The sequence below is a fragment of the Protomyctophum bolini genome, assembly GCF_963924005.1.
Source record: "Protomyctophum bolini genome assembly, chromosome: 2".
NCBI classification, from domain to species: domain Eukaryota; kingdom Metazoa; phylum Chordata; class Actinopteri; order Myctophiformes; family Myctophidae; genus Protomyctophum; species Protomyctophum bolini.
The window spans coordinates 21581860-21807272 of NC_137863.1; the positions used below are offsets into that span (position 1 = coordinate 21581860).

At 33.2% G+C, this 225413-nt stretch overlaps 3 protein-coding genes across 3 annotated transcripts; 1 reads left to right on the forward strand and 2 right to left on the reverse strand.

Annotated features, from left to right (window-relative positions):
* Positions 1–4832: 4832 nt before the first annotated feature.
* Positions 4833–8841, reverse strand: LOC308333222 (caveolin-2-like; the record flags this gene model as incomplete). Its single annotated transcript, XM_080789457.1, has 4 exons — positions 4833–5296; positions 6114–6301; positions 8419–8655; positions 8767–8841. 4 exons carry the CDS (start codon positions 8839–8841, stop codon positions 5146–5148), a joined length of 651 nt encoding a protein of 216 aa, XP_080645583.1. The 3' UTR covers positions 4833–5145.
* Positions 8842–11898: 3057 nt separating this feature from the next.
* LOC308333231 (serine/threonine-protein kinase OSR1-like) lies at positions 11899–13566 on the reverse strand (the record flags this gene model as incomplete). Its single annotated transcript, XM_080789470.1, has 1 exon — positions 11899–13566. One exon carries the CDS (start codon positions 13564–13566, stop codon positions 11899–11901), a length of 1668 nt encoding a protein of 555 aa, XP_080645596.1.
* A 28379-nt stretch (positions 13567–41945) lies between these two features.
* Positions 41946–223635, forward strand: LOC308333238 (nucleolar protein 58-like; the record flags this gene model as incomplete). Its single annotated transcript, XM_080789482.1, has 11 exons — positions 41946–42059; positions 215145–215157; positions 216449–216502; positions 218915–219049; positions 220452–220597; positions 221346–221472; positions 221708–221871; positions 222209–222343; positions 222545–222606; positions 222883–223025; positions 223460–223635. The coding sequence occupies 11 exons, from the start codon at positions 41946–41948 to the stop codon at positions 223633–223635; spliced, it is 1269 nt and encodes a 422-aa protein (XP_080645608.1).
* Positions 223636–225413: the final 1778 nt, after the last annotated feature.

The window sequence follows — 225413 nt, forward strand, 5'->3', positions numbered from 1 at the left end:
GGACGGCAGGCATTTCTGTGCCTCTAGTCTACATGTGTTCAAGTATTACACTGAGCACAAGGATGCTAACACACGCACACCAAAGTCCTTTTTTGCGAACGCAGTGAGCACTTACTATGAGACCTAGCAGATCATGTCTGTGCGTGCGTCTGTCTGTCTGTCCGTGTGTCTGTCCTGCTATCCAAATATGGAGTGTGTTGCACCAGCAATCACTCAGCTCCATATATGGGCACAAAAGGGGCCAGGTCCACTCAGCTCCATATATGGGCACAAAAGGGGCCAGTGATTTGTTTGTTGTGGACCTGGCCCCTTTTGTGCCCATATATGGAGCTGAGTGCGTTCGCTTCCCGCGTTCGTGCGTCTTACTCGTTAGCGGTGCCGACCCACAGGAGAGAACTTGAAGAGGGAATCTTGAAAAAACAAGAAAGTGACACTGTGGCAGGTTTTAAGACGTATGAACCCAAAGTTCATCGTTAAGCCTTCATCATTCCCTGATGAAGGCTTAACCGCCGAAGCGTTGGATTCTTAACCTGCTGCGTCCTAATTAAATGAAGTATTTGGCACTCTTGGCCTCTTCAAGTGTTAAACCGAGTCTGCATCGGTTCCTGACTTTTATGTAACAAAGAGGACACAGACTTGTTCACAAGATGACCTCCTTTAGATGAATGGTAACATGCCTCACATTCACCCTCCCTCACACGCAACTATACGGCAGAGGCAGCAAGGCATGGGAGGCAGTGAGGCACCAAACTGCTCTTCAGGGAGGAGTTGTTAGGGCTTCAGCACCAAACTGCTCTTCAGGGAGGAGTTGTTAGGGCTTCAGCGTCTATAGCTCAAGGACGCTCTGAAGTGATGTCCGAATTAAACTGGGAAACTTGTTCCCAGTTTGTTGTTTTGAATAGTTGTTCTGAACGTGTCCCTTCCACGCGCTACGTCCGGCCAGGGAAATTCCCCCCTGTCAGGTGAAAAGAAGCAGCTTGGACTCCTCATGCATAGAAGGAGGCATGAGGTCAGTCCGCTGCCCCCCCAGGTTGGCAGAGGAAGTGTAGCGCCCAGGATTACATTAGATAATTGGCACTGGGTGAAAAGAAAACTGGGTTACAAAATTGTGGGATAAAAATTTAGTAAAAAAAAAAAAAGAATAGTTGTTCTGAAATTATTGTTTTTGATCGCTCCAGCCTCCAACAAGTGACCTTGTGTGTATGTTATGTCAAAATAATCTGCCCCCAATTCCGATTCAAGTCAATGGCAAAAGTTAATTACTGTGACATCATTGATACGCTACTTGCACTTGGGTGCAGCAGCAGATCAACTCATCTGTGGGTTTTTTCCCCGAACAGTTTCATCTACAAATTACAATTTACTAGCAGCCATTAGACTACTGAACAAGCGACTAGTATTATTACTGCTCCTTTATAGACGCTTTTAATCCACATGGCACTGATTATTTTATACTTGGCAGTGATTTTATAGTTTTATGTTGTGAGATGGAGGATGACTGATTTAAGCAGTCACACCTGGCCTGAGTCAAACTAGAACTGGACTCAGAGCTATGGGTGTGGCTGCGCACCTGTTGTGCATCATGGACTTGATCAAGGCACAACAGGATAAATCAGTCATCTCAACCTCACAAGTATGTCTTCTCTTCTCTTCATTTTAAATTATCTTTTCCCTATACTTTACTACTTTTTTAACTTCACAATGAGAGCCTCCACAAACGCTATGCAGCAGTATATAATCCTGTTTTTGAAACCTGAGAAAAGTAATTCAACTCATTATCCATTTTTGTTGATTTTATTGTTGCCCGTATAGCAGTCTCTCCATAACTTCATAGCTTCCTTCAGCTTGGATTTATATCATGAGGACCCCCTTGAAAACGAGTTGCTGCAACTCAAGGGAGTTATCCTCTAGTGACATTTCAAATAAATGTAATGGCCCCGTTATTTTAGCATTTTAGTTTAGTCAATGTTGGTCCTGGAGTGCCTCTTTCTGGGCGTTCTTCTTTACGCACAGGCTGATTTCAGTTGTAACTGCTTATTAGTCATATTCGTATACAGTAGCTGACTGCCATTTGTTCAGAAAAGTCTGGTAATGAGGTTAATGGTATGGAAAATTAGTTTAGGCAGAACCCCAGCTCCTTCGTTTTCAATGCAGTCTGGTGTAAAATGTGTTACCCAAAAGAGATCCCATCCATTTATCACAGTCTCCTTTTTATGCAAATTATAAGCCCTGCTGGGGGGGAAAAAGTTTGATGATGGTTTCTGGTTTTAGCTGGTCTTAACTGGACTTGCTGGTTTGTCAGTGTCAGTATTGGTCAGCTGCATGGTCACCTATGCAGGCACTAGGCAGGCTAACCTGCATGGTCGGCCAGCCGGGTAGAATGACTAGCAAAGCCAAGCTAGTAAGGTGGGTTTTGCTGGTCAGTCCTATAAATGCAAAAGTGTTTAGCATATTGTGACCACCCGTGATACAGGATAAGTCATCTCGGGACTGACAGTTTTCCACCAGAGGCAAGGGAAGGTTGTTTTTTTTAGCACAGGCAGAGAATGTTAACATATAAACAAACACTTCAAAAGCACTGAACAGTGAACGTGAGGCTCCTTATCCCTTATGCCTTAATTATCGTATTAGGAATTTTTGTGAGATTTTTATTGGATTTGCCACCCAGGGTTCCAACAGTCTCGGGAATCAAATGTGGAAAAACTAAAAACACAATTAATATAGCCTAAGAACAGGTGTTTATTGTTTTTACTATAAGTATGAATAGACCATTGTGATGAGTGCACATTGAGTGTGGCTGGTTCTGCATTTGTGTGTTAGAGGGGGGTCCGTCCCTGCTTGCAAACCTCTACACTGACCCTCCAGCAAGGGCAGAATCCAATCCGCAGGCCGGCCGATCATCTGGAGGCCGGCCGGCCTGGTGTATAAATGGGCCTGAGAAACATGCTCATTTGACTCCTGGCAGCCAGGCAGAGCAGTGAGCTGTGTGTTTAGTGTTCATACCTCGCCTCGAGGTATAGTGTGTTGTCTCCTATAGCGAGATCTGAGTGACAGAGTTATAGCTTCTCAAAGGGTATATGGTTACTTAATGTATGTGTGTATATAGCTTCTAATATTCCTTGAAGAGTAGAGTGGGTTACTTGTAGTGACTGACAGGTAACTGTGTTTATTAAGAGTGTGTCTTTTCATTCGAACATAAGTTGTCTGTATTCCTTTTATTGATTGTGTATTATTTGTGTTTGCTTTTGTCATCCTTTAGTGTAGTGTTTGTTAATACATTCCTATTTTTGCAACCTTGGTAATCCTTTTTCTTTTCCTCTGACCCCCCCCCCCCCCCCCACCACCACCACACCCCATAACATGTGGCAATGACAACTATGGTTTTCCTTTTTGTGTGGATTTCTAACCTGATCAGATCCAGGCTATTGCAAGTTCAAATTCTTTGTTGGCTACTTCCTCTAACTAGAGTTTAGACGTTCTTTGTCTGCACCCTGAGGGTAAAACTGGAATTCCAACACTGGTTTTGACAATTCAGCGCAGATGATAAAAACATAATTCATGTAGCCTAAGGAAGCCAAATGGCAAACTAACTGATGTTTCAACCAATGCAGAAAATAAAAACATACAGCCTATGAGCGACAAGATCTGTCAGGGAACTGTACAGTAGTTCTGTAGATCTGCTACTTTTGCTATTGACATGAATTTGAATTCTGAAAAGTAACAGTTTCGGAGGTTTCCACCTGACAGAGACAATAGAACAAATCTCTGACATACAGTAAAGCCACGCTACAGTGTGTGGGACAAGTGATGATTTCTGCTGAATTGGATATAATTTAATTCATGTACAATTAATTCACACATACAAAAAGAAATCAACAACAGACATGTGTGATTTAATTCACAACAGGCTACGACTAGGCTGGGACCGAGGCTATGACTAGGGTTGGGATCTTTTAGGATCTTTTAGGATTTCTTTGATTCCTTAACGGTTCCCTTTAACGATACGGGCTTGGGGTTCCAAATGGACCCTTTAACAGGACTGTAACTCTGAGTGTGTACAAATGGTTCCATTTGTTGTACTGTACACTCTCAGAGTTATGAGTTACTCTCAGAGTTATCGTGGTCCTTGAAAGTAAAACGTTTGAGAACCACTGGTATTGTAATTGTATGGCAGACGAAAAAACGGTCCCGGAAACGGTTCCAAATGTGATGCAACCAATTCCTGTTCGTCAATGTTGCATGGTTAAACTAACTAGAACAATGCCTATTGGTGGGTGATCATCAGGTGTGATCAATTGGCTAATAAAGGGCGAGGTTGCGCATCATTGTGATGTCAGAACAATCATTGTGATGTCAGAACAGGCCAGCTCCATATATGGAGATCTTGGGGTGATCAGTGCCCGTTGGGGGGTGATCAGGTGTGATCAATTGGCTAATAAAGGGCGAGGTTGCACCTCATTGTGATGTCAGAACATCATTATGATGTCAGAACAGGCCAGCTCCGTATATGGAGATCTAGGGGTGATCTGGATTTGGGCCCTGTCCGAAGTATGTGTGGCTTTGTGCTAGCCTGGCTAATAAGCCAGACCGAATCAGCCGTTGGCAAAAAAAAAATCCTGCCAGCGGATTACGGTCTGGAGAGGCTCAATTGTACGCCCATTTCCTACACCAGAGAACTGGTGTGGCCAATCGGGACACAGTATACAATATGGGCAGGCTTTGGTACAGTGACGTTCAATGCTTGAGACCTTGACTGACAGTAGCTCTGACCAACTGCGTCAAAGAGAAAATGTTTGAACCCGCCCCCCGGGAAACAAGATCCATACACAGCATCTCCAGACTCAAATACCACACGACAGTGTGATTTGAGTCTGGCTCATTATTAGCCAGGCTAGCTTTGTGCTGGCTCTGACAGACTTGACACCGGGCGCTGCACTCCCTGTGGTGGTGTGGAACGCGTATGTGTGTCAAATTTGAAGTCAGTGGGGCGAAAGGTTCTCGAGTTACGTGGATTACAGACGTATACGTACAGTACACACACACACACACACACACACACAGACTTGGTGCATCTTGTTGCATGGATTCTTCCTCTTCCGGATCCCAACCATTCTGGAGACAACATCAATGGCTTTCGACGCCTTGCTAGTCTTTAGCCAAGCGGATGTTGATGCCTCCGCAGCACTTTCCCATGCTACTGAAGAAGGGACCAATGGCTATGTTCAACACACTGCCCCAGACAGTCTGTATCCAGCTCATGTTAATCAGACAGAGCTGAACGCAGGGCATGATTAACCTGTAAAAGACACAAACAAAAATGTCAGTTCAGTCAGTTCATTGGCATACATGTGTTGAACTGCATGCAATCTGCAGAGTTTTAATGTATTGGGTTCGGTTAATTTCCAGTTCAGATTGCTATAACTGTTGCTATTATTACTATTGAAGTATTTTATATAAATTAGGCTATATTTAATATAGTACATATATATATATTTCAAAATGTATTATCTATTCCAGGGGTCTTCAACAGGGGCTACAGTAAGTATTGAGGGTTCACTGTGGCTAGACTGTGCATGGTCAAATGTCTGAAAATACACATTTAAAATTAATCCAATATATGTAGTGGGGGTCCCAGCTAAGAGGGTCCTTGGCCTGAATAAAGTTAGAGAGTAGACCCCTGATCTAGTCCAGTGGTTCCCAAACGTTTTAACCCGTGACCCCAAATGAGAAAACTATATCCTAGTGAAAATGGCATGACTATAGGAGCTCACAACGAGGCGTGAAGCGACGTGTTGTAGATCTTCTATTTTCACCACTTCTCAAACATTTGTTTTCTAATTTATGGATTTTTTTTGTTTGTATTTCTTCATGAAATTACTACAAAAATATATATTTGAATTCTGTTTTTAATTCAGGAAAAGGTTTCCTTTTTTGGGAATGTGTTTTTTTTTTTTTTTATAATTAAAAACAAAATGTAGGAAACAAAAACAATAAAGGGACCCATAAATAATTCACATGATCACCCAACCCACTCCCACTCCCCAACCCACCCAGTGTGTTTGGGAGCAAATCTAGCCATGAGTCACGTCACGTGATATCCAAAATGACTGTACCAGATGTGCAGGCAGCTGAGAACAGCAAAGAGGATCCCTGCCAGCAGCGAGACAGGCACTGCCAGCAGCAGAGAGATGAGACGGTAGCACCACAGCCTGGAGACCTCAAACAGTGCATGGCTCCACAGCCACACTCTGTCAAAGCTCCTCACAGAGGGAGGCTCCGCTATCACGTCCACAAACGTAACCTCAGGAAACCCAGACAAACAATATCCTTCACTAGGACTGGCTTTGAGCTGTGTGTGGTTATTACAATATCTGCTAAAGCAGATTATATAAAAGCAGGGCCGGCTCCAGGATGAAATGACTATAAGGGGTGCAGTCGAAAATTACGAGGGTGCACACTAGGGGGCCTCACTCACACACGCAAGACACACTACTGTGTCCTGTGTGTTCTGTGTGTCATGGCCATTTCCAATGGGAGTCACATGGTTTGAAGACACAACCTTGTTGCATGGGGGCAGAAGACAGCCATGCAACAAGGTTGTGTCATGAAACCATGTTACTCCCATTGGAAATGCATTGAGGCGGCACACAGAAGACACAGGACACAAGTGTGTCTTATAGGTGTGAGTGAGGCCTAAGTGTTGTTTTTTTTATTTCATGCAGCTATTGCGTTGCTAAATCAAACAGCTAGGGTGATACTGACTTGACTTGACTTGACTTGACTTGATACTGTAAATGTGTTCTGCCTCTGTGTGGGGGTTTGGAGAGGATGATTGTGTGACAGAATATAACAATGGCTTGTCTGTGCCTGCAGCCGCGCACACATTTTTATAGTAAAACTGAACAGAAAGTTATCATCCTGCTGCCATAATGTTGATTGATTTAACAATGTAATAGCTGAATGCTGAAATAAAATAACATTTACTGGCACTGCTGTTAAATGGAGGTGCAAGAGGTCGGGTTAAGGGGGCAATTCACCCCTTTGCACCTCCTGTGGCGCCGGGCCTGGATGAAAGTCTTTTGGTGCAGGGCTCGGTAAAGCAATAGAAGTGAAGAAGTATAGCCGAACACACAATACATGTCAATTTGATGGTTTATTTACCTCTCATGCACAAGCCATGGACTCATTTCGTAGGCCTTAATTCCTCAGTGTTGTGACGTTGACGTATAGCATACTGTGTGCTGTCTTTAGCTGTCTACTTCTTCACTTCTGTTAAATAATGATTCAGTATAATGCATGTACTGGTGCTGCTGTGTAGGAGCAAATTGAATTCCAAAGAGGCCTCCCGGCATAACAATGGAATGCTTTAGGCATTATCGCAGACACAAGGTTAAGACATACATCAAATGCACTGAGACAGCTAGTGTGCCTCAGTGATCTATTCTATTATGATACATTATACTACTAAAAGCAGACTGAAGGAAAGTATGCATGCCTATTTCCACTTGAGGTCAGTATTGTGTAACATTTCTGTGTTCAACTAGAAATTTCACAAAGGGAAACAATACCAACCACATTAAATATGACCAGATATGATATATGCGAACAATAATTAGTGTTAACAGCACATCTTCTGCATTGTGGACCATATACCTGTATGTACCAAAATGTACCAAATCATTAATTCTTTCAAATGTGAATACCGTATGCTGATGTAACAATAGTATTTGCCTTCTGTAATGTTATGTTATTATATAACGCTGTGTGTGTGTGTGTGTGTGTGTGTGTGTGTGTGTGTGTGTGTGTGTGTGTGTGTGTGTGTGTGTGTGTGTGTGTGTGTGTGTGTGTGTGTGTGTGTGTGTGTGTGTGTGTGTGTGCGTGTGTGCGTGCGTGTGCGCGTGTGCGTGCGTGCCAGGGCCGGATTTACCAATAGGGTCATTTAGGGTGGGCTGCAGCCCCCAAATTATGAATTTGTAAAGTATCAATGATATTTGTGTTTAGTTACTGTACATTTAGTTTTATTGTGTTTAGTTACTGTACATTTAGTTTTATTGTGTTTAGTTACTGTACATTTAGTTTTATTGTGTTTAGTTACTGTACATTTAGTTTTATTGTGTTTAGTTACTGTACATTTAGTTTTATTGTGTTTAGTTACTGTACATTTAGTTTTATTGTGTTTAGTTACTGTACATTTAGTTTTATTGTGTTTAGTTACTGTACATTTAGTTTTATTGTGTTTAGTTACTGTACATTTAGTTTTATTAGGGTGATTTTGCCGATTCCCCCAAAAAACAACGCCAGCACGGCTGGCCGTGCAAGGGCCCGGAGGGCCTAAAAATGACTCTAACCCAGGGGCCTCAACTTCTATAAATCCGGCACTTGTGCGTGCGTGCGTGTGTTTCAAACCTATTAAGATACCTTCAGAACCTTGTTGACTCCTTTGGGGTCCCTGTCTTGAAGCAGAGGCCTGGTGTCATCACAAGGCATCTCCAGCTCAACGTCAGTCTGTTCCCGTACCTCTTTCTCGTGTGGGAAAACCTGCGGGGTCCACAAAGTGCAGGCCTCCTCTTCCTCCTCCTCCTCCTCTGGCTCCTCTATGTGTTCCAGGTTGAGTCGTGTCTCGGCCGGTGTGTTCTCCATCGTGTCTGTGCCTCGCTGGAATGATACAATGGAGGACGAGCAAAGCCACAGACCATACTATCCCTCCCATGCAGAGTCCTCCCCGGGCTGGTCCCTTCCCTTGCACCCTGGTGGAACATAGTGCACCGTTGACGGGCTGCTTTTCCCCTCGTTGAGGAATGCCTTGATTGGCTTTTGCAGGTCACACTTGACATTCTTCATGTCGGAGGCTAATAATGAAAGGACTCATTTGGAACTGTGTGAGAAATGAGCTAATAATGGCCCGGGTGCGTATACGTGAAGGTCACCAATTGAACATGAGAATTAATCCATGTTATTGTTACTAAGGTGGCGGTGACAACAGAACAAAGTATACTGACACTATGACAACACTATGATAATGGTTATAATTAGGGATGCAGGGATTAATCGGTAGCATAATAGAAATACCATATCGGTATCGGAACGGTCTCAGATTAATACAGATTATTTAATTGGTTTTCATCAGCAAAAATGTTTTTAAATTAATAATGTAAAAAAAATCATCAATGAGCAATATAAATCAATAGTGTACCTCTTGTCTAGAACAAAAGCCAAATCAAATATATGATATAAAATCTTAAGTAAAGATAAACTGGTTGTGAAACCAGACTTGGAAAAGAGTATAGGCTATTTATTGATTTATTTAATACTTTATTAACAGACTTTGGGCCAAGCCCCATATGGTCTATAGGCTTGTTTCCATTGTGGTCCTCTGTATAACATCCAAATCGGTCAGAATTTCATAATCGTTCACCCCTAGTCATAATTATATAGTGATGTGCTGGTGATGATTTTATTTTATAAACTGGTGTAAATAATGTGAAACCACAGAATGACCCATATCACCACAGACACTGCCCACCTCTGGTACAAATATATATAAACTTTAGAACTTCAGGCTTCGTATTTATCCTGCTGTATGCTACAGTAGGCGATTACACATGAAAGACAGATTGAAATTCAAATGTATGGCTGTAGATTTTACCAGCATATTATTCCACATGTTGTTCTTTGAATTGATAATATTAAGTTAACATTTGAATTCATTACAATGTACAGTATAAGTTGACTATAATTTATATCTGTGTTATGTACACACAATTCAACCGGCTCTGATTCTACTCATGCTGTAGTAAATTCATGGGCCATATCTTACTCTAGTCCACACCATTGAGAAGCACATTTAGCCAACTTCATTTCTCCACTAACGCTTAATGAAAATGTCTAGGACTCACTTGTTCAGAGATGTCACGATGAAGAGGGAATCATACGCTTTACAGCACACTCTGTTGGCCAAGGCATGTCTCTGTATTTGGTTGCATCTAGCCGGGCACTCAGCCACACTTACCCTCAGACCCTCCATGACCTTACAGGCGTATGATAGGCTCAATTTATGTAACTTAGCATTTTATGTAGACATCATGGGCTCCATCTGGCCACCCCTTACCCATTATCCCTAAACTTATTTGCCATTCTTTACTATTTTAAAACGTTTAAAAATAGTTCAACTAGCCGACACGTTGTTAGCTTGCAGATCGGCTATTTGTACTGTTTTTAAATGTTTTAAAATAGTAAAACATAGCAAATACGTTTAGGGATAAGGGGTAAGGGGTGGCACAAGATCTAGACCTATATACGCATAGTTTCATCATATAGATAGTCCACTGTTAGGTTCTTATAGCTTATGTATGGTATGAAAAAATATATAATTGGGAATGTTTTTTGAAAATGTTTCGAAATGATAACGATTAAAAACAAAAGGTTTTATTGTTCAAGAGGAAAGGGGAAATTGACAATATTGCATAGTCATGTTGATTATGTCATATTGATGAGTCAGAGTGAATCAGATGGAAAAAAACAAAAATAAATTGGGGATTTACTTCCTTTGCCTTCTGGCCCAGTCAGTGGTTTGCAAGATTAGCCGTGGACGTACAGTTCTCATAATAGTGGCTCACCCCCTACTGTATAGGTACCATAATTAATTGTACACATTACATATTCATAATGTAAACTCACAGCATGTATTTCTCGTGTTATGCATTTTAACATTTAAACAAAATAGCTAGGAGCACACACCAATAGTGAGAAGACTTGAAAAATAAGGAGATCTCCACAGCTCATATAATCACCATGAAAAAAACTTTTAACATGAAACCAACGTTTGGGCAACAATGCCTTCTTCAGGGTATGGCTGGCAGGGATGGTATACAACTGATCAGATTTATAGAGATTGGGAGACTCCTCAACGCCCAAAGGGTAATTGGTTGCTGGCAACATTATTATTAATCTATTTATACAGCAATATAGAGAGAAATATATAAAGAACATCAGAATGCAACAGGTCGGCCAGTACAAGTATATGTGTATATACAATTGCTAAATACATTGAAATGTTGATGCATTTTCACTGTACTCTCAGTTTTTTTAGCTATGCTATACCCGCTCCAATGTGTGGCTTTGTGTGTCTATGCATTATTATTCCGCTTCAGATTCCCATTCAAGTCAATGGCAAAATAAACATTTACTACCCTGAACAAACATTTACTATCCTAAACAAACTTGGCCGGTAAAAAAACTACATAACTACCCAAAAGCAGTAGTCCATAGACCTGGCGACAGGGAATTTATTATTATTAGGCTCTAAACAAACATTAAATGTCCATATACTTGGCTGCCACATAACGTAATTTCACAATATTTAATATGTAATGCCTCACCTACTCCTACATTCCAAGTGCTTCATCAGGGTTTTATATGAGCTCCTTATTGGAACAATGGACTAGCTACTGTATATTATGCATACTAAATTTATACTTAAAATGTGAGACATTACTTCCATTATAAAATTATAAAATATTACCAAAATGGTTGGGTCGTATCCTCCATCACGTCCATGTTATTAAACAAGATGTCTACTAGAAATGTGGCTTACCTGTGAACCTCTGACATGTCAGTTTCAGTTTGGTGGTGGATCCGAGACAAACGTGTGAACTGGCACAAACATATTCACAAAATGTGAAGAATATTCAGGAACTGACTTCCGTGGCCTGGCAGCTGTGCATAAATTTGCCTCTGTTTTTGCCTCTGACACTCCAGTTGTTGTTATATACACCATGCCTGTTTTATTTTTTATTTTTACCTTTTCTGGTTGTTTGATTTCTGCCTCTGTTCCCAACGCTGCCTTTTGCTCTGTGGTTTTGGGCTATACTGTACACCACTGGAATGAATAAATAATACCTATTCAGTATCTGACGAACTGATGTTGAGCTGTGCAAACCCCAACAGTTTGACGTCGTCGGGTATGTCCGGCTCGTGCGAGCCTGATGCCAGTTTGAAGGTCACATTTCTGTTGTTCAGAGGATCGTCGACGATCTTTTGCAAATTGGAAGCAACAACAACTAAGTCCTTACCATCGACCAGACCGGCCGAGACCAACTCGTGGGCCACCCCATCGGCAGAGTCTCTGCCGGGCATGAACTCGAATCGGATGTCGTTGAGCTCCTTCTTCGTATTCCTCAGGGTCAGCACCAGGCTGATGGCGGCATTGGCGCCCGATGCCGCCGGGCCCTTTGCAGGCGTCGATTCCAGTGAGTGACTCCCCGACTGAGTGGAGGCCTGTGGTACGTTGGCGTTCGATGCTGCCAGGTCCTGTGCAGCCGGTCCAAGTGAGAGACATCTCAGTGCCCGAGCAGGGGTATGTGGTATAGCCTCTCCACCTGTCTGGTCTGCAGCAGCATTCCCAATGCCCTCCTGGGCTGAGACAGATGGCTGAAGAACCGGGGTGTCGACTGTGGGAAGGAAAATCTCCAAACTGTGTGATTCGTCCTTCACCCTTGGCGAGCGCAGAGCCGCCACAGCGGCCTTCCCCTCCACACTCTCCTCGTCCAGCTCGTCGTCGCTCCACTCCCATCCTCCGTCCTCTGTCTTGTGGAGAACGCCGCTGGACCCGGGTACGCGACGCACCTTTTTCGAGCGATCCGACATGGTCGGCGCCTTCCTGAGCTTCTCCTCCAAATACTCATTGTTCTTGGCTTTTGTGAAGAACTTGTGTTTTAACAACTCGCCAGCAGTTGGCCTTTTCGTTGGGTCTTTCTGTAAACACAGGGAGATCATCTTCCTGAAGGACTTGCCATATTTCTTCACCATATTCATGTCGGTGATACCCGTCTCCAGGCAGGGAGGGTCATTCTGCAGGGTCAGCATAAGCACCTTCATGGGAGGATACTTGTGATATGGTGCGGCTCCGGTGGCCAGTTCAATGGCTGTTATACCGAAACTCCAGATGTCAGCTTTGAAGTCATAGCCCCGTTCCGGCTCCATGACCTCTGGGGCCATCCAGCAAGGTGTACCCACGAATGTCTTCCGCACTTTGTTTCGGTTGTCTCCAGCTGCAAGGAAGTCACTCACTCCAAAGTCTGCAATTTTCACCGAGCCATCGCTGCCAAGAAGAATATTTCCACCCTTCAGATCCCTGTGAATCTGGCCATTTTTATGCAGGTATTCCAGCCCCTCCAACACTTCTTTTAGGATGGTGGCGATGCAGGCCTCACCCAAGACGCCATTGATGTGTTCAGCACGCTTAATGGTATGCTTGATTATGTCCAACACAGAACCACCGCTGAGTAGTGTCATCACCAGCCAGAGTTCATCCTTAACCACAAAGGAGGTGTAGTAAGAGACAATGTTCCGATGGTGACACTGGCTCAAAGACCGGCTCTCTTTCAGAAGCTCATCCATGCTGCTCTGACACTTTTCCAGGTTGATGCGCTTGATGGCCACCTGCTCCTTTCTGGGCATACAGTACGCTGCTTGGACCACGGCTGTGGCACCGCTCCCTATCACCTCTTTGAGAACATAATCATCCTTGTTGTTTGGCCAGGATTGAGAGCTCTGGTCCTCTGCCATCCTTCTGCTGTTTGCACACCGTAAACTGTGTGTTTAGACTCAGATAAGGTTCGAGGTTGATTTCATATAGGGGTCACCAGTCGTAGCGGTGAGGACTCTTGTAACTGCTAAATACTCCACTGTCCGGCACACCTGCTATATAATGCCAACACCACAGCGGTGTCGTAAGACCTATTGACGACGTCAGTCTAGCCCAGGTGTGAAGTTCACATGGTTCCAGACTGTTCCCAAGTACTGACGTCATATTGATGTTAATCTGTTCATTGCTGTCAGGCAATGAACCTCACACAAGAGTGTTGCAGAAAAGTAGTAAAAATAGCAGATCTACAAGCTCACAGTGCGTCGCAATGTGTTGTGTTGTCAGCTTGTAGAGCTATTTTCATTATTTTATAATATTGAATAAAAAAATCACACCCGTATGAAGTGAGGGGAGCTCTTGCCTCTTATCATCATTCGTCATCATCATCATCTCATTCTGGCCAATAACAATTTGCGTCCTCACTTTTGTCTTCAATGTTACACACTTTTGTCTTCAATGTTTGTGTTTACACGTACACACCCTCAAAGCTGGACATAGGAGTGGCTAGTGCCCCTCAAAAAAGAAACACTCTTGGACTAATAATCTGAGTTCCCAGAAGTTTTAATCGTGGACATACAATTTCTACCCGAAAGCGACGATATGGAGTTCCACATGGTTCTCTGATCAGATACTAATACGCATCCTTGACAAACTCCAGAGTCCAGGCCTAGTAACTGCTATCCATAACCAACAGATTGCACAGTGAAACCATGCCATTATTAGACCCAATTTCTTGTTATTATATGTATTATTTATGAGGCGTGGATTGTTTTTATGGCATAGGGGTGAGCTGTCAACACCAAAAGTTCTTGTGCATACTGCCAGTAGGCCAAGGAAGTACACCCCCTATTTGTCACATATTAGCTATAGTGTTAACGAGGATGCCATCTGTCAGGTTCAGCTATCCATTCAATAGGCCTGAAATAAGATAACAAACATATATATGGGTTATTATTGCAGAAACCCATTGCAGAACTAAACCGCAAATTGTATTGTTATGAGCCTTACCTTTTATTGTCTTGTGTTCTTCACCAATAAAGAGTGGCACCAATATAATAGGCCAATGTGAAAAGGGTGCCATGTGACGGCAATTGGGCGTTGAAATGCATGATTTGAGGCAACATACAACAGACAACATAATGTGCTTTGTTTATTTAAAATAGGCCTACAGAAAATGAAAGATCTGAAAGTATCTTCACACAAATAACATATTTTCCCCGTCCCAGCCAGATACGGTATGTATTGAAATAAATAGTTCAAATAAAACACACACACACACACACACACACACACACACACACACACACACACACACACACACACACACACACACACACACACGCATGCGTGCACGCACACACACACACACACACACACACACACACACACACACACACACACACACACACACACACACACACACACACACACACACACACAGACAAAGCTTTTATTTTCACTGAAGTTTCACCTGCCATGCCTAGAACAGGCATGTAAGGGTTCACGTGCATGGCTAATGCAGTCAGTGGAGTGGTTACTGGTAAATGTAATCAGGGATGCAGGGATCTCTCTTTTCCATGCATTGTGATCCTTTGCTCACTTCTCTTGATCCTATTGGTGATTGGACTCACTTCTCTTGATCCTATTGGTGTTTGGACTAAAAGCTGTAAACTGTAAAGGACAGCAGACCATCATTATAGGTTCTTCTGATTCACTCAGAAGGGGCTATGACTTTGATTCACTCAGAAGGCGCTATGACTTTGATTCACTCAGAAGGGGCTATGACTTTGATTCACTCAGAAGGGGCTATGCTATGACTTTGATTCACTCAGAAGGGGCTCTGCTATGACTTTGCTTGCGTTTCTTCTTATCAAATCTTCAAAAATGTAGAAAAACTGCGCGCTATAGTATGCCGTACGATATGGGCTATAGCCCACGGTCCAAAATGATGAGAAACGAGGCTAACTTTTTTTTCCAAAATTTCAAAAAACATGGGCTATAACCCATCGTTTTTGTCATTTCGTCATTCTTATCAAATCTTCAAAAATGTAGAAAAACTGCGCGCTATAGTATGCCGTACGATATGGGCTATAGCACACTGTCCAAAATGATCAGAAACGAGGCTAACTTTTTTTTTCAAAATTTCAAAAAACATGGGCTATAACCCATCGTTTTTGTCATTTCGTCATTTTTTTCAAATCCTCAAAGATGATGAAAAATGGCACGCTATAGTATGCCGTACGATATGGGCTATAGCCCATGGTCCAAAATGATGAGAAACGAGGCTAACTTTTTTTTTCAAAATTTCAAAAAACATGGGCTATAACCCATCGTTTTTGTCATTTCGTCATTTTTTTCAAATCCTCAAAAATGATGAAAATGGCACGCTATAGTATGCCGTAAGATATGGGCTATAGCCCATGGTCCAAAATGATGAGAAACGAGGCTAACTTTTTTTTTCAAAATTTCAAAAAACATGGGCTATAACCCATCGTTTTTGTCATTTCGTCATTCTTATCAAATCTTCAAAAATGTAGAAAAACTGCGCGCTATAGTATGCCGTACGATATGGGCTATAGCCCACGGTCCAAAATGATGAGAAACGAGGCTAACTTTTTTTTTCAAAATTTCAAAAAACATGGGCTATAACCCATCGTTTTTGTCATTTCGTCATTCTTATCAAATCTTCAAAAATGTAGAAAAACTGCGCGCTATAGTATGCCGTACGATATGGGCTATAGCCCACGGTCCAAAATGATGAGAAACGAGGCTAACTTTTTTTTTCAAAATCTCAAAAAACATGGGCTATAACCCATCGTTTTTGTCATTTTTTCATTTTTTCAAATCCTCAAAAATGATGAAAAACGGCGCGCTATAGTATGCCGTACGATATGGGCTATAGCCCATGGTCCAAAATGATGAGAAACGAGGATAACTTTTTTTTTCAAAATTTCAAAAAACATGGGCTATAACCCATCGTTTTTGTCATTTCGTCATTTTTTTCAAATCTTCAAAAATGATGAAAAACTGCGCGCTATAGTATGCCGTACGATATGGGCTATAGCACACTGTCCAAAATGATGAGAAACGAGGCTAACTTTTTTTTTTCAAAATTTCAAAAAACATGGGCTATAACCCATCGTTTTTGTCATTTCGTCATTTTTTTCAAATCCTCAAAATTGATGAAAAATGGCACGCTATAGTATGCCGTACGATATATGGGCTATAGCCCATGGTCCAAAATGATGAGAAACGAGCCTAACTTTTTTTTTCAAAATTTCAAAAAACATGGGCTATAACCCATCGTTTTTGTCATTTCGTCATTCTTATCAAATCTTCAAAAATGTAGAAAAACTGCGCGCTATAGTATGCCGTACGATATGGGCTATAGCACACTGTCCAAAATGATGAGAAACGAGGCTAACTTTTTTTTTCAAAATTTCAAAAAACATGGGCTATAACCCATCGTTTTTGTCATTTCGTCATTCTTATAAAATCTTCAAAAATGTAGAAAAACTGCGCGCTATAGTATGCCGTACGATATGGGCTATAGCCCACTGTCCAAAATGATGAGAAACGAGGCTAACTTTTTTTTTCAAAACTTCAAAAAACATGGGCTATAACCCATCGTTTTTGTCATTTCGTCATTTTTTTCAAATCCTCAAAAATGATGAAAAACGGCACGCTATAGTATGCCGTACGATATGGGCTATAGCCCATGGTCCAAAATGATGAAAAACTGCGCGCTATAGTATGCCGTACGATATGGGCTGTCCAAAATGATGAGAAACGAGGCTAACTTTTTTTTCCAAAATTTCAAAAAACATGGGCTATAACCCATCGTTTTTGTCATTTCGTCATTTTTTTCAAATCCTCAAAAATGATGAAAAATGGCACGCTATAGTATGCCGTACGATATGGGCTATAGCCCATGGTCCAAAATGATGAGAAATGAGGCTAACTTTTTTTTCCAAAATTTCAAAAAACATGGGCTATAACCCATCGTTTTTGTCATTTCGTCATTCTTATCAAATCTTCAAAAATGTAGAAAAACTGCGCGCTATAGTATGCCGTACGATATGGGCTACAGCCCACGGTCCAAAATGATGAGAAACGAAGCTAACTTTTATTTTCAAAATTTCAAAAAACATGGGCTATAACCCATCGTTTTTGTCATTTTTTCATTTTTTCAAATCCTCAAAAATGATGAAAAACGGCGCGCTATAGTATGCCGTACGATATGGGCTATAGCCCATGGTCCAAAATGATGAGAAACGAGGCTAACCTTTTTTTTCAAAATTTCAAAAAACATGGGCTATAACCCATCGTTTTTGTCATTTCGTCATTTTTTCAAATCTTCAAAAATGATGAAAAACTGCGCGCTATAGTATGCCGTACGATATGGGCTACAGCCCACGGTCCAAAATGATGAGAAACGAGGCTAACTTTTTTTTTCAAAATTTCAAAAAACATGGGCTATAACCCATCGTTTTTGTCATTTCGTCATTTTTTTCAAATCCTCAAAAATGATGAAAAATGGCACGCTATAGTATGCCGTACGATATGGGCTATAGCCCATGGTCCAAAATGATGAGAAACGAGGCTAACTTTTTTTTTCAAAATTTCAAAAAACATGGGCTATAACCCATCGTTTTTGTCATTTCGTCATTCTTATCAAATCTTCAAAAATGTAGAAAAACTGCGCGCTATAGTATGCCGTACGATATGGGCTATAGCACACTGTCCAAAATGATGAGAAACGAGGCTAACTTTTTTTTTCAAAATTTCAAAAAACATGGGCTATAACCCATCGTTTTTGTCATTTTTTCATTTTTTCAAATCCTCAAAAATGATGAAAAACGGCGCGCTATAGTATGCCGTACGATATGGGCTATAGCCCATGGTCCAAAATGATGAGAAACGAGGATAACTTTTTTTTTCAAAATTTCAAAAAACATGGGCTATAACCCATCGTTTTTGTCATTTCGTCATTTTTTTCAAATCTTCAAAAATGATGAAAAACTGCGCGCTATAGTATGCCGTACGATATTGGCTATAGCACACTGTCCAAAATGATGAGAAACGAGGCTAACTTTATTTTTCAAAATTTCAAAAAACATGGGCTATAACCCATCGTTTTTGTCATTTCGTCATTCTTATCAAATCTTCAAAAATGTAGAAAAACTGCGCGCTATAGTATGCCGTACGATATGGGCTATAGCACACTGTCCAAAATGATGAGAAACGAGGCTAACTTTTCTTTTCAAAATTTCAAAAAACATGGGCTATAACCCATCGTTTTTGTCATTTCGTCATTCTTATCAAATCTTCAAAAATGTAGAAAAACTGCGCGCTATAGTATGCCGTACGATATGGGCTATAGCCCATGGTCCAAAATGATGAGAAACGAGGCTAACTTTTTTTTTCAAAATTTCAAAAAACATGGGCTATAACCCATCGTTTTTGTCATTTCGTCATTCTTATCAAATCTTCAAAAATGTAGAAAAACTGGGCGCTATAGTATGCCGTACGATATGGGCTATAGCACACTGTCCAAAATGATGAGAAACGAGGCTAACTTTTTTTTTCAAAATTTCAAAAAACATGGGCTATAACCCATCGTTTTTGTCATTTCGTCATTCTTATCAAATCTTCAAAAATGTAGAAAAACTGCGCGCTATAGTATGCCGTACGATATGGGCTATAGCCCACGGTCCAAAATGATGAGAAACGAGGCTAACTTTTTTTTTCAAAATTTCAAAAAACATGGGCTATAACCCATCGTTTTTGTCATTTTTTCATTTTTTCAAATCCTCAAAAATGATGAAAAACGGCGCGCTATAGTATGCCGTACGATATGGGCTATAGCCCACTGTCCAAAATGATGAGAAACGAGGCTAACTTTTTTTTTCAAAACTTCAAAAAACATGGGCTATAACCCATCGTTTTTGTCATTTCGTCATTTTTTTCAAATCCTCAAAAATGATGAAAAACAGCACGCTATAGTATGCCGTACGATATGGGCTATAGCCCATGGTCCAAAATGATGAAAAACTGCGCGCTATAGTATGCCGTACGATATGGGCTATAGCCCATGGTCCAAAATGATGAGAAACGAGGATAACTTTTTTTTTCAAAATTTCAAAAAACATGGGCTATAACCCATCGTTTTTGTCATTTCGTCATTTTTTTCAAATCTTCAAAAATGATGAAAAACTGCGCGCTATAGTATGCCGTACGATATGGGCTATAGCACACTGTCCAAAATGATGAGAAACGAGGCTAACTTTTTTTTTCAAAATTTCAAAAAACATGGGCTATAACCCATCGTTTTTGTCATTTCGTCATTTTTTTCAAATCCTCAAAAATTATGAAAAACGGCGCGCTATAGTATGCCGTACGATATGGGCTATAGCCCATGGTCCAAAATGATGAGAAACGAGGATAACTTTTTTTTTCAAAATTTCAAAAAACATGGGCTATAACCCATCGTTTTTGTCATTTCGTCATTTTTTTCAAATCCTCAAAAATTATGAAAAACGGCGCGCTATAGTATGCCGTACGATATGGGCTATAGCCCATGGTCCAAAATGATGAGAAACGAGGATAACTTTTTTTTTCAAAATTTCAAAAAACATGGGCTATAACCCATCGTTTTTGTCATTTCGTCATTTTTTTCAAATCTTCAAAAATGATGAAAAACTGCGCGCTATAGTATGCCGTACGATATGGGCTATAGCACACTGTCCAAAATGATGAGAAACGAGGCTAACTTTTTTTTTCAAAATTTCAAAAAACATGGGCTATAACCCATCGTTTTTGTCATTTCGTCATTTTTTTCAAATCCTCAAAAATGATGAAAAATGGCACGCTATAGTATGCCGTACGATATGGGCTATAGCCCACTGTCCAAAATGATGAGAAACGAGGATAACTTTTTTTTTCAAAATTTCAAAAAACATGGGCTATAACCCATCGTTTTTGTCATTTCGTCATTTTTTTCAAATCTTCAAAAATGATGAAAAACTGCGCGCTATAGTATGCCGTACGATATGGGCTATAGCACACTGTCCAAAATGATGAGAAACGAGGCAAACTTTTTTTTTCAAAATTTCAAAAAACATGGGCTATAACCCATCGTTTTTGTCATTTTTTCATTTTTTCAAATCCCCAAAAATGATGAAAAACGGCGCGCTATAGTATGCCGTACGATATGGGCTATAGCCCATCGTCCAAAATGATGAGAAACGAGGATAACTTTTTTTTTCAAAATTTCAAAAAACATGGGCTATAACCCATCGTTTTTGTCATTTCGTCATTTTTTTCAAATCTTCAAAAATGATGAAAAACTGCGCGCTATAGTATGCCGTACGATATTGGCTATAGCACACTGTCCAAAATGATGAGAAACGAGGCTAACTTTATTTTTCAAAATTTCAAAAAACATGGGCTATAACCCATCGTTTTTGTCATTTCGTCATTCTTATCAAATCTTCAAAAATGTAGAAAAACTGCGCGCTATAGTATGCCGTACGATATGGGCTATAGCACACTGTCCAAAATGATGAGAAACGAGGCTAACTTTTCTTTTCAAAATTTCAAAAAACATGGGCTATAACCCATCGTTTTTGTAATTTTTTCATTTTTTCAAATCCTCAAAAATGATGAAAAACGGCGCGCTATAGTATGCCGTACGATATGGGCTATAGCCCATGGTCCAAAATGATGAGAAACGAGGATAACTTTTTTTTTCAAAATTTCAAAAAACATGGGCTATAACCCATCGTTTTTGTCATTTCGTCATTTTTTTCAAATCTTCAAAAATGATGAAAAACTGCGCGCTATAGTATGCCGTACGATATGGGCTATAGCACACTGTCCAAAATGATGAGAAACGAGGCTAACTTTTTTTTTCAAAATTTCAAAAAACATGGGCTATAACCCATCGTTTTTGTCATTTTTTCATTCTTATCAAATCTTCAAAAATGTAGAAAAACTGCGCGCTATAGTATGCCGTACGATATGGGCTATAGCACACTGTCCAAAATGATGAGAAACGAGGCTAACTTTTATTTTCAAAATTTCAAAAAACATGGGCTATAACCTATCGTTTTTGTCATTTTTTCATTTTTTCAAATCCTCAAAAATGATGAAAAACGGCGCGCTATAGTATGCCGTACGATATGGGCTATAGCCCATGGTCCAAAATGATGAGAAACGAGGATAACTTTTTTTTTCAAAATTTAAAAAAACATGGGCTATAACCCATCGTTTTTGTCATTTCGTCATTTTTTTCAAATCTTCAAAAATGATGAAAAACTGCGCGCTATAGTATGCCGTACGATATGGGCTATAGCACACTGTCCAAAATGATGAGAAACGAGGCTAACTTTTTTTTTCAAAATTTCAAAAAACATGGGCTATAACCCATCGTTTTTGTCATTTCGTCATTTTTTTCAAATCCTCAAAAATGATGAAAAATGGCACGCTATAGTATGCCGTACGATATGGGCTATAGCCCACTGTCCAAAATGATGAGAAACGAGGATAACTTTTTTTTTCAAAATTTCAAAAAACATGGGCTATAACCCATCGTTTTTGTCATTTCGTCATTTTTTTCAAATCTTCAAAAATGATGAAAAACTGCGCGCTATAGTATGCCGTACGATATGGGCTATAGCACACTGTCCAAAATGATGAGAAACAAGGCTAACTTTTTTTTTCAAAATTTAAAAAAACATGGGCTATAACCCATCGTTTTTGTCATTTCGTCATTTTTTCAAATCCTCAAAAATGATGAAAAATGGCACGCTATAGTATGCCGTACGATATGGGCTATAGCCCATGGTCCAAAATGATGAGAAACGAGGCTAACTTTTTTTTCCAAAATTTCAAAAAACATGGGCTATAACCCATCGTTTTTGTCATTTCGTCATTTTTTTCAAATCTTCAAAAATGATGAAAAACTGCGCGCTATAGTATGCCGTACGATATTGGCTATAGCACACTGTCCAAAATGATGAGAAACGAGGCTAACTTTATTTTTCAAAATTTCAAAAAACATGGGCTATAACCCATCGTTTTTGTCATTTCGTCATTCTTATCAAATCTTCAAAAATGTAGAAAAACTGCGCGCTATAGTATGCCGTACGATATGGGCTATAGCACACTGTCCAAAATGATGAGAAACGAGGCTAACTTTTCTTTTCAAAATTTCAAAAAACATGGGCTATAACCCATCGTTTTTGTAATTTTTTCATTTTTTCAAATCCTCAAAAATGATGAAAAACGGCGCGCTATAGTATGCCGTACGATATGGGCTATAGCCCATGGTCCAAAATGATGAGAAACGAGGATAACTTTTTTTTTCAAAATTTCAAAAAACATGGGCTATAACCCATCGTTTTTGTCATTTCGTCATTTTTTTCAAATCTTCAAAAATGATGAAAAACTGCGCGCTATAGTATGCCGTACGATATGGGCTATAGCACACTGTCCAAAATGATGAGAAACGAGGCTAACTTTTTTTTTCAAAATTTCAAAAAACATGGGCTATAACCCATCGTTTTTGTCATTTTTTCATTCTTATCAAATCTTCAAAAATGTAGAAAAACTGCGCGCTATAGTATGCCGTACGATATGGGCTATAGCACACTGTCCAAAATGATGAGAAACGAGGCTAACTTTTATTTTCAAAATTTCAAAAAACATGGGCTATAACCTATCGTTTTTGTCATTTTTTCATTTTTTCAAATCCTCAAAAATGATGAAAAACGGCGCGCTATAGTATGCCGTACGATATGGGCTATAGCCCATGGTCCAAAATGATGAGAAACGAGGATAACTTTTTTTTTCAAAATTTAAAAAAACATGGGCTATAACCCATCGTTTTTGTCATTTCGTCATTTTTTTCAAATCTTCAAAAATGATGAAAAACTGCGCGCTATAGTATGCCGTACGATATGGGCTATAGCACACTGTCCAAAATGATGAGAAACGAGGCTAACTTTTTTTTTCAAAATTTCAAAAAACATGGGCTATAACCCATCGTTTTTGTCATTTCGTCATTTTTTTCAAATCCTCAAAAATGATGAAAAATGGCACGCTATAGTATGCCGTACGATATGGGCTATAGCCCACTGTCCAAAATGATGAGAAACGAGGATAACTTTTTTTTTCAAAATTTCAAAAAACATGGGCTATAACCCATCGTTTTTGTCATTTCGTCATTTTTTTCAAATCTTCAAAAATGATGAAAAACTGCGCGCTATAGTATGCCGTACGATATGGGCTATAGCACACTGTCCAAAATGATGAGAAACAAGGCTAACTTTTTTTTTCAAAATTTCAAAAAACATGGGCTATAACCCATCGTTTTTGTCATTTCGTCATTTTTTCAAATCCTCAAAAATGATGAAAAATGGCACGCTATAGTATGCCGTACGATATGGGCTATAGCCCATGGTCCAAAATGATGAGAAACGAGGCTAACTTTTTTTTCCAAAATTTCAAAAAACATGGGCTATAACCCATCGTTTTTGTCATTTCGTCATTCTTATCAAATCTTCAAAAATGTAGAAAAACTGCGCGCTATAGTATGCCGTACGATATGGGCTATAGCACACTGTCCAAAATGATGAGAAACGAGGCTAACTTTTTTTTTCAAAATTTCAAAAAACATGGGCTATAACCCATCGTTTTTGTCATTTCGTCATTTTTTTCAAATCCTCAAAAATGATGAAAAATGGCACGCTATAGTATGCCGTACGATATGGGCTATAGCCCACTGTCCAAAATGATGAGAAACGAGGATAACTTTTTTTTTCAAAATTTCAAAAAACATGGGCTATAACCCATCGTTTTTGTCATTTCGTCATTTTTTTCAAATCTTCAAAAATGATGAAAAACTGCGCGCTATAGTATGCCGTACGATATGGGCTATAGCACACTGTCCAAAATGATGAGAAACAAGGCTAACTTTTTTTTTCAAAATTTCAAAAAACATGGGCTATAACCCATCGTTTTTGTCATTTCGTCATTTTTTCAAATCCTCAAAAATGATGAAAAATGGCACGCTATAGTATGCCGTACGATATGGGCTATAGCCCATGGTCCAAAATGATGAGAAACGAGGCTAACTTTTTTTTCCAAAATTTCAAAAAACATGGGCTATAACCCATCGTTTTTGTCATTTCGTCATTCTTATCAAATCTTCAAAAATGTAGAAAAACTGCGCGCTATAGTATGCCGTACGATATGGGCTATAGCACACTGTCCAAAATGATGAGAAACGAGGCTAACTTTTTTTTTCAAAATTTCAAAAAACATGGGCTATAACCCATCGTTTTTGTCATTTTTTCATTTTTTCAAATCCTCAAAAATGATGAAAAACGGCGCGCTATAGTATGCCGTACGATATGGGCTATAGCCCATGGTCCAAAATGATGAGAAACGAGGATAACTTTTTTTTTCAAAATTTCAAAAAACATGGGCTATAACCCATCGTTTTTGTCATTTCGTCATTTTTTTCAAATCTTCAAAAATGATGAAAAACTGCGCGCTATAGTATGCCGTACGATATGGGCTATAGCACACTGTCCAAAATGATGAGAAACGAGGCTAACTTTTTTTTTCAAAATTTCAAAAAACATGGGCTATAACCCATCGTTTTTGTCATTTCGTCATTCTTATCAAATCTTCAAAAATGTAGAAAAACTGCGCGCTATAGTATGCCGTACGATATGGGCTATAGCACACTGTCCAAAATGATGAGAAACGAGGCTAACCTTTTTTTTCAGAATTTCAAAAAACATGGGCTATAACCCATCGTTTTTGTCATTTCGTCATTCTTATCAAATCTTCAAAAATGTAGAAAAACTGCGCGCTATAGTATGCCGTACGATATGGGCTATAGCCCATGGTCCAAAATGATGAGAAACGAGGCTAACTTTTTTTTTCAAAATTTCAAAAAACATGGGCTATAACCCATCGTTTTTGTCATTTCGTCATTCTTATCAAATCTTCAAAAATGTAGAAAAACTGCGCGCTATAGTATGCCGTACGATATGGGCTACAGCACACTGTCCAAAATGATGAGAAACGAGGCTAACTTTTTTTTTCAAAATTTCAAAAAACATGGGCTATAACCCATCGTTTTTGTAATTTTTTCATTTTTTCAAATCCTCAAAAATGATGAAAAACGGCGCGCTATAGTATGCCGTACGATATGGGCTATATAGCCCATGGTCCAAAATGATGAGAAACGAGGATAACTTTTTTTTTCAAAATTTCAAAAAACATGGGCTATAACCCATCGTTTTTGTCATTTCGTCATTTTTTTCAAATCTTCAAAAATGATGAAAAACTGCGCGCTATAGTATGCCGTACGATATGGGCTATAGCACACTGTCCAAAATGATGAGAAACAAGGCTAACTTTTTTTTTCAAAATTTAAAAAAACATGGGCTATAACCCATCGTTTTTGTCATTTCGTCATTTTTTCAAATCCTCAAAAATGATGAAAAATGGCACGCTATAGTATGCCGTACGATATGGGCTATAGCCCATGGTCCAAAATGATGAGAAACGAGGCTAACTTTTTTTTCCAAAATTTCAAAAAACATGGGCTATAACCCATCGTTTTTGTCATTTCGTCATTTTTTTCAAATCTTCAAAAATGATGAAAAACTGCGCGCTATAGTATGCCGTACGATATTGGCTATAGCACACTGTCCAAAATGATGAGAAACGAGGCTAACTTTATTTTTCAAAATTTCAAAAAACATGGGCTATAACCCATCGTTTTTGTCATTTCGTCATTCTTATCAAATCTTCAAAAATGTAGAAAAACTGCGCGCTATAGTATGCCGTACGATATGGGCTATAGCACACTGTCCAAAATGATGAGAAACGAGGCTAACTTTTCTTTTCAAAATTTCAAAAAACATGGGCTATAACCCATCGTTTTTGTAATTTTTTCATTTTTTCAAATCCTCAAAAATGATGAAAAACGGCGCGCTATAGTATGCCGTACGATATGGGCTATAGCCCATGGTCCAAAATGATGAGAAACGAGGATAACTTTTTTTTTCAAAATTTCAAAAAACATGGGCTATAACCCATCGTTTTTGTCATTTCGTCATTTTTTTCAAATCTTCAAAAATGATGAAAAACTGCGCGCTATAGTATGCCGTACGATATGGGCTATAGCACACTGTCCAAAATGATGAGAAACGAGGCTAACTTTTTTTTTCAAAATTTCAAAAAACATGGGCTATAACCCATCGTTTTTGTCATTTTTTCATTCTTATCAAATCTTCAAAAATGTAGAAAAACTGCGCGCTATAGTATGCCGTACGATATGGGCTATAGCACACTGTCCAAAATGATGAGAAACGAGGCTAACTTTTATTTTCAAAATTTCAAAAAACATGGGCTATAACCTATCGTTTTTGTCATTTTTTCATTTTTTCAAATCCTCAAAAATGATGAAAAACGGCGCGCTATAGTATGCCGTACGATATGGGCTATAGCCCATGGTCCAAAATGATGAGAAACGAGGATAACTTTTTTTTTCAAAATTTAAAAAAACATGGGCTATAACCCATCGTTTTTGTCATTTCGTCATTTTTTTCAAATCTTCAAAAATGATGAAAAACTGCGCGCTATAGTATGCCGTACGATATGGGCTATAGCACACTGTCCAAAATGATGAGAAACGAGGCTAACTTTTTTTTTCAAAATTTCAAAAAACATGGGCTATAACCCATCGTTTTTGTCATTTCGTCATTTTTTTCAAATCCTCAAAAATGATGAAAAATGGCACGCTATAGTATGCCGTACGATATGGGCTATAGCCCACTGTCCAAAATGATGAGAAACGAGGATAACTTTTTTTTTCAAAATTTCAAAAAACATGGGCTATAACCCATCGTTTTTGTCATTTCGTCATTTTTTTCAAATCTTCAAAAATGATGAAAAACTGCGCGCTATAGTATGCCGTACGATATGGGCTATAGCACACTGTCCAAAATGATGAGAAACAAGGCTAACTTTTTTTTTCAAAATTTCAAAAAACATGGGCTATAACCCATCGTTTTTGTCATTTCGTCATTTTTTCAAATCCTCAAAAATGATGAAAAATGGCACGCTATAGTATGCCGTACGATATGGGCTATAGCCCATGGTCCAAAATGATGAGAAACGAGGCTAACTTTTTTTTCCAAAATTTCAAAAAACATGGGCTATAACCCATCGTTTTTGTCATTTCGTCATTCTTATCAAATCTTCAAAAATGTAGAAAAACTGCGCGCTATAGTATGCCGTACGATATGGGCTATAGCACACTGTCCAAAATGATGAGAAACGAGGCTAACTTTTTTTTTCAAAATTTCAAAAAACATGGGCTATAACCCATCGTTTTTGTCATTTCGTCATTTTTTTCAAATCCTCAAAAATGATGAAAAATGGCACGCTATAGTATGCCGTACGATATGGGCTATAGCCCACTGTCCAAAATGATGAGAAACGAGGATAACTTTTTTTTTCAAAATTTCAAAAAACATGGGCTATAACCCATCGTTTTTGTCATTTCGTCATTTTTTTCAAATCTTCAAAAATGATGAAAAACTGCGCGCTATAGTATGCCGTACGATATGGGCTATAGCACACTGTCCAAAATGATGAGAAACAAGGCTAACTTTTTTTTTCAAAATTTCAAAAAACATGGGCTATAACCCATCGTTTTTGTCATTTCGTCATTTTTTCAAATCCTCAAAAATGATGAAAAATGGCACGCTATAGTATGCCGTACGATATGGGCTATAGCCCATGGTCCAAAATGATGAGAAACGAGGCTAACTTTTTTTTCCAAAATTTCAAAAAACATGGGCTATAACCCATCGTTTTTGTCATTTCGTCATTCTTATCAAATCTTCAAAAATGTAGAAAAACTGCGCGCTATAGTATGCCGTACGATATGGGCTATAGCACACTGTCCAAAATGATGAGAAACGAGGCTAACTTTTTTTTTCAAAATTTCAAAAAACATGGGCTATAACCCATCGTTTTTGTCATTTTTTCATTTTTTCAAATCCTCAAAAATGATGAAAAACGGCGCGCTATAGTATGCCGTACGATATGGGCTATAGCCCATGGTCCAAAATGATGAGAAACGAGGATAACTTTTTTTTTCAAAATTTCAAAAAACATGGGCTATAACCCATCGTTTTTGTCATTTCGTCATTTTTTTCAAATCTTCAAAAATGATGAAAAACTGCGCGCTATAGTATGCCGTACGATATGGGCTATAGCACACTGTCCAAAATGATGAGAAACGAGGCTAACTTTTTTTTTCAAAATTTCAAAAAACATGGGCTATAACCCATCGTTTTTGTCATTTCGTCATTCTTATCAAATCTTCAAAAATGTAGAAAAACTGCGCGCTATAGTATGCCGTACGATATGGGCTATAGCACACTGTCCAAAATGATGAGAAACGAGGCTAACCTTTTTTTTCAGAATTTCAAAAAACATGGGCTATAACCCATCGTTTTTGTCATTTCGTCATTCTTATCAAATCTTCAAAAATGTAGAAAAACTGCGCGCTATAGTATGCCGTACGATATGGGCTATAGCCCATGGTCCAAAATGATGAGAAACGAGGCTAACTTTTTTTTTCAAAATTTCAAAAAACATGGGCTATAACCCATCGTTTTTGTCATTTCGTCATTCTTATCAAATCTTCAAAAATGTAGAAAAACTGCGCGCTATAGTATGCCGTACGATATGGGCTACAGCACACTGTCCAAAATGATGAGAAACGAGGCTAACTTTTTTTTTCAAAATTTCAAAAAACATGGGCTATAACCCATCGTTTTTGTAATTTTTTCATTTTTTCAAATCCTCAAAAATGATGAAAAACGGCGCGCTATAGTATGCCGTACGATATGGGCTATATAGCCCATGGTCCAAAATGATGAGAAACGAGGATAACTTTTTTTTTCAAAATTTCAAAAAACATGGGCTATAACCCATCGTTTTTGTCATTTCGTCATTTTTTTCAAATCTTCAAAAATGATGAAAAACTGCGCGCTATAGTATGCCGTACGATATGGGCTATAGCACACTGTCCAAAATGATGAGAAACGAGGCTAACTTTTTTTTTCAAAATTTCAAAAAACATGGGCTATAACCCATCGTTTTTGTCATTTCGTCATTCTTATCAAATCTTCAAAAATGTAGAAAAACTGCGCGCTATAGTATGCCGTACGATATGGGCTATAGCACACTGTCCAAAATGATGAGAAACGAGGCTAACTTTTTTTTTCAAAATTTCAAAAAACATGGGCTATAACCCATCGTTTTTGTCATTTCGTCATTCTTATCAAATCTTCAAAAATGTAGAAAAACTGCGCGCTATAGTATGCCGTACGATATGGGCTATAGCCCACGGTCCAAAATGATGAGAAACGAGGCTAACTTTTTTTTTCAAAATTTCAAAAAACATGGGCTATAACCCATCGTTTTTGTCATTTTTTCATTTTTTCAAATCCTCAAAAATGATGAAAAACGGCGCGCTATAGTATGCCGTACGATATGGGCTATAGCCCATGGTCCAAAATGATGAGAAACGAGGATAACTTTTTTTTTCAAAATTTCAAAAAACATGGGCTATAACCCATCGTTTTTGTCATTTCGTCATTTTTTTCAAATCTTCAAAAATGATGAAAAACTGCGCGCTATAGTATGCCGTACGATATTGGCTATAGCACACTGTCCAAAATGATGAGAAACGAGGCTAACTTTATTTTTCAAAATTTCAAAAAACATGGGCTATAACCCATCGTTTTTGTCATTTCGTCATTCTTATCAAATCTTCAAAAATGTAGAAAAACTGCGCGCTATAGTATGCCGTACGATATGGGCTATAGCACACTGTCCAAAATGATGAGAAACGAGGCTAACTTTTCTTTTCAAAATTTCAAAAAACATGGGCTATAACCCATCGTTTTTGTCATTTTTTCATTTTTTCAAATCCTCAAAAATGATGAAAAACGGCGCGCTATAGTATGCCGTACGATATGGGCTATAGCCCATGGTCCAAAATGATGAGAAACGAGGATAACTTTTTTTTTCAAAATTTCAAAAAACATGGGCTATAACCCATCGTTTTTGTCATTTCGTCATTTTTTTCAAATCTTCAAAAATGATGAAAAACTGCGCGCTATAGTATGCCGTACGATATGGGCTATAGCACACTGTCCAAAATGATGAGAAACGAGGCTAACTTTTTTTTTCAAAATTTCAAAAAACATGGGCTATAACCCATCGTTTTTGTCATTTTTTCATTCTTATCAAATCTTCAAAAATGTAGAAAAACTGCGCGCTATAGTATGCCGTACGATATGGGCTATAGCACACTGTCCAAAATGATGAGAAACGAGGCTAACTTTTTTTTTCAAAATTTCAAAAAACATGGGCTATAACCCATCGTTTTTGTCATTTCGTCATTTTTTTCAAATCCTCAAAAATGATGAAAAATGGCACGCTATAGTATGCCGTACGATATGGGCTATAGCCCACTGTCCAAAATGATGAGAAACGAGGATAACTTTTTTTTTCAAAATTTCAAAAAACATGGGCTATAACCCATCGTTTTGTCATTTCGTCATTTTTTTCAAATCTTCAAAAATGATGAAAAACTGCGCGCTATAGTATGCCGTACGATATGGGCTATAGCACACTGTCCAAAATGATGAGAAACAAGGCTAACTTTTTTTTTCAAAATTTCAAAAAACATGGGCTACAGTATTGTATTTTGCCTATACATGGAGTACACTATACGATAAGTTTATATAGGCCTAATAAACAGTCACAATGGACAGTGACATAGAACCAACATGGGAACACAAATAGACCTTTAGGTTAGTCAAATTCAGCTATGAATACAGTAATATGGTTTACTGTTGTAGGCTAGCTCTGGTCCATTCTTTTCCGTGTTAAGGTACAAGGACTTCTCCTTATAGTCCTTAAGTTAACGCTATGGACCAGAGATAGTTGTAGGCTAATTTATTACACCTACGTTGCCATATGCAAATGAATGGCATGCCATGTGGGCCATAAATGCAAACTACCCTATCTTATCACACATCACAGGCACAGACATGAACCTGACAATTCTTACCTGCATAGAGCTTAATGTCCACTGCCCTCTGTTGGCCCAGGCCATTATTACAACATAATTATAGCTTTCAGTCCATCTCTGCTAATTGTAATTGTCCCCAAATTATTATTATTTTTTTGCAACTGAATGGCTGGAAAATGGAAATTTAGAGTTTACATAGTACACAGTGCATGCATAATTAAACCACCCAGAGATAGAAATGGCATTCAATGGGGGTCCATGGACTAATGCATGTCAAACTGGGGGGTCCTTGAAATTAAACGTGTTGAGAATCACTGCTAGAGAAACAACTAGAGCCGTAACAATCTTATTTTACATAAATTCTTGACAAGAAAATGTTTGGGAACACATGCACACACAATTCAATTCAATTGAAATTGAGTTGTGTGTGTGTGTGTGTGTGTGTGTGTGCGCGCGCGCGCGCATGCGTGCAGCTTGTAAATCCACACAGCTGTGATCCTGGCGAACGGACCAATGACCGACGGACTTTCCAATTACGTATTTCAACAGATCCGGATACAGTAGGCGGGGCTTATGATTTAAAATGGAGCCTCGCGCGGCCGGTGCGGGCCCCACCACGCACACCATAATAACTCTATGACGCACACCTGCAGGAGCGAGGAGATGATGAGAGAGACGGAGAAATGTTTGTTCCAAGCTGCGACTAAAAGAGTGAATATAAACAACTTTATAATCAACTTTATAATACTGTAACCTTCACACAACATGGGCAAGGAAGCGGGTAACGTAGTGACAGACAGCTGAAAGATAATTCATCTTCATAACAAACTGTCGTTTTGTTTGTTTTTTGTTTAAACCACTGAGACAAGTTGATGAGTTAGCTTACTGCTGCTAGCCCCTGAGAGACAGGTTTGTGTGTACATGCACGCACGCACACGGACGCACGCCCGCGCACTGCTCTTGCTTTGACATAGGCCTATAGCAAATGTCTGTTTTTAGTCTAGCATACTAGCAATTTCCGTTGCATAGTTTTTATTTATTAGTTCCTTTTGGTCGCGTTACTAAACGTTGCTGTTCTCCCTTTAGTTTGAGCTTTTGAGGGAAGTGAGGACCCATTTCTGGTCCAGTGATAGTTGCAAATTGGCCAGAGGTGTTTGAGCTTTGTGTTCTTATCTTATGTATGTCTTTTATGTTGTGGCTGCTCTTATAGGTTGTGACCGGGTGGGTCAGTGTTGCAAATAGCATGCATCCTTAGACTCACTAAATTGACAATTGAGGACGCAATCATGTCACCCTCCGGGGGTCCTGTGATGCAATACTGTACTTGGTACTGATGAGCATTGTATCATGTCTGTCCTGTTTTTTTGTACTTTTTTTTCTTTTCTGTGTCACTTATTTTTGCCTCTTGTCTTGGCCAGTTCACACTTGTAAAAGAGACTTCAGTCTCAATGTGGTTTTTACTGGTTAAATAAAGGTTAAATAAAAAAATAAAACACACACACGTGCTAACTAAGAAAACAATCAACAGTTACATGCAGGCAGCCCAGCTTAACTTCTTTCTTTCTTTCTTTCTGATACTCCAGCCATGAAGGGCTCATCGTCTAAGGATGAACTGGGGAGAGGTGCACGCAGGGCTCTATCTCAGCATGGCTTCCACAGGGTCACCCCATCATGGCGGGGTATAATAATAATAATATATATTATTTTTTTCTGTTTTTATTTTAAATTGTGTTTTTAGCTGTACATTTGTATTGTATTTGTTTTATTCAGGACTCCAGGAAGACTAGAGGCTCAGTCATGTGTCTCTAATGGGGATCCTTCAATAAACATAAACATAAACATGGCTGGCCAGCACTGACACAATTCAAGGTAGGAACCTGGTTTTATCCTTGGTCTTTGCTGCTGCTGTTGTTGTTGTTGCTGCTGCTCTGCATGCGTTTTGTTTCTGTAGTGCTACTAGCTGTTGTTGCTCTGTTGCTGCCACATTATGTTGTAGCCTATGTTATTGTTCTGTAGGCTATACTATCGTCATTCAAGATGTTGCTCTATTGCTGTCATACAGTCTTACTAGAACCCAATGACTGTGTGCCAAAGGAACATGTTATTGTTTAGTGACTGTTATTCCTGGCTCTGGAGTTGAAGGCTCAATTTTTTTTGTGTTGTGGTTGTTGGTAAAGGTAGTTACAGGGTACAGTCCAGACAGTACACACAGGCCTAGGTGTGTGTGTGCGTGTTTGTTATTGCCTTTTACCCTAGAACACCAAACTCAACATTTGTCACACCATCACAAAACCTGTGTATATATATTTTAAATATATTTCATTTATTAAATTCATGCCAATTTGAGGTACTCTTCTTTAATATTTCAACATGAAATTTCACAACTAAACATAATCTTTTAGGAGCTGTTTCTCAACAACCAAAAGTGTCAAATAATGGTTAGAAGCTGTTTCTCAACAACCAAAAGTGTAAAATAATGGTTAGAAGCTGTTTTTCAACAACCAAAAGTGTCAAATAATGTTTTATGAGCTGTTTCTCAACAGCCAAAAGTGTCAAATAATGGTTAGAAGCTGTTTTTCAACAACCAAAAGTGTCAAATAATGGTTAGAAGCTGTTTCTCAACAACCAAAAGTGTCAAATAATGTTTTATGAGCTGTTTCTCAACAGCCAAAAGTGTCAAATAATGGTTAGAAGCTGTTTTTCAACAGCCAAAAGTATCAAATAATGTTTTAGAAGCTGTTTTTCAACAACCAAAAGTGTCAAATAATATTTTAGCAGCTGTTTCTCAACAACCAAAAGTGTCAAATAATGTTTTAGGAGCTGTTTCTCAACAACCAAAGTGTCAAATAATGGTTAGAAGCTGTTTCTCAACAACCTATTTGAATTGTGAGTCTTCAGTGAAAGAGTGATGGGGGCAGATCAGTAGACACCTTATTTGTTAATTTAAGTGCAATATTGGCTGAGATATAGTGAAAATCGATTATTTTGATAATGGAGGCACTCATTTGCATAAAAATGGTAGATGGGACACTTTGTAAACTTTTTAACATAGCTTATTCAAGTAAGAAATATTCCATGATGTGGACTCAGTTCAAACTCAGTCATTCATTCATTTATTCCAAATGTATAGCTGATACTGACTAAATATACAATTTTCACCGATTTGAGGTATAGTTCAGAATTTTGGCTACAGAAAGAGTAATTTACAAGATAGAAAGGTTATCTTGGGCACAAATTGAAGCTTAGGGATATGGGAAGTTTTCTATATACAAGTGAGGCAGTGATACTCACCATAATGTGTTGGAAAATAACCATCTTTGTTGTTATTAGCCAAGCGGACACCATATTCTTTTGTGTTTTTGAGGATGATGTGGGTCATATTTAAGAATATAATGGTAGCAACCCCCCAAATCCTGTTCTGCTACTTACCCCTATGTGTCAAGATACTTCATGACCAATTTCAGACTACCATGTCTATTTATGTAATTTTAGTGAATTAATATTTGTCTTTACACAATTTCGCCAGAGCCATATACCAAAAAGGGGGTTTTGAGGTAGGTGGGACATTTTGACAACTTTTTATCATAGTTCATCATGTTCAGCACATTTTTTCCAATAAGAAAACACTGATTAGAAGTATATTTCCGGGGGGTGCAGGAGACCCCCCTCCAGCGACTAGACTAATGGGCCCAGGTTCTAGTCCCCATCGAGGACTGAGAGTTTGCTTCCTTCTTACAAAACAAACACAATTGTTTTTGCATTTGTTCGTGGTCCATTATTCATTCAGTATTTGAGCCTCAAATGGTGGTCCGTGGCTCAGATACTGAATGAATAAAGGAACTCGACTGGGATGGATTGGCCCCAAACACATGAATGCGTATGCCGTTGAACGAACGCGAACTAGCGTGCTGCCGTTGTGAACGTGCATAACCGTGTTAAATAATTCTATAGTGTGACAGTAATCATTGCTAGTGTGTTCAGTAACAGTGTTAAATAGCTCTATAGTGTGACTTTTGATTGATTGATTGAAATATTTATTAACAGTTTGTAGAATTACAGTACATTTCAAGCACAAACTCAATACAGAGACTGTTAACTGTGAGTGGACGACCCAATTAAGCATTACACTTGTTTACAACAGGGTCCACATTGTTCAATTCATCAAAACATATAGAGACATACAAATAGACACTTCTATGTAGTTAAAGAACAGAACAGGAATTCATCATATATAAGCAAAAAGGGAAAAGATACATATACAGTGAGGGGGAAAAGGGGGGTGGGGGAGGATTCAGATTTTACAGAGGCCAGTTTCGAATTGCAGCCATCTGTAGGTGCCCTTTGAGAGCGGTTTTGAAGGAGTCAAGGGATTCACATGTCTTAATGACTGTTGGTAGGGCGTTCCACATTTTGGTGGCATAGGAGCGAAAATAATTTAGTCCCTTGTTTGTGCCGAATCTGGGTTGTACATGGTTTGTTGCACTACCTCTGGTGTTGTGGGTGTGGACTTCGTTTACAATAAGGAAGTATTTAGACAGGTACACCGTACATGGGTATCTTACTATCTTAGTGGTGTATCGAATCTTGTGGACCAGACCCATTGCAAGATGCTGTACTCTGTCGTCAACCCTAAGCCATCCCAGCCTGTCAAAGTGGGCAGGGGTGAGGTGGGTTCGGGGGGTGAGGCCAAGTAGGAGCCTGACCAGTTTGTTTTGGGAGGTCTGGAGCCTTGTTTTAAGGGCCTTTGAGGTGCTGTGGTACCAAGAGGTGGATGCATAGTCAAAGAAACCTTGTACGAGGGCTCCTGTTAAGGTCTTCAATGTGTTTTTGTTGACCAGTGAGGAGATCCTGTAAAGGAATCTTGTTCTTTGATTGACTTTTTTTTATTACGTTGGTGGCCAGTAATCATTGCTAGAGTGTGTGTTCAGTAACAGTGTTAAATAGCTCTATAGTGTGACAGTAATCATTGCTATAGAGTGTGTGTTCAGTAACAGTGTTAAATAGCTATAGTGTGACAGTAATCATTGCTATAGAGTGTGTGTTCAGTAACAGTGTTAAATAATTCTATAGTGTGACAGTAATCATTAGTGTGTGTTCAGTAACAGTGTTAAATAGCTCTATATTGTGACAGTAATCATTGCTAGAGTGTGTGTTCAGTAACAGTGTTAAATAGCTCTATATTGTGACAGTAATCATTGCTATAGTGTTTGTTCAGTAACAGAGGTCTCCCGGTCCCTCCACCTTTTTGTTAAACAGAAAAAGCTTTTTCTGAAACTGCAACTTTATCCAATCAGGAACGCAGTCAGGATACAGATTAAACAAGTGGAATTGTAATGTAACAGACACAAATAGAACTGGAACATTAAGCTCATAAATAGCTACTTTCTCCTGATTGGCTGAAAATGTGTCACCTACCTGACGGTGTCACCTTATTAAACTAATTGCCTAAGTCATTTTTTCAAGGTTTTCAGGAAACACAAAAAACTGTGCCAAATGTAGAATATATTATATCTCTTAATTATTTAAATTCCAAAAAATATGAAAATATATGACTATTGACATACAAATAAAGGTGTATGTCAATCATGTAACATGTAAGGATAAAATGACTTAGGCCAATATCTGAACATGCCATTTTAACTTAGGCCATTCTAAACGTTATTTAGGCCAAATTACTTCTGCAGTAAGTGACTTAGGCAAAATGTTTTATTCCAATTATTTTTAATAGACCATGGTTTAGGGTCAGCCACAGAGTGTTTGGAGTAAATGGGACTGAATGGGAGGTACTGTTACTATGGGACTGAATGGGAGGTACCGTTACTATGGGACTGATACTATGGGACTGATACTATGGGAGTGATTGGGAGTTAATGGGACTGAATGGGAGGTACTGTTATTATGGGACTAATACTATTGGAGTGACAGTCCCATAGTAACAGTACCTCCCATTCACTCCCACTCAGTCCCATTCACTCCCTTTCACTCTGAATGGGAGTGACAGTCCCATAGTAACAGTACCTCTCATTCACTCCGATTCAGTCCCATTCACTCCCCCATTCACTCCCATTCACTTTTATTCACTCTCATTCAGTCACATAGTAACAGTACACCCCATTCACTCCCATTCAGTCCAATACACTCCCATCGTATCAGTCCCATAGTAACAGTACCTCCCATTCAGTCCCATTCACTCCCATAGTATCAGTCCCATAGTAACAGTACCTCCCTTTCACTCCCATTCACTCCCATTCAGTCCCATTCACTCCCATAGTATCAGTCCCATAACTAAAAAACATTGCATGGATGCACCTGGGACGTATCCTCAGTGATGTATCCTGAGGTCAACGGGGTTTCGGGTCTCAACATCATACCCCTCACTTAGGCGACCCAGCCGGGATTGATCAAGTCCCGACTTATGTCCCAGTAGGTACCCTCAATCAGTCCTACTAGGGAAATTCAGGGGCACACAATCCGTTGGAACTACTCCAAAACTATTCTGCCAAGGCTGGGAGGTACACTTCTGGCACATGGAGTGGAGGGACTAGGCTCTGTGGGTTGTCTCTTGGCCGGGTACTGTTACCCATAGTAACAGTACCTCCCATTCAGTCCCATGCACTCCAATAGTATCAGTCCCATAGTTGCGAATGCAGTGAGCACTTACTATGAGACCTAGCAGATCATGTCTGTCTGTGTGTCTGTGTGTGTGTGTCCCCTTTGTGCCCATATATGGAGCTGAGCGATTTGTGAATCACTCGGCTCCATATATGGGCACAAAAGGGGCCAGGTCCACATATACAGTAACAGCGGGACAGACAGACAGACAGACAGACATGCACACACACGAGCTGCGTTCGCTTCACGCGTTTGCGCGTCTTACTTGTAACAGTACTTCCCTTTCACTCCCATAGTATCAGTCCCATAGTAACAGTACCCCCCATTCACTCCCATTCAGTCCAATGCACTCCCATAGTATCAGTCCCATAGTAACAGTACCTCCCATTCACTCCCATTCAGTCCAATGCACTCCCATAGTATCAGTCCCGTAGTAACAGTACCTCCCTTTCACTCCCATTCTATCAGTCCCATAGTAACAGTACATCCCATTCAGTCCCATTTTGAAAGGTGTGTTAAAATGTCACATTTTATTATGACTTAGGCAAAATAATATGGCCTAAGTCTCCCTCTTGACATAGGTTTTAATTAGTTTTAATAGGGTGTAACAGGAAGGCCTTTTACATTAGGGTTTGGGCGATTTTACCAGAGGTGGCCAGCATCACCAGGTGGTGATTTAGGCCAAAATAATTGGCAAAAAATGACTTGGGTCATTAGTTTAATAGTAATTGATTGTCAGTTCACACTGAAATTTATCTTGCAACACAGCAGCCAAGTATGCAGAACACGCATTTGACATAACACAAACAAGACAATTTACATATACATAAAGACATGAAGACAACAGCAATATCCACCGCTTAGATTATCCTGTGGCTACTACAACTCCTGATTAAACCCCTTTCTATTTATTAAAGAGCTGGAGAGACAGGAATATCCCTGTTACTGAACACTTAACACTATAGTGTGTGTTCAGTGTTACCAAACACACTATAGCAATTATTACTGTCACAATAGCTTTGTAATGCTATACTGATTTTGTATTTTGGCGGGTCTTGATGCCGTCGTAATGAGTTTTTACACTTGCTGAAAATAGCCGATCTACAAGCTCACAACGCGTCGCATTGTGAGCTTGTAGATCGGCTATTTTCAGCATGCAACCAAAGTGTAAAATTACTTGTACTGGAACTCTTGTCCACTAGTTCCTTCCTAACATTTTAGTCTAGTTTTTATTTGTCGATGAAATTGTCAGTATATTTAGTCTTAGTTTTAGTCATCGTAGCTTAATTTTCATTTAGTTTCCATTCGTTTTTGTCAGTGAAAAAAGGTAGTCGACGAACATTTTTACTTGCGCAAGCAGAGCGCGCAAGTAATAATTTCGCTTGGTCTCTTCAAAGTGACAGCCAGTTTTTTTTCAACCACATTACGTCATCACATACATATACACACCATGTACTCTGGTCCCAGCTCTCAACGATGACGTAATGTGGTATCTGGTGGGACCAGATTACACAGATGACCATTTATCTTACGTCATCACTGAGAGCTAGTCATACATATACACATCATGTACTCTGGTCCCAGCTCTCAACGATGACGTAATGTGGTATCTGGTCCCAGCAAACCAGGCACAGACTTGCATATACATAAAAACGGTTGAAAAAAACTTGGCTGTCACTTTTTGGAACCAAGTAACCACAGTATACTGCTAATCAAATTACAACAACATACTCTGTATGTAGTTGTAATGTGATTTGTAATTTGTAAATCTGTGCCTGGTCTGCTGGGACCAGATTACACAGATGACCATTTCTGATGACGTAAGTAATACAACATTATGTTTCTGGAGTGTATAAAAGTAACGCAAATGTCAAAAAGTTAACCATTAAGCTTAACGTCGTTGTAGTGTAAGTATATAACTAACTAAACCAAACAGGACTTTAGGACAAAGGACAGAAATCCATACAATTTCAGAGAAGAGAATTTATCTACAGAACTGACTAAGCAAGTCACATTGTCAGATCAAACAGGACTTTAGGACAAAGATCTACACATTCAGAGGACCAGTGATCTCGAATATCCTGTAGAACCGGCAAAACTGACTAAGCAAGTCACATTGTCAGATCTGATGGATTAGTCAACGGTATCAGAGGACTTGTTGAGTATATTGACTTTGAGAAAAACGACACCTATGTTACAGTAATACTCGTTAAATTCCAAGACAAAGATGTTGGTCTTAATGCGAAGTCTAATAGTAAATATAAAAATTACCCAGAAGCAGTTCCAATATACAGACATGAAGCTATAATTTTCCATGGAGGCAGAAGAACAGGATCAACAAATAAGGTTTCAATTCCCGTTGACATTAGCTTGGGGATTAACTATTCATAAGGTTCAAGGTTTAACTATACAAGAGATTGTCGTATCTATGAAGGGCTCACGTTTTAACCCGGGACAAGCCTATGTAGCATTCAGTCGAGTGAAAAGGATAAGAGATCTATATATACTTGACTTTAGTCCTAAAAAGATCAAAAATTATACGATTACGACAATCACCTCTAGAAAATCCAAATATACGGAAGATTACAAAACAATCAGGAATGACAGAGAATATGATATAGGTGGGGGGGGTTATGTTTGCTATAAAAGAAGATATTGCCATTGAAATAATTCAAAAAGAAATCGGGATATTAGAAAAAGTAGAACACGTATGTATACATGTAAAAGATAAAGATCTATATATCATTCTTATGTACAGATCACCTAAAACAAACCTTTCGGAATTAAACACATTTCTCAAAAAAATGGTAAAGTATCTATCATCTCCGACTTCCACAATTATGATAATAGGAGATTTCAATGAAGACCATTATACTGAAAAATATATAACTATAAAGACCTTCATGTCAAGATTAGGCTTTAAACAATTAAATACAAATCCAACTACAGATTTCGGAAGTATTTTAGATCATGTATATTTCAACAAATTTGAAAGTATTATTACAGAAATTGAAGTTAGAGACACATATTACTCTGATCATGATTTAGTATTAATATCACTATAGTACAAAATGAAATACATTTAAAACAATTGACAATTTACAATAAGTAATAAAATAATTATACTGTATAATATATTTTAATTCAGTTTATATACCTTTTTTTTCATCACATATGAATGATTCATTTTTCTGTAAAAAAGTAGTTAGGTAGCAAATAGTTACACGTAATGATTATACATTTCAAACGTTCTTTCACAGAGATACTGAGATGTGATAGTTTCCAGCGGTCGAAAGTACTTGCGCGCTCTGCTTGCGCACTAGTTGGCCATTTATGGCCTACTAGTGTGCAACAAGCAAGTATGCACTCGGCAGAGTGCAGTTCTAGTTGTGTGATAATTTTGTGCGTGTGTGCGTGTGTGTCTGTGTGTGTGTGTGCGTGTGTGTGTGTGTGCGTGTGTGTGTGTGCGTGTGTGTGTGTGCGTGTGTGTGTGTGCGTGTGTGTGTGCGTGCGTGTGTGTGTGTGTGCGTGTGTTTCTCAGGTATGGGTATTACCACCTACACGGCTGCTCGTATCCTCAAGGGACAACTGGAGAACCGGACAGGAGAGGAGACGGTCATGACCATGGACACCTTCCCCCATGTGGGCCTAGCCAAGGTACGCACGCACGCACGCACGCACGCACTGTATGCATACGTGCTATCATAAACATTATGGTTTAATTTAGTGCAAAGAGAATAGATCTGAATAAAAGCACAAACTTATTGACATCAAAATGTACTTGACTTGATTTGATTTAACCCATTCTGACCCATTCGATTTAAAAAAAAAAATAGCAGATCTACAAGCTCATAGCGCGCCACCGAGTGGCGCTCTATGAGCTTGTAGATCTGCTATTTTTCAATAGCTAAAGCATAACATGATGCTAACACCAAAATGGGTTCCCGTTCAGAATGGGTTAATAGAACAATACAATAAAGCATAATACAAAAACATTAATAAAAAAGGTAAAGTGGCAGGAGGAGGGGGGGGGGGGGGGGGGGGTGGGGCTTATACGAGGCCTCTGAAGACTTTTAAAAAAAATAGAGGATTTAAGAATTTAAGAAATTTAAAAGTTTAAGAATTTAAGAAATTTAAAAGTTTAAGAATTTAAGAAATTTAAAAGTTTAAGAATTTAAGAAATTTAAAAGTTTAAGAATTTAAGAAATTTAAAAGTTTAAGAATTTAAGAAATTCCAAAAGTGTCAAATAATGTTTTAGGAGCTGTTTCTCAACAACCAAAAGTGTCAAATAATGTTTTAGGAGCTGTTTCTCAACAACCAAAAGTGTCAAATAATGTTTTAGGAGCTGTTTTTCAACAACCAAAAGTGTCAAATAATGTTTTAGGGGCTGTTTCTCAACAACCAAAAGTGTCAAATAATGTTTTAGGAGCTGTTTCTCAACAACCAAAAGTGTCAAATAATGTTTTAGGAGCTGTTTCTCAACAACCAAAAGTGTCAAATAATGTTTTAGGAGCTGTTTCTCAACAACCAAAGTGTTAAATAATGGTTAGAAGCTGTTTTTCAACAACCAAAAGTGTCAAATAATGTTTTAGGAGCTGTTTCTCAACAACCAAAAGTGTCAATGTTTTAGGAGCTGTTTCTCAACAACCAAAGTGTCAAATAATGGTTAGAAGCTGTTTTTCAACAACCAAAAGTGTCAAATAATGTTTTAGGAGCTGTTTCTCAACAACCAAAAGTGTCAAATAATGTTTTAGGAGCTGTTTCTCAACAACCAAAGTGTCAAATAATGGTTAGAAGCTGTTTTTCAACAACCAAAAGTGTCAAATAATGTTTTAGGAGCTGTTTCTCAACAACCAAAAGTGTCAAATAATGTTTTATGAGCTGTTTCTCAACAACCAAAGTGTCAAATAATGGTTAGAAGCTGTTTTTCAACAACCAAAAGTGTCAAATAATGTTTTAGGAGCTGTTTCTCAACAGCCAAAAGTGTCAAATAATGGTTAGAAGCTGTTTTTCAACAACCAAAAGTGTCAAATAATGTTTTAGGAGCTGTTTCTCAACAACCAAAAGTGTCAAATAATGTTTTATGAGCTGTTTCTCAACAACCAAAGTGTCAAATAATGGTTAGAAGCTGTTTTTCAACAACCAAAAGTGTCAAATAATGTTTTAGGAGCTGTTTCTCAACAGCCAAAAGTGTCAAATAATGGTTAGAAGCTGTTTTTCAACAACCAAAAGTGTCAAATAATGTTTTATGAGCTGTTTCTCAACAACCAAAGTGTCAAATAATGGTTAGAAGCTGTTTTTCAACAACCAAAAGTGTCAAATAATGTTTTAGGAGCTGTTTCTCAATAACCAAAAGTGTAAAATAATGTTTTAGGAGCTGTTTCTCAACAACCAAAGTGTCAAATAATGGTTAGAAGCTGTTTTTCAACAACCAAAAGTGTCAAATAATGTTTTAGGAGCTGTTTCTCAATAACCAAAAGTGTAAAATAATGTTTTAGGAGCTGTTTCTCAACAACCAAAGTGTCAAATAATGGTCAGAAGCTGTTTTTCAACAACCAAAAGTGTCAAATAATGTTTTAGGAGCTGTTTCACAACAACCAAAGTGTCAAAGAATGGTTAGAAGCTGTTTTTCAACAACCAAAAGTGTCAAATAATGTTTTAGGAGCTGTTTCTCAATAACCAAAAGTGTAAAATAATGTTTTAGGAGCTGTTTCTCAACAACCAAAGTGTCAAATAATGGTTAGAAGCTGTTTTTCAACAACCAAAAGTGTCAAATAATGTTTTAGGAGCTGTTTCTTAATAACCAAAAGTGTAAAATAATGTTTTAGGAGCTGTTTCTCAACAACCAAAGTGTCAAATAATGGTTAGAAGCTGTTTTTCAACAACCAAAAGTGTCAAATAATGTTTTAGGAGCTGTTTCTCAATAACCAAAAGTGTAAAATAATGTTTTAGGAGCTGTTTCTCAACAACCAAAGTGTCAAATAATGGTTAGAAGCTGTTTTTCAACAACCAAAAGTGTAAAATAATGTTTTAGGAGCTGTTTCTCAACAACCAAAAGTGTAAAATAATGTTTTAGGAGCTGTTTCTCAACAACCAAAGTGTCAAATAATGGTTAGAAGCTGTTTTTCAACAACCAAAAGTGTCAAATAATGTTTTAGGAGCTGTTTCTCAATAACCAAAAGTGTAAAATAATGTTTTAGGAGCTGTTTCTCAACAACCAAAGTGTCAAATAATGGTTAGAAGCTGTTTTTCAACAACCAAAAGTGTCAAATAATGTTTTAGGAGCTGTTTCTCAATAACCAAAAGTGTCAAATAATGTTTTAGGAGCTGTTTCTCAATAACCAAAAGTGTAAAATAATTTGCCTCCCAAAATAATTTGCCAAAATAATTTGCCTGCCAAAATAATTTGCCTCCCAAAATAATTTGCCTCCCAAAATAATTTGCCTGCCAAAATAATTTGCCTCCCAAAATAATTTGCCTCCCAAAATAATTTGCCAAAATAATTGGCCTCCCAAAATAATTTGCCTCCCAAAATAATTTGCCAAAATAATTTGCCTCCCAAAATAATTTGCCAAAATAATTTGCCTCCCAAAATAATTTGCCTCCTGAAATAATTTGCCAAAATAATTTGCCTCCCAAAATTATTTGCCAAAATAATTTGCCTCACAAAATTATTTGCCAAAATTATTTGCCTCCCAAAATAATTTGCCAAAATAATTTGCCTCCCAAAATAATTTGCCAAAATAATTTGCCTCCCAAAATAATTTGCCTCCCAAAATAATTTGCCTCCCAAAATAATTTTCCAAAATAATTTGCCTCCCAAAATGTCAACAACCAAAGTGTCAAATAATGGTTAGAAGCTGTTTTTCAACAACCAAAAGTGTCAAATAATGTTTTAGGAGCTGTTTCTCAATAACCAAAAGTGTAAAATAATGTTTTAGGAGCTGTTTCTCAACAACCAAAGTGTCAAATAATGGTCAGAAGCTGTTTTTCAACAACCAAAAGTGTCAAATAATGTTTTAGGAGCTGTTTCTCAATAACCAAAAGTGTAAAATAATGTTTTAGGAGCTGTTTCACAACAACCAAAGTGTCAAAGAATGGTTAGAAGCTGTTTTTCAACAACCAAAAGTGTCAAATAATGTTTTAGGAGCTGTTTCTCAATAACCAAAAGTGTAAAATAATGTTTTAGGAGCTGTTTCTCAACAACCAAAGTGTCAAATAATGGTTAGAAGCTGTTTTTCAACAACCAAAAGTGTCAAATAATGTTTTAGGAGCTGTTTCTTAATAACCAAAAGTGTAAAATAATGTTTTAGGAGCTGTTTCTCAACAACCAAAGTGTCAAATAATGGTTAGAAGCTGTTTTTCAACAACCAAAAGTGTCAAATAATGTTTTAGGAGCTGTTTCTCAATAACCAAAAGTGTAAAATAATGTTTTAGGAGCTGTTTCTCAACAACCAAAGTGTCAAATAATGGTTAGAAGCTGTTTTTCAACAACCAAAAGTGTCAAATAATGTTTTAGGAGCTGTTTCTCAACAACCAAAAGTGTAAAATAATGTTTTAGGAGCTGTTTCTCAACAACCAAAGTGTCAAATAATGGTTAGAAGCTGTTTTTCAACAACCAAAAGTGTCAAATAATGTTTTAGGAGCTGTTTCTCAATAACCAAAAGTGTAAAATAATGTTTTAGGAGCTGTTTCTCAACAACCAAAGTGTCAAATAATGGTTAGAAGCTGTTTTTCAACAACCAAAAGTGTCAAATAATGTTTTAGGAGCTGTTTCTCAATAACCAAAAGTGTCAAATAATGTTTTAGGAGCTGTTTCTCAATAACCAAAAGTGTAAAATAATTTGCCTCCCAAAATAATTTGCCAAAATAATTTGCCTGCCAAAATAATTTGCCTCCCAAAATAATTTGCCTCCCAAAATAATTTGCCAAAATAATTTGCCTCCCAAAATAATTTGCCTCCCAAAATAATTTGCCAAAATAATTTGCCAAAATAATTTGCCTCCCAAAATAATTTGCCTCCTGAAATAATTTGCCAAAATAATTTGCCTCCCAAAATAATTTGCCAAAATAATTTGCCTCCCAAAATAATTTGCCAAAATAATTTGCCTCCCAAAATAATTTGCCTCCCAAAATAATTTGCCAAAATAATTTGCCTCCCAAAATAATTTTCCAAAATAATTTGCCTCCCAAAATGTCAACAACCAAAGTGTCAAATAATGGTTAGAAGCTGTTTTTCAACAACCAAAAGTGTAAAATAATGTTTTAGGAGCTGTTTCTCAATAACCAAAAGTGTAAAATAATTTGCCAAAATAATTTGCCTCCCAAAATAATTTGCCTGCCAATATAATTTGCCTCCCAAAATAATTTGCCAAAATAATTTGCCTCCCAAAATATTTTTTCTCCCAAAGTATTTTTTCTCCCAAAATAATTTGCCAAAATAATTTGCCTCCCAAAATAATTTGCCAAAATAATTTGCCTCCCAAAATAATTTGCCTCCCAAAATAATTTGCCAAAATAATTTGCCTCCCAAAATAATTTGCCAAAATAATTTGCCTCCCAAAATAATTTGCCTCCCAAAATAATTTGCCAAAATAATTTGCCTCCCAAAATAATTTGCCTCCCAAAATAATTTGCCAAAATAATTTGCCAAAATAATTTGCCAAAATAATTTGCCTCCCAAAATAATTTGCCTCCTGAAATAATTTGCCAAAATAATTTGCCTCCCAAAATAATTTGCCAAAATAATTTGCCTCCCAAAATAATTTGCCAAAATAATTTGCCTCCCAAAATAATTTGCCTCCCAAAATAATTTTCCAAAATAATTTGCCTCCCAAAATGTCAACAACCAAAGTGTCAAATAATGGTTAGAAGCTGTTTTTCAACAACCAAAAGTGTAAAATAATGTTTTAGGAGCTGTTTCTCAATAACCAAAAGTGTAAAATAATTTGCCAAAATAATTTGCCTCCCAAAATAATTTGCCAAAATAATTTGCCTCCCAAAATATTTTTTCTCCCAAAATATTTTTTCTCCCAAAATAATTTGCCTCCCAAAATAATTTGCCAAAATAATTTGCCTCCCAAAATAATTTGCCTCCCAAAATAATTTGCCTCCCAAAATAATTTGCCAAAATAATTTGCCTCCCAAAATAATTTGCCTCCCAAAATAATTTGCCTGCCAAAATAATTTGCCTCCCAAAATAATTTGCCAAAATAATTTGCCTCCCAAAATAATTTGCCAAAATAATTTGCCTCCCAAAATAATTTGCCTCCTGAAATAATTTGCCAAAATAATTTGCCTCCCAAAATAATTTGCCAAAATAATTTGCCTGCCAAAATAATTTGCCTCCCAAAATAATTTGCCTGCCAAAATAATTTGCCTCCCAAAATAATTTGCCTCCCAAAATAATTTGCCAAAATAATTTGCCTCCCAAGATAATTTGCCAAAATAATTTGCCTCCCAAAATAATTTGCCTCCTGAAATAATTTGCCAAAATAATTTGCCTCCCAAAATAATTTGCCAAAATAATTTGCCTCACAAAATAATTTGCCTCCTAAAATAATTTGCCTCCCAAAATCATTTGCCTCCTGAAATAATTTGCCAAAATAATTTGCCTCCCAAAATAATTTGCCAAAATAATTTGCCTCACAAAATAATTTGCCTCCCAAAATAATTTGCCAAAATAATTTGCCTCCCAAAATAATTTGCCAAAATAATTTGCCTCCCAAAATTATTTGCCAAAATAATTTGCCTCCCAAAATAATTTGCCAAAATAATTTGCCTCCCAAAATAATTTGCCAAAATAATTTGCCTCCCAAAATAATTTGCCAAAGAATGGTTAGAAGCTGTTTTTCAACAACCAAAAGTGTCAAATAATGTTTTAGGAGCTGTTTCTCAATAACCAAAAGTGTAAAATAATGTTTTAGGAGCTGTTTCTCAACAACCAAAGTGTCAAATAATGGTTAGAAGCTGTTTTTCAACAACCAAAAGTGTAAAATAATGTTTTAGGAGCTGTTTCTCAACAACCAAAGTGTCAAATAATGGTTAGAAGCTGTTTTTCAACAACCAAAAGTGTCAAATAATGTTTTAGGAGCTGTTTCTCAATAACCAAAAGTGTAAAATAATGTTTTAGGAGCTGTTTCTCAACAACCAAAGTGTCAAATAATGGTTAGAAGCTGTTTTTCAACAACCAAAAGTGTCAAATAATGTTTTAGGAGCTGTTTCTCAATAACCAAAAGTGTAAAATAATGTTTTAGGAGCTGTTTCTCAACAACCAAAGTGTCAAATAATGGTTAGAAGCTGTTTTTCAACAACCAAAAGTGTCAAATAATGTTTTAGGAGCTGTTTCTCAATAACCAAAAGTGTAAAATAATGTTTTAGGAGCTGTTTCTCAACAACCAAAGTGTCAAATAATGGTTAGAAGCTGTTTTTCAACAACCAAAAGTGTCTAATGTTTTAGGAGCTGTTTCTCAATAACCAAAAGTGTCAAATAATGTTTTAGGAGCTGTTTCTCAATAACCAAAAGTGTAAAATAATTTGCCTCCCAAAATAATTTGCCAAAATAATTTGCCTGCCAAAATAATTTGCCTCCCAAAATAATTTGCCTCCCAAAATAATTTGCCAAAATAATTTGCCTGCCAAAATAATTTGCCTCCCAAAATAATTTGCCTCCCAAAATAATTTGCCTCCCAAAATAATTTGCCAAAATAATTTGCCTTCCACAATAATTTGCCTCCCAAAATAATTTGCCTCCTGAAATAATTTGCCAAAATAATTTGCCTCCCAAAATTATTTGCCAAAATAATTTGCCTCACAAAATTATTTGCCAAAATAATTTGCCAAAATAATTTGCCTCCCAAAATAATTTGCCAAAATAATTTGCCAAAATAATTTGCCTCCCAAAATAATTTGCCAAAATAATTTGCCTCCCAAAATAATTTTCCAAAATAATTTGCCTCCCAAAATGTCAACAACCAAAGTGTCAAATAATGGTTAGAAGCTGTTTTTCAACAACCAAAACTGTCAAATAATGTTTTAGGAGCTGTTTCTCAATAACCAAAAGTGTAAAATAATTTGCCAAAATAATTTGCCTCCCAAAATAATTTGCCAAAATAATTTGCCTGCCAAAATAATTTGCCTCCCAAAATAATTTGCCAAAATAATTTGCCTCCCAAAATATTTTTTCTCCCAAAATAATTTGCCAAAATAATTTGCCTCCCAAAATAATTTGCCAAAATAATTTGCCTCCCAAAATAATTTGCCTCCCAAAATAATTTGCCAAAATAATTTGCCTCCCAAAATAATTTGCCAAAATAATTTGCCTCCCAAAATAATTTGCCAAAATAATTTGCCTCCCAAAATAATTTGCCTGCCAAAATAATTTGCCTCCCAAAATAATTTGCCAAAATAATTTGCCTCCCAAAATAATTTGCCTCCCAAAATAATTTGCCTCCTGAAATAATTTGCCAAAATAATTTGCCTCCCAAAATAATTTGCCAAAATAATTTGCCTCACAAAATAATTTGCCTCACAAAATAATTTGCCAAAATAATTTGCCTCCCAAAATAATTTGCCAAAATAATTTGCCTCCCAAAATAATTTGCCAAAATAATTTGCCTCACAAAATAATTTGCCTCCCAAAATAATTTCCCAAAATAATTTGCCTCCCAAAATAATTTGCCAAAATAATTTGCCTCACAAAATAATTTGCCTCCCAAAATAATTTGCCAAAATAATTTGCCTCCCAAAATAATTTGCCAAAATAATTTGCCTCCCAAAATAATTTGCCAAAATAATTTGCCTCCCAAGATAATTTGCCAAAATAATTTGCCTCCCAAAATAATTTTCCAAAATAATTTGCCTCCCAAAATGTCAACAACCAAAGTGTCAAATAATGGTTAGAAGCTGTTTTTCAACAACCAAAACTGTCAAATAATGTTTTAGGAGCTGTTTCTCAATAACCAAAAGTGTAAAATAATTTGCCAAAATAATTTGCCTCCCAAAATAATTTGCCAAAATAATTTGCCTGCCAAAATAATTTGCCTGCCAAAATAATTTGCCTCCCAAAATATTTTTTCTCCCAAAATAATTTGCCAAAATAATTTGCCTCCCAAAATAATTTGCCTCCCAAAATAATTTGCCTCCCAAAATAATTTGCCAAAATAATTTGCCTCCCAAAATAATTTGCCTCCCAAAATAATTTGCCAAAATAATTTGCCTCCCAAAATAATTTGCCTCCCAAAATAATTTGCTTCCCAAAATAATTTGCCTCCCAAAATAATTTGCCTGCCAAAATAATTTGCCTCCCAAAATAATTTGCCAAAATAATTTGCCTCCCAAAATAATTTGCCTCCCAAAATAATTTGCCTGCCAAAATAATTTGCCTCACAAAATAATTTGCCTCCCAAAATAATTTGCCAAAATAATTTGCCTCCCAAAATAATTTGCCAAAATAATTTGCCTCCCAAAATAATTTGCCTCCCAAAATAATTTGCCAAAATAATTTGCCTCACAAAATAATTTGCCTCCCAAAATAATTTGCCAAAATAATTTGCCTCCCAAAATAATTTGCCAAAATAATTTGCCTCCCAAAATAATTTGCCAAAATAATTTGCCTCCCAAGATAATTTGCCAAAATAATTTGCCTCCCAAAATAATTTGCCTCCCAAAATCATTTGCCTCCTGAAATAATTTGCCAAAATAATTTGCCTCCCAAAATCATTTGCCTCCTGAAATAATTTGCCAAAATAATTTGCCTCCCAAAATAATTTGCCAAAATAATTTCCTCACAAAATAATTTGCCTCACAAAATAATTTGCCTCCCAAAATAATTTGCCAAAATAATTTGCCTCCCAAAATAATTTGCCAAAATAATTTGCCTCCCAAAATTATTTGCCAAAATAATTTGCCTCCCAAAATAATTTGCCAAAATAATTTGCCTCCCAAAATAATTTGCCAAAATAATTTGCCTCCCAAAATAATTTGCCTCCCAAAATAATTTTCCAAAATAATTTGCCAAAATAATTTTAATAATTTAATAATAATTTTAATAATAATTGCCAATAATAATAACCAAAAGTGTAAAATAATGTTTTAGGAGCTGTTTCTCAACAACCAAAGTGTCAAATAATGGTTAGAAGCTGTTTTTCAACAACCAAAAGTGTCAAATAATGTTTTAGGAGCTGTTTCTCAACAACCAAAAGTGTAAAATAATGTTTTAGGAGCTGTTTCTCAACAACCAAAGTGTCAAAGAATGGTTAGAAGCTGTTTTTCAACAACCAAAAGTGTCAAATAATGTTTTAGGAGCTGTTTCTCAATAACCAAAAGTGTAAAATGTTTTAGGAGCTGTTTCTCAACAACCAAAGTGTCAAATAATGGTTATAAGCTGTTTTTCAACAACCAAAAGTGTCAAATAATGTTTTAGGAGCTGTTTCTCAATAACCAAAAGTGTAAAATAATGTTTTAGGAGCTGTTTCAACAACCAAAGTGTCAAATAATGGTTAGAAGCTGTTTTTCAACAACCAAAAGTGTCAAATAATGTTTTAGAAGCTGTTTTTCAACAACCAAAAGTGTCAAATAATGTTTTAGGAGCTGTTTCTCAACATCCAAAAGTGTAAAATAATGTTTTAGGAGCTGTTTCTCAACAACCAAAGTGTCAAATAATGGTTAGAAGCTGTTTTTCAACAACCAAAAGTGTCAAATAATGTTTTAGGAGCTGTTTCTCAGTAACCAAAAGTGTAAAATAATGTTTTAGGAGCTGTTTCTCAACAACCAAAGTGTCAAATAATGGTTAGAAGCTGTTTTTCAACAACCAAAAGTGTCAAATAATGTTTTAGGAGCTGTTTCTCAACAACCAAAAGTGTAAGATAATGTTTTAGGAGCTGTTTCTCAACAACCAAAGTGTCAAAGAATGGTTAGAAGCTGTTTTTCAACAACCAAAAGTGTCAAATAATGTTTTAGGAGCTGTTTCTCAATAACCAAAAGTGTAAAATAATGTTTTAGGAGCTGTTTCTCAACAACCAAAGTGTCAAATAATGGTTAGAAGCTGTTTTTCAACAACCAAAAGTGTCAAATAATGTTTTAGGAGCTGTTTCTCAATAACCAAAAGTGTAAAATAATGTTTTAGGAGCTGTTTCTCAACAACCAAAGTGTCAAATAATGGTTAGAAGCTGTTTTTCAACAACCAAAACTGTCAAATAATGTTTTAGGAGCTGTTTCTCAATAACCAAAAGTGTAAAATAATGTTTTAGGAGCTGTTTCTCAACAACCAAAGTGTCAAAGAATGGTTAGAAGCTGTTTTTCAACAACCAGAACTGTCAAATAATGTTTTAGGAGCTGTTTCTCAATAACCAAAAGTGTAAAATAATGTTTTAGGAGCTGTTCATCAACAACCAAAGTGTCAAAGAATGGTTAGCTGTTTTTCAACAACCAAAAGTGTCAAATAATGTTTTAGGAGCTGTTTCTCAATAACCAAAAGTGTAAAATAATTTGCCAAAATAATTTGCCTGCCAAAATAATTTGCCTCCCAAAATAATTTGCCAAAATAATTTGCCTCCCAAAATAATTTTTCTCCCAAAATAATTTGCCTCCCAAAATAATTTGCCAAAATAATTTGCCTCCCAAAATAATTTGCCTCCCAAAATAATTTGCCAAAATAATTTGCCTCCCAAAATAATTTGCCAAAATAATTTGCCTCCTGAAATAATTTGCCAAAATAATTTGCCTCCCAAAATAATTTGCCTCACAAAATAATTTGCCTCACAAAATAATTTGCCTCCCAAAATAATTTGCCAAAATAATTTGCCTCCCAAAATAATTTGCCTCCCAAAATAATTTGCCTCCCAAAATAATTTGCCTCCCAAAATAATTTTTCTCCCAAAATAATTTGCCAAAATAATTTGCCAAAATAATTTGCCTCCCAAAATAATTTGCCTCCCAAAATAATTTGCCTCCCAAAATAATTTGCCAAAATAATTTGCCTCCCAAAATAATTTGCCTCCCAAAATAATTTGCCTCCCAAAATAATTTGCCTCCCAAAATAATTTGCCTCCCAAAATAATTTGCCAAAATAATTTGCCTCCCAAAATAATTTGCTTGCCAAAATAATTTGCCTCCCAAAATAATTTGCCTGCCAAAATAATTTGCCTCCCAAAATAATTTGCCAAAATAATTTGCCTCCCAAAATATTTTGCCTCCCAAAATAATTTGCCTCCTGAAATAATTTGCCTCCCAAAATAATTTGCCAAAATAATTTGCCTCACAAAATAATTTGCCTCCCAAAATAATTTGCCAAAATAATTTGCCTCCCAAAATAATTTGCCAAAATAATTTGCCTCCCAAAATCATTTGCCTCCTGAAATAATTTGCCAAAATAATTTGCCTCCCAAAATAATTTGCCAAAATAATTTGCCTCACAAAATAATTTGCCTCCCAAAATAATTTGCCAAAATAATTTGCCTCCCAAAATAATTTGCCAAAATAATTTGCCTCCCAAAATTATTTGCCAAAATAATTTGCCTCCCAAAATAATTTGCCAAAATAATTTGCCTCCCAAAATAATTTGCCTCCCAAAATAATTTGCCTCCCAAAATAATTTGCCTCCCAAAATAATTTTCCAAAATAATTTGCCTCCCAAAATAATTTGCCAAAATAATTTTAATAATTTAATAATTTAATAATAATTTTAATAATAATTGCCAATAATAATAACCAAAAGTGTAAAATAATGTTTTAGGAGCTGTTTCTCAACAACCAAAGTGTCAAATAATGGTTAGAAGCTGTTTTTCAACAACCAAAAGTGTAAAATAATGTTTTAGGAGCTGTTTCTCAACAACCAAAAGTGTAAAATAATGTTTTAGGAGCTGTTTCTCAACAACCAAAGTGTCAAAGAATGGTTAGAAGCTGTTTTTCAACAACCAAAAGTGTCAAATAATGTGTTAGGAGCTGTTTCTCAATAACCAAAAGTGTAAAATGTTTTAGGAGCTGTTTCTCAACAACCAAAGTGTCAAATAATGGTTATAAGCTGTTTTTCAACAACCAAAAGTGTCAAATAATGTTTTAGGAGCTGTTTCTCAATAACCAAAAGTGTAAAATAATGTTTTAGGAGCTGTTTCTCAACAACCAAAGTGTCAAATAATGGTTAGAAGCTGTTTTTCAACAACCAAAAGTGTCAAATAATGTTTTAGAAGCTGTTTTTCAACAACCAAAAGTGTCAAATAATGTTTTAGGAGCTGTTTCTCAACAACCAAAAGTGTAAAATAATGTTTTAGGAGCTGTTTCTCAACAACCAAAGTGTAAAATAATGTTTTAGGAGCTGTTTCTCAACAACCAAAGTGTCAAATAATGGTTAGAAGCTGTTTTTCAACAACCAAAAGTGTCAAATAATGTTTTAGGAGCTGTTTCTCAATAACCAAAAGTGTCAAATAATGTTTTAGGAGCTGTTTCTCAATAACCAAAAGTGTAAAATAATTTGCCTCCCAAAATAATTTGCCAAAATAATTTGCCTGCCAAAATAATTTGCCTCCCAAAATAATTTGCCTCCCAAAATAATTTGCCTGCCAAAATAATTTGCCTCCCAAAATAATTTGCCTCCCAAAATAATTTGCCTCCCAAAATAATTGGCCTCCCAAAATAATTTGCCTCCCAAAATAATTTGCCAAAATAATTTGCCTCCCAAAATAATTTGCCAAAATAATTTGCCTCCCAAAATAATTTGCCTCCTGAAATAATTTGCCAAAATAATTTGCCTCCCAAAATTATTTGCCAAAATAATTTGCCTCACAAAATTATTTGCCAAAATTATTTGCCTCCCAAAATAATTTGCCAAAATAATTTGCCTCCCAAAATAATTTGCCAAAATAATTTGCCAAAATAATTTGCCTCCCAAAATAATTTGCCTCCCAAAATAATTTGCCAAAATAATTTGCCTCCCAAAATAAATTTCCAAAATAATTTGCCTCCCAAAATGTCAACAACCAAAGTGTCAAATAATGGTTAGAAGCTGTTTTTCAACAACCAAAAGTGTCAAATAATGTTTTAGGAGCTGTTTCTCAATAACCAAAAGTGTAAAATAATGTTTTAGGAGCTGTTTCTCAACAACCAAAGTGTCAAATAATGGTCAGAAGCTGTTTTTCAACAACCAAAAGTGTCAAATAATGTTTTAGGAGCTGTTTCTCAATAACCAAAAGTGTAAAATAATGTTTTAGGAGCTGTTTCACAACAACCAAAGTGTCAAAGAATGGTTAGAAGCTGTTTTTCAACAACCAAAAGTGTCAAATAATGTTTTAGGAGCTGTTTCTCAATAACCAAAAGTGTAAAATAATGTTTTAGGAGCTGTTTCTCAACAACCAAAGTGTCAAATAATGGTTAGAAGCTGTTTTTCAACAACCAAAAGTGTCAAATAATGTTTTAGGAGCCGTTTCTTAATAACCAAAAGTGTAAAATAATGTTTTAGGAGCTGTTTCTCAACAACCAAAAGTGTCAAATAATGTTTTAGGAGCTGTTTCTCAATAACCAAAAGTGTCAAATAATGTTTTAGGAGCTGTTTCTCAATAACCAAAAGTGTCAAATAATTTGCCTCCCAAAATAATTTGCCAAAATAATTTGCCTGCCAAAATAATTTGCCTCCCAAAATAATTTGCCTCCCAAAATAATTTGCCTGCCAAAATAATTTGCCTCCCAAAATAATTTGCCTCCCAAAATAATTTGCCTCCCAAAATAATTGGCCTCCCAAAATAATTTGCCTCCCAAAATAATTTGCCAAAATAATTTGCCTCCCAAAATAATTTGCCAAAATAATTTGCCTCCCAAAATAATTTGCCTCCTGAAATAATTTGCCAAAATAATTTGCCTCCCAAAATTATTTGCCAAAATAATTTGCCTCACAAAATTATTTGCCAAAATTATTTGCCTCCCAAAATAATTTGCCAAAATAATTTGCCTCCCAAAATAATTTGCCAAAATAATTTGCCAAAATAATTTGCCTCCCAAAATAATTTGCCTCCCAAAATAATTTGCCAAAATAATTTGCCTCCCAAAATAAATTTCCAAAATAATTTGCCTCCCAAAATGTCAACAACCAAAGTGTCAAATAATGGTTAGAAGCTGTTTTTCAACAACCAAAAGTGTCAAATAATGTTTTAGGAGCTGTTTCTCAATAACCAAAAGTGTAAAATAATGTTTTAGGAGCTGTTTCTCAACAACCAAAGTGTCAAATAATGGTCAGAAGCTGTTTTTCAACAACCAAAAGTGTCAAATAATGTTTTAGGAGCTGTTTCTCAATAACCAAAAGTGTAAAATAATGTTTTAGGAGCTGTTTCACAACAACCAAAGTGTCAAAGAATGGTTAGAAGCTGTTTTTCAACAACCAAAAGTGTCAAATAATGTTTTAGGAGCTGTTTCTCAATAACCAAAAGTGTAAAATAATGTTTTAGGAGCTGTTTCTCAACAACCAAAGTGTCAAATAATGGTTAGAAGCTGTTTTTCAACAACCAAAAGTGTCAAATAATGTTTTAGGAGCTGTTTCTTAATAACCAAAAGTGTAAAATAATGTTTTAGGAGCTGTTTCTCAACAACCAAAGTGTCAAATAATGGTTAGAAGCTGTTTTTCAACAACCAAAAGTGTCAAATAATGTTTTAGGAGCTGTTTCTCAATAACCAAAAGTGTAAAATAATGTTTTAGGAGCTGTTTCTCAACAACCAAAGTGTCAAATAATGGTTAGAAGCTGTTTTTCAACAACCAAAAGTGTCAAATAATGTTTTAGGAGCTGTTTCTCAATAACCAAAAGTGTCAAATAATGTTTTAGGAGCTGTTTCTCAATAACCAAAAGTGTAAAATAATTTGCCTCCTGAAATAATTTGCCAAAATAATTTGCCTCCCAAAATTATTTGCCAAAATAATTTGCCTCACAAAATTATTTGCCAAAATTATTTGCCTCCCAAAATAATTTGCCAAAATAATTTGCCTCCCAAAATAATTTGCCAAAATAATTTGCCAAAATAATTTGCCTCCCAAAATAATTTGCCTCCCAAAATAATTTGCCAAAATAATTTGCCTCCCAAAATAAATTTCCAAAATAATTTGCCTCCCAAAATGTCAACAACCAAAGTGTCAAATAATGGTTAGAAGCTGTTTTTCAACAACCAAAAGTGTCAAATAATGTTTTAGGAGCTGTTTCTCAATAACCAAAAGTGTAAAATAATGTTTTAGGAGCTGTTTCTCAACAACCAAAGTGTCAAATAATGGTCAGAAGCTGTTTTTCAACAACCAAAAGTGTCAAATAATGTTTTAGGAGCTGTTTCTCAATAACCAAAAGTGTAAAATAATGTTTTAGGAGCTGTTTCACAACAACCAAAGTGTCAAAGAATGGTTAGAAGCTGTTTTTCAACAACCAAAAGTGTCAAATAATGTTTTAGGAGCTGTTTCTCAATAACCAAAAGTGTAAAATAATGTTTTAGGAGCTGTTTCTCAACAACCAAAGTGTCAAATAATGGTTAGAAGCTGTTTTTCAACAACCAAAAGTGTCAAATAATGTTTTAGGAGCTGTTTCTTAATAACCAAAAGTGTAAAATAATGTTTTAGGAGCTGTTTCTCAACAACCAAAGTGTCAAATAATGGTTAGAAGCTGTTTTTCAACAACCAAAAGTGTCAAATAATGTTTTAGGAGCTGTTTCTCAATAACCAAAAGTGTAAAATAATGTTTTAGGAGCTGTTTCTCAACAACCAAAGTGTCAAATAATGGTTAGAAGCTGTTTTTCAACAACCAAAAGTGTCAAATAATGTTTTAGGAGCTGTTTCTCAACAACCAAAAGTGTAAAATAATGTTTTAGGAGCTGTTTCTCAACAACCAAAGTGTCAAATAATGGTTAGAAGCTGTTTTTCAACAACCAAAAGTGTCAAATAATGTTTTAGGAGCTGTTTCTCAATAACCAAAAGTGTAAAATAATGTTTTAGGAGCTGTTTCTCAACAACCAAAGTGTCAAATAATGGTTAGAAGCTGTTTTTCAACAACCAAAAGTGTCAAATAATGTTTTAGGAGCTGTTTCTCAATAACCAAAAGTGTCAAATAATGTTTTAGGAGCTGTTTCTCAATAACCAAAAGTGTAAAATAATTTGCCTCCCAAAATAATTTGCCAAAATAATTTGCCTGCCAAAATAATTTGCCTCCCAAAATAATTTGCCTCCCAAAATAATTTGCCAAAATAATTTGCCTCCCAAAATAATTTGCCTCCCAAAATAATTTGCCAAAATAATTTGCCAAAATAATTTGCCTCCCAAAATAATTTGCCTCCTGAAATAATTTGCCAAAATAATTTGCCTCCCAAAATAATTTGCCAAAATAATTTGCCTCCCAAAATAATTTGCCAAAATAATTTGCCAAAATAATTTGCCAAAATAATTTGCCTCCCAAAATAATTTGCCTCCCAAAATAATTTGCCAAAATAATTTGCCTCCCAAAATAATTTTCCAAAATAATTTGCCTCCCAAAATGTCAACAACCAAAGTGTCAAATAATGGTTAGAAGCTGTTTTTCAACAACCAAAAGTGTAAAATAATGTTTTAGGAGCTGTTTCTCAATAACCAAAAGTGTAAAATAATTTGCCAAAATAATTTGCCTCCCAAAATAATTTGCCTGCCAATATAATTTGCCTCCCAAAATAATTTGCCAAAATAATTTGCCTCCCAAAATATTTTTTCTCCCAAAGTATTTTTTCTCCCAAAATAATTTGCCAAAATAATTTGCCTCCCAAAATAATTTGCCAAAATAATTTGCCTCCCAAAATAATTTGCCTCCCAAAATAATTTGCCAAAATAATTTGCCTCCCAAAATAATTTGCCAAAATAATTTGCCTCCCAAAATAATTTGCCTCCCAAAATAATTTGCCAAAATAATTTGCCTCCCAAAATAATTTGCCTCCCAAAATAATTTGCCTCCCAAAATAATTTGCCAAAATAATTTGCCAAAATAATTTGCCTCCCAAAATAATTTGCCTCCTGAAATAATTTGCCAAAATAATTTGCCTCCCAAAATAATTTGCCAAAATAATTTGCCTCCCAAAATAATTTGCCAAAATAATTTGCCTCCCAAAATAATTTGCCTCCCAAAATAATTTTCCAAAATAATTTGCCTCCCAAAATGTCAACAACCAAAGTGTCAAATAATGGTTAGAAGCTGTTTTTCAACAACCAAAAGTGTAAAATAATGTTTTAGGAGCTGTTTCTCAATAACCAAAAGTGTAAAATAATTTGCCAAAATAATTTGCCTCCCAAAATAATTTGCCAAAATAATTTGCCTCCCAAAATATTTTTTCTCCCAAAATATTTTTTCTCCCAAAATAATTTGCCTCCCAAAATAATTTGCCAAAATAATTTGCCTCCCAAAATAATTTGCCTCCCAAAATAATTTGCCTCCCAAAATAATTTGCCTCCCAAAATAATTTGCCTGCCAAAATAATTTGCCTCCCAAAATAATTTGCCAAAATAATTTGCCTCCCAAAATAATTTGCCAAAATAATTTGCCAAAATAATTTGCCTCCCAAAATAATTTGCCTCCTGAAATAATTTGCCAAAATAATTTGCCTCCCAAAATAATTTGCCAAAATAATTTGCCTGCCAAAATAATTTGCCTCCCAAAATAATTTGCCTGCCAAAATAATTTGCCTCCCAAAATAATTTAACTCCCAAAATAATTTGCCAAAATAATTTGCCTCCCAAGATAATTTGCCAAAATAATTTGCCTCCCAAAATAATTTGCCTCCTGAAATAATTTGCCAAAATAATTTGCCTCCCAAAATAATTTGCCAAAATAATTTGCCTCCCAAAATATTTTTTCTCCCAAAATATTTTTTCTCCCAAAATAATTTGCCTCCCAAAATAATTTGCCAAAATAATTTGCCTCCCAAAATAATTTGCCTCCCAAAATAATTTGCCTCCCAAAATAATTTGCCTCCCAAAATAATTTGCCTCCCAAAATAATTTGCCTGCCAAAATAATTTGCCTCCCAAAATAATTTGCCAAAATAATTTGCCTCCCAAAATAATTTGCCAAAATAATTTGCCAAAATAATTTGCCTCCCAAAATAATTTGCCTCCTGAAATAATTTGCCAAAATAATTTGCCTCCCAAAATAATTTGCCAAAATAATTTGCCTGCCAAAATAATTTGCCTCCCAAAATAATTTGCCTGCCAAAATAATTTGCCTCCCAAAATAATTTGCCTCCCAAAATAATTTGCCAAAATAATTTGCCTCCCAAGATAATTTGCCAAAATAATTTGCCTCCCAAAATAATTTGCCTCCTGAAATAATTTGCCAAAATAATTTGCCTCCCAAAATAATTTGCCAAAATAATTTGCCTCACAAAATAATTTGCCAAAATAATTTGCCTCCCAAAATCATTTGCCTCCTGAAATAATTTGCCAAAATAATTTGCCTCCCAAAATAATTTGCCAAAATAATTTGCCTCACAAAATAATTTGCCTCCCAAAATAATTTGCCAAAATAATTTGCCTCCCAAAATAATTTGCCAAAATAATTTGCCTCCCAAAATTATTTGCCAAAATAATTTGCCTCCCAAAATAATTTGCCAAAATAATTTGCCTCCCAAAATAATTTGCCAAAATAATTTGCCTCCCAAAATAATTTGCCAAAGAATGGTTAGAAGCTGTTTTTCAACAACCAAAAGTGTCAAATAATGTTTTAGGAGCTGTTTCTCAATAACCAAAAGTGTAAAATAATGTTTTAGGAGCTGTTTCTCAACAACCAAAGTGTCAAATAATGGTTAGAAGCTGTTTTTCAACAACCAAAAGTGTAAAATAATGTTTTAGGAGCTGTTTCTCAACAACCAAAGTGTCAAATAATGGTTAGAAGCTGTTTTTCAACAACCAAAAGTGTCAAATAATGTTTTAGGAGCTGTTTCTCAATAACCAAAAGTGTAAAATAATGTTTTAGGAGCTGTTTCTCAACAACCAAAGTGTCAAATAATGGTTAGAAGCTGTTTTTCAACAACCAAAAGTGTCAAATAATGTTTTAGGAGCTGTTTCTCAATAACCAAAAGTGTAAAATAATGTTTTAGGAGCTGTTTCTCAACAACCAAAGTGTCAAATAATGGTTAGAAGCTGTTTTTCAACAACCAAAAGTGTCAAATAATGTTTTAGGAGCTGTTTCTCAATAACCAAAAGTGTAAAATAATGTTTTAGGAGCTGTTTCTCAACAACCAAAGTGTCAAATAATGGTTAGAAGCTGTTTTTCAACAACCAAAAGTGTCTAATGTTTTAGGAGCTGTTTCTCAATAACCAAAAGTGTCAAATAATGTTTTAGGAGCTGTTTCTCAATAACCAAAAGTGTAAAATAATTTGCCTCCCAAAATAATTTGCCAAAATAATTTGCCTGCCAAAATAATTTGCCTCCCAAAATAATTTGCCTCCCAAAATAATTTGCCAAAATAATTTGCCTGCCAAAATAATTTGCCTCCCAAAATAATTTGCCTCCCAAAATAATTTGCCTCCCAAAATAATTTGCCAAAATAATTTGCCTTCCACAATAATTTGCCTCCCAAAATAATTTGCCTCCTGAAATAATTTGCCAAAATAATTTGCCTCCCAAAATTATTTGCCAAAATAATTTGCCTGACAAAATTATTTGCCAAAATAATTTGCCTCCCAAAATAATTTGCCAAAATAATTTGCCTCCCAAAATAATTTGCCAAAATAATTTGCCAAAATAATTTGCCTCCCAAAATAATTTGCCTCCCAAAATAATTTGCCAAAATAATTTGCCTCCCAAAATAATTTTCCAAAATAATTTGCCTCCCAAAATGTCAACAACCAAAGTGTCAAATAATGGTTAGAAGCTGTTTTTCAACAACCAAAACTGTCAAATAATGTTTTAGGAGCTGTTTCTCAATAACCAAAAGTGTAAAATAATTTGCCAAAATAATTTGCCTCCCAAAATAATTTGCCAAAATAATTTGCCTGCCAAAATAATTTGCCTCCCAAAATAATTTGCCAAAATAATTTGCCTCCCAAAATATTTTTTCTCCCAAAATAATTTGCCAAAATAATTTGCCTCCCAAAATAATTTGCCAAAATAATTTGCCTCCCAAAATAATTTGCCTCCCAAAATAATTTGCCTCCCAAAATAATTTGCCAAAATAATTTGCCTCCCAAAATAATTTGCCTCCCAAAATAATTTGCCAAAATAATTTGCCTCCCAAAATAATTTGCCAAAATAATTTGCCTCCCAAAATAATTTGCCTGCCAAAATAATTTGCCTCCCAAAATAATTTGCCAAAATAATTTGCCTCCCAAAATAATTTGCCTCCCAAAATAATTTGCCTCCTGAAATAATTTGCCAAAATAATTTGCCTCCCAAAATAATTTGCCAAAATAATTTGCCTCACAAAATAATTTGCCTCACAAAATAATTTGCCAAAATAATTTGCCTCCCAAAATAATTTGCCAAAATAATTTGCCTCCCAAAATAATTTGCCTCCCAAAATAATTTGCCTCCCAAAATAATTTGCCAAAATAATTTGCCTCACAAAATAATTTGCCTCCCAAAATAATTTCCCAAAATAATTTGCCTCCCAAAATAATTTGCCAAAATAATTTGCCTCACAAAATAATTTGCCTGCCAAAATAATTTGCCTCCCAAAATAATTTGCCAAAATAATTTGCCTCCCAAAATAATTTGCCAAAATAATTTGCCTCCCAAGATAATTTGCCAAAATAATTTGCCTCCCAAAATAATTTTCCAAAATAATTTGCCTCCCAAAATGTCAACAACCAAAGTGTCAAATAATGGTTAGAAGCTGTTTTTCAACAACCAAAACTGTCAAATAATGTTTTAGGAGCTGTTTCTCAATAACCAAAAGTGTAAAATAATTTGCCAAAATAATTTGCCTCCCAAAATAATTTGCCAAAATAATTTGCCTGCCAAAATAATTTGCCTGCCAAAATAATTTGCCTCCCAAAATAATTTGCCTCCCAAAATAATTTGCCTCCCAAAATAATTTGCCTCCCAAAATAATTTGCCTCCCAAAATAATTTGCCTCCCAAAATAATTTGCCAAAATAATTTGCCTCCCAAAATAATTTGCCTCCCAAAATAATTTGCTTCCCAAAATAATTTGCCTCCCAAAATAATTTGCCTGCCAAAATAATTTGCCTCCCAAAATAATTTGCCAAAATAATTTGCCTCCCAAAATAATTTGCCTCCCAAAATAATTTGCCTCCTGAAATAATTTGCCAAAATAATTTGCCTCCCAAAATAATTTGCCAAAATAATTTGCCTCACAAAATAATTTGCCTCCCAAAATAATTTGCCAAAATAATTTGCCTCCCAAAATAATTTGCCAAAATAATTTGCCTCTTTGCCTCCCAAAATAATTTGCCAAAATAATTTGCCTCTTTGCCTCCCAAAATAATTTGCCAAAATAATTTGCCTCACAAAATAATTTGCCTCCCAAAATAATTTCCCAAAATAATTTGCCTCCCAAAATAATTTGCCAAAATAATTTGCCTCACAAAATAATTTGCCTCCCAAAATAATTTGCCAAAATAATTTGCCTCCCAAAATAATTTGCCAAAATAATTTGCCTCCCAAAATAATTTGCCAAAATAATTTGCCTCCCAAGATAATTTGCCAAAATAATTTGCCTCCCAAAATAATTTGCCTCCCAAAATCATTTGCCTCCTGAAATAATTTGCCAAAATAATTTGCCTCCCAAAATAATTTGCCAAAATAATTTCCTCACAAAATAATTTGCCTCACAAAATAATTTGCCTCCCAAAATAATTTGCCAAAATAATTTGCCTCCCAAAATAATTTGCCAAAATAATTTGCCTCCCAAAATTATTTGCCAAAATAATTTGCCTCCCAAAATAATTTGCCTCCCAAAATAATTTGCCAAAATAATTTGCCTCCCAAAATAATTTGCCAAAATAATTTGCCTCCCAAAATAATTTGCCTCCCAAAATAATTTGCCTCCCAAAATAATTTTCCAAAATAATTTGCCAAAATAATTTTAATAATTTAATAATAATTTTAATAATAATTGCCAATAATAATAACCAAAAGTGTAAAATAATGTTTTAGGAGCTGTTTCTCAACAACCAAAGTGTCAAATAATGGTCAGAAGCTGTTTTTCAACAACCAAAAGTGTCAAATAATGTTTTAGGAGCTGTTTCTCAATAACCAAAAGTGTAAAATAATGTTTTAGGAGCTGTTTCACAACAACCAAAGTGTCAAAGAATGGTTAGAAGCTGTTTTTCAACAACCAAAAGTGTCAAATAATGTTTTAGGAGCTGTTTCTCAATAACCAAAAGTGTAAAATAATGTTTTAGGAGCTGTTTCTCAACAACCAAAGTGTCAAATAATGGTTAGAAGCTGTTTTTCAACAACCAAAAGTGTCAAATAATGTTTTAGGAGCTGTTTCTTAATAACCAAAAGTGTAAAATAATGTTTTAGGAGCTGTTTCTCAACAACCAAAAGTGTCAAATAATGTTTTAGGAGCTGTTTCTCAATAACCAAAAGTGTCAAATAATGTTTTAGGAGCTGTTTCTCAATAACCAAAAGTGTAAAATAATTTGCCTCCCAAAATAATTTGCCAAAATAATTTGCCTGCCAAAATAATTTGCCTCCCAAAATAATTTGCCTCCCAAAATAATTTGCCTGCCAAAATAATTTGCCTCCCAAAATAATTTGCCTCCCAAAATAATTTGCCTCCCAAAATAATTGGCCTCCCAAAATAATTTGCCTCCCAAAATAATTTGCCAAAATAATTTGCCTCCCAAAATAATTTGCCAAAATAATTTGCCTCCCAAAATAATTTGCCTCCTGAAATAATTTGCCAAAATAATTTGCCTCCCAAAATTATTTGCCAAAATAATTTGCCTCACAAAATTATTTGCCAAAATTATTTGCCTCCCAAAATAATTTGCCAAAATAATTTGCCTCCCAAAATAATTTGCCAAAATAATTTGCCAAAATAATTTGCCTCCCAAAATAATTTGCCTCCCAAAATAATTTGCCAAAATAATTTGCCTCCCAAAATAAATTTCCAAAATAATTTGCCTCCCAAAATGTCAACAACCAAAGTGTCAAATAATGGTTAGAAGCTGTTTTTCAACAACCAAAAGTGTCAAATAATGTTTTAGGAGCTGTTTCTCAATAACCAAAAGTGTAAAATAATGTTTTAGGAGCTGTTTCTCAACAACCAAAGTGTCAAATAATGGTCAGAAGCTGTTTTTCAACAACCAAAAGTGTCAAATAATGTTTTAGGAGCTGTTTCTCAATAACCAAAAGTGTAAAATAATGTTTTAGGAGCTGTTTCACAACAACCAAAGTGTCAAAGAATGGTTAGAAGCTGTTTTTCAACAACCAAAAGTGTCAAATAATGTTTTAGGAGCTGTTTCTCAATAACCAAAAGTGTAAAATAATGTTTTAGGAGCTGTTTCTCAACAACCAAAGTGTCAAATAATGGTTAGAAGCTGTTTTTCAACAACCAAAAGTGTCAAATAATGTTTTAGGAGCTGTTTCTTAATAACCAAAAGTGTAAAATAATGTTTTAGGAGCTGTTTCTCAACAACCAAAGTGTCAAATAATGGTTAGAAGCTGTTTTTCAACAACCAAAAGTGTCAAATAATGTTTTAGGAGCTGTTTCTCAATAACCAAAAGTGTAAAATAATGTTTTAGGAGCTGTTTCTCAACAACCAAAGTGTCAAATAATGGTTAGAAGCTGTTTTTCAACAACCAAAAGTGTCAAATAATGTTTTAGGAGCTGTTTCTCAACAACCAAAAGTGTAAAATAATGTTTTAGGAGCTGTTTCTCAACAACCAAAGTGTCAAATAATGGTTAGAAGCTGTTTTTCAACAACCAAAAGTGTCAAATAATGTTTTAGGAGCTGTTTCTCAATAACCAAAAGTGTAAAATAATGTTTTAGGAGCTGTTTCTCAACAACCAAAGTGTCAAATAATGGTTAGAAGCTGTTTTTCAACAACCAAAAGTGTCAAATAATGTTTTAGGAGCTGTTTCTCAATAACCAAAAGTGTCAAATAATGTTTTAGGAGCTGTTTCTCAATAACCAAAAGTGTAAAATAATTTGCCTCCCAAAATAATTTGCCAAAATAATTTGCCTGCCAAAATAATTTGCCTCCCAAAATAATTTGCCTCCCAAAATAATTTGCCTCCCAAAATAATTTGCCAAAATAATTTGCCAAAATAATTTGCCAAAATAATTTGCCAAAATAATTTGCCTCCCAAAATAATTTGCCTCCTGAAATAATTTGCCAAAATAATTTGCCTCCCAAAATAATTTGCCAAAATAATTTGCCTCCCAAAATAATTTGCCAAAATAATTTGCCTCCCAAAATAATTTGCCTCCCAAAATAATTTGCCAAAATAATTTGCCTCCCAAAATAATTTTCCAAAATAATTTGCCTCCCAAAATGTCAACAACCAAAGTGTCAAATAATGGTTAGAAGCTGTTTTTCAACAACCAAAAGTGTAAAATAATGTTTTAGGAGCTGTTTCTCAATAACCAAAAGTGTAAAATAATTTGCCAAAATAATTTGCCTCCCAAAATAATTTGCCTGCCAAAATAATTTGCCTCCCAAAATAATTTGCCAAAATAATTTGCCTCCCAAAATATTTTTTCTCCCAAAATATTTTTTCTCCCAAAATAATTTGCCAAAATAATTTGCCTCCCAAAATAATTTGCCAAAATAATTTGCCTCCCAAAATAATTTGCCTCCCAAAATAATTTGCCAAAATAATTTGCCTCCCAAAATAATTTGCCAAAATAATTTGCCTCCCAAAATAATTTGCCTCCCAAAATAATTTGCCAAAATAATTTGCCTCCCAAAATAATTTGCCTCCCAAAATAATTTGCCTCCTGAAATAATTTGCCAAAATAATTTGCCTCCCAAAATAATTTGCCAAAATAATTTGCCAAAATAATTTGCCTCCCAAAATAATTTGCCTCCCAAAATAATTTGCCTCCCAAAATAATTTTCCAAAATAATTTGCCTCCCAAAATGTCAACAACCAAAGTGTCAAATAATGGTTAGAAGCTGTTTTTCAACAACCAAAAGTGTAAAATAATGTTTTAGGAGCTGTTTCTCAATAACCAAAAGTGTAAAATAATTTGCCAAAATAATTTGCCTCCCAAAATAATTTGCCAAAATAATTTGCCTCCCAAAATATTTTTTCTCCCAAAATAATTTGCCTCCCAAAATAATTTGCCAAAATAATTTGCCAAAATAATTTGCCTCCCAAAATAATTTGCCTCCCAAAATAATTTGCCTGCCAAAATAATTTGCCTCCCAAAATAATTTGCCAAAATAATTTGCCTCCCAAAATAATTTGCCTCCCAAAATAATTTGCCAAAATAATTTGCCTCCCAAAATAATTTGCCTCCTGAAATAATTTGCCAAAATAATTTGCCTCCCAAAATAATTTGCCAAAATAATTTGCCTCACAAAATAATTTGCCTCCCAAAATAATTTGCCTGCCAAAATAATTTGCCTCCCAAAATAATTTGCCTCCCAAAATAATTTGCCAAAATAATTTGCCTCCCAAGATAATTTGCCAAAATAATTTGCCTCCCAAAATAATTTGCCTCCTGAAATAATTTGCCAAAATAATTTGCCTCCCAAAATAATTTGCCAAAATAATTTGCCTCACAAAATAATTTGCCTCCTAAAATAATTTGCCTCCCAAAATCATTTGCCTCCCGAAATAATTTGCCAAAATAGTTTGCCTCCCAAAATAATTTGCCAAAATAATTTGCCTCACAAAATAATTTGCCTCACAAAATAATTTGCCTCACAAAATAATTTGCCTCCCAAAATAATTTGCCAAAATAATTTGCCTCCCAAAATAATTTGCCAAAATAATTTGCCTCCCAAAATTATTTGCCAAAATAATTTGCCTCCCAAAATAATTTGCCAAAATAATTTGCCTCCCAAAATATTTTTTCTCCCAAAATAATTTGCCTCCCAAAATAATTTGCCAAAATAATTTGCCTCCCAAAATAATTTGCCTCCCAAAATAATTTGCCTCCCAAAATAATTTGCCAAAATAATTTGCCAAAATAATTTGCCTCCCAAAATAATTTGCCAAAATAATTTGCCTCCCAAAATATTTTTTCTCCCAAAATAATTTGCCTCCCAAAATAATTTGCCAAAATAATTTGCCAAAATAATTTGCCTCCCAAAATAATTTGCCTCCCAAAATAATTTGCCAAAATAATTTGCCTCCCAAAATATTTTTTCTCCCAAAATAATTTGCCTCCCAAAATAATTTGCCAAAATAATTTGCCAAAATAATTTGCCTCCCAAAATAATTTGCCTCCCAAAATAATTTGCCTGCCAAAATAATTTGCCTCCCAAAATAATTTGCCAAAATAATTTGCCTCCCAAAATAATTTGCCTCCCAAAATAATTTGCCAAAATAATTTGCCTCCCAAAATAATTTGCCTCCTGAAATAATTTGCCAAAATAATTTGCCTCCCAAAATAATTTGCCAAAATAATTTGCCTCACAAAATAATTTGCCTCCCAAAATAATTTGCCTGCCAAAATAATTTGCCTCCCAAAATAATTTGCCAAAATAATTTGCCTCCCAAGATAATTTGCCAAAATAATTTGCCTCCCAAAATAATTTGCCTCCTGAAATAATTTGCCAAAATAATTTGCCTCCCAAAATAATTTGCCAAAATAATTTGCCTCACAAAATAATTTGCCTCCTAAAATAATTTGCCTCCCAAAATCATTTGCCTCCTGAAATAATTTGCCAAAATAGTTTGCCTCCCAAAATAATTTGCCAAAATAATTTGCCTCACAAAATAATTTGCCTCACAAAATAATTTGCCTCCCAAAATAATTTGCCTCCCAAAATAATTTGCCAAAATAATTTGCCTCCCAAAATTATTTGCCAAAATAATTTGCCTCCCAAAATAATTTGCCAAAATAATTTGCCTCCCAAAATATTTTTTCTCCCAAAATAATTTGCCTCCCAAAATAATTTGCCAAAATAATTTGCCTCCCAAAATAATTTGCCTCCCAAAATAATTTGCCTCCCAAAATAATTTGCCAAAATAATTTGCCAAAATAATTTGCCTCCCAAAATAATTTGCCTCCCAAAATAATTTGCCTGCCAAAATAATTTGCCTGCCAAAATAATTTGCCTCCCAAAATAATTTGCCAAAATAATTTGCCTCCCAAAATAATTTGCCTCCCAAAATAATTTGCCAAAATAATTTGCCTCCCAAAATAATTTGCCTCCTGAAATAATTTGCCAAAATAATTTGCCTCCCAAAATAATTTGCCAAAATAATTTGCCTCACAAAATAATTTGCCTCCCAAAATAATTTGCCTGCCAAAATAATTTGCCTCCCAAAATAATTTGCCTCCCAAAATAATTTGCCAAAATAATTTGCCTCCCAAGATAATTTGCCAAAATAATTTGCCTCCCAAAATAATTTGCCTCCTGAAATAATTTGCCAAAATAATTTGCCTCCCAAAATAATTTGCCAAAATAATTTGCCTCACAAAATAATTTGCCTCCTAAAATAATTTGCCTCCCAAAATCATTTGCCTCCTGAAATAATTTGCCAAAATAGTTTGCCTCCCAAAATAATTTGCCAAAATAATTTGCCTCACAAAATAATTTGCCTCACAAAATAATTTGCCTCCCAAAATAATTTGCCAAAATAATTTGCCTCCCAAAATAATTTGCCAAAATAATTTGCCTCCCAAAATTATTTGCCAAAATAATTTGCCTCCCAAAATAATTTGCCAAAATAATTTGCCTGCCAAAATAATTTGCCTCCCAAAATAATTTGCCAAAGAATGGTTAGAAGCTGTTTTTCAACAACCAAAAGTGTCAAATAATGTTTTAGGAGCTGTTTCTCAATAACCAAAAGTGTAAAATAATGTTTTAGGAGCTGTTTCTCAACAACCAAAGTGTCAAATAATGGTTAGAAGCTGTTTTTCAACAACCAAAAGTGTCAAATAATGTTTTAGGAGCTGTTTCTTAATAACCAAAAGTGTAAAATAATGTTTTAGGAGCTGTTTCTCAACAACCAAAGTGTCAAATAATGGTTAGAAGCTGTTTTTCAACAACCAAAAGTGTCAAATAATGTTTTAGGAGCTGTTTCTCAATAACCAAAAGTGTAAAATAATGTTTTAGGAGCTGTTTCTCAACAACCAAAGTGTCAAATAATGGTTAGAAGCTGTTTTTCAACAACCAAAAGTGTCAAATAATGTTTTAGGAGCTGTTTCTCAATAACCAAAAGTGTAAAATAATGTTTTAGGAGCTGTTTCTCAACAACCAAAGTGTCAAATAATGGTTAGAAGCTGTTTTTCAACAACCAAAAGTGTCAAATAATGTTTTAGGAGCTGTTTCTCAATAACCAAAAGTGTAAAATAATGTTTTAGGAGCTGTTTCTCAACAACCAAAGTGTCAAATAATGGTTAGAAGCTGTTTTTCAACAACCAAAAGTGTCTAATGTTTTAGGAGCTGTTTCTCAATAACCAAAAGTGTAAAATAATTTGCCTCCCAAAATAATTTGCCAAAATAATTTGCCTGCCAAAATAATTTGCCTCCCAAAATAATTTGCCTCCCAAAATAATTTGCCAAAATAATTTGCCTGCCAAAATAATTTGCCTCCCAAAATAATTTGCCTCCCAAAATAATTTGCCTCCCAAAATAATTTGCCTCCCAAAATAATTTGCCAAAATAATTTGCCTTCCACAATAATTTGCCTCCCAAAATAATTTGCCTCCTGAAATAATTTGCCAAAATAATTTGCCTCCCAAAATAATTTGCCAAAATAATTTGCCTCACAAAATTATTTGCCAAAATAATTTGCCTCCCAAAATAATTTGCCAAAATAATTTGCCAAAATAATTTGCCTCCCAAAATAATTTGCCTCCCAAAATAATTTGCCAAAATAATTTGCCTCCCAAAATAATTTTCCAAAATAATTTGCCTCCCAAAATGTCAACAACCAAAGTGTCAAATAATGGTTAGAAGCTGTTTTTCAACAACCAAAACTGTCAAATAATGTTTTAGGAGCTGTTTCTCAATAACCAAAAGTGTAAAATAATTTGCCAAAATAATTTGCCTCCCAAAATAATTTGCCAAAATAATTTGCCTGCCAAAATAATTTGCCTCCCAAAATAATTTGCCAAAATAATTTGCCTCCCAAAATATTTTTTCTCCCAAAATATTTTTTCTCCCAAAATAATTTGCCAAAATAATTTGCCTCCCAAAATAATATGCCAAAATAATTTGCCTCCCAAAATAATTTGCCTCCCAAAATAATTTGCCAAAATAATTTGCCTCCCAAAATAATTTGCCTCCCAAAATAATTTGCTTCCCAAAATAATTTGCCTCCCAAAATAATTTGCCAAAATAATTTGCCTCCCAAAATAATTTGCTTCCCAAAATAATTTGCCTCCCAAAATAATTTGCCTGCCAAAATAATTTGCCTCCCGAAATAATTTGCCAAAATAATTTGCCTCCCAAAATAATTTGCCTCCCGAAATAATTTGCCTCCTGAAATAATTTGCCAAAATAATTTGCCTCCCAAAATAATTTGCCAAAATAATTTGCCTCACAAAATAATTTGCCTCCCAAAATAATTTGCCAAAATAATTTGCCTCCCAAAATAATTTGCCAAAATAATTTGCCTCCCAAAATAATTTGCCTCCCAAAATAATTTGCCAAAATAATTTGCCTCACAAAATAATTTGCCTCCCAAAATAATTTCCCAAAATAATTTGCCTCCCAAAATAATTTGCCAAAATAATTTGCCTCACAAAATAATTTGCCTCCCAAAATAATTTGCCTCCCAAAATAATTTGCCTCCCAAAATAATTTGCCAAAATAATTTGCCTCCCAAAATAATTTGCCAAAATAATTTGCCTCCCAAGATAATTTGCCAAAATAATTTGCCTCCCAAAATAATTTGCCTCCCAAAATCATTTGCCTCCTGAAATAATTTGCCAAAATAATTTGCCTCCCAAAATAATTTGCCAAAATAATTTCCTCACAAAATAATTTGCCTCACAAAATAATTTGCCTCCCAAAATAATTTGCCAAAATAATTTGCCTCCCAAAATAATTTGCCAAAATAATTTGCCTCCCAAAATTATTTGCCAAAATAATTTGCCTCCCAAAATAATTTGCCAAAATAATTTGCCTCCCAAAATAATTTGCCAAAATAATTTGCCTCCCAAAATAATTTGCCTCCCAAAATAATTTTCCAAAATAATTTGCCAAAATAATTTTAATAATTTAATAATTTAATAATAATTTTAATAATAATTGCCAATAATAATAACCAAAAGTGTAAAATAATGTTTTAGGAGCTGTTTCTCAACAACCAAAGTGTCAAATAATGGTTAGAAGCTGTTTTTCAACAACCAAAAGTGTCAAATAATGTTTTAGGAGCTGTTTCTCAACAACCAAAAGTGTAAAATAATGTTTTAGGAGCTGTTTCTCAACAACCAAAGTGTCAAAGAATGGTTAGAAGCTGTTTTTCAACAACCAAAAGTGTCAAATAATGTTTTAGGAGCTGTTTCTCAATAACCAAAAGTGTAAAATGTTTTAGGAGCTGTTTCTCAACAACCAAAGTGTCAAATAATGGTTATAAGCTGTTTTTCAACAACCAAAAGTGTCAAATAATGTTTTAGGAGCTGTTTCTCAATAACCAAAAGTGTAAAATAATGTTTTAGGAGCTGTTTCAACAACCAAAGTGTCAAATAATGGTTAGAAGCTGTTTTTCAACAACCAAAAGTGTCAAATAATGTTTTAGAAGCTGTTTTTCAACAACCAAAAGTGTCAAATAATGTTTTAGGAGCTGTTTCTCAACATCCAAAAGTGTAAAATAATGTTTTAGGAGCTGTTTCTCAACAACCAAAGTGTCAAATAATGGTTAGAAGCTGTTTTTCAACAACCAAAAGTGTCAAATAATGTTTTAGGAGCTGTTTCTCAGTAACCAAAAGTGTAAAATAATGTTTTAGGAGCTGTTTCTCAACAACCAAAGTGTCAAAGAATGGTTAGAAGCTGTTTTTCAACAACCAAAAGTGTCAAATAATGTTTTAGGAGCTGTTTCTCAACAACCAAAAGTGTAAGATAATGTTTTAGGAGCTGTTTCTCAACAACCAAAGTGTCAAAGAATGGTTAGAAGCTGTTTTTCAACAACCAAAAGTGTCAAATAATGTTTTAGGAGCTGTTTCTCAATAACCAAAAGTGTAAAATAATGTTTTAGGAGCTGTTTCTCAACAACCAAAGTGTCAAATAATGGTTAGAAGCTGTTTTTCAACAACCAAAAGTGTCAAATAATGTTTTAGGAGCTGTTTCTCAATAACCAAAAGTGTAAAATAATGTTTTAGGAGCTGTTTCTCAACAACCAAAGTGTCAAATAATGGTTAGAAGCTGTTTTTCAACAACCAAAACTGTCAAATAATGTTTTAGGAGCTGTTTCTCAATAACCAAAAGTGTAAAATAATGTTTTAGGAGCTGTTTCTCAACAACCAAAGTGTCAAAGAATGGTTAGAAGCTGTTTTTCAACAACCAGAACTGTCAAATAATGTTTTAGGAGCTGTTTCTCAATAACCAAAAGTGTAAAATAATGTTTTAGGAGCTGTTCATCAACAACCAAAGTGTCAAAGAATGGTTAGCTGTTTTTCAACAACCAAAAGTGTCAAATAATGTTTTAGGAGCTGTTTCTCAATAACCAAAAGTGTAAAATAATTTGCCAAAATAATTTGCCTGCCAAAATAATTTGCCTCCCAAAATAATTTGCCAAAATAATTTGCCTCCCAAAATAATTTTTCTCCCAAAATAATTTGCCTCCCAAAATAATTTGCCTCCCAAAATAATTTGCCTCCCAAAATAATTTGCCAAAATAATTTGCCTCCCAAAATAATTTGCCAAAATAATTTGCCTCCTGAAATAATTTGCCAAAATAATTTGCCTCACAAAATAATTTGCCTCACAAAATAATTTGCCTCACAAAATAATTTGCCTCCCAAAATAATTTGCCAAAATAATTTGCCTCCCAAAATAATTTGCCTCCCAAAATAATTTGCCTCCCAAAATAATTTTTCTCCCAAAATAATTTGCCAAAATAATTTGCCAAAATAATTTGCCTCCCAAAATAATTTCCCAAAATAATTTGCCTCCCAAAATAATTTGCCTCCCAAAATAATTTGCCTCCCAAAATAATTTGCCTCCCAAAATAATTTGCCTCCCAAAATAATTTGCCAAAATAATTTGCCTCCCAAAATAATTTGCTTGCCAAAATAATTTGCCTCCCAAAATAATTTGCCTGCCAAAATAATTTGCCTCCCAAAATAATTTGCCAAAATAATTTGCCTCCCAAAATATTTTGCCTCCCAAAATAATTTGCCTCCTGAAATAATTTGCCTCCCAAAATAATTTGCCAAAATAATTTGCCTCACAAAATAATTTGCCTCACAAAATAATTTGCCTCCCAAAATAATTTGCCTCCCAAAATAATTTGCCTCCCAAAATAATTTGCCAAAATAATTTGCCTCACAAAATAATTTGCCTCACAAAATAATTTGCCTCCCAAAATAATTTGCCAAAATAATTTGCCTCCCAAGATAATTTGCCAAAATAATTTGCCTCCCAAAATAATTTGCCTCCCAAAATCATTTGCCTCCTGAAATAATTTGCCAAAATAATTTGCCTCCCAAAATAATTTGCCAAAATAATTTCCTCACAAAATAATTTGCCTCACAAAATAATTTGCCTCCCAAAATAATTTGCCAAAATAATTTGCCTCCCAAAATAATTTGCCAAAATAATTTGCCTCCCAAAATAATTTTCCAAAATAATTTGCCAAAATAATTTTAATAATTTAATAATTTAATAATAATTTTAATAATAATTGCCAATAATAATAACCAAAAGTGTAAAATAATGTTTTAGGAGCTGTTTCTCAACAACCAAAGTGTCAAATAATGGTTAGAAGCTGTTTTTCAACAACCAAAAGTGTCAAATAATGTTTTAGGAGCTGTTTCTCAACAACCAAAAGTGTAAAATAATGTTTTAGGAGCTGTTTCTCAACAACCAAAGTGTCAAAGAATGGTTAGAAGCTGTTTTTCAACAACCAAAAGTGTCAAATAATGTTTTAGGAGCTGTTTCTCAATAACCAAAAGTGTAAAATGTTTTAGGAGCTGTTTCTCAACAACCAAAGTGTCAAATAATGGTTATAAGCTGTTTTTCAACAACCAAAAGTGTCAAATAATGTTTTAGGAGCTGTTTCTCAATAACCAAAAGTGTAAAATAATGTTTTAGGAGCTGTTTCAACAACCAAAGTGTCAAATAATGGTTAGAAGCTGTTTTTCAACAACCAAAAGTGTCAAATAATGTTTTAGAAGCTGTTTTTCAACAACCAAAAGTGTCAAATAATGTTTTAGGAGCTGTTTCTCAACATCCAAAAGTGTAAAATAATGTTTTAGGAGCTGTTTCTCAACAACCAAAGTGTCAAATAATGGTTAGAAGCTGTTTTTCAACAACCAAAAGTGTCAAATAATGTTTTAGGAGCTGTTTCTCAGTAACCAAAAGTGTAAAATAATGTTTTAGGAGCTGTTTCTCAACAACCAAAGTGTCAAATAATGGTTAGAAGCTGTTTTTCAACAACCAAAAGTGTCAAATAATGTTTTAGGAGCTGTTTCTCAACAACCAAAAGTGTAAGATAATGTTTTAGGAGCTGTTTCTCAACAACCAAAGTGTCAAAGAATGGTTAGAAGCTGTTTTTCAACAACCAAAAGTGTCAAATAATGTTTTAGGAGCTGTTTCTCAATAACCAAAAGTGTAAAATAATGTTTTAGGAGCTGTTTCTCAACAACCAAAGTGTCAAATAATGGTTAGAAGCTGTTTTTCAACAACCAAAAGTGTCAAATAATGTTTTAGGAGCTGTTTCTCAATAACCAAAAGTGTAAAATAATGTTTTAGGAGCTGTTTCTCAACAACCAAAGTGTCAAATAATGGTTAGAAGCTGTTTTTCAACAACCAAAACTGTCAAATAATGTTTTAGGAGCTGTTTCTCAATAACCAAAAGTGTAAAATAATGTTTTAGGAGCTGTTTCTCAACAACCAAAGTGTCAAAGAATGGTTAGAAGCTGTTTTTCAACAACCAGAACTGTCAAATAATGTTTTAGGAGCTGTTTCTCAATAACCAAAAGTGTAAAATAATGTTTTAGGAGCTGTTCATCAACAACCAAAGTGTCAAAGAATGGTTAGCTGTTTTTCAACAACCAAAAGTGTCAAATAATGTTTTAGGAGCTGTTTCTCAATAACCAAAAGTGTAAAATAATTTGCCAAAATAATTTGCCTGCCAAAATAATTTGCCTCCCAAAATAATTTGCCAAAATAATTTGCCTCCCAAAATAATTTTTCTCCCAAAATAATTTGCCTCCCAAAATAATTTGCCTCCCAAAATAATTTGCCTCCCAAAATAATTTGCCTCCCAAAATAATTTGCCTCCCAAAATAATTTGCCTCCCAAAATAATTTGCCTCCCAAAATAATTTGCCAAAATAATTTGCCTCCCAAAATAATTTGCTTGCCAAAATAATTTGCCTCCCAAAATAATTTGCCTGCCAAAATAATTTGCCTCCCAAAATAATTTGCCTCCCAAAATATTTTGCCTCCCAAAATAATTTGCCTCCTGAAATAATTTGCCTCCCAAAATAATTTGCCAAAATAATTTGCCTCACAAAATAATTTGCCTCCCAAAATAATTTGCCTCCCAAAATAATTTGCCAAAATAATTTGCCTCACAAAATAATTTGCCTCCCAAAATAATTTGCCAAAATAATTTGCCTCCCAAAATAATTTGCCAAAATAATTTGCCTCCCAAGATAATTTGCCAAAATAATTTGCCTCCCAAAATAATTTGCCTCCCAAAATCATTTGCCTCCTGAAATAATTTGCCAAAATAATTTGCCTCCCAAAATAATTTGCCAAAATAATTTCCTCACAAAATAATTTGCCTCACAAAATAATTTGCCTCCCAAAATAATTTGCCAAAATAATTTGCCAAAATAATTTGCCAAAATAATTTTAATAATTTAATAATTTAATAATAATTTTAATAATAATTGCCAATAATAATAACCAAAAGTGTAAAATAATGTTTTAGGAGCTGTTTCTCAACAACCAAAGTGTCAAATAATGGTTAGAAGCTGTTTTTCAACAACCAAAAGTGTCAAATAATGTTTTAGGAGCTGTTTCTCAACAACCAAAAGTGTAAAATAATGTTTTAGGAGCTGTTTCTCAACAACCAAAGTGTCAAAGAATGGTTAGAAGCTGTTTTTCAACAACCAAAAGTGTCAAATAATGTTTTAGGAGCTGTTTCTCAATAACCAAAAGTGTAAAATGTTTTAGGAGCTGTTTCTCAACAACCAAAGTGTCAAATAATGGTTATAAGCTGTTTTTCAACAACCAAAAGTGTCAAATAATGTTTTAGGAGCTGTTTCTCAATAACCAAAAGTGTAAAATAATGTTTTAGGAGCTGTTTCAACAACCAAAGTGTCAAATAATGGTTAGAAGCTGTTTTTCAACAACCAAAAGTGTCAAATAATGTTTTAGAAGCTGTTTTTCAACAACCAAAAGTGTCAAATAATGTTTTAGGAGCTGTTTCTCAACATCCAAAAGTGTAAAATAATGTTTTAGGAGCTGTTTCTCAACAACCAAAGTGTCAAATAATGGTTAGAAGCTGTTTTTCAACAACCAAAAGTGTCAAATAATGTTTTAGGAGCTGTTTCTCAGTAACCAAAAGTGTAAAATAATGTTTTAGGAGCTGTTTCTCAACAACCAAAGTGTCAAATAATGGTTAGAAGCTGTTTTTCAACAACCAAAAGTGTCAAATAATGTTTTAGGAGCTGTTTCTCAACAACCAAAAGTGTAAGATAATGTTTTAGGAGCTGTTTCTCAACAACCAAAGTGTCAAAGAATGGTTAGAAGCTGTTTTTCAACAACCAAAAGTGTCAAATAATGTTTTAGGAGCTGTTTCTCAATAACCAAAAGTGTAAAATAATGTTTTAGGAGCTGTTTCTCAACAACCAAAGTGTCAAATAATGGTTAGAAGCTGTTTTTCAACAACCAAAAGTGTCAAATAATGTTTTAGGAGCTGTTTCTCAATAACCAAAAGTGTAAAATAATGTTTTAGGAGCTGTTTCTCAACAACCAAAGTGTCAAATAATGGTTAGAAGCTGTTTTTCAACAACCAAAACTGTCAAATAATGTTTTAGGAGCTGTTTCTCAATAACCAAAAGTGTAAAATAATGTTTTAGGAGCTGTTTCTCAACAACCAAAGTGTCAAAGAATGGTTAGAAGCTGTTTTTCAACAACCAGAACTGTCAAATAATGTTTTAGGAGCTGTTTCTCAATAACCAAAAGTGTAAAATAATGTTTTAGGAGCTGTTCATCAACAACCAAAGTGTCAAAGAATGGTTAGCTGTTTTTCAACAACCAAAAGTGTCAAATAATGTTTTAGGAGCTGTTTCTCAATAACCAAAAGTGTAAAATAATTTGCCAAAATAATTTCCCTGCCAAAATAATTTGCCTCCCAAAATAATTTGCCAAAATAATTTGCCTCCCAAAATAATTTTTCTCCCAAAATAATTTGCCTCCCAAAATAATTTGCCAAAATAATTTGCCTCCCAAAATAATTTGCCTCCCAAAATAATTTGCCAAAATAATTTGCCTCCCAAAATAATTTGCCAAAATAATTTGCCTCCTGAAATAATTTGCCAAAATAATTTGCCTCACAAAATAATTTGCCTCACAAAATAATTTGCCTCACAAAATAATTTGCCTCACAAAATAATTTGCCTCACAAAATAATTTGCCTCCCAAAATAATTTGCCAAAATAATTTGCCTCCCAAAATAATTTGCCTCCCAAAATAATTTGCCTCCCAAAATAATTTTTCTCCCAAAATAATTTGCCAAAATAATTTGCCAAAATAATTTGCCTCCCAAAATAATTTGCCTCCCAAAATAATTTGCCAAAATAATTTGCCTCCCAAAATAATTTGCCTCCCAAAATAATTTGCCTCCCAAAATAATTTGCCTCCCAAAATAATTTGCCTCCCAAAATAATTTGCCAAAATAATTTGCCTCCCAAAATAATTTGCTTGCCAAAATAATTTGCCTCCCAAAATAATTTGCCTCCTGAAATAATTTGCCTCCCAAAATAATTTGCCTCACAAAATAATTTGCCTCCCAAAATAATTTGCCAAAATAATTTGCCTCCCAAAATAATTTGCCAAAATAATTTGCCTCCCAAAATAATTTGCCAAAATAATTTGCCTCCCAAAATCATTTGCCTCCTGAAATAATTTGCCAAAATAATTTGCCTCCCAAAATAATTTGCCAAAATAATTTGCCTCACAAAATAATTTGCCTCCCAAAATAATTTGCCAAAATAATTTGCCTCCCAAAATAATTTGCCAAAATAATTTGCCTCCCAAAATTATTTGCCAAAATAATTTGCCTCCCAAAATAATTTGCCAAAATAATTTGCCTCCCAAAATAATTTGCCTCCCAAAATAATTTGCCTCCCAAAATTATTTGCCTCCCAAAATTATTTGCCAAAATAATTTGCCTCCCAAAATAATTTTCCAAAATAATTTGCCTCCCAAAATAATTTGCCTCCCAAAATAATTTGCCAAAATAATTTTAATAATTTAATAATTTAATAATAATTTTAATAATAATTGCCAATAATAATAACCAAAAGTGTAAAATAATGTTTTAGGAGCTGTTTCTCAACAACCAAAGTGTCAAATAATGGTTAGAAGCTGTTTTTCAACAACCAAAAGTGTAAAATAATGTTTTAGGAGCTGTTTCTCAACAACCAAAAGTGTAAAATAATGTTTTAGGAGCTGTTTCTCAACAACCAAAGTGTCAAATAATGGTTAGAAGCTGTTTTTCAACAACCAAAACTGTCAAATAATGTTTTAGGAGCTGTTTCTCAATAACCAAAAGTGTAAAATAATGTTTTAGGAGCTGTTTCTCAACAACCAAAGTGTCAAAGAATGGTTAGCTGTTTTTCAACAACCAAAAGTGTCAAATAATGTTTTAGGAGCTGTTTCTCAATAACCAAAAGTGTAAAATAATTTGCCAAAATAATTTGCCTGCCAAAATAATTTGCCTCCTGAAATAATTTGCCAAAATAATTTGCCTCCCAAAATAATTTGCCAAAATAATTTCCTCACAAAATAATTTGCCTCACAAAATAATTTGCCTCCCAAAATAATTTGCCAAAATAATTTGCCTCCCAAAATAATTTGCCAAAATAATTTGCCAAAATAATTTTAATAATTTAATAATTTAATAATAATTTTAATAATAATTGCCAATAATAATAACCAAAAGTGTAAAATAATGTTTTAGGAGCTGTTTCTCAACAACCAAAGTGTCAAATAATGGTTAGAAGCTGTTTTTCAACAACCAAAAGTGTCAAATAATGTTTTAGGAGCTGTTTCTCAACAACCAAAAGTGTAAAATAATGTTTTAGGAGCTGTTTCTCAACAACCAAAGTGTCAAAGAATGGTTAGAAGCTGTTTTTCAACAACCAAAAGTGTCAAATAATGTTTTAGGAGCTGTTTCTCAATAACCAAAAGTGTAAAATGTTTTAGGAGCTGTTTCTCAACAACCAAAGTGTCAAATAATGGTTATAAGCTGTTTTTCAACAACCAAAAGTGTCAAATAATGTTTTAGGAGCTGTTTCTCAATAACCAAAAGTGTAAAATAATGTTTTAGGAGCTGTTTCAACAACCAAAGTGTCAAATAATGGTTAGAAGCTGTTTTTCAACAACCAAAAGTGTCAAATAATGTTTTAGAAGCTGTTTTTCAACAACCAAAAGTGTCAAATAATGTTTTAGGAGCTGTTTCTCAACATCCAAAAGTGTAAAATAATGTTTTAGGAGCTGTTTCTCAACAACCAAAGTGTCAAATAATGGTTAGAAGCTGTTTTTCAACAACCAAAAGTGTCAAATAATGTTTTAGGAGCTGTTTCTCAGTAACCAAAAGTGTAAAATAATGTTTTAGGAGCTGTTTCTCAACAACCAAAGTGTCAAATAATGGTTAGAAGCTGTTTTTCAACAACCAAAAGTGTCAAATAATGTTTTAGGAGCTGTTTCTCAACAACCAAAAGTGTAAGATAATGTTTTAGGAGCTGTTTCTCAACAACCAAAGTGTCAAAGAATGGTTAGAAGCTGTTTTTCAACAACCAAAAGTGTCAAATAATGTTTTAGGAGCTGTTTCTCAATAACCAAAAGTGTAAAATAATGTTTTAGGAGCTGTTTCTCAACAACCAAAGTGTCAAATAATGGTTAGAAGCTGTTTTTCAACAACCAAAAGTGTCAAATAATGTTTTAGGAGCTGTTTCTCAATAACCAAAAGTGTAAAATAATGTTTTAGGAGCTGTTTCTCAACAACCAAAGTGTCAAATAATGGTTAGAAGCTGTTTTTCAACAACCAAAACTGTCAAATAATGTTTTAGGAGCTGTTTCTCAATAACCAAAAGTGTAAAATAATGTTTTAGGAGCTGTTTCTCAACAACCAAAGTGTCAAAGAATGGTTAGAAGCTGTTTTTCAACAACCAGAACTGTCAAATAATGTTTTAGGAGCTGTTTCTCAATAACCAAAAGTGTAAAATAATGTTTTAGGAGCTGTTCATCAACAACCAAAGTGTCAAAGAATGGTTAGCTGTTTTTCAACAACCAAAAGTGTCAAATAATGTTTTAGGAGCTGTTTCTCAATAACCAAAAGTGTAAAATAATTTGCCAAAATAATTTCCCTGCCAAAATAATTTGCCTCCCAAAATAATTTGCCAAAATAATTTGCCTCCCAAAATAATTTTTCTCCCAAAATAATTTGCCTCCCAAAATAATTTGCCAAAATAATTTGCCTCCCAAAATAATTTGCCTCCCAAAATAATTTGCCAAAATAATTTGCCTCCCAAAATAATTTGCCAAAATAATTTGCCTCCTGAAATAATTTGCCAAAATAATTTGCCTCACAAAATAATTTGCCTCACAAAATAATTTGCCTCACAAAATAATTTGCCTCCCAAAATAATTTGCCAAAATAATTTGCCTCCCAAAATAATTTGCCTCCCAAAATAATTTGCCTCCCAAAATAATTTTTCTCCCAAAATAATTTGCCAAAATAATTTGCCAAAATAATTTGCCTCCCAAAATAATTTGCCTCCCAAAATAATTTGCCAAAATAATTTGCCTCCCAAAATAATTTGCCTCCCAAAATAATTTGCCTCCCAAAATAATTTGCCTCCCAAAATAATTTGCCAAAATAATTTGCCTCCCAAAATAATTTGCTTGCCAAAATAATTTGCCTGCCAAAATAATTTGCCTGCCAAAATAATTTGCCTCCCAAAATAATTTGCCAAAATAATTTGCCTCCCAAAATATTTTGCCTCCCAAAATAATTTGCCTCCTGAAATAATTTGCCTCCCAAAATAATTTGCCAAAATAATTTGCCTCACAAAATAATTTGCCTCACAAAATAATTTGCCTCCCAAAATAATTTGCCAAAATAATTTGCCTCCCAAAATAATTTGCCAAAATAATTTGCCTCCCAAAATAATTTGCCAAAATAATTTGCCTCCCAAAATCATTTGCCTCCTGAAATAATTTGCCAAAATAATTTGCCTCCCAAAATAATTTGCCAAAATAATTTGCCTCACAAAATAATTTGCCTCCCAAAATAATTTGCCAAAATAATTTGCCTCCCAAAATAATTTGCCAAAATAATTTGCCTCCCAAAATTATTTGCCAAAATAATTTGCCTCCCAAAATAATTTGCCAAAATAATTTGCCTCCCAAAATAATTTGCCTCCCAAAATAATTTGCCTCCCAAAATAATTTGCCTCCCAAAATTATTTGCCAAAATAATTTGCCTCCCAAAATAATTTTCCAAAATAATTTGCCTCCCAAAATAATTTGCCTCCCAAAATAATTTGCCAAAATAATTTTAATAATTTAATAATTTAATAATAATTTTAATAATAATTGCCAATAATAATAACCAAAAGTGTAAAATAATGTTTTAGGAGCTGTTTCTCAACAACCAAAGTGTCAAATAATGGTTAGAAGCTGTTTTTCAACAACCAAAAGTGTAAAATAATGTTTTAGGAGCTGTTTCTCAACAACCAAAAGTGTAAAATAATGTTTTAGGAGCTGTTTCTCAACAACCAAAGTGTCAAATAATGGTTAGAAGCTGTTTTTCAACAACCAAAACTGTCAAATAATGTTTTAGGAGCTGTTTCTCAATAACCAAAAGTGTAAAATAATGTTTTAGGAGCTGTTTCTCAACAACCAAAGTGTCAAAGAATGGTTAGCTGTTTTTCAACAACCAAAAGTGTCAAATAATGTTTTAGGAGCTGTTTCTCAATAACCAAAAGTGTAAAATAATTTGCCAAAATAATTTGCCTGCCAAAATAATTTGCCTCCCAAAATAATTTGCCTCCCAAAATAATTTTTCTCCCAAAATAATTTGCCAAAATAATTTGCCTCCCAAAATAATTTGCCAAAATAATTTGCCTCCCAAAATAATTTGCCTCCCAAAATAATTTGCCAAAATAATTTGCCAAAATAATTTGCCTCCCAAAATAATTTGCCTCCTGAAATAATTTGCCAAAATAATTTGCCTCCCGAAATAATTTGCCTCACAAAATAATTTGCCTCACAAAATAATTTGCCTGCCAAAATAATTTGCCTCCCAAAATAATTTGCCTCCCAAAATATTTTTTCTCCCAAAATAATTTGCCTCCCAAAATAATTTGCCTCCCAAAATAATTTGCCAAAATAATTTGCCTCCCAAAATAATTTGCCAAAATAATTTGCCTCCCAAAATAATTTGCCAAAATAATTTGCCTCCCAAAATAATTTGCCAAAATAATTTGCCTCCCAAAATAATTTGCCTCCCAAAATAATTTGCCTCCCAAAATAATTTGCCTCCCAAAATAATTTGCCAAAATAATTTGCCTCCCAAAATAATTTGCCTCCCAAAATAATTTGCCAAAATAATTTGCCTCCCAAAATAATTTGCCTCCCAAAATAATTTGCCAAAATAATTTGCCTCCCAAAATAATTTGCCAAAATAATTTGCCTCCCAAAATAATTTGCTTCCCAAAATAATTTGCCTCCCAAAATAATTTGCCTCCCAAAATAATTTGCCTCCCAAAATAATTTGCCAAAATAATTTTAATAATTTAATAATTTAATAATAATTTTAATAATAATTGCCAATAATAATAACCAAAAGTGTAAAATAATGTTTTAGGAGCTGTTTCTCAACAACCAAAGTGTCAAATAATGGTTAGAAGCTGTTTTTCAACAACCAAAAGTGTAAAATAATGTTTTAGGAGCTGTTTCTCAACAACCAAAAGTGTAAAATAATGTTTTAGGAGCTGTTTCTCAACAACCAAAGTGTCAAATAATGGTTAGAAGCTGTTTTTCAACAACCAAAAGTGTCAAATGTTTTAGGAGCTGTTTCTCAACAACCAAAAGTGTAAAATAATGTTTTAGGAGCTGTTTCTCAACAACCAAAGTGTCAAAGAATGGTTAGAAGCTTTTTCAACAACCAAAAGTGTCAAATAATGTTTTAGGAGCTGTTTCTCAATAACCAAAAGTGTAAAATAATGTTTTAGGAGCTGTTTCTCAACAACCAAAGTGTCAAATAATGGTTATAAGCTGTTTTTCAACAACCAAAAGTGTCAAATAATGTTTTAGGAGCTGTTTCTCAATAACCAAAAGTGTAAAATAATGTTTTAGGAGCTGTTTCTCAACAACCAAAGTGTCAAATAATGGTTAGAAGCTGTTTTTCAACAACCAAAAGTGTCAAATAATGTTTTAGAAGCTGTTTTTCAACAACCAAAAGTGTCAAATAATGTTTTAGGAGCTGTTTCTCAACAACCAAAAGTGTAAAATAATGTTTTAGGAGCTGTTTCTCAACAACCAAAGTGTCAAATAATGGTTAGAAGCTGTTTTTCAACAACCAAAAGTGTCAAATAATGTTTTAGGAGCTGTTTCTCAGTAACCAAAAGTGTAAAATAATGTTTTAGGAGCTGTTTCTCAACAACCAAAAGTGTAAAATAATGTTTTAGGAGCTGTTTCTCAACAACCAAAGTGTCAAATAATTGTTAGAAGCTGTTTTTCAACAACCAAAAGTGTCAAATAATGTTTTAGGAGCTGTTTCTCAACAACCAAAAGTGTAAGATAATGTTTTAGGAGCTGTTTCTCAACAACCAAAGTGTCAAATAATTGTTAGAAGCTGTTTTTCAACAACCAAAAGTGTCAAATAATGTTTTAGGAGCTGTTTCTCAACAACCAAAAGTGTCAAATAATGTTTTAGGAGCTGTTTCTCAACAACCAAAAGTGTAAGATAATGTTTTAGGAGCTGTTTCTCAACAACCAAAGTGTCAAAGAATGGTTAGAAGCTGTTTTTCAACAACCAAAAGTGTCAAATAATGTTTTAGGAGCTGTTTCTCAATAACCAAAAGTGTAAAATAATGTTTTAGGAGCTGTTTCTCAACAACCAAAGTGTCAAATAATGGTTAGAAGCTGTTTTTCAACAACCAAAAGTGTCAAATAATGTTTTAGGAGCTGTTTCTCAATAACCAAAAGTGTAAAATAATGTTTTAGGAGCTGTTTCTCAACAACCAAAGTGTCAAATAATGGTTAGAAGCTGTTTTTCAACAACCAAAACTGTCAAATAATGTTTTAGGAGCTGTTTCTCAATAACCAAAAGTGTAAAATAATGTTTTAGGAGCTGTTTCTCAACAACCAAAGTGTCAAAGAATGGTTAGAAGCTGTTTTTCAACAACCAGAACTGTCAAATAATGTTTTAGGAGCTGTTTCTCAATAACCAAAAGTGTAAAATAATGTTTTAGGAGCTGTTCATCAACAACCAAAGTGTCAAAGAATGGTTAGCTGTTTTTCAACAACCAAAAGTGTCAAATAATGTTTTAGGAGCTGTTTCTCAATAACCAAAAGTGTAAAATAATTTGCCAAAATAATTTCCCTGCCAAAATAATTTGCCTCCCAAAATAATTTGCCAAAATAATTTGCCTCCCAAAATAATTTTTCTCCCAAAATAATTTGCCTCCCAAAATAATTTGCCAAAATAATTTGCCTCCCAAAATAATTTGCCTCCCAAAATAATTTGCCAAAATAATTTGCCTCCCAAAATAATTTGCCAAAATAATTTGCCTCCTGAAATAATTTGCCAAAATAATTTGCCTCCCAAAATAATTTGCCTCACAAAATAATTTGCCTCACAAAATAATTTGCCTCCCAAAATAATTTGCCAAAATAATTTGCCTCCCAAAATAATTTGCCTCCCAAAATAATTTGCCTCCCAAAATAATTTGCCTCCCAAAATAATTTTTCTCCCAAAATAATTTGCCAAAATAATTTGCCAAAATAATTTGCCTCCCAAAATAATTTGCCTCCCAAAATAATTTGCCAAAATAATTTGCCTCCCAAAATAATTTGCCTCCCAAAATAATTTGCCTCCCAAAATAATTTGCCTCCCAAAATAATTTGCCTCCCAAAATAATTTGCCAAAATAATTTGCCTCCCAAAATAATTTGCTTGCCAAAATAATTTGCCTGCCAAAATAATTTGCCTGCCAAAATAATTTGCCTCCCAAAATAATTTGCCAAAATAATTTGCCTCCCAAAATATTTTGCCTCCCAAAATAATTTGCCTCCTGAAATAATTTGCCTCCCAAAATAATTTGCCAAAATAATTTGCCTCACAAAATAATTTGCCTCCCAAAATAATTTGCCAAAATAATTTGCCTCCCAAAATAATTTGCCAAAATAATTTGCCTCCCAAAATAATTTGCCAAAATAATTTGCCTCCCAAAATCATTTGCCTCCTGAAATAATTTGCCAAAATAATTTGCCTCCCAAAATAATTTGCCTCACAAAATAATTTGCCTCCCAAAATAATTTGCCAAAATAATTTGCCTCCCAAAATAATTTGCCAAAATAATTTGCCTCCCAAAATTATTTGCCAAAATAATTTGCCTCCCAAAATAATTTGCCAAAATAATTTGCCTCCCAAAATAATTTGCCTCCCAAAATAATTTGCCTCCCAAAATAATTTGCCTCCCAAAATTATTTGCCTCCCAAAATTATTTGCCAAAATAATTTGCCTCCCAAAATAATTTTCCAAAATAATTTGCCTCCCAAAATAATTTGCCTCCCAAAATAATTTGCCAAAATAATTTTAATAATTTAATAATTTAATAATAATTTTAATAATAATTGCCAATAATAATAACCAAAAGTGTAAAATAATGTTTTAGGAGCTGTTTCTCAACAACCAAAGTGTCAAATAATGGTTAGAAGCTGTTTTTCAACAACCAAAAGTGTAAAATAATGTTTTAGGAGCTGTTTCTCAACAACCAAAAGTGTAAAATAATGTTTTAGGAGCTGTTTCTCAACAACCAAAGTGTCAAATAATGGTTAGAAGCTGTTTTTCAACAACCAAAACTGTCAAATAATGTTTTAGGAGCTGTTTCTCAATAACCAAAAGTGTAAAATAATGTTTTAGGAGCTGTTTCTCAACAACCAAAGTGTCAAAGAATGGTTAGCTGTTTTTCAACAACCAAAAGTGTCAAATAATGTTTTAGGAGCTGTTTCTCAATAACCAAAAGTGTAAAATAATTTGCCAAAATAATTTGCCTGCCAAAATAATTTGCCTCCCAAAATAATTTGCCTCCCAAAATAATTTTTCTCCCAAAATAATTTGCCAAAATAATTTGCCTCCCAAAATAATTTGCCAAAATAATTTGCCTCCCAAAATAATTTGCCTCCCAAAATAATTTGCCAAAATAATTTGCCTCCCAAAATAATTTGCCAAAATAATTTGCCTCCCAAAATAATTTGCCTCCTGAAATAATTTGCCAAAATAATTTGCCTCCCGAAATAATTTGCCTCACAAAATAATTTGCCTCACAAAATAATTTGCCTGCCAAAATAATTTGCCTCCCAAAATAATTTGCCTCCCAAAATATTTTTTCTCCCAAAATAATTTGCCTCCCAAAATAATTTGCCTCCCAAAATAATTTGCCAAAATAATTTGCCTCCCAAAATAATTTGCCAAAATAATTTGCCTCCCAAAATAATTTGCCAAAATAATTTGCCTCCCAAAATAATTTGCCAAAATAATTTGCCTCCCAAAATAATTTGCCAAAATAATTTGCCTCCCAAAATAATTTGCCTCCCAAAATAATTTGCCTCCCAAAATAATTTGCCAAAATAATTTGCCTCCCAAAATAATTTGCCTCCCAAAATAATTTGCCAAAATAATTTGCCTCCCAAAATAATTTGCCTCCCAAAATAATTTGCCAAAATAATTTGCCTCCCAAAATAATTTGCCAAAATAATTTGCCTCCCAAAATAATTTGCTTCCCAAAATAATTTGCCTCCCAAAATAATTTGCCTCCCAAAATAATTTGCCTCCCAAAATAATTTGCCAAAATAATTTTAATAATTTAATAATTTAATAATAATTTTAATAATAATTGCCAATAATAATAACCAAAAGTGTAAAATAATGTTTTAGGAGCTGTTTCTCAACAACCAAAGTGTCAAATAATGGTTAGAAGCTGTTTTTCAACAACCAAAAGTGTAAAATAATGTTTTAGGAGCTGTTTCTCAACAACCAAAAGTGTAAAATAATGTTTTAGGAGCTGTTTCTCAACAACCAAAGTGTCAAATAATGGTTAGAAGCTGTTTTTCAACAACCAAAAGTGTCAAATGTTTTAGGAGCTGTTTCTCAACAACCAAAAGTGTAAAATAATGTTTTAGGAGCTGTTTCTCAACAACCAAAGTGTCAAAGAATGGTTAGAAGCTTTTTCAACAACCAAAAGTGTCAAATAATGTTTTAGGAGCTGTTTCTCAATAACCAAAAGTGTAAAATAATGTTTTAGGAGCTGTTTCTCAACAACCAAAGTGTCAAATAATGGTTATAAGCTGTTTTTCAACAACCAAAAGTGTCAAATAATGTTTTAGGAGCTGTTTCTCAATAACCAAAAGTGTAAAATAATGTTTTAGGAGCTGTTTCTCAACAACCAAAGTGTCAAATAATGGTTAGAAGCTGTTTTTCAACAACCAAAAGTGTCAAATAATGTTTTAGAAGCTGTTTTTCAACAACCAAAAGTGTCAAATAATGTTTTAGGAGCTGTTTCTCAACAACCAAAAGTGTAAAATAATGTTTTAGGAGCTGTTTCTCAACAACCAAAGTGTCAAATAATGGTTAGAAGCTGTTTTTCAACAACCAAAAGTGTCAAATAATGTTTTAGGAGCTGTTTCTCAGTAACCAAAAGTGTAAAATAATGTTTTAGGAGCTGTTTCTCAACAACCAAAAGTGTAAAATAATGTTTTAGGAGCTGTTTCTCAACAACCAAAGTGTCAAATAATTGTTAGAAGCTGTTTTTCAACAACCAAAAGTGTCAAATAATGTTTTAGGAGCTGTTTCTCAACAACCAAAAGTGTAAGATAATGTTTTAGGAGCTGTTTCTCAACAACCAAAGTGTCAAATAATGGTTAGAAGCTGTTTTTCAACAACCAAAAGTGTCAAATAATGTTTTAGGAGCTGTTTCTCAATAACCAAAAGTGTAAAATAATGTTTTAGGAGCTGTTTCTCAACAACCAAAGTGTCAAATAATGGTTAGAAGCTGTTTTTCAACAACCAAAACTGTCAAATAATGTTTTAGGAGCTGTTTCTCAATAACCAAAAGTGTAAAATAATGTTTTAGGAGCTGTTTCTCAACAACCAAAGTGTCAAAGAATGGTTAGAAGCTGTTTTTCAACAACCAAAACTGTCAAATGTTTTAGGAGCTGTTTCTCAATAACCAAAAGTGTAAAATAATGTTTTAGGAGCTGTTCATCAACAACCAAAGTGTCAAAGAATGGTTAGCTGTTTTTCAACAACCAAAAGTGTCAAATAATGTTTTAGGAGCTGTTTCTCAATAACCAAAAGTGTAAAATAATTTGCCAAAATAATTTGCCTGCCAAAATAATTTGCCTCCCAAAATAATTTGCCAAAATAATTTGCCTCCCAAAATAATTTTTCTCCCAAAATAATTTGCCTCCCAAAATAATTTGCCAAAATAATTTGCCTCCCAAAATAATTTGCCAAAATAATTTGCCTCCCAAAATAATTTGCCAAAATAATTTGCCTCCTGAAATAATTTGCCTCCTGAAATAATTTGCCTCACAAAATAATTTGCCTCACAAAATAATTTGCCTCACAAAATAATTTGCCTCCCAAAATAATTTGCCAAAATAATTTGCCTCCCAAAATAATTTGCCTCCCAAAATAATTTTTCTCCCAAAATAATTTGCCAAAATAATTTGCCAAAATAATTTGCCTCCCAAAATAATTTGCCTCCCAAAATAATTTGCCTCCCAAAATAATTTGCCTCCCAAAATAATTTGCCTCCCAAAATAATTTGCCTCCCAAAATAATTTGCCTCCCAAAATAATTTGCCTCCCAAAATAATTTGCCTGCCAAAATAATTTGCCTCCCAAAATAATTTGCCAAAATAATTTGCCAAAATAATTTGCCTCCCAAAATATTTTGCCTCCTGAAATAATTTGCCTCCCAAAATAATTTGCCAAAATAATTTGCCTCACAAAATAATTTGCCTCTCAAAATAATTTGCCAAAATAATTTGCCTCCCAAAATAATTTGCCAAAATAATTTGCCTCCTGAAATAATTTGCCAAAATAATTTGCCTCACAAAATAATTTGCCTCACAAAATAATTTGCCTCACAAAATAATTTGCCTCACAAAATAATTTGCCTCCCAAAATAATTTGCCAAAATAATTTGCCTCCCAAAATAATTTGCCTCCCAAAATAATTTTTCTCCCAAAATAATTTGCCAAAATAATTTGCCAAAATAATTTGCCTCCCAAAATAATTTGCCTCCCAAAATAATTTGCCAAAATAATTTGCCTCCCAAAATAATTTGCCTCCCAAAATAATTTGCCTCCCAAAATAATTTGCCAAAATAATTTGCCTCCCAAAATAATTTGCCTCCCAAAATAATTTGCCTCCCAAAATAATTTGCCTCCCAAAATAATTTGCCTCCCAAAATAATTTGCTTGCCAAAATAATTTGCCTCCCAAAATAATTTGCTTGCCAAAATAATTTGCCTCCCAAAATAATTTGCCTGCCAAAATAATTTGCCTCCCAAAATAATTTGCCAAAATAATTTGCCAAAATATTTTGCCTCCCAAAATAATTTGCCTCCTGAAATAATTTGCCTCCCAAAATAATTTGCCAAAATAATTTGCCTCACAAAATAATTTGCCTCCCAAAATAATTTGCCTCCCAAAATAATTTGCCTCCCAAAATAATTTGCCTCACAAAATAATTTGCCAAAATAATTTGCCTCCCAAAATAATTTGCCAAAATAATTTGCCTCCCAAAATCATTTGCCTCCTGAAATAATTTGCCAAAATAATTTGCCTCCCAAAATAATTTGCCAAAATAATTTGCCTCACAAAATAATTTGCCTCACAAAATAATTTGCCAAAATAATTTGCCTCCCAAAATAATTTCCCAAAATAATTTGCCTCCCAAAATAATTTGCCAAAATAATTTGCCTCCCAAAATAATTTGCCAAAATAATTTGCCTCCCAAAATAATTTGCCTCTCAAAATAATTTGCCTCCCAAAATAATTTGCCTCCCAAAATAATTTGCCTCCCAAAATAATTTGCCAAAATAATTTTAATAATTTAATAATTTAATAATAATTTTAATAATAATTGCCAATAATAATAACCAAAAGTGTAAAATAATGTTTTAGGAGCTGTTTCTCAACAACCAAAGTGTCAAATAATGGTTAGAAGCTGTTTTTCAACAACCAAAAGTGTAAAATAATGTTTTAGGAGCTGTTTCTCAACAACCAAAAGTGTAAAATAATGTTTTAGGAGCTGTTTCTCAACAACCAAAGTGTCAAATAATGGTTAGAAGCTGTTTTTCAACAACCAAAAGTGTCAAATAATGTTTTAGGAGCTGTTTCTCAGTAACCAAAAGTGTCAAATAATGTTTTAGGAGCTGTTTCTCAACAACCAAAAGTGTAAAATAATGTTTTATGAGCTGTTTCTCAACAACCAAAGTGTCAAAGAATGGTTAGAAGCTGTTTTTCAACAACCAAAAGTGTCAAATAATGTTTTAGGAGCTGTTTCTCAATAACCAAAAGTGTAAAATGTTTTAGGAGCTGTTTCTCAACAACCAAAGTGTCAAATAATGGTTATAAGCTGTTTTTCAACAACCAAAAGTGTCAAATAATGTTTTAGGAGCTGTTTCTCAATAACCAAAAGTGTAAAATAATGTTTTAGGAGCTGTTTCTCAACAACCAAAGTGTCAAATAATGGTTAGAAGCTGTTTTTCAACAACCAAAAGTGTCAAATAATGTTTTAGAAGCTGTTTTTCAACAACCAAAAGTGTCAAATAATGTTTTAGGAGCTGTTTCTCAACAACCAAAAGTGTAAAATAATGTTTTAGGAGCTGTTTCTCAACAACCAAAGTGTCAAATAATTTGCCAAAATAATTTGCCTGCCAAAATAATTTGCCTCCCAAAATAATTTGCCAAAATAATTTGCCTCCCAAAATAATTTTTCTCCCAAAATAATTTGCCTCCCAAAATAATTTGCCAAAATAATTTGCCTCCCAAAATAATTTGCCTCCCAAAATAATTTGCCAAAATAATTTGCCTCCCAAAATAATTTGCCAAAATAATTTGCCTCCTGAAATAATTTGCCAAAATAATTTGCCTCCCAAAATAATTTGCCTCACAAAATAATTTGCCTCACAAAATAATTTGCCTCCCAAAATAATTTGCCAAAATAATTTGCCTCCCAAAATAATTTGCCTCCCAAAATAATTTTTCTCCCAAAATAATTTGCCAAAATAATTTGCCTCCCAAAATAATTTGCCTCCCAAAATAATTTGCCAAAATAATTTGCCTCCCAAAATAATTTGCCTCCCAAAATAATTTGCCAAAATAATTTGCCTCCCAAAATAATTTGCCTCCCAAAATAATTTGCCTCCCAAAATAATTTGCCAAAATAATTTGCCTCCCAAAATAATTTGCTTGCCAAAATAATTTGCCTCCCAAAATAATTTGCTTGCCAAAATAATTTGCCTCCCAAAATAATTTGCCTGCCAAAATAATTTGCCTCCCAAAATAATTTGCCAAAATAATTTGCCTCCCAAAATATTTTGCCTCCCAAAATAATTTGCCTCCCAAAATAATTTGCCAAAATAATTTGCCTCACAAAATAATTTGCCTCCCAAAATAATTTGCCAAAATAATTTGCCTCCCAAAATAATTTGCCAAAATAATTTGCCTCCCAAAATCATTTGCCTCCTGAAATAATTTGCCAAAATAATTTGCCTCCCAAAATAATTTGCCAAAATAATTTGCCTCACAAAATAATTTGCCAAAATAATTTGCCTCCCAAAATAATTTGCCAAAATAATTTGCCTCCCAAAATAATTTGCCTCCCAAAATAATTTGCCTCCCAAAATAATTTGCCAAAATAATTTTAATAATTTAATAATAATTTTAATAATAATTGCCAATAATAATAACCAAAAGTGTAAAATAATGTTTTAGGAGCTGTTTCTCAACAACCAAAGTGTCAAATAATGGTTAGAAGCTGTTTTTCAACAACCAAAAGTGTAAAATAATGTTTTAGGAGCTGTTTCTCAACAACCAAAAGTGTAAAATAATGTTTTAGGAGCTGTTTCTCAACAACCAAAGTGTCAAATAATGGTTAGAAGCTGTTTTTCAACAACCAAAAGTGTCAAATAATGTTTTAGGAGCTGTTTCTCAGTAACCAAAAGTGTAAAATAATGTTTTAGGAGCTGTTTCTCAACAACCAAAGTGTCAAATAATGGTTAGAAGCTGTTTTTCAACAACCAAAAGTGTCAAATAATGTTTTAGGAGCTGTTTCTCAACAACCAAAAGTGTAAAATAATGTTTTAGGAGCTGTTTCTCAACAACCAAAGTGTCAAAGAATGGTTAGAAGCTGTTTTTCAACAACCAAAAGTGTCAAATAATGTTTTAGGAGCTGTTTCTCAATAACCAAAAGTGTAAAATGTTTTAGGAGCTGTTTCTCAACAACCAAAGTGTCAAATAATGGTTATAAGCTGTTTTTCAACAACCAAAAGTGTCAAATAATGTTTTAGGAGCTGTTTCTCAATAACCAAAAGTGTAAAATAATGTTTTAGGAGCTGTTTCTCAACAACCAAAGTGTCAAATAATGGTTAGAAGCTGTTTTTCAACAACCAAAAGTGTCAAATAATGTTTTAGAAGCTGTTTTTCAACAACCAAAAGTGTCAAATAATGTTTTAGGAGCTGTTTCTCAACAACCAAAAGTGTAAAATAATGTTTTAGGAGCTGTTTCTCAACAACCAAAGTGTCAAATAATGGTTGGAAGCTGTTTTTCAACAACCAAAAGTGTCAAATAATGTTTTAGGAGCTGTTTCTCAGTAACCAAAAGTGTAAAATAATGTTTTAGGAGCTGTTTCTCAACAACCAAAGTGTCAAATAATGGTTAGAAGCTGTTTTTCAACAACCAAAAGTGTCAAATAATGTTTTAGGAGCTGTTTCTCAGTAACCAAAAGTGTAAAATAATGTTTTAGGAGCTGTTTCTCAACAACCAAAGTGTCAAATAATGGTTAGAAGCTGTTTTTCAACAACCAAAAGTGTCAAATAATGTTTTAGGAGCTGTTTCTCAGTAACCAAAAGTGTAAAATAATGTTTTAGGAGCTGTTTCTCAACAACCAAAGTGTCAAATAATGGTTAGAAGCTGTTTCTCAATAACCAAAAGTGTAAAATAATTTGCCAAAATAATTTGCCTGCCAAAATAATTTGCCTCCCAAAATAATTTGCCAAAATAATTTGCCTCCTAAAATAATTTTTCTCCCAAAATAATTTGCCAAAATAATTTGCCTCCCAAAATAATTTGCCAAAATAATTTGCCTCCCAAAATAATTTGCCTCCCAAAATAATTTGCCAAAATAATTTGCCTCCCAAAATAATTTGCCAAAATAATTTGCCTCCCAAAATAATTTGCCAAAATAATTTGCCTCCCAAAATAATTTGCCAAAATAATTTGCCTCCCAAAATAATTTGCCTCCTGAAATAATTTGCCAAAATAATTTGCCTGCCAAAAATAATTTGCCTCCCAAAATAATTTGCCAAAATAATTTGCCTCCCAAAATAATTTTTCTCCCAAAATAATTTGCCAAAATAATTTGCCTCCCAAAATAATTTGCCAAAATAATTTGCCTCCCAAAATAATTTGCCTCCCAAAATAATTTGCCAAAATAATTTGCCTCCCAAAATAATTTGCCTCCTGAAATAATTTGCCAAAATAATTTGCCTCCCAAAATAATTTGCCTCCCAAAATAATTTGCCAAAATAATTTGCCTCCCAAAATAATTTGCCAAAATAATTTGCCTCCCAAAATAATTTGCCTCCTGAAATAATTTGCCAAAATAATTTGCCTCCCAAAATAATTTGCCTCACAAAATAATTTGCCTCACAAAATAATTTGCCTCCCAAAATAATTTGCCAAAATAATTTGCCTCCCAAAATAATTTGCCAAAATAATTTGCCTCCCAAAATAATTTGCCTCCCAAAATAATTTGCCAAAATAATTTGCCTCCCAAAATAATTTGCCAAAATAATTTGCCTCCCAAAATAATTTGCCTCCCAAAATAATTTGCCTCCCAAAATAATTTGCCTCCCAAAATAATTTGCCAAAATAATTTGCCTCCCAAAATAATTTGCCAAAATAATTTGCCTCCCAAAATAATTTGCCAAAATAATTTGCCTCCCAAAATAATAATAATCACCAATAATAATAACCAAAAGTGTAAAATAATGTTTTAGGAGCTGTTTCTCAACAACCAAAGTGTCAAATAATGGTTAGAAGCTGTTTTTCAACAACCAAAAGTGTCAAATAATGTTTTAGGAGCTGTTTCTCAACATCCAAAAGTGTAAAATAATGTTTTAGGAGCTGTTTCTCAACATCCAAAAGTGTAAAATAATGTTTTAGGAGCTGTTTCTCAACAACCAAAGTGTCAAATAATGGTTAGAAGCTGTTTTTCAACAACCAAAAGTGTCAAATAATGTTTTAGGAGCTGTTTCTCAGTAACCAAAAGTGTAAAATAATGTTTTAGGAGCTGTTTCTCAACAACCAAAGTGTCAAATAATGGTTAGAAGCTGTTTTTCAACAACCAAAAGTGTCAAATAATGTTTTAGGAGCTGTTTCTCAACAACCAAAAGTGTAAGATAATGTTTTAGGAGCTGTTTCTCAACAACCAAAGTGTCAAAGAATGGTTAGAAGCTGTTTTTCAACAACCAAAAGTGTCAAATAATGTTTTAGGAGCTGTTTCTCAATAACCAAAAGTGTAAAATAATGTTTTAGGAGCTGTTTCTCAACAACCAAAGTGTCAAATAATGGTTAGAAGCTGTTTTTCAACAACCAAAAGTGTCAAATAATGTTTTAGGAGCTGTTTCTCAATAACCAAAAGTGTAAAATAATGTTTTAGGAGCTGTTTCTCAACAACCAAAGTGTCAAATAATGGTTAGAAGCTGTTTTTCAACAACCAAAACTGTCAAATAATGTTTTAGGAGCTGTTTCTCAATAACCAAAAGTGTAAAATAATGTTTTAGGAGCTGTTTCTCAACAACCAAAGTGTCAAAGAATGGTTAGAAGCTGTTTTTCAACAACCAGAACTGTCAAATAATGTTTTAGGAGCTGTTTCTCAATAACCAAAAGTGTAAAATAATGTTTTAGGAGCTGTTCATCAACAACCAAAGTGTCAAAGAATGGTTAGCTGTTTTTCAACAACCAAAAGTGTCAAATAATGTTTTAGGAGCTGTTTCTCAATAACCAAAAGTGTAAAATAATTTGCCAAAATAATTTCCCTGCCAAAATAATTTGCCTCCCAAAATAATTTGCCAAAATAATTTGCCTCCCAAAATAATTTTTCTCCCAAAATAATTTGCCTCCCAAAATAATTTGCCAAAATAATTTGCCTCCCAAAATAATTTGCCTCCCAAAATAATTTGCCAAAATAATTTGCCTCCCAAAATAATTTGCCAAAATAATTTGCCTCCTGAAATAATTTGCCAAAATAATTTGCCTCACAAAATAATTTGCCTCACAAAATAATTTGCCTCACAAAATAATTTGCCTCCCAAAATAATTTGCCAAAATAATTTGCCTCCCAAAATAATTTGCCTCCCAAAATAATTTGCCTCCCAAAATAATTTGCCTCCCAAAATAATTTTTCTCCCAAAATAATTTGCCAAAATAATTTGCCTCCCAAAATAATTTGCCTCCCAAAATAATTTGCCAAAATAATTTGCCTCCCAAAATAATTTGCCTCCCAAAATAATTTGCCTCCCAAAATAATTTGCCTCCCAAAATAATTTGCCAAAATAATTTGCCTCCCAAAATAATTTGCTTGCCAAAATAATTTGCCTGCCAAAATAATTTGCCTGCCAAAATAATTTGCCTCCCAAAATAATTTGCCAAAATAATTTGCCTCCCAAAATATTTTGCCTCCCAAAATAATTTGCCTCCTGAAATAATTTGCCTCCCAAAATAATTTGCCAAAATAATTTGCCTCACAAAATAATTTGCCTCCCAAAATAATTTGCCAAAATAATTTGCCTCCCAAAATAATTTGCCAAAATAATTTGCCTCCCAAAATAATTTGCCAAAATAATTTGCCTCCCAAAATCATTTGCCTCCTGAAATAATTTGCCAAAATAATTTGCCTCCCAAAATAATTTGCCAAAATAATTTGCCTCACAAAATAATTTGCCTCCCAAAATAATTTGCCAAAATAATTTGCCTCCCAAAATAATTTGCCAAAATAATTTGCCTCCCAAAATTATTTGCCAAAATAATTTGCCTCCCAAAATAATTTGCCAAAATAATTTGCCTCCCAAAATAATTTGCCTCCCAAAATAATTTGCCTCCCAAAATAATTTGCCTCCCAAAATTATTTGCCAAAATAATTTGCCTCCCAAAATAATTTTCCAAAATAATTTGCCTCCCAAAATAATTTGCCTCCCAAAATAATTTGCCAAAATAATTTTAATAATTTAATAATAATTTTAATAATAATTGCCAATAATAATAACCAAAAGTGTAAAATAATGTTTTAGGAGCTGTTTCTCAACAACCAAAGTGTCAAATAATGGTTAGAAGCTGTTTTTCAACAACCAAAAGTGTAAAATAATGTTTTAGGAGCTGTTTCTCAACAACCAAAAGTGTAAAATAATGTTTTAGGAGCTGTTTCTCAACAACCAAAGTGTCAAATAATGGTTAGAAGCTGTTTTTCAACAACCAAAACTGTCAAATAATGTTTTAGGAGCTGTTTCTCAATAACCAAAAGTGTAAAATAATGTTTTAGGAGCTGTTTCTCAACAACCAAAGTGTCAAAGAATGGTTAGCTGTTTTTCAACAACCAAAAGTGTCAAATAATGTTTTAGGAGCTGTTTCTCAATAACCAAAAGTGTAAAATAATTTGCCAAAATAATTTGCCTGCCAAAATAATTTGCCTCCCAAAATAATTTGCCTCCCAAAATAATTTTTCTCCCAAAATAATTTGCCAAAATAATTTGCCTCCCAAAATAATTTGCCAAAATAATTTGCCTCCCAAAATAATTTGCCTCCCAAAATAATTTGCCAAAATAATTTGCCTCCCAAAATAATTTGCCAAAATAATTTGCCTCCCAAAATAATTTGCCTCCTGAAATAATTTGCCAAAATAATTTGCCTCCCGAAATAATTTGCCTCACAAAATAATTTGCCTCACAAAATAATTTGCCTGCCAAAATAATTTGCCTCCCAAAATAATTTGCCTCCCAAAATATTTTTTCTCCCAAAATAATTTGCCTCCCAAAATAATTTGCCTCCCAAAATAATTTGCCAAAATAATTTGCCTCCCAAAATAATTTGCCAAAATAATTTGCCTCCCAAAATAATTTGCCAAAATAATTTGCCTCCCAAAATAATTTGCCAAAATAATTTGCCTCCCAAAATAATTTGCCTCCCAAAATAATTTGCCTCCCAAAATAATTTGCCAAAATAATTTGCCTCCCAAAATAATTTGCCTCCCAAAATAATTTGCCAAAATAATTTGCCTCCCAAAATAATTTGCCTCCCAAAATAATTTGCCAAAATAATTTGCCTCCCAAAATAATTTGCCAAAATAATTTGCCTCCCAAAATAATTTGCTTCCCAAAATAATTTGCCTCCCAAAATAATTTGCCTCCCAAAATAATTTGCCTCCCAAAATAATTTGCCAAAATAATTTTAATAATTTAATAATTTAATAATAATTTTAATAATAATTGCCAATAATAATAACCAAAAGTGTAAAATAATGTTTTAGGAGCTGTTTCTCAACAACCAAAGTGTCAAATAATGGTTAGAAGCTGTTTTTCAACAACCAAAAGTGTAAAATAATGTTTTAGGAGCTGTTTCTCAACAACCAAAAGTGTAAAATAATGTTTTAGGAGCTGTTTCTCAACAACCAAAGTGTCAAATAATGGTTAGAAGCTGTTTTTCAACAACCAAAAGTGTCAAATGTTTTAGGAGCTGTTTCTCAACAACCAAAAGTGTAAAATAATGTTTTAGGAGCTGTTTCTCAACAACCAAAGTGTCAAAGAATGGTTAGAAGCTTTTTCAACAACCAAAAGTGTCAAATAATGTTTTAGGAGCTGTTTCTCAATAACCAAAAGTGTAAAATAATGTTTTAGGAGCTGTTTCTCAACAACCAAAGTGTCAAATAATGGTTATAAGCTGTTTTTCAACAACCAAAAGTGTCAAATAATGTTTTAGGAGCTGTTTCTCAATAACCAAAAGTGTAAAATAATGTTTTAGGAGCTGTTTCTCAACAACCAAAGTGTCAAATAATGGTTAGAAGCTGTTTTTCAACAACCAAAAGTGTCAAATAATGTTTTAGAAGCTGTTTTTCAACAACCAAAAGTGTCAAATAATGTTTTAGGAGCTGTTTCTCAACAACCAAAAGTGTAAAATAATGTTTTAGGAGCTGTTTCTCAACAACCAAAGTGTCAAATAATGGTTAGAAGCTGTTTTTCAACAACCAAAAGTGTCAAATAATGTTTTAGGAGCTGTTTCTCAGTAACCAAAAGTGTAAAATAATGTTTTAGGAGCTGTTTCTCAACAACCAAAAGTGTAAAATAATGTTTTAGGAGCTGTTTCTCAACAACCAAAGTGTCAAATAATTGTTAGAAGCTGTTTTTCAACAACCAAAAGTGTCAAATAATGTTTTAGGAGCTGTTTCTCAACAACCAAAAGTGTAAGATAATGTTTTAGGAGCTGTTTCTCAACAACCAAAGTGTCAAATAATTGTTAGAAGCTGTTTTTCAACAACCAAAAGTGTCAAATAATGTTTTAGGAGCTGTTTCTCAACAACCAAAAGTGTCAAATAATGTTTTAGGAGCTGTTTCTCAACAACCAAAAGTGTAAGATAATGTTTTAGGAGCTGTTTCTCAACAACCAAAGTGTCAAAGAATGGTTAGAAGCTGTTTTTCAACAACCAAAAGTGTCAAATAATGTTTTAGGAGCTGTTTCTCAATAACCAAAAGTGTAAAATAATGTTTTAGGAGCTGTTTCTCAACAACCAAAGTGTCAAATAATGGTTAGAAGCTGTTTTTCAACAACCAAAAGTGTCAAATAATGTTTTAGGAGCTGTTTCTCAATAACCAAAAGTGTAAAATAATGTTTTAGGAGCTGTTTCTCAACAACCAAAGTGTCAAATAATGGTTAGAAGCTGTTTTTCAACAACCAAAACTGTCAAATAATGTTTTAGGAGCTGTTTCTCAATAACCAAAAGTGTAAAATAATGTTTTAGGAGCTGTTTCTCAACAACCAAAGTGTCAAAGAATGGTTAGAAGCTGTTTTTCAACAACCAGAACTGTCAAATAATGTTTTAGGAGCTGTTTCTCAATAACCAAAAGTGTAAAATAATGTTTTAGGAGCTGTTCATCAACAACCAAAGTGTCAAAGAATGGTTAGCTGTTTTTCAACAACCAAAAGTGTCAAATAATGTTTTAGGAGCTGTTTCTCAATAACCAAAAGTGTAAAATAATTTGCCAAAATAATTTCCCTGCCAAAATAATTTGCCTCCCAAAATAATTTGCCAAAATAATTTGCCTCCCAAAATAATTTTTCTCCCAAAATAATTTGCCTCCCAAAATAATTTGCCAAAATAATTTGCCTCCCAAAATAATTTGCCTCCCAAAATAATTTGCCAAAATAATTTGCCTCCCAAAATAATTTGCCAAAATAATTTGCCTCCTGAAATAATTTGCCAAAATAATTTGCCTCACAAAATAATTTGCCTCACAAAATAATTTGCCTCACAAAATAATTTGCCTCCCAAAATAATTTGCCAAAATAATTTGCCTCCCAAAATAATTTGCCTCCCAAAATAATTTGCCTCCCAAAATAATTTGCCTCCCAAAATAATTTTTCTCCCAAAATAATTTGCCAAAATAATTTGCCAAAATAATTTGCCTCCCAAAATAATTTGCCTCCCAAAATAATTTGCCAAAATAATTTGCCTCCCAAAATAATTTGCCTCCCAAAATAATTTGCCTCCCAAAATAATTTGCCTCCCAAAATAATTTGCCAAAATAATTTGCCTCCCAAAATAATTTGCTTGCCAAAATAATTTGCCTGCCAAAATAATTTGCCTGCCAAAATAATTTGCCTCCCAAAATAATTTGCCAAAATAATTTGCCTCCCAAAATATTTTGCCTCCCAAAATAATTTGCCTCCTGAAATAATTTGCCTCCCAAAATAATTTGCCAAAATAATTTGCCTCACAAAATAATTTGCCTCCCAAAATAATTTGCCAAAATAATTTGCCTCCCAAAATAATTTGCCAAAATAATTTGCCTCCCAAAATAATTTGCCAAAATAATTTGCCTCCCAAAATAATTTGCCTCCTGAAATAATTTGCCAAAATAATTTGCCTCCCAAAATAATTTGCCAAAATAATTTGCCTCACAAAATAATTTGCCTCCCAAAATAATTTGCCAAAATAATTTGCCTCCCAAAATAATTTGCCAAAATAATTTGCCTCCCAAAATTATTTGCCAAAATAATTTGCCTCCCAAAATAATTTGCCAAAATAATTTGCCTCCCAAAATAATTTGCCTCCCAAAATAATTTGCCTCCCAAAATTATTTGCCAAAATAATTTGCCTCCCAAAATAATTTTCCAAAATAATTTGCCTCCCAAAATAATTTGCCTCCCAAAATAATTTGCCAAAATAATTTTAATAATTTAATAATTTAATAATAATTTTAATAATAATTGCCAATAATAATAACCAAAAGTGTAAAATAATGTTTTAGGAGCTGTTTCTCAACAACCAAAGTGTCAAATAATGGTTAGAAGCTGTTTTTCAACAACCAAAAGTGTAAAATAATGTTTTAGGAGCTGTTTCTCAACAACCAAAAGTGTAAAATAATGTTTTAGGAGCTGTTTCTCAACAACCAAAGTGTCAAATAATGGTTAGAAGCTGTTTTTCAACAACCAAAACTGTCAAATAATGTTTTAGGAGCTGTTTCTCAATAACCAAAAGTGTAAAATAATGTTTTAGGAGCTGTTTCTCAACAACCAAAGTGTCAAAGAATGGTTAGCTGTTTTTCAACAACCAAAAGTGTCAAATAATGTTTTAGGAGCTGTTTCTCAATAACCAAAAGTGTAAAATAATTTGCCAAAATAATTTGCCTGCCAAAATAATTTGCCTCCCAAAATAATTTGCCAAAATAATTTGCCTCCCAAAATAATTTGCCTCCCAAAATAATTTGCCTCCCAAAATAATTTGCCTCCCAAAATAATTTTTCTCCCAAAATAATTTGCCAAAATAATTTGCCAAAATAATTTGCCTCCCAAAATAATTTGCCTCCCAAAATAATTTGCCAAAATAATTTGCCTCCCAAAATAATTTGCCTCCCAAAATAATTTGCCTCCCAAAATAATTTGCCTCCCAAAATAATTTGCCAAAATAATTTGCCTCCCAAAATAATTTGCTTGCCAAAATAATTTGCCTGCCAAAATAATTTGCCTGCCAAAATAATTTGCCTCCCAAAATAATTTGCCAAAATAATTTGCCTCCCAAAATATTTTGCCTCCCAAAATAATTTGCCTCCTGAAATAATTTGCCTCCCAAAATAATTTGCCAAAATAATTTGCCTCACAAAATAATTTGCCTCCCAAAATAATTTGCCAAAATAATTTGCCTCCCAAAATAATTTGCCAAAATAATTTGCCTCCCAAAATAATTTGCCAAAATAATTTGCCTCCCAAAATCATTTGCCTCCTGAAATAATTTGCCAAAATAATTTGCCTCCCAAAATAATTTGCCAAAATAATTTGCCTCACAAAATAATTTGCCTCCCAAAATAATTTGCCAAAATAATTTGCCTCCCAAAATAATTTGCCAAAATAATTTGCCTCCCAAAATTATTTGCCAAAATAATTTGCCTCCCAAAATAATTTGCCAAAATAATTTGCCTCCCAAAATAATTTGCCTCCCAAAATAATTTGCCTCCCAAAATAATTTGCCTCCCAAAATTATTTGCCAAAATAATTTGCCTCCCAAAATAATTTTCCAAAATAATTTGCCTCCCAAAATAATTTGCCTCCCAAAATAATTTGCCAAAATAATTTTAATAATTTAATAATTTAATAATAATTTTAATAATAATTGCCAATAATAATAACCAAAAGTGTAAAATAATGTTTTAGGAGCTGTTTCTCAACAACCAAAGTGTCAAATAATGGTTAGAAGCTGTTTTTCAACAACCAAAAGTGTAAAATAATGTTTTAGGAGCTGTTTCTCAACAACCAAAAGTGTAAAATAATGTTTTAGGAGCTGTTTCTCAACAACCAAAGTGTCAAATAATGGTTAGAAGCTGTTTTTCAACAACCAAAACTGTCAAATAATGTTTTAGGAGCTGTTTCTCAATAACCAAAAGTGTAAAATAATGTTTTAGGAGCTGTTTCTCAACAACCAAAGTGTCAAAGAATGGTTAGCTGTTTTTCAACAACCAAAAGTGTCAAATAATGTTTTAGGAGCTGTTTCTCAATAACCAAAAGTGTAAAATAATTTGCCAAAATAATTTGCCTGCCAAAATAATTTGCCTCCCAAAATAATTTGCCTCCCAAAATAATTTTTCTCCCAAAATAATTTGCCAAAATAATTTGCCTCCCAAAATAATTTGCCAAAATAATTTGCCTCCCAAAATAATTTGCCTCCCAAAATAATTTGCCAAAATAATTTGCCTCCCAAAATAATTTGCCAAAATAATTTGCCTCCCAAAATAATTTGCCTCCTGAAATAATTTGCCAAAATAATTTGCCTCCCGAAATAATTTGCCTCACAAAATAATTTGCCTCACAAAATAATTTGCCTGCCAAAATAATTTGCCTCCCAAAATAATTTGCCTCCCAAAATATTTTTTCTCCCAAAATAATTTGCCTCCCAAAATAATTTGCCTCCCAAAATAATTTGCCAAAATAATTTGCCTCCCAAAATAATTTGCCAAAATAATTTGCCTCCCAAAATAATTTGCCAAAATAATTTGCCTCCCAAAATAATTTGCCAAAATAATTTGCCTCCCAAAATAATTTGCCAAAATAATTTGCCTCCCAAAATAATTTGCCTCCCAAAATAATTTGCCTCCCAAAATAATTTGCCAAAATAATTTGCCTCCCAAAATAATTTGCCTCCCAAAATAATTTGCCAAAATAATTTGCCTCCCAAAATAATTTGCCTCCCAAAATAATTTGCCAAAATAATTTGCCTCCCAAAATAATTTGCCAAAATAATTTGCCTCCCAAAATAATTTGCTTCCCAAAATAATTTGCCTCCCAAAATAATTTGCCTCCCAAAATAATTTGCCTCCCAAAATAATTTGCCAAAATAATTTTAATAATTTAATAATTTAATAATAATTTTAATAATAATTGCCAATAATAATAACCAAAAGTGTAAAATAATGTTTTAGGAGCTGTTTCTCAACAACCAAAGTGTCAAATAATGGTTAGAAGCTGTTTTTCAACAACCAAAAGTGTAAAATAATGTTTTAGGAGCTGTTTCTCAACAACCAAAAGTGTAAAATAATGTTTTAGGAGCTGTTTCTCAACAACCAAAGTGTCAAATAATGGTTAGAAGCTGTTTTTCAACAACCAAAAGTGTCAAATGTTTTAGGAGCTGTTTCTCAACAACCAAAAGTGTAAAATAATGTTTTAGGAGCTGTTTCTCAACAACCAAAGTGTCAAAGAATGGTTAGAAGCTTTTTCAACAACCAAAAGTGTCAAATAATGTTTTAGGAGCTGTTTCTCAATAACCAAAAGTGTAAAATAATGTTTTAGGAGCTGTTTCTCAACAACCAAAGTGTCAAATAATGGTTATAAGCTGTTTTTCAACAACCAAAAGTGTCAAATAATGTTTTAGGAGCTGTTTCTCAATAACCAAAAGTGTAAAATAATGTTTTAGGAGCTGTTTCTCAACAACCAAAGTGTCAAATAATGGTTAGAAGCTGTTTTTCAACAACCAAAAGTGTCAAATAATGTTTTAGAAGCTGTTTTTCAACAACCAAAAGTGTCAAATAATGTTTTAGGAGCTGTTTCTCAACAACCAAAAGTGTAAAATAATGTTTTAGGAGCTGTTTCTCAACAACCAAAGTGTCAAATAATGGTTAGAAGCTGTTTTTCAACAACCAAAAGTGTCAAATAATGTTTTAGGAGCTGTTTCTCAGTAACCAAAAGTGTAAAATAATGTTTTAGGAGCTGTTTCTCAACAACCAAAAGTGTAAAATAATGTTTTAGGAGCTGTTTCTCAACAACCAAAGTGTCAAATAATTGTTAGAAGCTGTTTTTCAACAACCAAAAGTGTCAAATAATGTTTTAGGAGCTGTTTCTCAACAACCAAAAGTGTAAGATAATGTTTTAGGAGCTGTTTCTCAACAACCAAAGTGTCAAATAATGGTTAGAAGCTGTTTTTCAACAACCAAAAGTGTCAAATAATGTTTTAGGAGCTGTTTCTCAATAACCAAAAGTGTAAAATAATGTTTTAGGAGCTGTTTCTCAACAACCAAAGTGTCAAATAATGGTTAGAAGCTGTTTTTCAACAACCAAAACTGTCAAATAATGTTTTAGGAGCTGTTTCTCAATAACCAAAAGTGTAAAATAATGTTTTAGGAGCTGTTTCTCAACAACCAAAGTGTCAAAGAATGGTTAGAAGCTGTTTTTCAACAACCAAAACTGTCAAATGTTTTAGGAGCTGTTTCTCAATAACCAAAAGTGTAAAATAATGTTTTAGGAGCTGTTCATCAACAACCAAAGTGTCAAAGAATGGTTAGCTGTTTTTCAACAACCAAAAGTGTCAAATAATGTTTTAGGAGCTGTTTCTCAATAACCAAAAGTGTAAAATAATTTGCCAAAATAATTTGCCTGCCAAAATAATTTGCCTCCCAAAATAATTTGCCAAAATAATTTGCCTCCCAAAATAATTTTTCTCCCAAAATAATTTGCCTCCCAAAATAATTTGCCAAAATAATTTGCCTCCCAAAATAATTTGCCTCCCAAAATAATTTGCCAAAATAATTTGCCTCCCAAAATAATTTGCCAAAATAATTTGCCTCCTGAAATAATTTGCCTCCTGAAATAATTTGCCTCACAAAATAATTTGCCTCACAAAATAATTTGCCTCACAAAATAATTTGCCTCCCAAAATAATTTGCCAAAATAATTTGCCTCCCAAAATAATTTGCCTCCCAAAATAATTTTTCTCCCAAAATAATTTGCCAAAATAATTTGCCAAAATAATTTGCCTCCCAAAATAATTTGCCTCCCAAAATAATTTGCCTCCCAAAATAATTTGCCTCCCAAAATAATTTGCCTCCCAAAATAATTTGCCTCCCAAAATAATTTGCCTCCCAAAATAATTTGCCTGCCAAAATAATTTGCCTGCCAAAATAATTTGCCTCCCAAAATAATTTGCCAAAATAATTTGCCTCCCAAAATATTTTGCCTCCTGAAATAATTTGCCTCCCAAAATAATTTGCCAAAATAATTTGCCTCACAAAATAATTTGCCTCTCAAAATAATTTGCCAAAATAATTTGCCTCCCAAAATAATTTGCCAAAATAATTTGCCTCCTGAAATAATTTGCCAAAATAATTTGCCTCCCAAAATAATTTGCCTCACAAAATAATTTGCCTCACAAAATAATTTGCCTCACAAAATAATTTGCCTCCCAAAATAATTTGCCAAAATAATTTGCCTCCCAAAATAATTTGCCTCCCAAAATAATTTTTCTCCCAAAATAATTTGCCAAAATAATTTGCCAAAATAATTTGCCTCCCAAAATAATTTGCCTCCCAAAATAATTTGCCAAAATAATTTGCCTCCCAAAATAATTTGCCTCCCAAAATAATTTGCCAAAATAATTTGCCTCCCAAAATAATTTGCCTCCCAAAATAATTTGCCTCCCAAAATAATTTGCCTCCCAAAATAATTTGCTTGCCAAAATAATTTGCCTCCCAAAATAATTTGCTTGCCAAAATAATTTGCCTCCCAAAATAATTTGCCTGCCAAAATAATTTGCCTCCCAAAATAATTTGCCAAAATAATTTGCCAAAATATTTTGCCTCCCAAAATAATTTGCCTCCTGAAATAATTTGCCTCCCAAAATAATTTGCCAAAATAATTTGCCTCACAAAATAATTTGCCTCCCAAAATAATTTGCCTCCCAAAATAATTTGCCTCACAAAATAATTTGCCAAAATAATTTGCCTCCCAAAATAATTTGCCAAAATAATTTGCCTCCCAAAATCATTTGCCTCCTGAAATAATTTGCCAAAATAATTTGCCTCCCAAAATAATTTGCCAAAATAATTTGCCTCACAAAATAATTTGCCTCACAAAATAATTTGCCAAAATAATTTGCCTCCCAAAATAATTTCCCAAAATAATTTGCCTCCCAAAATAATTTGCCAAAATAATTTGCCTCCCAAAATAATTTGCCTCTCAAAATAATTTGCCTCCCAAAATAATTTGCCTCCCAAAATAATTTGCCTCCCAAAATAATTTGCCAAAATAATTTTAATAATTTAATAATTTAATAATAATTTTAATAATAATTGCCAATAATAATAACCAAAAGTGTAAAATAATGTTTTAGGAGCTGTTTCTCAACAACCAAAGTGTCAAATAATGGTTAGAAGCTGTTTTTCAACAACCAAAAGTGTAAAATAATGTTTTAGGAGCTGTTTCTCAACAACCAAAAGTGTAAAATAATGTTTTAGGAGCTGTTTCTCAACAACCAAAGTGTCAAATAATGGTTAGAAGCTGTTTTTCAACAACCAAAAGTGTCAAATAATGTTTTAGGAGCTGTTTCTCAGTAACCAAAAGTGTCAAATAATGTTTTAGGAGCTGTTTCTCAACAACCAAAAGTGTAAAATAATGTTTTATGAGCTGTTTCTCAACAACCAAAGTGTCAAAGAATGGTTAGAAGCTGTTTTTCAACAACCAAAAGTGTCAAATAATGTTTTAGGAGCTGTTTCTCAATAACCAAAAGTGTAAAATGTTTTAGGAGCTGTTTCTCAACAACCAAAGTGTCAAATAATGGTTATAAGCTGTTTTTCAACAACCAAAAGTGTCAAATAATGTTTTAGGAGCTGTTTCTCAATAACCAAAAGTGTAAAATAATGTTTTAGGAGCTGTTTCTCAACAACCAAAGTGTCAAATAATGGTTAGAAGCTGTTTTTCAACAACCAAAAGTGTCAAATAATGTTTTAGAAGCTGTTTTTCAACAACCAAAAGTGTCAAATAATGTTTTAGGAGCTGTTTCTCAACAACCAAAAGTGTAAAATAATGTTTTAGGAGCTGTTTCTCAACAACCAAAGTGTCAAATAATTTGCCAAAATAATTTGCCTGCCAAAATAATTTGCCTCCCAAAATAATTTGCCAAAATAATTTGCCTCCCAAAATAATTTTTCTCCCAAAATAATTTGCCTCCCAAAATAATTTGCCAAAATAATTTGCCTCCCAAAATAATTTGCCTCCCAAAATAATTTGCCTCCCAAAATAATTTGCCAAAATAATTTGCCTCCTGAAATAATTTGCCAAAATAATTTGCCTCCCAAAATAATTTGCCTCACAAAATAATTTGCCTCACAAAATAATTTGCCTCACAAAATAATTTGCCTCCCAAAATAATTTGCCAAAATAATTTGCCTCCCAAAATAATTTGCCTCCCAAAATAATTTTTCTCCCAAAATAATTTGCCAAAATAATTTGCCTCCCAAAATAATTTGCCTCCCAAAATAATTTGCCAAAATAATTTGCCTCCCAAAATAATTTGCCTCCCAAAATAATTTGCCAAAATAATTTGCCTCCCAAAATAATTTGCCTCCCAAAATAATTTGCCAAAATAATTTGCCTCCCAAAATAATTTGCTTGCCAAAATAATTTGCCTCCCAAAATAATTTGCTTGCCAAAATAATTTGCCTCCCAAAATAATTTGCCTGCCAAAATAATTTGCCTCCCAAAATAATTTGCCAAAATAATTTGCCTCCCAAAATATTTTGCCTCCCAAAATAATTTGCCTCCTGAAATAATTTGCCTCCCAAAATAATTTGCCAAAATAATTTGCCTCACAAAATAATTTGCCTCCCAAAATAATTTGCCAAAATAATTTGCCAAAATAATTTGCCTCCCAAAATAATTTGCCAAAATAATTTGCCTCCCAAAATCATTTGCCTCCTGAAATAATTTGCCAAAATAATTTGCCTCCCAAAATAATTTGCCAAAATAATTTCCCTCACAAAATAATTTGCCAAAATAATTTGCCTCCCAAAATAATTTGCCAAAATAATTTGCCTCCCAAAATAATTTGCCTCCCAAAATAATTTGCCTCCCAAAATAATTTGCCAAAATAATTTTAATAATTTAATAATAATTTTAATAATAATTGCCAATAATAATAACCAAAAGTGTAAAATAATGTTTTAGGAGCTGTTTCTCAACAACCAAAGTGTCAAATAATGGTTAGAAGCTGTTTTTCAACAACCAAAAGTGTAAAATAATGTTTTAGGAGCTGTTTCTCAACAACCAAAAGTGTAAAATAATGTTTTAGGAGCTGTTTCTCAACAACCAAAGTGTCAAATAATGGTTAGAAGCTGTTTTTCAACAACCAAAAGTGTCAAATAATGTTTTAGGAGCTGTTTCTCAGTAACCAAAAGTGTAAAATAATGTTTTAGGAGCTGTTTCTCAACAACCAAAGTGTCAAATAATGGTTAGAAGCTGTTTTTCAACAACCAAAAGTGTCAAATAATGTTTTAGGAGCTGTTTCTCAACAACCAAAAGTGTAAAATAATGTTTTAGGAGCTGTTTCTCAACAACCAAAGTGTCAAAGAATGGTTAGAAGCTGTTTTTCAACAACCAAAAGTGTCAAATAATGTTTTAGGAGCTGTTTCTCAATAACCAAAAGTGTAAAATGTTTTAGGAGCTGTTTCTCAACAACCAAAGTGTCAAATAATGGTTATAAGCTGTTTTTCAACAACCAAAAGTGTCAAATAATGTTTTAGGAGCTGTTTCTCAATAACCAAAAGTGTAAAATAATGTTTTAGGAGCTGTTTCTCAACAACCAAAGTGTCAAATAATGGTTAGAAGCTGTTTTTCAACAACCAAAAGTGTCAAATAATGTTTTAGAAGCTGTTTTTCAACAACCAAAAGTGTCAAATAATGTTTTAGGAGCTGTTTCTCAACAACCAAAAGTGTAAAATAATGTTTTAGGAGCTGTTTCTCAACAACCAAAGTGTCAAATAATGGTTGGAAGCTGTTTTTCAACAACCAAAAGTGTCAAATAATGTTTTAGGAGCTGTTTCTCAGTAACCAAAAGTGTAAAATAATGTTTTAGGAGCTGTTTCTCAACAACCAAAGTGTCAAATAATGGTTAGAAGCTGTTTTTCAACAACCAAAAGTGTCAAATAATGTTTTAGGAGCTGTTTCTCAGTAACCAAAAGTGTAAAATAATGTTTTAGGAGCTGTTTCTCAACAACCAAAGTGTCAAATAATGGTTAGAAGCTGTTTTTCAACAACCAAAAGTGTCAAATAATGTTTTAGGAGCTGTTTCTCAGTAACCAAAAGTGTAAAATAATGTTTTAGGAGCTGTTTCTCAACAACCAAAGTGTCAAATAATGGTTAGAAGCTGTTTCTCAATAACCAAAAGTGTAAAATAATTTGCCAAAATAATTTGCCTGCCAAAATAATTTGCCTCCCAAAATAATTTGCCAAAATAATTTGCCTCCTAAAATAATTTTTCTCCCAAAATAATTTGCCAAAATAATTTGCCTCCCAAAATAATTTGCCAAAATAATTTGCCTCCCAAAATAATTTGCCTCCCAAAATAATTTGCCAAAATAATTTGCCTCCCAAAATAATTTGCCAAAATAATTTGCCTCCCAAAATAATTTGCCAAAATAATTTGCCTCCCAAAATAATTTGCCAAAATAATTTGCCTCCCAAAATAATTTGCCTCCTGAAATAATTTGCCAAAATAATTTGCCTGCCAAAAATAATTTGCCTCCCAAAATAATTTGCCAAAATAATTTGCCAAAATAATTTGCCTCCCAAAATAATTTTTCTCCCAAAATAATTTGCCAAAATAATTTGCCTCCCAAAATAATTTGCCAAAATAATTTGCCTCCCAAAATAATTTGCCTCCCAAAATAATTTGCCAAAATAATTTGCCTCCCAAAATAATTTGCCTCCTGAAATAATTTGCCAAAATAATTTGCCTCCCAAAATAATTTGCCTCCCAAAATAATTTGCCAAAATAATTTGCCTCCCAAAATAATTTGCCAAAATAATTTGCCTCCCAAAATAATTTGCCTCCTGAAATAATTTGCCAAAATAATTTGCCTCCCAAAATAATTTGCCTCACAAAATAATTTGCCTCACAAAATAATTTGCCTCCCAAAATAATTTGCCAAAATAATTTGCCTCCCAAAATAATTTGCCAAAATAATTTGCCTCCCAAAATAATTTGCCTCCCAAAATAATTTGCCAAAATAATTTGCCTCCCAAAATAATTTGCCAAAATAATTTGCCTCCCAAAATAATTTGCCTCCCAAAATAATTTGCCTCCCAAAATAATTTGCCTCCCAAAATAATTTGCCAAAATAATTTGCCTCCCAAAATAATTTGCCAAAATAATTTGCCTCCCAAAATAATTTGCCAAAATAATTTGCCTCCCAAAATAATAATAATCACCAATAATAATAACCAAAAGTGTAAAATAATGTTTTAGGAGCTGTTTCTCAACAACCAAAGTGTCAAATAATGGTTAGAAGCTGTTTTTCAACAACCAAAAGTGTCAAATAATGTTTTAGGAGCTGTTTCTCAACAACCAAAAGTGTAAAATAATGTTTTAGGAGCTGTTTCTCAACAACCAAAGTGTCAAATAATGGTTAGAAGCTGTTTTTCAACAACCAAAAGTGTCAAATAATGTTTTAGGAGCTGTTTCTCAGTAACCAAAAGTGTAAAATAATGTTTTAGGAGCTGTTTCTCAACAACCAAAGTGTCAAATAATGGTTAGAAGCTGTTTTTCAACAACCAAAAGTGTCAAATAATGTTTTAGGAGCTGTTTCTCAACAACCAAAAGTGTAAAATAATGTTTTAGGAGCTGTTTCTCAACAACCAAAGTGTCAAATAATGGTTAGAAGCTGTTTTTCAACAACCAAAAGTGTCAAATAATGTTTTAGGAGCTGTTTCTCAACAACCAAAAGTGTCAAATAATGTTTTAGGAGCTGTTTCTCAGTAACCAAAAGTGTAAAATAATGTTTTAGGAGCTGTTTCTCAACAACCAAAGTGTCAAATAATGGTTAGAAGCTGTTTTTCAACAACCAAAAGTGTCAAATAATGTTTTAGGAGCTGTTTCTCAACAACCAAAGTGTCAAATAATGGTTAGAAGCTGTTTTTCAACAACCAAAAGTGTCAAATAATGTTTTAGGAGCTGTTTCTCAGTAACCAAAAGTGTAAAATAATGTTTTAGGAGCTGTTTCTCAACAACCAAAGTGTCAAATAATGGTTAGAAGCTGTTTCTCAATAACCAAAAGTGTAAAATAATTTGCCAAAATAATTTGCCTGCCAAAATAATTTGCCTCCCAAAATAATTTGCCAAAATAATTTGCCTCCCAAAATAATTTTTCTCCCAAAATAATTTGCCAAAATAATTTGCCTCCCAAAATAATTTGCCAAAATAATTTGCCTCCCAAAATAATTTGCCTCCCAAAATAATTTGCCAAAATAATTTGCCTCCCAAAATAATTTGCCAAAATAATTTGCCTCCCAAAATAATTTGCCTCCTGAAATAATTTGCCAAAATAATTTGCCTCCCAAAATAATTTGCCTCACAAAATAATTTGCCTCCCAAAATAATTTGCCAAAATAATTTGCCTCCCAAAATAATTTTTCTCCCAAAATAATTTGCCTCCCAAAATAATTTTTCTCCCAAAATAATTTGCCTCCCAAAATAATTTGCCTCCCAAAATAATTTGCCTCCCAAAATAATTTGCCAAAATAATTTGCCTCCCAAAATAATTTGCCTCCCAAAATAATTTGCCTCCCAAAATAATTTGCCAAAATAATTTGCCTCCCAAAATAATTTGCCTCCCAAAATAATAATAATCACCAATAATAATAACCAAAAGTGTAAAATAATGTTTTAGGAGCTGTTTCTCAACAACCAAAGTGTCAAATAATGGTTAGAAGCTGTTTTTCAACAACCAAAAGTGTCAAATAATGTTTTAGGAGCTGTTTCTCAGTAACCAAAAGTGTAAAATAATGTTTTAGGAGCTGTTTCTCAACAACCAAAGTGTCAAATAATGGTTAGAAGCTGTTTTTCAACAACCAAAAGTGTCAAATAATGTTTTAGGAGCTGTTTCTCAACAACCAAAAGTGTAAAATAATGTTTTAGGAGCTGTTTCTCAACAACCAAAGTGTCAAATAATGGTTAGAAGCTGTTTTTCAACAACCAAAAGTGTCAAATAATGTTTTAGGAGCTGTTTCTCAACAACCAAAAGTGTAAAATAATGTTTTAGGAGCTGTTTCTCAACAACCAAAGTGTCAAATAATGGTTAGAAGCTGTTTTTCAACAACCAAAAGTGTCAAATAATGTTTTAGGAGCTGTTTCTCAACAACCAAAAGTGTCAAATAATGTTTTAGGAGCTGTTTCTCAACAACCAAAAGTGTAAAATAATGTTTTAGGAGCTGTTTCTCAACAACCAAAGTGTCAAATAATGGTTAGAAGCTGTTTTTCAACAACCAAAAGTGTCAAATAATGTTTTAGGAGCTGTTTCTCAACAACCAAAAGTGTAAAATAATGTTTTAGGAGCTGTTTCTCAACAACCAAAGTGTCAAATAATGGTTAGAAGCTGTTTCTCAATAACCAAAAGTGTAAAATAATTTGCCAAAATAATTTGCCTGCCAAAATAATTTGCCTCCCAAAATAATTTGCCAAAATAATTTGCCTCCCAAAATAATTTTTCTCCCAAAATAATTTGCCAAAATAATTTGCCTCCCAAAATAATTTGCCAAAATAATTTGCCTCCCAAAATAATTTGCCTCCCAAAATAATTTGCCAAAATAATTTGCCTCCCAAAATAATTTGCCTCCCAAAATAATTTGCCTCCCAAAATAATTTGCCAAAATAATTTGCCTCCCAAAATAATTTGCTTGCCAAAATAATTTGCCTCCCAAAATAATTTGCTTGCCAAAATAATTTGCCTCCCAAAATAATTTGCCTGCCAAAATAATTTGCCTCCCAAAATAATTTGCCAAAATAATTTGCCTCCCAAAATATTTTGCCTCCCAAAATAATTTGCCTCCTGAAATAATTTGCCTCCCAAAATAATTTGCCAAAATAATTTGCCTCACAAAATAATTTGCCTCCCAAAATAATTTGCCAAAATAATTTGCCAAAATAATTTGCCTCCCAAAATAATTTGCCAAAATAATTTGCCTCCCAAAATCATTTGCCTCCTGAAATAATTTGCCAAAATAATTTGCCTCCCAAAATAATTTGCCAAAATAATTTGCCTCACAAAATAATTTGCCAAAATAATTTGCCTCCCAAAATAATTTGCCAAAATAATTTGCCTCCCAAAATAATTTGCCTCCCAAAATAATTTGCCTCCCAAAATAATTTGCCAAAATAATTTTAATAATTTAATAATAATTTTAATAATAATTGCCAATAATAATAACCAAAAGTGTAAAATAATGTTTTAGGAGCTGTTTCTCAACAACCAAAGTGTCAAATAATGGTTAGAAGCTGTTTTTCAACAACCAAAAGTGTAAAATAATGTTTTAGGAGCTGTTTCTCAACAACCAAAAGTGTAAAATAATGTTTTAGGAGCTGTTTCTCAACAACCAAAGTGTCAAATAATGGTTAGAAGCTGTTTTTCAACAACCAAAAGTGTCAAATAATGTTTTAGGAGCTGTTTCTCAGTAACCAAAAGTGTAAAATAATGTTTTAGGAGCTGTTTCTCAACAACCAAAGTGTCAAATAATGGTTAGAAGCTGTTTTTCAACAACCAAAAGTGTCAAATAATGTTTTAGGAGCTGTTTCTCAACAACCAAAAGTGTAAAATAATGTTTTAGGAGCTGTTTCTCAACAACCAAAGTGTCAAAGAATGGTTAGAAGCTGTTTTTCAACAACCAAAAGTGTCAAATAATGTTTTAGGAGCTGTTTCTCAATAACCAAAAGTGTAAAATGTTTTAGGAGCTGTTTCTCAACAACCAAAGTGTCAAATAATGGTTATAAGCTGTTTTTCAACAACCAAAAGTGTCAAATAATGTTTTAGGAGCTGTTTCTCAATAACCAAAAGTGTAAAATAATGTTTTAGGAGCTGTTTCTCAACAACCAAAGTGTCAAATAATGGTTAGAAGCTGTTTTTCAACAACCAAAAGTGTCAAATAATGTTTTAGAAGCTGTTTTTCAACAACCAAAAGTGTCAAATAATGTTTTAGGAGCTGTTTCTCAACAACCAAAAGTGTAAAATAATGTTTTAGGAGCTGTTTCTCAACAACCAAAGTGTCAAATAATGGTTGGAAGCTGTTTTTCAACAACCAAAAGTGTCAAATAATGTTTTAGGAGCTGTTTCTCAGTAACCAAAAGTGTAAAATAATGTTTTAGGAGCTGTTTCTCAACAACCAAAGTGTCAAATAATGGTTAGAAGCTGTTTTTCAACAACCAAAAGTGTCAAATAATGTTTTAGGAGCTGTTTCTCAGTAACCAAAAGTGTAAAATAATGTTTTAGGAGCTGTTTCTCAACAACCAAAGTGTCAAATAATGGTTAGAAGCTGTTTTTCAACAACCAAAAGTGTCAAATAATGTTTTAGGAGCTGTTTCTCAGTAACCAAAAGTGTAAAATAATGTTTTAGGAGCTGTTTCTCAACAACCAAAGTGTCAAATAATGGTTAGAAGCTGTTTCTCAATAACCAAAAGTGTAAAATAATTTGCCAAAATAATTTGCCTGCCAAAATAATTTGCCTCCCAAAATAATTTGCCAAAATAATTTGCCTCCTAAAATAATTTTTCTCCCAAAATAATTTGCCAAAATAATTTGCCTCCCAAAATAATTTGCCAAAATAATTTGCCTCCCAAAATAATTTGCCTCCCAAAATAATTTGCCAAAATAATTTGCCTCCCAAAATAATTTGCCAAAATAATTTGCCTCCCAAAATAATTTGCCAAAATAATTTGCCTCCCAAAATAATTTGCCAAAATAATTTGCCTCCCAAAATAATTTGCCTCCTGAAATAATTTGCCAAAATAATTTGCCTGCCAAAAATAATTTGCCTCCCAAAATAATTTGCCAAAATAATTTGCCAAAATAATTTGCCTCCCAAAATAATTTTTCTCCCAAAATAATTTGCCAAAATAATTTGCCTCCCAAAATAATTTGCCAAAATAATTTGCCTCCCAAAATAATTTGCCTCCCAAAATAATTTGCCAAAATAATTTGCCTCCCAAAATAATTTGCCTCCTGAAATAATTTGCCAAAATAATTTGCCTCCCAAAATAATTTGCCTCCCAAAATAATTTGCCAAAATAATTTGCCTCCCAAAATAATTTGCCAAAATAATTTGCCTCCCAAAATAATTTGCCTCCTGAAATAATTTGCCAAAATAATTTGCCTCCCAAAATAATTTGCCTCACAAAATAATTTGCCTCACAAAATAATTTGCCTCCCAAAATAATTTGCCAAAATAATTTGCCTCCCAAAATAATTTGCCAAAATAATTTGCCTCCCAAAATAATTTGCCTCCCAAAATAATTTGCCAAAATAATTTGCCTCCCAAAATAATTTGCCAAAATAATTTGCCTCCCAAAATAATTTGCCTCCCAAAATAATTTGCCTCCCAAAATAATTTGCCTCCCAAAATATTTTGCCTCCTGAAATAATTTGCCTCCCAAAATAATTTGCCAAAATAATTTGCCTCACAAAATAATTTGCCTCCCAAAATAATTTGCCAAAATAATTTGCCAAAATAATTTGCCTCCCAAAATAATTTGCCAAAATAATTTGCCTCCCAAAATCATTTGCCTCCTGAAATAATTTGCCAAAATAATTTGCCTCCCAAAATAATTTGCCAAAATAATTTGCCTCACAAAATAATTTGCCAAAATAATTTGCCTCCCAAAATAATTTGCCAAAATAATTTGCCTCCCAAAATAATTTGCCTCCCAAAATAATTTGCCTCCCAAAATAATTTGCCAAAATAATTTTAATAATTTAATAATAATTTTAATAATAATTGCCAATAATAATAACCAAAAGTGTAAAATAATGTTTTAGGAGCTGTTTCTCAACAACCAAAGTGTCAAATAATGGTTAGAAGCTGTTTTTCAACAACCAAAAGTGTAAAATAATGTTTTAGGAGCTGTTTCTCAACAACCAAAAGTGTAAAATAATGTTTTAGGAGCTGTTTCTCAACAACCAAAGTGTCAAATAATGGTTAGAAGCTGTTTTTCAACAACCAAAAGTGTCAAATAATGTTTTAGGAGCTGTTTCTCAGTAACCAAAAGTGTAAAATAATGTTTTAGGAGCTGTTTCTCAACAACCAAAGTGTCAAATAATGGTTAGAAGCTGTTTTTCAACAACCAAAAGTGTCAAATAATGTTTTAGGAGCTGTTTCTCAACAACCAAAAGTGTAAAATAATGTTTTAGGAGCTGTTTCTCAACAACCAAAGTGTCAAAGAATGGTTAGAAGCTGTTTTTCAACAACCAAAAGTGTCAAATAATGTTTTAGGAGCTGTTTCTCAATAACCAAAAGTGTAAAATGTTTTAGGAGCTGTTTCTCAACAACCAAAGTGTCAAATAATGGTTATAAGCTGTTTTTCAACAACCAAAAGTGTCAAATAATGTTTTAGGAGCTGTTTCTCAATAACCAAAAGTGTAAAATAATGTTTTAGGAGCTGTTTCTCAACAACCAAAGTGTCAAATAATGGTTAGAAGCTGTTTTTCAACAACCAAAAGTGTCAAATAATGTTTTAGAAGCTGTTTTTCAACAACCAAAAGTGTCAAATAATGTTTTAGGAGCTGTTTCTCAACAACCAAAAGTGTAAAATAATGTTTTAGGAGCTGTTTCTCAACAACCAAAGTGTCAAATAATGGTTGGAAGCTGTTTTTCAACAACCAAAAGTGTCAAATAATGTTTTAGGAGCTGTTTCTCAGTAACCAAAAGTGTAAAATAATGTTTTAGGAGCTGTTTCTCAACAACCAAAGTGTCAAATAATGGTTAGAAGCTGTTTTTCAACAACCAAAAGTGTCAAATAATGTTTTAGGAGCTGTTTCTCAGTAACCAAAAGTGTAAAATAATGTTTTAGGAGCTGTTTCTCAACAACCAAAGTGTCAAATAATGGTTAGAAGCTGTTTTTCAACAACCAAAAGTGTCAAATAATGTTTTAGGAGCTGTTTCTCAGTAACCAAAAGTGTAAAATAATGTTTTAGGAGCTGTTTCTCAACAACCAAAGTGTCAAATAATGGTTAGAAGCTGTTTCTCAATAACCAAAAGTGTAAAATAATTTGCCAAAATAATTTGCCTGCCAAAATAATTTGCCTCCCAAAATAATTTGCCAAAATAATTTGCCTCCTAAAATAATTTTTCTCCCAAAATAATTTGCCAAAATAATTTGCCTCCCAAAATAATTTGCCAAAATAATTTGCCTCCCAAAATAATTTGCCTCCCAAAATAATTTGCCAAAATAATTTGCCTCCCAAAATAATTTGCCAAAATAATTTGCCTCCCAAAATAATTTGCCAAAATAATTTGCCTCCCAAAATAATTTGCCAAAATAATTTGCCTCCCAAAATAATTTGCCTCCTGAAATAATTTGCCAAAATAATTTGCCTGCCAAAAATAATTTGCCTCCCAAAATAATTTGCCAAAATAATTTGCCAAAATAATTTGCCTCCCAAAATAATTTTTCTCCCAAAATAATTTGCCAAAATAATTTGCCTCCCAAAATAATTTGCCAAAATAATTTGCCTCCCAAAATAATTTGCCAAAATAATTTGCCTCCCAAAATAATTTGCCTCCTGAAATAATTTGCCAAAATAATTTGCCTCCCAAAATAATTTGCCTCCCAAAATAATTTGCCAAAATAATTTGCCTCCCAAAATAATTTGCCAAAATAATTTGCCTCCCAAAATAATTTGCCTCCTGAAATAATTTGCCAAAATAATTTGCCTCCCAAAATAATTTGCCTCACAAAATAATTTGCCTCACAAAATAATTTGCCTCCCAAAATAATTTGCCAAAATAATTTGCCTCCCAAAATAATTTGCCAAAATAATTTGCCTCCCAAAATAATTTGCCTCCCAAAATAATTTGCCAAAATAATTTGCCTCCCAAAATAATTTGCCAAAATAATTTGCCTCCCAAAATAATTTGCCTCCCAAAATAATTTGCCTCCCAAAATAATTTGCCTCCCAAAATAATTTGCCAAAATAATTTGCCTCCCAAAATAATTTGCCAAAATAATTTGCCTCCCAAAATAATTTGCCAAAATAATTTGCCTCCCAAAATAATAATAATCACCAATAATAATAACCAAAAGTGTAAAATAATGTTTTAGGAGCTGTTTCTCAACAACCAAAGTGTCAAATAATGGTTAGAAGCTGTTTTTCAACAACCAAAAGTGTCAAATAATGTTTTAGGAGCTGTTTCTCAACAACCAAAAGTGTAAAATAATGTTTTAGGAGCTGTTTCTCAACAACCAAAGTGTCAAATAATGGTTAGAAGCTGTTTTTCAACAACCAAAAGTGTCAAATAATGTTTTAGGAGCTGTTTCTCAGTAACCAAAAGTGTAAAATAATGTTTTAGGAGCTGTTTCTCAACAACCAAAGTGTCAAATAATGGTTAGAAGCTGTTTTTCAACAACCAAAAGTGTCAAATAATGTTTTAGGAGCTGTTTCTCAACAACCAAAAGTGTAAAATAATGTTTTAGGAGCTGTTTCTCAACAACCAAAGTGTCAAATAATGGTTAGAAGCTGTTTTTCAACAACCAAAAGTGTCAAATAATGTTTTAGGAGCTGTTTCTCAACAACCAAAAGTGTAAAATAATGTTTTAGGAGCTGTTTCTCAACAACCAAAGTGTCAAATAATGGTTAGAAGCTGTTTTTCAACAACCAAAAGTGTCAAATAATGTTTTAGGAGCTGTTTCTCAGTAACCAAAAGTGTAAAATAATGTTTTAGGAGCTGTTTCTCAACAACCAAAGTGTCAAATAATGGTTAGAAGCTGTTTTTCAACAACCAAAAGTGTCAAATAATGTTTTAGGAGCTGTTTCTCAACAACCAAAGTGTCAAATAATGGTTAGAAGCTGTTTTTCAACAACCAAAAGTGTCAAATAATGTTTTAGGAGCTGTTTCTCAGTAACCAAAAGTGTAAAATAATGTTTTAGGAGCTGTTTCTCAACAACCAAAGTGTCAAATAATGGTTAGAAGCTGTTTCTCAATAACCAAAAGTGTAAAATAATTTGCCAAAATAATTTGCCTGCCAAAATAATTTGCCTCCCAAAATAATTTGCCAAAATAATTTGCCTCCCAAAATAATTTTTCTCCCAAAATAATTTGCCAAAATAATTTGCCTCCCAAAATAATTTGCCAAAATAATTTGCCTCCCAAAATAATTTGCCTCCCAAAATAATTTGCCAAAATAATTTGCCTCCCAAAATAATTTGCCAAAATAATTTGCCTCCCAAAATAATTTGCCTCCTGAAATAATTTGCCAAAATAATTTGCCTCCCAAAATAATTTGCCTCACAAAATAATTTGCCTCCCAAAATAATTTGCCAAAATAATTTGCCTCCCAAAATAATTTTTCTCCCAAAATAATTTGCCTCCCAAAATAATTTTTCTCCCAAAATAATTTGCCTCCCAAAATAATTTGCCTCCCAAAATAATTTGCCTCCCAAAATAATTTGCCAAAATAATTTGCCTCCCAAAATAATTTGCCTCCCAAAATAATTTGCCTCCCAAAATAATTTGCCAAAATAATTTGCCTCCCAAAATAATTTGCCTCCCAAAATAATAATAATCACCAATAATAATAACCAAAAGTGTAAAATAATGTTTTAGGAGCTGTTTCTCAACAACCAAAGTGTCAAATAATGGTTAGAAGCTGTTTTTCAACAACCAAAAGTGTCAAATAATGTTTTAGGAGCTGTTTCTCAGTAACCAAAAGTGTAAAATAATGTTTTAGGAGCTGTTTCTCAACAACCAAAGTGTCAAATAATGGTTAGAAGCTGTTTTTCAACAACCAAAAGTGTCAAATAATGTTTTAGGAGCTGTTTCTCAACAACCAAAAGTGTAAAATAATGTTTTAGGAGCTGTTTCTCAACAACCAAAGTGTCAAATAATGGTTAGAAGCTGTTTTTCAACAACCAAAAGTGTCAAATAATGTTTTAGGAGCTGTTTCTCAACAACCAAAAGTGTAAAATAATGTTTTAGGAGCTGTTTCTCAACAACCAAAGTGTCAAATAATGGTTAGAAGCTGTTTTTCAACAACCAAAAGTGTCAAATAATGTTTTAGGAGCTGTTTCTCAACAACCAAAAGTGTCAAATAATGTTTTAGGAGCTGTTTCTCAACAACCAAAAGTGTAAAATAATGTTTTAGGAGCTGTTTCTCAACAACCAAAGTGTCAAATAATGGTTAGAAGCTGTTTTTCAACAACCAAAAGTGTCAAATAATGTTTTAGGAGCTGTTTCTCAGTAACCAAAAGTGTAAAATAATGTTTTAGGAGCTGTTTCTCAACAACCAAAGTGTCAAATAATGGTTAGAAGCTGTTTTTCAACAACCAAAAGTGTCAAATAATGTTTTAGGAGCTGTTTCTCAACAACCAAAAGTGTAAAATAATGTTTTAGGAGCTGTTTCTCAACAACCAAAGTGTCAAATAATGGTTAGAAGCTGTTTTTCAACAACCAAAAGTGTCAAATAATGTTTTAGGAGCTGTTTCTCAATAACCAAAAGTGTAAAATAATGTTTTAGGAGCTGTTTCTCAACAACCAAAAGTGTAAAATAATGTTTTAGGAGCTGTTTCTCAACAACCAAAGTGTCAAATAATGGTTAGAAGCTGTTTTTCAACAACCAAAAGTGTAAAATAATGTTTTAGGAGCTGTTTCTCAACAACCAAAAGTGTAAAATAATGTTTTAGGAGCTGTTTCTCAACAACCAAAGTGTCAAATAATGGTTAGAAGCTGTTTTTCAACAACCAAAAGTGTCAAATAATGTTTTAGGAGCTGTTTCTCAGTAACCAAAAGTGTAAAATAATGTTTTAGGAGCTGTTTCTCAACAACCAAAGTGTCAAATAATGGTTAGAAGCTGTTTTTCAACAACCAAAAGTGTCAAATAATGTTTTAGGAGCTGTTTCTCAGTAACCAAAAGTGTCAAATAATGTTTTAGGAGCTGTTTCTCAACAACCAAAGTGTCAAAGAATGGTTAGAAGCTGTTTTTCAACAACCAAAAGTGTCAAATAATGTTTTAGGAGCTGTTTCTCAATAACCAAAAGTGTAAGATAATGTTTTAGGAGCTGTTTCTCAACAACCAAAGTGTCAAAGAATGGTTAGAAGCTGTTTTTCAACAACCAAAAGTGTCAAATAATGTTTTAGGAGCCGTTTCTCAACAACCAAAGTGTCAAATAATGGTTAGAAGCTGTTTTTCAACAACCAAAAGTGTCAAATAATGTTTTAGGAGCTGTTTCTCAATAACCAAAAGTGTAAAATAATGTTTTAGGAGCTGTTTCTCAACAACCAAAGTGTCAAAGAATGGTTAGAAGCTGTTTTTCAACAACCAAAAGTGTCAAATAATGTTTTAGGAGCTGTTTCTCAATAACCAAAAGTGTAAAATAATGTTTTAGGAGCTGTTTCTCAACAACCAAAGTGTCAAATAATGGTTAGAAGCTGTTTCTCAATAACCAAAAGTGTAAAATAATTTGCCAAAATAATTTGCCTGCCAAAATAATTTGCCTCCCAAAATAATTTGCCAAACTAATTTGCCTCCCAAAATAATTTTTCTCCCAAAATAATTTGCAAAAATAATTTGCCTCCCAAAATAATTTGCCTCCCAAAATAATTTGCCTCCCAAAATAATTTGCCTCCCAAAATAATTTGCCTCCTGAAATAATTTGCCAAAATAATTTGCCTCCCAAAATAATTTGCCTCACAAAATAATTTGCCTCACAAAATAATTTGCCTCCCAAAATAATTTTTCTCCCAAAATAATTTGCCAAAATAATTTGCCAAAATAATTTGCCTCCCAAAATAATTTGCCTCCCAAAATCATTTGCCTCCTGAAATAATTTGCCAAAATAATTTGCCTCCCAAAATAATTTGCCAAAATAATTTGCCTCACAAAATAATTTGCCTCCCAAAATAATTTGCCTCCCAAAATAATTTGCCAAAATAATTTGCCTCCCAAAATAATTTGCCTCCCAAAATAATTTGCCAAAATAATTTGCCTCCCAAAATAATTTGCCTCCCAAAATAATTTGCTTGCCAAAATAATTTGCCTCCCAAAATAATTTGCCTCCCAAAATAATTTGTTAAAATAATTTGCCTCCCAAAATATTTTGCCTCCCAAAATAATTTGCCTCCTGAAATAATTTGCCTCCCAAAATAATTTGCCAAAATAATTTGCCTCACAAAATAATTTGCCTCCCAAAATAATTTGCCAAAATAATTTGCCTCCCAAAATAATTTGCCAAACTAATTTGCCTCCCAAAATAATTTGCCAAAATAATTTGCCTCCCAAAATCATTTGCCTCCTGAAATAATTTGCCAAAATAATTTGCCTCCCAAAATAATTTGCCAAAATAATTTGCCTCACAAAATAATTTGCCTCCCAAAATAATTTGCCAAAATAATTTGCCTCCCAAAATAATTTGCCTCCCAAAATAATTTGCCAAAATAATTTGCCTCCCAAAATAATTTGCCAAAATAATTTGCCTCCCAAAATAATTTGCCTCCCAAAATAATTTGCCAAAATAATTTGCCAACCAAAATAATTTGCCAAAATAATTTGCCTCCCAAAATAATTTGCCAAAATAATTTGCCTCCCAAAATAATTTGCCTCCCAAAATAATTTGCCTCCCAAAATAATTTGCCTCCTGAAATAATTTGCCTCCTGAAATAATTTGCCTCACAAAATAATTTGCCTCCCAAAATAATTTGCCTCCCAAAATTATTTGCCTAAATAATTTGCCTCCCAAAATTATTTGCCAAAATAATTTGCCTCCCAAAATAATTTGCCTCCCAAAATAATTTGCCTCCCAAAATAATTTGCCAAAATAATTTGCCTCCCAAAATAATTTGCCTCCCAAAATAATTTGCCAAAATAATTTGCCTCCCAAAATAATTTGCCAAAATAATTTGCCTCCCAAAATAATAATAATCACCAATAATAATAACCAAAAGTGTAAAATAATGTTTTAGGAGCTGTTTCTCAACAACCAAAGTGTCAAATAATGGTTAGAAGCTGTTTTTCAACAACCAAAAGTGTCAAATAATGTTTTAGGAGCTGTTTCTCAACAACCAAAAGTGTAAAATAATGTTTTAGGAGCTGTTTCTCAACAACCAAAGTGTCAAATAATGGTTAGAAGCTGTTTTTCAACAACCAAAAGTGTCAAATAATGTTTTAGGAGCTGTTTCTCAGTAACCAAAAGTGTAAAATAATGTTTTAGGAGCTGTTTCTCAACAACCAAAGTGTCAAATAATGGTTAGAAGCTGTTTTTCAACAACCAAAAGTGTCAAATAATGTTTTAGGAGCTGTTTCTCAACAACCAAAAGTGTAAAATAATGTTTTAGGAGCTGTTTCTCAACAACCAAAGTGTCAAATAATGGTTAGAAGCTGTTTTTCAACAACCAAAAGTGTCAAATAATGTTTTAGGAGCTGTTTCTCAACAACCAAAAGTGTAAAATAATGTTTTAGGAGCTGTTTCTCAACAACCAAAGTGTCAAATAATGGTTAGAAGCTGTTTTTCAACAACCAAAAGTGTCAAATAATGTTTTAGGAGCTGTTTCTCAGTAACCAAAAGTGTAAAATAATGTTTTAGGAGCTGTTTCTCAACAACCAAAGTGTCAAATAATGGTTAGAAGCTGTTTTTCAACAACCAAAAGTGTCAAATAATGTTTTAGGAGCTGTTTCTCAACAACCAAAAGTGTAAAATAATGTTTTAGGAGCTGTTTCTCAACAACCAAAGTGTCAAATAATGGTTAGAAGCTGTTTTTCAACAACCAAAAGTGTCAAATAATGTTTTAGGAGCTGTTTCTCAATAACCAAAAGTGTAAAATAATGTTTTAGGAGCTGTTTCTCAACAACCAAAGTGTCAAATAATGGTTAGAAGCTGTTTTTCAACAACCAAAAGTGTCAAATAATGTTTTAGGAGCTGTTTCTCAACAACCAAAAGTGTAAAATAATGTTTTAGGAGCTGTTTCTCAACAACTAAAGTGTCAAATAATGGTTAGAAGCTGTTTTTCAACAACCAAAAGTGTCAAATAATGTTTTAGGAGCTGTTTTTTAGTAACCAAAAGTGTAAAATAATGTTTTAGGAGCTGTTTCTCAACAACCAAAGTGTCAAATAATGGTTAGAAGCTATTTTTCAACAACCAAAAGTGTCAAATAATGTTTTAGGAGCTGTTTCTCAACAACCAAAAGTGTAAAATAATGTTTTAGGAGCTGTTTCTCAACAACCAAAGTGTAAAATAATGGTTAGAAGCTGTTTTTCAACAACCAAAAGTGTCAAATAATGTTTTAGGAGCTGTTTCTCAATAACCAAAAGTGTCAAATAATGTTTTAGGAGCTGTTTCTCAACAACCAAAGTGTCAAAGAATGGTTAGAAGCTGTTTTTCAACAACCAAAAGTGTCAAATAATGTTTTAGGAGCTGTTTCTCAACAACCAAAAGTGTAAAATAATGTTTTAGGAGCTGTTTCTCAACAACCAAAGTGTCAAATAATGGTTAGAAGCTGTTTTTCAACAACCAAAAGTGTCAAATAATGTTTTAGGAGCTGTTTCTCAATAACCAAAAGTGTAAAATAATGTTTTAGGAGCTGTTTCTCAACAACCAAAGTGTCAAATAATGGTTAGAAGCTGTTTTTCAACAACCAAAAGTGTCAAATAATGTTTTAGGAGCTGTTTCTCAATAACCAAAAGTGTAAAATAATGTTTTAGGAGCTGTTTCTCAACAACCAAAGTGTCAAATAATGGTTAGAAGCTGTTTTTCAACAACCAAAAGTGTCAAATAATGTTTTAGGAGCTGTTTCTCAATAACCAAAAGTGTAAAATAATGTTTTAGGAGCTGTTTCTCAACAACCAAAGTGTCAAATAATGGTTAGAAGCTGTTTTTTAACACCCAAAAGTGTCAAATAATGTTTTAGGAGCTGTTTCTCAATAACCAAAAGTGTAAAATAATGTTTTAGGAGCTGTTTCTCAACAACCAAAGTGTCAAATAATGGTTAGAAGCTGTTTTTCAACAACCAAAAGTGTCAAATAATGTTTTAGGAGCTGTTTCTCAGTAACCAAAAGTGTAAAATAATGTTTTAGGAGCTGTTTCTCAACAACCAAAGTGTCAAATAATGGTTAGAAGCTGTTTTTCAACAACCAAAAGTGTCAAATAATGTTTTAGGAGCTGTTTCTCAACAACCAAAAGTGTAAAATAATGTTTTAGGAGCTGTTTCTCAACAACCAAAGTGTCAAATAATGGTTAGAAGCTGTTTTTCAACAACCAAAAGTGTCAAATAATGTTTTAGGAGCTGTTTCTCAACAACCAAAAGTGTAAAATAATGTTTTAGGAGCTGTTTCTCAACAACCAAAGTGTCAAATAATGGTTAGAAGCTGTTTTTCAACAACCAAAAGTGTCAAATAATGTTTTAGGAGCTGTTTCTCAGTAACCAAAAGTGTAAAATAATGTTTTAGGAGCTGTTTCTCAACAACCAAAGTGTCAAATAATGGTTAGAAGCTGTTTTTCAACAACCAAAAGTGTCAAATAATGTTTTAGGAGCTGTTTCTCAACAACCAAAAGTGTAAAATAATGTTTTAGGAGCTGTTTCTCAACAACCAAAGTGTCAAATAATGGTTAGAAGCTGTTTTTCAACAACCAAAAGTGTCAAATAATGTTTTAGGAGCTGTTTCTCAATAACCAAAAGTGTAAAATAATGTTTTAGGAGCTGTTTCTCAACAACCAAAGTGTCAAATAATGGTTAGAAGCTGTTTTTCAACAACCAAAAGTGTCAAATAATGTTTTAGGAGCTGTTTCTCAACAACCAAAAGTGTAAAATAATGTTTTAGGAGCTGTTTCTCAACAACTAAAGTGTCAAATAATGGTTAGAAGCTGTTTTTCAACAACCAAAAGTGTCAAATAATGTTTTAGGAGCTGTTTTTTAGTAACCAAAAGTGTAAAATAATGTTTTAGGAGCTGTTTCTCAACAACCAAAGTGTCAAATAATGGTTAGAAGCTATTTTTCAACAACCAAAAGTGTCAAATAATGTTTTAGGAGCTGTTTCTCAACAACCAAAAGTGTAAAATAATGTTTTAGGAGCTGTTTCTCAACAACCAAAGTGTAAAATAATGGTTAGAAGCTGTTTTTCAACAACCAAAAGTGTCAAATAATGTTTTAGGAGCTGTTTCTCAATAACCAAAAGTGTCAAATAATGTTTTAGGAGCTGTTTCTCAACAACCAAAGTGTCAAAGAATGGTTAGAAGCTGTTTTTCAACAACCAAAAGTGTCAAATAATGTTTTAGGAGCTGTTTCTCAACAACCAAAAGTGTAAAATAATGTTTTAGGAGCTGTTTCTCAACAACCAAAGTGTCAAATAATGGTTAGAAGCTGTTTTTCAACAACCAAAAGTGTCAAATAATGTTTTAGGAGCTGTTTCTCAATAACCAAAAGTGTAAAATAATGTTTTAGGAGCTGTTTCTCAACAACCAAAGTGTCAAATAATGGTTAGAAGCTGTTTTTCAACAACCAAAAGTGTCAAATAATGTTTTAGGAGCTGTTTCTCAATAACCAAAAGTGTAAAATAATGTTTTAGGAGCTGTTTCTCAACAACCAAAGTGTCAAATAATGGTTAGAAGCTGTTTTTCAACAACCAAAAGTGTCAAATAATGTTTTAGGAGCTGTTTCTCAATAACCAAAAGTGTAAAATAATGTTTTAGGAGCTGTTTCTCAACAACCAAAGTGTCAAATAATGGTTAGAAGCTGTTTTTTAACACCCAAAAGTGTCAAATAATGTTTTAGGAGCTGTTTCTCAATAACCAAAAGTGTAAAATAATGTTTTAGGAGCTGTTTCTCAACAACCAAAGTGTCAAATAATGGTTAGAAGCTGTTTTTCAACAACCAAAAGTGTCAAATAATGTTTTAGGAGCTGTTTCTCAATAACCAAAAGTGTAAAATAATGTTTTAGGAGCTGTTTCTCAATAACCAAAAGTGTAAGATAATGTTTTAGGAGCTGTTTCTCAACAACCAAAGTGTCAAATAATGGTTAGAAGCTGTTTTTCAACAACCAAAAGTGTCAAATAATGTTTTAGGAGCTGTTTCTCAATAACCAAAAGTGTAAAATAATGTTTTAGGAGCTGTTTCTCAACAACCAAAGTGTCAAATAATGGTTAGAAGCTGTTTTTCAACAACCAAAAGTGTAAAATAATGTTTTAGGAGCTGTTTCTCAACAACCAAAGTGTCAAAGAATGGTTAGCTGTTTTTCAACAACCAAAAGTGTCAAATAATGTTTTAGGAGCTGTTTCTCAATAACCAAAAGTGTAAAATAATTTGCCAAAATAATTTGCCTGCCAAAATAATTTGCCTCCCAAAATAATTTGCCAAAATAATTTGCCTCCCAAAATAATTTGTCTCCCAAAATAATTTGCCTCCCAAAATAATTTGCCTCCCAAAATAATTTGCCTCCCAAAATAATTTGCCAAAATAATTTGCCTCCCGAAATAATTTGCCTCCCAAAATAATTTGCCTCCCAAAATAATTTGCCTCCCAAAATAATTTGCCAAAATAATTTGCCTCCCAAAATAATTTGCCTCCTGAAATAATTTGCCAAAATAATTTGCCAAAATAATTTGCCTCACAAAATAATTTGCCTCCCAAAATAATTTGCCTCCCAAAATAATTTGCCTCCCAAAATAATTTGCCTCCCAAAATAATTTGCCTCCCAAAATAATTTGCCTCCAAAAAATAATTTGCCAAAATAATTTGCCTCCCAAAATAATTTGCCAAAATAATTTGCCTCCCAAAATAATTTGCCAAAATAATTTGCCTCCCAAAATAATAATAATCACCAATAATAATAACCAAAAGTGTAAAATAATGTTTTAGGAGCTGTTTCTCAACAACCAAAGTGTCAAATAATGGTTAGAAGCTGTTTTTCAACAACCAAAAGTGTCAAATAATGTTTTAGGAGCTGTTTCTCAACAACCAAAAGTGTAAAATAATGTTTTAGGAGCTGTTTCTCAACAACCAAAGTGTCAAATAATGGTTAGAAGCTGTTTTTCAACAACCAAAAGTGTCAAATAATGTTTTAGGAGCTGTTTTTTAGTAACCAAAAGTGTAAAATAATGTTTTAGGAGCTGTTTCTCAACAACCAAAGTGTCAAATAATGGTTAGAAGCTGTTTCTCAACAACCAAAAGTGTAAAATAATGTTTTAGGAGCTGTTTCTCAACAACCAAAGTGTAAAATAATGGTTAGAAGCTGTTTTTCAACAACCAAAAGTGTCAAATAATGTTTTAGGAGCTGTTTCTCAATAACCAAAAGTGTCAAATAATGTTTTAGGAGCTGTTTCTCAACAACCAAAGTGTCAAAGAATGGTTAGAAGCTGTTTTTCAACAACCAAAAGTGTCAAATAATGTTTTAGGAGCTGTTTCTCAACAACCAAAAGTGTAAAATAATGTTTTAGGAGCTGTTTCTCAACAACCAAAGTGTCAAATAATGGTTAGAAGCTGTTTTTCAACAACCAAAAGTGTCAAATAATGTTTTAGGAGCTGTTTCTCAATAACCAAAAGTGTAAAATAATGTTTTCGGAGCTGTTTCTCAACAACCAAAGTGTCAAATAATGGTTAGAAGCTGTTTTTCAACAACCAAAAGTGTCAAATAATGTTTTAGGAGCTGTTTCTCAATAACCAAAAGTGTAAAATAATGTTTTAGGAGCTGTTTCTCAACAACCAAAGTGTCAAATAATGGTTAGAAGCTGTTTTTCAACAACCAAAAGTGTCAAATAATGTTTTAGGAGCTGTTTCTCAATAACCAAAAGTGTAAAATAATGTTTTAGGAGCTGTTTCTCAACAACCAAAGTGTCAAATAATGGTTAGAAGCTGTTTTTTAACACCCAAAAGTGTCAAATAATGTTTTAGGAGCTGTTTCTCAATAACCAAAAGTGTAAAATAATGTTTTAGGAGCTGTTTCTCAACAACCAAAGTGTCAAATAATGGTTAGAAGCTGTTTTTCAACAACCAAAAGTGTCAAATAATGTTTTAGGAGCTGTTTCTCAATAACCAAAAGTGTAAAATAATGTTTTAGGAGCTGTTTCTCAATAACCAAAAGTGTAAGATAATGTTTTAGGAGCTGTTTCTCAACAACCAAAGTGTCAAATAATGGTTAGAAGCTGTTTTTCAACAACCAAAAGTGTCAAATAATGTTTTAGGAGCTGTTTCTCAATAACCAAAAGTGTAAAATAATGTTTTAGGAGCTGTTTCTCAACAACCAAAGTGTCAAATAATGGTTAGAAGCTGTTTTTCAACAACCAAAAGTGTCAAATAATGTTTTAGGAGCTGTTTCTCAACAACCAAAGTGTCAAAGAATGGTTAGCTGTTTTTCAACAACCAAAAGTGTCAAATAATGTTTTAGGAGCTGTTTCTCAATAACCAAAAGTGTAAAATAATTTGCCAAAATAATTTGCCTGCCAAAATAATTTGCCTCCCAAAATAATTTGCCAAAATAATTTGCCTCCCAAAATAATTTGTCTCCCAAAATAATTTGCCTCCCAAAATAATTTGCCTCCCAAAATAATTTGCCTCCCAAAATAATTTGCCAAAATAATTTGCCTCCCGAAATAATTTGCCTCCCAAAATAATTTGCCTCCCAAAATAATTTGCCTCCCAAAATAATTTGCCAAAATAATTTGCCTCCCAAAATAATTTGCCTCCTGAAATAATTTGCCAAAATAATTTGCCTCACAAAATAATTTGCCTCCCAAAATAATTTGCCTCCCAAAATAATTTGCCTCCCAAAATAATTTGCCTCCCAAAATAATTTGCCTCCCAAAATAATTTGCCTCCAAAAAATAATTTGCCAAAATAATTTGCCTCCCAAAATAATTTGCCAAAATAATTTGCCTCCCAAAATAATAATAATCACCAATAATAATAACCAAAAGTGTAAAATAATGTTTTAGGAGCTGTTTCTCAACAACCAAAGTGTCAAATAATGGTTAGAAGCTGTTTTTCAACAACCAAAAGTGTCAAATAATGTTTTAGGAGCTGTTTCTCAACAACCAAAAGTGTAAAATAATGTTTTAGGAGCTGTTTCTCAACAACCAAAGTGTCAAATAATGGTTAGAAGCTGTTTTTCAACAACCAAAAGTGTCAAATAATGTTTTAGGAGCTGTTTTTTAGTAACCAAAAGTGTAAAATAATGTTTTAGGAGCTGTTTCTCAACAACCAAAGTGTCAAATAATGGTTAGAAGCTGTTTCTCAACAACCAAAAGTGTAAAATAATGTTTTAGGAGCTGTTTCTCAACAACCAAAGTGTAAAATAATGGTTAGAAGCTGTTTTTCAACAACCAAAAGTGTCAAATAATGTTTTAGGAGCTGTTTCTCAATAACCAAAAGTGTCAAATAATGTTTTAGGAGCTGTTTCTCAACAACCAAAGTGTCAAAGAATGGTTAGAAGCTGTTTTTCAACAACCAAAAGTGTCAAATAATGTTTTAGGAGCTGTTTCTCAACAACCAAAAGTGTAAAATAATGTTTTAGGAGCTGTTTCTCAACAACCAAAGTGTCAAATAATGGTTAGAAGCTGTTTTTCAACAACCAAAAGTGTCAAATAATGTTTTAGGAGCTGTTTCTCAATAACCAAAAGTGTAAAATAATGTTTTCGGAGCTGTTTCTCAACAACCAAAGTGTCAAATAATGGTTAGAAGCTGTTTTTCAACAACCAAAAGTGTCAAATAATGTTTTAGGAGCTGTTTCTCAATAACCAAAAGTGTAAAATAATGTTTTAGGAGCTGTTTCTCAACAACCAAAGTGTCAAATAATGGTTAGAAGCTGTTTTTCAACAACCAAAAGTGTCAAATAATGTTTTAGGAGCTGTTTCTCAATAACCAAAAGTGTAAAATAATGTTTTAGGAGCTGTTTCTCAACAACCAAAGTGTCAAATAATGGTTAGAAGCTGTTTTTTAACACCCAAAAGTGTCAAATAATGTTTTAGGAGCTGTTTCTCAATAACCAAAAGTGTAAAATAATGTTTTAGGAGCTGTTTCTCAACAACCAAAGTGTCAAATAATGGTTAGAAGCTGTTTTTCAACAACCAAAAGTGTCAAATAATGTTTTAGGAGCTGTTTCTCAATAACCAAAAGTGTAAAATAATGTTTTAGGAGCTGTTTCTCAATAACCAAAAGTGTAAGATAATGTTTTAGGAGCTGTTTCTCAACAACCAAAGTGTCAAATAATGGTTAGAAGCTGTTTTTCAACAACCAAAAGTGTCAAATAATGTTTTAGGAGCTGTTTCTCAATAACCAAAAGTGTAAAATAATGTTTTAGGAGCTGTTTCTCAACAACCAAAGTGTCAAATAATGGTTAGAAGCTGTTTTTCAACAACCAAAAGTGTCAAATAATGTTTTAGGAGCTGTTTCTCAACAACCAAAGTGTCAAAGAATGGTTAGCTGTTTTTCAACAACCAAAAGTGTCAAATAATGTTTTAGGAGCTGTTTCTCAATAACCAAAAGTGTAAAATAATTTGCCAAAATAATTTGCCTGCCAAAATAATTTGCCTCCCAAAATAATTTGCCAAAATAATTTGCCTCCCAAAATAATTTGTCTCCCAAAATAATTTGCCTCCCAAAATAATTTGCCTCCCAAAATAATTTGCCTCCCAAAATAATTTGCCAAAATAATTTGCCTCCCGAAATAATTTGCCTCCCAAAATAATTTGCCTCCCAAAATAATTTGCCTCCCAAAATAATTTGCCAAAATAATTTGCCTCCCAAAATAATTTGCCTCCTGAAATAATTTGCCAAAATAATTTGCCTCCCAAAATAATTTGCCTCCCAAAATAATTTGCCTCCCAAAATAATTTGCCTCCCAAAATAATTTGCCTCCAAAAAATAATTTGCCAAAATAATTTGCCTCCCAAAATAATTTGCCAAAATAATTTGCCTCCCAAAATAATTTGCCAAAATAATTTGCCTCCCAAAATAATAATAATCACCAATAATAATAACCAAAAGTGTAAAATAATGTTTTAGGAGCTGTTTCTCAACAACCAAAGTGTCAAATAATGGTTAGAAGCTGTTTTTCAACAACCAAAAGTGTCAAATAATGTTTTAGGAGCTGTTTCTCAACAACCAAAAGTGTAAAATAATGTTTTAGGAGCTGTTTCTCAACAACCAAAGTGTCAAATAATGGTTAGAAGCTGTTTTTCAACAACCAAAAGTGTCAAATAATGTTTTAGGAGCTGTTTTTTAGTAACCAAAAGTGTAAAATAATGTTTTAGGAGCTGTTTCTCAACAACCAAAGTGTCAAATAATGGTTAGAAGCTGTTTCTCAACAACCAAAAGTGTAAAATAATGTTTTAGGAGCTGTTTCTCAACAACCAAAGTGTAAAATAATGGTTAGAAGCTGTTTTTCAACAACCAAAAGTGTCAAATAATGTTTTAGGAGCTGTTTCTCAATAACCAAAAGTGTCAAATAATGTTTTAGGAGCTGTTTCTCAACAACCAAAGTGTCAAAGAATGGTTAGAAGCTGTTTTTCAACAACCAAAAGTGTCAAATAATGTTTTAGGAGCTGTTTCTCAACAACCAAAAGTGTAAAATAATGTTTTAGGAGCTGTTTCTCAACAACCAAAGTGTCAAATAATGGTTAGAAGCTGTTTTTCAACAACCAAAAGTGTCAAATAATGTTTTAGGAGCTGTTTCTCAATAACCAAAAGTGTAAAATAATGTTTTCGGAGCTGTTTCTCAACAACCAAAGTGTCAAATAATGGTTAGAAGCTGTTTTTCAACAACCAAAAGTGTCAAATAATGTTTTAGGAGCTGTTTCTCAATAACCAAAAGTGTAAAATAATGTTTTAGGAGCTGTTTCTCAACAACCAAAGTGTCAAATAATGGTTAGAAGCTGTTTTTCAACAACCAAAAGTGTCAAATAATGTTTTAGGAGCTGTTTCTCAATAACCAAAAGTGTAAAATAATGTTTTAGGAGCTGTTTCTCAACAACCAAAGTGTCAAATAATGGTTAGAAGCTGTTTTTTAACACCCAAAAGTGTCAAATAATGTTTTAGGAGCTGTTTCTCAATAACCAAAAGTGTAAAATAATGTTTTAGTAGCTGTTTCTCAACAACCAAAGTGTCAAATAATGGTTAGAAGCTGTTTTTCAACAACCAAAAGTGTCAAATAATGTTTTAGGAGCTGTTTCTCAATAACCAAAAGTGTAAAATAATGTTTTAGGAGCTGTTTCTCAATAACCAAAAGTGTAAGATAATGTTTTAGGAGCTGTTTCTCAACAACCAAAGTGTCAAATAATGGTTAGAAGCTGTTTTTCAACAACCAAAAGTGTCAAATAATGTTTTAGGAGCTGTTTCTCAATAACCAAAAGTGTAAAATAATGTTTTAGGAGCTGTTTCTCAACAACCAAAGTGTCAAATAATGGTTAGAAGCTGTTTTTCAACAACCAAAAGTGTCAAATAATGTTTTAGGAGCTGTTTCTCAACAACCAAAGTGTCAAAGAATGGTTAGCTGTTTTTCAACAACCAAAAGTGTCAAATAATGTTTTAGGAGCTGTTTCTCAATAACCAAAAGTGTAAAATAATTTGCCAAAATAATTTGCCTGCCAAAATAATTTGCCTCCCAAAATAATTTGCCAAAATAATTTGCCTCCCAAAATAATTTGTCTCCCAAAATAATTTGCCTCCCAAAATAATTTGCCTCCCAAAATAATTTGCCAAAATAATTTGCCTCCCGAAATAATTTGCCTCCCAAAATAATTTGCCTCCCAAAATAATTTGCCTCCCAAAATAATTTGCCTCCCAAAATAATTTGCCTCCTGAAATAATTTGCCAAAATAATTTGCCAAAATAATTTGCCAAAATAATTTGCCTCACAAAATAATTTGCCTCCCAAAATAATTTGCCTCCCAAAATAATTTGCCTCCCAAAATAATTTGCCTCCCAAAATAATTTGCCAAAATAATTTGCCAAAATAATTTGCCTCCAAAAATAATTTGCCAAAATAATTTGCCTCCCAAAATAATTTGCCAAAATAATTTGCCTCCCAAAATAATTTGCCTCCCAAAATAATTTGCCTCCCAAAATAATTTGCCTCCCAAAATAATTTGCCTCCCAAAATAATAATAATCACCAATAATAATAACCAAAAGTGTAAAATAATGTTTTAGGAGCTGTTTCTCAACAACCAAAGTGTCAAATAATGGTTAGAAGCTGTTTCTCAACAACCAAAAGTGTCAAATAATGTTTTAGGAGCTGTTTCTCAAAGACCAAAAGTGTAAAATAATGTTTTAGGAGCTGTTTCTCAACAACCAAAGTGTCAAATAATGGTTAGAAGCTGTTTTTCAACAACCAAAAGTGTCAAATAATGTTTTAGGAGCTGTTTCTCAGTAACCAAAAGTGTAAAATAATGTTTTAGGAGCTGTTTCTCAACAACCAAAGTGTCAAATAATTTTTAGAAGCTGTTTTTCAACAACCAAAAGTGTCAAATAATGTTTTAGGAGCTGTTTCTCAACAACCAAAAGTGTAAAATAATGTTTTAGGAGCTGTTTCTCAACAACCAAAGTGTCAAAGAATGGTTAGAAGCTGTTTTTCAACAACCAAAAGTGTCAAATAATGTTTTAGGAGCTGTTTCTCAACAACCAAAAGTGTAAAATAATGTTTTAGGAGCTGTTTCTCAACAACCAAAGTGTCAAATAATGGTTAGAAGCTGTTTTTCAACAACCAAAAGTGTCAAATAATGTTTTAGGAGCTGTTTCTCAATAACCAAAAGTGTAAAATAATGTTTTAGGAGCTGTTTCTCAACAACCAAAGTGTCAAATAATGGTTAGAAGCTGTTTTTCAACAACCAAAAGTGTCAAATAATGTTTTAGGAGCGGTTTCTCAATAACCAAAAGTGTAAAATAATGTTTTAGGAGCTGTTTCTCAACAACCAAAGTGTCAAATAATGGTTAGAAGCTGTTTTTCAACAACCAAAAGTGTCAAATAATGTTTTAGGAGCTGTTTCTCAACAACCAAAGTGTCAAAGAATGGTTAGCTGTTTTTCAACAACCAAAAGTGTCAAATAATGTTTTAGGAGCTGTTTCTCAATAACCAAAAGTGTAAAATAATTTGCCAAAATAATTTGCCTGCCAAAATAATTTGCCTCCCAAAATAATTTGCCAAAATAATTTGCCTCCCAAAATAATTTGTCTCCCAAAATAATTTGCCTCCCAAAATAATTTGCCTCCCAAAATAATTTGCCTCCCAAAATAATTTGCCTCCCAAAATAATTTGCCAAAATAATTTGCCTCCCGAAATAATTTGCCTCCCAAAATAATATGCCTCCCAAAATAATTTGCCAAAATAATTTGCCTCCCAAAATAATTTGCCAAAATAATTTGCCTCCCAAAATAATTTGCCTCCTGAAATAATTTGCCAAAATAATTTGCCAAAATAATTTGCCTCACAAAATAATTTGCCTCACAAAATAATTTGCCTCACAAAATAATTTGCCTCCCAAAATAATTTGCCTCCCAAAATAATTTGCCAAAATAATTTGCCTCCCAAAATAATTTGCCAAAATAATTTGCCTCCAAAAATAATTTGCCAAAATAATTTGCCTCCCAAAATAATTTGCCAAAATAATTTGCCTCCCAAAATAATTTGCCAAAATAATTTGCCTCCCAAAATAATAATAATCACCAATAATAATAACCAAAAGTGTAAAATAATGTTTTAGGAGCTGTTTCTCAACAACCAAAGTGTCAAATAATGGTTAGAAGCTGTTTCTCAACAACCAAAAGTGTCACAATGTTTTAGGAGCTGTTTCTCAAAGACCAAAAGTGTAAAATAATGTTTTAGGAGCTGTTTCTCAACAACCAAAGTGTCAAATAATGGTTAGAAGATGTTTTTCAACAACCAAAAGTGTCAAATAATGTTTTAGGAGCTGTTTCTCAGTAACCAAAAGTGTAAAATAATGTTTTAGGAGCTGTTTCTCAACAACCAAAGTGTCAAATAATTTTTAGAAGCTGTTTTTCAACAACCAAAAGTGTCAAATAATGTTTTAGGAGCTGTTTCTCAACAACCAAAAGTGTAAAATAATGTTTTAGGAGCTGTTTCTCAACAACCAAAGTGTCAAAGAATGTTTAGAAGCTGTTTTTCAACAACCAAAAGTGTCAAATAATGTTTTAGGAGCTGTTTCTCAACAACCAAAAGTGTAAAATAATGTTTTAGGAGCTGTTTCTCAACAACCAAAGTGTCAAATAATGGTTAGAAGCTGTTTTTCAACAACCAAAAGTGTCAAATAATGTTTTAGGAGCTGTTTCTCAATAACCAAAAGTGTAAAATAATGTTTTAGGAGCTGTTTCTCAACAACCAAAGTGTCAAATAATGGTTAGAAGCTGTTTTTCAACAACCAAAAGTGTCAAATAATGTTTTAGGAGCTGTTTCTCAATAACCAAAAGTGTAAAATAATGTTTTAGGAGCTGTTTGTCAACAACCAAAGTGTCAAATAATGGTTAGAAGCTGTTTTTCAACAACCAAAAGTGTAAAATAATGTTTTAGGAGCTGTTTCTCAACAACCAAAGTGTCAAAGAATGGTTAGCTGTTTTTCAACAACCAAAAGTGTCAAATAATGTTTTAGGAGCTGTTTCTCAATAACCAAAAGTGTAAAATAATTTGCCAAAATAATTTGCCAAAATAATTTGCCTGCCAAAATAATTTGCCTCCCAAAATAATTTGCCAAAATAATTTGCCTCCCAAAATAATTTGCCTCCCAAAATAATTTGCCTCCCAAAATAATTTGCCAAAATAATTTGCCTCCCAAAATAATTTGCCTCCCAAAATAATTTGCCAAAATAATTTGCCTCCCAAAATAATTTGCCTCCTGAAATAATTTGCCAAAATAATTTGCCTCCCAAAATAATTTGCCAAAATAATTTGCCTCACAAAATAATTTGCCTCACAAAATAATTTGCCTCACAAAATAATTTGCCAAAATAATTTGCCTCCCAAAATTATTTGCCAAAATAATTTGCCTCCCAATATAATTTGCCTCCTGAAATAATTTGCCAAAATAATTTGCCTCCCAAAATAATTTGCCTCCCAAAATAATTTGCCTCCCAATATAATTTGCCTCCTGAAATAATTTGCCAAAATAATTTGCCTCCCAAAATAATTTGCCAAAATAATTTGCCTCACAAAATAATTTGCCTCACAAAATTATTTGCCTCCCAAAATTATTTGCCAAAATAATTTGCCTCCCAATATAATTTGCCTCCTGAAATAATTTGCCTCCCAAAATAATTTGCCAAAATAATTTGCCTCCCAAAATAATTTGCCAAAATAATTTGCCTCCCAAAATTATTTGCCTCCCAAAATTATTTGCCTCCCAAAATTATTTGCCAAAATAATTTGCCTCCCAAAATAATTTGCCAAAATAATTTGCCTCCCAAAATAATTTGCCTCCCAAAATAATTTGCCTCCCAAAATAATTTGCCTCCCAAAATAATAATAATCACCAATAATAATAACCAAAAGTGTAAAATAATGTTTTAGGAGCTGTTTCTCAACAACCAAAGTGTCAAATAATGGTTAGAAGCTGTTTCTCAACAACCAAAAGTGTCAAATAATGTTTTAGGAGCTGTTTCTCAACAACCAAAAGTGTAAAATAATGTTTTAGGAGCTGTTTCTCAACAACCAAAGTGTCAAATAATGGTTAGAAGCTGTTTTTCAACAACCAAAAGTGTCAAATAATGTTTTAGGAGCTGTTTCTCAACAACCAAAAGTGTAAAATAATGTTTTAGGAGCTGTTTCTCAACAACCAAAGTGTCAAATAATGGTTAGAAGCTGTTTCTCAACAACCAAAAGTGTCAAATAATGTTTTAGGAGCTGTTTCTCAACAACCAAAAGTGTAAAATAATGTTTTAGGAGCTGTTTCTCAACAACCAAAGTGTCAAATAATGGTTAGAAGCTGTTTTTCAACAACCAAAAGTGTCAAATAATGTTTTAGGAGCTGTTTCTCAACAACCAAAAGTGTAAAATAATGTTTTAGGAGCTGTTTCTCAACAACCAAAGTGTCAAATAATGGTTAGAAGCTGTTTTTCAACAACCAAAAGTGTCAAATAATGTTTTAGGAGCTGTTTCTCAATAACCAAAAGTGTAAAATAATGTTTTAGGAGCTGTTTCTCAACAACCAAAGTGTCAAATAATGGTTAGAAGCTGTTTTTCAACAACCAAAAGTGTCAAATAATGTTTTAGGAGCTGTTTCTCAATAACCAAAATTGTAAAATAATGTTTTAGGAGCTGTTTCTCAACAACCAAAGTGTCAAATAATGGTTAGAAGCTGTTTTTCAACAACCAAAAGTGTCAAATAATGTTTTAGGAGCTGTTTCTCAATAACCAAAAGTGTAAAATAATGTTTTAGGAGCTGTTTCTCAACAACCAAAAGTGTAAAATAATGTTTTAGGAGCTGTTTCTCAACAACCAAAGTGTCAAATAATGGTTAGAAGCTGTTTTTCAACAACCAAAAGTGTCAAATAATGTTTTAGGAGCTGTTTCTCAATAACCAAAAGTGTAAAATAATGTTTTATGAGCTGTTTCTCAACAACCAAAGTGTCAAATAATGGTTAGAAGCTGTTTTTCAACAACCAAAAGTGTCAAATAATGTTTTAGGAGCTGTTTCTCAACAACCAAAAGTGTAAAATAATGTTTTAGGAGCTGTTTCTCAACAACCAAAGTGTCAAATAATGGTTAGAAGCTGTTTTTCAACAACCAAAAGTGTCAAATAATGTTTTAGGAGCTGTTTCTCAATAACCAAAAGTGTAAAATAATGTTTTAGGAGCTGTTTCTCAACAACCAAAGTGTCAAATAATGGTTAGAAGCTGTTTTTCAACAACCAAAAGTGTCAAATAATGTTTTAGGAGCTGTTTCTCAATAACCAAAAGTGTCAAATAATGTTTTAGGAGCTGTTTCTCAGTAACCAAAAGTGTAAAATAATGTTTTAGGAGCTGTTTCTCAACAACCAAAGTGTCAAATAATTTTTAGAAGCTGTTTTTCAACAACCAAAAGTGTCAAATAATGTTTTAGGAGCTGTTTCTCAACAACCAAAAGTGTAAAATAATGTTTTAGGAGCTGTTTCTCAACAACCAAAGTGTCAAAGAATGGTTAGAAGCTGTTTTTCAACAACCAAAAGTGTCAAATAATGTTTTAGGAGCTGTTTCTCAACAACCAAAAGTGTAAAATAATGTTTTAGGAGCTGTTTCTCAACAACCAAAGTGTCAAATAATGGTTAGAAGCTGTTTTTCAACAACCAAAAGTGTCAAATAATGTTTTAGGAGCTGTTTCTCAATAACCAAAAGTGTAAAATAATGTTTTAGGAGCTGTTTCTCAACAACCAAAGTGTCAAATAATGGTTAGAAGCTGTTTTTCAACAACCAAAAGTGTCAAATAATGTTTTAGGAGCTGTTTCTCAATAACCAAAAGTGTAAAATAATGTTTTAGGAGCTGTTTCTCAACAACCAAAGTGTCAAATAATGGTTAGAAGCTGTTTTTCAACAACCAAAAGTGTCAAATAATGTTTTAGGAGCTGTTTCTCAATAACCAAAATTGTAAAATAATGTTTTAGGAGCTGTTTCTCAACAACCAAAGTGTCAAATAATGGTTAGAAGCTGTTTTTCAACAACCAAAAGTGTCAAATAATGTTTTAGGAGCTGTTTCTCAATAACCAAAAGTGTAAAATAATGTTTTAGGAGCTGTTTCTCAACAACCAAAAGTGTAAAATAATGTTTTAGGAGCTGTTTCTCAACAACCAAAGTGTCAAATAATGGTTAGAAGCTGTTTTTCAACAACCAAAAGTGTCAAATAATGTTTTAGGAGCTGTTTCTCAATAACCAAAAGTGTAAAATAATGTTTTATGAGCTGTTTCTCAACAACCAAAGTGTCAAATAATGGTTAGAAGCTGTTTTTCAACAACCAAAAGTGTCAAATAATGTTTTAGGAGCTGTTTCTCAACAACCAAAAGTGTAAAATAATGTTTTAGGAGCTGTTTCTCAACAACCAAAGTGTCAAATAATGGTTAGAAGCTGTTTTTCAACAACCAAAAGTGTCAAATAATGTTTTAGGAGCTGTTTCTCAATAACCAAAAGTGTAAAATAATGTTTTAGGAGCTGTTTCTCAACAACCAAAGTGTCAAATAATGGTTAGAAGCTGTTTTTCAACAACCAAAAGTGTCAAATAATGTTTTAGGAGCTGTTTCTCAATAACCAAAAGTGTCAAATAATGTTTTAGGAGCTGTTTCTCAGTAACCAAAAGTGTAAAATAATGTTTTAGGAGCTGTTTCTCAACAACCAAAGTGTCAAATAATTTTTAGAAGCTGTTTTTCAACAACCAAAAGTGTCAAATAATGTTTTAGGAGCTGTTTCTCAACAACCAAAAGTGTAAAATAATGTTTTAGGAGCTGTTTCTCAACAACCAAAGTGTCAAAGAATGGTTAGAAGCTGTTTTTCAACAACCAAAAGTGTCAAATAATGTTTTAGGAGCTGTTTCTCAACAACCAAAAGTGTAAAATAATGTTTTAGGAGCTGTTTCTCAACAACCAAAGTGTCAAATAATGGTTAGAAGCTGTTTTTCAACAACCAAAAGTGTCAAATAATGTTTTAGGAGCTGTTTCTCAATAACCAAAAGTGTAAAATAATGTTTTAGGAGCTGTTTCTCAACAACCAAAGTGTCAAATAATGGTTAGAAGCTGTTTTTCAACAACCAAAAGTGTCAAATAATGTTTTAGGAGCTGTTTCTCAATAACCAAAAGTGTAAAATAATGTTTTAGGAGCTGTTTCTCAACAACCAAAGTGTCAAATAATGGTTAGAAGCTGTTTTTCAACAACCAAAAGTGTCAAATAATGTTTTAGGAGCTGTTTCTCAACAACCAAAGTGTCAAAGAATGGTTAGCTGTTTTTCAACAACCAAAAGTGTCAAATAATGTTTTAGGAGCTGTTTCTCAATAACCAAAAGTGTAAAATAATTTGCCAAAATAATTTGCCTGCCAAAATAATTTGCCTCCCAAAATAATTTGCCAAAATAATTTGCCTCCCAAAATAATTTGTCTCCCAAAATAATTTGCCTCCCAAAAAAAATTTGCCTCCCAAAATAATTTGCCTCCCAAAATAATTTGCCAAAATAATTTGCCTCCCGAAATAATTTGCCTCCCAAAATAATTTGCCTCCCAAAATAATTTGCCTCCCAAAATAATTTGCCAAAATAATTTGCCTCCCAAAATAATTTGCCAAAATAATTTGCCTCACAAAATAATTTGCCTCACAAAATAATTTGCCTCCCAAAATAATTTGCCTCCCAAAATAATTTGCCTCCCAAAATAATTTGCCAAAATAATTTGCCTCCCAAAATAATTTGCCAAAATAATTTGCCTCCAAAAATAATTTGCCAAAATAATTTGCCTCCCAAAATAATTTGCCAAAATAATTTGCCTCCCAAAATAATTTGCCTCCCAAAATAATTTGCCAAAATAATTTGCCTCCCAAAATAATAACCAAAAGTGTAAAATAATGTTTTAGGAGCTGTTTCTCAACAACCAAAGTGTCAAATAATGGTTAGAAGCTGTTTCTCAACAACCAAAAGTGTCAAATAATGTTTTAGGAGCTGTTTCTCAAAGACCAAAAGTGTAAAATAATGTTTTAGGAGCTGTTTCTCAACAACCAAAGTGTCAAATAATGGTTAGAAGATGTTTTTCAACAACCAAAAGTGTCAAATAATGTTTTAGGAGCTGTTTCTCAGTAACCAAAAGTGTAAAATAATGTTTTAGGAGCTGTTTCTCAACAACCAAAGTGTCAAATAATTTTTAGAAGCTGTTTTTCAACAACCAAAAGTGTCAAATAATGTTTTAGGAGCTGTTTCTCAACAACCAAAAGTGTAAAATAATGTTTTAGGAGCTGTTTCTCAACAACCAAAGTGTCAAAGAATGGTTAGAAGCTGTTTTTCAACAACCAAAAGTGTCAAATAATGTTTTAGGAGCTGTTTCTCAACAACCAAAAGTGTAAAATAATGTTTTAGGAGCTGTTTCTCAACAACCAAAGTGTCAAATAATGGTTAGAAGCTGTTTTTCAACAACCAAAAGTGTCAAATAATGTTTTAGGAGCTGTTTCTCAATAACCAAAAGTGTAAAATAATGTTTTAGGAGCTGTTTCTCAACAACCAAAGTGTCAAATAATGGTTAGAACAGGGCTCGAAATAGCGACCATTTTGGTCGCAAATGCGCCTGAATTTTAATCTGTGCGATCTCAAAATATAACTGGGCGCACCAGTGCTACTGCATATAATTACTGTAGTGCGACCAAAACGATCGCGACCGAAAGTGTCGCGGGCCGGTTCCGTCCCGCGAGATGATTTAAACTTGTAGAGCATAAAGATCTGAGCATGTCAAAAAAAAAAGTAAGTTCCTAGTCCATTCCTGTCCAGAGTTATGATTGAAGAAATATCTCCTTGGCTTCTTCTACTTCCTCTAACCTCCCGTCAGTCCGTGGACTGATTGGGTGATCAACATCAGCTGGACCTGAGGTCCTCAGCTGTGAGAGTTAACAAAAGGGCTCAATTGTGTGGAGTCACACACACACACACACACATTTATGATGACGTTATGAAAATAACTTCTCATAAATATATACAGTATATATACATATATATATATATATATATATTTTTTTTTTTACTTCAATCAAAAAGCAGGCCTACATAAAACAAAGGGTTTTGTAGCCATTTACACATTCAGAAATTATAGCAGAGACAGTATTTAGAATTTAATTATATTTTCAACTGGTTTATTGCCACAAAAATAGCATCTCATACCAACTGGCTTGTAGGCCAGTGGTTCCCAAAGTGGGGTCCGGGGATCCCTAGGGGTCCTCGGTTAAATATGATAGTTAGGAACCAAATGGACCCTTATGGGTCTGAAACTCTGAGAGTGTATACTACATACTATGGGTAAAACAATTTCACTGTACATTTGTACACTCAGTTAAATTAACTTTGATTTTATGGGTCCCAGAGATAGAAATGGGGAACGGTAGCCTAATTCAGGTCAAACTGGGGGTCCTTGAAATGTAAATAACTGAAAATCACTGCTAGAGCCGTAAAAATCTTCTCATATGGGGGTCCCTGGCATATATTTTCAAATGGGGGTCCGTGGGCTAATGAGTGTCAATTTGAGGGTGCTTGACATGAAAAATGTTGGGAACCACTGTTGTAGGCTACAAGTGTAATAATAATGAATGTAAAAAATCGATTACATATTGGTGCTCGTAAAATTTTGGTGGGTGCTCCTAATTTTTTTCTGGTGCTCCTTCATTCTGAATTTGGGAGCACCAGTGCTACCAAGTAAAAAAGTTAATTTCGAGCCCTGTTAGAAGCTGTTTTTCAACAACCAAAAGTGTCAAATAATGTTTTAGGAGCTGTTTCTCAATAACCAAAAGTGTAAAATAATGTTTTAGGAGCTGTTTGTCAACAACCAAAGTGTCAAATAATGGTTAGAAGCTGTTTTTCAACAACCAAAACTGTCAAATAATGTTTTAGGAGCTGTTTCTCAATAACCAAAAGTGTAAAATAATGTTTTAGGAGCTGTTTCTCAACAACCAAAGTGTCAAAGAATGGTTAGCTGTTTTTCAACAACCAAAAGTGTCAAATAATGTTTTAGGAGCTGTTTCTCAATAACCAAAAGTGTAAAATAATTTGCCAAAATAATTTGCCAAAATAATTTGCCTGCCAAAATAATTTGCCTCCCAAAATAATTTGCCAAAATAATTTGCCTCCCAAAATAATTTGCCTCCCAAAATAATTTGCCAAAATAATTTGCCTCCCAAAATAATTTGCCTCCCAAAATAATTTGCCAAAATAATTTGCCTCCCAAAATAATTTGCCAAAATAATTTGCCTCCCAAAATAATTTGCCTCCTGAAATAATTTGCCAAAATAATTTGCCAAAATAATTTGCCTCACAAAATAATTTGCCTCACAAAATAATTTGCCTCACAAAATAATTTGCCTCCCAAAATTATTTGCCAAAATAATTTGCCTCCCAATATAATTTGCCTCCTGAAATAATTTGCCAAAATAATTTGCCTCCCAAAATAATTTGCCTCCCAAAATAATTTGCCTCCCAATATAATTTGCCTCCTGAAATAATTTGCCAAAATAATTTGCCTCCCAAAATAATTTGCCAAAATAATTTGCCTCACAAAATAATTTGCCTCCCAAAATTATTTGCCTCCCAAAATTATTTGCCAAAATAATTTGCCTCCCAATATAATTTGCCTCCTGAAATAATTTGCCAAAATAATTTGCCTCCCAAAATAATTTGCCAAAATAATTTGCCTCCCAAAATAATTTGCCTCCCAAAATAATTTGCCTCCCAAAATAATTTGCCAAAATAATTTGCCAAAATAATTTGCCTCCCAAAATAATTTGCCTCCCAAAATAATTTGCCTCCCAAAATAATTTGCCTCCCAAAATAATTTGCCTCCCAAAATAATAATAATCACCAATAATAATAACCAAAAGTGTAAAATAATGTTTTAGGAGCTGTTTCTCAACAACCAAAGTGTCAAATAATGGTTAGAAGCTGTTTCTCAACAACCAAAAGTGTCAAATAATGTTTTAGGAGCTGTTTCTCAACAACCAAAAGTGTAAAATAATGTTTTAGGAGCTGTTTCTCAACAACCAAAGTGTCAAATAATGGTTAGAAGCTGTTTTTCAACAACCAAAAGTGTCAAATAATGTTTTAGGAGCTGTTTCTCAACAACCAAAAGTGTAAAATAATGTTTTAGGAGCTGTTTCTCAACAACCAAAGTGTCAAATAATGGTTAGAAGCTGTTTTTCAACAACCAAAAGTGTCAAATAATGTTTTAGGAGCTGTTTCTCAATAACCAAAAGTGTAAAATAATGTTTTAGGAGCTGTTTCTCAACAACCAAAGTGTCAAATAATGGTTAGAAGCTGTTTTTCAACAACCAAAAGTGTCAAATAATGTTTTAGGAGCTGTTTCTCAATAACCAAAAGTGTAAAATAATGTTTTAGGAGCTGTTTCTCAACAACCAAAGTGTCAAATAATGGTTAGAAGCTGTTTTTCAACAACCAAAAGTGTCAAATAATGTTTTAGGAGCTGTTTCTCAATAACCAAAAGTGTAAAATAATGTTTTAGGAGCTGTTTCTCAACAACCAAAAGTGTAAAATAATGTTTTAGGAGCTGTTTCTCAACAACCAAAGTGTCAAATAATGGTTAGAAGCTGTTTTTCAACAACCAAAAGTGTCAAATAATGTTTTAGGAGCTGTTTCTCAATAACCAAAAGTGTAAAATAATGTTTTAGGAGCTGTTTCTCAACAACCAAAGTGTCAAATAATGGTTAGAAGCTGTTTTTCAACAACCAAAAGTGTCAAATAATGTTTTAGGAGCTGTTTCTCAACAACCAAAAGTGTAAAATAATGTTTTAGGAGCTGTTTCTCAACAACCAAAGTGTCAAATAATGGTTAGAAGCTGTTTTTCAACAACCAAAAGTGTCAAATAATGTTTTAGGAGCTGTTTCTCAATAACCAAAAGTGTAAAATAATGTTTTAGGAGCTGTTTCTCAACAACCAAAGTGTCAAATAATGGTTAGAAGCTGTTTTTCAACAACCAAAGTGTCAAATAATGGTTAGAAGCTGTTTTTCAACAACCAAAAGTGTCAAATAATGTTTTAGGAGCTGTTTCTCAATAACCAAAAGTGTAAAATAATGTTTTAGGAGCTGTTTCTCAACAACCAAAGTGTCAAATAATGGTTAGAAGCTGTTTCTCAACAACCAAAGTGTCAAATAATGGTTAGAAGCTGTTTTTCAACAACCAAAAGTGTCAAATAATGTTTTAGGAGCTGTTTCTCAATAACCAAAAGTGTAAAATAATGTTTTATGAGCTGTTTCTCAACAACCAAAGTGTCAAATAATGGTTAGAAGCTGTTTTTCAACAACCAAAAGTGTCAAATAATGTTTTAGGAGCTGTTTCTCAACAACCAAAAGTGTAAAATAATGTTTTAGGAGCTGTTTCTCAACAACCAAAGTGTCAAATAATGGTTAGAAGCTGTTTTTCAACAACCAAAAGTGTCAAATAATGTTTTAGGAGCTGTTTCTCAACAACCAAAAGTGTAAAATAATGTTTTAGGAGCTGTTTCTCAACAACCAAAGTGTCAAATAATGGTTAGAAGCTGTTTTTCAACAACCAAAAGTGTCAAATAATGTTTTAGGAGCTGTTTCTCAATAACCAAAAGTGTAAAATAATGTTTTAGGAGCTGTTTCTCAACAACCAAAGTGTCAAATAATGGTTAGAAGCTGTTTTTCAACAACCAAAAGTGTCAAATAATGTTTTAGGAGCTGTTTCTCAACAACCAAAGTGTCAAAGAATGGTTAGCTGTTTTTCAACAACCAAAAGTGTCAAATAATGTTTTAGGAGCTGTTTCTCAATAACCAAAAGTGTAAAATAATTTGCCAAAATAATTTGCCTGCCAAAATAATTTGCCTCCCAAAATAATTTGCCAAAATAATTTGCCTCCCAAAATAATTTGTCTCCCAAAATAATTTGCCTCCCAAAATAATTTGCCTCCCAAAATAATTTGCCTCCCAAAATAATTTGCCAAAATAATTTGCCTCCCGAAATAATTTGCCTCCCAAAATAATTTGCCTCCCAAAATAATTTGCCTCCCAAAATAATTTGCCAAAATAATTTGCCAAAATAATTTGCCTCACAAAATAATTTGCCTCACAAAATAATTTGCCTCCCAAAATAATTTGCCTCCCAAAATAATTTGCCAAAAAAATTTGCCTCCCAAAATAATTTGCCAAAATAATTTGCCTCCAAAAATAATTTGCCAAAATAATTTGCCTCCCAAAATAATTTGCCAAAATAATTTGCCTCCCAAAATAATTTGCCTCCCAAAATAATTTGCCAAAATAATTTGCCTCCCGAAATAATTTGCCTCCCAAAATAATTTGCCAAAATAATTTGCCTCCCAAAATAATTTGCCAAAATAATTTGCCTCACAAAATAATTTGCCTCACAAAATAATTTGCCTCCCAAAATAATTTGCCTCCCAAAATAATTTGCCTCCCAAAATAATTTGCCAAAATAATTTGCCTCCCAAAATAATTTGCCAAAATAATTTGCCTCCAAAAATAATTTGCCAAAATAATTTGCCTCCCAAAATAATTTGCCAAAATAATTTGCCTCCCAAAATAATTTGCCTCCCAAAATAATTTGCCAAAATAATTTGCCTCCCAAAATAATAACCAAAAGTGTAAAATAATGTTTTAGGAGCTGTTTCTCAACAACCAAAGTGTCAAATAATGGTTAGAAGCTGTTTTTCAACAACCAAAAGTGTCAAATAATGTTTTAGGAGCTGTTTCTCAATAACCAAAAGTGTAAAATAATGTTTTAGGAGCTGTTTCTCAACAACCAAAGTGTCAAATAATGGTTAGAAGCTGTTTTTCAACAACCAAAAGTGTCAAATAATGTTTTAGGAGCTGTTTCTCAACAACCAAAAGTGTAAAATAATGTTTTAGGAGCTGTTTCTCAACAACCAAAGTGTCAAATAATGGTTAGAAGCTGTTTTTCAACAACCAAAAGTGTCAAATAATGTTTTAGGAGCTGTTTCTCAATAACCAAAAGTGTAAAATAATGTTTTAGGAGCTGTTTCTCAACAACCAAAGTGTCAAATAATGGTTAGAAGCTGTTTTTCAACAACCAAAGTGTCAAATAATGGTTAGAAGCTGTTTTTCAACAACCAAAAGTGTCAAATAATGTTTTAGGAGCTGTTTCTCAATAACCAAAAGTGTAAAATAATGTTTTAGGAGCTGTTTCTCAACAACCAAAGTGTCAAATAATGGTTAGAAGCTGTTTCTCAACAACCAAAGTGTCAAATAATGGTTAGAAGCTGTTTTTCAACAACCAAAAGTGTCAAATAATGTTTTAGGAGCTGTTTCTCAATAACCAAAAGTGTAAAATAATGTTTTAGGAGCTGTTTCTCAACAACCAAAGTGTCAAATAATGGTTAGAAGCTGTTTTTCAACAACCAAAAGTGTCAAATAATGTTTTAGGAGCTGTTTCTCAACAACCAAAAGTGTAAAATAATGTTTTAGGAGCTGTTTCTCAACAACCAAAGTGTCAAATAATGGTTAGAAGCTGTTTTTCAACAACCAAAAGTGTCAAATAATGTTTTAGGAGCTGTTTCTCAATAACCAAAAGTGTAAAATAATGTTTTAGGAGCTGTTTCTCAACAACCAAAGTGTCAAATAATGGTTAGAAGCTGTTTTTCAACAACCAAAAGTGTCAAATAATGTTTTAGGAGCTGTTTCTCAACAACCAAAGTGTCAAAGAATGGTTAGCTGTTTTTCAACAACCAAAAGTGTCAAATAATGTTTTAGGAGCTGTTTCTCAATAACCAAAAGTGTAAAATAATTTGCCAAAATAATTTGCCTGCCAAAATAATTTGCCTCCCAAAATAATTTGCCAAAATAATTTGCCTCCCAAAATAATTTGTCTCCCAAAATAATTTGCCTCCCAAAATAATTTGCCTCCCAAAATAATTTGCCTCCCAAAATAATTTGCCAAAATAATTTGCCTCCCGAAATAATTTGCCTCCCAAAATAATTTGCCTCCCAAAATAATTTGCCTCCCAAAATAATTTGCCAAAATAATTTGCCAAAATAATTTGCCTCACAAAATAATTTGCCTCACAAAATAATTTGCCTCCCAAAATAATTTGCCTCCCAAAATAATTTGCCAAAAAAATTTGCCTCCCAAAATAATTTGCCAAAATAATTTGCCTCCAAAAATAATTTGCCAAAATAATTTGCCTCCCAAAATAATTTGCCAAAATAATTTGCCTCCCAAAATAATTTGCCTCCCAAAATAATTTGCCAAAATAATTTGCCTCCCGAAATAATTTGCCTCCCAAAATAATTTGCCAAAATAATTTGCCTCCCAAAATAATTTGCCAAAATAATTTGCCTCACAAAATAATTTGCCTCACAAAATAATTTGCCTCCCAAAATAATTTGCCTCCCAAAATAATTTGCCTCCCAAAATAATTTGCCAAAATAATTTGCCTCCCAAAATAATTTGCCAAAATAATTTGCCTCCAAAAATAATTTGCCAAAATAATTTGCCTCCCAAAATAATTTGCCAAAATAATTTGCCTCCCAAAATAATTTGCCTCCCAAAATAATTTGCCAAAATAATTTGCCTCCCAAAATAATAACCAAAAGTGTAAAATAATGTTTTAGGAGCTGTTTCTCAACAACCAAAGTGTCAAATAATGGTTAGAAGCTGTTTCTCAACAACCAAAAGTGTCAAATAATGTTTTAGGAGCTGTTTCTCAAAGACCAAAAGTGTAAAATAATGTTTTAGGAGCTGTTTCTCAACAACCAAAGTGTCAAATAATGGTTAGAAGATGTTTTTCAACAACCAAAAGTGTCAAATAATGTTTTAGGAGCTGTTTCTCAGTAACCAAAAGTGTAAAATAATGTTTTAGGAGCTGTTTCTCAACAACCAAAGTGTCAAATAATTTTTAGAAGCTGTTTTTCAACAACCAAAAGTGTCAAATAATGTTTTAGGAGCTGTTTCTCAACAACCAAAAGTGTAAAATAATGTTTTAGGAGCTGTTTCTCAACAACCAAAGTGTCAAAGAATGGTTAGAAGCTGTTTTTCAACAACCAAAAGTGTCAAATAATGTTTTAGGAGCTGTTTCTCAACAACCAAAAGTGTAAAATAATGTTTTAGGAGCTGTTTCTCAACAACCAAAGTGTCAAATAATGGTTAGAAGCTGTTTTTCAACAACCAAAAGTGTCAAATAATGTTTTAGGAGCTGTTTCTCAATAACCAAAAGTGTAAAATAATGTTTTAGGAGCTGTTTCTCAACAACCAAAGTGTCAAATAATGGTTAGAAGCTGTTTTTCAACAACCAAAAGTGTCAAATAATGTTTTAGGAGCTGTTTCTCAATAACCAAAAGTGTAAAATAATGTTTTAGGAGCTGTTTGTCAACAACCAAAGTGTCAAATAATGGTTAGAAGCTGTTTTTCAACAACCAAAACTGTCTAATGTTTTAGGAGCTGTTTCTCAATAACCAAAAGTGTAAAATAATGTTTTAGGAGCTGTTTCTCAACAACCAAAGTGTCAAAGAATGGTTAGCTGTTTTTCAACAACCAAAAGTGTCAAATAATGTTTTAGGAGCTGTTTCTCAATAACCAAAAGTGTAAAATAATTTGCCAAAATAATTTGCCAAAATAATTTGCCTGCCAAAATAATTTGCCTCCCAAAATAATTTGCCAAAATAATTTGCCTCCCAAAATAATTTGCCAAAATAATTTGCCTCCCAAAATAATTTGCCTCCCAAAATAATTTGCCAAAATAATTTGCCTCCCAAAATAATTTGCCTCCCAAAATAATTTGCCAAAATAATTTGCCTCCCAAAATAATTTGCCTCCTGAAATAATTTGCCAAAATAATTTGCCAAAATAATTTGCCTCACAAAATAATTTGCCTCACAAAATAATTTGCCTCACAAAATAATTTGCCTCCCAAAATTATTTGCCAAAATAATTTGCCTCCCAATATAATTTGCCTCCTGAAATAATTTGCCAAAATAATTTGCCTCCCAAAATAATTTGCCTCCCAAAATAATTTGCCTCCCAATATAATTTGCCTCCTGAAATAATTTGCCAAAATAATTTGCCTCCCAAAATAATTTGCCAAAATAATTTGCCTCACAAAATAATTTGCCTCCCAAAATTATTTGCCTCCCAAAATTATTTGCCAAAATAATTTGCCTCCCAATATAATTTGCCTCCTGAAATAATTTGCCAAAATAATTTGCCTCCCAAAATAATTTGCCAAAATAATTTGCCTCCCAAAATAATTTGCCTCCCAAAATAATTTGCCTCCCAAAATAATTTGCCAAAATAATTTGCCTCCCAAAATAATTTGCCAAAATAATTTGCCTCCCAAAATAATTTGCCTCCCAAAATAATTTGCCTCCCAAAATAATTTGCCTCCCAAAATAATAATAATCACCAATAATAATAACCAAAAGTGTAAAATAATGTTTTAGGAGCTGTTTCTCAACAACCAAAGTGTCAAATAATGGTTAGAAGCTGTTTCTCAACAACCAAAAGTGTCAAATAATGTTTTAGGAGCTGTTTCTCAACAACCAAAAGTGTAAAATAATGTTTTAGGAGCTGTTTCTCAACAACCAAAGTGTCAAATAATGGTTAGAAGCTGTTTTTCAACAACCAAAAGTGTCAAATAATGTTTTAGGAGCTGTTTCTCAACAACCAAAAGTGTAAAATAATGTTTTAGGAGCTGTTTCTCAACAACCAAAGTGTCAAATAATGGTTAGAAGCTGTTTTTCAACAACCAAAAGTGTCAAATAATGTTTTAGGAGCTGTTTCTCAATAACCAAAAGTGTAAAATAATGTTTTAGGAGCTGTTTCTCAACAACCAAAGTGTCAAATAATGGTTAGAAGCTGTTTTTCAACAACCAAAAGTGTCAAATAATGTTTTAGGAGCTGTTTCTCAATAACCAAAAGTGTAAAATAATGTTTTAGGAGCTGTTTCTCAACAACCAAAGTGTCAAATAATGGTTAGAAGCTGTTTTTCAACAACCAAAAGTGTCAAATAATGTTTTAGGAGCTGTTTCTCAATAACCAAAAGTGTAAAATAATGTTTTAGGAGCTGTTTCTCAACAACCAAAAGTGTAAAATAATGTTTTAGGAGCTGTTTCTCAACAACCAAAGTGTCAAATAATGGTTAGAAGCTGTTTTTCAACAACCAAAAGTGTCAAATAATGTTTTAGGAGCTGTTTCTCAATAACCAAAAGTGTAAAATAATGTTTTAGGAGCTGTTTCTCAACAACCAAAGTGTCAAATAATGGTTAGAAGCTGTTTTTCAACAACCAAAAGTGTCAAATAATGTTTTAGGAGCTGTTTCTCAACAACCAAAAGTGTAAAATAATGTTTTAGGAGCTGTTTCTCAACAACCAAAGTGTCAAATAATGGTTAGAAGCTGTTTTTCAACAACCAAAAGTGTCAAATAATGTTTTAGGAGCTGTTTCTCAATAACCAAAAGTGTAAAATAATGTTTTAGGAGCTGTTTCTCAACAACCAAAGTGTCAAATAATGGTTAGAAGCTGTTTTTCAACAACCAAAGTGTCAAATAATGGTTAGAAGCTGTTTTTCAACAACCAAAAGTGTCAAATAATGTTTTAGGAGCTGTTTCTCAATAACCAAAAGTGTAAAATAATGTTTTAGGAGCTGTTTCTCAACAACCAAAGTGTCAAATAATGGTTAGAAGCTGTTTCTCAACAACCAAAGTGTCAAATAATGGTTAGAAGCTGTTTTTCAACAACCAAAAGTGTCAAATAATGTTTTAGGAGCTGTTTCTCAATAACCAAAAGTGTAAAATAATGTTTTAGGAGCTGTTTCTCAACAACCAAAGTGTCAAATAATGGTTAGAAGCTGTTTTTCAACAACCAAAAGTGTCAAATAATGTTTTAGGAGCTGTTTTTCAACAACCAAAAGTGTCAAATAATGTTTTAGGAGCTGTTTCTCAACAACCAAAAGTGTCAAATAATGTTTTAGGAGCTGTTTCTCAACAACCAAAGTGTCAAAGAATGGTTAGCTGTTTTTCAACAACCAAAAGTGTCAAATAATGTTTTAGGAGCTGTTTCTCAATAACCAAAAGTGTAAAATAATTTGCCAAAATAATTTGCCTGCCAAAATAATTTGCCTCCCAAAATAATTTGCCAAAATAATTTGCCTCCCAAAATAATTTGCCAAAATAATTTGCCTCCCAAAATAATTTGCCTCCCAAAATAATTTGCCTCCCAAAATAATTTGCCAAAATAATTTGCCTCCCAAAATAATTTGCCTCCCAAAATAATTTGCCAAAATAATTTGCCTCCCAAAATAATTTGCCAAAATAATTTGCCTCCCAAAATAATTTGCCAAAATAATTTGCCTCACAAAATAATTTGCCTCACAAAATAATTTGCCTCCCAAAATAATTTGCCTCCCAAAATAATTTGCCAAAAAAATTTGCCTCCCAAAATAATTTGCCAAAATAATTTGCCTCCAAAAATAATTTGCCAAAATAATTTGCCTCCCAAAATAATTTGCCAAAATAATTTGCCTCCCAAAATAATTTGCCTCCCAAAATAATTTGCCAAAATAATTTGCCTCCCAAAATAATAACCAAAAGTGTAAAATAATGTTTTAGGAGCTGTTTCTCAACAACCAAAGTGTCAAATAATGGTTAGAAGCTGTTTCTCAACAACCAAAAGTGTCAAATAATGTTTTAGGAGCTGTTTCTCAAAGACCAAAAGTGTAAAATAATGTTTTAGGAGCTGTTTCTCAACAACCAAAGTGTCAAATAATGGTTAGAAGATGTTTTTCAACAACCAAAAGTGTCAAATAATGTTTTAGGAGCTGTTTCTCAGTAACCAAAAGTGTAAAATAATGTTTTAGGAGCTGTTTCTCAACAACCAAAGTGTCAAATAATTTTTAGAAGCTGTTTTTCAACAACCAAAAGTGTCAAATAATGTTTTAGGAGCTGTTTCTCAACAACCAAAAGTGTAAAATAATGTTTTAGGAGCTGTTTCTCAACAACCAAAGTGTCAAAGAATGGTTAGAAGCTGTTTTTCAACAACCAAAAGTGTCAAATAATGTTTTAGGAGCTGTTTCTCAACAACCAAAAGTGTAAAATAATGTTTTAGGAGCTGTTTCTCAACAACCAAAGTGTCAAATAATGGTTAGAAGCTGTTTTTCAACAACCAAAAGTGTCAAATAATGTTTTAGGAGCTGTTTCTCAATAACCAAAAGTGTAAAATAATGTTTTAGGAGCTGTTTCTCAACAACCAAAGTGTCAAATAATGGTTAGAAGCTGTTTTTCAACAACCAAAAGTGTCAAATAATGTTTTAGGAGCTGTTTCTCAATAACCAAAAGTGTAAAATAATGTTTTAGGAGCTGTTTGTCAACAACCAAAGTGTCAAATAATGGTTAGAAGCTGTTTTTCAACAACCAAAACTGTCAAATAATGTTTTAGGAGCTGTTTCTCAATAACCAAAAGTGTAAAATAATGTTTTAGGAGCTGTTTCTCAACAACCAAAGTGTCAAAGAATGGTTAGCTGTTTTTCAACAACCAAAAGTGTCAAATAATGTTTTAGGAGCTGTTTCTCAATAACCAAAAGTGTAAAATAATTTGCCAAAATAATTTGCCAAAATAATTTGCCTGCCAAAATAATTTGCCTCCCAAAATAATTTGCCAAAATAATTTGCCTCCCAAAATAATTTGCCTCCCAAAATAATTTGCCAAAATAATTTGCCTCCCAAAATAATTTGCCTCCCAAAATAATTTGCCAAAATAATTTGCCTCCCAAAATAATTTGCCTCCCAAAATAATTTGCCTCCTGAAATAATTTGCCAAAATAATTTGCCAAAATAATTTGCCTCACAAAATAATTTGCCTCACAAAATAATTTGCCTCACAAAATAATTTGCCTCACAAAATAATTTGCCAAAATAATTTGCCTCCCAAAATTATTTGCCAAAATAATTTGCCTCCCAATATAATTTGCCTCCTGAAATAATTTGCCAAAATAATTTGCCTCCCAAAATAATTTGCCTCCCAAAATAATTTGCCTCCCAATATAATTTGCCTCCTGAAATAATTTGCCAAAATAATTTGCCTCCCAAAATAATTTGCCTCACAAAATAATTTGCCTCCCAAAATTATTTGCCTCCCAAAATTATTTGCCAAAATAATTTGCCTCCCAATATAATTTGCCTCCTGAAATAATTTGCCAAAATAATTTGCCTCCCAAAATAATTTGCCAAAATAATTTGCCTCCCAAAATAATTTGCCTCCCAAAATTATTTGCCTCCCAAAATTATTTGCCTCCCAAAATTATTTGCCAAAATAATTTGCCTCCCAAAATAATTTGCCAAAATAATTTGCCAAAATAATTTGCCTCCCAAAATAATTTGCCTCCCAAAATAATTTGCCTCCCAAAATAATAATAATCACCAATAATAATAACCAAAAGTGTAAAATAATGTTTTAGGAGCTGTTTCTCAACAACCAAAGTGTCAAATAATGGTTAGAAGCTGTTTCTCAACAACCAAAAGTGTCAAATAATGTTTTAGGAGCTGTTTCTCAACAACCAAAAGTGTAAAATAATGTTTTAGGAGCTGTTTCTCAACAACCAAAGTGTCAAATAATGGTTAGAAGCTGTTTTTCAACAACCAAAAGTGTCAAATAATGTTTTAGGAGCTGTTTCTCAACAACCAAAAGTGTAAAATAATGTTTTAGGAGCTGTTTCTCAACAACCAAAGTGTCAAATAATGGTTAGAAGCTGTTTTTCAACAACCAAAAGTGTCAAATAATGTTTTAGGAGCTGTTTCTCAATAACCAAAAGTGTAAAATAATGTTTTAGGAGCTGTTTCTCAACAACCAAAGTGTCAAATAATGGTTAGAAGCTGTTTTTCAACAACCAAAAGTGTCAAATAATGTTTTAGGAGCTGTTTCTCAATAACCAAAAGTGTAAAATAATGTTTTAGGAGCTGTTTCTCAACAACCAAAGTGTCAAATAATGGTTAGAAGCTGTTTTTCAACAACCAAAAGTGTCAAATAATGTTTTAGGAGCTGTTTCTCAATAACCAAAAGTGTAAAATAATGTTTTAAGAGCTGTTTCTCAACAACCAAAAGTGTAAAATAATGTTTTAGGAGCTGTTTCTCAACAACCAAAGTGTCAAATAATGGTTAGAAGCTGTTTTTCAACAACCAAAAGTGTCAAATAATGTTTTAGGAGCTGTTTCTCAATAACCAAAAGTGTAAAATAATGTTTTAGGAGCTGTTTCTCAACAACCAAAGTGTCAAATAATGGTTAGAAGCTGTTTTTCAACAACCAAAAGTGTCAAATAATGTTTTAGGAGCTGTTTCTCAACAACCAAAAGTGTAAAATAATGTTTTAGGAGCTGTTTCTCAACAACCAAAGTGTCAAATAATGGTTAGAAGCTGTTTTTCAACAACCAAAAGTGTCAAATAATGTTTTAGGAGCTGTTTCTCAATAACCAAAAGTGTAAAATAATGTTTTAGGAGCTGTTTCTCAACAACCAAAGTGTCAAATAATGGTTAGAAGCTGTTTTTCAACAACCAAAAGTGTCAAATAATGTTTTAGGAGCTGTTTCTCAATAACCAAAAGTGTAAAATAATGTTTTAGGAGCTGTTTCTCAACAACCAAAGTGTCAAATAATGGTTAGAAGCTGTTTTTCAACAACCAAAAGTGTCAAATAATGTTTTAGGAGCTGTTTCTCAATAACCAAAAGTGTAAAATAATGTTTTAGGAGCTGTTTCTCAACAACCAAAGTGTCAAATAATGGTTAGAAGCTGTTTTTCAACAACCAAAAGTGTCAAATAATGTTTTAGGAGCTGTTTCTCAATAACCAAAAGTGTAAAATAATGTTTTAGGAGCTGTTTCTCAACAACCAAAGTGTCAAATAATGGTTAGAAGCTGTTTTTCAACAACCAAAATTGTCAAATAATGTTTTAGGAGCTGTTTCTCAACAACCAAAAGTGTAAAATAATGTTTTAGGAGCTGTTTCTCAACAACCAAAGTGTCAAATAATGGTTAGAAGCTGTTTTTCAACAACCAAAAGTGTCAAATAATGTTTTAGGAGCTGTTTCTCAATAACCAAAAGTGTAAAATAATGTTTTAGGAGCTGTTTCTCAACAACCAAAGTGTCAAATAATGGTTAGAAGCTGTTTTTCAACAACCAAAAGTGTCAAATAATGTTTTAGGAGCTGTTTCTCAATAACCAAAAGTGTAAAATAATGTTTAAGGAGCTGTTTCTCAACAACCAAAGTGTCAAATAATGGTTAGAAGCTGTTTTTCAACAACCAAAAGTGTCAAATAATGTTTTAGGAGCTGTTTCTCAATAACCAAAAGTGTAAAATAATGTTTTAGGAGCTGTTTCTCAACAACCAAAGTGTCAAATAATGGTTAGAAGCTGTTTTTCAACAACCAAAAGTGTCAAATAATGTTTTAGGAGCTGTTTCTCAATAACCAAAAGTGTAAAATAATGTTTTAGGAGCTGTTTCTCAACAACCAAAGTGTCAAATAATGGTTAGAAGCTGTTTTTCAACAACCAAAAGTGTCAAATAATGTTTTAGGAGCTGTTTCTCAATAACCAAAAGTGTAAAATAATGTTTTAGGAGCTGTTTCTCAACAACCAAAGTGTCAAATAATGGTTAGAAGCTGTTTTTTAACACCCAAAAGTGTCAAATAATGTTTTAGGAGCTGTTTCTCAATAACCAAAAGTGTAAAATAATGTTTTAGGAGCTGTTTCTCAACAACCAAAGTGTCAAATAATGGTTAGAAGCTGTTTTTCAACAACCAAAAGTGTCAAATAATGTTTTAGGAGCTGTTTCTCAATAACCAAAAGTTTAAAATAATGTTTTAGGAGCTGTTTCTCAATAACCAAAAGTGTAAAATAATGTTTTAGGAGCTGTTTCTCAACAACCAAAGTGTCAAATAATGGTTAGAAGCTGTTTTTCAACAACCAAAAGTGTCAAATAATGTTTTAGGAGCTGTTTCTCAATAACCAAAAGTGTAAAATAATGTCTTAGGAGCTGTTTATCAACAACCAAAGTGTCAAATAATGGTTAGAAGCTGTTTTTCAACAACCAAAAGTGTCAATGTTTTAGGAGCTGTTTCTCAACAACCAAAGTGTCAAAGAATGGTTAGCTGTTTTTCAACAACCAAAAGTGTCAAATAATGTTTTAGGAGCTGTTTCTCAATAACCAAAAGTGTAAAATAATTTGCCAAAATAATTTGCCTGCCAAAATAATTTGCCTCCCAAAATAATTTGCCAAAATAATTTGCCTCCCAAAATAATTTGTCTCCCAAAATAATTTGCCTCCCAAAATAATTTGCCTCCCAAAATAATTAGCCTCCCAAAATAATTTGCCTCCCAAAATAATTTGCCTCCCAAAATAATTTGCCAAAATAATTTGCCTCCTCAAATAATTTGCCAAAATAATTTGCCAAAATAATTTGCCTCCCAAAATAATTTGCCAAAATAATTTGCCTCCCAAAATAATTTGCCAAAATAATTTGCCTCCCAAAATAATTTGCCAAAATAATTTGCCTCCCAAAATAATTTGCTTCCCAAAATAATAATAATCACCAATAATAATAACCAAAAGTGTAAAATAATGTTTTAGGAGCTGTTTCTCAACAACCAAAGTGTCAAATAATGGTTAGAAGCTGTTTCTCAACAACCAAAAGTGTCAAATAATGTTTTAGGAGCTGTTTCTCAAAGACCAAAAGTGTAAAATAATGTTTTAGGAGCTGTTTCTCAACAACCAAAGTGTCAAATAATGGTTAGAAGCTGTTTTTCAACAACCAAAATTGTCAAATAATGTTTTAGGAGCTGTTTCTCAACAACCAAAAGTGTAAAATAATGTTTTAGGAGCTGTTTCTCAACAACCAAAGTGTCAAATAATGTTTAGAAGCTGTTTTTCAACAACCAAAAGTGTCAAATAATGTTTTAGGAGCTGTTTCTCAATAACCAAAAGTGTAAAATAATGTTTTAGGAGCTGTTTCTCAACAACCAAAGTGTCAAATAATGGTTAGAAGCTGTTTTTCAACAACCAAAAGTGTCAAATAATGTTTTAGGAGCTGTTTCTCAATAACCAAAAGTGTAAAATAATGTTTAAGGAGCTGTTTCTCAACAACCAAAGTGTCAAATAATGGTTAGAAGCTGTTTTTCAACAACCAAAAGTGTCAAATAATGTTTTAGGAGCTGTTTCTCAACAACCAAAAGTGTCAAATAATGTTTTAGGAGCTGTTTCTCAATAACCAAAAGTGTAAAATAATGTTTTAGGAGCTGTTTCTCAACAACCAAAGTGTCAAATAATGGTTAGAAGCTGTTTTTCAACAACCAAAAGTGTCAAATAATGTTTTAGGAGCTGTTTCTCAATAACCAAAAGTGTAAAATAATGTTTTAGGAGCTGTTTCTCAACAACCAAAGTGTCAAATAATGGTTAGAAGCTGTTTTTTAACACCCAAAAGTGTCAAATAATGTTTTAGGAGCTGTTTCTCAATAACCAAAAGTGTAAAATAATGTTTTAGGAGCTGTTTCTCAACAACCAAAGTGTCAAATAATGGTTAGAAGCTGTTTTTCAACAACCAAAAGTGTCAAATAATGTTTTAGGAGCTGTTTCTCAATAACCAAAAGTGTAAAATAATGTTTTAGGAGCTGTTTCTCAATAACCAAAAGTGTAAAATAATGTTTTAGAAGCTGTTTCTCAACAACCAAAGTGTCAAATAATGGTTAGAAGCTGTTTTTCAACAACCAAAAGTGTCAATGTTTTAGGAGCTGTTTCTCAACAACCAAAGTGTCAAAGAATGGTTAGCTGTTTTTCAACAACCAAAAGTGTCAAATAATGTTTTAGGAGCTGTTTCTCAATAACCAAAAGTGTAAAATAATTTGCCAAAATAATTTGCCTGCCAAAATAATTTGCCTCCCAAAATAATTTGCCAAAATAATTTGCCTCCCAAAATAATTTGTCTCCCAAAATAATTTGCCTCCCAAAATAATTTGCCTCCCAAAATAATTAGCCTCCCAAAATAATTTGCCTCCCAAAATAATTTGCCTCCCAAAATAATTTGCCAAAATAATTTGCCTCCTGAAATAATTTGCCAAAATAATTTGCCAAAATAATTTGCCTCCCAAAATAATTTGCCTCCCAAAATAATTTGCCAAAATAATTTGCCAAAATAATTTGCCTCCCAAAATAATTTGCCAAAATAATTTGCCTCCCAAAATAATTTGCCAAAATAATTTGCCTCCCAAAATAATTTGCCTCCCAAAATAATAATAATCACCAATAATAATAACCAAAAGTGTAAAATAATGTTTTAGGAGCAGTTTCTCAACAACCAAAGTGTCAAATAATGGTTAGAAGCTGTTTCTCAACAACCAAAAGTGTCAAATAATGTTTTAGGAGCTGTTTCTCAAAGACCAAAAGTGTAAAATAATGTTTTAGGAGCTGTTTCTCAACAACCAAAGTGTCAAATAATGGTTAGAAGCTGTTTTTCAACAACCAAAAGTGTCAAATAATGTTTTAGGAGCTGTTTCTCAATAACCAAAAGTGTAAAATAATGTTTTAGGAGCTGTTTCTCAACAACCAAAGTGTCAAATAATGGTTAGAAGCTGTTTTTCAACAACCAAAAGTGTCAAATAATGTTTTAGGAGCTGTTTCTCAATAACCAAAAGTGTAAAATAATGTTTTAGGAGCTGTTTCTCAACAACCAAAGTGTCAAATAATGGTTAGAAGCTGTTTTTCAACAACCAAAATTGTCAAATAATGTTTTAGGAGCTGTTTCTCAACAACCAAAAGTGTAAAATAATGTTTTAGGAGCTGTTTCTCAACAACCAAAGTGTCAAATAATGGTTAGAAGCTGTTTTTCAACAACCAAAAGTGTCAAATAATGTTTTAGGAGCTGTTTCTCAATAACCAAAAGTGTAAAATAATGTTTTAGGAGCTGTTTCTCAACAACCAAAGTGTCAAATAATGGTTAGAAGCTGTTTTTCAACAACCAAAAGTGTCAAATAATGTTTTAGGAGCTGTTTCTCAATAACCAAAAGTGTAAAATAATGTTTAAGGAGCTGTTTCTCAACAACCAAAGTGTCAAATAATGGTTAGAAGCTGTTTTTCAACAACCAAAAGTGTCAAATAATGTTTTAGGAGCTGTTTCTCAGTAACCAAAAGTGTAAAATAATGTTTTAGGAGCTGTTTCTCAACAACCAAAGTGTCAAATAATGGTTAGAAGCTGTTTTTCAACAACCAAAAGTGTCAAATAATGTTTTAGGAGCTGTTTCTCAACAACCAAAGTGTCAAATAATGGTTAGAAGCTGTTTTTCAACAACCAAAAGTGTCAAATAATGTTTTAGGAGCTGTTTCTCAGTAACCAAAAGTGTAAAATAATGTTTTAGGAGCTGTTTCTCAACAACCAAAGTGTCAAATAATGGTTAGAAGCTGTTTCTCAATAACCAAAAGTGTAAAATAATTTGCCAAAATAATTTGCCTTGCCAAAATAATTTGCCTCCCAAAATAATTTGCCAAAATAATTTGCCTCCCAAAATAATTTGCCAAAATAATTTGCCTCCCAAAATAATTTGCCTCCCAAAATAATAATAATCACCAATAATAATAACCAAAAGTGTAAAATAATGTTTTAGGAGCAGTTTCTCAACAACCAAAGTGTCAAATAATGGTTAGAAGCTGTTTCTCAACAACCAAAAGTGTCAAATAATGTTTTAGGAGCTGTTTCTCAAAGACCAAAAGTGTAAAATAATGTTTTAGGAGCTGTTTCTCAACAACCAAAGTGTCAAATAATGGTTAGAAGCTGTTTTTCAACAACCAAAAGTGTCAAATAATGTTTTAGGAGCTGTTTCTCAATAACCAAAAGTGTAAAATAATGTTTTAGGAGCTGTTTCTCAACAACCAAAGTGTCAAATAATGGTTAGAAGCTGTTTTTCAACAACCAAAAGTGTCAAATAATGTTTTAGGAGCTGTTTCTCAATAACCAAAAGTGTAAAATAATGTTTTAGGAGCTGTTTCTCAACAACCAAAGTGTCAAATAATGGTTAGAAGCTGTTTTTCAACAACCAAAATTGTCAAATAATGTTTTAGGAGCTGTTTCTCAACAACCAAAAGTGTAAAATAATGTTTTAGGAGCTGTTTCTCAACAACCAAAGTGTCAAATAATGGTTAGAAGCTGTTTTTCAACAACCAAAAGTGTCAAATAATGTTTTAGGAGCTGTTTCTCAATAACCAAAAGTGTAAAATAATGTTTTAGGAGCTGTTTCTCAACAACCAAAGTGTCAAATAATGGTTAGAAGCTGTTTTTCAACAACCAAAAGTGTCAAATAATGTTTTAGGAGCTGTTTCTCAATAACCAAAAGTGTAAAATAATGTTTAAGGAGCTGTTTCTCAACAACCAAAGTGTCAAATAATGGTTAGAAGCTGTTTTTCAACAACCAAAAGTGTCAAATAATGTTTTAGGAGCTGTTTCTCAGTAACCAAAAGTGTAAAATAATGTTTTAGGAGCTGTTTCTCAACAACCAAAGTGTCAAATAATGGTTAGAAGCTGTTTTTCAACAACCAAAAGTGTCAAATAATGTTTTAGGAGCTGTTTCTCAACAACCAAAGTGTCAAATAATGGTTAGAAGCTGTTTTTCAACAACCAAAAGTGTCAAATAATGTTTTAGGAGCTGTTTCTCAGTAACCAAAAGTGTAAAATAATGTTTTAGGAGCTGTTTCTCAACAACCAAAGTGTCAAATAATGGTTAGAAGCTGTTTCTCAATAACCAAAAGTGTAAAATAATTTGCCAAAATAATTTGCCTTGCCAAAATAATTTGCCTGCCAAAATAATTTGCCTCCCAAAATAATTTGCCAAAATAATTTGCCTCCCAAAATAATTTGTCTCCCAAAATAATTTGCCTCCCAAAATAATTTGCCTCCCAAAATAATTAGCCTCCCAAAATAATTTGCCTCCCAAAATAATTTGCCTCCCAAAATAATTTGCCAAAATAATTTGCCTCCTGAAATAATTTGCCAAAATAATTTGCCAAAATAATTTGCCTCCCAAAATAATTTGCCAAAATAATTTGCCTCCCAAAATAATTTGCCAAAATAATTTGCCTCCCAAAATAATTTGCCAAAATAATTTGCCTCCCAAAATAATTTGCTTCCCAAAATAATAATAATCACCAATAATAATAACCAAAAGTGTAAAATAATGTTTTAGGAGCTGTTTCTCAACAACCAAAGTGTCAAATAATGGTTAGAAGCTGTTTCTCAACAACCAAAAGTGTCAAATAATGTTTTAGGAGCTGTTTCTCAAAGACCAAAAGTGTAAAATAATGTTTTAGGAGCTGTTTCTCAACAACCAAAGTGTCAAATAATGGTTAGAAGCTGTTTTTCAACAACCAAAAGTGTCAAATAATGTTTTAGGAGCTGTTTCTCAATAACCAAAAGTGTAAAATAATGTTTTAGGAGCTGTTTCTCAACAACCAAAGTGTCAAATAATGGTTAGAAGCTGTTTTTCAACAACCAAAAGTGTCAAATAATGTTTTAGGAGCTGTTTCTCAATAACCAAAAGTGTAAAATAATGTTTTAGGAGCTGTTTCTCAACAACCAAAGTGTCAAATAATGGTTAGAAGCTGTTTTTCAACAACCAAAATTGTCAAATAATGTTTTAGGAGCTGTTTCTCAACAACCAAAAGTGTAAAATAATGTTTTAGGAGCTGTTTCTCAACAACCAAAGTGTCAAATAATGTTTAGAAGCTGTTTTTCAACAACCAAAAGTGTCAAATAATGTTTTAGGAGCTGTTTCTCAATAACCAAAAGTGTAAAATAATGTTTTAGGAGCTGTTTCTCAACAACCAAAGTGTCAAATAATGGTTAGAAGCTGTTTTTCAACAACCAAAAGTGTCAAATAATGTTTTAGGAGCTGTTTCTCAATAACCAAAAGTGTAAAATAATGTTTAAGGAGCTGTTTCTCAACAACCAAAGTGTCAAATAATGGTTAGAAGCTGTTTTTCAACAACCAAAAGTGTCAAATAATGTTTTAGGAGCTGTTTCTCAACAACCAAAAGTGTCAAATAATGTTTTAGGAGCTGTTTCTCAATAACCAAAAGTGTAAAATAATGTTTTAGGAGCTGTTTCTCAACAACCAAAGTGTCAAATAATGGTTAGAAGCTGTTTTTCAACAACCAAAAGTGTCAAATAATGTTTTAGGAGCTGTTTCTCAATAACCAAAAGTGTAAAATAATGTTTTAGGAGCTGTTTCTCAACAACCAAAGTGTCAAATAATGGTTAGAAGCTGTTTTTTAACACCCAAAAGTGTCAAATAATGTTTTAGGAGCTGTTTCTCAATAACCAAAAGTGTAAAATAATGTTTTAGGAGCTGTTTCTCAACAACCAAAGTGTCAAATAATGGTTAGAAGCTGTTTTTCAACAACCAAAAGTGTCAAATAATGTTTTAGGAGCTGTTTCTCAATAACCAAAAGTGTAAAATAATGTTTTAGGAGCTGTTTCTCAATAACCAAAAGTGTAAAATAATGTTTTAGAAGCTGTTTCTCAACAACCAAAGTGTCAAATAATGGTTAGAAGCTGTTTTTCAACAACCAAAAGTGTCAATGTTTTAGGAGCTGTTTCTCAACAACCAAAGTGTCAAAGAATGGTTAGCTGTTTTTCAACAACCAAAAGTGTCAAATAATGTTTTAGGAGCTGTTTCTCAATAACCAAAAGTGTAAAATAATTTGCCAAAATAATTTGCCTGCCAAAATAATTTGCCTCCCAAAATAATTTGCCAAAATAATTTGCCTCCCAAAATAATTTGTCTCCCAAAATAATTTGCCTCCCAAAATAATTTGCCTCCCAAAATAATTAGCCTCCCAAAATAATTAGCCTCCCAAAATAATTTGCCTCCCAAAATAATTTGCCTCCCAAAATAATTTGCCTCCCAAAATAATTTGCCAAAATAATTTGCCTCCTGAAATAATTTGCCAAAATAATTTGCCAAAATAATTTGCCTCCCAAAATAATTTGCCTCCCAAAATAATTTGCCAAAATAATTTGCCTCCCAAAATAATTTGCCAAAATAATTTGCCTCCCAAAATAATTTGCCTCCCAAAATAATAATAATCACCAATAATAATAACCAAAAGTGTAAAATAATGTTTTAGGAGCAGTTTCTCAACAACCAAAGTGTCAAATAATGGTTAGAAGCTGTTTCTCAACAACCAAAAGTGTCAAATAATGTTTTAGGAGCTGTTTCTCAAAGACCAAAAGTGTAAAATAATGTTTTAGGAGCTGTTTCTCAACAACCAAAGTGTCAAATAATGGTTAGAAGCTGTTTTTCAACAACCAAAAGTGTCAAATAATGTTTTAGGAGCTGTTTCTCAATAACCAAAAGTGTAAAATAATGTTTTAGGAGCTGTTTCTCAACAACCAAAGTGTCAAATAATGGTTAGAAGCTGTTTTTCAACAACCAAAAGTGTCAAATAATGTTTTAGGAGCTGTTTCTCAATAACCAAAAGTGTAAAATAATGTTTTAGGAGCTGTTTCTCAACAACCAAAGTGTCAAATAATGGTTAGAAGCTGTTTTTCAACAACCAAAATTGTCAAATAATGTTTTAGGAGCTGTTTCTCAACAACCAAAAGTGTAAAATAATGTTTTAGGAGCTGTTTCTCAACAACCAAAGTGTCAAATAATGGTTAGAAGCTGTTTTTCAACAACCAAAAGTGTCAAATAATGTTTTAGGAGCTGTTTCTCAATAACCAAAAGTGTAAAATAATGTTTTAGGAGCTGTTTCTCAACAACCAAAGTGTCAAATAATGGTTAGAAGCTGTTTTTCAACAACCAAAAGTGTCAAATAATGTTTTAGGAGCTGTTTCTCAATAACCAAAAGTGTAAAATAATGTTTAAGGAGCTGTTTCTCAACAACCAAAGTGTCAAATAATGGTTAGAAGCTGTTTTTCAACAACCAAAAGTGTCAAATAATGTTTTAGGAGCTGTTTCTCAGTAACCAAAAGTGTAAAATAATGTTTTAGGAGCTGTTTCTCAACAACCAAAGTGTCAAATAATGGTTAGAAGCTGTTTTTCAACAACCAAAAGTGTCAATGTTTTAGGAGCTGTTTCTCAACAACCAAAGTGTCAAATAATGGTTAGAAGCTGTTTTTCAACAACCAAAAGTGTCAAATAATGTTTTAGGAGTTGTTTCTCAGTAACCAAAAGTGTAAAATAATGTTTTAGGAGCTGTTTCTCAACAACCAAAGTGTCAAATAATGGTTAGAAGCTGTTTCTCAATAACCAAAAGTGTAAAATAATTTGCCAAAATAATTTGCCTCCCAAAATAATTTGCCAAAATAATTTGCCTCCCAAAATAATTTTTCTCCCAAAATAATTTGCCAAAATAATTTGCCTCCCAAAATAATTTGCCAAAATAATTTGCCTCCCAAAATAATTTGCCTCCCAAAATAATTTGCCAAAATAATTTGCCTCCCAAAATAATTTGCCAAAATAATTTGCCTCCCAAAATAATTTGCCTCCTGAAATAATTTGCCAAAATAATTTGCCTCCCAAAATAATTTGCCTCACAAAATAATTTGCCTCCCAAAATAATTTGCCAAAATAATTTGCCTCCCAAAATAATTTTTCTCCCAAAATAATTTGCCTCCCAAAATAATTTTTCCCCCAAAATAATTTGCCTCCCAAAATAATTTGCCTCCCAAAATAATTTGCCTCCCAAAATAATTTGCCAAAATAATTTGCCTCCCAAAATAATTTGCCTCCCAAAATAATTTGCCTCCCAAAATAATTTGCCAAAATAATTTGCCTCCCAAAATAATTTGCCTCCCAAAATAATAATAATCACCAATAATAATAACCAAAAGTGTAAAATAATGTTTTAGGAGCTGTTTCTCAACAACCAAAGTGTCAAATAATGGTTAGAAGCTGTTTTTCAACAACCAAAAGTGTCAAATAATGTTTTAGGAGCTGTTTCTCAGTAACCAAAAGTGTAAAATAATGTTTTAGGAGCTGTTTCTCAACAACCAAAGTGTCAAATAATGGTTAGAAGCTGTTTTTCAACAACCAAAAGTGTCAAATAATGTTTTAGGAGCTGTTTCTCAACAACCAAAAGTGTAAAATAATGTTTTAGGAGCTGTTTCTCAACAACCAAAGTGTCAAATAATGGTTAGAAGCTGTTTTTCAACAACCAAAAGTGTCAAATAATGTTTTAGGAGCTGTTTCTCAACAACCAAAAGTGTAAAATAATGTTTTAGGAGCTGTTTCTCAACAACCAAAGTGTCAAATAATGGTTAGAAGCTGTTTTTCAACAACCAAAAGTGTCAAATAATGTTTTAGGAGCTGTTTCTCAACAACCAAAAGTGTCAAATAATGTTTTAGGAGCTGTTTCTCAACAACCAAAAGTGTAAAATAATGTTTTAGGAGCTGTTTCTCAACAACCAAAGTGTCAAATAATGGTTAGAAGCTGTTTTTCAACAACCAAAAGTGTCAAATAATGTTTTAGGAGCTGTTTCTCAGTAACCAAAAGTGTAAAATAATGTTTTAGGAGCTGTTTCTCAACAACCAAAGTGTCAAATAATGGTTAGAAGCTGTTTTTCAACAACCAAAAGTGTCAAATAATGTTTTAGGAGCTGTTTCTCAACAACCAAAAGTGTAAAATAATGTTTTAGGAGCTGTTTCTCAACAACCAAAGTGTCAAATAATGGTTAGAAGCTGTTTTTCAACAACCAAAAGTGTCAAATAATGTTTTAGGAGCTGTTTCTCAATAACCAAAAGTGTAAAATAATGTTTTAGGAGCTGTTTCTCAACAACCAAAAGTGTAAAATAATGTTTTAGGAGCTGTTTCTCAACAACCAAAGTGTCAAATAATGGTTAGAAGCTGTTTTTCAACAACCAAAAGTGTCAAATAATGTTTTAGGAGCTGTTTCTCAGTAACCAAAAGTGTAAAATAATGTTTTAGGAGCTGTTTCTCAACAACCAAAGTGTCAAATAATGGTTAGAAGCTGTTTTTCAACAACCAAAAGTGTCAAATAATGTTTTAGGAGCTGTTTCTCAGTAACCAAAAGTGTCAAATAATGTTTTAGGAGCTGTTTCTCAACAACCAAAGTGTCAAAGAATGGTTAGAAGCTGTTTTTCAACAACCAAAAGTGTCAAATAATGTTTTAGGAGCTGTTTCTCAATAACCAAAAGTGTAAGATAATGTTTTAGGAGCTGTTTCTCAACAACCAAAGTGTCAAAGAATGGTTAGAAGCTGTTTTTCAACAACCAAAAGTGTCAAATAATGTTTTAGGAGCCGTTTCTCAACAACCAAAGTGTCAAATAATGGTTAGAAGCTGTTTTTCAACAATCAAAAGTGTCAAATAATGTTTTAGGAGCTGTTTCTCAATAACCAAAAGTGTAAAATAATGTTTTAGGAGCTGTTTCTCAACAACCAAAGTGTCAAAGAATGGTTAGAAGCTGTTTTTCAACAACCAAAAGTGTCAAATAATGTTTTAGGAGCTGTTTCTCAATAACCAAAAGTGTAAAATAATGTTTTAGGAGCTGTTTCTCAACAACCAAAGTGTCAAATAATGGTTAGAAGCTGTTTCTCAATAACCAAAAGTGTAAAATAATTTGCCAAAATAATTTGCCTGCCAAAATAATTTGCCTCCCAAAATAATTTGCCAAACTAATTTGCCTCCCAAAATAATTTTTCTCCCAAAATAATTTGCAAAAATAATTTGCCTCCCAAAATAATTTGCCTCCCAAAATAATTTGCCTCCCAAAATAATTTGCCTCCCAAAATAATTTGCCTCCCAAAATAATTTGCCTCCTGAAATAATTTGCCAAAATAATTTGCCTCCCAAAATAATTTGCCTCACAAAATAATTTGCCTCACAAAATAATTTGCCTCCCAAAATAATTTGCCAAAATAATTTGCCTCCCAAAATAATTTGCCAAAATAATTTGCCTCCCAAAATAATTTTTCTCCCAAAATAATTTGCCAAAATAATTTGCCAAAATAATTTGCCTCCCAAAATAATTTGCCTCCCAAAATAATTTGCCTCCCAAAATCATTTGCCTCCTGAAATAATTTGCCAAAATAATTTGCCTCCCAAAATAATTTGCCAAAATAATTTGCCTCACAAAATAATTTGCCTCCCAAAATAATTTGCCTCCCAAAATAATTTGCCAAAATAATTTGCCTCCCAAAATAATTTGCCTCCCAAAATAATTTGCCAAAATAATTTGCCTCCCAAAATAATTTGCCTCCCAAAATAATTTGCTTGCCAAAATAATTTGCCTCCCAAAATAATTTGCCTGCCAAAATAATTTGCCTCCCAAAATAATTTGTTAAAATAATTTGCCTCCCAAAATATTTTGCCTCCCAAAATAATTTGCCTCCTGAAATAATTTGCCTCCCAAAATAATTTGCCAAAATAATTTGCCTCACAAAATAATTTGCCTCCCAAAATAATTTGCCAAAATAATTTGCCTCCCAAAATAATTTGCCAAACTAATTTGCCTCCCAAAATAATTTGCCAAAATAATTTGCCTCCCAAAATCATTTGCCTCCTGAAATAATTTGCCAAAATAATTTGCCTCCCAAAATAATTTGCCAAAATAATTTGCCTCACAAAATAATTTGCCTCCCAAAATAATTTGCCAAAATAATTTGCCTCCCAAAATAATTTGCCTCCCAAAATAATTTGCCAAAATAATTTGCCTCCCAAAATAATTTGCCAAAATAATTTGCCTCCCAAAATAATTTGCCTCCCAAAATAATTTGCCAAAATAATTTGCCAAAATAATTTGCCTCCCAAAATAATTTGCCAAAATAATTTGCCTCCCAAAATAATTTGCCTCCCAAAATAATTTGCCTCCCAAAATAATTTGCCTCCTGAAATAATTTGCCTCCTGAAATAATTTGCCTCACAAAATAATTTGCCTCCCAAAATAATTTGCCTCCCAAAATTATTTGCCTAAATAATTTGCCTCCCAAAATTATTTGCCAAAATAATTTGCCTCCCAAAATAATTTGCCTCCCAAAATAATTTGCCAAAATAATTTGCCTCCCAAAATAATTTGCCTCCCAAAATAATTTGCCAAAATAATTTGCCTCCCAAAATAATTTGCCAAAATAATTTGCCTCCCAAAATAATAATAATCACCAATAATAATAACCAAAAGTGTAAAATAATGTTTTAGGAGCTGTTTCTCAACAACCAAAGTGTCAAATAATGGTTAGAAGCTGTTTTTCAACAACCAAAAGTGTCAAATAATGTTTTAGGAGCTGTTTCTCAACAACCAAAAGTGTAAAATAATGTTTTAGGAGCTGTTTCTCAACAACCAAAGTGTCAAATAATGGTTAGAAGCTGTTTTTCAACAACCAAAAGTGTCAAATAATGTTTTAGGAGCTGTTTCTCAACAACCAAAAGTGTAAAATAATGTTTTAGGAGCTGTTTCTCAACAACTAAAGTGTCAAATAATGGTTAGAAGCTGTTTTTCAACAACCAAAAGTGTCAAATAATGTTTTAGGAGCTGTTTTTTAGTAACCAAAAGTGTAAAATAATGTTTTAGGAGCTGTTTCTCAACAACCAAAGTGTCAAATAATGGTTAGAAGCTGTTTTTCAACAACCAAAAGTGTCAAATAATGTTTTAGGAGCTGTTTCTCAATAACCAAAAGTGTAAAATAATGTTTTAGGAGCTGTTTCTCAACAACCAAAGTGTCAAATAATGGTTAGAAGCTGTTTTTTAACACCCAAAAGTGTCAAATAATGTTTTAGGAGCTGTTTCTCAATAACCAAAAGTGTAAAATAATGTTTTAGGAGCTGTTTCTCAACAACCAAAGTGTCAAATAATGGTTAGAAGCTGTTTTTCAACAACCAAAAGTGTCAAATAATGTTTTAGGAGCTGTTTCTCAATAACCAAAAGTGTAAAATAATGTTTTAGGAGCTGTTTCTCAATAACCAAAAGTGTAAGATAATGTTTTAGGAGCTGTTTCTCAACAACCAAAGTGTCAAATAATGGTTAGAAGCTGTTTTTCAACAACCAAAAGTGTCAAATAATGTTTTAGGAGCTGTTTCTCAATAACCAAAAGTGTAAAATAATGTTTTAGGAGCTGTTTCTCAACAACCAAAGTGTCAAATAATGGTTAGAAGCTGTTTTTCAACAACCAAAAGTGTAAAATAATGTTTTAGGAGCTGTTTCTCAACAACCAAAGTGTCAAAGAATGGTTAGCTGTTTTTCAACAACCAAAAGTGTCAAATAATGTTTTAGGAGCTGTTTCTCAATAACCAAAAGTGTAAAATAATTTGCCAAAATAATTTGCCTGCCAAAATAATTTGCCTCCCAAAATAATTTGCCAAAATAATTTGCCTCCCAAAATAATTTGTCTCCCAAAATAATTTGCCTCCCAAAATAATTTGCCTCCCAAAATAATTTGCCTCCCAAAATAATTTGCCAAAATAATTTGCCTCCCGAAATAATTTGCCTCCCAAAATAATTTGCCTCCCAAAATAATTTGCCTCCCAAAATAATTTGCCAAAATAATTTGCCTCCCAAAATAATTTGCCTCCTGAAATAATTTGCCAAAATAATTTGCCAAAATAATTTGCCTCACAAAATAATTTGCCTCACAAAATAATTTGCCTCCCAAAATAATTTGCCTCCCAAAATAATTTGCCTCCCAAAATAATTTGCCTCCAAAAAATAATTTGCCAAAATAATTTGCCTCCCAAAATAATTTGCCAAAATAATTTGCCTCCCAAAATAATTTGCCAAAATAATTTGCCTCCCAAAATAATAATAATCACCAATAATAATAACCAAAAGTGTAAAATAATGTTTTAGGAGCTGTTTCTCAACAACCAAAGTGTCAAATAATGGTTAGAAGCTGTTTTTCAACAACCAAAAGTGTCAAATAATGTTTTAGGAGCTGTTTCTCAACAACCAAAAGTGTAAAATAATGTTTTAGGAGCTGTTTCTCAACAACCAAAGTGTCAAATAATGGTTAGAAGCTGTTTTTCAACAACCAAAAGTGTCAAATAATGTTTTAGGAGCTGTTTTTTAGTAACCAAAAGTGTAAAATAATGTTTTAGGAGCTGTTTCTCAACAACCAAAGTGTCAAATAATGGTTAGAAGCTGTTTCTCAACAACCAAAAGTGTAAAATAATGTTTTAGGAGCTGTTTCTCAACAACCAAAGTGTAAAATAATGGTTAGAAGCTGTTTTTCAACAACCAAAAGTGTCAAATAATGTTTTAGGAGCTGTTTCTCAATAACCAAAAGTGTCAAATAATGTTTTAGGAGCTGTTTCTCAACAACCAAAGTGTCAAAGAATGGTTAGAAGCTGTTTTTCAACAACCAAAAGTGTCAAATAATGTTTTAGGAGCTGTTTCTCAACAACCAAAAGTGTAAAATAATGTTTTAGGAGCTGTTTCTCAACAACCAAAGTGTCAAATAATGGTTAGAAGCTGTTTTTCAACAACCAAAAGTGTCAAATAATGTTTTAGGAGCTGTTTCTCAATAACCAAAAGTGTAAAATAATGTTTTCGGAGCTGTTTCTCAACAACCAAAGTGTCAAATAATGGTTAGAAGCTGTTTTTCAACAACCAAAAGTGTCAAATAATGTTTTAGGAGCTGTTTCTCAATAACCAAAAGTGTAAAATAATGTTTTAGGAGCTGTTTCTCAACAACCAAAGTGTCAAATAATGGTTAGAAGCTGTTTTTCAACAACCAAAAGTGTCAAATAATGTTTTAGGAGCTGTTTCTCAATAACCAAAAGTGTAAAATAATGTTTTAGGAGCTGTTTCTCAACAACCAAAGTGTCAAATAATGGTTAGAAGCTGTTTTTTAACACCCAAAAGTGTCAAATAATGTTTTAGGAGCTGTTTCTCAATAACCAAAAGTGTAAAATAATGTTTTAGGAGCTGTTTCTCAACAACCAAAGTGTCAAATAATGGTTAGAAGCTGTTTTTCAACAACCAAAAGTGTCAAATAATGTTTTAGGAGCTGTTTCTCAATAACCAAAAGTGTAAAATAATGTTTTAGGAGCTGTTTCTCAATAACCAAAAGTGTAAGATAATGTTTTAGGAGCTGTTTCTCAACAACCAAAGTGTCAAATAATGGTTAGAAGCTGTTTTTCAACAACCAAAAGTGTCAAATAATGTTTTAGGAGCTGTTTCTCAATAACCAAAAGTGTAAAATAATGTTTTAGGAGCTGTTTCTCAACAACCAAAGTGTCAAATAATGGTTAGAAGCTGTTTTTCAACAACCAAAAGTGTCAAATAATGTTTTAGGAGCTGTTTCTCAACAACCAAAGTGTCAAAGAATGGTTAGATGTTTTTCAACAACCAAAAGTGTCAAATAATGTTTTAGGAGCTGTTTCTCAATAACCAAAAGTGTAAAATAATTTGCCAAAATAATTTGCCTGCCAAAATAATTTGCCTCCCAAAATAATTTGCCAAAATAATTTGCCTCCCAAAATAATTTGTCTCCCAAAATAATTTGCCTCCCAAAATAATTTGCCTCCCAAAATAATTTGCCAAAATAATTTGCCTCCCGAAATAATTTGCCTCCCAAAATAATTTGCCTCCCAAAATAATTTGCCTCCCAAAATAATTTGCCTCCCAAAATAATTTGCCTCCTGAAATAATTTGCCAAAATAATTTGCCAAAATAATTTGCCTCACAAAATAATTTGCCTCCCAAAATAATTTGCCTCCCAAAATAATTTGCCTCCCAAAATAATTTGCCTCCCAAAATAATTTGCCAAAATAATTTGCCTCCAAAAATAATTTGCCAAAATAATTTGCCTCCCAAAATAATTTGCCAAAATAATTTGCCTCCCAAAATAATTTGCCTCCCAAAATAATTTGCCTCCCAAAATAATTTGCCTCCCAAAATAATTTGCCAAAATAATTTGCCTCCCAAAATAATAATAATCACCAATAATAATAACCAAAAGTGTAAAATAATGTTTTAGGAGCTGTTTCTCAACAACCAAAGTGTCAAATAATGGTTAGAAGCTGTTTCTCAACAACCAAAAGTGTCAAATAATGTTTTAGGAGCTGTTTCTCAAAGACCAAAAGTGTAAAATAATGTTTTAGGAGCTGTTTCTCAACAACCAAAGTGTCAAATAATGGTTAGAAGCTGTTTTTCAACAACCAAAAGTGTCAAATAATGTTTTAGGAGCTGTTTCTCAGTAACCAAAAGTGTAAAATAATGTTTTAGGAGCTGTTTCTCAACAACCAAAGTGTCAAATAATTTTTAGAAGCTGTTTTTAAACAACCAAAAGTGTCAAATAATGTTTTAGGAGCTGTTTCTCAACAACCAAAAGTGTAAAATAATGTTTTAGGAGCTGTTTCTCAACAACCAAAGTGTCAAAGAATGGTTAGAAGCTGTTTTTCAACAACCAAAAGTGTCAAATAATGTTTTAGGAGCTGTTTCTCAACAACCAAAAGTGTAAAATAATGTTTTAGGAGCTGTTTCTCAACAACCAAAGTGTCAAATAATGGTTAGAAGCTGTTTTTCAACAACCAAAAGTGTCAAATAATGTTTTAGGAGCTGTTTCTCAATAACCAAAAGTGTAAAATAATGTTTTAGGAGCTGTTTCTCAACAACCAAAGTGTCAAATAATGGTTAGAAGCTGTTTTTCAACAACCAAAAGTGTCAAATAATGTTTTAGGAGCGGTTTCTCAATAACCAAAAGTGTAAAATAATGTTTTAGGAGCTGTTTCTCAACAACCAAAGTGTCAAATAATGGTTAGAAGCTGTTTTTCAACAACCAAAAGTGTCAAATAATGTTTTAGGAGCTGTTTCTCAACAACCAAAGTGTCAAAGAATGGTTAGCTGTTTTTCAACAACCAAAAGTGTCAAATAATGTTTTAGGAGCTGTTTCTCAATAACCAAAAGTGTAAAATAATTTGCCAAAATAATTTGCCTGCCAAAATAATTTGCCTCCCAAAATAATTTGCCAAAATAATTTGCCTCCCAAAATAATTTGTCTCCCAAAATAATTTGCCTCCCAAAATAATTTGCCTCCCAAAATAATTTGCCTCCCAAAATAATTTGCCTCCCAAAATAATTTGCCAAAATAATTTGCCTCCCGAAATAATTTGCCTCCCAAAATAATATGCCTCCCAAAATAATTTGCCAAAATAATTTGCCTCCCAAAATAATTTGCCAAAATAATTTGCCTCCCAAAATAATTTGCCTCCTGAAATAATTTGCCAAAATAATTTGCCAAAATAATTTGCCTCACAAAATAATTTGCCTCACAAAATAATTTGCCTCACAAAATAATTTGCCTCCCAAAATAATTTGCCTCCCAAAATAATTTGCCAAAATAATTTGCCTCCCAAAATAATTTGCCTCCAAAAATAATTTGCCAAAATAATTTGCCTCCCAAAATAATTTGCCAAAATAATTTGCCTCCCAAAATAATTTGCCAAAATAATTTGCCTCCCAAAATAATAATAATCACCAATAATAATAACCAAAAGTGTAAAATAATGTTTTAGGAGCTGTTTCTCAACAACCAAAGTGTCAAATAATGGTTAGAAGCTGTTTCTCAACAACCAAAAGTGTCACAATGTTTTAGGAGCTGTTTCTCAAAGACCAAAAGTGTAAAATAATGTTTTAGGAGCTGTTTCTCAACAACCAAAGTGTCAAATAATGGTTAGAAGATGTTTTTCAACAACCAAAAGTGTCAAATAATGTTTTAGGAGCTGTTTCTCAGTAACCAAAAGTGTAAAATAATGTTTTAGGAGCTGTTTCTCAACAACCAAAGTGTCAAATAATTTTTAGAAGCTGTTTTTCAACAACCAAAAGTGTCAAATAATGTTTTAGGAGCTGTTTCTCAACAACCAAAAGTGTAAAATAATGTTTTAGGAGCTGTTTCTCAACAACCAAAGTGTCAAAGAATGTTTAGAAGCTGTTTTTCAACAACCAAAAGTGTCAAATAATGTTTTAGGAGCTGTTTCTCAACAACCAAAAGTGTAAAATAATGTTTTAGGAGCTGTTTCTCAACAACCAAAGTGTCAAATAATGGTTAGAAGCTGTTTTTCAACAACCAAAAGTGTCAAATAATGTTTTAGGAGCTGTTTCTCAATAACCAAAAGTGTAAAATAATGTTTTAGGAGCTGTTTCTCAACAACCAAAGTGTCAAATAATGGTTAGAAGCTGTTTTTCAACAACCAAAAGTGTCAAATAATGTTTTAGGAGCTGTTTCTCAATAACCAAAAGTGTAAAATAATGTTTTAGGAGCTGTTTGTCAACAACCAAAGTGTCAAATAATGGTTAGAAGCTGTTTTTCAACAACCAAAAGTGTAAAATAATGTTTTAGGAGCTGTTTCTCAACAACCAAAGTGTCAAAGAATGGTTAGCTGTTTTTCAACAACCAAAAGTGTCAAATAATGTTTTAGGAGCTGTTTCTCAATAACCAAAAGTGTAAAATAATTTGCCAAAATAATTTGCCAAAATAATTTGCCTGCCAAAATAATTTGCCTCCCAAAATAATTTGCCAAAATAATTTGCCTCCCAAAATAATTTGCCTCCCAAAATAATTTGCCTCCCAAAATAATTTGCCTCCCAAAATAATTTGCCTCCCAAAATAATTTGCCAAAATAATTTGCCTCCCAAAATAATTTGCCTCCTGAAATAATTTGCCAAAATAATTTGCCTCCCAAAATAATTTGCCAAAATAATTTGCCTCACAAAATAATTTGCCTCACAAAATAATTTGCCTCACAAAATAATTTGCCAAAATAATTTGCCTCCCAAAATTATTTGCCAAAATAATTTGCCTCCCAATATAATTTGCCTCCTGAAATAATTTGCCAAAATAATTTGCCTCCCAAAATAATTTGCCTCCCAAAATAATTTGCCTCCCAATATAATTTGCCTCCTGAAATAATTTGCCAAAATAATTTGCCTCCCAAAATAATTTGCCAAAATAATTTGCCTCACAAAATAATTTGCCTCACAAAATTATTTGCCTCCCAAAATTATTTGCCAAAATAATTTGCCTCCCAATATAATTTGCCTCCTGAAATAATTTGCCAAAATAATTTGCCTCCCAAAATAATTTGCCAAAATAATTTGCCTCCCAAAATAATTTGCCAAAATAATTTGCCTCCCAAAATTATTTGCCTCCCAAAATTATTTGCCTCCCAAAATTATTTGCCAAAATAATTTGCCTCCCAAAATAATTTGCCAAAATAATTTGCCTCCCAAAATAATTTGCCTCCCAAAATAATTTGCCTCCCAAAATAATTTGCCTCCCAAAATAATAATAATCACCAATAATAATAACCAAAAGTGTAAAATAATGTTTTAGGAGCTGTTTCTCAACAACCAAAGTGTCAAATAATGGTTAGAAGCTGTTTCTCAACAACCAAAAGTGTCAAATAATGTTTTAGGAGCTGTTTCTCAACAACCAAAAGTGTAAAATAATGTTTTAGGAGCTGTTTCTCAACAACCAAAGTGTCAAATAATGGTTAGAAGCTGTTTTTCAACAACCAAAAGTGTCAAATAATGTTTTAGGAGCTGTTTCTCAACAACCAAAAGTGTAAAATAATGTTTTAGGAGCTGTTTCTCAACAACCAAAGTGTCAAATAATGGTTAGAAGCTGTTTTTCAACAACCAAAAGTGTCAAATAATGTTTTAGGAGCTGTTTCTCAATAACCAAAAGTGTAAAATAATGTTTTAGGAGCTGTTTCTCAACAACCAAAGTGTCAAATAATGGTTAGAAGCTGTTTTTCAACAACCAAAAGTGTCAAATAATGTTTTAGGAGCTGTTTCTCAATAACCAAAAGTGTAAAATAATGTTTTAGGAGCTGTTTCTCAACAACCAAAAGTGTAAAATAATGTTTTAGGAGCTGTTTCTCAACAACCAAAGTGTCAAATAATGGTTAGAAGCTGTTTTTCAACAACCAAAAGTGTCAAATAATGTTTTAGGAGCTGTTTCTCAATAACCAAAAGTGTAAAATAATGTTTTAGGAGCTGTTTCTCAACAACCAAAAGTGTAAAATAATGTTTTAGGAGCTGTTTCTCAACAACCAAAGTGTCAAATAATGGTTAGAAGCTGTTTTTCAACAACCAAAAGTGTCAAATAATGTTTTAGGAGCTGTTTCTCAATAACCAAAAGTGTAAAATAATGTTTTATGAGCTGTTTCTCAACAACCAAAGTGTCAAATAATGGTTAGAAGCTGTTTTTCAACAACCAAAAGTGTCAAATAATGTTTTAGGAGCTGTTTCTCAACAACCAAAAGTGTAAAATAATGTTTTAGGAGCTGTTTCTCAACAACCAAAGTGTCAAATAATGGTTAGAAGCTGTTTTTCAACAACCAAAAGTGTCAAATAATGTTTTAGGAGCTGTTTCTCAATAACCAAAAGTGTAAAATAATGTTTTAGGAGCTGTTTCTCAACAACCAAAGTGTCAAATAATGGTTAGAAGCTGTTTTTCAACAACCAAAAGTGTCAAATAATGTTTTAGGAGCTGTTTCTCAATAACCAAAAGTGTCAAATAATGTTTTAGGAGCTGTTTCTCAGTAACCAAAAGTGTAAAATAATGTTTTAGGAGCTGTTTCTCAACAACCAAAGTGTCAAATAATTTTTAGAAGCTGTTTTTCAACAACCAAAAGTGTCAAATAATGTTTTAGGAGCTGTTTCTCAACAACCAAAAGTGTAAAATAATGTTTTAGGAGCTGTTTCTCAACAACCAAAGTGTCAAAGAATGGTTAGAAGCTGTTTTTCAACAACCAAAAGTGTCAAATAATGTTTTAGGAGCTGTTTCTCAACAACCAAAAGTGTAAAATAATGTTTTAGGAGCTGTTTCTCAACAACCAAAGTGTCAAATAATGGTTAGAAGCTGTTTTTCAACAACCAAAAGTGTCAAATAATGTTTTAGGAGCTGTTTCTCAATAACCAAAAGTGTAAAATAATGTTTTAGGAGCTGTTTCTCAACAACCAAAGTGTCAAATAATGGTTAGAAGCTGTTTTTCAACAACCAAAAGTGTCAAATAATGTTTTAGGAGCTGTTTCTCAATAACCAAAAGTGTAAAATAATGTTTTAGGAGCTGTTTCTCAACAACCAAAGTGTCAAATAATGGTTAGAAGCTGTTTTTCAACAACCAAAAGTGTCAAATAATGTTTTAGGAGCTGTTTCTCAACAACCAAAGTGTCAAAGAATGGTTAGCTGTTTTTCAACAACCAAAAGTGTCAAATAATGTTTTAGGAGCTGTTTCTCAATAACCAAAAGTGTAAAATAATTTGCCAAAATAATTTGCCTGCCAAAATAATTTGCCTCCCAAAATAATTTGCCAAAATAATTTGTCTCCCAAAATAATTTGCCTCCCAAAAAAAATTTGCCTCCCAAAATAATTTGCCTCCCAAAATAATTTGCCAAAATAATTTGCCTCCCGAAATAATTTGCCTCCCAAAATAATTTGCCTCCCAAAATAATTTGCCTCCCAAAATAATTTGCCAAAATAATTTGCCTCCCAAAATAATTTGCCAAAATAATTTGCCTCACAAAATAATTTGCCTCACAAAATAATTTGCCTCCCAAAATAATTTGCCTCCCAAAATAATTTGCCTCCCAAAATAATTTGCCTCCCAAAATAATTTGCCTCCCAAAATAATTTGCCAAAATAATTTGCCTCCAAAAATAATTTGCCAAAATAATTTGCCAAAATAATTTGCCTCCCAAAATAATTTGCCTCCCAAAATAATTTGCCAAAATAATTTGCCTCCCAAAATAATAACCAAAAGTGTAAAATAATGTTTTAGGAGCTGTTTCTCAACAACCAAAGTGTCAAATAATGGTTAGAAGCTGTTTCTCAACAACCAAAAGTGTCAAATAATGTTTTAGGAGCTGTTTCTCAAAGACCAAAAGTGTAAAATAATGTTTTAGGAGCTGTTTCTCAACAACCAAAGTGTCAAATAATGGTTAGAAGATGTTTTTCAACAACCAAAAGTGTCAAATAATGTTTTAGGAGCTGTTTCTCAGTAACCAAAAGTGTAAAATAATGTTTTAGGAGCTGTTTCTCAACAACCAAAGTGTCAAATAATTTTTAGAAGCTGTTTTTCAACAACCAAAAGTGTCAAATAATGTTTTAGGAGCTGTTTCTCAACAACCAAAAGTGTAAAATAATGTTTTAGGAGCTGTTTCTCAACAACCAAAGTGTCAAAGAATGGTTAGAAGCTGTTTTTCAACAACCAAAAGTGTCAAATAATGTTTTAGGAGCTGTTTCTCAACAACCAAAAGTGTAAAATAATGTTTTAGGAGCTGTTTCTCAACAACCAAAGTGTCAAATAATGGTTAGAAGCTGTTTTTCAACAACCAAAAGTGTCAAATAATGTTTTAGGAGCTGTTTCTCAATAACCAAAAGTGTAAAATAATGTTTTAGGAGCTGTTTCTCAACAACCAAAGTGTCAAATAATGGTTAGAAGCTGTTTTTCAACAACCAAAAGTGTCAAATAATGTTTTAGGAGCTGTTTCTCAATAACCAAAAGTGTAAAATAATGTTTTAGGAGCTGTTTGTCAACAACCAAAGTGTCAAATAATGGTTAGAAGCTGTTTTTCAACAACCAAAACTGTCAAATAATGTTTTAGGAGCTGTTTCTCAATAACCAAAAGTGTAAAATAATGTTTTAGGAGCTGTTTCTCAACAACCAAAGTGTCAAAGAATGGTTAGCTGTTTTTCAACAACCAAAAGTGTCAAATAATGTTTTAGGAGCTGTTTCTCAATAACCAAAAGTGTAAAATAATTTGCCAAAATAATTTGCCAAAATAATTTGCCTGCCAAAATAATTTGCCTCCCAAAATAATTTGCCAAAATAATTTGCCTCCCAAAATAATTTGCCAAAATAATTTGCCTCCCAAAATAATTTGCCTCCCAAAATAATTTGCCAAAATAATTTGCCTCCCAAAATAATTTGCCTCCCAAAATAATTTGCCAAAATAATTTGCCTCCCAAAATAATTTGCCTCCTGAAATAATTTGCCAAAATAATTTGCCAAAATAATTTGCCTCACAAAATAATTTGCCTCACAAAATAATTTGCCTCACAAAATAATTTGCCTCCCAAAATTATTTGCCAAAATAATTTGCCTCCCAATATAATTTGCCTCCTGAAATAATTTGCCAAAATAATTTGCCTCCCAAAATAATTTGCCTCCCAAAATAATTTGCCTCCCAATATAATTTGCCTCCTGAAATAATTTGCCAAAATAATTTGCCTCCCAAAATAATTTGCCAAAATAATTTGCCTCACAAAATAATTTGCCTCCCAAAATTATTTGCCTCCCAAAATTATTTGCCAAAATAATTTGCCTCCCAATATAATTTGCCTCCTGAAATAATTTGCCAAAATAATTTGCCTCCCAAAATAATTTGCCAAAATAATTTGCCTCCCAAAATAATTTGCCTCCCAAAATAATTTGCCAAAATAATTTGCCTCCCAAAATAATTTGCCAAAATAATTTGCCTCCCAAAATAATTTGCCTCCCAAAATAATTTGCCTCCCAAAATAATTTGCCTCCCAAAATAATTTGCCTCCCAAAATAATAATAATCACCAATAATAATAACCAAAAGTGTAAAATAATGTTTTAGGAGCTGTTTCTCAACAACCAAAGTGTCAAATAATGGTTAGAAGCTGTTTCTCAACAACCAAAAGTGTCAAATAATGTTTTAGGAGCTGTTTCTCAACAACCAAAAGTGTAAAATAATGTTTTAGGAGCTGTTTCTCAACAACCAAAGTGTCAAATAATGGTTAGAAGCTGTTTTTCAACAACCAAAAGTGTCAAATAATGTTTTAGGAGCTGTTTCTCAACAACCAAAAGTGTAAAATAATGTTTTAGGAGCTGTTTCTCAACAACCAAAGTGTCAAATAATGGTTAGAAGCTGTTTTTCAACAACCAAAAGTGTCAAATAATGTTTTAGGAGCTGTTTCTCAATAACCAAAAGTGTAAAATAATGTTTTAGGAGCTGTTTCTCAACAACCAAAGTGTCAAATAATGGTTAGAAGCTGTTTTTCAACAACCAAAAGTGTCAAATAATGTTTTAGGAGCTGTTTCTCAATAACCAAAAGTGTAAAATAATGTTTTAGGAGCTGTTTCTCAACAACCAAAGTGTCAAATAATGGTTAGAAGCTGTTTTTCAACAACCAAAAGTGTCAAATAATGTTTTAGGAGCTGTTTCTCAATAACCAAAAGTGTAAAATAATGTTTTAGGAGCTGTTTCTCAACAACCAAAAGTGTAAAATAATGTTTTAGGAGCTGTTTCTCAACAACCAAAGTGTCAAATAATGGTTAGAAGCTGTTTTTCAACAACCAAAAGTGTCAAATAATGTTTTAGGAGCTGTTTCTCAATAACCAAAAGTGTAAAATAATGTTTTAGGAGCTGTTTCTCAACAACCAAAGTGTCAAATAATGGTTAGAAGCTGTTTTTCAACAACCAAAAGTGTCAAATAATGTTTTAGGAGCTGTTTCTCAACAACCAAAAGTGTAAAATAATGTTTTAGGAGCTGTTTCTCAACAACCAAAGTGTCAAATAATGGTTAGAAGCTGTTTTTCAACAACCAAAAGTGTCAAATAATGTTTTAGGAGCTGTTTCTCAATAACCAAAAGTGTAAAATAATGTTTTAGGAGCTGTTTCTCAACAACCAAAGTGTCAAATAATGGTTAGAAGCTGTTTTTCAACAACCAAAGTGTCAAATAATGGTTAGAAGCTGTTTTTCAACAACCAAAAGTGTCAAATAATGTTTTAGGAGCTGTTTCTCAATAACCAAAAGTGTAAAATAATGTTTTAGGAGCTGTTTCTCAACAACCAAAGTGTCAAATAATGGTTAGAAGCTGTTTCTCAACAACCAAAGTGTCAAATAATGGTTAGAAGCTGTTTTTCAACAACCAAAAGTGTCAAATAATGTTTTAGGAGCTGTTTCTCAATAACCAAAAGTGTAAAATAATGTTTTAGGAGCTGTTTCTCAACAACCAAAGTGTCAAATAATGGTTAGAAGCTGTTTTTCAACAACCAAAAGTGTCAAATAATGTTTTAGGAGCTGTTTCTCAACAACCAAAAGTGTAAAATAATGTTTTAGGAGCTGTTTCTCAACAACCAAAGTGTCAAATAATGGTTAGAAGCTGTTTTTCAACAACCAAAAGTGTCAAATAATGTTTTAGGAGCTGTTTCTCAATAACCAAAAGTGTAAAATAATGTTTTAGGAGCTGTTTCTCAACAACCAAAGTGTCAAATAATGGTTAGAAGCTGTTTTTCAACAACCAAAAGTGTCAAATAATGTTTTAGGAGCTGTTTCTCAACAACCAAAGTGTCAAAGAATGGTTAGCTGTTTTTCAACAACCAAAAGTGTCAAATAATGTTTTAGGAGCTGTTTCTCAATAACCAAAAGTGTAAAATAATTTGCCAAAATAATTTGCCTGCCAAAATAATTTGCCTCCCAAAATAATTTGCCAAAATAATTTGCCTCCCAAAATAATTTGTCTCCCAAAATAATTTGCCTCCCAAAATAATTTGCCTCCCAAAATAATTTGCCTCCCAAAATAATTTGCCTCCCAAAATAATTTGCCAAAATAATTTGCCTCCCGAAATAATTTGCCTCACAAAATAATTTGCCTCACAAAATAATTTGCCTCCCAAAATAATTTGCCTCCCAAAATAATTTGCCTCCCAAAATAATTTGCCAAAATAATTTGCCTCCCAAAATAATTTGCCAAAATAATTTGCCTCCAAAAATAATTTGCCAAAATAATTTGCCTCCCAAAATAATTTGCCAAAATAATTTGCCTCCCAAAATAATTTGCCTCCCAAAATAATTTGCCAAAATAATTTGCCTCCCAAAATAATAACCAAAAGTGTAAAATAATGTTTTAGGAGCTGTTTCTCAACAACCAAAGTGTCAAATAATGGTTAGAAGCTGTTTCTCAACAACCAAAAGTGTCAAATAATGTTTTAGGAGCTGTTTCTCAAAGACCAAAAGTGTAAAATAATGTTTTAGGAGCTGTTTCTCAACAACCAAAGTGTCAAATAATGGTTAGAAGATGTTTTTCAACAACCAAAAGTGTCAAATAATGTTTTAGGAGCTGTTTCTCAGTAACCAAAAGTGTAAAATAATGTTTTAGGAGCTGTTTCTCAACAACCAAAGTGTCAAATAATTTTTAGAAGCTGTTTTTCAACAACCAAAAGTGTCAAATAATGTTTTAGGAGCTGTTTCTCAACAACCAAAAGTGTAAAATAATGTTTTAGGAGCTGTTTCTCAACAACCAAAGTGTCAAAGAATGGTTAGAAGCTGTTTTTCAACAACCAAAAGTGTCAAATAATGTTTTAGGAGCTGTTTCTCAACAACCAAAAGTGTAAAATAATGTTTTAGGAGCTGTTTCTCAACAACCAAAGTGTCAAATAATGGTTAGAAGCTGTTTTTCAACAACCAAAAGTGTCAAATAATGTTTTAGGAGCTGTTTCTCAATAACCAAAAGTGTAAAATAATGTTTTAGGAGCTGTTTCTCAACAACCAAAGTGTCAAATAATGGTTAGAAGCTGTTTTTCAACAACCAAAAGTGTCAAATAATGTTTTAGGAGCTGTTTCTCAATAACCAAAAGTGTAAAATAATGTTTTAGGAGCTGTTTGTCAACAACCAAAGTGTCAAATAATGGTTAGAAGCTGTTTTTCAACAACCAAAACTGTCAAATAATGTTTTAGGAGCTGTTTCTCAATAACCAAAAGTGTAAAATAATGTTTTAGGAGCTGTTTCTCAACAACCAAAGTGTCAAAGAATGGTTAGCTGTTTTTCAACAACCAAAAGTGTCAAATAATGTTTTAGGAGCTGTTTCTCAATAACCAAAAGTGTAAAATAATTTGCCAAAATAATTTGCCAAAATAATTTGCCTGCCAAAATAATTTGCCTCCCAAAATAATTTGCCAAAATAATTTGCCTCCCAAAATAATTTGCCTCCCAAAATAATTTGCCAAAATAATTTGCCTCCCAAAATAATTTGCCTCCCAAAATAATTTGCCAAAATAATTTGCCTCCCAAAATAATTTGCCTCCTGAAATAATTTGCCAAAATAATTTGCCAAAATAATTTGCCTCACAAAATAATTTGCCTCACAAAATAATTTGCCTCCCAAAATTATTTGCCAAAATAATTTGCCTCCCAATATAATTTGCCTCCTGAAATAATTTGCCAAAATAATTTGCCTCCCAAAATAATTTGCCTCCCAATATAATTTGCCTCCTGAAATAATTTGCCAAAATAATTTGCCTCCCAAAATAATTTGCCAAAATAATTTGCCTCACAAAATAATTTGCCTCCCAAAATTATTTGCCTCCCAAAATTATTTGCCAAAATAATTTGCCTCCCAATATAATTTGCCTCCTGAAATAATTTGCCAAAATAATTTGCCTCCCAAAATAATTTGCCTCCCAAAATAATTTGCCTCCCAAAATAATTTGCCAAAATAATTTGCCTCCCAAAATAATTTGCCAAAATAATTTGCCTCCCAAAATAATTTGCCAAAATAATTTGCCTCCCAAAATAATTTGCCTCCCAAAATAATTTGCCTCCCAAAATAATTTGCCTCCCAAAATAATAATAATCACCAATAATAATAACCAAAAGTGTAAAATAATGTTTTAGGAGCTGTTTCTCAACAACCAAAGTGTCAAATAATGGTTAGAAGCTGTTTCTCAACAACCAAAAGTGTCAAATAATGTTTTAGGAGCTGTTTCTCAACAACCAAAAGTGTAAAATAATGTTTTAGGAGCTGTTTCTCAACAACCAAAGTGTCAAATAATGGTTAGAAGCTGTTTTTCAACAACCAAAAGTGTCAAATAATGTTTTAGGAGCTGTTTCTCAACAACCAAAAGTGTAAAATAATGTTTTAGGAGCTGTTTCTCAACAACCAAAGTGTCAAATAATGGTTAGAAGCTGTTTTTCAACAACCAAAAGTGTCAAATAATGTTTTAGGAGCTGTTTCTCAATAACCAAAAGTGTAAAATAATGTTTTAGGAGCTGTTTCTCAACAACCAAAGTGTCAAATAATGGTTAGAAGCTGTTTTTCAACAACCAAAAGTGTCAAATAATGTTTTAGGAGCTGTTTCTCAATAACCAAAAGTGTAAAATAATGTTTTAGGAGCTGTTTCTCAACAACCAAAGTGTCAAATAATGGTTAGAAGCTGTTTTTCAACAACCAAAAGTGTCAAATAATGTTTTAGGAGCTGTTTCTCAATAACCAAAAGTGTAAAATAATGTTTTAGGAGCTGTTTCTCAACAACCAAAAGTGTAAAATAATGTTTTAGGAGCTGTTTCTCAACAACCAAAGTGTCAAATAATGGTTAGAAGCTGTTTTTCAACAACCAAAAGTGTCAAATAATGTTTTAGGAGCTGTTTCTCAATAACCAAAAGTGTGAAATAATGTTTTAGGAGCTGTTTCTCAACAACCAAAGTGTCAAATAATGGTTAGAAGCTGTTTTTCAACAACCAAAAGTGTCAAATAATGTTTTAGGAGCTGTTTCTCAACAACCAAAAGTGTAAAATAATGTTTTAGGAGCTGTTTCTCAACAACCAAAGTGTCAAATAATGGTTAGAAGCTGTTTTTCAACAACCAAAAGTGTCAAATAATGTTTTAGGAGCTGTTTCTCAATAACCAAAAGTGTAAAATAATGTTTTAGGAGCTGTTTCTCAACAACCAAAGTGTCAAATAATGGTTAGAAGCTGTTTTTCAACAACCAAAGTGTCAAATAATGGTTAGAAGCTGTTTTTCAACAACCAAAAGTGTCAAATAATGTTTTAGGAGCTGTTTCTCAATAACCAAAAGTGTAAAATAATGTTTTAGGAGCTGTTTCTCAACAACCAAAGTGTCAAATAATGGTTAGAAGCTGTTTCTCAACAACCAAAGTGTCAAATAATGGTTAGAAGCTGTTTTTCAACAACCAAAAGTGTCAAATAATGTTTTAGGAGCTGTTTCTCAATAACCAAAAGTGTAAAATAATGTTTTAGGAGCTGTTTCTCAACAACCAAAGTGTCAAATAATGGTTAGAAGCTGTTTTTCAACAACCAAAAGTGTCAAATAATGTTTTAGGAGCTGTTTCTCAACAACCAAAAGTGTCAAATAATGTTTTAGGAGCTGTTTCTCAACAACCAAAGTGTCAAATAATGGTTAGAAGCTGTTTTTCAACAACCAAAAGTGTCAAATAATGTTTTAGGAGCTGTTTCTCAATAACCAAAAGTGTAAAATAATGTTTTAGGAGCTGTTTCTCAACAACCAAAGTGTCAAATAATGGTTAGAAGCTGTTTTTCAACAACCAAAAGTGTCAAATAATGTTTTAGGAGCTGTTTCTCAACAACCAAAGTGTCAAAGAATGGTTAGCTGTTTTTCAACAACCAAAAGTGTCAAATAATGTTTTAGGAGCTGTTTCTCAATAACCAAAAGTGTAAAATAATTTGCCAAAATAATTTGCCTGCCAAAATAATTTGCCTCCCAAAATAATTTGCCAAAATAATTTGCCTCCCAAAATAATTTGTCTCCCAAAATAATTTGCCTCCCAAAATAATTTGCCTCCCAAAATAATTTGCCTCCCAAAATAATTTGCCAAAATAATTTGCCTCCCAAAATAATTTGCCTCCCAAAATAATTTGCCTCCCAAAATAATTTGCCAAAATAATTTGCCTCACAAAATAATTTGCCAAAATAATTTGCCTCACAAAATAATTTGCCTCACAAAATAATTTGCCTCCCAAAATAATTTGCCTCCCAAAAAAATTTGCCAAAAAAATTTGCCTCCCAAAATAATTTGCCTCCAAAAATAATTTGCCAAAATAATTTGCCTCCCAAAATAATTTGCCAAAATAATTTGCCTCCCAAAATAATTTGCCTCCCAAAATAATTTGCCAAAATAATTTGCCTCCCAAAATAATAACCAAAAGTGTAAAATAATGTTTTAGGAGCTGTTTCTCAACAACCAAAGTGTCAAATAATGGTTAGAAGCTGTTTCTCAACAACCAAAAGTGTCAAATAATGTTTTAGGAGCTGTTTCTCAAAGACCAAAAGTGTAAAATAATGTTTTAGGAGCTGTTTCTCAACAACCAAAGTGTCAAATAATGGTTAGAAGATGTTTTTCAACAACCAAAAGTGTCAAATAATGTTTTAGGAGCTGTTTCTCAGTAACCAAAAGTGTAAAATAATGTTTTAGGAGCTGTTTCTCAACAACCAAAGTGTCAAATAATTTTTAGAAGCTGTTTTTCAACAACCAAAAGTGTCAAATAATGTTTTAGGAGCTGTTTCTCAACAACCAAAAGTGTAAAATAATGTTTTAGGAGCTGTTTCTCAACAACCAAAGTGTCAAAGAATGGTTAGAAGCTGTTTTTCAACAACCAAAAGTGTCAAATAATGTTTTAGGAGCTGTTTCTCAACAACCAAAAGTGTAAAATAATGTTTTAGGAGCTGTTTCTCAACAACCAAAGTGTCAAATAATGGTTAGAAGCTGTTTTTCAACAACCAAAAGTGTCAAATAATGTTTTAGGAGCTGTTTCTCAATAACCAAAAGTGTAAAATAATGTTTTAGGAGCTGTTTCTCAACAACCAAAGTGTCAAATAATGGTTAGAAGCTGTTTTTCAACAACCAAAAGTGTCAAATAATGTTTTAGGAGCTGTTTCTCAATAACCAAAAGTGTAAAATAATGTTTTAGGAGCTGTTTGTCAACAACCAAAGTGTCAAATAATGGTTAGAAGCTGTTTTTCAACAACCAAAACTGTCAAATAATGTTTTAGGAGCTGTTTCTCAATAACCAAAAGTGTAAAATAATGTTTTAGGAGCTGTTTCTCAACAACCAAAGTGTCAAAGAATGGTTAGCTGTTTTTCAACAACCAAAAGTGTCAAATAATGTTTTAGGAGCTGTTTCTCAATAACCAAAAGTGTAAAATAATTTGCCAAAATAATTTGCCAAAATAATTTGCCTGCCAAAATAATTTGCCTCCCAAAATAATTTGCCAAAATAATTTGCCTCCCAAAATAATTTGCCTCCCAAAATAATTTGCCAAAATAATTTGCCTCCCAAAATAATTTGCCTCCCAAAATAATTTGCCAAAATAATTTGCCTCCCAAAATAATTTGCCTCCCAAAATAATTTGCCTCCCAAAATAATTTGCCTCCTGAAATAATTTGCCAAAATAATTTGCCAAAATAATTTGCCTCACAAAATAATTTGCCTCACAAAATAATTTGCCTCACAAAATAATTTGCCAAAATAATTTGCCTCCCAAAATTATTTGCCAAAATAATTTGCCTCCCAATATAATTTGCCTCCTGAAATAATTTGCCAAAATAATTTGCCTCCCAAAATAATTTGCCTCCCAAAATAATTTGCCTCCCAATCTAATTTGCCTCCTGAAATAATTTGCCAAAATAATTTGCCTCCCAAAATAATTTGCCAAAATAATTTGCCTCACAAAATAATTTGCCTCCCAAAATTATTTGCCTCCCAAAATTATTTGCCAAAATAATTTGCCTCCCAATATAATTTGCCTCCTGAAATAATTTGCCAAAATAATTTGCCTCCCAAAATAATTTGCCAAAATAATTTGCCTCCCAAAATAATTTGCCTCCCAAAATTATTTGCCTCCCAAAATTATTTGCCTCCCAAAATTATTTGCCAAAATAATTTGCCTCCCAAAATAATTTGCCAAAATAATTTGCCAAAATAATTTGCCTCCCAAAATAATTTGCCTCCCAAAATAATTTGCCTCCCAAAATAATTTGCCTCCCAAAATAATAATAATCACCAATAATAATAACCAAAAGTGTAAAATAATGTTTTAGGAGCTGTTTCTCAACAACCAAAGTGTCAAATAATGGTTAGAAGCTGTTTCTCAACAACCAAAAGTGTCAAATAATGTTTTAGGAGCTGTTTCTCAACAACCAAAAGTGTAAAATAATGTTTTAGGAGCTGTTTCTCAACAACCAAAGTGTCAAATAATGGTTAGAAGCTGTTTTTCAACAACCAAAAGTGTCAAATAATGTTTTAGGAGCTGTTTCTCAACAACCAAAAGTGTAAAATAATGTTTTAGGAGCTGTTTCTCAACAACCAAAGTGTCAAATAATGGTTAGAAGCTGTTTTTCAACAACCAAAAGTGTCAAATAATGTTTTAGGAGCTGTTTCTCAATAACCAAAAGTGTAAAATAATGTTTTAGGAGCTGTTTCTCAACAACCAAAGTGTCAAATAATGGTTAGAAGCTGTTTTTCAACAACCAAAAGTGTCAAATAATGTTTTAGGAGCTGTTTCTCAATAACCAAAAGTGTAAAATAATGTTTTAGGAGCTGTTTCTCAACAACCAAAGTGTCAAATAATGGTTAGAAGCTGTTTTTCAACAACCAAAAGTGTCAAATAATGTTTTAGGAGCTGTTTCTCAATAACCAAAAGTGTAAAATAATGTTTTAAGAGCTGTTTCTCAACAACCAAAAGTGTAAAATAATGTTTTAGGAGCTGTTTCTCAACAACCAAAGTGTCAAATAATGGTTAGAAGCTGTTTTTCAACAACCAAAAGTGTCAAATAATGTTTTAGGAGCTGTTTCTCAATAACCAAAAGTGTAAAATAATGTTTTAGGAGCTGTTTCTCAACAACCAAAGTGTCAAATAATGGTTAGAAGCTGTTTTTCAACAACCAAAAGTGTCAAATAATGTTTTAGGAGCTGTTTCTCAACAACCAAAAGTGTAAAATAATGTTTTAGGAGCTGTTTCTCAACAACCAAAGTGTCAAATAATGGTTAGAAGCTGTTTTTCAACAACCAAAAGTGTCAAATAATGTTTTAGGAGCTGTTTCTCAATAACCAAAAGTGTAAAATAATGTTTTAGGAGCTGTTTCTCAACAACCGTAGTGTCAAATAATGGTTAGAAGCTGTTTTTCAACAACCAAAAGTGTCAAATAATGTTTTAGGAGCTGTTTCTCAATAACCAAAAGTGTAAAATAATGTTTTAGGAGCTGTTTCTCAACAACCAAAGTGTCAAATAATGGTTAGAAGCTGTTTTTCAACAACCAAAAGTGTCAAATAATGTTTTAGGAGCTGTTTCTCAATAACCAAAAGTGTAAAATAATGTTTTAGGAGCTGTTTCTCAACAACCAAAGTGTCAAATAATGGTTAGAAGCTGTTTTTCAACAACCAAAAGTGTCAAATAATGTTTTAGGAGCTGTTTCTCAATAACCAAAAGTGTAAAATAATGTTTTAGGAGCTGTTTCTCAACAACCAAAGTGTCAAATAATGGTTAGAAGCTGTTTTTCAACAACCAAAATTGTCAAATAATGTTTTAGGAGCTGTTTCTCAACAACCAAAAGTGTAAAATAATGTTTTAGGAGCTGTTTCTCAACAACCAAAGTGTCAAATAATGGTTAGAAGCTGTTTTTCAACAACCAAAAGTGTCAAATAATGTTTTAGGAGCTGTTTCTCAATAACCAAAAGTGTAAAATAATGTTTTAGGAGCTGTTTCTCAACAACCAAAGTGTCAAATAATGGTTAGAAGCTGTTTTTCAACAACCAAAAGTGTCAAATAATGTTTTAGGAGCTGTTTCTCAATAACCAAAAGTGTAAAATAATGTTTAAGGAGCTGTTTCTCAACAACCAAAGTGTCAAATAATGGTTAGAAGCTGTTTTTCAACAACCAAAAGTGTCAAATAATGTTTTAGGAGCTGTTTCTCAATAACCAAAAGTGTAAAATAATGTTTTAGGAGCTGTTTCTCAACAACCAAAGTGTCAAATAATGGTTAGAAGCTGTTTTTCAACAACCAAAAGTGTCAAATAATGTTTTAGGAGCTGTTTCTCAATAACCAAAAGTGTAAAATAATGTTTTAGGAGCTGTTTCTCAACAACCAAAGTGTCAAATAATGGTTAGAAGCTGTTTTTCAACAACCAAAAGTGTCAAATAATGTTTTAGGAGCTGTTTCTCAATAACCAAAAGTGTAAAATAATGTTTTAGGAGCTGTTTCTCAACAACCAAAGTGTCAAATAATGGTTAGAAGCTGTTTTTTAACACCCAAAAGTGTCAAATAATGTTTTAGGAGCTGTTTCTCAATAACCAAAAGTGTAAAATAATGTTTTAGGAGCTGTTTCTCAACAACCAAAGTGTCAAATAATGGTTAGAAGCTGTTTTTCAACAACCAAAAGTGTCAAATAATGTTTTAGGAGCTGTTTCTCAATAACCAAAAGTTTAAAATAATGTTTTAGGAGCTGTTTCTCAATAACCAAAAGTGTAAAATAATGTTTTAGGAGCTGTTTCTCAACAACCAAAGTGTCAAATAATGGTTAGAAGCTGTTTTTCAACAACCAAAAGTGTCAAATAATGTTTTAGGAGCTGTTTCTCAATAACCAAAAGTGTAAAATAATGTTTTAGGAGCTGTTTATCAACAACCAAAGTGTCAAATAATGGTTAGAAGCTGTTTTTCAACAACCAAAAGTGTCAATGTTTTAGGAGCTGTTTCTCAACAACCAAAGTGTCAAAGAATGGTTAGCTGTTTTTCAACAACCAAAAGTGTCAAATAATGTTTTAGGAGCTGTTTCTCAATAACCAAAAGTGTAAAATAATTTGCCAAAATAATTTGCCTGCCAAAATAATTTGCCTCCCAAAATAATTTGCCAAAATAATTTGCCTCCCAAAATAATTTGTCTCCCAAAATAATTTGCCTCCCAAAATAATTTGCCTCCCAAAATAATTAGCCTCCCAAAATAATTTGCCTCCCAAAATAATTTGCCTCCCAAAATAATTTGCCAAAATAATTTGCCTCCTGAAATAATTTGCCAAAATAATTTGCCAAAATAATTTGCCTCCCAAAATAATTTGCCAAAATAATTTGCCTCCCAAAATAATTTGCCAAAATAATTTGCCTCCCAAAATAATTTGCCAAAATAATTTGCCTCCCAAAATAATTTGCTTCCCAAAATAATAATAATCACCAATAATAATAACCAAAAGTGTAAAATAATGTTTTAGGAGCTGTTTCTCAACAACCAAAGTGTCAAATAATGGTTAGAAGCTGTTTCTCAACAACCAAAAGTGTCAAATAATGTTTTAGGAGCTGTTTCTCAAAGACCAAAAGTGTAAAATAATGTTTTAGGAGCTGTTTCTCAACAACCAAAGTGTCAAATAATGGTTAGAAGCTGTTTTTCAACAACCAAAAGTGTCAAATAATGTTTTAGGAGCTGTTTCTCAATAACCAAAAGTGTAAAATAATGTTTTAGGAGCTGTTTCTCAACAACCAAAGTGTCAAATAATGGTTAGAAGCTGTTTTTCAACAACCAAAAGTGTCAAATAATGTTTTAGGAGCTGTTTCTCAATAACCAAAAGTGTAAAATAATGTTTTAGGAGCTGTTTCTCAACAACCAAAGTGTCAAATAATGGTTAGAAGCTGTTTTTCAACAACCAAAATTGTCAAATAATGTTTTAGGAGCTGTTTCTCAACAACCAAAAGTGTAAAATAATGTTTTAGGAGCTGTTTCTCAACAACCAAAGTGTCAAATAATGTTTAGAAGCTGTTTTTCAACAACCAAAAGTGTCAAATAATGTTTTAGGAGCTGTTTCTCAATAACCAAAAGTGTAAAATAATGTTTTAGGAGCTGTTTCTCAACAACCAAAGTGTCAAATAATGGTTAGAAGCTGTTTTTCAACAACCAAAAGTGTCAAATAATGTTTTAGGAGCTGTTTCTCAATAACCAAAAGTGTAAAATAATGTTTAAGGAGCTGTTTCTCAACAACCAAAGTGTCAAATAATGGTTAGAAGCTGTTTTTCAACAACCAAAAGTGTCAAATAATGTTTTAGGAGCTGTTTCTCAACAACCAAAAGTGTCAAATAATGTTTTAGGAGCTGTTTCTCAATAACCAAAAGTGTAAAATAATGTTTTAGGAGCTGTTTCTCAACAACCAAAGTGTCAAATAATGGTTAGAAGCTGTTTTTCAACAACCAAAAGTGTCAAATAATGTTTTAGGAGCTGTTTCTCAATAACCAAAAGTGTAAAATAATTTGCCAAAATAATTTGCCTGCCAAAATAATTTGCCTCCCAAAATAATTTGCCAAAATAATTTGCCTCCCAAAATAATTTGTCTCCCAAAATAATTTGCCTCCCAAAATAATTTGCCTCCCAAAATAATTAGCCTCCCAAAATAATTTGCCTCCCAAAATAATTTGCCTCCCAAAATAATTTGCCAAAATAATTTGCCTCCTGAAATAATTTGCCAAAATAATTTGCCAAAATAATTTGCCTCCCAAAATAATTTGCCAAAATAATTTGCCTCCCAAAATAATTTGCCAAAATAATTTGCCTCCCAAAATAATTTGCCAAAATAATTTGCCTCCCAAAATAATTTGCTTCCCAAAATAATAATAATCACCAATAATAATAACCAAAAGTGTAAAATAATGTTTTAGGAGCTGTTTCTCAACAACCAAAGTGTCAAATAATGGTTAGAAGCTGTTTCTCAACAACCAAAAGTGTCAAATAATGTTTTAGGAGCTGTTTCTCAAAGACCAAAAGTGTAAAATAATGTTTTAGGAGCTGTTTCTCAACAACCAAAGTGTCAAATAATGGTTAGAAGCTGTTTTTCAACAACCAAAAGTGTCAAATAATGTTTTAGGAGCTGTTTCTCAATAACCAAAAGTGTAAAATAATGTTTTAGGAGCTGTTTCTCAACAACCAAAGTGTCAAATAATGGTTAGAAGCTGTTTTTCAACAACCAAAAGTGTCAAATAATGTTTTAGGAGCTGTTTCTCAATAACCAAAAGTGTAAAATAATGTTTTAGGAGCTGTTTCTCAACAACCAAAGTGTCAAATAATGGTTAGAAGCTGTTTTTCAACAACCAAAATTGTCAAATAATGTTTTAGGAGCTGTTTCTCAACAACCAAAAGTGTAAAATAATGTTTTAGGAGCTGTTTCTCAACAACCAAAGTGTCAAATAATGTTTAGAAGCTGTTTTTCAACAACCAAAAGTGTCAAATAATGTTTTAGGAGCTGTTTCTCAATAACCAAAAGTGTAAAATAATGTTTTAGGAGCTGTTTCTCAACAACCAAAGTGTCAAATAATGGTTAGAAGCTGTTTTTCAACAACCAAAAGTGTCAAATAATGTTTTAGGAGCTGTTTCTCAATAACCAAAAGTGTAAAATAATGTTTAAGGAGCTGTTTCTCAACAACCAAAGTGTCAAATAATGGTTAGAAGCTGTTTTTCAACAACCAAAAGTGTCAAATAATGTTTTAGGAGCTGTTTCTCAACAACCAAAAGTGTCAAATAATGTTTTAGGAGCTGTTTCTCAATAACCAAAAGTGTAAAATAATGTTTTAGGAGCTGTTTCTCAACAACCAAAGTGTCAAATAATGGTTAGAAGCTGTTTTTCAACAACCAAAAGTGTCAAATAATGTTTTAGGAGCTGTTTCTCAATAACCAAAAGTGTAAAATAATGTTTTAGGAGCTGTTTCTCAACAACCAAAGTGTCAAATAATGGTTAGAAGCTGTTTTTTAACACCCAAAAGTGTCAAATAATGTTTTAGGAGCTGTTTCTCAATAACCAAAAGTGTAAAATAATGTTTTAGGAGCTGTTTCTCAACAACCAAAGTGTCAAATAATGGTTAGAAGCTGTTTTTCAACAACCAAAAGTGTCAAATAATGTTTTAGGAGCTGTTTCTCAATAACCAAAAGTGTAAAATAATGTTTTAGGAGCTGTTTCTCAATAACCAAAAGTGTAAAATAATGTTTTAGAAGCTGTTTCTCAACAACCAAAGTGTCAAATAATGGTTAGAAGCTGTTTTTCAACAACCAAAAGTGTCAATGTTTTAGGAGCTGTTTCTCAACAACCAAAGTGTCAAAGAATGGTTAGCTGTTTTTCAACAACCAAAAGTGTCAAATAATGTTTTAGGAGCTGTTTCTCAATAACCAAAAGTGTAAAATAATTTGCCAAAATAATTTGCCTGCCAAAATAATTTGCCTCCCAAAATAATTTGCCAAAATAATTTGCCTCCCAAAATAATTTGTCTCCCAAAATAATTTGCCTCCCAAAATAATTTGCCTCCCAAAATAATTAGCCTCCCAAAATAATTAGCCTCCCAAAATAATTTGCCTCCCAAAATAATTTGCCTCCCAAAATAATTTGCCTCCCAAAATAATTTGCCAAAATAATTTGCCTCCTGAAATAATTTGCCAAAATAATTTGCCAAAATAATTTCCCTCCCAAAATAATTTGCCTCCCAAAATAATTTGCCAAAATAATTTGCCAAAATAATTTGCCAAAATAATTTGCCTCCCAAAATAATTTGCCAAAATAATTTGCCTCCCAAAATAATTTGCCTCCCAAAATAATAATAATCACCAATAATAATAACCAAAAGTGTAAAATAATGTTTTAGGAGCAGTTTCTCAACAACCAAAGTGTCAAATAATGGTTAGAAGCTGTTTCTCAACAACCAAAAGTGTCAAATAATGTTTTAGGAGCTGTTTCTCAAAGACCAAAAGTGTAAAATAATGTTTTAGGAGCTGTTTCTCAACAACCAAAGTGTCAAATAATGGTTAGAAGCTGTTTTTCAACAACCAAAAGTGTCAAATAATGTTTTAGGAGCTGTTTCTCAATAACCAAAAGTGTAAAATAATGTTTTAGGAGCTGTTTCTCAACAACCAAAGTGTCAAATAATGGTTAGAAGCTGTTTTTCAACAACCAAAAGTGTCAAATAATGTTTTAGGAGCTGTTTCTCAATAACCAAAAGTGTAAAATAATGTTTTAGGAGCTGTTTCTCAACAACCAAAGTGTCAAATAATGGTTAGAAGCTGTTTTTCAACAACCAAAATTGTCAAATAATGTTTTAGGAGCTGTTTCTCAACAACCAAAAGTGTAAAATAATGTTTTAGGAGCTGTTTCTCAACAACCAAAGTGTCAAATAATGGTTAGAAGCTGTTTTTCAACAACCAAAAGTGTCAAATAATGTTTTAGGAGCTGTTTCTCAATAACCAAAAGTGTAAAATAATGTTTTAGGAGCTGTTTCTCAACAACCAAAGTGTCAAATAATGGTTAGAAGCTGTTTTTCAACAACCAAAAGTGTCAAATAATGTTTTAGGAGCTGTTTCTCAATAACCAAAAGTGTAAAATAATGTTTAAGGAGCTGTTTCTCAACAACCAAAGTGTCAAATAATGGTTAGAAGCTGTTTTTCAACAACCAAAAGTGTCAAATAATGTTTTAGGAGCTGTTTCTCAACAACCAAAAGTGTCAAATAATGTTTTAGGAGCTGTTTCTCAATAACCAAAAGTGTAAAATAATGTTTTAGGAGCTGTTTCTCAACAACCAAAGTGTCAAATAATGGTTAGAAGCTGTTTTTCAACAACCAAAAGTGTCAAATAATGTTTTAGGAGCTGTTTCTCAATAACCAAAAGTGTAAAATAATGTTTTAGGAGCTGTTTCTCAACAACCAAAGTGTCAAATAATGGTTAGAAGCTGTTTTTTAACACCCAAAAGTGTCAAATAATGTTTTAGGAGCTGTTTCTCAATAACCAAAAGTGTAAAATAATGTTTTAGGAGCTGTTTCTCAACAACCAAAGTGTCAAATAATGGTTAGAAGCTGTTTTTCAACAACCAAAAGTGTCAAATAATGTTTTAGGAGCTGTTTCTCAATAACCAAAAGTGTAAAATAATGTTTTAGGAGCTGTTTCTCAATAACCAAAAGTGTAAAATAATGTTTTAGAAGCTGTTTCTCAACAACCAAAGTGTCAAATAATGGTTAGAAGCTGTTTTTCAACAACCAAAAGTGTCAATGTTTTAGGAGCTGTTTCTCAACAACCAAAGTGTCAAAGAATGGTTAGCTGTTTTTCAACAACCAAAAGTGTCAAATAATGTTTTAGGAGCTGTTTCTCAATAACCAAAAGTGTAAAATAATTTGCCAAAATAATTTGCCTGCCAAAATAATTTGCCTCCCAAAATAATTTGCCAAAATAATTTGCCTCCCAAAATAATTTGTCTCCCAAAATAATTTGCCTCCCAAAATAATTTGCCTCCCAAAATAATTAGCCTCCCAAAATAATTTGCCTCCCAAAATAATTTGCCTCCCAAAATAATTTGCCAAAATAATTTGCCTCCTGAAATAATTTGCCAAAATAATTTGCCTCCCAAAATAATTTGCCAAAATAATTTGCCTCCCAAAATAATTTGCCTCCCAAAATAATTTGCCAAAATAATTTGCCTCCCAAAATAATTTGCCAAAATAATTTGCCTCCCAAAATAATTTGCCTCCCAAAATAATTTGCCTCCTGAAATAATTTGCCAAAATAATTTGCCAAAATAATTTGCCTCACAAAATAATTTGCCTCCCAAAATAATTTGCCTCCCAAAATAATTTGCCAAAATAATTTGCCTCCCAAAATAATTTGCCAAAATAATTTGCCTCCCAAAATAATTTGCCTCCCAAAATAATTTGCCAAAATAATTTGCCTCCCAAAATAATTTGCCAAAATAATTTGCCTCCCAAAATAATTTGCCTCCCAAAATAATTTGCCTCCCAAAATAATAATAATCACCAATAATAATAACCAAAAGTGTAAAATAATGTTTTAGGAGCTGTTTCTCAACAACCAAAGTGTCAAATAATGGTTAGAAGCTGTTTCTCAACAACCAAAAGTGTCAAATAATGTTTTAGGAGCTGTTTCTCAAAGACCAAAAGTGTAAAATAATGTTTTAGGAGCTGTTTCTCAACAACCAAAGTGTCAAATAATGGTTAGAAGCTGTTTTTCAACAACCAAAAGTGTCAAATAATGTTTTAGGAGCTGTTTCTCAGTAACCAAAAGTGTAAAATAATGTTTTAGGAGCTGTTTCTCAACAACCAAAGTGTCAAATAATTTTTAGAAGCTGTTTTTCAACAACCAAAAGTGTCAAATAATGTTTTAGGAGCTGTTTCTCAACAACCAAAAGTGTAAAATAATGTTTTAGGAGCTGTTTCTCAACAACCAAAGTGTCAAAGAATGGTTAGAAGCTGTTTTTCAACAACCAAAAGTGTCAAATAATGTTTTAGGAGCTGTTTCTCAATAACCAAAAGTGTAAAATAATGTTTTAGGAGCTGTTTCTCAACAACCAAAGTGTCAAATAATGGTTAGAAGCAGTTTTTCAACAACCAAAAGTGTCAAATAATGTTTTAGGAGCTGTTTCTCAATAACCAAAAGTGTAAAATAATGTTTTAGGAGCTGTTTCTCAACAACCAAAGTGTCAAATAATGGTTAGAAGCTGTTTTTCAACAACAAAAAGTGTCAAATAATGTTTTAGGAGCTGTTTCTCAATAACCAAAAGTGTAAAATAATGTTTTAGGAGCTGTTTGTCAACAACCAAAGTGTCAAATAATGGTTAGAAGCTGTTTTTCAACAACCAAAACTGTCAAATAATGTTTTAGGAGCTGTTTCTCAATAACCAAAAGTGTAAAATAATGTTTTAGGAGCTGTTTCTCAACATCCAAAGTGTCAAAGAATGGTTAGCTGTTTTTCAACAACCAAAAGTGTCAAATAATGTTTTAGGAGCTGTTTCTCAATAACCAAAAGTGTAAAATAATGTTTTAGGAGCTGTTTGTCAACAACCAAAGTGTCAAATAATGGTTAGAAGCTGTTTTTCAACAACCAAAACTGTCAAATAATGTTTTAGGAGCTGTTTCTCAATAACCAAAAGTGTAAAATAATGTTTTAGGAGCTGTTTCTCAACATCCAAAGTGTCAAAGAATGGTTAGCTGTTTTTCAACAACCAAAAGTGTCAAATAATGTTTTAGGAGCTGTTTCTCAATAACCAAAAGTGTAAAATAATTTGCCAAAATAATTTGCCTCCCAAAATAATTTGCCTCCCAAAATAATTTGCCAAAATAATTTGCCTCCCAAAATAATTTGCCTCCCAAAATAATTTGCCAAAATAATTTGCCTCCCAAAATAATTTGCCTCCCAAAATAATTTGCCAAAATAATTTGCCTCCCAAAATAATTTGCCTCCCAAAATAATTTGCCAAAATAATTTGCCTCCCAAAATAATTTGCCTCCCAAAATAATTTGCCTCCCAAAATAATTTGCCTCCTGAAATAATTTGCCAAAATAATTTGCCTCCCAAAATAATTTGCCAAAATAATTTGCCTCACAAAATAATTTGCCTCCCAAAATAATTTGCCAAAATAATTTGCCTCCCAAAATAATTTGCCTCCCAAAATAATTTGCCTCCCAAAATAATTTGCCTCCTGAAATAATTTGCCAAAATAATTTGCCTCCCAAAATAATTTGCCAAAATAATTTGCCTCACAAAATAATTTGCCTCCCAAAATTATTTGCCAAAATAATTTGCCTCCCAAAATTATTTGCCAAAATTATTTGCCTCCCAATATAATTTGCCTCCTGAAATAATTTGCCAAAATAATTTGCCTCCCAAAATAATTTGCCTCCCAAAATAATTTGCCTCCCAATATAATTTGCCTCCTGAAATAATTTGCCAAAATAATTTGCCTCCCAAAATAATTTGCCAAAATAATTTGCCTCACAAAATAATTTGCCTCCCAAAATAATTTGCCTCCCAAAATTATTTGCCAAAATAATTTGCCTCCCAATATAATTTGCCTCCTGAAATAATTTGCCAAAATAATTTGCCTCCCAAAATAATTTGCCAAAATAATTTGCCTCCCAAAATAATTTGCCTCCCAAAATTATTTGCCAAAATAATTTGCCTCCCAAAATAATTTGCCAAAATAATTTGCCTCCCAAAATAATTTGCCAAAATAATTTGCCTCCCAAAATAATTTGCCAAAATAATTTGCCTCCCAAAATAATTTGCCAAAATAATTTGCCAAAATAATTTGCCTCCCAAAATAATTTGCCTCCTGAAATAATTTGCCAAAATAATTTGCCTCACAAAATAATTTGCCTCCCAAAATAATTTGCCTCCCAAAATAATTTGCCAAAATAATTTGCCTCCCAAAATAATTTGCCAAAATAATTTGCCTCCCAAAATAATTTGCCAAAATAATTTGCCTCCCAAAATAATTTGCCTCCCAAAATAATAATAATCACCAATAATAATAACCAAAAGTGTCAAATAATGTTTTAGGAGCTGTTTCTCAATAACCAAAAGTGTAAAATAATGTTTTAGGAGCTGTTTCTCAACAACCAAAGTGTCAAAGAATGGTTAGAAGCTGTTTTTCAACAACCAAAAGTGTCAAATAATGTTTTAGGAGCTGTTTCTCAATAACCAAAAGTGTAAAATAATGTTTTAGGAGCTGTTTCTCAACAACCAAAGTGTCAAATAATGGTTAGAAGCTGTTTTTCAACAACCAAAAGTGTCAAATAATGTTTTAGGAGCTGTTTCTCAACAACCAAAAGTGTAAAATAATGTTTTAGGAGCTGTTTCTCAACAACCAAAGTGTCAAATAATGGTTAGAAGCTGTTTTTCAACAACCAAAAGTGTCAAATAATGTTTTAGGAGCTGTTTCTCAATAACCAAAAGTGTAAAATAATGTTTTATGAGCTGTTTCTCAACAACCAAAGTGTCAAATAATGGTTAGAAGCTGTTTTTCAACAACCAAAATTGTCAAATAATGTTTTAGGAGCTGTTTCTCAACAACCAAAAGTGTAAAATAATGTTTTAGGAGCTGTTTCTCAACAACCAAAGTGTCAAATAATGGTTAGAAGCTGTTTTTCAACAACCAAAAGTGTCAAATAATGTTTTAGGAGCTGTTTCTCAATAACCAAAAGTGTAAAATAATGTTTTAGGAGCTGTTTCTCAACAACCAAAGTGTCAAATAATGGTTAGAAGCTGTTTTTCAACAACCAAAAGTGTCAAATAATGTTTTAGGAGCTGTTTCTCAATAACCAAAAGTGTAAAATAATGTTTTAGGAGCTGTTTCTCAACAACCAAAGTGTCAAATAATGGTTAGAAGCTGTTTTTCAACAACCAAAAGTGTCAAATAATGTTTTAGGAGCTGTTTCTAAATAACCAAAAGTGTAAAATAATGTTTTAGGAGCTGTTTCTCAACAACCAAAGTGTCAAATAATGGTTAGAAGCTGTTTTTCAACAACCAAAAGTGTCAAATAATGTTTTAGGAGCTGTTTCTCAATAACCAAAAGTGTAAAATAATGTTTTAGGAGCTGTTTCTCAACAACCAAAGTGTCAAATAATGGTTAGAAGCTGTTTTTCAACAACCAAAAGTGTCAAATAATGTTTTAGGAGCTGTTTCTCAGTAACCAAAAGTGTAAAATAATGTTTTAGGAGCTGTTTCTCAACAACCAAAGTGTCAAATAATTTTTAGAAGCTGTTTTTCAACAACCAAAAGTGTCAAATAATGTTTTAGGAGCTGTTTCTCAACAACCAAAGTGTCAAAGAATGGTTAGAAGCTGTTTTTCAACAACCAAAAGTGTCAAATAATGTTTTAGGAGCTGTTTCTCAATAACCAAAAGTGTAAAATAATGTTTTAGGAGCTGTTTCTCAACAACCAAAGTGTCAAATAATGGTTAGAAGCTGTTTTTCAACAACCAAAAGTGTCAATGTTTTAGGAGCTGTTTCTCAATAACCAAAAGTGTAAAATAATGTTTTAGGAGCTGTTTCTCAACAACCAAAGTGTCAAATAATGGTTAGAAGCTGTTTTTCAACAACCAAAAGTGTCAAATAATGTTTTAGGAGCTGTTTCTCAATAACCAAAAGTGTCAAATAATGTTTTAGGAGCTGTTTCTCAATAACCAAAAGTGTAAAATAATGTTTTAGGAGCTGTTTCTCAACAACCAAAGTGTCAAATAATGGTTAGAAGCTGTTTTTCAACAACCAAAATTGTCAAATAATGTTTTAGGAGCTGTTTCTCAACAACCAAAAGTGTAAAATAATGTTTTAGGAGCTGTTTCTCAACAACCAAAGTGTCAAATAATGGTTAGAAGCTGTTTTTCAACAACCAAAAGTGTCAAATAATGTTTTAGGAGCTGTTTCTCAACAACCAAAGTGTCAAATAATGGTTAGAAGCTGTTTTTCAACAACCAAAAGTGTCAAATAATGTTTTAGGAGCTGTTTCTCAATAACCAAAAGTGTCAAATAATGTTTTAGGAGCTGTTTCTCAATAACCAAAAGTGTAAAATAATGTTTTAGGAGCTGTTTCTCAACAACCAAAGTGTCAAATAATGGTTAGAAGCTGTTTTTCAACAACCAAAATTGTCAAATAATGTTTTAGGAGCTGTTTCTCAACAACCAAAAGTGTAAAATAATGTTTTAGGAGCTGTTTCTCAACAACCAAAGTGTCAAATAATGGTTAGAAGCTGTTTTTCAACAACCAAAAGTGTCAAATAATGTTTTAGGAGCTGTTTCTCAATAACCAAAAGTGTAAAATAATGTTTTAGGAGCTGTTTCTCAACAACCAAAGTGTCAAATAATGGTTAGAAGCTGTTTTTCAACAACCAAAAGTGTCAAATAATGTTTTAGGAGCTGTTTCTCAATAACCAAAAGTGTAAAATAATGTTTTAGGAGCTGTTTCTCAACAACCAAAGTGTCAAATAATGGTTAGAAGCTGTTTTTCAACAACCAAAAGTGTAAAATAATGTTTTAGGAGCTGTTTCTCAATAACCAAAAGTGTAAAATAATGTTTTAGGAGCTGTTTCTCAACAACCAAAGTGTCAAATAATGGTTAGAAGCTGTTTTTCAACAACCAAAAGTGTCAAATAATGTTTTAGGAGCTGTTTCTCAACAACCAAAAGTGTAAAATAATGTTTTAGGAGCTGTTTCTCAACAACCAAAGTGTCAAATAATGGTTAGAAGCTGTTTTTCAACAACCAAAAGTGTCAAATAATGTTTTAGGAGCTGTTTCTCAATAACCAAAAGTGTAAAATAATGTTTTAGGAGCTGTTTCTCAACAACCAAAGTGTCAAATAATGGTTAGAAGCTGTTTTTCAACAACCAAAAGTGTAAAATAATGTTTTAGGAGCTGTTTCTCAACAACCAAAGTGTCAAATAATGGTTAGAAGCTGTTTTTCAACAACCAAAGTGTCAAATAATGTTTTAGGAGCTGTTTCTCAATAACAAAAAGTGTAAAATAATGTTTTAGGAGCTGTTTCTCAACAACCAAAGTGTCAAATAATGGTTAGAAGCTGTTTTTCAACAACCAAAAGTGTCAAATAATGTTTTAGGAGCTGTTTCTCAATAACCAAAAGTGTAAAATAATGTTTTAGGAGCTGTTTCTCAATAACCAAAAGTGTAAAATAATGTTTTAGGAGCTGTTTCTCAACAACCAAAGTGTCAAATAATGGTTAGAAGCTGTTTTTCAACAACCAAAAGTGTCAAATAATGTTTTAGGAGCTGTTTCTCAGTAACCAAAAGTGTAAAATAATGTTTTAGGAGCTGTTTCTCAACAACCAAAGTGTCAAATAATGGTTAGAAGCTGTTTTTCAACAACCAAAAGTGTCAAATAATGTTTTAGGAGCTGTTTCTCAACAAACAAAAGTGTAAAATAATGTTTTAGGAGCTGTTTCTCAACAACCAAAGTGTCAAATAATGGTTAGAAGCTGTTTTTCAACAACCAAAAGTGTCAAATAATGTTTTAGGAGCTGTTTCTCAATAACCAAAAGTGTAAAATAATGTTTTAGGAGCTGTTTCTCAACAACCAAAGTGTCAAATAATGGTTAGAAGCTGTTTTTCAACAACCAAAAGTGTCAAATAATGTTTTAGGAGCTGTTTCTCAATAACCAAAAGTGTAAAATAATGTTTTAGGAGCTGTTTCTCAACAACCAAAGTGTCAAATAATGGTTAGAAGCTGTTTTTCAACAACCAAAAGTGTCAAATAATGTTTTAGGAGCTGTTTCTCAACAACCAAAAGTGTAAAATAATGTTTTAGGAGCTGTTTCTCAACAACCAAAGTGTCAAATAATGGTTAGAAGCTGTTTTTCAACAACCAAAAGTGTCAAATAATGTTTTAGGAGCTGTTTCTCAATAACCAAAAGTGTAAAATAATGTTTTAGGAGCTGTTTCTCAACAACCAAAGTGTCAAAGAATGGTTAGAAGCTGTTTTTCAACAACCAAAAGTGTCAAATAATGTTTTAGGAGCTGTTTCTCAATAACCAAAAGTGTAAAATAATGTTTTAGGAGCTGTTTCTCAACAACCAAAGTGTCAAATAATGGTTAGAAGCTGTTTTTCAACAACCAAAAGTGTCAAATAATGTTTTAGGAGCTGTTTCTCAACAACCAAAAGTGTAAAATAATGTTTTAGGAGCTGTTTCTCAACAACCAAAGTGTCAAATAATGGTTAGAAGCTGTTTTTCAACAACCAAAAGTGTCAAATAATGTTTTAGGAGCTGTTTCTCAATAACCAAAAGTGTAAAATAATGTTTTAGGAGCTGTTTCTCAACAACCAAAGTGTCAAATAATGGTTAGAAGCTGTTTTTCAACAACCAAAATTGTCAAATAATGTTTTAGGAGCTGTTTCTCAACAACCAAAAGTGTAAAATAATGTTTTAGGAGCTGTTTCTCAACAACCAAAGTGTCAAATAATGGTTAGAAGCTGTTTTTCAACAACCAAAAGTGTCAAATAATGTTTTAGGAGCTGTTTCTCAATAACCAAAAGTGTAAAATAATGTTTTAGGAGCTGTTTCTCAACAACCAAAGTGTCAAATAATGGTTAGAAGCTGTTTTTCAACAACCAAAAGTGTCAAATAATGTTTTAGGAGCTGTTTCTCAATAACCAAAAGTGTAAAATAATGTTTTAGGAGCTGTTTCTCAACAACCAAAGTGTCAAATAATGGTTAGAAGCTGTTTTTCAACAACCAAAAGTGTCAAATAATGTTTTAGGAGCTGTTTCTAAATAACCAAAAGTGTAAAATAATGTTTTAGGAGCTGTTTCTCAACAACCAAAGTGTCAAATAATGGTTAGAAGCTGTTTTTCAACAACCAAAAGTGTCAAATAATGTTTTAGGAGCTGTTTCTCAATAACCAAAAGTGTAAAATAATGTTTTAGGAGCTGTTTCTCAACAACCAAAGTGTCAAATAATGGTTAGAAGCTGTTTTTCAACAACCAAAAGTGTCAAATAATGTTTTAGGAGCTGTTTCTCAGTAACCAAAAGTGTAAAATAATGTTTTAGGAGCTGTTTCTCAACAACCAAAGTGTCAAATAATTTTTAGAAGCTGTTTTTCAACAACCAAAAGTGTCAAATAATGTTTTAGGAGCTGTTTCTCAACAACCAAAGTGTCAAAGAATGGTTAGAAGCTGTTTTTCAACAACCAAAAGTGTCAAATAATGTTTTAGGAGCTGTTTCTCAATAACCAAAAGTGTAAAATAATGTTTTAGGAGCTGTTTCTCAACAACCAAAGTGTCAAATAATGGTTAGAAGCTGTTTTTCAACAACCAAAAGTGTCAATGTTTTAGGAGCTGTTTCTCAATAACCAAAAGTGTAAAATAATGTTTTAGGAGCTGTTTCTCAACAACCAAAGTGTCAAATAATGGTTAGAAGCTGTTTTTCAACAACCAAAAGTGTCAAATAATGTTTTAGGAGCTGTTTCTCAATAACCAAAAGTGTCAAATAATGTTTTAGGAGCTGTTTCTCAATAACCAAAAGTGTAAAATAATGTTTTAGGAGCTGTTTCTCAACAACCAAAGTGTCAAATAATGGTTAGAAGCTGTTTTTCAACAACCAAAATTGTCAAATAATGTTTTAGGAGCTGTTTCTCAACAACCAAAAGTGTAAAATAATGTTTTAGGAGCTGTTTCTCAACAACCAAAGTGTCAAATAATGGTTAGAAGCTGTTTTTCAACAACCAAAAGTGTCAAATAATGTTTTAGGAGCTGTTTCTCAACAACCAAAGTGTCAAATAATGGTTAGAAGCTGTTTTTCAACAACCAAAAGTGTCAAATAATGTTTTAGGAGCTGTTTCTCAATAACCAAAAGTGTCAAATAATGTTTTAGGAGCTGTTTCTCAATAACCAAAAGTGTAAAATAATGTTTTAGGAGCTGTTTCTCAACAACCAAAGTGTCAAATAATGGTTAGAAGCTGTTTTTCAACAACCAAAATTGTCAAATAATGTTTTAGGAGCTGTTTCTCAACAACCAAAAGTGTAAAATAATGTTTTAGGAGCTGTTTCTCAACAACCAAAGTGTCAAATAATGGTTAGAAGCTGTTTTTCAACAACCAAAAGTGTCAAATAATGTTTTAGGAGCTGTTTCTCAATAACCAAAAGTGTAAAATAATGTTTTAGGAGCTGTTTCTCAACAACCAAAGTGTCAAATAATGGTTAGAAGCTGTTTTTCAACAACCAAAAGTGTCAAATAATGTTTTAGGAGCTGTTTCTCAATAACCAAAAGTGTAAAATAATGTTTTAGGAGCTGTTTCTCAACAACCAAAGTGTCAAATAATGGTTAGAAGCTGTTTTTCAACAACCAAAAGTGTAAAATAATGTTTTAGGAGCTGTTTCTCAATAACCAAAAGTGTAAAATAATGTTTTAGGAGCTGTTTCTCAACAACCAAAGTGTCAAATAATGGTTAGAAGCTGTTTTTCAACAACCAAAAGTGTCAAATAATGTTTTAGGAGCTGTTTCTCAACAACCAAAAGTGTAAAATAATGTTTTAGGAGCTGTTTCTCAACAACCAAAGTGTCAAATAATGGTTAGAAGCTGTTTTTCAACAACCAAAAGTGTCAAATAATGTTTTAGGAGCTGTTTCTCAATAACCAAAAGTGTAAAATAATGTTTTAGGAGCTGTTTCTCAACAACCAAAGTGTCAAATAATGGTTAGAAGCTGTTTTTCAACAACCAAAAGTGTAAAATAATGTTTTAGGAGCTGTTTCTCAATAACCAAAAGTGTAAAATAATGTTTTAGGAGCTGTTTCTCAACAACCAAAGTGTCAAATAATGGTTAGAAGCTGTTTTTCAACAACCAAAGTGTCAAATAATGTTTTAGGAGCTGTTTCTCAATAACAAAAAGTGTAAAATAATGTTTTAGGAGCTGTTTCTCAACAACCAAAGTGTCAAATAATGGTTAGAAGCTGTTTTTCAACAACCAAAAGTGTCAAATAATGTTTTAGGAGCTGTTTCTCAATAACCAAAAGTGTAAAATAATGTTTTAGGAGCTGTTTCTCAATAACCAAAAGTGTAAAATAATGTTTTAGGAGCTGTTTCTCAACAACCAAAGTGTCAAATAATGGTTAGAAGCTGTTTTTCAACAACCAAAAGTGTCAAATAATGTTTTAGGAGCTGTTTCTCAGTAACCAAAAGTGTAAAATAATGTTTTAGGAGCTGTTTCTCAACAACCAAAGTGTCAAATAATGGTTAGAAGCTGTTTTTCAACAACCAAAAGTGTCAAATAATGTTTTAGGAGCTGTTTCTCAACAAACAAAAGTGTAAAATAATGTTTTAGGAGCTGTTTCTCAACAACCAAAGTGTCAAATAATGGTTAGAAGCTGTTTTTCAACAACCAAAAGTGTCAAATAATGTTTTAGGAGCTGTTTCTCAATAACCAAAAGTGTAAAATAATGTTTTAGGAGCTGTTTCTCAACAACCAAAGTGTCAAATAATGGTTAGAAGCTGTTTTTCAACAACCAAAAGTGTCAAATAATGTTTTAGGAGCTGTTTCTCAATAACCAAAAGTGTAAAATAATGTTTTAGGAGCTGTTTCTCAACAACCAAAGTGTCAAATAATGGTTAGAAGCTGTTTTTCAACAACCAAAAGTGTCAAATAATGTTTTAGGAGCTGTTTCTCAACAACCAAAAGTGTAAAATAATGTTTTAGGAGCTGTTTCTCAACAACCAAAGTGTCAAATAATGGTTAGAAGCTGTTTTTCAACAACCAAAAGTGTCAAATAATGTTTTAGGAGCTGTTTCTCAATAACCAAAAGTGTAAAATAATGTTTTAGGAGCTGTTTCTCAACAACCAAAGTGTCAAATAATGGTTAGAAGCTGTTTTTCAACAACCAAAAGTGTCAAATAATGTTTTAGGAGCTGTTTCTCAATAACCAAAAGTGTAAAATAATGTTTTAGGAGCTGTTTCTCAATAACCAAAAGTGTAAAATAATGTTTTAGGAGCTGTTTCTCAACAACCAAAGTGTCAAATAATGGTTAGAAGCTGTTTTTCAACAACCAAAAGTGTCAAATAATGTTTTAGGAGCTGTTTCTCAGTAACCAAAAGTGTAAAATAATGTTTTAGGAGCTGTTTCTCAACAACCAAAGTGTCAAATAATGGTTAGAAGCTGTTTTTCAACAACCAAAAGTGTCAAATAATGTTTTAGGAGCTGTTTCTCAATAACCAAAAGTGTAAAATAATGTTTTAGGAGCTGTTTCTCAATAACCAAAAGTGTAAAATAATGTTTTAGGAGCTGTTTCTCAACAACCAAAGTGTCAAATAATGGTTAGAAGCTGTTTTTCAACAACCAAAAGTGTCAAATAATGTTTTAGGAGCTGTTTCTCAGTAACCAAAAGTGTAAAATAATGTTTTAGGAGCTGTTTCTCAACAACCAAAGTGTCAAATAATGGTTAGAAGCTGTTTTTCAACAACCAAAAGTGTCAAATAATGTTTTAGGAGCTGTTTCTCAATAACCAAAAGTGTAAAATAATGTTTTAGGAGCTGTTTCTCAACAACCAAAGTGTCAAATAATGGTTAGAAGCTGTTTTTCAACAACCAAAAGTGTCAAATAATGTTTTAGGAGCTGTTTCTCAATAACCAAAAGTGTAAAATAATGTTTTAGGAGCTGTTTCTCAACAACCAAAGTGTCAAATAATGGTTAGAAGCTGTTTTTCAACAACCAAAAGTGTCAAATAATGTTTTAGGAGCTGTTTCTCAATAACCAAAAGTGTAAAATAATGTTTTAGGAGCTGTTTCTCAACAACCAAAGTGTCAAATAATGGTTAGAAGCTGTTTTTCAACAACCAAAAGTGTCAAATAATGTTTTAGGAGCTGTTTCTCAATAACCAAAGTGTCAAATAATGGTTAGAAGCTGTTTTTCAACAACCAAAAGTGTCAAATAATGTTTTAGGAGCTGTTTCTCAATAACCAAAAGTGTCAAATAATGTTTTAGGAGCTGTTTCTCAATAACCAAAAGTGTAAAATAATGTTTTAGGAGCTGTTTCTCAACAACCAAAGTGTCAAATAATGGTTAGAAGCTGTTTTTCAACAACCAAAATTGTCAAATAATGTTTTAGGAGCTGTTTCTCAACAACCAAAAGTGTAAAATAATGTTTTAGGAGCTGTTTCTCAACAACCAAAGTGTCAAATAATGGTTAGAAGCTGTTTTTCAACAACCAAAAGTGTCAAATAATGTTTTAGGAGCTGTTTCTCAATAACCAAAAGTGTAAAATAATGTTTTAGGAGCTGTTTCTCAACAACCAAAGTGTCAAATAATGGTTAGAAGCTGTTTTTCAACAACCAAAAGTGTCAAATAATGTTTTAGGAGCTGTTTCTCAATAACCAAAAGTGTAAAATAATGTTTTAGGAGCTGTTTCTCAACAACCAAAGTGTCAAATAATGGTTAGAAGCTGTTTTTCAACAACCAAAAGTGTCAAATAATGTTTTAGGAGCTGTTTCTCAATAACCAAAAGTGTAAAATAATGTTTTAGGAGCTGTTTCTCAACAACCAAAGTGTCAAATAATGGTTAGAAGCTGTTTTTCAACAACCAAAAGTGTCAAATAATGTTTTAGGAGCTGTTTCTCAATAACCAAAAGTGTAAAATAATGTTTTAGGAGCTGTTTCTCAACAACCAAAGTGTCAAATAATGGTTAGAAGCTGTTTTTCAACAACCAAAAGTGTCAAATAATGTTTTAGGAGCTGTTTCTCAATAACCAAAGTGTCAAATAATGGTTAGAAGCTGTTTTTCAACAACCAAAAGTGTCAAATAATGTTTTAGGAGCTGTTTCTCAATAACCAAAAGTGTCAAATAATGTTTTAGGAGCTGTTTCTCAATAACCAAAAGTGTAAAATAATGTTTTAGGAGCTGTTTCTCAACAACCAAAGTGTCAAATAATGGTTAGAAGCTGTTTTTCAACAACCAAAATTGTCAAATAATGTTTTAGGAGCTGTTTCTCAACAACCAAAAGTGTAAAATAATGTTTTAGGAGCTGTTTCTCAACAACCAAAGTGTCAAATAATGGTTAGAAGCTGTTTTTCAACAACCAAAAGTGTCAAATAATGTTTTAGGAGCTGTTTCTCAATAACCAAAAGTGTAAAATAATGTTTTAGGAGCTGTTTCTCAACAACCAAAGTGTCAAATAATGGTTAGAAGCTGTTTTTCAACAACCAAAAGTGTCAAATAATGTTTTAGGAGCTGTTTCTCAATAACCAAAAGTGTAAAATAATGTTTTAGGAGCTGTTTCTCAACAACCAAAGTGTCAAATAATGGTTAGAAGCTGTTTTTCAACAACCAAAAGTGTCAAATAATGTTTTAGGAGCTGTTTCTCAGTAACCAAAAGTGTAAAATAATGTTTTAGGAGCTGTTTCTCAACAACCAAAGTGTCAAATAATGGTTAGAAGCTGTTTTTCAACAACCAAAAGTGTCAAATAATGTTTTAGGAGCTGTTTCTCAATAACCAAAAGTGTAAAATAATGTTTTAGGAGCTGTTTCTCAACAACCAAAGTGTCAAATAATGGTTAGAAGCTGTTTTTCAACAACCAAAAGTGTCAAATAATGTTTTAGGAGCTGTTTCTCAATAACCAAAAGTGTAAAATAATGTTTTAGGAGCTGTTACTCAACAACCAAAGTGTCAAATAATGGTTAGAAGCTGTTTTTCAACAACCAAAAGTGTCAAATAATGTTTTAGGAGCTGTTTCTCAACAACCAAAAGTGTCAAATAATGTTTTAGGAGCTGTTTCTCAACAACCAAAGTGTCAAATAATGGTTAGAAGCTGTTTTTCAACAACCAAAAGTGTCAAATAATGTTTTAGGAGCTGTTTCTCAATAACCAAAAGTGTCAAATAATGGTTAGAAGCTTTTTTTCAACAGCCAAAAGTGTCAAATAATGTTTTAGGAGCTGTTTCTCAACAACCAAAAGTGTCAAATAATGGTTAGAAGCTGTTTTTCAACAGCCAAAAGTGTCAAATAATGTTTTAGCAGCTGTTTCTCAACAACCAAAAGTGTCAAATAATGTTTTAGGAGCTGTTGTTCAACAGCCAAAAGTGTCAAATAATGTTTTAGGAGCTGTTTCTCAACAACCAAAAGTGTCAAATAATGGTTAGAAGCTGTTTTTCAACAGCCAAAAGTGTCAAATAATGGTTAGAAGCTGTTTTTCAACAACCAAAAGTGTCAAATAATGGTTAGAAGCTGTTTTTCAACAGCCAAAAGTGTCAAGACCAAGAAAATCTATTTTGTTCAGTGCTTAAAGTGAGAAGTGCAGCAGCAAACATCTAGGTCATAAGAACATTGTTGGCGCTATATTATCAGATCTAATTTGTGAGTAAAGCTTCATTACGTAAGCCCACATCACCTATGAACACAGGCCCGGTATGTGATGTGTGTTTGTCTCATTTCACATTTGTGAGTAAGGCTTCATCACGCCATCCCACATCACATAATTAACATAGGGTTAGGTATGTGATGTTGGTTGATGTGAGGTATGTGTTTTATAATGTGCGAATGAGTGAAGCTTCATCTTGTCAGTTAACATCACATTATGTGGTGTATTTATGTGATTTATTTATGCTGCCATTTGCAGCTAAAACTTCATACATGCCGGTCAGTAGGCGAGGCATTGACGATGGGCCTATGACTCAAACGTTTTCTGCTGCGCACTTTTCACTTTTAGCACTTTGCAGCACTTTATTAGCATGAGAAAATAAAAGATTATCTTAGTTTATGTCTGAAGAGTTTTCCTTAAGTTAATTGTGGAGTGAGTCTTCTTCCGGTTTTCAATTGTATAAAGACATAGTCATGATTCAAATTGAGTTTGTAGGCTATGATGAAGGACTTTTTTTCTCATTATCTTGCCGCAGGAGGTCAGCAAGAGTAAGTTTAAAAAATATTTAGCAAATTTGAAACTAATTGCTGATTTGGACCTGTAAATTATAACACAAACTGGTGGCACTGGTGTGGTACTACTGGTTTACCAGAACGGGGTTCAACTCCCTGCGGTGCCCTCAATTTGTTGTATTTACATGGTTCATTTTCTGCTCATTGTGTTGCCTTTTCATAGATGATAACCCCCCCAAGTTCTTTACTGTGTTTGTAATTCCTACAGTTGGGTTTTTGGTGGAAGGAGAGCTTGGTCCCTTATTTTTCTCATCTCCTTCCACCAAAAACGGCAGTTCTGGCTGGTTGGGTTCTCGAAACTTGGCAATATGGTAGCCCTTTAAAAAAAAATTTGCTGCCAATCCGATTCCAATCATTTGAAAATGACAATTGGCCCTGATTTCCGATCAGCGGGCAATGCCAAACCGTGAGGACGCAAAGCCCACAACCATTGGCCAATGGGTGGCGCGATCGAGGGTATGCACATGACATCATCGATTCATTCACTTTGTGCATACCCTCTCTATAGCACTCAACTAAAACTTTAAATGGGCATAGCTCATGAACCGCAATAAAACTTTGATTTGTCTCCTCTTGCCTCACTTTCATGTTCTGACTTTTGACCTCTGACTTTTAGATCACCTGCCATTTTGAATTGTATCTCGCTCCTCCCGGGATCTTTGCTCAAAATGCCCAAACATTTCTACACTAACTTTGGAAAAAAAGGTAATTTTCTTTTCAAGTCACAAAAAAATGACTATTTGTGGGTTTACATGTAATTACTAAACTGTAGTCATGTCAGAACCTGGAAGGATCACAGACAAGGTTTTTAAATATATAATGGAGCAATCTTAAAGTAAATACTCAGTGGGTTATAGAATGAGGCAAAACGGTGATACTACTACAATACATTTAATATGCAAAACTCAATTAAACTCCCTTCACATAAAACTTTTCTCTATAAAATACTAGCCTATATTGAGTGTACACAATATACAACAGTGTTTGGTTGTGTAATTAACTCACCCTGGCAGTGTGACCATGTTGGGTGGAGGGGTCCCCTTACTCAGTTCTCACCCTTTTTACTTTGTCGGGTGACTGTACTGAAGACTAGCTATAGTCTTTGTCGTAGAGGTTTTTAGTCTCGACTGTGCAGAGTGTGTCAGCCCCACGGACCGAAGCCGGGAGAAGGTTCCTGGGACTTAAACGCCCTGCCTCCTATTGTAACTTTTGATATTTCGGGGACTGTAAGCATTTCTGTATACTATGAACGCACCATTTATTGTAGGGATCGATGAGTTCTCTGAGATATTGTGGTGCCTGACCATTGAGAGCTTTATAGGTGAGGAGGATTTAGAACTATGTTCTGTATTTAAACGGGAGCCAGTGTAGAGAGGCCAGTGATGGTTCTGATCACATGGTTCTCGGACCCCTAATATAGGGGTTCCTTGTTACTACAGAGGAGTTCCAAATCTTTGATTGCAACTTGTTTCATTTAATATTCATTCGTTCATATCGTTAAAGTAATCAATAAATCAATACATTTTCATTTATGTATTTATTACATTAATGACATGAACCCTAGAATCACTATTCTGAAGGGAACATTAGCAAAACAATCTGATCTACAAGCTCATGATTTAAGAGCATTGAAAAAACTGACGGACGGCATACTATGCATGATGATTTTGGAGGATTTGAGAAAAAGATTAATCATGAAAAACTATAGTCCATGGTTTCAGACTGCATGATGTTTTTCATGATTTGGCAGGATTTGAGAACAAGATGAAAATAATGGACCTGTAAATTACAACAAAAAAAACTAAGGCACTGGTGTGGTACTTCTGGTTTTCCAGAACGAGGTTCGAGTCCCTGCAGTGCTCTGCTCGATTTGTTGTATTTACATGGTTTATTTAAAATTTATGCTATTTATGATAAAAAAAGAATTTCAAAATTTCAAAAAACATGGGCTATAACCCATATATAACCCATTTTTTTCAAATCCTCAAAAATGATGAAAAACGGCGTGCTATAGTATGCCGTACGATATGGGCTATAGCCCATGGTCCAAAATGATGAGAAACGAGGATAACTTTTTTTTTCAAAATTTCAAAAAACATGGGCTATAACCCATCGTTTTTTTCATTTTTTCATTTTTTTCAAATCCTCAAAAATGATGAAAAACGGTGCGCTATAGTATGCCGTACGATATGGGCTATAGCCCATGGTCCAAAATGATGAGAAACGAGGATAACAGTTTTTTTCAAAATTTCAAAAAACATGGGCTATAACCCATCGTTTTTGTCATTTCGTCATTTTTTTCAAATCTTCAAAAATGATGAAAAACGGCGCGCTATAGTATGCCGTACGATATGGGCTATAGCCCACGGTCCAAAATGATGAGAAACGAGGCTAACTTTTTTTTTTTTAATTTCAAAAAACATGGGCTATATCCCATCGTTTTTGTCATTTCGTCATTTTTTTCAAATCCTCAAAAATGATGAAAAACGGCGTGCTATAGTATGCCGTACGATATGGGCTATAGCCCACGGTCCAAAATGATGAGAAACGAGAATAACTTTTTTTTTCAAAATTTCAAAAAACATGGGCTATAACCCATCGTTTTTTTCATTTCGTCATTTTTTTCAAATCCTCAAAAATGATGAAAAACGGCGCGCTATAGTATGCCGTACGATATGGGCTATAGCCCACGGTCCAAAATGATGAGAAACGAGGCTAACTTTTTTTTTTTTAATTTCAAAAAACATGGGCTATAACCCATCGTTTTTTTCATATTTGTCAAATCATCAAAAATGATGAAAAACGGCGCGCTATAGTATGCCGTACGATATGGGCTATAGCCCATGGTCCAAAATGATGAGAAACGAGGATAACTTTTTTTTTCAAAATTTCAAAAAACATGGGCTATAACCCATCATTTTTGTCATTTCGTCATTTTTTTCAAATCTTCAAAAATGATGAAAAACGGCGCGCTATAGTATGCCGTACGATATGGGCTATAGCCCACGGTCCAAAATGATGAGAAACGAGGCTAACTTTTTTTTCCAAATTTTCAAAAAACATGGGCTATAACCCATCGTTTTTGTCATTTCGTCATTTTTTTCAAATCTTCAAAAATGATGAAAAACGGCGCGCTATAGTATGCCGTACGATATGGGCTATAGCCCATGGTCCAAAATGATGAGAAACGAGGATAACTTTTTTTTTCAAAATTTCTAAAAACATGGGCTATAACCCATCGTTTTTGTCATTTCGTCATTTTTTTCAAATCATCAAAAATGATGAAAAACGGCGTGCTATAGTATGCCGTACGATATGGGCTATAGCCCACGGTCCAAAATGATGAGAAACGAGGCTAACTTTTTTTTTTTTAATTTAAAAAAACATGGGCTATAACCCATCGTTTTTTTCATATTTGTCAAATCATCAAAAATGATGAAAAACGGCGCGCTATAGTATGCCGTACGATATGGGCTATAGCCCATGGTCCAAAATGATGAGAAACGAGGATAACTTTTTTTTTCAAATTTTCTAAAAACATGGGCTATAACCCATCGTTTTTGTCATTTCGTCATTTTTTTCAAATCTTCAAAAATGATGAAAAACGGCGCGCTATAGTATGCCGTACGATATGGGCTATAGCCCACGGTCCAAAGTGATGAGAAACGAGGCTAACTTTTTTTTTCAAAATTCCAACTATAATATCCCATAACCATATCCCTGCTGTCTGCAGCTCTGTTGGATGATCTGGACAAAGAGCTGAACAACTACATCATGCGCTGCAGAGAGTGGTATGGTTGGCATTTTCCCGAACTGAGCAAGATCATCACAGACAACCTGGCCTACTGCAAAAGTGTCCGCCATATAGGTGAGCAAATGCACAGGTTGGAATCCAGTGTTTTAGTCTATTAAGGGCCGATTCATACTCCTATTTTACCACTGTAGTGCCGAAATGATTTCGGCTCATCAGAAAGTTTCAGTAGCACCGAAGAGAAGACTTTAGGACGGTACCCGCCCCCCCGAACCTCAAATGACGTCACATTGTAGGCTCTACAGAGCCGAACCGACTTTTATTCGGCTATAAAATATGAGTATGAATCGTGCCTAAGACGAAAAATGTTTGTCGACTACCTTTTTTCACTGACAAACTGAATGGAAACTAAATGAAAACTAAGCTATGACGACTAAGACTAAATATATTGACAATTTCGTCAACAAATAAAAACTAGACGTGTTAGGAAGGGACTAGTGGACAAGTGATCCAGTAAAAGTCTTTTTACACTTGGTTGCATGGTGAAAATATCCGATCTACAAGCTTTGTAGATCGGATTATTTTTCAAGTTTATTGATCGGATTATTTTTCCGCCAAAACACATTTTGTTCGACTAAATCAACAAAAATTTGTCGACTAACACTAAAACATTCCAGGTGACTAAATATGACAAACTAAAATCTAAATTTGCCGCCAAAAACAACACTGGATGTCACCACTGACCACACAAACACCAGTTTGAGGGTTTACTATAGTCACTTGACACTTACACGTTCTTGTGGAAGGAGATACTGGGCAGTGAAGTTACCAACCTAAGCCCTATTGTATTCAAAATTAGTCAAGCTCACAATGCATCACAATGTGTAGTGATTTTGTAGATGTAGCCAATATAATGAGTCCAAAATGCAAAGTGGATAATGAAACAGACTTCTTCAGATTTTTTTGCATCTCATTGTATAATCATACCGCTGTATTTTGTTAATTTCGAAATAATCTCACAACAACCCTTCAGCAGTGTTCTACATGGTGTGTGCATAACGTTTTTCTCATAGCGGATATGTGGACAGTTGTACAACATGCTCGCTCTCCTCATAACTGGCTTGTTACTGAACTGTCCCAAAGCAAAACCAGGCTAAATTATCTTGGTATCAAAACCAGGGTAAAATGATCTTGGTGACAACAATATAACATTTTACTTTGACCATAGATTTCTGTGAGCTTAAAACCTCACTATGTAACTTGGTTAAAAAAATGTAATTTTGTCCAATCTGTATGGTGGGAGGATGTTAATCCATGTATCCAGGGTTATTTTGTTATAGAAATGTCATTGATATCATAGTGAATAATGAACCTTTTGGACAGTCTTAAAGCTGAAAGCAAGACAGGCTAGCGATGTAGGTCGGGACTCGGAACGTCTGTGAAATGGAAGCCCTTGTCCTCTCAGAGTGCTGACCTCTGCCACGTCGTGTAAATGATGAATGCATTTCTTGGTCCCCAGGCGTTCGCACCAACGTGGCCACCACCGACCTGTCAGAGATGCTGCCCGAGGACATCGAGGCAGAGGTCAAACTGGCCGCCGAGATCTCCATGGGAACAGAGGTGTCGGACGAGGACATCGGCAACATAAAGCACCTGTGTGACCAGGTAAACCCAGCGCTACCTCCCACTGTAGTTGTGTATCGAGGGATTCATAATGGCCGTAGTGATGATGATGACGTTTGTCTTCCTCTTGAAATAAATCATGTGGGTCTTTAAGTCACTATCTCATCTGAACGGCCACAGTACCCCCTACACACAATTACACACACTGCTTCACAAAGTTACTAATTATAAACGTAAACTATTACTGTTCTGAAATGTGGAATCCTCAGTCTGTTCGGGAATGTATTCAAATGTATAAATTGTTAAAGCAATATAACGAGCACATTTGCAGCTGGCCGTCTCCCTACTCTGCCATTGAACATCTTCAACGTGAGGTTGGCACTGCCAATAAAGCTATTTGAGGTAGACCAGATGCAGTACATCTCCCACAACAAACACGCATTACATGAGATCACTAAACGGTTACTCCACAAGACCACAAGCAATGTGTGCGCCGCCCAGGCCCCCCCATCTTCATTGTAGTTAGGTGTTGCAATTACCTCTGTCTGAAGAGGGAGGCAGTTGATGTGACTGTACATACAATTGAAAGATTATGGTCTTAAGCTTCAATTGTTGCATGGCCACCATTGGAAGCAACTGACGGTAAAAGCCTTGCGTGTGGACTGTGGTGCACCAAAAGTGGCATGTCTACAAGTTCAGACTGCACTGCAGCGTGACACAGACACACAACTAAGTGCAAGTCAGACTTGAGGATTGAGGGGTCGCTCACACATCTGTTCTTTCCTTCCAGGTGATCGAGATCTCGGAGTACCGCACTCAGCTGTACGACTACCTGAAGAACCGCATGATGGCCATCGCTCCCAACCTGACGGTGATGGTGGGAGAGCTGGTGGGCGCTCGCCTCATCTCTCACGCTGGTAAGAACCGCAGAGAGCTGTGGCACACATGAGGGGGGTTAATAATGACTGAGCGGTGATGATACTGACTTAATGTCACTGTCCTGAAAACATCATGAGGGTTTTTGTCACTACCTCATCTGAGCTCTCATTTTGATGTGGCGCACACACAGTGCTGTGTAGCTAGATATACGAAAGACTGTTCTGAACGGAAGCCTTTAATATGTATATTATGTTCCCTTTCTGTGTTCCCAAGGTTCCCTGTTGAATCTAGCCAAGCACCCGGCTTCCACGGTGCAGATCCTCGGAGCGGAGAAGGCCTTGTTCAGAGCCCTGAAGACCCGCAAAGACACCCCAAAATACGGTCTCATCTACCATGCCTCGCTGGTTGGCCAAACTACAGCCAAGAATAAGGGCAAGGTGTGTTTCCTGCTTTGTTGTACATGTGGGTGTAAATCACATTAATGTTGCACTTTGTTTAACAAAAATAAGTCTGAAAACGTAATGTCGTTATTTACATTTTAGTGTTTGTGTAAAATACCAGTTATGCCCATTGCCCTGTGTCATGGCACCCTCGGACAAAATCTGTACATCTGTTATAGTAATTACAGAAGACCTTAAACTTTCTTAAAGTATAAACGCAGCACATAAGATTATTTGAAGATGACCAACACTGCTTTTTTGTTAAATTGTTGTGCATCTGTGGTGATAGCTGTACAAATAATGAGTTGTTGCTTAACATGGTGCCTTTTTGCAGATTTCCAGAATGCTGGCAGCTAAAGCATCCCTAGCTATTCGCTACGACGCCCTCGGTGAGGACACCAATGCAGAAATGGGAATAGAGAACCGTGCCAAGCTGGAAGCTCGCCTGCGGCATCTTGAGGACAGAGGAGTAAGTAAAACTATTAAACTGTCAATCTAACCTGGGATAATAAAGTAGATGCCTTCAGAAATTATTCTCCACCACTTGTATTTTTAGTTGGTACCTTCACCAGTTCTCTCCCGTTGTAGTGAGGTATCCCGTTTATTCAACTTTTCCAGACAATCTGTGCTTTGTTGGTCTGACCATGTCTTTTATTTATTTTGCCTCCAGATCAGGAAAATCAGTGGAACGGGAAAGGCGATGGCAAAAGCAGACAAATACCAACACAAGAGGTGAATGAAGCCAAGATATAAGTCCACAAAACGCCATGGGGGTTTAATAATGACTGAGCGGTGATGATACTGACGAACTGTCACTGTCCTGAAAACATCATGAGGGTTTTTGTCACTACCTCATCTGAGCTCTCATTTAGACACGGAACACAAAGTGCAACACTCTTAATGTAATATGTCCCCTTTCTGTGTTGCAATTGTCGCAGAGTAAGCACAGTTGTATATTACTATACAGACTTTGGTTAACATCTTTGATTCTTTATTGTTTTTAAACAGTGAGGTGAAAGTGTATGATCCATCTGGAGACTCGACGCTCCCCTCCACCTCGAGGAAGAGGAAGATTGAGGAGGTTGAGGACACCTCGGCGCCCTCCACGCCAGTGGTGCCCAAAACCAAAAAACCCAAGATAGTAACGGAAGGTAGGCAGACCTGCAGACAACATGCTTCTTGTTGGGTGTCTGTTTTTCTGTTTTTAATGTTTCAAAATAAATGATGCAAATTTGTATCCGGGATTCTTTATTATATATATTTCTTCTGTTGTAAGTCAGTGGTATATTTTCTGAGAGTTTTACACTGCTTCCAGTGCTTCCATTAGCATAAAGTGCACAATATTTCAACATGTCTTTGTCGGATTACAAACTTAACTGGAAGGAAATGGAAGTCAATATCTATGCATTAGTTACTAAATACATTTTACACTTGTGATGTCAAGGCACACCTCGATGTGTATTTTGATGCTACGCTCTCCATCCAGACGTCCCTTGGAAACGGAATTTCTTCTCAGGTTCTGGTTAAAGAAAATGTAATGACTTGACATTTATGAGTCTCATGTTTCCTTCGTCTTGTCGTTCAGTCGTCGCAGAAGAAGAAGAAGCGGAAAAAACTCCCAAGAAGAAGAAGAAGAAAAAGAAGTCCAAAGAGGCTGAGGAGGAGACGGTGGAGGAGGAGGAAATGGAGGAGGCAGAGACTTCTGTAGCAGAGCAAGTAAGTCTTGTTGCCCCGGTCGCCATGTGTCTCATTGAGGGCTGATTAACTCATTTAGACCTGAGAACGATTCTACAAATGTCTTCTAAATCCTGACAGTTTTCTGAAAAAAATGTTTCTGTGTCGGTGGTTCTCAAACATTTTAACGATATGGGCTATAGCCCACGGTCCAAAATGATGAGAAACGAGGCTAAATTTCAAAAAACATGGACTATAACCCATCGTTTTTGTCATTTCGTCATTTTTTTCAAATCTTCAAAAATGATGAAAAACGGCGCGCTATAGTATGCCGTACGATATGGGCTATAGCCCACGGTCCAAAATGATGAGAAACGAGGCTAACTTTTTTTTTCAAAATTTCAAAAAACATGGGCTATAACCCATCGTTTTTGTCATTTCGTCATTTTTTTCAAATCCTCAAAAATGATGAAAAACGGCGCGCTATAGTATGCCGTACGATATGGGCTATAGCCCACGGTCCAAAATGATGAGAAACGAGGCTAACTTTTTTTTTCAAAATTTCAAAAAACATGGGCTATAACCCATCGTTTTTGTCATTTCGTCATTTTTTTTAAATCTTCAAAAATGATGAAAAACGGCGCGCTATAGTATGCCGTACGATATGGGCTATAGCCCACGGTCCAAAATGATGAGAAACGAGGCTAACTTTTTTTTTCAAAATTTCAAAAAACATGGGCTATAACCCATCGTTTTTGTCATTTCGTCATTTTTTCAAATCTTCAAAAATGATGAAAAACGGCGCGCTATAGTATGCCGTACGATATGGGCTATAGCCCACGGTCCAAAATGATGAGAAACGAGGCTAACTTTTTTTTTTTTTTTTTCAAAAAACATGGGCTATAACCCATCGTTTTTGTCATTTCGTCATTTTTTTCAAATCCTCAAAAATGATGAAAAACGGCGCACTTAGTATGCCGTACGATATGGGCTATAGCCCACGGTCCAAAATGATGAGAAACGAGGCTAACTTTTTTTTTCAAAATTTCAAAAAACATGGGCTATAACCCATCGTTTTTGTCATTTCGTAATTTTTTTCAAATCCTCAAAAATGATGAAAAACGGCGCGCTATAGTATGCCGTACGATATGTGACCAGGGACAGTGGTTTGATATACAAGGGGGACATGGTCATTTTTCAGTTCTTTACATATTATGAAACTGCACACTGTAACCTTTCATACGATCTATTGCTCATTGAAATTGGGGGGAAAATGAAGAAGATATGACCATTTGAAACTTGTTTAACTGGAAACACTAAAGTACAGAATTTGCCGTTTTAAGATTTCATAGTATTTAGCATCTCTGAGCCCAGGAATGGGGTGTGACAATAGATACTTGTCTCCACCCCTAGATACTTGCATAAACACTCCCCCCATCCTCTAACCACTCCACACTGTCAACTGCACAGAATGACTTGAGTTGACACTTAGTAAAAGAGGAATAAGGACATCTAGAACTCTTAGAATAAAAATAAATAGAGATGAGAAAGTATCAATATTGCAATATAGAAATATAGGACGGACGTTGTTTAGTGTATGTTTTGGTAATGATACAATCTAAAAAGTAACTAGTATGCTGGAGTAAAACTACTTGCAGCAAGTAGGCTATAATTTATTCCATGAAGTTACTTGTAGTTTTAGACCCATGCTTTTAATTGCTAAATAAAAAAATGTATGTTTACATTACATTATTAATATGTACAAAGGTACCTTTTTACCCCTAAATGCATGGCTTGAATCAGCCATGCACTGATGTGAAAGAGTCAAAACCTTACCAACAGAAAGTCAGGGGAAAAAATACCTT